This window comes from Cygnus olor, chromosome 17 (genome assembly GCF_009769625.2).
Source record: "Cygnus olor isolate bCygOlo1 chromosome 17, bCygOlo1.pri.v2, whole genome shotgun sequence".
NCBI classification, from domain to species: Eukaryota; Metazoa; Chordata; class Aves; order Anseriformes; family Anatidae; genus Cygnus; species Cygnus olor.
The window spans coordinates 8,919,882-9,204,756 of NC_049185.1; the positions used below are offsets into that span (position 1 = coordinate 8,919,882).

The 284,875-nt window shown below is 45.9% G+C and overlaps 8 protein-coding genes and 1 non-coding gene across 38 annotated transcripts; all 9 read right to left on the reverse strand.

The window, feature by feature from the left end:
• Positions 1 to 15,715: 15,715 nt before the first annotated feature.
• Positions 15,716 to 25,860, reverse strand: NOC4L (nucleolar complex associated 4 homolog). 2 transcript variants are annotated; one of them, XM_040576796.1, is made up of 15 exons: positions 25,701 to 25,860; positions 25,480 to 25,615; positions 25,296 to 25,402; positions 24,906 to 25,013; positions 24,233 to 24,382; positions 23,525 to 23,624; positions 22,715 to 22,749; positions 22,561 to 22,611; positions 22,140 to 22,251; positions 21,449 to 21,509; positions 20,742 to 20,852; positions 19,280 to 19,443; positions 18,734 to 18,816; positions 17,704 to 17,817; positions 15,716 to 17,396 (listed from the first exon to the last, which is right to left on the reverse strand). In XM_040576796.1, the coding sequence occupies exons 1-15, from the start codon at positions 25,791 to 25,793 to the stop codon at positions 17,280 to 17,282; spliced, it is 1,542 nt and encodes a 513-aa protein (XP_040432730.1). In that variant the 5' UTR covers positions 25,794 to 25,860; the 3' UTR covers positions 15,716 to 17,279. The 2 variants fall into 2 exon arrangements, with proteins under 2 accessions (XP_040432730.1, XP_040432731.1); XM_040576797.1 differs by having other exon boundaries at positions 25,704 to 25,848.
• Positions 25,861 to 25,961: 101 nt separating this feature from the next.
• Positions 25,962 to 74,160, reverse strand: EP400 (E1A binding protein p400). 22 transcript variants are annotated; one of them, XM_040576775.1, is made up of 55 exons: positions 74,046 to 74,143; positions 71,325 to 72,701; positions 69,080 to 69,190; positions 65,211 to 65,298; positions 64,671 to 64,778; positions 63,584 to 63,963; positions 63,011 to 63,313; positions 62,067 to 62,252; positions 60,506 to 60,646; positions 60,314 to 60,392; positions 59,815 to 59,867; positions 59,271 to 59,325; positions 58,513 to 58,602; positions 57,197 to 57,304; positions 56,274 to 56,467; positions 55,913 to 56,090; positions 55,192 to 55,328; positions 54,654 to 54,823; positions 54,023 to 54,197; positions 53,486 to 53,622; positions 52,618 to 52,804; positions 51,484 to 51,650; positions 50,685 to 50,839; positions 49,926 to 50,162; positions 48,705 to 48,869; positions 47,698 to 47,865; positions 45,632 to 45,711; positions 44,823 to 45,121; positions 44,247 to 44,449; positions 43,975 to 44,144; positions 43,573 to 43,769; positions 43,045 to 43,156; positions 42,232 to 42,375; positions 41,867 to 42,025; positions 41,515 to 41,598; positions 40,806 to 40,937; positions 40,652 to 40,696; positions 40,390 to 40,543; positions 39,716 to 39,957; positions 39,037 to 39,210; positions 38,745 to 38,792; positions 37,590 to 37,726; positions 36,983 to 37,039; positions 36,780 to 36,858; positions 36,018 to 36,218; positions 34,952 to 34,997; positions 34,741 to 34,850; positions 33,935 to 34,139; positions 33,234 to 33,397; positions 32,647 to 32,853; positions 32,118 to 32,313; positions 31,408 to 31,538; positions 31,023 to 31,190; positions 30,206 to 30,283; positions 25,962 to 28,442 (listed from the first exon to the last, which is right to left on the reverse strand). In XM_040576775.1, the coding sequence occupies exons 2-55, from the start codon at positions 72,645 to 72,647 to the stop codon at positions 28,170 to 28,172; spliced, it is 9,390 nt and encodes a 3,129-aa protein (XP_040432709.1). In that variant the 5' UTR covers positions 72,648 to 72,701; positions 74,046 to 74,143; the 3' UTR covers positions 25,962 to 28,169. The 22 variants fall into 22 exon arrangements, with proteins under 22 accessions (XP_040432709.1, XP_040432715.1, XP_040432710.1 ...); XM_040576781.1 differs by having other exon boundaries at positions 36,084 to 36,218; positions 45,632 to 45,723; XM_040576776.1 differs by having other exon boundaries at positions 32,118 to 32,292; positions 45,632 to 45,723.
• Positions 74,161 to 75,002: 842 nt separating this feature from the next.
• On the reverse strand, positions 75,003 to 84,808 carry LOC121079737 (E1A-binding protein p400-like). The gene is made up of 17 exons (XM_040577366.1): positions 84,769 to 84,808; positions 84,029 to 84,324; positions 83,225 to 83,427; positions 82,912 to 83,084; positions 81,716 to 81,912; positions 81,315 to 81,426; positions 80,932 to 81,084; positions 80,069 to 80,152; positions 79,544 to 79,672; positions 79,061 to 79,105; positions 78,803 to 78,956; positions 78,127 to 78,362; positions 77,778 to 77,948; positions 77,176 to 77,312; positions 76,612 to 76,687; positions 76,004 to 76,121; positions 75,003 to 75,454 (listed from the first exon to the last, which is right to left on the reverse strand). The coding sequence occupies exons 3-17, from the start codon at positions 83,343 to 83,345 to the stop codon at positions 75,255 to 75,257; spliced, it is 2,106 nt and encodes a 701-aa protein (XP_040433300.1). The 5' UTR covers positions 83,346 to 83,427; positions 84,029 to 84,324; positions 84,769 to 84,808; the 3' UTR covers positions 75,003 to 75,254.
• On the reverse strand, positions 82,395 to 82,532 carry LOC121079896. Its single transcript, XR_005825207.1, has one exon. It is a non-coding gene; the product is annotated as a small nucleolar RNA SNORA49 (small nucleolar RNA).
• Positions 84,809 to 85,025: 217 nt separating the features above from the next.
• LOC121079738 (E1A-binding protein p400-like) lies at positions 85,026 to 90,240 on the reverse strand. Its single transcript, XM_040577367.1, has 7 exons — positions 89,908 to 90,240; positions 89,590 to 89,763; positions 89,363 to 89,499; positions 88,381 to 88,567; positions 87,281 to 87,444; positions 85,792 to 85,961; positions 85,026 to 85,291 (listed from the first exon to the last, which is right to left on the reverse strand). The coding sequence occupies exons 2-7, from the start codon at positions 89,743 to 89,745 to the stop codon at positions 85,095 to 85,097; spliced, it is 1,011 nt and encodes a 336-aa protein (XP_040433301.1). The 5' UTR covers positions 89,746 to 89,763; positions 89,908 to 90,240; the 3' UTR covers positions 85,026 to 85,094.
• LOC121079829 (E1A-binding protein p400-like) lies at positions 89,860 to 95,069 on the reverse strand. Its single transcript, XM_040577579.1, has 5 exons — positions 94,453 to 95,069; positions 92,582 to 92,722; positions 92,034 to 92,111; positions 89,986 to 90,077; positions 89,860 to 89,863 (listed from the first exon to the last, which is right to left on the reverse strand). Exons 1-5 carry the CDS (start codon positions 94,651 to 94,653, stop codon positions 89,860 to 89,862), a joined length of 516 nt encoding a protein of 171 aa, XP_040433513.1. The 5' UTR covers positions 94,654 to 95,069.
• A 1,128-nt stretch (positions 95,070 to 96,197) lies between these two features.
• PUS1 (pseudouridine synthase 1) lies at positions 96,198 to 102,343 on the reverse strand. 2 transcript variants are annotated; one of them, XM_040576608.1, is made up of 6 exons: positions 102,111 to 102,343; positions 101,591 to 101,806; positions 100,166 to 100,303; positions 99,350 to 99,452; positions 98,380 to 99,077; positions 96,198 to 97,983 (listed from the first exon to the last, which is right to left on the reverse strand). In XM_040576608.1, exons 2-6 carry the CDS (start codon positions 101,792 to 101,794, stop codon positions 97,933 to 97,935), a joined length of 1,194 nt encoding a protein of 397 aa, XP_040432542.1. In that variant the 5' UTR covers positions 101,795 to 101,806; positions 102,111 to 102,343; the 3' UTR covers positions 96,198 to 97,932. The 2 variants fall into 2 exon arrangements, with proteins under 2 accessions (XP_040432542.1, XP_040432543.1); XM_040576609.1 differs by lacking the exon at positions 102,111 to 102,343 and adding an exon at positions 101,980 to 102,084.
• A 5,881-nt stretch (positions 102,344 to 108,224) lies between these two features.
• On the reverse strand, positions 108,225 to 188,282 carry ULK1 (unc-51 like autophagy activating kinase 1). Of its 4 annotated transcripts, none has more exons than XM_040576612.1 (28): positions 187,514 to 188,282; positions 186,853 to 186,945; positions 186,724 to 186,765; positions 171,856 to 171,888; positions 171,086 to 171,122; positions 166,063 to 166,236; positions 164,517 to 164,590; positions 161,440 to 161,541; positions 153,472 to 153,530; positions 149,496 to 149,578; positions 145,342 to 145,392; positions 137,883 to 137,971; positions 135,535 to 135,697; positions 134,574 to 134,634; positions 133,636 to 133,725; positions 129,493 to 129,618; positions 125,855 to 126,006; positions 124,946 to 125,029; positions 124,500 to 124,762; positions 123,663 to 123,847; positions 122,718 to 122,833; positions 121,988 to 122,131; positions 119,266 to 119,453; positions 116,331 to 116,509; positions 116,089 to 116,207; positions 113,704 to 113,861; positions 113,352 to 113,487; positions 108,225 to 111,414 (listed from the first exon to the last, which is right to left on the reverse strand). In XM_040576612.1, exons 1-28 carry the CDS (start codon positions 187,601 to 187,603, stop codon positions 111,359 to 111,361), a joined length of 3,147 nt encoding a protein of 1,048 aa, XP_040432546.1. In that variant the 5' UTR covers positions 187,604 to 188,282; the 3' UTR covers positions 108,225 to 111,358. The 4 variants fall into 4 exon arrangements, with proteins under 4 accessions (XP_040432546.1, XP_040432545.1, XP_040432548.1 ...); XM_040576611.1 differs by having other exon boundaries at positions 135,535 to 135,700; XM_040576614.1 differs by lacking the exon at positions 121,988 to 122,131.
• Positions 188,283 to 208,311: 20,029 nt separating this feature from the next.
• On the reverse strand, positions 208,312 to 259,533 carry MMP17 (matrix metallopeptidase 17). 4 transcript variants are annotated; one of them, XM_040577007.1, is made up of 11 exons: positions 259,360 to 259,533; positions 228,002 to 228,134; positions 226,494 to 226,620; positions 221,364 to 221,426; positions 220,427 to 220,710; positions 218,932 to 219,108; positions 218,699 to 218,798; positions 216,057 to 216,139; positions 212,715 to 212,867; positions 210,836 to 211,093; positions 208,312 to 209,917 (listed from the first exon to the last, which is right to left on the reverse strand). In XM_040577007.1, exons 1-11 carry the CDS (start codon positions 259,486 to 259,488, stop codon positions 209,589 to 209,591), a joined length of 1,836 nt encoding a protein of 611 aa, XP_040432941.1. In that variant the 5' UTR covers positions 259,489 to 259,533; the 3' UTR covers positions 208,312 to 209,588. The 4 variants fall into 4 exon arrangements, with proteins under 4 accessions (XP_040432941.1, XP_040432942.1, XP_040432944.1 ...); XM_040577008.1 differs by lacking the exon at positions 259,360 to 259,533 and adding an exon at positions 244,555 to 245,590; XM_040577010.1 differs by lacking the exon at positions 259,360 to 259,533 and adding an exon at positions 231,160 to 232,637.
• Positions 259,534 to 284,875: the final 25,342 nt, after the last annotated feature.

Below are 284,875 nucleotides of genomic sequence, written 5' to 3' on the forward strand. Positions count from 1 at the left end.
ATACCCTTTAAGTAATCCAATCATCTTCCCAGGTTATGAAACCCCTTTTCTGCCTCATTTTTCCTTGCCTTTCTAAGGCCTTGCGATATAAGGTGCTGAGCAGGCATTCAAAGCTCCTGATTCCTCTGCAGCTTGGAGAAATTGTGCTCAGCGCAAACAAATTCTTGAGAGCTTTAATAAATCTGGTGAACAGCTTAGCTGCTGCCTCCTGCCCGAAGCACGCACCTTGGTGCATCCGTCCACGTGAGCTTGGAGCGGTGGGGAGAGCTCTGCACAGCCCAGGTGAGGCTGGAGCCAGTTCCCCCCACAGGGATTGCCAGCAGGTTGGCTGTGCCTTTACAGCTAACCCCTGCAGCGGAAGGAGCAAATCCAGCAAGTCTCTCCCTCGGATGTGCCCATGCATAGCGCCAGAAAAGGCTTGAGACAGTTGCAGTCCAAACCAGCTCCGAAGCATCCATCACTTGAGCCAGCGCTGGCTGCCGCTGGGACAGCAATTAGGCTCGTGCTGGCTGTCAAGGTGCGATGGGACACTGACAGCTCCCCGCTTCGATGGTGAGCCCCAGCACCTGATTGCCAGGATCTTGGAAAGGAGTTGCACTTTGTGCCAGGCTTTCCAGACCTGCCATGTGGCCTTCACATCATGATCATCAAATGACTCTTTATGGAAACAGTTTTTGTTGTTATTTTTTTTTTCTTTCAGCCATGCAACCCCTAAAAATACCACTGATGCCAGTGGAGCTTTCCTTAGGTACTTGCACACTTTTTCCCTCCCAGTCTTCTGGTCTTCTCCTGCACTGAGATCCCAGGTGCAGGTACTGAGGATGCTGGGCTAAATGAAAGTGTAGTGAACCAGCAAGCCCTGCCAGCTGCTTATCTCATTTCTGACCAGTCACCGCTATCCCCCTCTACCACCAAAAAAGAAGATTAAATTGCTGCCCAGTTTCTCTGCCGTGTGTCTCAGCACCCCACCAAGCACAAGCACAAACCCATGTAGCTTCCATCCCCTGCCTGACCTTCAGATTCAAACTTCTTGAACGCAGGGGAGCAGGAAAGGCTGCTTTGTCACAGACGAGCGTTGCCTTCATATGCAGGGAGCTGAAGGAGATTTCATTAGACATTTTAGACATGCTATTGAGACTTAAACGTTTGATTCAAAACTTCATTGTTTTCCATAAATAAGCCTCAGCTGCCACACAACAGGGAAAATCCTTTATCAGAAACCCTAAGGCTGGTACCACACAAGGCTCCTTTCCCTCTTCCGCCAGCAGATAGATAGCTCATCTTACGGAAAAATAATTCATTTTAATTAAGTTAAGGAATATCTTTAAATTGTGCATGCAAATTGAAATGTATTGTTTCTGATGTATAGGACATCAGGATTATGGTTCACACCGCGGTTTAACTCATTCATCCACGTTACATAGCATGAAGCAGTGGAGACACCATAAGAATACACAGATTTGACCTTGCAGTGTCATACAGCCAGGAGGTGGTGGCAATGTTTGGGTGCCTGCTCGTCAGAATCAGCTGGTGCCTCTTGGGCAAAGACAACTCCCACTGCTAAGCCCAAGCAGGTGGACCAACATGTGGGATCACATTGCTGTGGGAAGCTGGAGGTCAGCCATGAACAGACATTAAATGAGGCCAGCTACATTAATGAAGAGATAGGGTAATCAGGGGTTATTAAACAGTGGCTCTGGATATTTGGTTGGAAAAACTTTAATCTGATATTTTTCCAACCGTTCTAATGCTCTTGAGAACTACATTTAGCAGACTGCTCCACCGCTGTCTGCAGGGTGCTCTCACCGGCTGCCAGAAATATTTCCTAGCTTGAAACAGCCCTGCAGCTCTGACCCTGAAGAAGGCAGGTCCCTGTGGAGCTGCTGCACCCGGCTTGTTTATTGAGGGGCTGCAAATAGGTCAAGGATGTGACCCCTGTACAAAGGCAGCTAATTAAACGTACAGCTCCAATAACAATAAATATGCCACGTTAATATGCAGGTCCTGCTGTTCCAAAGATAATAGGATGGCAGTCGGTTGCTGTAGCTACCAAGATAATGGCAAAGAAGCCCAGGCTAGCCCAGGGAAGAAATACCATGGGCAGCCAGTCCCACTCCAGCCATGCTGCAGTCAGCTACCCCAGGCTGCTGCCTTGGCTGTGGATTTACGGGCTGAGTAAATGCAGCTTTTCCCTGGCCATTAACCCTCTCTTGCCTTATTCCTTACTGTTTTGACATCAGTACTATTTTATTCACATCAACCGATGGCTGTGTGCCCGCGCTGCCAAGGGCTTTGCCGTGCGGTGGGCTAGGAGCTCCCAGCGCTGTACCTGGCTGGCCCCCACTGCTGTGCTCTGGTATGCGCTGGCACAGAGGGGAAGTGGCTGGGGCATCGCACACCCAACCATGGAGCCACCCACTGCTCTAAACCAGCCTCCCTGGCTTGTACCTGCAGCATTAAGTCAGTACAGAGAAAAAGCTCATTAGAGGTGCTTTTGTGTGTCGATGTGGTCACTGTAAATAGCAAGCAATAAAAAAAATAAACTCTTCCCAGGCCTTTTGCTCTGCCTGGGAGCTGGACAAGCTATCTATCAGCGGTGTGCTGGGGCTGCTAGCAGCTGCAGTGTAACACACATGGACACACACACATGGACACAAGTGCATGTGCACACACACACACACACACAGTGCTCCCAGGCTCCAGCTGTGCAGTTCGACTCCAGACAGACAAATAGACAAAGTTGCCACAGGTTGCTGTGTAAAAACCCAAGCAAATCAGATGCACTACTGGTTTTTAGATGGTGATGCAAGTTATTGCACTAAAAGCTCATTTATGGTTCTCAAAATAAAGAACCTGACTTCTCTAGCTGCTCACTTTGCCGTCACAGCAATGCCACCAAATCCAGTGGGGGAAGAGCAAAACAAACAAAACAAAGCAAAATAAACAAAAAGGCAAAGCAGAACAGACTCCCTCACAAGTTCTTTTTTTTTTTTTTTTTTTTGAATAAAGCTGAAAAGATAAAATAAGATGCTGAGAATTCATGTTTACAGCAATTGTACCAAGTGTAGGGCATGAAATTGAGCACATCCATACCACCGACAAAAATTAAACAGAAAATTGAATGCCATGATTCAATTCTCACCTAACAACAGCTGTAACAGGGGGAGGAAATTGAAGTCTTTTACTCAGTTGTCATGACAATGCATTTTTTAAAAAATATTTGCTGTGTGATAAACCTTCACTGCCTCTGTGTGACCAAGGAGCGCGTGTTTTTGCTGGGCTCCCCACCTCGCTCTCCCTCATCTCCTCCATAACACAGCACCTTCTCTCTGATCAGTCCCAGGCCCTGCCATCACCCTGCGGCTGTGTGTGATGGCAGCAGCATGAATGGTGCAGGTTTGGATGCAGTTGCTATAACTAGGTTTTGAAAAAGGCACTGCGCTGGGAACTTCTCCAGCTACATCATTATATGTATAATGGGCTAATTGCAATATGGTCTTGTATTTCTCTTTGCTCACATTTTTTCATTGCTTATATGCGTGTTAAGCAGTGACAAGTATAAATGTTCACAGCAGAAAAATGAAATGCAAATGCTATTGGCATTCCAAAAAACAGTCTTACTGGCCACGAGTCTCCTCAGCTAACATCGTGCCTTGGTGTGTGAAGAGGAACGCTCTGGGCCCATGGCTTGGGCTGGGTGCATGACTGCAATGACAGCCACTGCTAAACACCATTAAGAGTGAAAGTGTTCTAATAAAATGAGACAGAGAGTTTAGGAAATGTAATTAAACTTTAGATAGAATTGATCAGAACACAGTGGATGAAGGCAACTGTGTCAGTCACTGCCAGTGGGAGGAGGCAACTGGCACCAGCTGCCCCGCATGCCTAGCAGGGGCCTGGTGAAGGCCGCAAAGACACTGAGGTTGAACATGGCCTAATAAACTTGTCAGTGTGTGATCTAAATGGCTGTTTGCTGTTATTGCCACCTTTTGCTGTGAAAACAAACAGGAAGGGAGAGAGAAAAAAGCAGTGAATATGAGAAGGCCACAACTAGTGAGGGGCAGAGCAGGCCCCAGCAAGGAGCAGGCAGTGAGGAGTCACCAAGCGCAGAGTTCGGCCCACATGGTGCAGCAGGCACTGTCTCTTCTCCAGTCTGGATTTTGAGGGCCTAATGAGGCAAAACGCCTCACAGTTCCGTGCTTTGGGCAGAACTCAAGTGAATTGGGGACAAAGCAGCAGCTTTAACACACAGATCCCCGAATCACCATCCACACAGCCCATTACAGTAGGCACAAGCACTGAGTGGTTCCTGTGAGGGGTGCCTGGTCCTTTGGACACGCTACGGCACAAAGCCCCTCACAAGCACAAGTGTCCATGAGTCTGTGGAGCAGTGCCTTGCTCCCCAGTGCTGCATAGGCCCCACAGGAGATCAGCACCTGAGGAGCTGGAGCCAAGCCCCAGGAAGAAGGACACGGACAAAGGTTGGCATAATGATAATTAGGAACAGCTGGAAAAGGCATTGGCTGTCTCAGCAGATCAACACATTTTAGCAAGGGGATGTTACACACAGGAAAACATGCAGGCTGCAGGTTCAGATACAGAGAAAACAACTGAACTGCTCCCAGCAGATGAACTGCTGCTTGCTGTGGTTTAATCTAAAACCAGCTTTTGGACAAAACAACCACTAAATGCAAGCAACTGGCTGCCATGCTTTTTCTTCTGAAACCCAGAGGGCCACATAAATCCTGCTTGTGCCTGACCTTCCCTGACAGGTAGTGCACTTCCCAGACCTCTTTGGAAGATAAGGACAGGCAGTATCATCAGCCAAAGATGTTCCACAAAGTAGGCTGGAAGTTCAAAATAAAAATTAAGCTAGGACTTACAGAACCAAAAAGCTAAAATATATATTTATCCTTGCCCTTCTCTTAAATGATCTGAAACAACCTACAGGAAAAATAAATAGTTCTATACAGAAATACAGAGTCAGGTACAGCAAGAATGTGCCTGCAGTTTGGCAATAGCCTCCTTTTTTATTTTTTTTCTCCTTGCTAAAAATGAGTTGGCAAGAGATGTGATCTGAGAACAAAGCATTTGATTCAGAACTAACCAGGACAGAGTTAATCTGGGAATTCTTTCCAGAAGTAAAGGAAGGAAAAGAAAAAACATGTTACAACAGACAACAGTTATTTCTTCAAGAAGTCTCTCTTTTTGGTAAGCACAAATTATAAGACATGGGAGGCGACTGAGGGGCAATGCTGGAGCAGAGAGGAAGGGCTGCAACCAGAAATTAAGCTGTCACCTCAACGAGACACATGAGGTGTTGAAGGTGGCCTCTCTGCAGCAATGAACTCACGTGTGGCTTGCATGGCACGTGGGGTCCCATAGCAAGGTCTGGTCCTCTCCTTCCCCACTGAAGCTCTGAAGCTGTGCTCTGAAGGCAACTGTCTCACCCGCGTGGAGGAGCTGCTGCTGACAGCCAGCCAAGCTGTTATCAGGTGCTCATTCACAGTATGAGCAGAAGGAGACAGCATCCAGAAAAATACTCTTGCATTAAACAATGTGTTTGTGATGCAGTGTGAGAGGTAGCTGCAGCACAACTGCAGGTGGGGAAGCGCCCAGTTGACCTCCCTGCCTACACAGTCATGCAAAGGCACCATGTGCCCACAATATCGGGGCACAGGAGCTGGGAGCACCAGTCCGGGGGACCAAGCCTGCAAGTAGAGCCAGCTGAACAGACACGCAAAGGGATGAATAGGATCAGGCTGCATGCGTGCAAGCTCCTATGCTTTGGTAAGGCCGTTTTCAAGGTCACCACAAATGTGCTTAGACACAGAACAAGTTGAGTCTCACCATTAAGAGGAGACAATCCATTAAATCTGCCTCTCACTGTCCTCTCATCCCCACTGCTGATTTGAGCCCACCTCTGCGAGCTTAGTGAGTCAGGCATCAGGGCAGCACAAGGCAACCACTTGTGGTAAGCAAGGACAGCAGATACCTGCAAGCCTGCAGTTTGCTAGCTATCAAACATATGCGGATGGCTTGGCAGATCCAAAATTACAGTGCAAGAAGGAACTGAAGGTTTTACAGGGGAAATTATTATTGTCAGTGTTTTATGGAGAAAATAACCCCACAGAATGTATTTTAAGGTAGTAGTTTAGACAGGAGCATGATAACATCATAAACCATAAGAGGAAAAGTTGAGGCATTCAAAAACATCAGGGGAAAAATGAGAGTGAATTACTGCTGTCTCATCTTTCCTAGTTATTTGTTGTCTTAAATGATATACATGTGTGTTTGCAAATATATTTCTTTAATTCTTTTTAGATAGAGTTTACAAATGGAAGAGCTCACAGTGTCACTGTATTAAAGAATGAAAAGGTGATTGTTCACAAGCAGCAGCTGGGGTGTTCAAGTGAGTGACCCCAGTGCTGCAGGAAAGAGAAGCACAGGCCCCATGGCCAGCTCACCTGGTTGCAGCCAGCAGGAACAGCAGTGTTCCCTGCAAAAGAACACAAGCGTGAAAGTCTAAAACATATTTAAGCAAATTGCTGGGGATTTTCCTCTCTTCTTCAAAAATATGATCAGGATTCACCACTGTTTTGAGGCTCTAGTACAACATTTTTACTGCACATCACTCACCAAGGTGGAAGCCAATGGAAGGAAATGTCTGGTTGATGCAGAGAGAGGGAAAGTGATTTCACCCTTCACTGAACTCTTGCAGCTTTGCAAGGTTTCGCTCTCAAAGCTGAGCTTTGTAATAGGGCCTTCTCAGAGCAGGATAGGGGGGCAACACAGAGGCGGGCATCTCACAGGGATGTGAGAAGCTGTCACCTACACATGGACAAAATGGTTTTGCCACAAAGAACAGATTTCCAGGTGGTGTACAACAGCCTGGATGCTGAGTTCAGTGGAGCTATGCTGATTTCCACAACATAAAAATCTGACTATTGAAAAAGTGGGTCTCTGTTAGAGCATCTTCCAGGATATTTTCACGGCAGAACACACCCTTTCCTAGTGAACTCTCAGTGGGGAGCATGAGTTATTTTAATGGCTACATCAGTTCAGACAAAGCCTCCACCATCTGCTATACATTCTAATTACAAATGCAGGAAACATAATTCACAATCAAATCACATGGAAAAAAATAAAAAGGCAAGAAAATGAGCAATTAAAATGCACATTCTGCCAGGCAAATCAACCTTCCCTTCCAAGCCAGTGTATCCACTACAGCTCTCACCTGTTACAGGCAGAGGCTGAATTAGTCCCAGACCATTGGAGACTTCAGTCCTGCTGGTTTCCCTGACAGCAGCCTTCCAGGCTTGATCTTCTCATCTTCTCATCTTCCTGGGATGCTCTTCAGCTCCGGTTTGCTGTTGTATGTACTGATGGCTTGCTAACCCTCGGGCTAATTTTCTTTTTCTGAGGGATCAATTTACCTTTCCAATGCACAGACATACCTTTGTTATTCCCTGTTCCCTGCCTCTCTTCTGGGGCTCCCACAGCTCACGCGTCAACAGAAACTTGAGTGTTTCAGGGGAATAAGCAGAGATTGGTGATAGCGCATTTGCCAGAAAACACCCCAGGCTGAATTCATCTTTGGTGCAGCATTGCTTCACTTAGTAAACTTATCATCCTCTCCATAACATTCATATTGAAATGTGCATTAACATTCAGGCATCATTTATACTCTGTAAGCAATCCAAACCTACAGAGGCCATTTCTTGAATGTTCAAAACTCTAAATCTCCCTCTGGAAACCCAGCCATTGGGAAGGGTTGGAGCTCAGTGCTGGGCCCAGAGCATATAGGGGTGCTTGGAGAGCTCTGACAGGAGCTGGAGGAAGCATTTGGCTGCTGTGCCTTGTCCCACGAGATGGAGGACAGACAGCTCTGTCTGTCCATCAGTCACAGATGAATGGGCTTTTTGGCAGTCCAAACGCACATTGTGTCCAGCCCAGGAAATCAGGGTCAGCACCATGCAGCAGCTCAGAGAAGAGCAAAGAAACTTTGCTCGGTTAATTCAAATAAAAACATTGGTCAAGGAATTTAAAGCTCTGTCTCTGGAGTGCCGGCAGACCCTTTTCTTATGGCACATTCCCATTCCTGCGTGGGTGGAACTCCTCTGAGAGCCAGCGCTGCTGTCTCCCTCTGATCTTCCTTCCTGTCAATCCCTGCTCAGAGCCTGTAAAAGTCTCTTTCTCTTTTTGGCAACCTCCATTTTCCATGCTGGGTCTTAAGAGACACACAGCAGGGCTGTTCCCATTATCCCCTGCCTGTACAGCTGCTGTACAACATGGCCAGGGCACAGGACAGCATCAAAGGTCTCATGCATGCACAGAGCTGACTCGTATTGCATCTTTTTGACTTTAAAATTGTGTACCATCTTACCACAGGTTAAGACCCCATAGTTAAGCCTGATCCTACCTGCTCAGTGTTAGCACTCAGAGGCAAACACACAAAAGCAAATTTTCACATCTTCCAGTGTTTCAATTCCTAAATCATTTCTAATTTTCCCTCTAAAAGCCTGCTCTGGTAGTCTTCTCCCCCCGGCCTTTCAAAGGTGCTCCCTGAGATCCTCATCAGCAAGTACAGCACAAGGCTCTGATACCACTTCGGAAATGTTTTAAGGCTTCACAACAGTTTTACAATATCTTGCAGCAAAGTGGCAGATGGGATTCTGGACAAATCAATACGCTAAGTAGAGCCAAGCACTGGATCACTGATCTGAACTGAAAGAATAAATAGTGAATCAGATGAATACAAAAGCACCATCAGTTCTGTAAGGCAAGAATAGTGGTGCCTTGTTCTGTGAGCTCTCTCATCCCCAGAATTACAAGACTGCCGTACCATGAGCTCAGCGTGTTACGACAAGGAGACATTTCTCTTCCTGCACCAGCCCCAGCTGCTGTGCCTGAGGAGCAACCGCAGTCCTGGCTGCTGCTGCAGCTGTCACCTCTGCAGCTCCTTGCAAGCTGCTGAGCCTAAGGTGAAACAGCTGGGCTGGGCTGAGCACCGGGCAGCTCCCCAGCACGCTGCCAGCGCTGTGTCCCCTTCCCTGGCCTGACTCTGCTCTTCTTCGTGAACCAGAAACATAGGAAGTGACATGAAAAGCACAAGATGCATGCAGCACAATGAGGTGCCTGCAGCCGACCAGTTTCACAGTGCATCACTTCAAAGGCAGCTCCCCAGCTTCCTCCCTCCCACAGCAGCGTTTGCCATCAGACATGCAGCAGGCTTCTCTGGCAATTAGCAAACAGGGCTGAGACAATCCACAGCTCCCAAGTGCCGCCAGAGCCGCAACAATGCCTCAACAAAAAGCCAAGGGTCACATCCTCATTGCCAGAAGTTGAGAACTGGTGGCCAGGAGGTTAACAGGACCATTAGCTGCCACAAAGGGACGAGTGCCGGCTGCCCAGCTGCAAAACATGCACCACAAAGCTGCGTGTGGCAGAGGGGAGGTCAGCAGGCTTAGGGGTCAGGACCAGCAGCCACAGCCGTGCACCAAGTTCAGGGGCACCAGTGACCCTCCAGAACCCTCAACCGTACAGCTGCAACCTTAACCAGGACCAGCAGAGACACCACGCTGGATGTGGCTTTTCCTCAAGAAAAGCAAAGAGCTCCTGGCAGAGGAGAAGCGATCTGTCCTTCCCATTTTCTTAATGGTCCCAGGGAACTGACCCTGTTTTCAGGGAAAGTCAAAGCCTTTTTGTCTTTTTCTTCCTTTTTTTTTTTTTTATTATTTTTTATTTTAACTATTTAGGGATTATGAAAGCCAAACAAAGGACATGCAACATGTTACAAATTCAAAAGAGATCTTTTTAACTGCCAAACAGCAGCTGAACTGTAGTTATGGTTATTATACAAAAACAGACATAAAACTATAATGTGGATCAACACATTTTATCACAGTCATTCAGCGATATACCAAGTTCATGCAGCTCAGCTATTACCTTTCTACAGCTCTGAAAGATTTACCATAGTTTCAGCTTAATCTGCAATTTTATTATGTAGTTATTTTAATCTCACTTTGATAATGGGACTCAAAGCAGTGACAAAATAAAGTGAGATCATATTTAGATACAACAGTGATGAATAATGTTAGAAACACCTAAAAGAAGCACGGAATCCATCTATCTGCTCTGTTTTGCTGTACTCGGTAGACAACCATCAAGAGAGCCTTTATGATGTAGTGTATGAGTGATAAAGGCGTAGTTCCAACTGGGTGTCTGGGATGAGTGTTTAATTGGATGTTCCCTTTCCTCATTATTTATCCGCGTGAGATCTCTCACCCTTCACTGGTTTGAAAGCCAGAAAGGGCCATGAGACCATCTCCTTTGAGCCTATGGCTGAAGACCAGGCACTACCCTGACTTTACAAACTCCTCTGCACATTGCTCTGAGCTGAAGTACTCACTCAGGCAGGACAAACCTCCTGCACCATGAGCTCCCACTCCCCGTATTTCGCCCCCCGACACTGAAAGGAGGCTTCGGTTCCTCCGCGGTAGCCACGCAGGGCCTGCGGCCTGGGGGAGCAGGCCAAGGCCGAGCCCCTTGCAGCTCTGGGCCGGAGCAGGCCCTGTCCCACCCAGCCCTTGTTTTCTCTTTGGCACTGCTCCCTGCCTGTTCCAGGGCCTCCCTTTACGCCCTCCTCTTCCCCTTGGCTGTCACTGCATGAAGGACTACTCTGGGGACTCATCAGCAAGGCTCTTGTCTCTATTGCTGCCACCCCTTGAAAGGCCGAAGCCTGTCCCAGTCAGGAAAGCAGTCTGCAATGCGGATGAGCAGAGCTTGCCAGCCAGCAGCGTCCCACGTTCCTTCCTACGACTGGTTTCCCATCCCTTCTCACCACACTGGGGTCAGTGTGTCTCTAGGAACAATAACCTGGCAGGGGCATCCTATACCAGCAAATTTCCAGAGAGCCAATTCCCCTTGGCCCCATCAAACATGAAGTGCTATCTCAGACCAAATTACCTCACCGGTCCCTGCACCACCATGACAGGACACTAAGCTGATATTGCAAGGACGCTCCACCACTTTTCTGTCTGATCCCTGTCTTTTAGTTTCAAACAGAAGATTTTTAATCTGTTTTTCTCCATGATAGCGCATGCTGCTGGCTTTTTAAAGCAGACATTTTTCCACAGTCTTGTAACAAGGAGATAAGAGACCAGCAGCAGATAAAACTACCAAATAGCAGTTGCCTGCTGCCGCGACTGTACAGAACAGCAAGGGCAGCAGTCCCCGTGAAACAAAAGGATGAGCACAGGGGAGGGCAGGCAGGAGAGACCCCCTCTGACTGCTCTCCGGGGTTGTGGTGCTGCATGCAGAGTCACACAGGATGGCTCCCAGCTCGGCAGGCTGCAGAGCAGCCACGCTGACCGCTGAGGATCAGCTCACCCTCCTCCCCAACACCTCTTGCTCTGGTGACACCAGTAACAGGCTACCAGAACCACAGCCCCCGGGCATGTTTCCAATGACAGCAGCACCCTGGAAGACCCAGGGCTGCAGCCACCTACTCTTTGACACAGAGGATGGGAAGGATTTTTTTTTTGCTGTGGAAAATGATCCCTGCTGTATGAAAGTACTACATTTATTTCATGAGTATGAAATAAAAAGTTTTATGTAAACTCAGGCCATAAATCTGTGGGTAAGCTGAAAGAGGATGAAAGGCCTCATCAATATTTATACTCAGTTCCTCAAAGATAACAGCAGTTCATTTACTAAATATCTTTGAGAAACTAAGCCTTCAGTCAGATGTGGTCAAGAGGAAACATTTTAGCCAGGCAGGATGCTTCAGGAATCACCTTAACAAGGAAAAGCTTCACAGGAGACAACTGTATTTCTGGAAGCTGCACACTATCACTTCACACATGATGCAGGGAGCACAGGAAGCCAGGCCCTGGGACAAGCAGAGTCTGTCTGCAGAGCTGCTCCAGCTCCTGTTGGCTTCACCGAGGCTTGGAGCAATCCCATGGAGCACATTAGGTTGTCGAGTGGTCAGACACCCTGCAGGCGCATATCAAACAAAAATCACCACACGCTGGCCCACGGATCCAGCCAGACACAGCTAATTGGAGCCACTCTGCAAGGCTCCATGGCAGAGCCCCATGGCACAGGCTGCAGAACCAGCAGCAGTCGCTGCCGACATCCCCGCTGCCTGCCTGCAGCCCCCAGGGCTGGCACAGGGGGGTTCATTTACTGTCTGCATCCCTGCTTGGGGAGGTGCCTGCGATAACAGGCAGAGACCTGTCTCTTCACCACCTCCAGCAGATGGGACCGAAGGCCTTCCACTTGGGAACTGCTGTTCTTTGTCATCGAGCCTCTGTTTCCAATACCACAGCATGTGGTATCTCCTGTCTCCTGCCGTGATAACTAAAACATAAATCCTCACTCTCCCAATCTGCAGGAAATTGATTTAGGCAAAAGGCAGGTGATGATTCATTCTCTTGCTATCTTGGAGCCCAACACTCTTTCCCCAAGAGCAGCACAAGACTGCACCTTGCCACCCACCTAAATATTTGATAAAAGTTAAATACAACTAGCTGTGATTGATGTTTCTCCTCACATAAGCTCTCCAGCCACAATCTGGATAATGTGTAACATCATTAAAACATTAATTATCTTCAGTGCAAGTGAAGCTACATTAGCAGGACTGAGTCTGTTCATTTTGATAAGGTTTTCTCTGTTCGTTTATCAACACAATGGGGATACCAGCAGGCCAGGGAGCCGGCAGGGTTTAACTCTGTTAGGATGGAGTTGACACTTGCGTCCTCTGTGCATGCACCATCAACAAGAGCATCCTGATTGTCAGGGTTTATTTCTCAGGCAGGTTGGCACTAAAGCCTGTGAAGAACCACTGCTCATCTCTGGCAGATACCCTCCAGCTATAAAACACCGAGTGAGCTCCCTGGCTCCCTGCGGTGTGCTGGTGCCTGACCAATAGCGCTCCAGATACCCAAGCAAAGGGGCCAGAGCCATCAGGTTCACTGCTGAGCAGCTGATGTTCCCAAACAGCTCAAGTTTTGCTCCTCTCATGTGGATGCAGGATGGTGGCTTGGAAAATTACAGGAAAGCGAGACAGTAACCTCTGAAGCTGGCCATCCACTAAGCCAGCTGCCTTTCAACAGCTCTGAAGTTTCCCTCTGTTGTTCCTCTCTTTTGACTCTAATCAAGAGCTGCAGTTCTCTCTCCTTTTAGCGATGCAAGCATGGCCTTGACAGGGCTAAGAAACTGCAGGAAAGCAATTCCTTTTCTTAATAGACCTAAAATTTCCTTCATAAACTACACTCAGATAGACTCTTGGCTTATTAATAGCGGTAAATCTCCAAGTCCAATAGACTTCAGTTAATGAATATTGATTATGATAGTGCTGGAAAAGGCTGGTGTCAGTCGAACTGATATCCTATAGTCCCTCTTTGTCTGAGCAGGGCTGTAAATTACACAAGAGCTCATTTGTTTTTCAGAACTAGGCAGTGGAAAACGTGGTTATAGCTGCACTGCAGCTTTCACTAACCCAGTGCTAGGAAACCACCTTAATGCTAATAGCAGCTGGTCGGTAAGGCCAAGCATTTCTTACTGGGTGTTTGTTGGTGTGCTTTTTTTGTAGTGGTTGGCTTTTTTTTCTGAGCACTTGGGAGTCTGTGGGTCTACCCCTACAGAGCTAAAACAGGATTTATCAGGATGAGAGGAGGGAGGCAGCCGCTGACCCTCCAGGCCACATGCAGCTCCGAGGAGCAGAGATGGACTCCCAGGTGGGTAAGAGGGCAGGCAGGGGATTCCTCTTAGACAGTTCCTAACACCTACTGGAGATGCCTGAACGTATAGCATGAAGTGCTATTTTACAGACAGACCTAATTTCTTAGAGGGCCAGCCTGCAACCAAGTGTTTTTATATCCCACAGCACCGGAGGAGGACAGGCACTAACGCTGACTGCCGCCAAGCAGACATCCATCCCTGCACTTGGGCAAGCCCGCCCCAGGTCTCCAGCTGGCATTTGCACTTTTCCATCTATTTACAGATGTAGATGCATGCTTCCCTCTATCCCCCCAGTGAATATCTTAAAAGTAAAAATCTGAGCTGATTAACGCAAACGCCATGGTCACACAGACCTTTAACTCACAAGATAAATCTCATCGTGCTCTTGATGAGCAGCTCTATCTTTTACCTTCAGGCTGGGATGACTTTGAACGGCTTTTAAATGAATGAAAGCTCAGGAAAATAAACCAAGGGCAGTCCATTGCAACCCAGAGACCTTATCGCTATCCTCTGGTGGGGGAATGAGGCAGTAACAGGGATGGGGAGGGGGGAGACTATGTCAGTATTTTCATAAAAATACACTTCGTGCTTACTGAAATAACCCAACAGCAACAAAAACAAAACAAACCACAACAGCCCTCCCCATGTCTGATAAAAATCAAATAATAACAGGAGTGACTTATGCGCTCTATGCCTGGTACTTCAATCTGGCCTTCTAGTTAATACACACCATGATTAAAGCATCTATAATCTGCAGTCTGTGGAGACCTGTAGAGCAGCAGCAGCAGCGGGTGTGCAGCCTGATAAGGGTTGTTCACTCAGTGCAGATGAAACTTTTAATATTTATAACTGCTGATTTTTTTCTTGATGCCTCCTATTGAAGGGAAGAGGGTGAAAGTTTAAAGACAAAAGCTTGATGAAAGACCAGGTGGAATGTTTTTCCAAGGGCAGGCAGGGGCTTAAAGCTATCTCCACCTACGAGCAGGTTTAAGGATGCTGCTTAGGCAAGCACAGCATCAGAGATTGGGGGTGAAGTCTTGAGAAGACCTTCAAGGCTCCTCTAAAGAGCACCCAGGCTTTAAGCTAGAAACTCCCATGAGCAAGGACTGTGATTCCTGCCTGCACGGTACCGAGCACAGCGGGGCTGTGCCTGGGACTGCTAGGCATCACCACAAAATACTTAAACCACACCAGGCTAGTTGCACAAACTTTAAATAAAAGTGCTAATGGCATTTCTAATTCAGCACTGAGGTATGCTGATAGATCTGAAAACATCGTGTTAGCCTAACCCTCCATCTCGACATCAGTGGAAGCTTTGACAGCCAACATGCACGGCCCTGGGAATGCATGAAGGAAAAATAAATCACATCGTACTCCAACCAAGTGTCTGCTCACTGCAGTACAGTACACAGGATCCACAGCTGGTGAAATGTTGAAGATGCAGGTGCCTTCCCTGTCCTCCTCCTGGGAAAGAGCAAAACCTCCCGTTTCCAGTAGCAGCCCTGCTCCAAGTGTATTGAAAACATTTCAGTCTGTGGGCATTTGGTCCCAAAGACACAAGGCTCTGCCAGGCTTTGCCCACAAGGCAGCAGCAGGCCCTAATCACAAGCCAGAAGCTGCTGCTCTCCACTAGTCCCCAGCAAATCAGTCAGCCTCGTGTGTCGGATACCCTTGCTTGTCCCAGGAACACCCCAGTTAACAGACACACACAGGTTCTGCAGCCCTTAGTATGCCACACTGCTCAGAGGTTGTGCTCACCCTCCTTCCAGGTATGGGAAGCCAAGGAAACTCCCTCATTTTCAGCATCACGAGACCTTGACTACCCCCTGCCCACATGGTTTAATATTTGTGTATTAAAAGAATCTTAACACTCTCAGAGTGTCAATACTGTGAAAGATATGAATGACATCACCCATCAGCAATTTCGGACAGACATACCCAAGCAAAACAAAAAGACGCAGAGAAAGGTGTTCAATAAAAATGTATTTCCATAGTACGTGATTTCATTCGAGGGAGTCACGTTGTAGAACTGAAACACGAGGCTTGGGTGAACACGAGCTGAGGCATCTCGAGCTGTAAGTTATCATCTCAGCCACTCTGCCTTCCTACCACAGATAGCAGAAATGAAAGAAAGAGGAAATGCAGGCTGGCCAGGGAGGAGGCAGTCTTGCTTCTTCACAAGAGAACAGATTTCTTTTTAAAAGATCCTCAAAGCACCTCACCTAAATTCAAAAGTACCAGAGAAAAGAGGTAGAATTCTACATTCTGAGGACACGTCCATCGTTTGGATAGCATGAAGAAAATGTAACACAGTGGCTCTAAGGTAGCTGCAGTTTTTCTTGATCTAAACAATTTGTCTGTCAGAAATTAACTTTCTTAGTCTCTACTTTACGAACTGTATTTTTTTCCTCCACAAAATATGATTTCAAAACATTGTAAGCAGAGCTGAAGTCTAATGAGACAACATTAAGCTGGTGAAAATAATTAGAAAGAGTCCTGAGAGAGTGCATCTGCATTCTTTACAAGGAATTTATCTCAAACCAAGGCAGAGCACTTAACACCTTGGAAAACACCATCAGAAGGAATTTCTGCATGACTTCTGGAACTGTATGAGAAATCCAAATTAACAAAGCCACCTCGTATCAGTGGGCTAGCTAAAACTTAATTAGCACCTGCATACACACTGGCCACAGCTCCTGCAATGCTTGCAGGTTACAAGCAAAACTGCATTAAGCTGCTTATCATTCTGAAGCAAAAATCAAGGATTAGACATACCTTGCACTGCACATCAGTCGGCCTCCCTAGCTACAGTAGTCACCAAGATTATGTTTATTTCCAAAGCTCATGAGCATTTTGAATTAAGCAACTTTACAGCATGAGACGGACATACATGAAGGCACATTAGCAACATGACATACATGGAATGACAGAGCATCATCTGTAAGTTGTTTCTGATAAACCTAAGCTTTCAATGCCTCAAACATGGGTTAGCACATGGAAGCTAAACATTTCTCCGAAAAAGTGAATTTAAAAAAAATATATAAAAATTTATAATTAGACTATGATCAGGTGTTGTACTGAGGTCAACTGCTACAAACAAGTTGTCTGCTCTTGTATAAAACTAACACATCCGAAAAACAAAACCAGTATTTGGAAACCACACTTCCCCTCAGTCCCCCGAATGGCAGCAAGGTGGTCTGTCGACAGTCACTGATCACAGCCAGTACCAGCATCTCTGTAGAAAAGGGCTTCAATTCCAACAATGAACAAGTCCAGAAAACTTTGCTCCGAGGGAAAATCCCTCCCAGATATCAGGCAGCAGTATGTAAGCTTGAGAAATGAGAAACAAAGGAAAGTCCATCCATGGATAATGGCAAAGGTCACTGAAGAAGGCCGCACCTTTCTCAGGCAGTCCAGCTTTCACCACTTTGAGATATTTCAAAGTCAGAAGTGTCCAGCCCAGCAGGTGAGCTTTCTGCATGTCCCTAAGATCAGTCAGTTGACGCAGATAAACACGATAAGAGATCACGTCAATCTAAACTGAAGTGCTCGGCAAAAATATCATTTTTCTTCCCAAACAAACCTCGTACTTGCTCAAACTCCAGAGGCACAGTAGCAGCTGATTTCTTTACTTCTTTATCAAAAAGCTGATGAAAGAGAAGATATTAGCAAAAATTCAGTACAAGCTCTTCACCCTTGCCAATACCAGTGCTCGCTCTAACATCTTAGAAGGTACAGCAACAAACCTTTTATTTAAAAGCAAGTCCTGCCATCATTGCTACTTCATGCTCCACCATTAAACAGACGTTTTCCCTTTTTCTCAGGCTCTGGGTAACCAAAAGCCAGCCTAGCTCCCTCCCCACGAAGGCTGATGAACAGGGCACGGCTACTGCATTCAGGAAGCAGTCTCCCTTCCTCTTATTACAATCACTCACAAAGGCCCAGCAACACTACCTCAGAAGCTGAGAGCTCCAGGAGCCCTGATATGTCATCCTCTATTTCAGACAGCGACTGGTTCAGGATAGCAGCTGCCTGGGCCACATCTGGGTGATAATGGTTTTGTAGAGCCTGCAAATGCAACACAAACAGGAGATGGTTTAATGAGAACAGGGTAACACAAATCCATCTGGCTTCCCACACAGGTATCTAACCCTTTGGTAGTCAGCAAACATCAAACTCAGACAAAAGAGGCAAGTTTACTGTACTGTGTTACTACAGAGCTTCAAGAAATTCCCATTTTAGCCACGCTTCAAACACAACTAAAGGCCCCTTTCCCCTGGTTCATGTCCAGCTCCAGACAGATGGATTCCTCCACAGACCATGCCTACAACACACACCCCAATTTTGCCACCTCCCATAACCCTAATGCTGCATCTGCGCTTCCTGCTCCCAAGCAACATTCTTCTTGCTGCTTCAGACCCTCACGCAAAACCCCTGTAACATTTAAATGGAAAGTGATAATCCTGCCATTAAGGTTTAGAGTCAGCAGCAGCAATTTAACCGATTTCAGCCTTCATACGCCATCCTACAAATGATCCGGGTGAAAGGTGAACATTATAATCTTCTCTAGCATTTTTAAAACCATTTCTACAGGATGACCTAGGTGTACCCAATTAATTTCCATCAATGCTCAGTAAGTTCCTCTCTCCCCTGCAAAGCAAATAAAAAGCCTTATACATTTGCAGCTATTAAGTCTTGTTTCAGCTGTTAACCGCACGCTTTTCAGCTGCATGGTCAGATGTGCACTCACAAGTCACCTATTAATTAGCACATACTAGTTCTCATGTGTGTGAAATCCTTTGCCTTTTATGCAAAGATAGAAAAGGATGCAGAGTAAAAGAGTAGCCAGAAGTCATCTCAATTGCAAAATGTGTGTCAGCAGGTTCTTATAAGTGTTACTGCTGACTGCCAAGGTGTCATGAAAAAGCAACAAGGGGGGAAGAAGCCCACACCATACACAGATGTGCCCCGTTAGCTGACATACCTGAAGCTCCCAGAGGGAGCTATCCAAAGCCCTGCTCTCAGATGGTTCCTCCTGTTCCATAATATATGGATCTTCTGACAAATCTAAGGAAAGAAATACAGAGCTAAATACCTCCTGTGTGATGCCCATAATGCCAAAGCGAACACAGAGACCCAGAGCAGTGCTGCACCTTCCCAACACATTTAGCATCCAGGAACACGCTGACGCACCACAGTACGACCTAAGTATCACTGTTTGCAGCACTACAGAATCGTAGTACTTCTAAGGGCACAAAGAACTGGAATGGTCTGAAGCAAGGGCATCTCAGGTAACCTCGATCTGCCACTACCGTCATTCAACACTGGTCAATTAAACCACAGAGGAAGAAAAACTCGGGAGATTGCTGAGGCCCCAGTAGGACTGCCTACACAAAAAACCCTACAGACTGAAACTGAAGAGGTCTCTGGTTTCTGCGTTTGGTCTCGTTTCTCATTTCTTTATTATAGCCTTGAAGTGAACAAGACAAGCTCAGAGCCCAAAAACTCCCCTGCCCACCTTGCCCCTTACCTGCCGGCCCATTAGGTCTGTGCACTAGCACTTTGCACGCGGGGTGCCTCCGAAAGAGATTACAGATGAAGGGAATGACCATGAGCAGAGCCTCGGGGGGAGCCGTGAGGGCCAGCCGGGAGAGGCGCTTTATAAAGGCTGCTACCAGGTACGCCGGCAGGTGGCTGTTGGAAGGGAAACAGAAGAAACCAGCATGGACAAGTCCCAGCAAGCAAGCCAGCAGACCCATCAACCCAAACTGCATGTCAAGCTAAGGATCGGTGGGATTCTTCAGCTTTTTGGACTATGGAGTGAAGCGAAGCAGGAATATAGGGTCTTGAGTGCTGTCTGGAAAAAACCTGGGGGCATTTCCATTCAGTGCATGACTAATCTCTAATCATTTTGTGATTCAATCCAGATGCATGGCACCACTCCAAACGCTTGCTGTATCCAAGCACAGCTCTTGTCCACAGTCATTCACACTGCAATCTTTATTCAGTCATTTTACAAACTTCTGAGCGCTTGGCCAGGCAACCTTAATTATATTCTTCTAATGCAGCTTTGTGGGTTTAATTAATACACGTGCCATGGTGTTAAATTTAATACTTCCAGGACTAAAGCAAGCAGTGCAGCTGTTAATGGGAACATAAAGCTGCTGTAACATAAATGTGCAGGATAGCTCTCTTTTATGGTAAAAATGCAAATTTCTAACAGCAATCAGCCCATCCAGGCACTTTCTTCAGGTCAGAAGATCTGGGATAAAAGATGACAATTTTCAGCCACTCAGCCTTCAGCCCCAGGGCTCACTACACCTGCAAGGCTCAACAAAGTCACCCCAAGGTACAACATCTGTCGCATCTTGTTACTCTCTCCAAAGTACAATATGAATACAACTGGGGTTGATATTAATGCCTAGTGCTGAACTGTAAAGCGTTTTTCTTGGTTTTATTTTATAACATATGATGGCAACTACATGACCAGCTGCTTATCTAGTTTCTCTCCTGTGCACAATGAATTGACAGCATCAAGACAGACTGTCAAACACTTTATATTTCAATGTTATATGTCTGCAAAAGGTCATCAATTTATCAACAGCTTTATGATACCACATCTATAAAAAGCCTGCAAATGTTACTTTTCCATATTCATAAAGATGGAGAGAAAAATCATCACTTTCAGCCAAGCTGGAATACAGATCAAAATACATCCATAATGATTTGCAGATCAAACTCAGATAACTAACTGCATTTTTACTTTTTACTTTCTGGAACTAGATGGATGTGTGGCAAATCTTCAAAAAAAAGTGCCTGAAAAATTACACAACACTCTTGGATTCAGTTTTCTCAATAAGAAAAAGAATTTAATTCAGCAGGCACAATGAATATATTAAATCCAGATGCGGGGGAGTGTTCAAGAACAAACGCTAGCCAACAGAAAAGCAGGAGTAAAATATGTGAACATATATAATAAAGTTGTTACTTACGATGAAGACAAAAACAGATCAAGCAAATGGAAAAAGCGGGCTCGGTACTTCACATGATATATAGAAGGGTCTAAAAGACTGTACAGCTTTTTGTAAAAGTCAGGGTATTCTCTGTTAAAAAGGCAAAAAGAAAAAAAAGTCAACATCCTCTGCTGATTAGTGACATACAATGGGACTACACTGAGTCTAAATGGTTTTTCTGTGCTTTCATGATAAATTGCTCCAGGCCACTGCTGTGCTGTGGGGGCAGGTTTAGCTTTCTTTGGTTTGTCTCCAGAACCACCACTTGAAATCAGGCTGTAAGGTGAATTTCTGGCCGTTGCAGTGCCTAGCCATCCTGGAGATGTGAAGCTATGTCCACTGACTGCAAGTGGTACAGGATCCAGTGAAAGGCACACCAAAGACTACAGTTTCACTGTGTAATCAGATCAGTGGAAATCGATTTTCAAGTGCTGAGCAACCACAGACCACAGTCTGGAGAAGAGGATATTTAGGCTCAGATGGAAAAAAAAAATAAAAATAAAAAAAAAAAATCAGACTATCAAAACAGCTCAGCATCTAAATAGCTGAGCCTCTCGTGCAGAGTTTGGCTTTCTTGTGGGGGAACGTTAAAGCCTGAAGATGTGGAGAATTGTTTTCAGTCTCTTCTGCATAAGATAAAAATACAAAACCCATGGCCCTTTAAACAATATGCTCTTTTTACTTACAGATTATGCTGATGAATCAGAATAAATAATCCATTTAAGGCCAGAAGACTAATCGCTCCACCTGTAAGAAAGCAGGCAGATATCAGCACAATATAATCAATCAATAAATAAATTTATCAGCTGCAACTTTTTTCTATTACAAAACCTTTCCAGAAGGAACACAAAACTAAAAGTACCTAAAATTAGAGCCAGCATGATGGCTGTCAGATGAGACAAGCTCACCTAAAACCTTCCAAAGGCTCACAACTTACTTGCAAAGATTAAGCTGTAGATTAGAAGAACAGAGAGACAAAGATGCTGCTCTAATCCCCTGAGAAAGCCACACCAGGAAGGCAAAGTTCTCCTCAGAAACACCATTTCTGTAGGAAACTGCACGTCCTGCGTCTGGATACAGGCCAGGTATCAGCAGTGCTGACTGAACTCTGTGTTTAAAAGAAATCACTCCAGTACTCAACACTTTTCAGGTCCTTAAATATAATTTTCCTAACACACAAGGAGCAACAACACAGACAAATGCAGGTAACATTTCACTTTGGGAGGACAATACATTTCACCCTAGTTTCTTAGCTTCGTTCCAGCCAAAGCACATCTACTTCATCCAGGCTGTGGTGTTGTGTCCAGCAGCCCTTTCAAGTCTGTATGTACCATGCTGCAGAGCCCCACAAAGGATAAAAAGACTGTTTTCGCTCACCTATGCCATAGGCCACCGTCAAGAAGTCTATCATGAGAGTGGGTTCGTTCATATAAGGAAGGATGGAATCATGCAAAATGACAAGAACTTTTTTGTAAAGGCCAGTGGGTAGCTGTGAAGGACAAAACAATACAGTCAAACCACCTTTGCAAGGAGAACTCCAAGAGCAACAGCAACACACGGCTCAAAAAGGCAACACACAAGCAAAAGCGAACGTGTCAGGACAGAACAGAATGGCTTGTGGCAACAGTTCCCAAATGGGAGAGTTTACAAGTGACATCTGACAATTAGGTTCATTCAGAGAAGTGGGTCCTCACAACTAAACTGTCATCACAGCTCAGAGAAAAAAACTCCAGGCAAGGAGCGTCTAAGGATTAGCAACTGGAAAACAATACAGATCAGTGACAGAAGTAACACTCACTTTGTGCTTCAGGAAACTGAGCCACATTCTTTCAAACGCCTGCTTGTGTGCCTGAAAACAGAATTGCAAACAGTGAGTTAAACACACTGGTATAGGTAAAGCTCTGTTTTCAGTAGATGAAAGTTCAACTCTGAAGCACCAAATGAACAGTTACCTGCAGCTTCGATACTTTCCATTCCTCTCGGTTACCTGAGAAGAAAGGTAAAAAGAGACATGGAACTTGAAATGGATGTTTAAAAAAAAAAGATGATTCTTGTTTTACTTAGTCCTTTGAAAGTTCTCACCTTAGTTATTACAAATACCCACCTAAGACTGAATGAATATTAGTCCACTTCGATAGAGGACCCAACTTATTTATAAGTGAATTTGCATTCTATTAGTCAAACCATTCCCTAAGCATAATTGGACGTACTAGAATTAAATGACAGTTTTCTCCTCCTCCTGCAGTCTAATACAAAAATACTAAGAAAAAACCTTCATAAAATTTAATTCCTCTGAATTTAGCAGAGTGAAGATCATGAACGTTCCTATGAGTTATTAAAGCCATATGTTTGAGTTTCCAATTTTCCACTACCAAATGAGCTGGGGGACATCAGAACTCAGTGAAAAATGTTCCTACTCCAACTCAAAAACATCGCTATCAGCTCCAGAAGCAGGCCTTTTCTCTACACTAGGAACACTCCTTTTCCAGTCATTAAGACAAGACTAGGAACAAGAGGAAAAGGTAATATTCCCCAAACCAGGGTATCTAAAAGCTTGCTATAAATTCCTTGTATTGATAAAAAGCTGGTAACAGACCCCACCGTAAACCAGGGAACATGGATTTTGTAATACTGTTTGGAGTCTCTGTGATCACATAAGCAGGCATTTTTCATTAGCAAACTCTAGCAAAGTCTTTACACAACAAAAATCTTAAACGTGATTTTCCTTTTCATATGCAGACCGTCACGTGGAGTTTACTAACCTTGTTTCACCATAAATTTGACCAAGTCACGCTCTTTGTTTGGCATGTTAATGGGTGAAATGAGGGAAAATATGTTCTGCTGGTAAAATGGCAGAGGCCTCTAAGAAAAAAAGCAGAGAATCAAACGTGAAGTAAGGTCCACAGAAGATGGTAAGTCACACTGGACTTCCACAGTGTCCTATTTCCCAAGCATGGAATATATTTAGGAAAGAAAATGGAACAGAAAAACGCTGATGCATGAACTACATACCAGCTCTCCATTTTTGCCCTGTCCTGGAATATTACTCATTTGAGTAACCTTCAGACATGACTTATGTCTGAACTAACGCTGGTTTAACAAAACAGGTGGATTGGACTAAAGAAAAAAGACCCTTTTCCAGCACCAAAGGAAGAGTAAAACTAAATACTCTGTGCCACTCGAGCTACAGAGATTTGGGTAAAACAGAAGCTAGAGCCCAGACCATGAGGTTTTGCAAGAACTATATATCTGTCTTGAACGACCTCCAATTTTAGACTGAAAACTGTCTTATGCATAGTTGACATACCTTGAAAGCACAAAAAAATCAGTGCCTTCAAATGGGCACACTTACTCCTGCTTCTGAAGTCTTCCCATATACCAGTAGTCCCTCCCTGCTTCGCACACAAGGTACGGGCTTCAGAGCAAGTGTTCATCCAGACCCACCCCAAGAGTAAGGTTGGGGTCGTTACCTCTTTTGTCTTCTGCATGACTTGCCCAATACTCTCGGTGACAGCCTTCATGACAAAGTACCGAATGTCGTCGTACTCCATGTACTCTTGGAAGCGAGAGATCAGGAGCGATGCATCCTCGTTTAAGGGAATTAAGCCATCAACAACCACCTAGCAAGAGGTTTATAAAGAAAAGCAACAGGTCAGTTTCTTACAGTACTGGAGCAGACAGCTGCGATGGCTGGGGGCAACCCCTGTCTTTCTGAAGGGCAGCTAGCAACGCTGTGTCCTGCTTGCCCCGGATCAAGGGCCTCTGTCTCCTGACCTCTGAGACAAGTCCCTCACATCGGAGATGTCACTTCAAAGTGACACAGTGGCTGAACCAGGGGCAGTACCTTCCCCCTCACCTCCCAAAACTGCTCGCAAGCGAGACCGAGGAATAAGAAAGAAAGACCGCTGATACCTCAGAAGCACTCAAGCATTCAGCTTGTTCCTGCCCAAGGCAGCTGCTCCCACACCTGCAGGGGTCACCTCACCTAGAGGCCCTAGACTTGGTGCCACCTCTGTAACACCCTGTCTCCCATCCCTATCGTATCTCCTAGTCTGAAACTTTTGTTCTGGAGGACTCAAACACAGCAGGTTGTGCACGTCACTGGCTACCTGACAGCAGGAACTTTTCAGTTCTACAACTGACCTTTAAAAGTTCACGAGGAAACGTGAAACTCCCCTTCCACTCCACTTTGACCAAAGGATATTCTGCCTCCAACTCAACAAACTTCATCAGAGTGCAGAGCGACAATTCCTTCAAAAAAGAAATAAAAGAAAAAAAAACATTTCAGCAAGGACAGCAGTGGGCAGACGCAAGGGAGGCTGCTTCTAGGCCTGTAGGAAAGCGGGAAGAATGAAGTACGACGTTCTTTACTGAGAAAGTTACTGGCAGATCAGTATGCAAACGTAAGTTGGAGCACCAGCAATGTCTTATAGCATTTACTATCCTTGGGCACTTTCGTATTAGAGCGATGATGGCTTCTCCACCGCGGGAGACCCCCAGGTAAAGCCGTACCTCGGAACCAGGCTCACTGACCTTGACCTGGAAGGAGCCGTGGCCCATCAGCTCGGCCAGCCAGCCCACGCAGTCGTTGTAGCGGTGCCGCATCCACACCTTGTACTTCTCCTCGGCGCTGCCGCCACCTGCGGAGGGGACGGCGCCGGGCTGGGGGCTCAGCGCCTCGGCCCGCGCCCCGCCGCCCCCCCCGGCCCCCACTCACCTGCCAGCGCGGCCTCCTCGGCGGGCAGGCGGCCCACGAAGAGCTCCCCCCGCTCCAGCAGCGCCCCGAAGAGCCGGCCGCAGGCCCTGAGGGCTCCGAGGACCTTCTCCTCCTCCTCCTCCTCCGCCGCCGCCGCCTGGGGAAGAGCGGCGCTGTGAGGAGCCGTGGCGCCGGGCCCCCGCAGCCCCCCGCCGCCCCCGCCCCGGCCCGCAGCCCCTCACCGCCAGCCGCTCCAGCAGCTCGTAGACGCGGTTGGCGTTGCCTCGGCTGCCCAGCACCGCCTCCAGGCAGGCGGCGAGCCCGGGCTGCGCCATGCTGCCGCACCACGCCGGCGGAAGGGCCGGGAGGAAGAGGAGGAGGAAGGAGAGGAGGAGGAGGAGGACGAGGAGGAGGAGCCCGGCCCCGCCGCTCCGCCCGCAGGGGGACCGCTCCCCGCCGCCGCTGCTCCCCCCCGGTCTCAGTGAAGCGAGGACACGGGCAAATTATAAAAATGTACACTTTATTACACCTTCAGGTAGGATACATCACTACTCCTTACACCCCTACTGGATCAAGTACAAATGCTTATGTTCAGAAGTTATGTACAGGTTGACTTCCTAACACACGCCTGGGAGAAAGACACACAGAAAGAGGGAAAAAAAAAAAGTGATTTTTATCTTCACTAACTGATCTAAACAAGAAATAATTGCCTCTTTAGACACCAAATCAGACCAGCACAATGATGCAGTCAACAGCTCTTCCACTGCTGAAGTGTTCCCCCCCACGCCTTCCATGCACCTAATAGGAGCTAAACACTTAAAAATAAAAACGGGGCGAACTGTGCAGTATTTTCGGATGAGCAACGTACTGTACATGGCGTCAGTTAGCTGCTACCATTGCATTTACTTTGCGTGTTAAACTGTTCCATTGCCAACGTTACTGGCTTTCCAGAGAGTAACAAAGTTTAGGCAATGGTACAAAACAGGGGTTTGGCAGGGTCAGGGGAATACTTCATGTACAAGCTGAGAGAGGAGGAGAGAAAAAAAGAAAAAAATATATCCCCCAGATTTGCAGACCTGAGGGTCCAAGAAAAAATGGATATAGGAGAAATGCGGTATAAAATTAAAAAAAATAATAAAAATCAGTAACTCTGCCTGACCCACTGTTTACATTTGTGATCTTAACAGACCGGGCTACCAGAGGAGCTGACCGAGTATTCTTTCTTGTTTAAGCCATTTGGATTGCTAGGTACCAATAGGTATGTACATATAGAGGTTAAGAACAAAAGAGAGACTTTCCTTGCCTTTAAACAGGCTCCCCTCTTAGAAGACTAAGAAGATCACACAACGAAAAAAATAATTTTAAAACCATTTCAGAAAAGGAATGTTGTAATTTCATCTGAATCTTACATGTTGTGCAGTATTATGGCCAAAAGTAAAATAAATCTATTCAAGCCACTGAGAGCTTTCTGATTTCTCATGCAGTGCTGTTTGCAGTTTGTTTTTCTTTTTATGTAAGAAAAGTAAAGAAAACACCCACAGTTCTATGCAGCTTTTTGCTTTTTTTTTTTTCATAACAATAAGGCAAACTGATTTGGAGGAAGAGGCCACGCTCTATTCACATCCAAAATACCCACCTGAAGATACATTCATCATTAGCTTTAGTAAAAGAATAGTACAAAAGTTAGATCTTATTCTTTACACAATTGAAGAATTAGTCTTAGAATTTCACCATTCTCCCCTTCCCCCAGTCCCCCACCCTCCCCAAGCTGAAAGCTGAGTAGAAAGTACTGAACATTTAAACATGTTGCAAGAGCAGAATGAAACTAAGAGATTAAATGTTATCTGTTGGAGAGTTTCCGAGACCGAAGTCCTATGAGAAACAGCTATGGACCATTTGTTTAGTTGTATCCACTAAACAATTCTTTTACAAAAAAAAAAAAAGGGGGGGGGAATACACTTTAATACACATCTACTATCAACACAGTATTTACTCAGTTCATGCCTAAAATATCCATTATCTTAAAGTGAAATAATGAGAATGAGGGCACAGGTTGGGTGCTTCGGTAAACTGTACACAAAACTACTAACAAACATTTTAAAAGACATACAAAAATGGAGAATGAAACTTTTTTCCTTTTTTAATTACAAATACTTACAGGTTTTCACATTTAGTGGCTAAACTTTTCAGGGAGCACTTCAAATGTAAGTTAGATCTTCCAGAGGTATTTACCTCAAGAGAGAACACCATGCAGCTTTCAGACAGGTGGAAAATACTTTGCTATATTAGCCGCACTTGCTTCACTGTGCATATTGAGTGCACATCCAAACTATAGCAAAGAACTGCATATTCCCACGGGCCGTTTATGGTATGCTAGCATGGATGGATTTTCCTGCCATTTATGGCATTTTACCATTTTACTTTTGTGAACCTGGGCAGAACTTAATTCTAACTAATAGTTGCTTTATCTGGTTTGAATGAGCACAGAGAACACTGGCAGAATGCACTTTGTACAGGTCCTGAACACTAAACAGTTGCTAATATGCTGAAGTTATGTGAGAGTTTCCACATTCAAATGTTCACCAGCAAAATCCTTCTGTTAAAAAAAATAGAGGTGGTTTGTCTTCATTTGTGTGTTTGGAGTAGCTTGTCACTTGGCGTAGCAAACAAGAAATGCTGCATTTCCCTGTTATTGCATTTTAATCGTTAGCTCAACTTGGTTTTGTAGGTGCCTTTAATCTGACAGTAGGCGTCCTCATTTGTACTTTTGCTTGCTGATTCTGGGCTTCAGTTGTTGCTGGTGTCTGGGCTGGGTTCTGTACACCTGGAGCCTGAATTTGGGGAGATGCTGTTGTCACAACTTGCTGTTGTATCAGTTTCTGCTGGACAACTTGAGCTGTAGCAGTTGTTGCAGGAATCACCTGAACCTGCTGTTGACCTGCTGTTGTCTGTGAAAGTGTCACGGTTTGGGGCTGAGCTTGTACCTAGACATTAGGATAACAAGGCAATTACAAAATAGTACTTTGGTATTAAGCAGTGGTCATTAAATTTCTGCTCTACGGAAGGAGGTGTTTGCTCTCTTGACTGACAAGCATCCTGGACAAAGTACAAAGACTGGGAGCGATACTGGGAACTTAGGGTCTGTGGCTTTAGTACGAAACAATGTTCTGTCACATTTTCTAGAACCTTATCAATCAAAACTGAGAGCCAGGATGCCTTTAACTCAGATCTCCTCAGTGCAGATTAAACATGAAAATATATGGAAGGTTAAAAACAAAAAAATACTGGAAAATAGGAAATTCTAGTCCTGCAGAAGTGTAGGGAAGGATAGATGGAGGATCAAACGGGGAAGCACCCATATTGTGACCGTAAATACAGCCACTAAGGCTTCCTACCACTTCCCAGCATTAAACTTTCAGACTACAGCTGCAAGTCTCTATCACAAATTTAAGGTAGAATCGTTTGAACTTCATCCAGAAATCTAATTTTCACAGCCCTACCCAGAGGAAGGGAGAAAGAAGCTAAATGTCTCCTTACTCAGAAAAGGTAATGAAAACCGAGCAGCTTCAGATGCCTTTGTCAAGAGGCAGAAGCCCAATGATCCTGCAAGGGCTTCTCCAGGGGACAGTTAACTCCTGACTGACCCGCTGGGAAGCACTAGCAAGGCAGGTGGCTACATACCGAACATCAGATGCTTAATATAAAGACCAGAGTTTTAAAAAGAATACTTCACAGGGCCTAATCCTACTGTCACTGCGTGTGTGTGAGGGGAGCTGTTTGTTTTTACCATGGACTTCAACAGTCCCAGAGTTATGCCAACACCAACGACTTCTGAAAAGCCAGTCCTTAATGTCCCTTGAAAAATTATCTAAGAGCTCTCAGTGACTACAGGGAGTAACTCGTGTTGACTGATGAGGTTTCTACTCCCTGCTGTCTACCTTGCCCTTGCAGCATTCACATCTGAGGTGGTTACCAGCCAGCTTACACCACTTTATCATCATTTTAAGATAAACAGTCACAGATTTTATTCCACACTAAAACATTGCACTATAAACTGTGACAGATTAAGAGCTGATTGGCTCAGATTTCTGCGCACTGAGGGCAATAACCTCATCCACCATCCAAAGTTAAATCATTCTTGCCAATCAACAGTGTAAGTTATGCCTGTTGCTAATGGTCTGAAAGAGATTGTTCTAAACAGCGTTGAACAATCTGCCTGGTAGCTACGGGAAGGGAGACCAAACCGTCTGTCCCTCTCTCACCCTAGTGCCGCCTGCTATCATTCCACATTTAGAACAGATACCGTACCATTCTGACTTTTATTAAGCACTTTGCAAGGCTTTATGAACTGGAACAAAACAAACAGTAACTACCTATTAGCCCCAGTTTTTGTAAAACAAATTTAGATGGTGCTCATTACTTCAATTATTTGCTATCTTGATTAAACATCACAAGAAACCAGTATTTAAAAAACACTTTCTGCTCTAGGAAATACTTTCTAAAAATCTGTTTTTCAGCTCATCTACAGCGGTGAACAACACATTGCTCCATCTATTAAAGTTTTATACTAAAGAATATACAGCAAACCTGACGGTTTTCATGTGATTCATTTTTATAGAAGGGAAATTGCTACGTCCTTCAAGAATTCTATCTATACCACACAAGGGGAAAAATACTTATCTCCAAATAAACGAGCTTTCAATAGGATTGTGCTTCTAGTGCTTTATTTGACGAGTGCAAAACCCACCTGTTGAGAAACCGAAACCATCTGTTGAATGTTGGCAACAGTAGCCTGTTGCTGGACCACTTGAGGAAGTTTTGCAACCTTTATTGATATGAAATAAAGAAACATCTAGTCAAAATAAGAAATTGCTAACAGCAGCAACACACCATATCTATCAAAACTGCTACCAAGTGAAAACCTTTCCTGAGTCCTGTTCAGTGCAAGTTGGTATCTTGGCCTCCTCAGTGATACTGCACTTTTGTAAAAATAAACTTTCTAGAACAGTGTATTGAGAACTTGGCTAGGAGGGGAAGAGGAGTAGTAATATTTTCAGTTTTTATTTTAACATACTTTTTTCCTCCCAGCTATATATAACACTGAAGGAAGCACAGACATTCTAACGGGCTACCTTATCTTAGACATACTTTTGAAAGAGTAAGGGTTCCAGTTCCTAATCCCCTTCCTTTTCCTTGGTTAGACTGATCTAGTTATCCAGAGAAGTAGTTAACTATCAGCTACTCTTGGCTGCTAGAGATTAGGCCAGAAGACAGCACCAGAAAATGGGAAGAACCACATCTGAATTTTCCTTAGTAATACAGTACAAATCCCTTCCCTAATAAAGAGGAGTAATACACTTTATTTCTTTCAAAGAGGAAAGGCAAACTTCTGTCTCAGATGGTTCCTTTGACCTGCTAAAAGGCCACGTATTCACCACCAATGTATTTTATTATAAAAATAATTTAAACAAATATGCAGCTAATGGGTGTTAAAATGCTACATCACCTGACAGCTTTAGGGTTATCCAATCACAATAGTGTTTAAAGGTGTAAAACTGTGTTACCTGTACCTGAATCTGGGCCTGCACTTGCTGGGTTCCGCCTGGCTTCTGGGTTTGGGAAATTGGCGTTGTTAAGAACTGTGTTTTAATGGCGGGCTGTGTAGTATAGGTTACTTTTTGTTGCTGTGATGTCTGCTGTTGGGTTTGGACTGTAACCTGTTGAGCATTTATCTGCAGAAGAAAAAAGCATCAGTAACTACAAAATATATATATGTATTTTAAAGAACAGGAATGTAGCTAACAAGATTAATTACATTTTATCATTTAAACAAATCCTCTCATGTTTCAAAATAGCAAAATGAGCTAGGAGTGGCACCACAATTCACAGCCGAAGCTTTACAGCCACAGCAGCATTACCTAACTCTGTGGAAGGGCAAACAATAAGTACCTTTTGCTGCACAGTAGCTTGGCCCTGTGCAACCTGAGGCTGGATAGCTTTCTGTTGCTGTGCTGCTTGATGATGCTTGAGTTTTAGAAGCTGCTGGACATGCAGTGGCTGTGCAACTACTGTCTGGCCTCCTGAAAATTACAAAAACAATTAGAACTGTAAGATTCTTCATTTTATTGCTTTGTCCCAGTAACCACAGCTTGCAAACACAGATTGTGCTTTTATAGACTTATACATCTGCATAGCTTTGAGCACTAGCAACCCACTGATTTTAATAGGAATAAGACACATGATTTTGACAGTAAAAACATTATTTTATCTAAGGGCATGAGTAAGCTAAGTATGTGATCTTACAGTCGTATTTCCTACAGGAAAAATTCTGTCTGCATTACAGAAGACAGTTATGAAAGACAAGTTTTTCTGTTTCCACTTCACATTTTAAAAGATGCAGTTACTATGGCTTTATTTTTAAAACTGTATCTGTTCACCTACTCATACACACAGATTTCTGAGTTAAGAATCACACTAACCTCCAGATGAAATGGATTAAGTGCAATTCTCTTACTTCATTTTTGAAACATAATGGAGTTTAACCTCTACGGCGTTAGTTTTCAAAAAGTGTCTTCCACAGAAGACATTACTTGAAACAAACATCCTACCTTTAAAAAAGCGGAATTTAAAGTTATGTTTTAGCAAGTGGGTTGACATACCTGCTGCTTTCTGTGGCTGCCCAATAGCAACACTAATGCCTGCAACAGTAACAGGGAGTGTAGTGACTCCTGCAGATGACACAACAGCAGCTGGAACGGATACCACTGGAGGTTTTGCCAAAGCAACCTGTGCTGCTTGTGGAGTTTGGGCCTGGATCTGTCCTTGTGCTTGAAGCTGGGAAGCAGGAACACGAGTCTAAGCAGTAAGGAATGAAGATTATTGTACTGGCACAAATATATATATATATATATGTATATGTATATATATATAATTTGCTGTATAGAACAGATTATTATGAAGTGATAGTTGGAAATGTTTCCAAATATAATGTCTCCTTTACATGAAGCACATGTCACAGATGGCGTCGGTTGGTCTTTAGAGCTATTTGTGTTAGAGTTCTATCTTTTGTACTGCCTAAGTAATGCAAAAGGCACTTATGTGCATGAATAACCAGTATTCAGTTAATTTAAACTAGCAAAGAGAACGAGCTGTCCAAGACTGTTTTCATGAAGTCAAGGAAAAACTTACAAGACGAGCAACTTGCAGGTTTGTCACAGTAGTGCCTGTGAGAACTGCACCAGGACGAGGTGCTGTAACAGCAGTGAGTTGTTGAGTTTGCTGTTGCTGTTGCACTTGTACTTGTGCTGTTTGCTGTTGCGCTCCTTGCTGCGTCTGCTGCGCTGTCTGCTGCTGAGGAAGCTGCAGTTTCTGTTTCTGCAACTTGATCAGCTGTTCCTGCAAAAATAAAACACTTCCATCATTTCAAATTCTTTATATGACTACAGGAAAAAGAACGGAGATGAAGTTGCAGCCTTAAAGGAGAAAGATTCTATGCCAGACTTCAGTTAAGATCAAAGAGCTAAGAATGCAACTTCTTTACACTATGGGTTGCCAGTGAGTTAGAAATAAGTACTTAACATCCTGACCTGCGGCGATAGTGGTGCTATTTGAAATGGCTATCAGACTCCCTGCCTCCTTGAAATTTTAGTGAGATCAACTTTAACAAAGACCCATGTTTCATTTTAGTTCAAGAAAACAGGGTGCAACACACACTGCTAATGATGCTTACAGTAACAAGAGCAACACGCCACATTTCTTCAAGGACATTTCCTCACCTGTGACAGTTTCCCAACAGTTTTTATTTGAGCTGGAGACTGGGCTTGTGCCTGAGCCTGAATCTGTGGGACCTGCACTTGAGCAGCCTGCTGCTGCTGCTGTCTCAGAAGCTGGAAGTGAGCAGGGGTGATGGTTTTACCGGAGAGCTGAACTGTTGGTGTAGCTGTGAATTAAAAAAAATTAAAAAAAATTAATCCGTGAATGGATATTTCACTGAAAATTTCACATTCAAAAACTGTCAGCATATGAATTAATTCAACACCAAATTTAATTCTTTGATTTCACCTCAAAAGCTACATTACAGTTTGGGGACTAACCACAAATAACAACACATTCACATAAAAATGATGAAAAACAGCATAAATACTACAATATATACTCCTTTCTTCATAATGGGTTTTAGTTGCAACACTCAATTCTAATATTTTACTCCTAGGTTGTTAATAAACCTTTTTCATTGTAATGCCTAGCAGCCAAGCCATTCTCTACTGCAACACTCTATCCATAAATACTCACTGGCAAAAAAAATATATCATCTAAGCACCAACAATAAGCAAGTTAAAAACCACAGCATCATTTAACTGGTCTGTCTACAAATCCAGACTTTCAATACTGTGGAACTACAGAGGTCAAACAAACTACAGGAATTCTGATGTCCTTGTGTACCCTACGAAAAAATCCCTCAACACACGATTATTACCTGGTGTAACCTGAGTCACCAAAGATCTTGTCTGGGTCTGCACAGGTGTTAAGTTTGTAGTTACCACTGCTGATGCTGTCACCGATGTTACTGCACGAACCCCCTGCGTAGATGCAATGGTCACCAGTTCCGTGGATGCAGCAGGTGCTGCCGCCGTCCGCTGCTGGGTATGTACCACTTGTGCAGTTGCAGTGCCTCCCGAAGTCTGAAGAGGAACACAGTCATTATTCCTCAGTTCTCATACCTCACATAAAGCTATGGAACGTTCTGGAAATAGACTATACGGTTTTAGAAACAAACATCAAAAATAAAGTAAAGAAGGTTCACATCTTTCTAACACATCTATCTGTTCGATTAGATCGCACAATTGGCATCTGGTTAAAGTTCTTTCAAACATGCTAATCACCAAACCCTTAACTACATTGCAGTTTACTACCTTTCATTTTTTTGCTTAATCTTTTTAAGACCTTGCAACCTTAAAATAATAATAAAGATCATAGTTAACAGAGCATAAAATTATTACAGGCTGGCAATGATATTGACATAAACAACTTCCTGAGACAGCACTCAATTATGGACTAATTTCAACATTATTTCTTAGATATTTTGTTCTGATAAGCCATCCCGGCGTATTCTGGTATTTTGGTAAGGGAGAGGAGTTGGATGCAGAATCACAAGACACACATGAAGTTAGCAAGGAGCAGAGTTTCTGATAACATAGAAAGCTAATGCAGGAAGCAGATATGCTGACACAACGTACAATCAAAATCAATCCAGAGATACAACTGGTGCTGCAATCTACTCACAGTCAATGTTCCAGGTATAACTGGTGAAGCCAGACGTTTATTGATGGGCTGAAAGGTAGCAGCAGGGACTCCAGCAACGGTATTCACTATGACATTTCCACTCACTGTAGCTGAAAGCAAACCAGGATTAAAATGTGAGATTGTAACAAAAAATAAAAGAGAAATCTGAATGTCCTATCACCTCCAATGCCCAATTATAAAGTCTTCTTACCAGTCTGTATACTTGTCCCCGTAACTGCTGTTTTGATTGTGCCTGCCTATTTAGAAGACAATTGAGGTAACAGTTCAGAAAACAATAAAAGAAAATTGAATATAGCTCTTATACTACTATGTTGTTTAACAAAGTGATGTATTCCAGAAATGACAATTCAAGAAAAATACAATAAAATTAACAGTTCTACAATTGCTTTCATTTTGCATATCAACAACAATTTCTGTATATATTAGGATTCTGCCACGCTAACGAGCAACTGGAGACCAGTCAAATATCTGGTCACTTCACATCCTTGTTAGAAGAAGGGAGCGACATGTTACTCTGGCACGCCTCACGTAACCTCTCACACATGAGCATCACTGAGCAGTAGATACACAGCACTACCTGGGGGTTAGAGCACTTCGTCTCTTTCTGTAAAAGCTGCAGTACTCTGGCCTTTCAACAACCAAATTAAAATCACCACTACCTGTACACATTAGTATGCAAACTGGACCGACTCTAACAACAAAAGCCTCAAACTTGTCATCAGAATTACTAATAGACTCTGGATTTAAAGCAGCCATGAAAGCTTTGCACAGACTTACAGTAATACAGCTATTGTAGGTCCTGTAGAATGCAACATTCCACTTTCCCAGCTGAGGTTAATTTACTCAAAGCCTTGTTTTTTAAGTTACTTTATCAGAGTAGCTGATACAGCTACAGTCTCTTTATTCTCCAAGTTCTTTGGATACACACTGTGTAAATTCATTTACTTAAACTTGATTAAAGTCTAAACTCAAAAAGACAAAAAAAATCTTTGCAAAGCATATGGCATTTTTTCACTTCAGAATTCCAACACCTATTGCAATAACGCTATGAACAGAGTTTTAATAAGAGAATAGAAAAAGATGGAGAAGAAGATACCAAGCATACTCAGGAAAAAAAGAAAGAAAAAGGAATAGCTTTTATTTCCCTATACTGACCTAAAATTCTTACTTTCTAAGGCAAGTGGAAACCACAAATATGGTACACACAAAGGAACTGAAGTTACTACATCAGAGACACCAAGCTCTCCCTTTCTTACCAATACTGCTGTGTTGGCCACAGTAGTTACTGCAGTCTGTACTACTGCCTGTGGCTGCTGAACTACCTGTGCCTGAGCCTGTGGCTGAGGTTGGGCTTGTGCTTGCTGTACAGCTGGTTGCTGAGCTTGCTGCTGGCCGGCTTGCTGCTGCTGAGGCTGCGGACCTGTCTGTTGCTGTGCCCTCTGCTGTTCAGCCAAAGCCTACGAAATCAAAGTGTGAGCTTCATCGTCTTCTTCAAAACAGTGCATGGATTAATCAGGATGTATTTAAAATGAAAAAGCCCCAAAATTTAATTCTAAGCATGTGTGCATCATACAGATCTGATTTCATTGTAGCTCTCTAACTGTAAGTTACATGATCTAACTAGTTTCAAACTACAAGCTATAATCATGGTTATATAGCTTGTAGCGTAACACAACAAGCAATTTACCATCAACAAGCAAGGATAAATATCTCCTGAATAATTTAAAAAAGGAGGCTACAGAATGGTCACGAATAAAGAGATTTTTACATCTTTTATAAGATTTTTACAAGTTGTTTTTTTTCACGTGTTCCAAAACAATGCTTGTAAACAATTATCAATGTCACATACCGGCCCAAGGAAAGGTCCCACTTTGGGCCTTGTGTACATTAAAAAGTTACAGCTACCCAGAAAAATGACTATACCAGCAAACTTCGCCCAGGAGTTAGCCCTCCTCATACTTCCTCTGTTGTCTAGTTTAATTACTGCAGTCTACATATAACCAAGACAGAGACTGTACCTTTTTCTCTTTTGCAATACGCTCTGCTCGGAGGGATGCAACTTGAATTGGAGGAAGCGGCTTATCATAGTTAATTCCACTAGAAACAATGGTAAGACAAAGTACGCAATAGTTAAAAAATAAATAACTGAAAATAAATAAATAAATAGTTAAAAAGTACTTTTTACACAATCCGTAACTCCTTCAAGATATAAAGTGCCCACCTTTCTGCAAGAACAGATGCATGCTTTGGATTCTTCTGGAAAGGATTCATGCCAAGTCTGAAATTGAGCAAAATTGTATTATTGGAGATAGAAGAAATTTAAAACCAGCATTTAATTTCACATGTTTTAGTAGATGACACTGCAGTTGTGGTGAAGTTTTCATGATATACCCATTAGTACTGGAGGCTAAATAAAGACAGATATTTTAAGAGAGACTCAGAGTAAATAATAAATGAATACAGAAAAAAAATACTGCAGCAATCTACATAAAAAACAAAGTGCTACTAATCAGCATAGACATCAAAACATTTGCAATTCAGGCAAACAGAAAGTCTGGTTTATAAAGTAGATTAAAAAAACAACCGAGCTCTTAATCACATACAAAAACAAATTCATGCAGTGAGTAAAAACTAACCCAAACACATGAAACATGAAGATGTTCCAATAACACAAGGCCAGAACACAAGGAAAGAGGTCAAGAACAGAGAAGCAAAACAGCAATTTGAAACAGACTGTGAAATAACTCTCAGCTGGGAGAGCAATTCAGAACAAAGTCTCCAGGAAGTCTGTGGTGATGGGGAGATTGGATGATCCCAGTTAAACTTACAGAGGTTTGATAGGTGGACTTCTTTTCCCTGCAATCATTTTCATCATCTCAAAATGATTAGTATAAAGCTGTGTGTGGGTGGCACCTTCATCCTGAGCATAGATCTGATTGGTACGAAGTGGGCGACTGTTTTTAGTCTAAAAAATGAAAACAAACCAACTTTTAATTGTGAACACACCCCACATTGCATTTTGTCTATGTATAAACACATGGTGCGCTTGTAGATTATTTAAAAATGATCTCCAACATATCCTACCACAGACTGGTTTCTGCCTCATGTCATTGATAACTTACTGTTACACAAAACTCTATGGGAAATATATAAAGAAAAAGCAAAATAAGGAGCAGTTCTCACGGTCACACTGGCATCAGCACTTGGGGACATACAAAATGGCAAACTCTAATTTGAAAAAGAATTTTTGCTTTAGTTTAGATCTTGCAAGTTTAATTCAGTACCCAAACCAAGAGCCCATTAGTGTATAGTTATGCATAGCGCACGCATAATATAATAAAACCATCACTGCACTGCTCTCCCAACAAAGCTATGTTAACATCCAACACACCATGCCATTCTAATGCTTGGCTCCTCCTAAGTGGAAACTGCCAGTCAGGGACAAACCTGCTTATTAGTCAGAGAATGGGACTACAGTCAGAAGTTCTAGATTCTCTACCCAGTTCTGTCACTGAATCGCAGTAGGATTTGGAAGAAGTTGTTTATAATCGTGGAATTTATTTTTGTTTCTGCAGCGCATTATCGTCCTCATTTACAAAGAGGTGCTTCAAACATTAAATTCACTATGTATTCGTAATCCACTTAGACCCTACTATGAAGTACGTCCTTACAGATCTTAAGTACCATCATAATAATCAAGATAAGTTACATGGTGGTTGTTAGATGTAAAAATATCCACTACAGTTTAAGTGAAAACAAACTTTTTGCATGATTTAAAAATTATCTATCAAATCCAAAAGCTGAAGTCTGGTGTCAATCCACTGTATCAACAAAGAAAGGAAAAAATAAATTTGGAATTTTAATTGATGTTTCAGAACTCAAGTAACACTCAACATGGATCTCATATGAATTATCTGCCCACCTCCATTGCTGCTAAATACCACAGTGTCTAGATTTGATTTTGAAAGAATACCAATGCACACCTTATAAATACTTTTTGTCTTCTTTTTAGGATTAGCTTCGTACATTAGCTGTAAAATAAGAAGGAAAGTTAGATGATCTTTTGTGGAAGATTTTGTTCAGGTGCTTTTTCTTTTCAAAGAAATCATATAAAATAAGTGGAAATCCTGATGAGGATAATTTTTTAATCTTTTAAAAGTTATTTATTTACACTGTTGAAACATTTAACTAAAAAAAAAAAGTGTTTACGGAGATAAGGAAAAAAAATTCTATAAACTTAATGTAAAAAAGATGCATCACTCTACATAAACTCACCTTTCCTTCTTCCCTTGGAATAATGACATTTTCATATCTGTTTCGGCATTGTTTTGGTGAGCGATAGACTCTGCTGCATGAGTTAACAACATCACTAACAAGGTCCCAATTGGGAGTGTGTGCTGGCGATACAACAGCAAGATTTAAAGGAAGCTCCAGCAGCTGCTTCACTGCCTACAACAGATAAGGGTACAAAAGCTTCAGGTGACAAATCATTCCAATCCTCCAAACCAATCCTTATTTGCATGTATCCACACACCATTATTACAATGGGGCAGAGAGCTTAGAATTCAGTCCATGGGTTCACCTATGTTCAACAGATAATAAATAAGCATAAAATGCTTTTATGCAGATTGATGTCTGCATAGGTAGAACTGCCATTCAAGTGCTGCTCTCTTCTCAAAGGCGAGAAGAACTTTAGTGGCATTATCCAATGTCCAATCAGACTAATCTGGGCCACAATAGTAAGCAGTCTCTACAGCAAGAACAGAACTTAATTTATCCTTAGGGAAACACGAGTGATATGCAATCTGCTCTGAGTTAGATCAGCAAAATGCCAAACTAACCGTAAGGAATTAGAAATAAACTTGAAGAGAGAAAGTGCTGAAAGAGCCATATATGAAATTAGAAGCAAAAATACAATACATAATATCAGCAGAAAGTACAGGTATTGTCTGACCTGCAGAAGTGCCCAGTCTTCACTGATCAACCACTCAGGATTATCCTGTCCAGCCTCAGCAGCAGGTTTGACAAGTGTTGGCAAAGGCTTTGCAAACTGTGTTTGTTGCTTCAACAAGATATTTTTCTTCTGGTCCTTGCCTTCTCGTCGCATTTTCAACATTCCTGGAGTTGCTCGATCAAAAAGTGAACGAGGAGGAATAACTGTCTCTCCATGACGTTGCTTTTTCTTCCTACCTGCAGCTAAGAGCAAAAAAAATTTCTCCGTAAATAGTTACTACCATTGTTTGATTCGTGTGCTATGTATAGCTGCAAAATGCTCCTAAACGCTCCTAAAACAGAGTATTCTATACTACCTCTTAAAAGCACAATGTCAGAAACTATAAAGGTGCTGGCCATACTATGTTTTAAGTGAGAACAGCCTAACTCACCCAGCAGAATATCTATTTTCTAGGATTTTAGAGGTAAAAATAACCATATGTCTAAATCAAAAGACACACTGTCTAAGACAAATGGAGCTTTCAGTGACACAAGACCTCAGTGAGACAAGAAATTTCATATCCTCAAAACTGTACGTTTGATCTTTACTAGACCAGACATGTAGGAAGTATCAAAAATCCCGACGTTTTTAACTTTCAGCAATAAAACTCCCAACAGTTTTGAACAAGCGTTTACCAGAAGGATCTGTTTTGTGTCGTTTACGTTCCTTCCTGACATACACTGGAGGCAACTTTGATTCTGGAATAGGGGTGGTATCATACATCAGGCACATAACTGAATCAATATAGATATCATTGTCATCCTGAGGTGGAGTGGGGGGAGTCCAAAGCTGCACAGAAAAAAAAATTGTAGTTACTGCACTATTAACTAATCACAGGTTTTTATATTTCAAAAGATAAAAAGCCTATTTAGGCTGCCTGCTATTACGTGTACTTACTGGCATAATTTCAGTTTGTCCATCTGGACCTTCATAGACATACTCCTACAGAGCAAAAAGAGAATGCAATTCAAATGATCTGACTGAACTCTGAAGGAAAAGGTATTCTCAGAATAACTTAATACACTTAAGAAATACAATAATCAGGAATTACTTTGTTGTATGCATCCTCTCGAGTGTAGGTGAGAAGTTCTTCTTCATCCTCCCAGAGCATTTTTTGCTCTTTTTCCTTTAACTCCTTCATATGCTGGACTTCCCATGCTTTCTTTACAGTTTTCAATTCCACCTAGGTGAAAGTTAGACTCCTTATAAACTTTATGCAGTAACAGACATTAGATCAAAAGTTACTGATTTGTGTTTTTGCGGACAAATTCCTTAAGCTTTGATATTTACAGGCAAAGAAATCTTAAAGATACTTTATATACTTTTATGGTCAGTTAAAGGAGATTTTGCAGGTATTGCAGGTATTTAAACCCTTGAAATAAAACTCTGAGTTAAACATTCAAGACAACCAGAACAAGCTCCTTTACCCAAATAAGCAGGCTCACTGAAGCTAATGATATTTTTCCCTGCTATCAGTGGAGTACAACAAATATTTGCTGAACTGTGCTGAATAATGGCAAACCCATTTTACAAAGAAGAAATGAAGAATTGACACCTGCTTAAACCTAAAGAATGACAAGACAGGAAAAACTCTAAGGCATTCTTGGTGTTCATAAAGTACAGCAAGAGAAGACAACAGAGGTGCCTACAACATACATACTCCATGCCACTGGAGCACCTTCCACTTCACACTGAAAACATTAACCCTGCTTGTACGCATTATGATGAACAACATGGAATAGAAATATTTGCTATTTTACCTCATTCAACCGAGGCTCAGTCTCATCACCTGAAACGTGGAAGAGCTCTAAATAATTCAAAGCGTACTTCTCAATTGGAGTCAACTGTGAGAATGTATCAAAGAAAAAGAAAGTTAGTACTGAGGATAACAAAAGAAACGTAACTGAAGGAGAGTGTATCAAAGGTTTCCTGAAAACTAATCTCCCTTTCCGATAGTTTAACAACAGCTTAAAATCAGTATGTTTCCCATCCATTTAATGAAGTATCAAACTAATTGAAAACAAAGTTGCTTTAAAGCAAGACTGCAAAGGAATTGAAATATGTGAACTAAATATGACTTTTTAACTAAATATTCATGGAAGGTCACGGTACCTGATCCACAACAGCGACTAATTCCTGCAACGGTGAGGGCTCTTCGTTGTATTTTGTCTCGCAGAGCTCTGAGATTAAAGGTTTAATGTGTGACTCAGATCTTATTTCTTGTATGTAATCATTTGACTCTTCATCTTCATGCTCAATACTGTTGAGGGCCTTTAAGAAAGACATTTTTTAAAAATAATGAGGACTTCAAAAACATGGAAAGAAACTCCCATAAGAAGTTCACTAAGGTCCAACACAAATTTCTGCAATAAATCTCTCCTTGAGCAAGAGAAACAGTCCCCCCAAAAATACGATAGGGCAGATGTTTAACACTAATGTTGTACAGCTGTATTTTTAATGTTTGGGTTAATAATTACCTCTATGAATGGTCGTGCAACTTTAGGTGAAATGGTTTCTGCTGGAGAAGGCTCCTGAGAAAGTACTACAAACTCTTCTGCTTTCACTCTAAATCCAGAATCCTCCATAGGAGAATGAACCTCAAACAACTCCTGAATGGTTTGCTTGGTAGTTGGAAGAAAAAAAGAGAAGCATATTCAGCTTTCAGAATTATTTTGGCTTTTATATTATTTTAAATTAACTTAGGTTCAAGTAACCTTATAAACTATGTACTGACTAAAGAAAAAAATAAATCTTTATCTTTTATTTCTGGAAAATTGTCCATTTTCTCTTCTGTAATTTTCTCTTGTGACTACACAGTAGAATAAACTATTATTGAGGAACTTATAGGAAAGCCAGAAATGCACGCTTTAACAACCTACATCACAATATCAGGAGTGCCAGAAGAGGACAGACTAGCTTCATCAGTGCTGTCAATGTTTTCTGCACCTTGAGACCAGCCTACATCACTGAATACCCAAACTTTGTATTTCATGTTTTCAAAGTCATTGAAAACTTCAACCTTACAAACTACAGAAGTTTGTAGCAAAGTGCAAGAAACCAGAATATAAAGTCACAAAGGTGATGACTATACAAGCAACAGAACAAGAGCAGAGAATACCACATTCTCTCAAATACTGACAGCTATGTTCCAGCAATCCTGAAATCTAATATGCTTGCCTATCAGTTCCAGCCCAAACACATTTCTTATACACTGTTATTAAAAATTCCAGCACAGATTTTTGAAATTATTAAACACCACAACACTGGTGCATGTTTTAATATTAACTTACCTGTGTTAAAAAGGCCATTGAATAGTCATTTCCCTGAGCAGCTACTTCTCTGATCAAGTCCTTTGTGCCATTTTTCAAAAGCTTCTCTTCTACAGAATTACCACTGACAAGCCTAAAAAGGGAAGAAAAAAAAAACAGATAGCTTTCAGAAACAGAAATTTCCCTTGTAGAGTAACGATGAACTTTTAAAAAACTTTTTTTTTGGTGCTGGTACAGGCCAAGAACAAAACAGATACTACCTTCTCTACTTTAAAGTTTTCTTTTAACAATTAGTATAAAACACCTACTATTTAAAAATACGAGGTATGCAAGCATAGAAAAAACATGCATATATGATTCATTAATTACACGTGTGTTAAGAAAGACTATAACTTCGCATGATAAACTGGAGGAGGGGGGTGAATATTGAAGTGAGATGATGGGTTCGGCACTGTTTCAACTTTATTTCAGATCATTTAGGGCAGTGCTATCTGAAATAACCTTACATTAAAGCGTGTTAAGGAAAAGTTGTTGATCTGTAAGCATCACCTGTATATGTGGATATCTTTACACCTCCCAATTCTGTCACACCATTCCTGTGCCTTTGCATCCATCACTGGATTTAGATCATTGTCATAGAACACAACAGTGTCTGCCTCAACAAGATTGACTCCAGTGGAGCGACTGTGAGAAGAAAGGATGGCACAGAAAATGCGCTTGTCTCTGTTGAAACTTTTCATCAGCTCCTACATAAACGGAATAAAAGCAAGTAGTAAATAAACCACACACCAAAATAAAATGCCAAACCACATTCACTAAAGCCTAATAAAAACAAAAAAGACAAAAAACAAGTCAATATTTCAAAAGAAGTGAGAAACAACATAAATTTCCTTCAACTAGCATATAAAAAGCCTAGGGAGCACGTACTGTGGTACCCATGGACGCACTTACCTGCCGCTGTTCATAGTTAGCATATTCATCAATCCTCACAAACGTGAGGAAATGGAAATTCAAGAACAATTCCAGTATGTCCAACATCAGAATCATCTGTGACAAAATCAGCACACGGCGCCCTTCAGATTTCAATTTTTGAAGCAAGACAGCAAGAGCTTCTAATTTTCCTAAATTTTAAAATAGAAAAACAATAATGTTTTTTATATAGACACTCCGTTGATCCGAAACTTGAAATTACCAAAGTATTGCCACCCAGTGTCCACCTTTACCTGAGTCATACTGCACCAGCCGGAGGTCAGGAAACTGCAGCAAGTGTGGAGATGTAATCCGTTGCAACTGATGCAAGTGTGGAGCTGCCTTCTGCTTAAGACTGTGTTTAAGGACTTTCAATCTGTGGCTATATGAAGGGGGAGGATTTGCTACATACAAACACGGGGGAGCAGCAACTGCAGCTGGCAATACGAAGAGAGCCCTGTGAAAAGCATTTTAAAAAGTGAATGCCAGGTTAAGAAGCTACGCACAAAACGATGTGGCAATAATTTTCAGCCTGTCAACAGTGTAATTTTACACTATTACCTACACACTTTGTTGAACTGTCTTAGTAAGCAGTACAAATCTTAAAAGTGTTAATATTCTCTCTCTCCCCATCTTTTTTGTTTTATCTGTTTTGATGATAGCTTCTATTAAGATGTTTGTTATCATTTACATCATTGTCTGGTGAATAAATCAATCTAAACCAAACAAGCTCATGAACAGAAACAACAACTTTACAGTTTTACTGAAAAGGACTGTTTGAGAAATAACTAAATGTGGGAAAGACCTACAAGGGCTGAGCCGCACATTACCTGTTAACAACATCCCTTAGAGATTCTTGTTGCTGAACCAAAGTCTGGATCATTTCTTGCAACGGATCACTTGGGCCTCTGGAGGCACTTGAAGAAAGGCAACAGTTCACAAAGCCAGCCCACCTCCAACTGTTATCCTCACAGGAAGACAGCTGAGAGGGCTTTTGTTCACCAGTTAAAGAACAAATACCCAACAAGTCTCTGCCATACATTGGAGCCCTTGAACAACGGCGCTCATTGCCAGAAAATATTCTGTCCAGACGTTCCTTTAAAAGTCTGTTCTTTTCTTCATATGTTTCCTTTCACAAGAAAAGTTGAAAAAAAATGTATTTGCTGCCAGTAACAATTACTTAGAAATTCAAATTTCTTTAGAATTAAGTTATCAGGACCAGAGTAATGTGTGTCTTTTAGTATTAACATGCTCATTTCTAACAACTACTTAGACCAATCACAAAACATGTAAGTTTCAAGATAAAATTTGAAGATTACATTTAAATCCAATAAATATTAAAGTCAATTCCACCTTAGATTGGTGTCTTGCTTCTATTAGAGTATATTTCATAGTTTTCAAAAAAAATAATAATTTATACTTGGGACATTTCAAGTAATGCATTAATATTGATAAGTAGCAGTTTCTTGCATTTTAATGTTTGATGTTTTCCAATGTTTTATAGATTGCTTAAGTACCTTTTTAAAAAATTGTCCACATTAGAGATCCATGAAATTTGCCCAATTGCCACTGTTGTAAACTATAGGTTAATATCAACCCTGAAAAGTTGCATTTCCATAAGAAAATAGAAATTAAGTACCTGTGATTGTCCATGTGTAGGTGCTGGTTTTAACACTGCTCCCATATCACCAGATGACAAATTAGTAACTGCAGTTCTACCTGGAATACAAACTGAGGATAAACCTTGTGTTTATATATTTATTCTTCTGAAGTTGCATTTATTATTCTCAATAAGCAGACATTTCTTAGCTGCAACACATACCAACATTACAGATAAACTTTTAGTCTAAATATTCATTCGGTACTGGAAATTTGTACCTCCTTCACTACACATCAGGCATCTGATACATGTTTATTCCAACTATTTTCACAAATATAGGAGAACAGAATTTTACTTTGCTTTGCACAAAGACCTGTTGCATTCATAGTTTATTCAGAATGTCATGTATAGTGCATTCAAAACTTATAGTCTAGATCAGAAGATCATTCTAATTTATGTTAATAAAACTATACAATATTTTTCAGAAAATATATTAGATTGGTATATCTACAAATTAAAGAAACTATATATGATGGAATCTAACAGTAGCATTTCTGTGAAGTCAACTGTTTTCTGATGTTTTACCAGGCACCTAACTGAACTATAAGAACATTACACACAACTAACTGAAAATACAGTGATACCCTTCATGTAGTAGCAGACTACAGACACCATGTACTGATTATTTTCTTGATATGATTTATAAGTTTCTATCTCAGGCAGAATGCATTGCTTATCAGCACTGATTATTTGTAATAGAAAAGCAGCACAACCCCCTGCTAGTCAGTGTGAAACTGCATTTAATGGTGAGTCGATACGCCAATGAAGAATTGAATTCAAGTTAACAAGCAGGCACTAGCTCTTACATTAAGAATAACAGTCTCTGAGGAACAAGCAGAGTTGAAAGCTTTGCCTTCATACATTTTTATTACAGAAAAACATGCCAATAGAGATATCCAACATATTCCGATCACCCAAAGCAATTTATTTATCTGGTATCTTTTCCAAAATTCAGGAAGTCAAAATAGGTATTTTCAATATGCTTTACATCTTCCTCCAAAGATAAATAGTAATTTTTTTCTTTCAGTACTTGAAAACAGTATTTTTATTATTATTATTGCTTTTAACAGAGCTCTCTCTTTACCATCACGAGAGTAGTAAGATGTGTGAGTTTTGGAAAAAATCTTTTATCTTGAGTTATCGATTTCGGTTGCGGACTGTGGCCATATTAGGTGCACCTGTAATGTTATCAGAGCTCAAGGATGAAACATTTGAGCCACAGATCTTACAAATTATGACAGAAATTCTTTACCTCCCAACAACTGGGAGGCTGCTGAAGATTCCTCTTCCTTTTTATGATGAGGTTCTTAGTCTTCAGAATGTCAAAATATGAACTTCAAGGGCACATTAATACATCAAAAAGGAGCAGTAAACAGTCTGTTTTAAGTGAATGGTTTATATCCAGAGAAAATTACAGCAGATGGCCATTTCCAAGGCATGAACTCCTAGTACTGCATTTATCACCACTTAACAACCTGCTGTTATGTTGTAAGTACATCCTAGACCACAATTTCTCTATTGTTTTTCGATCAACATCTTGATTGTGTTTTAAAGCAAGGAATTGATCATATTCACAGCAAGGCATCTGAGCAGTATTTACGGAGGGAAACGAAAACAGTAGCTTGAGTAGATAGAGAAGCAAAGAAAATTAGTTATCAGAATTTATGTGCAAAAACAGAGGGAACTGCTGGACATTCTATGTCAGTATAAAAAAGCATCACCTTGATCTTTCTTTGAAAAAGAATCAAAGTATTTCAAACTCGTTTCTTCCCCAAAAAACCTGACCTAAGATATAACTGGTAAAGAAAATTCTATGTATTTAATTTGGCTTCAAGCTCTTCCAAGTTTGTACTAAGACTTTACCTAAAACTTCGGTACACATCACTCATAAATCACTAGTCAGAAAGATTTCCCTCATAGTTTACCTGCTTCTGAACTCAACTGAAAAAAAAATACAATCTGTAAAACTGTGGAGTATTTATGAATATGTGATTTTAGCAATTGAGTGTTTAGATAGAGACATTTCTTCAGGTCAGAAAACCTACCTTGCTGTGTGACTGCCGTGGAAGTTGGCACACCTGCTTGATGCTGGTTTCCTAAAGCATTCAGAGCATTCTGAACAGTTCCAGCTTGGGAAACTGTCTGCATGACAACTGGACCCTGAGGTCTCAAATACTGCTGTCCTGGTGCTGAAACAATTTGGAGAACGCTTCCTGCAACAGATGGATTTTAAAAAATTAGACTGGATAGAGTGTAAAAGGACCTCTAGTGTTCTGTAGCAAAAGATACCACTGTTATAAACCAATCATTACTGTTTCAAACTATGTTAAAATTTTTCCCCAAAAAGTCATTATACCCATCTGATTTAAAATTCCATAATTTCTGCTAGGAGAGACCGAAGTCTTCATAGTTATACAGGAGTTTCACATGGTCAGAGTATCATTACATATCTAGGTATTTTATACGGAATTTGGACAAAATCCAATTAAGTAAAAAAATCCTCACTTAGTGTTTCCTCTATTTATTTTGTTAGCCATAAGAATCAAGATTTCTAAATTCTCCTGAATTTGGCAATGCACGCACCATCAGGAGGAGAAATTTGAGAGCAGAAAGTATTGTAAGTAGAGCTTTCGGATCAGCGAAAGCTCTGATCAGTACAGAAAAAATCATAGGCACACCAATCTTGAAGTGTTATTTACACCATTTTCGAACAAATGAAGAATATCCTTGTCTGTTTCTACTCATCAGGTAATTTATCTGAAATAATATCTCACCTTACTTCAGCTGTATTGCATACATGTGAAAGCAAATTCAGTAATAAAATCTTGAAATACAATACAGAAAGGAAAGTAACCATGTCTTTCACTTAATACACATTTATTTTCAAAACAGAGCTAGCTCATTATCCATCTCACGCAGAAAACAGGTAGAACAGAACAGTACAAACTGGCAGGATGAAATCTCCTTAATATACAGCAACAAGGAATGTGCTGCCCACATCAAAAATGGAGCATTCTAAATAGCAGAAAACTCACTGTTTTGAAATTAGTACCTTGTAACTGCAAAGGCTGCCCTGCAGTGAGCTGGCGAAGTTGACTGTGTGATAAAGTAAACTTGTTCCCTTGGAACTGCAGTGTTACAGGGGTCTCTGGCTGAGCAATTCTGCCTTGTGCTCCTGCTATAGAAGCCAGCTGGGCTATTTTTACTACCTCACCGCCTGTTGAGGAGGAAAACAAGCATTAAGAAAAACAAAGTGGAAGGTCAGTTGTTCAATATTCACAGTTCTAAATTTTGGTTAGTAAACTGGTGCTGAAGCGCCTTCCATGCAGAATTATACTTAGTGCATCAAAAGTGTCATATAAAAGTTAAGCAGGTATTGCTTTCTATATTTGTTGGACAAACTGGAAAAAAGCTGATTGTTTAAAAGCTAAGAACATCAACATTTTAGAAGTTAACACTTTCATTAGCAAAAAAGGTAAGAGCTACCTGAAAACTCATGTGACACTTTGTAACAGAACAAGTTTAGACACTAAAGTGATTTCCACTGCCTTTTCAAGAGCATAAAGGAAGGTTGAAGGAAGAGACAAAAATATTCACACGTTGCTATAGAAATACATTTAAAGTAATACGAAATTTGCTGATGAAACATGATTTACATTAAGCAATCTGCACTTAGACAAACCAAAAAGCTTTAAAGTGACAAGGACCAAGCTTTTTGTGATTTAAATGCAGAAAGGTTAGAGGCATTTAAGCATTAAGTTTTACGATCTTGAGAAAATACGGGCATGGAAATTTAGCTTTTGTAAAGGCAGTGCGTTACCCCAGAGAAAAAATTACTACATCAGTGCTCAGTACTCTACATACATGCTAATAGGCAGTGCACATACAACCTTAAAGCAAAGCCTCATTGCTTTTCTCTGCCTAACAGTTGCGACGCTCCTCTCTGTGAGAGGCCTTTAGCAGATGGATTAGTGTTTAATATGAAAGGAATAATTAGGATAGAGCTAAAACATTTGGTCTGAAGGAAGTCTTGCCAGCAGAAGGAACATGCAGAAATAGGAGATTAAGTTGACACCGCTAATGTATGTCCACAGCAATTCTATTGTTTCTTATCCAATTTTTGATTTTCCTTGGTCATAAGCAACGTACTGAGCAAGGCTAATCAGAAGAGTGAAAAAAAAACAACGATTCTGTACACATTTTAGGGTGCCTAGTAACTTAACCTCGTTGTAGTAAAAAGGTGGGAGAAACCTCGAAAGGGGAGGCCACTTACTAGGCAACCGTGCCTGGGCCTGGGAGGTGAGTACCAGCCTCTGAGGCAGCACACTCTGTTGGATGGTGTGCGGGGGGGGCTGTGGCTGGGCCTGGCCCAGCTGGGAGGCCTGTGCTGTGGTCTGGCCCCGCTGTTTCACAGGATGGGCTGTGCTAGTTGCTGTGGTGAAGGTCGCTGCGGGCTGGTGTCTTGGAGCACTGGTGGAAGCCTGAGTTGTCTGAAACTGTGCTGCTGCGGCTGCAATCGATAAGGTTTGTTTGTGCAAGCTGTTAGAGGTTTTAACTCCACTGCTTTAAACAACCTGCATTAAAAAGAAACCTTCCAACAGGATATTAAAACGGCTACAGGAAAGGCTTTTCCTTACAGACTGGGATTTCTAGCCATGCCTACTACTCCATCCTACTTTTACAACATTATTTATTTGGTAAGCATTGTTTAAAGGTTAAATAAATACACAAAAGTACTCTAAATTCCCAAGTTTGACAGAACATTACATGTGATCAGGGTTTAAATACCAACTATGACATATTAACTCCATACACTATCAGTTAGGTTACACAAAGCTTAGTTTTGCATTACACTGGCAGATCATACTGTAGAAACTAGTGGGGAAATTTACTGGCAATTAGTTTGTTGGTATTTTTAAGCTATTAGTATTCTAGACCATTAAGCTAGATGGAAAAAGAGTTCTATTGTCAGGCTAACTGGTATCGGTGTATTTAGAAGTCTATCTAATCAACAAAGCCCTAACCCTCTTACCTTGATTTGAGGACACCGTAGCTATGGGTGACCTTCCCCGTACTTGTCCCTGTTGAGTTACTGTTGCTGTGGTCACCGTGCGTTGTACCTGAGTGCTTGGAAAAACTACAGTCCTGCCCTCTGGTTTCTGACCATACTGAACCGGTTGAAACAACCTGAAAAGAACATGAAAAGTCAAAGGCTATAGGAAAATCATAATTTGGCTTTTAATAAGTAAGCTCTATCAGCAGGGAAAGCATAAACTGATCCCTCAGATACTGATCTCTTGCTTACAGATCGCTGATGCTGGCAAGACTCATCACTGGCAAACTTCAATTACGGAAATCCCATAAAGTCAGTTTGCCAAGTACACGCAAGAAGAAAATCTCCATTGCCATGCAGCCAGTTGAATGCAGGAAAAAACAGAACTACAGTAAACAAGTTACACAGTCTAGCTTGAAACTGGAATGGCATCCTTGTACCATTTCCAGAGAGATGTCAACCTGCCAGCAGGTCATCGGGCAACTCCTTTTCATCAAAAAACCAGTTCCACATAATTTTGAGATTTTCTGAGAGAAAAATACTAATACATCCACCAATCAAGTAAAAACTTTGGGAAATCAAAAAACAAACTTCAGAAGGATTGTATAACTGCGGAAAACTATTAATATGAAATCCCAACTTACAGTTGTAAATAAGAAAGAATAAAAAAAATACAAAGCAAAGTCTGAGAATTTACATGAATCGCATTACCAGAGATGCAGAGAGAATTACATTTTGTTCAAGTAACTCTAGCTAAAAGGAAGACACTTGAACATACCTGCTTGGTTTGAGCTTCACTGGGTTAGGCCTAGCTGGTGGTGGAGGCGAGCTGTAGATTTCTTCAATTAATTTTCTAGTAACCTTTTGTTTTGGCAACAATTGTGCTTCATAATGAGTCATTTTGTTTTCCATTCCAATGAGATCAAAGAGAGACAAGTCTGATTCCTAGAAGTATTGTAAAATAAGGTTTATTATTTTATGTGACAGCACAAACAGTTAAGTATTCTCTATACTAAATTCACTTTCTACATTTTACTTTTTAATTTGAAATACATTATCTAAGTTTAAAAAGTTAACTATTAATTATTAGCCAAAACCATCTAGAAACTTTGGAAACATATCTTAAGCTGGTAGTCCCGTTTTATGCATCAGCATCAGAAACAAGAGAATTTAAATCATTAGCTGCCACTATAGAAAACAAGGCAAGCCATCATTTGACAATTCCTCATACACCATAATTTCCAGAGAATTACGTAAAATTCTTAGAATGTGTTTGTTGACTATGGAACTCAAATGCCAAACTATAAAGTATGTGTATAATTTAGGTGTAGAAAAATACGAAGAATGAAATATGATCAGCCAAAAAGACCACCATTACTCATGCTTCTCTCTAGGGAAATCATTCCATTATCTTGAGAGAACACACCTTTGATGATAACGCAAATAGTGATACTTCAAATGGACTGACAGAAGCGTACTAATTTAGTCATTGAATCAGTGTTTAGTTTCATGTGAATAAAGAATGGGTCCTACTCTCCTTTAGCTACTGAAAGCACACAAAAAAAAGAAACGTTATAAATAAGCACTGTGCTACCCAAAGTGTTGCTGGTGTAGGAAAACCGCAAATGACTATGGCTACGATGAAAGCAAAGCCAATTTCTCTTCAACCAAGTAGTTCATGAAAAATTGCAAACTACTTGAAAAAAACATGATTGGAAAACACTCGAAAAGCTCAAACTGCTATTATGAAAAAGAGACGCAGCAAATGTGCGCTTGGTAGGCATCGGTATGGAATAGTGAATTCCTTCTATTTATAACTTCAGGTACACTTACGATGTATAACACAACAATATTAAGTACCAGTATTCTACGAGGGCACTAACAGAGAAAAATAGTTTACTTTTCTACTTACCTTCCAAATATCCCTTTCTAGGGCACTCAGTACAAGAGATGCAGTTCTGTATTCCAGCGTTTCTGATACATAAGAGGTACTTGAAAGCCGGGGGTTTATCAGATCAGGGTGATTACAGATCCTTTGTAGCTGCATCAGGACATGCAGGACACTGATGAAGTGCCCACTTTTGAGGGCTTCTTGGGTTCTACCAAATAATTGATACAGAAATACATCAGTTTAAGCACATTTTTTCAAAGCCATAAAAAGATGTCCCTAAATCAGCAAGGTGAGAACGTGCAGCACAATATGTTATGCAAAAGTCTATAATGCAAGCTTAGTCTTTACCTAGGTCTTTCCAGGGTGGTTTAAGTAACACTGCAGTGAATATAAAACTGGGAACATGAAGCTTAGGGACCAGTGCTACCTTAAAGTCAGATACAATCTTACCATCTCCCTATCCTCCAACTTTCTTTGTTCTGTTTCTGTTCCATCCTTCCACTTTTCAATAACCACTTGGTATCACAGCACAAGTTAAGAGGAGAAAGGTGGAGGGTGGAGGAGGGAGGAGAGGCAGAAACATTTTGGGCTTTAAGAAATAAAGAACCACGCATTAGAGAGAAATCTTGAAGCAAAACAAAGGCAAAACTGACCAATAATTACAATTTGATTTTTAGGTTTCAGATGTAAAAGCATGTGTTTTTCATTAGGCTCACAGCATCATCTGTCTATCACTTTAGTTTACAATTTAATTGTATTCTAACCACTGGTCATGCAGGAAAAATTCAGAAAAATATTAAAAACACCTCCAACCATGACATTCCAAGCATATCATCTTGCTTAAGCACCAAAAATGAGAGCATTTTTATTTCCTGTTTTAACTCCTTACCCTGGTTGTAATATGACATCTTCATACATAGCTTTTTGTCGACTAGAAAGACGACACTTTAGCACATGTTCGTATTTCTTTGTTAGCTGCTTTTCAACATCCCTCTTTGATCTTCGCAAGATAAATGGCTGAATCATCTGAAACATTTCATAATTGAAGAAAGAAACTTCTCTCACTTCAAAGATGCAATTTTACAACAGGAAGCTAAACCCATTCACACCCAATACATTTTATGTGACAAAACTCATATGCCATATACAATCATACCGAACGTACACAGTTGTATAAGCATGATTTGTTCATAAATTTCTGCATGTTATCCTTCAAAATCTGAGCCTCACATAATTTTCATATGATACCTCTATACTTTTTTGGTAGCAGAAAACCCTGCTTACAGCTGGACTTTCTGTCTGAACTGAACAAAGATTAAGAAAGGCCAAAAATCTAGAGGTGAACCACATCTTTTACTTTTTTTTTCCTCTCCAACATCTTCTACACCTACTGTAGCATGGCAGATGAAAAAAAATGACAACATACTCTGTGTAACCTGATGACCAGTTTATGGCAATAATCCTGGTTCTCTTCATTAGCTGCTTTTACTGGAAAATCTAGATAAGGCCTGGAAATTCCCGGAATCAAGAAGTGTACCATGGTCCACAACTCCATTAATGTGTTATGCAAAGGAGTATCTATCAGAAGTAAACGATGTTGGCTGCAAATAATAAAAGAAAAATTGTAATCAATACAGGATTTAGCTAACATCACTATGGAGACCAATATTCAAACACTGTACAGGTTTGTCAGATACACAGAAGAAAGGAGTAGTGCTAGTAAAATTAAATCTAGGATAAGTTGTCTTTTTAATCTTGCATATACCACCAAACTAGCTTCCTCATTGCAGAGAACATACAAGGGAACCTGTTTTGAAGCAGATTATCAGCAAAGAGGAGTTCTAGTGTTACAGTGGAAATAACCAGAAGATCCTGAGCATGTCTCTGTATCCTGACTGTTTCAAGTAGAGGCACCTCCATAGGCAAGTGCTGGTAAATAGTACAGTAATTTGGGCAGACCAGAGTATTCTTACTGTTCTCTTTTGAACAGAAAACTGATGTGGCGTGAAGAAAAAAAAAAAACGCTGCCAATATGAAAAAAATGCTCTATGCCATACCTGCGGAGACTGAAAAGTGCTTCCCAGTGTTTCTCAGTCATGTTCTTAATTTGTTGCATCTCATCTACTATTAAATATTTCCATCTCATTTTCATAAATGCCGGGTGGCCTTTGAACAATTGCTTGTAGGAGGTGATACACACATTAAAGCTGTTGGGTTCTGACCATTCCTACAGAAAAGGAAACAAAGGATGAGACAGAAAAGTTAAGTCAGAACGCGCTGGTATAGCTTCATTAAGAACAGAAAGATGCTATGACCCAAAGCGTTCTAAAAGATAGCCTTGTCTTTAAATGGCAGTCCGTTCAGAAAGCAGGTTAAGTATTGCATGTATTCCTCAATACCAAGGAAGTTCCAAAGATGCCTTTCAAAATCTAGAACTGTTAGCTGTGAATCTCTCGGTAAAGCAACTGGTAGTGTTAGAATTTTTTTTATATCCCATCAGGACAGAAGGAATATACAGATTAATGCCAGTTAAGAGAAAAGTCTTGCCATCTAAAATGAAAAACATAACAGTGTAAGATTCACGGAACACAGTACCTGTCTCTTTGCTCTAAGTTCTCTTTGGCTGCCAAAATAGAGAAGAATTTTCAACCCTGGGCACCAGCGTTTCAATTCCAGCTCCCATTTCAGTATGTTACAGCTCCGTACAACAACAAGGTGAGGGCCCCAGTTACCTACAGTTAAAAATAGAAAGAGACTCCTATAATTCACGTGACTTATCTTCAACCCTGATTTTGAAAGTACAGAACACTAAATTCATCATTAAATGTGAGATCCAACAACATCAAACAGAAGTAATTTAATGACTAATCTACTTATTATTTTGAATAAAAGATGAGTCCCACAACTTTTGCCTTACTTGTAATTCTTAAACCATGCTGACTACAACAACACTGTTAGTAATACCTGAGATGACATACAAGACACATTCGTCCAACTGATTATATTTACTCCTTGAATTTAACCATCTGCAGCTATCTGCTTATTACAATTTGTGAAACTTTTTTATTAAACTAGTAAACTAGGCTTCAGAAGAATTTTGTCACCTAGAAGGTAACAGCAGATTGGTCAAACAGTATACTTGATATGAAAGCACTCCTTTGTCACACTTAACCTAAGAAAGCTTTTCTGACATAATCCCACTCTGTACATTAACTAAAGTCTGATACAGTTCAGCAGAAAAATGTGACCTTACTCTACCATTCACAAAGACAATGTTGGCCCAGTACCTGTCTAAAATTGAGACAAATTAACTCACCTTCATTACAGGCCAAATGTGCAAAAAAGGCAATAATTTGCACTGTTTTGCCAAGCCCAGCTTCATCTGCCAGAATGCCATTGAGGTTTTTCCTGTACAACTTTGCTAACCAATCCAGCCCAATCTTTTGATATTCTCTGAGAGGCCCATACAACAGGGACGGAGTATTGTATTTTACCTGTAATGAGAATTCATTGTTACTTTTTTTTCAGTTAGATTGACAGAGCATGTAAAAAAAAATACATACTGTAATTTGATAAGCAGAAAACATTTACTGTTATTTGTGGCTAAAATCTGTTAAATCACATAAAAGCCGTTCTTCATTTAAACACACACAGTAGCAGAAAAGAGGGAATTTTACCGTTGTTGTTATCCTAGAGCTGCCTTTAGGTAACAGCATTTCTGCTGCAGCAGCAACTTCTGATATGTCTCGCATGTGCTTCTTCGGAGGACTTGATCTGTCTATACTTTTATACTGGTCAATGCTGAGGAGAGAGTCTATGAGGACAACTTCTTTCTGAGGACTTTCCCTATCAGACATATGGTCATCCATTTCTGTGAGACAAAAATGACATTGGCATATAAAATAAACAAAAACTTAAGAATCAGCTACGCAAAGGAATTGAGATGGCTAGCATTCAGTAATGGTTTAAAAAGAAACAATTACATGATCTTCAGGGTAGTCAAGATAAAATTCAAGTAGCTTAAGCTCGGTAAGATGAGCACGTTCTAGATGTTCACACTAGGTATACAAACAAGACCATTAGCTTTTCACAACTTCTGTGGAGGTCCTCTCATATTACCTATTACCTATCTTCAAATACTTAATTCCATCATCACTTTAGTACAGAACAGATGGCAACCGTGTAATAACAACTACGAAGTGTGCTCTCCTATTCAGTGCAGAGAAGCTCTTTTATCACTCACTATTGTTTCTGAGAATTTCACATACCATGACTTTAAGGCAGGCAAATATTACTCTCTTTTTCATGAACTAAGAAATGAAAGAATGGAAGAAATTCTCCACAGGCCTTTATCCAAAAATATATAGCAATAACAGAAATAAATCTAACCATCTTTCCAAATGCTTACTCAGAAAGCCACTGTACTTTCCATTCATTCTTGTAGAGAACATTGCTCATCACTTAATAAAAATAATTTCAGATGTAATTCATTCAATATTTGTTTTCCCTTAGCATAAAATGTTTTTGAATACAGAACCTAAGAGCCATTCAATTTATTTCACACTGTAAGTCAGCACTTTCTTCTAGACAAGTAATTTACCTTCCTCACTGCTATCCTCTTCACTGTCAGGTTTAGGCTGGGGCCAGTGAAAATTTTCAGAAAAGGCACCTTCATACATCTTTAGTAAATCATCCAGAGGCAATTCAGCTGAAGGTCATTAAAGCACATGAGTTTAAAAATATCAAAACTTAAAACAAACAATACCATTATTTTTAATCTCATGACATTCTTCACTTTTATAAAGACAGTCCTCTAATCAGAAGTTAACTGAAGGAGTAATTACTAGTTGGAGGAAGGCAGTATTTATTTAATGACCCAGAGTATAGAGTACACTTGGCATTACACCATGTAGCCTGCTCATCCAGGTTGCTTTTTACTATACTACAACCCACCACGCAAACATACAGTAAGCTACTGGTTGGTAAGGTAGGGGCATCAAATCGAAGTGGTTGAAAGACAACTGAAGACTTCCAAGTTTCAGAACTGAACTGCACCTCAACCCTGCTTAACAGTATCTCCACGACCCCTTGTCTGATCTGTTGAGGCAGGAATGTACATGTTGTCAGTGGCCAATCAATCAAGAAACACCCTAATTAGGAACTTGGCTGACCAGCCAAGAGTTATAATCCCTCCAACTGGCCAGCTGGCTGCAGCCACTAAGCTGCCAAACAGACCAAACAAATGGATTAGGAAACTGCATGTTAATTGCCAAGCGGGCCTAGCTTAATGGGAAGCTCGCCTCTGAAAACCAGCACGGTTTTTACCGTGATAACTGAAGTGATCCCTATGGGACACTTTGCACACATCAAGCTCTGCATAGTAGTTACTGTTAAGTTCCTAATGAAAGCAGATCAGCAGCATGAGCATTGTCCCTAAAAGTCCTATACCTTTCAAATACTTAAACCCCAAAAGCAGCCTTTCAGCACCATTTCAGACTTATCAGATGCATCACAAAACCCTTCTGAAATACTCAGGACAGTTGATGACAAAATGTTTATGTTCACCCTGCTATACTTCTGTTTTTCAGTATTTATCATACGTACCTAGAACTTAGATTGAGTCTTTTGGTTGAGGTTTTAAAGAAAAGCCATGCTTCAATAGAGACTTCTTTTCTCAAGCCACCTTGCATAATAACTAGGTAAGTACATGGACTGCTTTATGAAGTACAGAAATCCATCATCATAAACTAACTGCTATAACTTCCCAAACAGAAAAATAATATCGGTTATACATGACTGAATACCTCAATGCATTCAACTTTTCATCTATAAGCCTATTTACAAATCCAGTAACTGCTGCATGTTTTTATCTGTTGTTTCACAGCCCACCAGAGAAGAATCAAGCTACATGCCTACCTTCTTTGGCTAGATTAGACAATTCAGCTTGATGGTTTATATTTCCTTCTTTAGCTTCTTGTTCTTCAATTGTTTCTTCTTCATCTTCAACTAAAATCAAAACAAATGCTAACTGTGTCATTCAAGTTACAAAATAATTCTGGAAGTTTATAACTATGTACCCTTAAAGCGTACTAGCATAGAATATTACAAGCTAGCAGGATTCAAAAATAATGGGATATGTATATGGAAATCAAGAAAATCTGACAGCAGCTATACCTATAAACTAAAAAAAAATATGAAAGGGAGAGAAGCATTTCTGTCTCAAGACAAAAGACAGTCTTTAACTGTTTACTGTTGGTTGACAGTAGTCCCCAGATTACTCTGTAGCTTTGAACTGGGAATTTTCTTTGTCAGAAACGTGCAATAGATGTCTTCACAAGAAAGTCACTAAAGTAGATGTGTTATTCAGTCTGAAAGCCTCAAAAGAAGTTTAAGACTACTGGTAAGGTTTGAAAAACAAAGGAATGAGAAGAGAAAGAATTTAAAATCTACCAAAGATGGCAGTTTGATTCCAGGGAAAGTTTTATTTCCAAATTTTCACTGAAGCTCTTTTCCACAGTTGACTATCTAATCTCTCTAAGAAGTGGATTAGGGTTGGTATTATTTTGGGAAAGGCAGCAGGTCCATGCAGAAAGACTGAAAAACAGTGGCCTCGGGGTTTTAATGCATAACTTATGTACTATGCTACAGACAAACAATTTTGAAAAGTGACATACCTTCCTCATCAGTCAAAGATGTGCTTGCCTTTCTTTTCCTTCCAGATGAAGAACCCTAGCATTCAATAATTAAAATATTTAAGATCTCAGAAAGCAAAGCTAGGATTTTTTTTCTTTGCAGTTTTAAAGAAAATGAGTGCCTTGCAATGACAGCAGCAATCACTAATAGACATTTAATATCTATTAGCACTTTTCTGGTCATGGAAAAACAAAACACAATAAAATCAAACTGGACATGCATGTACACTATCTTTGTCAAAACCGGTTACCTTCTCCCCAGCATTTGTTTCCAAACTCTCATTCTCACCATTAAGGACAAAGATTAAGGTATTTCAAGGTGCACATCACGCCCTGTAATTCTAGCTAAATTGTGCATGTTTTCAATGAAGTTTAAAACTGAAAATTCCCTTTGGATCATATCCATAGCATTCTGCTTTACCTTGTGATCTGAGTATTTTACCAGCTACTGTCAACCTGAACAAGCAACACTGTATGAAAAAGCACAGCGTGACCAGGCTGACTAGCTCAGGTTCAGAAGACTTACCATTTCACTTTCTTTTTCCAATAAAAGCTCTTCTGAAGGCTTAGCATCCTTACCTGGAAAATTATCACACTTGATGTAAGTAATGGTTTTAAAATAAATAAGTGTAGATTTAGATTAGAAATTAAGAAGAAATTATTTTCTCAGAGAGTGGTGAGGCAATGGAACAGGATGCCCAGCAATGTTGTCAATAACGCATTCCTGGAAGTGCTCAAGGCCAGGTTGGATGGGGCTTTGAGCAACCTGATCTAGTGGAAACTGTCCCTGCCCACAGCAGGGGAGATGGAATTACATGATCTTTAACGTCTCTCTCAACTCAAACCATTCTACAATTCTATTAGTCACTTAACAATTTTATGTTTATGTTAACTTTTAAAAGCGTCTAACAGAGAACTAACACTAACTAAATCTAGCAGAAAAACACTGCAGAGTTTTGTACAGTTCTGTTGCCACCAAGTAACAGCATTTATATTGAATTTCTTATGAAATGAAATGCAATTACCTTTCCTTGAAATTTTCTTTAAATTCAAAGCTTTTTTTCTTTTCTCTTGAAATTCAATTTGCAGTTTTATTTCAACGACCTAAAATGTAAATCAAGTCTAGTAAAACACTTCCATTTTAGAAATTAATTACTGAAGATTAAAAAAACCAGTGCAACTCACACAAGTATTAATGAGTCAATATTGTATTTTACCTGCTCAATGTTAGACCAGAAGTATTCTATTTCTCTAGCAATTGATGCAGCAATTCGCCTCAGTTTGTTTTGTTCCTCCCTTTTAGCTCGCTCTTCATTAAGTTTCTTCTCTTCATGGTAACGGGCCACAGTTCTTACCATCTATGATACAAGAGATACTGACTTAGGTTACCTCAAAATACACATCATCACATTTCTTAAGTTTACATTAGTTGGCAGCAGACAGATATTGACTGTAGCTTTAATAGATGTTAGCACTTAGTTCCATTATTACTAATGCTTACCATGTCAGTAAAACAGACATGAAACTGGAAAGAAAAAAGAAAATACAAGAACTATAACGAAAAAATCTGGTAGAGAACTCTTAATTCACTACTCTCTCTTAATACAAGAATTAGGAAAAAAAATCTACTGTAATAATCGGCAAATGCACAAAAGAAAACTTAGTTTTCAGGCAGCACAGACAAAGTCATAGAAACCACACCACAAAATGTCAGAGACCAAAGGTAAAAAAAAAAAAAAGTTCAAAAAGGGAGCGCATACATAAATGACAGATAAGTCAGTGGCTGCTAAATACTGCTTCAACAGGAGGTCCCTAAAATGCTGACTTCCAGAAGTTTGAAGCATACTGCCAGGGGAAGGTTCATTTCACGTTTGCCCTGCCTGTTTCTCCTATTTTTAAAAACCTACCATTAGCCACATATGGAGTGAGTGCTTGAAATCCATATTTAAATTATTTTCAGATTGCAGATCTGCTTTTACAAAATGATGCACCTATCTTAATACTTTGCTTACAAGGAAGAGAGTCCTGAGTTCACATTATTTCAGAAGACACAACAGAAAACAATACGGTGATTTCAACTAATGACCTTCAGTTGCTCTCTTCATAACCCCAAACTGGTCATAAATGTATGGAAAGAACGTACAAGATTGATAGAATCCATAGAAAATGCTTGCTTGTTCTACATAAACAAGTTTTACATATTTCATCTCATATCATCCTAGTTTTCGTTCCGTCACTAAATTAATTATATGCACCGTGTTGCTTTCTTTTCCTACGGAAACCATTCTGTACCATGTTTCCACTGCTGTCCCTAGTGGAGACAAAGAATGGAAACTGTGGTTTCCCCTACAGATTTTTCTTAGAGGAGAGTTAGACAACCACATCCAATGGAACTTACTTACAAAATTCTGTATTTACTCTTCATTGAGAGGAAGTAACCAGTATATAAGGCAGGCACAATAACTGTCATATTTAAATATGACATAATTAACGTATTTACTGGATCCCCTAAATAAGCTGGTTTGATTTCCAGAGGAACAAAGACCACAAAAAAAAAACCTATTATTCGCATCTGTAACAAGTAAAATTATCAAGTCCATGCCAAATGCTAGAATATTCAAAGCTAACAACATGGCTTCTCATTTAAGTTAAAAATCTGTGCTTTATATTCCATGACTTTTATCCAAAGGACCAAAAAAAAATATTTAAACTTTGTTACAGAATTGAATGATATCAAGATTAATTGTTCTGATTCAAAGTTGTATGTATGTCAAGTACCTTCTTAGCAGTTGCCATTTTCCATTTTCTCTCTTGGGCAAAATCGGTTGCCATCCACTGCATTTCTTCCAGCAAATAATCCCAGTGAGATTTGGGTCTTGGAGCTTCTTGGAGTTTGGGCAGTCGCCTCAGGGACCATAAACCTTCCTTCCTCAGTTCTGCTATCCGCTGATGGATTTGATTTTCCTTAAAAAGAAACACATATGGTTACAGAGAAGCTGCAGAATGCACCTAGAATAGTAGTCAAATATAAAAATAATAATTGCTCACACTTCATCAAAATAATTGACAGCAAAAAAAAAAAAAGCAGTGAAACAGCATGATAAATGCATTACAAAACTAAAGTCTGAACTTTACATTAATGGAAAAATTACTAGGCTAAATTCAACCTATGCAAAAAGAGTACTTCAACCTTTATTACAAGAGATAGTCTGTTAAATAACAGGATAAAAAGTTTCACTTGGAAGCACAAAAATTTACAGGACATATGTAAACTATAATCAGATAATCCATTTTTTCATAAACTGAAATTGCAGCTGTATTTAGCCACAGAGAAACCCAGAAGATAAATATATCTTCCTTACTAATAGGGCTTGTTTAGGGGAAAAAAGTCATCTTTATGATGTTAAATAATCAAAATGTATCTCTAGTTAGTTATAAAAATAAATAAGGTTGCAGACACCTTGAATGAGTAGATATAATCAACATAATAGAGAGAATGCAATGACTGCATGAAGACTTGAGTCTTCTTTAATTTCTCTGAATGTCCATAAAAGCCAAATTCATTAAGTAAAACATATGAAAAAATAAAAAGAAAAAGAAAAATCACAAACAGGTAATAGCTCGTTTTCAAAATTAAAACATATTGCCTGCATTAACTGCTACCTGTATGTTAACTGTCGCAAGTTTTTTGGGGAAAAAAAAAAAAAAAAACAACAACTTACCAGCTTTACTTGCTCAGCGAGCTTGTCTTGAGAGTTGTCCTGTGGTAATGCTGCTGCATTCTGAGCTGGACTTTGTGTTTTAGGAGCTGCTGCTACTGCTAAGCCTGGGGGTTTTGATGCAATAGGAGACAGGGACTTGTTAGTTGCTGGAGATGTCCTGTTTGTTTGTACTGGGTATGTAGAAGGCGGTGTTGTGCCTGAGATAGTTGCTGGTGCAACAGATGAGGTAGGCGGTAGTGTATTTGCCGTAAGACGCTGAGAAGTCTGAGCAGGATCTGCAGATGGTCGTGTCAGAGTCACAGTCTGCCCAAGAAACGCATGTTAGTGATGAGTTTGGCATTCAATGCTGTCTTAGTCTGCATTTCAGTAGAACATAATAAGGACTTTAATTTAGTGAAAAAATTATACCTGTATTTCTACAAGGAAAGACTTTGTTTGCAGGCTACTTCTAATTGCGTTTGCCCAGAGGAATTTAAAAACGCTAACATTTTTCATATATTTTCAGGACGACAATATTCTTACATTGTACTAGGCGTTGAAACAGACATTTTCTCCCCAGTGAAGTTCACATACCTGTTGTTGTATTGTAGCTTGTGGCTGTGACACTTGGTTTGGTGTCTGTCCTTGTACGTGGATTGCTGGTGGCACCTGCTGTTGAAGTGGTGCTGGAAGTGGAGCAGAAGTCAGGGGTATGCTTTGGGGCTGGATCTTCACCTGAATCTGGGGCTGAGTTGGAGATTCCACTATCTGTGGTTGCTGCTGCGAAATCTGCAGTGCAGCTGGGAGAGACGCCATGGGGACATTCACAGGTTGCAGCCTCCCCGGGAGCTGCGGCGGCGGTGTATGCAGACTTGCTGCGTTCTGCACAGGAGGGCCTTTCGATGGGTCGTACTGTTGTTGACTCTGTTTCTGTCCAGTCAGCTGTACGGTTTGAGGAGTGGGAGGCATTCCACCTACAAAGTAAAAGAAAACAACTCAGATGAAATTAAAAGGTCCAATTCTTTTTACTAATATAAAGAGGAAATCGACTGCAAATAGACTAATTTGTTACTTACTTTGCCACAAGACACCATCACTTGAAAATACCACATCACAATCACAAAATAAATCACTATTACAATAAACAACAAAGTATTTCATGCACAGGACTGCAACTAAAATTTGGAGCACGGCAACTACTAAAAAAAGAAATGTCATTAAATGTCTTCTGAATGTCCTATACTTCAAACAAACACAAAAAAGACTGGTGAGCTAATGGAAATTTAACCTAAAATAACTACATGAAGTCTAAATAATATTTAGTTCTTAACACATTCACTCTAACATAATCTAGAGCTTGGCACGAATAATGAATAAAAATTTGTCTTGAATGTTGCAAATTAGGAGGTTTCCTTTTCACGATCCATTGGCTCAGGTCCAGAATTCCCAAAGTAACCGTTTTGCATCAGCACCTGTGACGTATTTCCATGCCCACATGCACTTTTGGAGCCCGTCACTCAGCTCCTTAAACAAACCAGGCATTGCATACCAAGTATTAATTTACATGGAGAAGTAGGTGGTGGGGCTAGGATCTTGGAAGGTTGGAAGCCCAAGTTTCTAGTCCCATCACTAACGTCTCCTTGTTAAATTAATGTGCAATTGGCATGTGGTGACACAGTACCTTGTGCCGTTGGCATTAGCTGTTGAAGAGGAACTCCGGAAGCCACACCCGGATGCTGAAAAACCATCCCATGACGGCCCACTTCAATTCGTGGTCTCTTAGACGAATCTGTGATATTCAAATTCCATTTATGGCATGGTACAATGGAATGGGTTCAGTTTCACAAAGCAAACTACTACACATGATTCCAACATCAGCTCAGAAAGCTACGACTACTATACATGTGTAGCATTTATGAAGAGCATGCTCCAAGGGCAGGATCCTTTTCACTTCCAGTTGGCCAGCTCCAATCTTCTCAGCCAGAACAAGCAACCTAACAACATCTCCATGCTTGCCAGGTCCGGTCCTATGTATTGTGAGTGGCGTGCCCTCTTCACACAGCACCATTCACAATAGATAGTCCTACCAATCTGTCAGTTTCCAAGGTGAGACAAAACTGTGTTTCGATAGTTACTGAACAGTGGGCTCCGTCAACTGTTTGGAAAATGAAATAAAAGAAAAAAGAAAAAAGGAAAAAGAACTTTTGCTCAAGAAACGTACCTGCTGGTGCAAGTGCCTGCTGTCTATTAAAAGCTTCAATGTCTATGGTGTTCACAGTCCCCGTAACCGGAGTCCCTGTATGCGTTTGCTATTGGAAAAAGAAAACAAATCACAGAAGTTCAATCTGTAGGTAGTCTAGCACCAAGACGTAAGATACAAATGGATCTAAAAAGGCCATCAGAGAACAAAGCCTTGAGAACATTTCTACAACTAAGAAAACAAGACTGATTCAATATCCGCTAGGAAGTTTTAGATGTCCGTATTGCCCAGATATTCTTCCTTCGGTCTGAACTTCAAAATCACAACGAAACTGATGAAGGTGGTTATAAAGAACACATTTACATTGCCCATTTTTTTTGGTTTGTTTTTTAAATAAATTAATGTTTGCATTAATGTATAACCCTGCTGCAATGAAGTCAGAACAACATCTTCTTATAGTTTACAGCTGCAATAAAAGGCTGACATGAGAAAAATTAAACAGTGGGACTTCATTACAGGATTAATTAGAAGGGACATCAGATTAAGGACAGAAGTCACGCACAAACTGTATCATAACTAAGATGACAAAAATCAGAAATGAGAGTCAATGCATTCGTGAAAGCTAATCCTTTTCACTCTGTGCAAAACATCAGCAACACAAAAATTAATTCTCATCCCAAAGACAGTTCAAGCTTAGTTGAGTCTCCAACACTGTCACCTTTAGGATGGAGTTCCATGAGATTTAGGCTCGCAGTATTTCAGGAAGAACTGCTAAGACTCAGAAGAGTGGGAATAAAAGAATCGCAGCAACATTGCAAATTCCAGTTCCAGTTTTCCAGAGGCTAGCCTCGCATTTGTTTGGCAAAATGAGTACAATGAAGTAACTTTATGATGAGAAACATGGGATTGCTATAGTGCTAATGTCACCTCAGAGCATGTCAGAAATTACTAGACATTTTACCTGAGGATAAATATCATGCACCTAAATATCATGAATTATCAAGCACTGATGGTATTGAGAGAGAAAAGAAATCTCAGGGCTTTGATTCAGCAATTTAGAGCTTAGCTTCAGTAAGGTTATGCAGTGCATAATAACTTTATTTTAAAATTATTACAATTAATATTGACCAAGATGTCAGCTGATATATTCTAAAAAACTCGTGCAAATGGCAGACTTGCATGGAGGATTACCTTAAGAAAGTAGTCTGTGAACTTGATGATTTCCATGCTCTTTGGGCTCTCAGCACTACTGGCAAATTATTAACGCCCAGTTCTTTTCTGTGAGTTTCTGCATCATATTTTTAAACTCTCCTCAACACTGAGCCATGTTATAACCAAACTAAATGAAACTTAACATGAGAAAAATCAGGGCTACCCAAAGAAAGGGCTTAAGAGCTTCTATCAGAAAACAGAGGCAGCCTTTATGTATTGCAGCCTCCATGCCCTGGAAAATGAACTCATCTACCACTCAAGCTCTCTAAGTGTAATCTGCTGTTGGTGAGAGCCTCTACCATATCAACGTACAGTGAGGGTTTCCAAATGTTGTGAAAAGTTACTACAACATCAGAGCAAATACAGCAATTTCCCCAAAGAATCTTCTACTTCATTCACGGGTCTTTGCTTCTCTGATTTTTCACAAAAATTCTGCCACAGAAATTTTGTAAATTAAACCTAAGGAAATAAACATTGGTCCATATTGAAATAACCTGTAGCAGCCACAACCCCACATCTTCAGTGCTTCATTGAAGAGCATTAATAAACACGGACATTGCCACCTAAAATGGCTGGGTTTAAAACATTCCTTTTTGAGCTCCATGTATCTCATACCCTCAGACTCTATCAAGAGCTACGAATTACTAACATTTAATCTCTTTGCTGCTGTGAGGGTATTTGTGACCACTCTAGTGATACAGCTATACTCTTCAATGTCAGTTTTGGTTTTAAGAATATCTGACTCATATTCAGTCACAGGTCACTGTCATATCACATTCAACATGGATCAAGTTTTCAAATGTTTGTTTTACCATAAGGCAGACATGCAGCATATTTCCAGTTCAACAGTCAATGTCTGGCAGCGCATCACAGACTTAAGCATTTAGAAAACTATTCAATCAATAGATCACAAAAAAAGTATTTTGTACAAGGGTCCTGAATTAATTAACAAATTCTGCTCATGTGCAGTTTGGATCAAATGCTTTCTGGGACATCAGTTTGAGAAGGTACGTTCTCCAAGCTGCTTCAAATGTTTCTTATGTCACCTGCACTCATGCTCTGGATGATCACATTCTCACATTTTCAGGCTGCTGCATGTCTACTTCAGGACTTCTGATTGACATTTTCTGAAGTGTATGCCTCCCAGCCGTCTGCATCATCAACACGTAATTTAGGCCAGACACTTCAAAGAGCAAAGATGGTATGCCTTCATAAACTGCAGTCACATACCGCTTATGTTAGACTAAAACTGTCCTAAGTTTAATTAAAATAATGTGGTTCTCCAGAGGTCATGATTATGCAGCACACCCACAATAATCATTCTGAGTGCTGCATTTACGCACTCAAATTTGAATGATGCTGATCAGGACACGTTATTTCTCTATAAACAGTTAGGAAGAAAAAGATGGATGGGAGGAGATGATGCTTCCAGGTAACAGTTTGGGCTGACATTACAGAGAGTTTTGTACAATTACAGAGAATTTTGTACACTTCTAGCATGTACCTGCCAGTTTCCCCGAAACACTTCTGAGATGCTATAAAACTTTCAGAAGTACTTATTCATTGGTGTCGCCAGAACATAATGACAAACCTAATCACTGTAATAAATAACCTGACACAATATTACTCATTTTAAACAGCTTAGATGAAGCCTGTCTACCTGCTAAACATGTCAGCACTGGCTGTAACAAACCAATGAGTTTGCTGTGCAACTCATTTGTGAAACACTGCCGGTAACCTCCCATTTGTCAGACGCAGGGATACGGCCCGTTCGACAGTTCATTTAACTCTCCCTTTTCCAAAACCTAGATGAAGGCAGTGCAGACCTCACAGCTTGCATGGTACAGCGGAGCAAACTCCACGACATCTGCTCTCTAAGTGTGCACAATTGATCTGACAGCTGAGCACGGTAGTTGCAGGGAAGCAGGCTGTGCTCCTCCGGGTGCGCGAGCACCGCTGTCTGGGTAACGCAGAGCCGAGGGTAGCTGCAGAAGCACGTGCCAGCCTGAATTTAAAAGTTGCAACACCATCGATCCACGGTTTTTTTTGCTATTACATTTATTCCTTCACTTTGCTCAGTGTTCTTTCATGCAAATACAATGTAAAAGACCACCTATATAATGAAGATGAGCACTTCGGTTTCTTCTTCCCAATATTTACCGTAAAGCTAATGGAAAGGGGTTAGTTTTTGAACAAATTGCGTCAGAGGGTTTTATCATTATTTTACACATTTCATGGAAGGTCAAACCAAAGCCTTCTGTAGCCACACTCAAAACCTTTAATACACAAAGAAGGAAAAAAAAAAAAAAAAAACAAGAACAGAAATTTAGAAGAAATCCACAGTTACTATGCCACAGACAAAAGAACCCATATTATCTCTATGCAGAATGCACAAATGAACCAAATGCATTAGGGAAACAAAAGACAAACAAACCAAAGTGCAAACATTCAAGCTGAAAGTTAATGAAACAAGCCAGCAACCTGGAGACAAAGATTTAACTTCCTCAAAGCTTCATTAATATCGATGCATTTGAAGACTGTAAAGGTTTTCGTTTTGTTTTGTTTAGATGGTAAGGGATGGGCTCTAGGGAAAATTCTAATTCATCTAAGAAATATCAAATCTGAATGAAGAAAAAAAATCTGGGATGAAACTACATTTTAGAACCATTGAAAAGTACCTGAAATGGTTGCTGCTGGGATGAAAAAGCAGCAGAAACATTTGGAGGAAGCTGGGTTGCTATAGCGACAGGAGTACCAGTCTGCCCATCCTTTCCTGTCACAACCTTTACCTGAGAGAAATATTTTGGGAAAAAAAAAGAAGGGAGAATCATTTTCTTTTTAAAACTTTTTCTTCTTTTTCTTTTTTTTTTTTTTTTTTTTTTTGACTTGTTCAACAACAACCTTTTGTACTGATGGCACCTCGCTGAAGAGGGGATTATTACCAGGCGACCATCAGCGCGGCTTGGCTGCACCGCCGGCCGTTTGAGAGTTCTGTCTGACTTGCAGTAGCAGAGCAGAGCACGGCCCTCGCTTCTTACAGCGGCTTCTCACCACTTTTCTTAAATCCAGTTTACAGAGAAGCGTGCTTTGAATTTAATGATTGCTGCTCCTAACGGACAACAAACCAGCATGACAGACAGTTTGAACTTAAGAGAGCTCCGACATTCATTTAAGCAATGAGCACAGCCACCATTCGCTCTCCCCCTGAATTCCCAAAGGGATCAACCTTTCCAGGCAGGGGATGGAGTGCGTTGCTTTAGCAGAAAGTGATAAAGAAGGGGGAAGGGGAAATAAAAGAGAAGAAGACAAAAAAATACAAAGAAAGAACATACTCAAAAGATGTCTTAAACTTTCAAAAGGATTCACAGTCTGAAAACACGCGGACTTTTGCTGTTGCAGCTTGCAAAATTCGCCAGCAGTTAGACTGACAAGAGGCTTTCACAAACAACAGATGATCCATCACAAGAAGGCAGCGAAGTACAGCAACCTCCGAACCCGAAAGACTGAGGGTGATGTAAATTGTAGCAGTGCCACTGATTTCAATGAACTTGTACAATTTACACCCACTAAAGGTCCCTCAAAATTGGCATACGGTAGTTAAAGATACTTGGTATTTCAGCTGACAAACACGCAACCCCACAAGAACACCTAAACAATTTGACAAAATACAAACCAAGTGAAAAATTATTGAATACCATTGTCAATAAATAACAACAGTAGGCTAGCTTTTACTTTACTAGATCTAGAAATGATTCCTTCCAAATTATCAGTAACTAGTACACACAAATATTTTTCCTAGCCAAGAAATCTAACCACAAAACAATTAACAAATTAAACTTTCGCTGTTATACTGCTAAAATTTCCCACGAATTCCAGCTAAAGATTTCATCACTAGCAATTCATACCTAAAAGCATCGTCAATTTTCTCTGAAGACACTGATTTCTAATAGATATTTCAGAGTAACAAGTTTATTTACATAATCAGTTTTGTTTTGTCTTTTTACAAACTGGCAACTACATACCCATATGTGTTTTTACAAACTTTAAAAGGTCTTTACGCAGTGCCATCACTTGTATCAATGCTGTCACAACCACTTGCCATGTAACTGACAGGTACTGCTCCAGCACCCGAAGGCTGCTGCTGCAGGTCAACATCTACACGAATGGGTACAAACACCCAGGAAAAGCCGCACAGCATCTCTTTGAGGCAAACTTAATTCAAATCATTTGCCATTAATAAACGGTGAATCGAAATTATTTTAAACCTCTGTGTAAATAACAAAGTTAGCTTGTTAACATCCAGGCTGTAAGTACAATTTTTTTGGTATCTTTCAGACTGCAATACGTGCACAAAGCTCCAAGACAGCCTCTGTAAACTAATTTGTTACTACAGACCCATACGCATTACGATTCACGTGCTCTGACTAATTAGATTACTTCAGGGTTTTCTGCTGGCCACAGCAACACTGAACTTCAGTAACATCTATACTTAGAAGTCACGAGAGTCAAATAAAGGTTAACCTCTTAGGAGGCTTTGCTTACTCTTTTTAGGTTTGCGTAAGTCTAGTAAGTGAAATTTAATCTACGACGTGTGTTCATTCTGATAGCTTAAACCAGCTTCTATAGCAATGCTGTCTTTACTTGTGCGTTGCCTTACGTATTAACTGGGACAGCAAAAGTTCCCTTCACTTCTCTGCTCTTCGCTTTTAAATACGTGCATCTGATGGCCTGCTCGATCCAACCTGTCAAATCACACCACCTAGCAGCACGGTGCTCTCTCAGACCAACCACTTATATACAAAATTGCTGTACTTCATCAAGCAAAAAGGATTTTTTCAGGTACTGTCACGTTATCTAATACATCACAATTCAGGTGCCACATCTACTCTTTTATTGCAAAACGTTAAAAAACAGATTTCTTACCTCATCGTTGATGACCTCAGATTGTTCTTCCTCTTCTTCCTCCTCCAGATCCAAGTCATTTTGCCTCAGGTACGCTTGCAGGGGAACACAGTGCTTCTTCTTAAAGGCTAAAAAGTCCATCATATTCCCTTGAAGATGTTGCAGAAAAAACAGTTCAATCAAACATTCCTTAAAAGTTTCCTTAAGAATTTCCATTTGCTTGTGGTGATGGTCCAAGCACTGCTTTCTCATTTGAGCAGTCTCTTGGTTGGCAGGAGGTATCTCCTCCAGTTTTTTGGGTTGTTTTTTCACGGCCGCATTAACTGCAGGAGCAAGAGGAAGACTTGACAGCCCCTGCGGTACCGTGGCGCGGGAAGGACTTGTGGGAGGAGGTGGCGACGTCATTCCAAATGCACTCGGTCCTCCAACTCCTGCTATTAAACCCCCAGAAGTCCTGTCATACCCAATGGGTCTGCTCAGCTGCTGTCCTTGAAGCACTTGCTGCTGCTGTTGCATAAGCTGCCCTTGGATAATATTGCTGATTTGGGGTGGCAAGCTCGTTGTCGTAATGTGGCCCGGGCTAGTCAAAGACTGGATATTCGCTCCGCTCGCTACAGGACTTTGAGGACCAAGGTGATGAATGGTGCCGCCAGACTGCGAGTGAGGTTGGGAAAGCCTGCGCTCCCTTACCGTCGCGGGCGTCCCAGAAGATGGAAGTTGTACTTGAGCCGCAGCTCCTTGAGCAATCTGTGCAATTCCCGGCCCTTCTTGATACACAAAGTGTCCGCCATTTGAAGGGCTCAAGCTGATTTGTCTCACGAGCACGCTAGCATCCACAAAGCCTCTGGTAGGGCTCTGGCTGCACATACCCAAGCCGGGGCCCGGCGTGCCAGCCCGGACGTTTGGTAGCGTCTGCACGGGCACAGGGCTGGGCTGCGTGGGGCTCTGAGACTGAACCTGCTGCGGCAGCGGGGACGTAACTTGAATATACGATGGGGATCCATGCTCAAACCGCCTCTGCTGCGGGCTGAACTGAAAACTCGGCGACGTTGGGTTTGGAATTGGCAGTGGGGTAAGCGTTATCTGCTGGTTTCCTGAAGCCACTGGTCCGACGTTTTGCAGCGTGATGTTCACATTCTGACCAGCTACCGGACTCCTACTCATTATAAACTGCTGAATTTGGTAACTGGGGGATTGGGGTGCAGATGGACTTGCAGAAGGCGCAAAAGAAGCTGCAGGGGACTGGGGTAAGTTTGCCTGTTGCTCTTCTCCCTCACTGCCCGTGAAGGACCTGGACCTCTGGAGCTGGCGCTGGGCATTCTGAGGACCATTGCCATGGTGCATTCTCACTGTCAGATGTTGGTGGTTCAAAGGTGGTTGTTTTTTTTACAGGATATGCTAAAGGAATACACGAAAACAGAAATTCAAGTAAGTTTCCGTTACAAAACTATATTTACCTATTTAGTAACTATTTAGAAGGATACCTTATAGTAAGAACTCAGTTATCCTGCCTTTGCAGTTACTTAGATATTTTACGTTAACAGTCAATTTATTTGAAATCCTCATTACCACAAACTCACTTAAATATCTCATACGTCATTCTAGCTAACAAAGTGCTATTGGATAGTTTAGAAGTGATACGTTCCTCTTAAAACTGAGGAACAACTAAGTTTAAAAAGTCTTCCCCTTTCTTCAAAACTTCAGAATAAACTGTCTCCAACATCAAAAATACCTGCTCTTTTATGTCCATTATTCCTAATGTTTCAACGCTTTTAACATAGTATTATGTCCTCCAGACCAGAATAGTTCCTCATAACATAAAGTACATTCAATCAATGATAACTAAAAATATGACAAAAGAGGGTATAGACCATTTGACTTTATTGTTCTAGCCCCTGGACAAGAAACGCGTCATGAAAAGTCTCCCTAACAAATTAATTGAAAGTTTGAAAAAGTGTCATGCCTAATATTTAATGCTGCCTTCTCTTTCCTTCTGAACACCAACCGCTTAAAGAGATGAAAATCAATGCTAACGTGCATTTGATTTTAAATGCCATTTATCGAGCCAAGCTTTCCAGAAATCCAAACACATTCTGGTTTTGAATTTCAGAAAAAAAGATTCCAGTGACGCGCACCGACAGGCAGAATCGGCGCTGGGAGTCGTGCGGGGATAGCACCAGGAGAAAGAAGAAAAGTGGTTGTCGTTTCTTCGGCTTGTTTTGTTTTCCCCAAAGCTCTCTCATTCCGCCTTTGGCGTTTCAGACCAAACCCAGCCACGGCGCGCTGCCGTTCGTCCTGAACTTGCAGCCGGGCTCCGAGCGGCAACAGGCAGCGAGGCAGCAGCCGCTCCTGCCCTGCGCCGGGACAGCCGGGGGGCTGCGGGGGTCCCAAACCCGCCCCTCCCGTCACGGCTCCGGCAGCCCGTTATTTAATTACCCCGGCACGAAACAATTAAGATCCAAACGATACCGCCTATCGCCGGCTCGTTGCCCTAATTACCCGCGCCCCGCTCGCAGGCACCGCAACGCCCCGTGACGGGCCGTGAGGGGCCGCGGGGCCGCCTTTTGTGCGCCGCGCGGCGGGGGGGGGGGGGGGGGCTCCCCTCACGGCCCCGCGCCGCTCTCCCGCTGCCCCCCAGGCCCGGCCCGCTCCAACACCGGGACGGGGCCCGGGGGGACGGGGCAGGGGAAGGGGCGGAGGGGAGCGGGGCCCGGCCGCCCCCCCAGCCCCGGCCGCACTTACCGGGCCCCTGGCAGGAAGCGGGGGGGGCCGGAGCGGCGGCCGCTACCAGCGCCGGCAGGAGCCAAACCGCGCCGCTCCGCGCATGCGCCGCCGCCCCGCAGCGCACGGAGACTGCGCCGCCCGCCCGCGCATGCGCCGCGAGAGCTGGCGCTGGGGTTGGGGTTGCGGCGGGGCTGGGCCGGGGCTGAGCGAGGCCTGGGGGGGCTCTGAAGTGATAGCCCGGTGCTGGGACGCTGGGGCTGGTGGGGTAACGGGTGGTGGTGGCTGCTGGTTGTGGAGGTTTCGTGTCAAAATCACCAATAAAAACTTGCCTCTCACCTGGCTGACTAGAGCCCGCTCACACAACTGACTAGACCCTGCTCACCTTGATCATGGCTGTAAAACCCTACGAGGATGTGAAAAGAAACACAAGGGAGGAAGAAAAAATTACCTGGGGGTTGAGTCTGGTTACAATAAAATACTGCCACCTGCACCATTATAGAATCATTAGGGTTGGAAAAGACCTTCAGGATCATCTGGTCCAACCACCCCCCTACCACCCACGTCCCCCGCTAAGCCATGTCCCCAAGCACCAGATCCAGCCTCTCCTTAAACAGCCCCAGGGACAGTGACACCACCACCTCCCTGGGCAACTCGTTCCACTGCCTGAGAAGGAAGGAAACACTTTGCTAAAATTTAAAGAAAAATATTGAAGAAAAAAAGGCACCTGATAAAGAACAACTGCTGTCGTTTACATAACAGAAATACATTTACTACTTTTCACATCGGCTAGTAAAAATGCCACGTGTGCTGGAATCCAGGCTGCATGTTTTCCATGGGGAGACAGGTGCCTGCTGCCTACCCTCAGGGTAACTTCTGTATTGATTTCACCTGTGCCGGAGAAATGACTGTAGTCTGATGATCAGGACTGTGTTCCTGGAACTTTTTGCGACTAAATCTAAATTTTAGAAAAACAGTTGTTACTAGCTAAAAGTATAGAATGTGGATGTATTTAAGATAAAATTGAAAAGAAGTGACAGAAAATGTAATTTTAAATACCAACATATTTGTATGTAATTAAAATGAACTACACTGTTATCTGAAGAGTAAAGGACTTAATGAAAGAGTGTTCTCCCATCATTTTCACATATTGCCAATTTAAAAGTGAACAATGATATTTACTAACGACTTGAGGCATTTATTTTCAACAGCAGAATGTAAAGTAAAAGATTACCTAACATAAACTGAATCATCTAAAGTATCTGCATGTATACAGTTGCCATCAGACTGAGAGTCACAACGCATGCTGTCGAGTGCTTCTGCTTGAAAAAACTGACAGGGAGTTACAGGTTCGGCTGTGCTGCAACAGCGGGTACTGTGGACATCTGCTGCAATGTAGCTGTGGCTGGAGTGAGCATACTTCCTGAGGCCTGTAAGTACCATAAAACAAACTATTGTATTTTTTATGTTTACAAGTGTTGCAAAGTGACCACAGAAGAGGATGTGAAGACTTAAGAAATTCTTCCACTGATGGAGATAAATACCTTGAATGAGAACAATTATATTAGTACCGTCAGATGACATTTGTTCCACTCTGTGTATGGAATGCCTTTTTCATAATCAGAAAATCCACTGTGGAATGAAACCCAAAGCCTTGTATCTTTAAGAAGGAGCTTGTCTATCCTTGTTTGTTGAATAGTGTTCTTTTATTCTTGAACAAAACTGTAATTTTAATTTACATTTAAGTCCATCTCCAATGACCTCAGCTCAGATAATACCAAATACTCTTGTTACTCAGCATCCCAGTTCTCCAGATTTGTTGAGAGTCCCACAGGCAGCCTCAGTGAATTCAAAACAGACGCCATAAGTGCACATGAATTACAGAATCATTTAGCTGAGAAGAACATGTGTCTCTGCATGCAACTTCAGGAGTGAACTGAATTCACACACCACATGGCAATCATGGTTTTGTTTCTCACCTGTGTTCCCCATTGTGGTTGACTGAGTTTGGACTTGCTCCACTGTTTGTCCCTCATCTTGCTTCTGAGGAGGCTGCCACTCCTGCAGCTGTGGAGCTACTACATCTTCAGTCAATGCCTATGACAACAGAAGTAGGGGAAGGAGAGGAAGCTAACTCAATAATCCTCTTTAATTGTTTTAACTTTGAGTAGAGCAAAAACATGGTTGTTACCATGAAGTCATGTGAAGATTTATGCTGAAATTAATTCCTATTTATCTATACCAATAATTGTGACAGAAAATTCTGACTTGACAAAAAAAAAATTATATATATGTAACACAGTTGCCTGTTTCTGACATTGCTAAAATACCAAGGTGTAAGAGAACAGATCTGGAACAGACAACTGATAGCTTTGTGGCACTGATAGAGGGGATTAGGCAGTCAAATCCCATATTGAATAATTTTCAGGCTTTCAAAAACCCTTATAATTTTTCCTAATTTCCAGCCTTTGCAATTGTTTTTATATGAAAGAAAAAGTAATTAAAAACATTTGAAATTTAAAAGAATTTTAAAACCATATTAAAAAGAATTAACAGAATGGAATAAACGTGTAAAAACTGAACAGACCTTTTCCATTGTCGTCATAGGCTCTGCAGAGCTGGAAACAACTTCAGACATAAATGGCTTGTCATAGTTGCCTACACTGGAAGTAAATAAAATAACTTACACTAACTGAATTTTGTGCAACTGTTTTAATATTCGTGACATTTTAAGACAAGGAATTTTAAAAGTCTGGAATAGAACTCTGATTAAGATTCAACAAAACTGGGGAGCTGGGGATTAGCAGGGAACTCTAGCCAGTTCTCTACCTAGAAATGTGATAGCTATATTGTTGGACCTAAGAACAGAGTTAAGGAAGGCCTGGGCTGACCCTCCTGGTATATCACATGGAGCAGTACTAGAAGCTTTTCTTTACATCGGCAAAATGCAGATTTGATCTTTGATACTAAATGCACTACTTTAACTCAAGGCTGATTGTCATCACAACACCTCTGACAAGAGAAATGCCACTGTGAAATACATTTGTGCTTAAGAGGAAACAAACAAACAAAAAAATCACCGATCAAGCCACCAATGCGATTAAATGTTAAATCTGGGGAAAATTGTAATTGATGGTAGAAGTAAACTTACAGAAACCTGTTTGAGAAACTTCTTTTTCTAGCAGTCATTGTCATCAGCTCAAAATGGTTCATATAGATTTGATTATGCTCAGAATTCTTGTCTTTAGGATAGGCTTGTCTAACACGAAGAGGATAACCATTTATGTTCTGGAACAAGTAGAAATTGAAGACACAGGTACCAAAGTAGTCACAAATGCCCTCCTTCAAAAAACAGTTTACAATATTCATGACTGAAGACAATTCATATCCTATCTCTTAAATAAAAGATAAAATAAATAGCTTCACTGTCTTCTTATTTGTAATATACTAGAGTGGAAAGTGGTACATTCAAGGTCATAATATTCATACAGCAATGGGAAAATTAATATTTTTAAGTGTAAGGAAACTATAAAAAAATACATCCTATAGTAGCCATACTGACAGGGGAAGATATTTACTAGCATTTATTTGTATTAAAAAAATAGTTATGATTCTGCCTATTAAACACTGGCATAGTCCACTAACAGCAATGAGGAATAAACAAAAAAAATAACCAAACGACAACAAAAAGCCTGCAACAAGTAGGTTACAGGTTTGCATCATAATGTAATGCATATCTCAATTGAAACTCACCTTTCCTTCTGCACCTACAAATGTTTTTATGTAATGATTTTGGCATTGTTCTGGGGAGCGACAAACATAGTTACAAGAGTTAACAACATCGCTGACAAAGTCCCAGTTCACTGTCTGCGCTGGCGACAGGATAGCAAGGTTTAAAGGAAGTGCCAGTAACTGTTTCACCGCCTAGGGAACAGAGAGAAATCTAGTGTCATGCTTTAAATGCTTTTTTTGAGCATACAGATATGTATAAACGCATGTTAATCAAGATCTACAGAAGCTGTAATAAGCTTCAAGGTAACTTTTTTTTTTTTTTTTTTTTTTTTTAAATCAATGAAGTTCTGTTCTGAAGACAAAGTCTTACTTTTAACAGTGCCACATCTTCACTAATTAGCCATGCAGGACTATCTTGCCAAGTGCCAGCAGCTGACTTGATGTGAGCTGACAAAGGTCTTGCAAAATACACTTGCTGTTTTACCAAGAGGTGGGCCTTCTGGGCTTTGCTCTTTTGTCGTGTTTTCAATGTTCTTGGAGTCACTTGATCAAAAAGCGAAGGTGGAGGAATCCTTCTACGGCAATGTTTCTTTCTTTCACCTGGAGCTTATTGACAGGACAAAGTACAATTTCCAGTAAGAAGGGAACTTCATGCAATAAGATCATGACAGAAAACTGACTGCTACAAATGATATGAATAATGATAAGCCTTTCACAGTGCTTTTCTGAATGCAAGTACCTTCTATCTATGGTCTACTAGTACTGTATGTGACTTGATCAATCATTTTTAAACAGCTTCTCACTTCAGGAAGAAAATATGCATTTTAAAAAAAAAAATAGCAAAGAAAAGAAGAAAAAATCCCTCTGCTCTCACTATATCCTACTATGTTTTGTCTAAGCAATGTCAAGCGTAACAGAAATAACAGTACATGCATGCCTAAAATTTTAAACTACAAACGTAAAGGTATTCTTGCAAAAAGAGGTTTCATATCGTTTCCCACAAAAATGTCACTGCATCTTCCAATGCAATTCCAAATCCAACTTACAAGGCAGATCTGTTCTCTGCCGCTTACGTGCCTTCCTGACAAACGGAGGTGGAAGCTTAGACTCTGGTATTGGGGTACTACTGTACATCAGACACATAACAGAATCAGTGTAGACATCATTGTGATTCTCAGGTACAACAGGGGGAGTCCAAATCTTAAAAACAAAATTAATAATAATAAAAAAGAAACATCACAGTTTGCCATTAAAGTGTTTTTACATAAGGTTTCCTTCAGATGAAATAGGAGTCGTTGACTTACAGGCATAACTTCTACTTGTCCATCTGGTCTTTCACAGACAAATTCCTGTACGAGAAAAGGAATTTTTGATACCCCAATGCATTGTTCACCACAGAACCTAGCATTTATAAACATAAGCATGTTTGCAGTAACTATAATAAAAAAAATGCATTACAAAAAAATAATTAAGAAATAAATCTTAATTTTCAAAAGGCAATATATTTTGCTGAGTCTCCTCCTTCAGTTAATATCGTCTTGATATATAACTGCTGTTTCCACAGGAGGACTGTGGATTGGTAGGTTGACCTGGAACTGCAATCGACTACTCTACAAAATTACTGCCGTCCACAGACTGACACCTTCACGTTCAAAAGAACAATATTTGTGCAAGGGTACAAGACAAGTACAATAGGAATTTTACAGACATCCTTAAATACACGAAGTTCATAGTTGCAACATGCAAATTTTTTGAAAAGCCGGGACTTGTAGATCCCTTGATGTTACCATGTTGTAAGCATCCTGTCTGGTATAGGTTAAGAGTTCTTCTTTCACTGCCTGCTGAGTTTTTTCTTTTGCCTTTTTCAGCTCCTCGGCATGCTGGTATTCCCATTTTATGTTTGCAGTTTTTAACTCCTTTTGGGGAAAAAAAAATTACACTTTAAAATATTACAGCTTTTCACAATAACAATGCTAACAGCTGTGAATTGCCACAGATTTGAGCCTGGTAACTACATCATAAATTCACTTTTTATAGGCTAGTAGTGATAGCAAAGTTAGTTAAACTGCGTTTTCATTCATGGGCAAGGACTTATGCCATTAAAGAGAAAGTGAAATATGTCTACCTGTTAGTTAGGAATCAATGTGTTTTTAGAGCACAATCATTTCAAGCAAAATTTCAGTGCTCCTAAACAAAAACAAACAAACAAAAAGGAAAGAAAAGAAAATCTGGCAAATGTTGGGGTTTTCTGGTTTTACAAATTTAACTTTTGTTTTTATTAATTACTCCAGAAATGAAATACAGTCCCTTACCTTGCTGACTTTCTTGCTTTTTTGATCATTCATAGTATGAGACGATTCCAAGAAATTCAATGCATATTTTTCAATTGGTGTAAGCTATTCAGAAAAACATTTTGTCAAGCTGCTAGTTATTTAGCTTTAGAATTAGAAACACATATAAATAACCAGTGATTTAAAAGCAAACAAACAACAACAGGAAAAAAATAATAATGTATTTATTTCGGTTGCAAACACCAGCACCGTGATTAAGGCAGAGAAGAGACCCAAGGACCAAAGTTTGGCATTCTGGTCCCTAGTTAGTCTGCTGACATTCCACCAGGATAACTGAGAGTAGGCTCCAAATATTGCCCACCATTTTGCTAACTGAAAAAAAAAAAAAAAAAAAAAAGAAAGAAACCCATCCAAGTTAGTCTGCAGACTCTTGACAGCTTGTTAATAAGCAGGCTGTTACTTGGGTTCTGCACTAGTAGCCAAAAAAAAAAAAAGAAATAAATTGGAATCCGACAGAGCTTAACAAGTGCTAAGAATAGTCATTTTGTGAATTAAAAGAAAGAGACCCAAAGCTTCTAAGAAAAAGCACAAATATCCGGCAAAGCATAGGGCTGTAAGACAAGTTTATATCACAATTTAGTCAAAAGCAAGTCACAATCTTCAGGAGAACATTTGGTGACTTAAGTGTTTCTGTATGTGAACAGATCTGCCGACAAGCTCTGAGTACCTCCCAGGACTGTTTCAATATTTACGTTTACACAGAACAGTTTCATGTAAGTGAAGTGGAAATCAGGTACTTTGTGAAAGCCAAATGGCTCGTTGCACAGGATAGTAAATATTGAATATCTCTAAAGGTTTTTGTAAATCCAGAGAAATCATCATACCTGATCCACAAAGCTAGCCAGCTCTTCTAACTGCGAAGGAGCCGTGGTATTTCTTGAATTATACAACTCTGAATCTATGTCATCTCTTATGTCAGATCGTGTCTCTTCTGTAAACTTTTTGGAATCCTCTTTTCCACACTCAGTACAAAGAGCCTAATGAAACATGTATCATGCCAGAAGTTTTTTAATCATCTTAAAACTCAGTTTTAAAACAAGTCAGGTTACTGACACATTTGAAACCTTTTGCTGTAGGAAATGTGATTTCATTTGACTAAAACAACAAAAATAGTTTTAAAATAGTTTAAAACTCTGACTCTGATACAGTAAAGCACTTTTTTTAACATGTCAAAAAAAAAACATTCATATTCTCAATATTGAAGTACCTGAGTTAAAAATTCTCCTGAACAGTCATCTCCCTGAGTAGCCACTTCTTGAATCAGATGTTTAATACCATTTTTCAACAGCCTCTCTTCTACAGAATTACCACTTACAAGCCTGTAAAACAAAGAAACATATTAAATACTGTTCCCTAGAACACAGTGAAACTTCCTGAAACTCAATTGTTCCATTTCTAGTGTTCCTCAACTACCACAGTGAGCAACAATGCCAGTTGAGGGACCACCAGGTATTTTTGTAGAAAACTTTGTATTCAATTTTAGTTTCACAGAGGAACCAGATTATGTAGACTACAACAATAACCTCAGACAAAAATCCTGGTTTCCCCTAGAAATATCATCGCTCTATTTTTCATTTTAAAACACCTATTTGTCAGCGTAAGAGTCACCTGTATATGTGAATATCTCTGCCTCTTGCAATTCTATCACACCACTCTTTAGCCTTTTTATCTGACAGTGGATCTAAATCAATATCATAGAACACAACAGTGTCCGCATCTACATGGCTGACACCTGTAGAAGGAGTGTGGGAAGAAACAATAGCACAGAAGAATCTCTTGTCTTGGTTGAAGCTTTTTATGGATTCCTAAAATGCAGAGACAAATAACCTAATTACAAATTCACATTAATAAAGCATAAATCTCTGTACAAACTTTTCAAAAAATGAGAAGATCAGAAAAGCTGCCTTCTGATTAATTCCTAAACATAACTTAAAATGTTGGCAAGCTTAATACATCTGAAAGTCCATGTTACAAATCTACGCAGTTCAAAATTAATTTATGGAGCATTAAAAATATCAATTTATGGTGCATTCAACCTGATAAAATCTACAGGTCTATGACAGTAGTCATATTTTTGTCCTATGACTAAGCACACCTGACTGGGTTATTACATTCTGTGCATGCTTCATTTTTCTTCTCTATTGACTAAATTGAATCCCTTCTACTGTGCTGACTTGTGTTGCTTTAAACCAAAGTACTCCTTTATGTTTTATAGTGCATCTGACAGAAAACATAATAAGGCAATCTGAAATCAAAAGAAAGAAAAGAATAATGTATCTATATCACTAATGTTTGCTCAAACGGTAGGCCCCAAAGGATACCAAGAATCTTACTGGGGAGGGAAATGAGCATGCTTTGAGTTTATCCTCAGGCAATGCCAGGGCACTCTACAGAAACAAAAGCCCCTGGAGTAAGGCTGAGGAAGTACCAACATAAAAACAGGAGCTATGCTTGAAGTGTTAGTAATGTAGATGCCTACAGACACAGAAAGTAAAAGCAATTATTCAAAACACTATTGTGAAATTAAACATCTGTATTTCAAGCACAAATTACTCATATATACATATAGGACAACTTACGGCACATCTCTCAGAAACACCCTGGATGCTTCATCAAATAGTAATATGACTGACATATTTTGTACATAATTAGGTATTTTGTGCTACAGACACATATATATTTTGCTTAAATAACTAATGAACTTATGCAAATAAATTCTTTGAATGCGTTAAATGACATTTAAGCATTTTCCCTCCCACTATGAGCATCTATTCACTATTAACTTGAGTAAGATGTCCTCTTACCAGATAATGGCAAACGTGAGCATCAGTCTTACCAACTCTTATGTACGTGAGAAAATGGAAGTCTAAGAAAAGCTCCAGTATATCAAGCATTGGAATCATCTGCGTCAAAATCAGTACACGATGCCCTCTTCCTTTCAATTTCTGAAGCAAAACAGCTAGCGCTTCCATCTTGCCTGTTTATGAAATAAGAACTTGAAGGTTCTGCAGGCAGCATTTAGCAATTACAGAAACTGTATTTGAACAGTTGTAAAAGGTAGCTTTGTGTGTGTGTGTTGTTTTTTTGGTTGTTGTTGTTTGTTTGTTTTTTTAATACCTGAATCAAGTTGCACCAGTTGGGGGTCTGGAAACTGTATAAAATGAGGCCTTGCTATCTGCTGCACTGGATGGAAGAAGGACAGTAGCTGTTCCTTCAGATTAAACTTGAAGACCTTCATTTCATGGGTATATGAATAAGGAGGATTTGCTACATACAAACATGGAGGAGCAACAACTACAGCTGGCAACACACAGAGGCCTCTAAAACAGAAAAGCAAACTTTAATATATTATTTTTTAACATTTTAACTTCTTAAAAACAGTAAAAATGCAGATGTCTCCATGGAAGCATAAAGGACTTGGCTAAAGGTAGTTGAAAGTAAATCAGTAGATGGAAGTTTTATGTTAACATCAGGGAAATATAAAAACACTCAAGATCAGAAGACATAAGGAAATTACCACTATCCCTAAAGTTACCAAGACAAGCTTCCCTCTAACTTACAACTCCCATATTTTTGGTAATAATTCACAATAAAAAACAAAAAAACAAAACAAAAACAACAACAAAACCAAGGTATGTCATGCTTGAAAATAGAGAATTGCTATATAACTGAAAACAATTGCCATGGAACTATTAAGAGTTTTAAAATTTTAGGATGATCTGAAATTATAGATTAGGGATGCAAAGTCGATTCAGCATAAATGAATTTAGCCTGCAGTAAGAATAAAACAAGGTAACACGCTTATCTCTTTTGGATATTTATGTTAAATAAACTGTTAAATGCTATTTTGAATGGTGTTGGATGGTAGCATACTCCCATTAAAATTTGTGCAAAGACTGCAGACGGATTTGTCTCAATTACCTAGTAACAATATCCTTCAGGGCAATCTTTTGGTGCTTTAGTGTCAGAATGAGTTCTTGCAGTGGATCCTTTAGAATCTCCGAAGTACTTGAATATGGAAAGCAATTTGCAAAGCCAGCCCAGCCCCATTTGTTAATCCTGGCAGGATAGTGCTGAGAAATTTTTCTTTCATTGATCCACGAACAAATTTCTAACAAGTCTCTGCCATACAAGGGGGTTCGGGAACAACGACGCTCATTCCTCAAATATATTTTGTCCAGGTGTTCCTTTAGTTGTCTTTTTTCTTCTGTGGTACCCTTTAAAAATAAAAATATATATATATTTTTTCTGAACATATTTTGACCAGACAGAAGAAAAGAAATCTGTGCAGAAGAAAGATGAAAATAAGATAATTTAGTTAATGTGAGTGTTCTTTGAATTGATATGAAAGAAGAAGCAAATATGAAAAAAATAATGATTAGAATAATATCTGTCCTTGCATCACAAACATTAAGTTTGGTATTTAATGGAAAATAAAACTGCTTTCCTACTCTATGCCTACCAGAAAAAAATATAATGGCATTTCAAAACACCATTGGAGAGTCCACTATGACAGGTGGATGAGACTAGTGGATGCTACATACTTTAAAAATAAAAGCTTTGTCTATTTCAGTGAACAGATAACCACACATGAATCTTGTATATGTTACATTGTTTGTGATCAAGTAAGTACTCTATCATATAAAGAGTTAGTGTAATACCTGAGTTGGACACCAATGTGTAGATATCAATCTAGATTTAGTGCTTGAGTCATCCACTGTTATAATTAAATGAATTAATAAATTCATTTTTCCAGGAAAGCAGCAAGACAAGAAAAATATTTTAGTGAAGAAAAATAATTCCATTTAATTTCACAGACATGACATTAAAATATTAGGATATTCTAGCTTCTATGGTTTCCATTTCTGAATAATTCAAAAATGGAAAAGAAAAAAAAAAACGAACTCAAGCTGATCAATGAGCTTCACTGAAGTTCCATGCTCTTCTAGAAAGAAACAAATTTAAAGACAAGCAACAGATTCACTGTTTAAAAAAATAAAAGTGTACTGCATAATGTCACACCTTGTTGCTTCAAAGACTGTCTACCAACAAGCAGACAGAATTGACTGTAAGACAAAGTAAAAGTTTTCCCTCTAAACTGTAACGTTACAGGTTTCTCTGGCTGACCAATTCTCTCTTGTGCTCCAGTAGTGGAAGCCATTGGGCCGAGTACTGCCTTGCTGGCTGTTAAGACAAAAAAGGTACAAAGTTTAAAAATAATTTCCTCACTGTAAACTCGAAGATTTCATGCTTACCTTACACTTATGTGCTGTATTTCCAGTGAAGAGGAATTTTACTCCAGACATGACTCCTGGGTTGCACTTAAATGCAAACAGACTAGGTCTCTCTGTTTGTTCTTAAACTACACGCGAAATGTTCTTCCCTCAGTGAGGATAATTTCCTAGATGCTAACTGCTTGACTGGTATTTCACATGTATATTTGTATGAATTGATAACGTACAGACTTTGTGAGGGCTTCAAGAATCTGCACAGGTATATTTTATGCGAAGTTATTGGAGAAGACAACCACAGGATTAGAGATTTTTCTCCTTCACTGTTCATTTTTAGCAACGTAAGGAGCTCTTAGAACAGTACAACCTTATTTCTCCTCCAACTTTGAACAATATAAAAATATGTAATTATATGAGAAAGTCAGAAAGCAACACTTTATGTGTACCGCACACCTTGTCTATGCTGAAATTCTGAAAACATGGCAAGGGGTTGTCGTCTTTGTATTTTCTCATGGTGGTCTGCCATAACCGTTGCTGTGTCCACTGTCTGCTGCAATTGAGACCTTGTGAAGACTCGAGTCCTGCCTTCGGGTTTTTGTCCATACTGCACTGGTGTAAATAACCTAAAAATTAACAAATCCATCTTACTACACATATAAAAACCATACATGAGGAAGTTGTTAGTCCCTTCATCCTAATACACAAATTAAGTTAAAAAACAAATAGTTTTAATCAGTAATCTGACCTAGAAGAGCTGCAGAGTGTACAGCAGGAGAGATTTTGCTTCTCTTGTGGACTTAAAGCATGCAGAGGAGATACAATATACTATTAAACGTAAGGTATGCTGAATGCTCTGAGGCTCCAACCATCTCTGAAAGATTATGTGAAGGAATACAAGGAACACAGATCTCCCAAATACCTTTATCATCTTTGGAGTTTGGAAACAGCAAAAAACCTCCCCAGAAGATGCTAATAAAGGTCAAACTTCTTAACAAAGCAAAATCTTAACTGTGGCTGGGTGCAATATAAGGACAAAAAGCAGAGGATCTCTACTTCCATGCATCTTGAATGTCTACAAATTATTCATACAGTCTGGTTTTAAAAACACACTGAAACAGCTGACTTCACAGTAATTGTTTCATATACACTACTTCAGGGAAACTAAAGGTGTCTAAACAGCAAAAGAATGAGATCTGTTCTGTTTGACTTTTAAAAAAAAAAATCTCTCTCTTCCAACTCTCAGATTTCATTAGCTGACAAAGCTTCATTCTGGCAGAACTGCCTAATAGAACTAGTGCAGGACCTCCTCCTTGTCATCTGTTACAGCCATGTGTTACACAAGCTGTCTTGGAGCTAATGTAATTCTGCTGTAGAATAAGTCAGAGCAATGTTTAGGTAAACACTCTACAATACATTAATCTGATAAAAGCAAAGTATGGTTACTGAAGTCCAACACTGAAAAATGACTCTCCCAATTGATTTTCAGAGAGTAGGTTCAACAGAACAAACAAAAGGTCAAAATTCATCAGCAAGCCTCTTTTCCACGCATAGAAAGAAAGAAAAAAAAAAGAAAAAACAGAGATTTAAGTGCATTGCAAGTGCATCTTAGTGTTAAAATGAATTAGGAGGAGAAGATTTAATTATTATGCTTAGGAAACTCTCTACAGCAGAAATCACTTCCAATGTTCAACAGACTTGAAGTCTGTTGTGTTTCTGAGTTTGGCAATAAGGATCACAAGTGAGCCTTCATAACTGAAAAGAACTATCAAGTGGTAAAATGCAGTTTGCTTTCCCTCAGAAGACTCAAATAGAGTCCCATCAGCAATCAGTTTGGAAACAAAATAGCAAGACAAACAAATGCATCTGAATGTACCCCCTCAGCACTCACAAATATTATTCATTTTCACCCGGTACTTAAAAAAATCACTAGAACATTGCATACCTATTTGGTTTGAGTTTCACTGGCTCGAGTCTGGGTGATGAAGGAGAACAGTAGATCTCTTCAATAAACTTCCTAGTTACCTTCAGTTTTGGCAGCATTTGTGCTTCATAGCGAGTCATTTGGTCTTCCATCCCAATCACATCAAAGAGAGACTGGTCTGTGTGCTTAAGAAAAACAAAATAAAGAAATATTCTACTACCATTCAAGTGCAGCTATAAAAAGTGGTAATAATATTCCACATTATCTGATGATTAAAAAGCTCACAGCTGAAGCCAGAACTAAATGAAAACTTGGAAGAGTCAAGTATCATGTGATTTTGCAGAGAGCAGCTGCAGTTACTTTAAAAGGTTTCAGCAACCTCTACCATGAAAATAGAGTATTACGCTCATGTTACCAAGAGTCAACAACAGGACAGCACGCTCGGATTACAAGCTCTGCAGTTAATGCAATGCTTGTAGTCAAAACATTTGTCTTAGTAGAACTGAGATTCCAGTCTCATCCATTCCCACCTTGATACATTAACCCTACTTCCTCCACAAGCCCTTGACACCCTCCTCCCACCCCAACAGTTTTCCAACAGGCTCAACTGAATAATTATTTGAATTTCCCAGAAAAAAAAAAAAAAAAAAAAAAAAAAAAAAGGGAAGAAATCAGTTGCAATGTAACTTCAACTGACTACGGTTACAACTAAACTGTGAAATGAGACAGCTTCTCATTTTCAGGGCAGTACACAGCTTAATTATGCCCTTGCTGCTCCTGAGGACAGGGCAAGAATGGCACTTTTCCCTCGATTACAATATCCAATATTTTAGATTAACTGGAAACTTTAAGCAAAATCAGAAAATGGAAAATGTTGCAAAATAGTCTGACCTTCTGTGATAAGGACAGCAAATACCCAGCTTACCTACTAAATTCAGTACTGCCATGAAGTCAACAGGTACTATTTATAATCATCGTGGTTGCTTCTCAGAATTAAAAGAATTAGCAATTCACAGATTTTGAAATTTATTGGAACCTGACTTGTAATATATTGTACTCCTAAACCACCTGCTCTTCCAGTCAAATTAAATCAAACACAAGAGAGTTACTTCCCTACGTACCTTCCAAAGGTCCCATCTTAATGCACTCAGCACTAGAGAAGCAGTTCTAAACTCCAGTGTCTCTAGCACAAAGGAAGAGCTGGGAAGCCGGGGATTTATCAGATCAGGATGATTACACACCCTTAGGAGCTGCATCAGAATATGGAGAACACTGACAAAGTGCCCACTTCTAAGACATTCTTGAGTTCTGTTATTTAAAATGAAAATATAATTATGTTTTTTAAAGTGCTTTTTAGGAGCTTAGGTCTTTCTGCGCATTCAAATTGTTTTTCTAAATAAACCTGACAAAACCAATTTATTGAACTTACTGTAGTATGACTTTAAAAATGCAGTCTTCCATTCCTCCAGCTTCTCTCACATCCACACAAACTTTTAATAATTTATAGAATACATTCTGATTTGAAAACTCACATTATTATAAACCTGCATTTCTTAAATACCCACTATTTCAAGTGAAAGTGGCATGAAATAATATACAAATACATATTGTCAATATTAAGGCCATGTTTTTTATTGCCCGAGTAAATACCACTTTAAATCATCAAATTCACTGTAAAATGTAAACAAGGCACATTAGGAAAGTGAAGTAAAATATAAACTAGGATATTCAGTTCCTAAACAAGTGTTAAATTTAAACAAAAGCTGTGGCACATGCTCAATTGCCTAAGTTATAAATATAGAATACTGTGTTTTGTCCCATAATCTGCAAATACTGTTCATTTATTCTCCTTTTCACCTTGTAAAAGGATTAGATATAAAAAAAACAAACACGGAAGAAATTACTGAACGCAATTGCCACTTAGTGTGGAACATGATTAGCCTGCACAGCACTATGATTATGCCACACACTTTAATCTTTTGGTTTGCCCATGACTCACTTAAAAATAATATGCCAACAGTTAAGCTCTCTTACTGTAACTGGAATGCTTCCTAACTTATCATTTCAATAATTGAGCAACTAAGAACAACTCAACAGATGTACCTGGGTTGAGACAGGATGTCTTTATACATTGACTTCTGTCGTTTAGAAAGAGTACACATCAGCACATGCTCATATTTCCTCGCTAACTGCTTCTCGACATGAATTTTGGACCTCCGCAAAATAAATGACTGGACTACCTAAAAGAATACAAAACAATAATTTCTTAATTGTGTTCCCCCAGAGAAAGAGATACTAGAATTAAGACACTATCCTCAGGGGAGACATACTCTCTGCAGTCTTATTGCCACTGTCTGGTAATGATCCTCATTCCCTTCTGCAGATGCTACCTTTGTAAAATCCAAATAGAATTTGGAAATCTCTGGGATCAGGAAACAGACAGTGGTCCACAGATCTTTTAGGGCAGTAGGCAGAAGTGTATCCATCAGAGTAAGCGGTGATTACTATACACGATGAAGATAACAAATAACAAAATTTATTTCATAAATTGAATCACAGCAAGAAAAAAAAAGTTTTAAGTACTGAAGTTATTTCAGCAATTATCTAAGACAAAAGCAAAAGGAAAATTTGTAATGAATACTCCAGACCTGTGGAGACTGAATACTGCATCCCAGTGCTTCTCTGTCAGATTATTACCATTTTGCCTCTCGTCTAAAACTAGGTACCTCCATTGCACTTTCATGAATGCCTCATAGTCTTCGAAGAAGTGCTTGCAGGAGGCAACACATATGTTAAAATTGTTGGGGCCAATCCATTCCTGCAACATAAAAACACAAACATCCTAAAGGGATATATTTTTTGACAGATATCAGAGCAAAAAGAGGGCTAGAAGTGGTATGTTGTAATAGCGTCATTGGAGGAATCCAAGAAGTTCCTTGCAACTATGGAAGTCGGAAAAAATAAACATAAGAGGGGAAAAAAAGAAAAACAGGAAGAAACATATTTTGCAAATAAGTGTAATGGAATCTTGAAGCCTGGAAACAAATACATGGTTTCTAAACTACAAAACACACACCAGACTTCCTGTTGTTTCTTCTGGATTATACATCAGTTTCTCAACCAAAAAAAAAAAAAAAAAAACACTCAACGCAAGTTCTTAATAAGCTTCAGCAAATACTAAGATGAGGTAAAAGTCATTGGAACAAAGATGGAAGAGATTAGTCATTAGTCAAAAACATCTGTACAACGAACACCATGCCAATAAATAAATACGCACTAAAAAGGCTAGCCACTGCTGGTCATCAAAACAAGTTTTATCGGTAAATACCACACTCTGCTTTTTAGCCAGCATTCATGAAATGAGAAAGTATCTTCATGCTTCTTGTGCTTTCCGTATGTTACATAACAATAGAGAAAAGGAGGAGATTGTGAGATCGCCATCCTCAAGTTTTTAACCACAATGGTGCAAGTGGGATTCAGCCTGATACTTCCTTTCAGTGTAATGCTTACCTTACTCAGAAAATGTGTAGACAAAACTATGTTTCATAATACCTGTCTAGTTTTTAGAAGTTCTCCTGGATCCCCAAGGTACAGAAGGATTCTCAAAGCAGGACACCAGCATTTCAGTTCAGTCTCCCACTCCAGTACATTAAAGTTTTGGGAAATAACAAGAATGGGACCCCAGTTACCTACAGAGATAACAAGTACAACGTAACTGGAAGTGACTACATATCACTTCACAGCTTACAAGAAAAGGCAACTGTGTACATACAAACAACATGCACTAAAACTCAATAGCAGGAGTTGTCTCTCCTTTTGTATACAAAGTATTTCAGACGCATTTCGTTAAAAGCATATTAACATATTAAACAAACATACACATTAACATACACATATTAAAAGCAATTTTGTCCTTACTGAAAATACATTCACTAATGAACTTTTAAAATAGATATTAAAAGGTCTATATTTCATACCTTCATTACATGCCAGGTGGGCAAAAAAAGCTACAACTTGCACTGTTTTACCAAGTCCAGCTTCATCAGCCAGAATGCCATTAAGATTCATCTTATAGAGCTTTGCCAACCACTCTAGTCCAGTCTTCTGATACTCTCTAAGAGTGCCGTGTAACAAAGACGGAGTATTGCTTTTTACTGCTGTTGTGATTTGAGCACTGCCTTTGGGTAACAACGCTTCTGCAACAGCAGCCATGTCTGCTAAATCTCCCATATATTTCTTTGCAGTGGGCATGAGTAGGTCTGTAATCACCACATCTTCCTGAAGGCTCTCTTTCTCGACCATAGAGTTTCTTATTTCTGCACAAAGTAATAAAGTTAATGGCGCAGCCACATCTGAACTGAGCAATCCATTAAAAGGTTTGATGCCACTTACAGCTAAGCCAGAGTCTAAAGAACATAAGAAATCTACACTATAAGAATAACGTAAAAAACAGTTTATGACAAATGATTACATAAACAAGGGCAACCTGCAGTGGGACACAGGTGCACATATGACAGTTTTAGTGAATTCAGTCTCACTCATGGCCCCCAAGGGACCCTGACTGATACAAACAAGAACTCAGCAACAAAAAGCCTTTACAGTGCATTCACCAAAGCTTTAGTAACACACAGGAAGTCAGAGAGCTAGAGAAAGGAGATATTTATAACTCAAGAACAAAATATTATTTTCTTAATATTTATTTTGGTAAGCTTATTTTGTTACTACTGGCATGTCCCACAATATTATGCTAAGAAAAGCCTGAGGTCCTTATTACCTTTTTTGAGGTGTTCTGGCAGTTGAATACTTTCCTTCTCCTCTCTTCTAGCTCTACTTGCAATTTTAAATCTACCACCTAAAGTAGAGAGAGTGCAGAGGAAAAAGAGCAGAAGAAAGTGACAAATATGAATGCACTTAGCTTTAAATACAGCTGTGAATTGTTTAGCATTTCTTCAGTGGTCAGACAGACATCCAGACATGGCTACAATGCAGAGCACTCCAAGAATAGCATGTACAAAACTGACCATTAATAGCAGTTATCCACATAACACTTCAGAGCTACCCCAAAATAACTTGCATCAAAACTTTTATGTTCACAGTGAGCCAACTGCACCAATGAGGTTTAGTAAAACACTCTCCTCATGACATATAAGGCCTCATATTATTCATGCAATCGTAACGTGAAGCTATCTTTACCAAGGTATAATATTCACCAAGAGGACCGAACAAAGTTCAGTTGTAGAACTCTTGTTGTTACAATCCACGGGGTTTTTATTCGGAACTTCTTTGGGGGGGGAGGAGGAGGGGGGTAGGGCAGGTATTTACCTGCTTAATGGTGGACCAGAAACATTCAATTTCTCTAGCAGTAAAAGCAGCAATAGCCTTCAGTCGCTTCTCTTCTCTCTTTTTGCATGTTTCTTTATGAAGGGTCAGATCCTCATGGTAACGATGCACACTTATAATTAGCTGAATAAAGACATACAATTATTTTAAGTTTTCACTACATGTATTCTATCTAATAAATGTGTTTCTAAAGAAAGAAAAAATACAATCCCTTTACAGATACGCCCTAAACTTGCCTCTTCACTGTGTTTGTGAAAACAAAAGTCATATACCCTCAGTGATTAAGTCCTAACCACGGAAACGCTGCCTATTCTTCCTACCCACAACTCCTTTTCTAGTAGGAAATATCAAATTCACATTACTCTCTTGGCACTTATCATCTTCCATCTTCTTTCTTGAAGAAAATCTGCTGCCATCCACTGCATTTCTTCCAAAAGATAATCATGGTGTGATTTGTGTCGTGGGGCCTCTCGGAGTTTGGGCAGACGTTTCAGAGACCATAAACCTGCTTTCCTCAGTGTTGTTATTCGCTGCAGAATTTCGTTTTCCTTCAAGCAAGATCATTATTACTATTGCACAATACAAAAGCAAGACAGACACTGTGAAAAGCGTTACACAAATAACCAATACAAATGATTCTGCAGTCCTTGCAGATATTCTGCATGGTCTGAAGTTGCACTTTATTAATATCTAATGAATAACCCATCTTTTGTAGATTTACATAAAGCTCTATGAGGAACTTTGTTATGGGGCAGTGTTACATCAAATCTGTAGAAAAGTTTGAGATGCACTGATACTCTCTCTAGAGAACTGTATTTTTTCCTCCTAAACTATAGTATTTCTAAATGTCATCAGGAGAGCAAGGTTGATACAGTGAGAATTTTCATAAAACTGAAATGCCCTGCCAAATGGCAGATGGCCAGAATTCCCTAAAAAGTTCACATACAATTTAGTTTATGGCATTTGTATTAACACATACAAGCATTCTGCAGCTGCTGGTGAGTAAGCACAAGCAATACAAATTTTCATTGTGATTTTTCCTCCTTGAATCTAAATATGTTCCACAAAATATTAAAATAATTGATTCTATTTAATTAAATCTCCTTCTAGGATATCATTAGAAATACAAATTCTACTTCCCCAGAGAATCTGCCTGATTTCTTCTCATCCCTTTTCTTTCTTCAAGAAAAATTACGTAGCATGTCTGCAACTCTGAAAACCACAGGAGAGATACTGCTAGCTACAGAGCATTCTAAATTTAAATGAACACAAAGTTTTATTGTAAAGTGAGATTTAAGCCATTATATAGTTCAGTTGGGCGACTTGAAACAAATTATTAGTGCTTGGCAAAGTCCTCTGTAAAAAATAGTCAAACTATTTGCTCCTTTCTCCCAGGTTCGAGCAATGCTGTCATCCACAAAGTCTCAATACAAAGGAAAACACTGCCTCACAGTGAGAGGTTAGAGTGGTGCTCCCTCTTGCTGTAAATAGCAATGTACCTGCAACTTTGCATACACATCCTAAACTTTCTCCACAGCATGAAATTAGATTCAATGAGAATCCATCAAAAGAATCTTTAAACTGAGAGCTGGGTAGCCATCGTGAATTGGAAAAAAAAAAATGCATGCTTTATGGATGTAAAATTTCAAGAGAAAGCAGCAGCAGCGAAGTGCCAACAATTAATCTTGTCTAGACTTTCCAATAAGACGATATTACCTCTTTCGTTCCGAGGACAGTTTTCCCAGTATTCAAAGAGAACCATTTAATGATGCAGAACAGAGATCAGCAGCAATTTCAGTACATACAAAACAGGCACTAAAAGCCACATACAACATACTATGCAAATCTGATACCTGTTGCTGTGGGGAAACTGGAGCTTGGGCCAAAAGCTCATGGTTCTTATCATGATCTGCTGGTCGTATCTGCTGAAGAAAAGCCAGGTTCCTGCTGCATGAAGCAGGTGAGGAGCTATGCAGGCTTGGTGAATTTGGTTTGTTTTGCTGTCTGCTTTGCTCCTGGCTGATCTGTTGAGCCGTGTGAGGAACAGGAAGCATTCCACCTGCAAAAGAACTTTTAAAAATCACAATTTTGGTAATTAACAGAATATTAGAAACAAAACAGAAAGAAGCGGCAATGCACGCTGGTACATCGATGGTCAAATCAACTTCCTAGCACCCCACCAGACAATTACATACCTAAAAGCTATGCGGATGCAAATCAATCAGCACCCTGGTCTAGTATGTATTTATCACCTCTTTAAACTGACAACACAAAGATCTTTTAAAATAACATCCTACGGAGAGGTGATAATGAGGCAACCAATCTCCATCCAAGTATCAAATGACCAGAAAGGAAAAACTTGGTGCAACAACATCAATTAAAGAAATGAACAAATTAGGCACAGAGGGTACGAGTGTTAAGCCCAATGCATGGAAAATGAGACGTGCAGCACCTACATTTCCAGGACCTTCTCCTGAGGGCTTTTAGGTCTTATAATAATTGGTATTAGATATAATCTTACAATTACAGAAATTCTCATTAAAGCAATTATCTTTAGTTACAAAACTCAAACCTTATATTTGATAGCAAATACTTTACCATAAATCATTAATATATATAAGATTTGTCTGTGTTATTTTAAAGGTCTTTTTTTTTTTTCTTTCTTTCTTTCAAACCGTTACCACTGTCAAAAGTAATTATGGCACTGAAAGAAAACATTTAAAAATAGAGGATGCTTCTGCACCTAGCAGCAAGAGACGCCCGACTATATGTAATGGGAAGCGATTTGAACATAATTTTTTCCTGGGAGGAAGAACTGGTTGGTGCTGTACATATATGCTTAGTGTTTGTGTTGCACACAGTAACCAGACGGGCCGGGGCTCCTGTTGTCTCGGTCTTTATGTGAGGGCTGGCTTGGAACTACAACGAAATTAGCCGAGGAAAGCGTCCCGTCACGAACGAGGAGGCCGCCCGCGGCCTCCCCGCTCCCGCCGCCCCCCCTCAGCGGGCGCGCACCGCGCACTCCCGCGGCCCCAGCGGGCACGCGCGGCGGCTCCCTCCCCTCAGGAGCTCCGCCCGGGGCCGTACCACTGCCGCCTCAACGGGGGGAGCAGCAGAGGACGGTGCCACCTGCGGGATGGGGAGGGTGAGCACGGCGCATGCGTGAGGCACCGCTAATGGCGGCTGCGACTGGAGCTGGAGCTTGTAGCGGGAGCTGAGGGAACCCTCAGGAGCCCCAAAGAGCCCCGAGGAACCCCAAAGAGCTCCAGACAGCCCCAAAGGGCCCCAAAGAGCTCCAGATTACCCCGGCTTCCCTCGCTCCGGCAGCAGCCGGGCCGCCGGCCCCAAGCTGAGCGGGCACCGATGTGAGCCCGCCGTCCCAGTGCCCTGACAGAACCGAGCGCCTCACATAAACACCCCGGGCTGAGCACGGAGCGTGCCCCAAGGGGCAGTTTTAAAGCTTGAATCGTTTTTAGAGCCTTTATTTATTTATACTCACGTCCCGAGCCACAAAGCCACTTACCTGCACAGAAACCAGAGTTCAAACACCCAGCTCGTGATCCCCACGAAATAAAACAGAACGTGTAACAAGAGGTAAGAAACACCCTGGTTTTATTATTATTGTTTTTTCTCCATAGGTTATAAATAGAAATTCCTGTTGACTTCAGCTGAGCCACTGGTGTCAGTTTTGATGCCTCTATTTTTAAGTAAATAAAGGCATTGTTCTCAGATTGAAAGGGACAGAAAGATAGAGCTTTGGACAGAAGACTAATACAGACTAGGTCAACAGTATGAGTTAGCAAAGGATGTAAAAGGAAAATCTAGGTAGAGTCCCTCTCCAGAACACTTACACTCCTGTCATTCCAAAACAGTACGGCCTTCACATAAACAGAAAGCTCTGATTAAAATCCAGATGAAACATGCAAATCCCTTTTCAAGGGACAGCTGTACTTTGGCCAAAAAAAAAAATCCAGGAGGCGTAAAATCAGAAGCCATGGAATGAAGGCGCAAAGAACCGTCTCCTCTAAGAAGTAACTACCATATTCAGTATGGACCCCCAGTTTTGATGCACATCTTTGGGCACGGGACTAGTCTGTATCCCAAGTTAACAGGACAGAAAGGAGAACAAGAACTGCAGAGTATGCAGATCCCAGAACACAGAAAATTAAAACAATTTCCCAGAGGAAGACAACACTCAGGCATGCTCTTCCCTTATCACCAATCACTGCACACTCCTCTACTCTGAGCAGCTTGATAGAAATTACAAATTCACACATACAAAGCAAATGCAGACTTGATTAAGCCCCGAGGAAGTCAGCACCATTCCTTTCACACATGCTAAGTTGAATCAACCCAGAATCTAGCAGATGGCAAGCTAGTTTCCACTAAAAACAGAAATACTAAACCAGCAGCAACACATCTAGTGAGCCACCCCAGGGAACACTAGAACTTTCATAGCGGCACACTTTGAATTGCAGTCCTGGCAATTCATTTACATGTGTTCCTCACATCTCAACTGCAGGTCTGTGAAACGACACCTCAGGCAGTGGATGCCCAACTACGTACGTAGCTGCAGAGCTACGTTCTTGAGCCTGCCCAAGCATGCGGACAATAAAGGGAGGATGACACCTTTCAAATATAAGGTCTTATCTTAAAATATGTGGTTCAATCCATGTTCCAACATTAAGACCTCTCACTGAGTAAGGAATCATTTCCTCTAGGCTTGCAAAGCTTTAGAAAACATGGAAAGTTTGATTCAATAGCAAAAGAATTCACAGCAGTTAGCATGATAATGAATTTATACCCCACACATGTTATTCCACAAGAAAGCCATGGATGGCATGGAAGATAAAAGCTTAAAATGATGTTTAGAGATCAGGTCAATTAAAGGTGAAAGGAAAATAAAAACTAAATTGAAAGTTCATGGAGTCATAAATTCATAACAATCATCAAAAAAGTATATTAAAATGTTTTTCCCCATCTTTATGTAAAGATTATACATATTTAAAATACTACTTCCAGGTAAACATGTAATAAAAACGTTATTCAAATAGCAATTAAGACATTCTGCATTACAGGAATCTTTTAGAAAGCTTCTTTCTTGTTACACTTTTTTCAAGTATACCAGGCAGGTGGATCAGTCAGTGGTACCAACGGCTTCTTTTACTCTTTCTACGGCAGTTTTCCCCACCCAGTTTTTCCTGGGCATCTGGTTCTTGTTCTGCATGCACGCAAACCTCTGCTTTACTGGGTTCTTGGATTAGGATGGCCGCTTTTTTGTGGACAAAGTGAGCTGCAAACAGTAAGGGTCCCAGGTCCAACCGCTTATTGGCTCAGTCAGAATCATCACCACAACCATCACTGCCTTCAAGATCGCTGCTGCTCTGAAATGTAAGATGGAAAACGGTGTGTCAGTGTTTCATATATAACTAGAGATGGACCTAAGTCAAAAGACATTGACCATTGACTTTAAGCTTCTCCAGAAGCGTAGGAAAATGCAGCAAGATTTGCTAGTTTATGACTCTGCAGTCAAATCAGCCAGTGTTTCAAAGCATTCCTTCCTCCTTCCCTCAACTGCGCCATGCAAAACCCTGCATAAGTAACACTCTAATTCATTCCACCAACATCAAGAGCACGCAGACTGAAAAGATAAAAACATTTTATACTCCAGATGACTGTCCTCTTCCACAGTATGTTCACGGAAAACAAAATATTACTAAGGGAAGAGCCATTTTAACTTGCAGCTTCTGTTTGAGAACAACAATGGCTTCAATCATTACCTTTGAATTTTTGTTGTTAGCTTGCATCTCAGCAGCAGAAGAGTTAAAGTCATGGATGGAGAGGGTGTTTAGCCAGTTCATCATGGATTTCTCCTCCCTTTCTGTGTTAATAATAGTAGGATAGATATACTGCTCTTTGAAAACAGCAATCTTTTCCTCCTCCTCTGTCCACTCCAGCGGCTCATGCAGCCCATCATTTCCAAACCGCCTGTTGTACTTTTCAAAGTGTACTCTTTCCAAGACCAGACCGAGTCCAGGAGCTTTGGGGACATCTACTTTCTCTTCTCCCCAGCTGCGCTCTATGATCGACTCTGCAGCATAACCTTTCACGACAGCTATCACCAGACCAATCATCTTCCTTATCTGGTGCATCATGAAACTCTGACCTTTCACTTTGATCACTGCAAATTCGATGTTTTCCCGCACAAAGGGCTCTCCACAGTACATCTCCATTATGTACCGCTTGGCGCTGGGGTCCTTGGGTCCCTTCTGAGACGTGAAGTTGTGGAAGTTGTGTGTTCCTTTATAGCAAGCAAGCAGCTTGTTGACTTTTTCAAGGGTCTCTTTGTTCAGTCGATAAGCCTCTTCTTGCACATCTTCGTCTTTATGGGCAAAGGTAAATGTTGGCAGCATGTAGGAGTAGGTTCTGGCATCACATTTGTTCTTGGAGTTGAATCCCCCAGTGACTCTCTTCAGCCCTTATTTTAAAAAGAGACGTTAAGTTTTTGAATCAGTAGGCCATAACCCAATTGTGATTTCAGCTTTAGCAACCAATGTATTTTTTTAAATAAAATTCAATTCAAATATACAAAGATTTATTTTATAGGACACTAATTTCAAAATAGCAGAAACACAGATTCTTGTTAAAACTAAACTGCTTTTGAGGAAAATTATAATAGTAAGGGAGAGACTTTGTGCAGGAGAAGGCTCCTCTTTGAAAAGTTTTCTTTGCCCATTCTGGCATCCTTACCCAGAATTCTGATGTGAGAAGGAAGATGGTTATTGATCTTTTCTAAGATGTCATCTATTAGCCTGACCTTTAGTGACACAATCTGTCCAGCTGCAGACACACCCTATAAAAATCATAAAGCACATATACAGATAATTATGTACCTTGGAAGGTCTAGGATAGCACTTGAAGAACTGAAATAGCTAAAGAACAAGTTTTTCTCACTGTCATTTCAGGCTGAAGTAAGGCAAATGCAAGGTCACAGGCGGAAATCCAAGTAAGAGTACTCCTGGAAGACCGGCTGGTGTTGTATGGCCACCCAGCACCTTAGCAATCTTAGACAGCATAATATTGCACTCCCTTTCCTGATGTATCTCACTGTATTTGACTATTAAGTAAAGCACCAGCAGAAAATAAATGACTTATACATAAGATCAGCCATGAATTCCAGTTCAGATTTAGAATCCTGCTGTGGCAGGGTTGAAAATCAATGGTGATGCAGTTACATTTCCAAGCTCCGCATCAGCCAGGCAGCAAGAGCAGCGAGGAGCAGCAACAGGTTGGGAAGCTGAAGCAGATGAATGTGACAGCAATGCAGAGACACAGTGTAAGTGTGAAGCACCAGCTTTACAAACACCATATAACCAATATCCCACTCTAAATATTTACTTTTTACTTAAGTTTAGTAATGAATGAAGGGAGGAGTTTCAAGTAACATTCACTGCAAATAGGATTTGCTGTTGGATCTCATGCTAAACAACGCTTTACCAGGCAATCACAACAGCACTGGTGGGAACAGACCACATTTTATGAGAGCACAGGCCCTAACCAATGTACCTTATCTGTTCGAGCACACCGCTGAAAAGACATTTTCTTCATGTTCTCTCCATGGTTTTCTGGGATGCAGCCTGACTGAACAAGGGCGGATACCAAGTCGTCTTCAATTGTCTTGAACTGTGAAGATCCCATATTCCTCTAGAAGAGAATATAAAATAAGAAAACAAATAGTAATAATGGGGTAACTGTTCTGAAGAACATCACTGAAAAATTTTGTTAATTGAGTATCATTATGCAATCTTTTAAAAATCTTCCCTTCACAACCCTGAATTAATTGCTAGTGCCTGCAACAGTAACAGCTGCTGTTCTAAACCTAGCCTCTGCAAATTGGGCTTCTAGAAATTAGTGGACTCTTTTGGTCAGGTAGCCCGAGCTGTTATATAACTCAGACTACTGTTTGCTCCAGCAACTTCTGCACTAAACTTGTAGATGGACTACGAGAGAAAACATGCAACTCTTACCTGTGTAAGGCTGCTTGGCACACACCCTCCAACACACACCGCTCAGTAACAAATGCAGAAAAGCTGAAATGCACTTCCACAGACATGCCCATGCACGTTGTTCACTGCTGCTGAACAAAGCTACTTTGCTGTATAAGCATGAAAAATTCTGTGTTCAACCATTACCAATTATCCCGTAGAGCTTTTAAACTACACCTCAGGAATGCATATGGAGCATGCAGTATGCTGAGAGGAGCAGCAGATGGAGCAAAATCACGCTGTTGCTGCTAACACTGTGCCACAAGACCATTCCTGCAGGAGCAAGTCTGGGGTACTTTGCTGCTGCAACAAAGCAGCATCCCACGTGTGAGCATAACAATCCTAAAGCAGTTTTCCTGTTCCTAAATTGCTACAAGCCACTCTATTGAGCATACCAGGAAAAGGACAATTTACAATGTCTTTGAATACAATCTTTTCATATATCCAAGAGATGTCAACACAGCTGGCAATTTGTTTCTTTAAAATACGCAGCTCAGTTCTCCAGGATCTGCACGTTTTGCAGAACACAGTGAGACACCCTGAGGTCTGACCTAAGGAAACCTCTGCACGGCTGCTTTGAAATGTAAAGCTTCAATCTGAAGCTGGTGCACGGGTCGGGAGGGATCATGAGACAGCACATCACGCGCTGACAGAACAGCAGTGCCTGTGCTTTCAGCCTCCTCAAGAGCCTTGTCTGCAGCCCAGCTTTTGAAAGATCTGCTGATGCTCTATACTGAAAGGCATGTTCACTAGTCACGGAATACAACAGATGTACAAGTGACAGCTTCCTAAGTCCAGCTACTACCACACCACTTGACCCCAGGAGCCACTGAACCCATCTGTCCCCGCCCCAGCTCCTGAAGCCGCAGCCCTCCCTCCCTGCTGCAGCTCTAAACCCCACAGACCTCAGTAACGGCCGGCCGCGACGCTTTATTGACCCACGTACTTGCATGCCGTGGTAGCCTTTCCCCGAATACGCCATCAACAACACGATCTTCCTCTTGGGCGACCTTTTGCTCTGATCCTCCTCCTCCTCACCCCCGTCTCTCTTCAGCCTTTTGCTTTGGTGCCCGTTTTCCTCCGGCCTTTCCAGCACCTCGCCGCCGCCGCTCAGCCTCTTGGCAACCGCTGCCCGCAGCCCCTCGGCCATGCTGGGAACCACCTGCGGGGAGCAGAGCGCTCAGCGGGGCGAGCCCCGACCGCCAGCCCCGGCCCGGCTCGGCCCGGCCCGGCCCACCCCGGGCAGCCCCGAGGAGCCGCCCGGCCGCCGGTGAGGCGCGGGGTGCCCGGGCCCTGCCTCCCTCGCCCCGGCCTCCCCCCGCGGCCCGCACGCACGTTACGCGGCCGGGCCCCGGGCCCCAACCCCGCGGGGCAGAAGCCGAGGCCCCAGCCCCAGCCCCAGCCCCAGGCCCAGGCCCAGGCCCGCGCCCCCCAGCGCAGCATCGCGGCCCGGCCCCGCCGCTCACCCGCCCGGGCACGGCCACAGCGGGCCCGGCCGAGCCCTACGGAGGCCGCGCGGGGCCGCGCCGAGGCGGCGCTGGTGCTGCCGCTGAGCGGAGCGGGGCGGCGCTGAGGGGGGGGAGCGCGGCTGCTGCATCCAAAATGGCCCCCGGGGCTGTGGGGGGTCCTCAGCAGGCGCTGGGCCCTACGGCCGGGCTCCTCTCGTGTTTTGGCGATGTTTCTCCGTAGGCTGGCTCACACACAGACTCTGTGGGGCCTGCACGTGTGAAAAGTGTGAGAAGTTATTAATCCAAGCAGGGGAAAAGGCAGAGTAACGAGTGCGTTCCTGTGATAAGCATTACCCATATAAGCACAACATTTATTTCCTCACAAACCCACTTGGTAAAGCAGTACTACTAGCAGCAGTTCAGTCACAGTGAAACACAGCAAAAAGTGGTGGCGTCACCGTCCTGGGGGTGTTCAGGGAAAGGTTGGACGTGGTGCTATGGACATGGTTTAGCGGGTGACATTGGTGGTACAGCATGGTTGGACCAGACGATCTTGAAGGTCTTTTCCAACCCTAATGATTCTATTCTATTCTAAATATCTCATGTGAAGCACAGGTCACTCACTAAAGCTCAAGATCACCCTCCCAGAGGGGTACTTGCTGGGCAGCGGTCACTGTCCCTTCATTATGCAGCTGCCACCCGCACCAGCATTGCCCACTGTTGAGCACAAGCCCCCACGCTTTTGCTTTCCTGTCAGGTTTTCCTCCCTCTGGCTTTCTCAGGCAATCATTATGCTCATGTCTCCTCCAACAAGTTTTATCTGCGCTGATGTACTTAATGGGAAAGCTTAGTACAATAGGCACCCTTATCAGGCAACAGCATGTACCTCCTAAAAAGCCAAATGCACCTGGAAATTGTTTTGTTATGCTATGAGCTTCAGTGCTTTATGGGAGGGAGCTACCCAGAGAGGATGCTGCTCCCCTGGCATGGCTGTGAAATTAGCGTAAGAAAGCTCCATTTATTCATTCAGATGGAAAATGGAATGGTTGACAATTCCAAGCAGGCCAGATTATCAAACACAGGCTTGTTATTTCTGCTAATAAGGGGAAGAAATGCAGCACGTCCTTTTTTGAACTGACACATCTGAGTTATTTCAGTAGCGGGACGGGGCAAGGGAAGATTTATCACATGTTCCCAGCTGTACTTTGTTTAGAGAAGTGATAAAAGATAGCCTGTCAAATAGCAGCACCGCTGCCAATGGAAACAGGAATATAAATGTCTGTATTGCTTAGACCGGGGCGTCTGAATCTCTTTTAGCCTTGCTTCCTTAGGAAGTGAAGTGTGTGCAGTCACACTGCCTGTCTGTACAACACCGTCTCTTCCTCCTGCCTTCCTGCTATGATTGCTGAATTTGGCCCATTTCGAGGGAGGGAAGAAGGCCCCAGCAGATAGGATAAAACAATGGTATGACAGGAGAAAAACTTACGTGGATGTCCCCATGATGGAAAAAGCTTTGCTATCCCAGCCCCTTATCCATTCTAAGGGCAACAAAGGAGCTTCAAAACAGCATGAACCTTGCTCTGAACCTGCCAGAGCACACACTGACTCTTTCCCAAGATAAAAATTAGGCAGGTGGAAAGGAGATGGAGAAAGTTGTTGGTCCCAGTGCGGAGTTGTAGGACACACACATGCCTCACTGCTTCACTGTTAATAAAATGACTTGATTCGTAGTGTGAACCTCATTGTCATAAAATATTAAGAGTGGTTAATGTCGCCTTCTTGCTCAGTCCCTTCACTCAGTCTTGCTCAGTCCCCTCCATTCCCAGGCAGATGGGAATCATCTCTGTGATCTGCCTACCCTGCCATAAACCCCTGCCCTATCCCTGAGCATATCACACCCCTGCAGCTGCAGCCAGCCTCGGGTCATGAGGAGCACTGCCACCAGTGGTAAGCAGCGCTGGGGATATCGTCATTTTACTCAGTTAAACATAATGACAGGAGTCCAGGTGACAACAGGAATCAAAGAGGAGGCGCTTGCTCTATGCAATTAGCCAGCTTCTTACAGCCCACCAGTAAAATGCTCTCTACAGCACCACAGAAAATGACTGACTTGGATTTTCTGAATGATTCATTTAGCCTTCAGGTTTTCTAGCAGAGCAGAACTGATAAGCTGCCAGCAACATCAGAGGTCCCAAATGAGGTTGGGACCATGCTACAGCACCTGTCAAAGGAGCATGTTTCTTGCAAGGAGTTTGCAGTCTAAATCCTCCAAACAAAGGAAGGATTATTGTCCTGTTTTCATTTGGTATTTTTATATTTTATTTTATTTTATTTTATTTTATTTTATTTTATTTTATTTTGTTTTATTTTCAACAGGTAGATAACAAAGGCGAGGAGAAATTAAGTGACTTGCCAGAATTGCCACTGTAAATCAGTTCTGTGGGAATCTGCACTGTGAAGGCAGTACCTCAGGGATGTACATCTTGAGTGAAAAGGCAGCAGAGACGAGGCTGCAGTTTCTGGTGTAGAGCAGAAGGTCCAATTGCAGATCACTGCATGAGGTCTGCAAAGCCGGTGCACTTGCTTGGATTTAATTTGCATCACACTTACCCAGCATCTTCAGGAATTTGCCTAATCTTCAAGAATTAAATTAGCAGGGGTTTTATTCCTCTCGCAGCCGTACCCAGGGTTAAATTGGAATAGGCACAAACAATTCATGAAACTCCCTGCTGTTTGTGTGAGGAGCAGAACGTTTCATACATGTTTAGTAGGACTGGTGAAATTAAAGTACGCTTGGCCTTAAGTGAGAGTGCCGCCGTCAAGTTTACTCAGCAGTGAAATCATCCTCATAAAACATTTCCAGGTATGCAAGTGGCCCTGGGGACTGCAGGCTGTAGCTCCAGGAATGGGCCATCCTTGAAGTTTCAGGACAAGCACACCTGCCGCTGCAGAACTGGTGGCGGAGCTCTAGCTCTAACAGGTGATTTAACATCTTCGTGCCCTGCTCTGATGAATCACTCCAACATCATCTCCTTTACAAGAAGAGCAACATTAACACCCCCACAAACTATCACTGCAGCTCCAATATCCAACCGCTGGCCCAGCACAGTCCGTGCAATACCCGCCCCGACAGAGCGGTCCTGTAGTGCCATCTCTGGCAAAGCCCCCATGCCTTGTCCGTGAGGTGAAAATAGGCACCCAAATCCTCCCCCTGCACAGTAACAGTGTGGGCCTGAGCACAAAGGCCGGCTACCACCGGGAGAGTGAAACCTTTGTGGTGCAACCCTGCATTTGCGCTTCCTCCACCAGACCCCCTCGCTCTAACACATGCCAGCCCCTTCTGGCTTGGAAGTGACCTGACTGCCTGAAACGAGGCCTGAACTGAGAGAAGTGTGGCAACAATTCATCTGTGGTGGCTTTAAGACTACCTGCAGCAGGAATCCCAGCAGGCCTGCAGTTCCCCACCGGAGCACGTTAACGATCCCGCTGCCAACATTAGTAAGCACACCAGGTGCTGAGGAGAAGCCGAAGGCAGGACCCCCACGTGCTGTAGGCCTGCAGGGTGTTGGGGGTGCCGAACAGGCCCGGGAGCAGCACCCTGACTTCTGGCAGCAGAGCTCCGGGCCCATGCCGTGGACACAGGCATCGGGGTGTAACCAGTGTAAGCCCAAGAGGTGCTGGGACCAGCGCCGGAGGAGCTCCGACAGCACTTGGGTGCTAGCGGGGGTTCATGTCAGAAAACCGTTTGGAAACTCAGCCACCCTCTGTCCACAGTAAGGAAAGAAGCCCATGTTTGACTTTATTTTCTTAAGCTTATTCTAAGAAATATATTATTTAATGCATTTTCCGAGAGCATCCTGCCAGATTTCAGCTCCCAGGAGGAGTGGTTCTGACTCCATTGTCCCTAAAAATGCTGTTTTTAGAACAGAAATGTGCCGGGGACATTTGTATCCCTGCCCTACGTGCAGTTGCTCAGCCAGGGAATGGCACCTATCCTCAGCGCTGCATTCATGGTCACAGATTAAGGGTGTCGAGAGGCCTTTAAAATCCTCCTGCGGGGATTTGTCAGCAGGGCATTAACTCCGGCCAAAGGAGTTAACTCCTCCTACAAAATAAAGTTTTTAAAGGACAGGGCTTGGTAACAAAAAAAAAAGCAGGGTACTTGATCTTTTTATTGCCTTGGTGTGAAGCACGCCCACCCGTTTGTACTTCCTTGATGTCACCAGGCTACGTCTGATCTCTGGGAGCTGAATGAACAGGTTTTTGCTGACGTACTTACAGCAACTAAATATAAAATACGGGAACAAAGCCAAACACACTGGAAGAATCGCTTGGGTTTGTTTTCTCCTAGAATCAACAGCAATGCAACGTCACCATAAACATCTCAAAAGTTGTGCAATTTTCACTGGTGCTTTTAAGCTGTTCAGGCCTCATGGTTTGGAGCTTTTAGAAGAGACTTTATTTCTGTTCAGTCTTCCAGCTAGCTCTGTCCTCCTTTGTCTGCTGCCCATGAAAGAGCGCCATGGATCCAGCCGGGTGTTCTCTATCTGCACGTGGCACAGACTCTCCGCCTTTCATCTGGCTGTAGGCTTTCCACATGAACCCTTAAACTTCCTCACAGACAGCTTCAAACCCAACCCTTTACCCTGAGCATCTTGAACACATTTATTTACGTTCTTTACCCCAACCCCACACCACAGGGAACAAACACGATGTCCTCCCACAAAAGGGTGTTGTTCACGTTAAAAGCAATACAAAAATCCCAGCGTGCCAAGCTCCAAACGCTAAGCACCATCAGCAGTTGTGTTTATTTAGCTGTGAGCAGCTTCCCGAGGTCTTGCCCGGGTTTTACCACGCCGTGCCTCCACGACACGCGGCTGTACCCGCGAGCGAGCCAGCGTTAGCGGCAGCGCACCCGGTCGCGGCCTTCCAGGCAGTCCTGTTCTCACGGAGGGACCGCGTGCTGCCCTGTTCCCCTCGGTGGGAAAGGCAGAGCCAGGAAACAGGAGTTATAAATAGGGCTGAGCAAGAAATAAAAACAGTTCCAGCTCAGGGTAAACTAAGATTTTGAAATAGGAACTTTTCTTACAGAAAAACAATACAGCCCAGTAACCGCATGGGGTGATGCTGAGTCAGACAGCCTGGCAGGCAGGGCTCTCCCCAGGGATGCTCACGGCCAACAACAACACACATAGCACAGCAAGCTGAGTTTTGGAAAATGTTCCATGGAACTACGGTATCAGGCTCCTGAGAGATCACACCTCTGTCGCTTAGTTTCTGTCAAAGCGGAAGGACTGGAATAATTCACATCCCAGACGCAGAGCTTTGCTTTTTATCCTAAATATTCTGATTCAGAGAAGAGACTACAGCTACCAGTCTTGCACCAAAAGCCAGGATCAAGGTTGACAGCAACCTGACTGTGGTGTTGAAGGGCTGCTCATATCTACCTGTCAGGAGTAAGGATGAATTAAGCACTCAGTGCAGTACCTCTCACACACAGGTTTCACATAAGGCTCCATGCTGCTCACAGGGCACCCTTCTCTGAGCCCACGGGTGCACATTCAAAGAAGATGCCTGCACTGCTCTGGCTGCTCCCTACTGCCCAGGGAGCCATACAGTCCAACCCCTGCCTTGAAAGCACATCTGAAGTCTCCTCGGGCTTCTTTATGGTGTTCCTTGCTACAATTACCCAACCACTTCCCATGCCTCAGACACCCCTTCTGCAGTGTGCTGAGAGCTGGACTGCAAAGAGGTAAAGAGCTCCAACGGGTTGATCTTGCAAATCCTGAAACATGGGTGAAACTTCATGCATCAGCCTAATGGGATTGGAAGGGGTCTGCTATCAACTCCTTATAGTTTCTATCAGTAGCAGCAAGAGAACACAGCCAGATAAGGACAGATAAACCAGCGATTACAGCCCCAGCCAAGAAATTGGGTTCATTTTTCCTAACTTCAAAGGCTGTCTGTAGCTTTAGGCAATATAGCTTCTTTGTCCCAAGCTTCACCCTCTTTGAAAAGAAGGTAACAGCACTTCTTCACCTGAAAGTCACAGCTGGTGGAACCAAACACATGAAATACCATACATAACCCAGTTAGTGCAGTATCTGAGTAAGTACTGAAAATAGGCCACTAACAATTTCAAAACATTTTTTATTTCTTAAATTGGTGTTGTACAATTTAAAGCCAAAAAAAAAAAGTCACACAAAACACAAATAAAAAATGTTGACAAAGTATCAAGCATTACCTTATTAAGAACATCATCATACGCTCTCACAAACCTGAAGATACATGTTATTAGACTGAGGTTTCTTGAAATCTATTAAGACGCTACACACAAACGCTGCAACAGTAACAAAGCCATGACAATAGCAAGTGGACTATGCTAGCAACTTCAGCAACGGTTGGGGATTTTTTGTGTATTTTTTTTTCTTTTTTTGTTGCCTTTTTTTTTTTATTTTGCATTCCTTATTGTCTACAAAGCAATAAATATTTTTCACCAAAAAAATTGGTTTCACGCTACATGCAATTAGATAAAAAATAAAGTCACCAAAGTGATGGCAAAATAAATCACCTGATTTTTTCTTTTTCTTTTTCCTTTTTCTTTTTTTTTTTGTGTTTTCTTTTTTTTTTTTTTTTTAATTCAAGCACAGTGGCTAAGTTTCAAGTATCAAGAGAAAACTTATATACACGTTTGTGTTTGTGTGCATATATATACATACACACACATACACACATACTTGTATGTATATATACAAACACATACATATATATATTGGTTGTAGGTCTGTAAACCACAATATTTTGGAGCAATATATACTTGTGTACATTGAATGTGGACAATTTTGATACATTCAAGTAATTAAGTACAGCTGGAAGGTTAGTGCTGAGCTTGCCATGTACAAGGATCGTTAAACCTGCGGCACAAACGTGGGTCCTGGGCTGCGCTTCTCCTGGGCAGGAAGCTCTCAGCGTACGCTCGTGGGATTGCCGTGAGGGTTCAGGGCGAGTAGCAGGTGTCTGTATTGCAGAGTCAGGCCTGGCTCGGTGCTTTCATGCTGCATCCCAGTGCACTCACCTGCGGCATAGCCCTTTGCAGAACTGGTAAAATCCTTTTCTAAGCAGTCTGGGTCTCTTCAGCATTCCTGGCCACAGGTTGGGGGGTTGTTTCTTTGCTGTTATTTTCTTTTTTTCCCTCCAGGCACAAGCATAAACAGCCACAGAAGCAGCAGGCTGTGAATGTCCGATGTAACAGAGGCCCAATACTGAAGCATTTGTGTAAGCTACGCTTAAAACTTCCCTGGTGGGGCAATCAAAAATATTTTTAAATTTCCTTATTGGCATTTCTGCTCTGCGATCAGAAGTATCCATGTTGCCAAAGATGATGCCAGCTCAAGCCAATTAAGTTGCTCCTGAAACCCTTGCAAAGTATCACACTGAATGTGCCAATATTGAGAGAAAAAAGCAGTGAGGATTTAACCACCATGTGCAAATTATTATTAAATCCCCAAAAACAAAGCCTGAGGTTTCAAGTTGCTTTCAAAGATACTTTTCTGCCCAGCACTAACAAAATACTGCCATGACTCTGATAAATTAAGACACACACTTGCGCACGCAGACAGACAGAAAGGCAGCCAGCTATCCTCTCACGCACATGCTCACAGCATCCGAAGCCTCAACCAGAACTCGAGCCACTCGCACCCGCAGTCTCATTTGGCTACAGAGTCTCCTTAAAAGAAATGCTGAACATAAAACCGAACACTACAAGATTTCTTTATAAAAAATTTAAGCAGCAAATAAAACTTTTTTTAAAAATGCGTTTCCAATTGTAAGTGTGTAGGATCTTAACGCCTGTTCTTGAGCTCTTAAAAAGCATGGAGCTTTATATTGACTGTCCTTTAAAGAACATTTAAATAAAATAAAAAAAAAAAAAACAAAAGAAAACTATCTTGGTACTGCCAGACTGCAAGTCAGCTTTGCCTGGTGTGGAGGAGGAACAGCACAGACTCCGCAGTGCTTTTTGCCTCACACTCACAAGATACAGTACAGTTAAATACGTACAGTTACACACAAACCATATATATCAATATATATTCACCCTTAGGAATACATATTAATATATGCACACACGTAGTGCAATAAAACAACCAGGAAACAAGGGAAGGAATAAAAAGAACAGCATTCCTAACAGTCGTGATGTTCCTGGGTTGTTGTGTGATGCAAAGTCAACTTCTCAAAGTTCCCATAGTGTGTAAAGTGCTCCTTTGATTCACAAAGCTAGTGTTTTCAGTTTCAGGGGAGGGTGAGGGATACGGGAAAGGGCTTATCTAGCCAACAGCTGAAAGCAGGACAGCGCTAGTGCTTCCTCGTGGTAGATATGTACTGACAGGCTGAACCGAACAGCCAAGAGTCTTTAATGCTGATCCCAGTGAGCATAGGGACCAAGGGAGGAACGGATTCATTTTGGCTTCTTAGAAATCCAGGAACATTGCGTTTTCCGTCATCTTCCTGTTTTCCAGGCAGAGTCTCTTTCCCTGTGTCGTTTGCCCGTCCGCAAACAGAGGCAGTCCACGCGACAGCCACGGGAGGTGCAGACTTCCCCAGTGGCAGCACGCTCTCAGCCTTGCTCAGTAAGTCTGTAGAAGGTGGCAGCTACTTCAGCAACGCTCAGGCAAAGTAGAGCAGATTCCCTCCTCTCGGCCATTCAGCAAGCACTCCAAGGCAGAAATGAGTATGAGAAAGGACAAAGGAGAAAAAGGCAGGGGGCCTTGGGTTGCCAGGAAGCTTGAAGGTGCCTGGCTATCAGCTGGGGTAGGGGAAAGTACACAAACTGGCCTTGATTTCTGAACGACATCCTCCAGCATGAACTGAAGCCAGCAGTTTCAGCACATCCATTGCCTGCAATGGAGACAGCACGGAATACCCTGTTCTTAAGCAAGAGGACAGGCAGCAGTCTTTATCCTTCAAAGTGCTGGGAAGAAGCAGACTTCTATCCTTCATCCCTGCTGCCAGTGAGGGAAACCTTTCCACATCAGCTACGTCTTCGCCCAGCCTCTGGGCAGGGAAGTATTTGTGCTTGCTGCAGTCACACCTCCCCACAGAAGAACTTAAGTCTGTGGAACAACTTCCCAAAATGTCAAAATACAGGACATCGAGCAGTTCATCCTCCAGGTATCCTACTGCCAAAATTGATTCCTGCCACAGCAGCAGGCCGTCGGAAACAAAGTGATCAGCTGGGATGAGGTGTGTGGAGAAGAACACTACTAAAATCAGGCGCAGAACCCCGACAGCAGAGCTGACAGCCTGCGCTCGATGCAGAGTTTACCTGGGAGAGAAAAAAAAAAAAAAAACACAACAAATCAGCTTCTCACTTTCCTGGCAATATAAAGACCACCAAAACATGCTGGAGATTTGGAAAACAAACAAGCAAACAAAAACCAAAACACAAGAGAATTCCAGCAAGCCTAAGCAACCCTTCTGGAATCACTACCACGTACCGATTTAGGCTAGATGAGGACCTAGCCACAACAATCTTGCTGGGAAGAAACAGGCCAAAGAGCTGAACGATTAGAGATCCCGGACTGAAAGCAGTGAGGCAGCAGTTCTAACACAGTTATCATGATGTTCTAAAGGACCACCATCTGCTGTAAACAATTTATTCGTTTTTATTTATCGGAGAGGCTTTTGCAGCAGTCAAGACAACTCACGGTCTCCTGTGCCATTTTTCATGGCTTACAACTGAGAGATGGAGCATGCACAGCCCAGCACAGTCAGGGCCAGATCCTCACTGTCTGAGCCCGAGACCCTGTCAAAAGCTAAACGTTTGCTGTATTTCTACATTCATCACTTTACTTTTCTGAAAAAAATAATCAAGTAGCTAAGATCTAACATGAAATGTGTGCATGCCTACCAGAGAACAACTCAATCAGGAAGCCGGAACATAGGGTAAAACAGGGAATACCAGGATATCGGCTGGGAAAAGAAATCCATTAGACGCATTAACTGTATCTCTGGACAAAAGACGTGATTTAGGTTTGTTAAGAAACAGTACAATAGAAACTACTTGGTATTCCCTATTCACTGAGCCCTCCAGTACCACATACCACCTGCCAATCTCCTTTTGCTCTCCTTCAGCGAGCCTCATGTCAGCTGTTAAAGTTAGTGATAATTAACTGACTGATTGCCTGTGAGCCAGAAATCTCTTCTCTCATTACCTATCCAAGAGCTCTGTCCACACGGACGACTAGAGCAGTCTGGCAGCACTTTGGATGCTGGCCCAAGAAATGCACTCGCTAGCCAGCAGAGGGGGAGAGGCACGATTTGCCGGCTGCTTCTGCTCCCTTCAGCTGCACTGACGCGGTGCTGGCCTGCCGCCGATGGGCTGGTTTAGCTGTGATGGAGCAGAGCTGAGGCCAAGTCAAGCTGCTCTAATGGACAAAGGCTGTCCCCCATCCCCTCTGCCTCCCTCCTGTACAGAGGGATAACAAAGGCGATTAAACCCCAGCCAGAAGGGCAGGGAAAGTTCAACTCTGAGCAAGTGAGGTCAGTCATTTCCACGCTGCGTGCATTAGTTGTGGAGCCTGCAGCAGTGGAGTACAACCCCCCCTCAGACACACAGCAAAGGGAGGGTACAAGAGAGGTGACAGCAAAGAGCAGCGAACAGAGGGATCCGTCTGTCTCTGGGAAGGGAAGCCAAACGATAACAAGCAGGTAAAAGCTCAGCTTTCACTGCTACTGCAGTCACTTCCTAATGAGAAAAATACTTGTTTGCTGCCTTCTTGGCCTGTCCTGGGGAACCCAGATGGGCGAGCAGTCCCGTTTTAGAAGGGTTGGAAGGAGCCCGTGCTGTGCTGATCAGCCGCCTCTGCCTGACAGCCACTGCAGTTTCACGATCCCAAGTGTGCTGTGCAATCAGATGGATGGTTCCGGTTGGAAACCAAACCCTTGTCTTTGCTACTGCCAAGCCACTTCCTTCAGCAAGTTCTTTCACACATCAAAAACTCCAACAAAGCCCTGGCAATTGCTCTGCAGTGCGGCTCTCAAAATATGGCTCAGAACAGGGACCTGCATTTCTAACATTTTCTCCCTGGGAAAATAGGAGGCCGCGCTGCTAGGAGCTGTAACAAGTCGAGAGATCTGTGCTATGTCCACCAAGATGTAGCCAAAGGAAAGAGGGATGATGGATACTGAACGTTCCGATCCATGCAGCTATAAAAACACAGCATGACCTAATGAGGGAAAAAAAAGCCACCGAACACTCACATTTATTGATGTTTTCTATGTCCCCCTGTTCAGTGATGATGTTCAGGAGCCCTTCCATCAGCAGCAGAGCCTTGTGGTACCTTTGTGCGCAGTCCTCTCTGTGGTGGAACATCTCATCCAGGGCTGCAGACTGCACCTGCAGGCAATAACCCCATGCAAAAGGTTACTCCCAGACCAAACCCAGCTTTCCCAGCACGGCCCCTTAGCCGTGTGAACACCTCCATCATCCAACCCGCACAGATTGCACACAGCATCATGAATGAAACCACCTGCTAAGGCCACCAGCCGGAACTGCCAATGCTTGACACCTGCTCTGTGCTAGCCCTGTTCCCAGGCACGGGGCGGTTATTACCATTTGCACGGCGTAGCTGAAGATGAGCTTCTCTGCTGTGATGCTGTTGATCCGATCCATGAGTTTCTGTTTGTCCAAAAAGAACCTCTGCAGTCTCATGTTGAGGCAGTGGCAGGATGATACACTGGATTTATAAAGCTCATTCAGCTTCTTCACAACTAGAATAAAGGAAAGAAATGCATTGGACATTCTTCTAGCTCTCCCTGTGCCTCCCAATCTCCGTGCACAGGACCCCAAATGAGTAACTTCAAGACAATCAGGTTATATTAAGGCCAATGTAAGTACTTGCTGCACCAACACAGGGTCTTTTTCCTTTCCTTTGTCACCTTCACCAGTTACAAGCCTGCACGTTGCAACACCTACACATCTATTTCACCTGAGGCCAGGCCTATTATTTGTTTCCTTCAGCTGCCACAAGGTACAGAGCAGTTTGCGTGGTGCAAGATGTCTCACGCATCACCAGAAGCAGCAGACATGCCAGATACAAAGCTTCTGTTACTTGACGGGTGATGACGTGCTGTGAAGAAGTACGTGACTTGTATGTGGTAGCTGTTGGAGCTCAGTGTGGCTGAGCAGTACTGAGCAAAGGAATCTCTCTCCTGGGACAATGCTGTCCCAGAATGAAAGGTCACCTCCTTTCCTGCACCGTGGCAGCTAGGACAGGAAGGTTGTGACAGAGAACCAGGAGTTAAATATGATCTAAGAGATTAAATAACCCAAAACAGCAAGCAAAGCCATGAGCTTGAGTCTCACTAGCTGTCTGGCACGACCTACACAATGTACCTGGCACAAAGCATCTGATGAGTATTAACCAGTACGTGCGTGTTTGAAATCCCCCCCCACTGCACAACTTGCTTCTGGGGGAGGGAAACGAACCTGTACCACGAACAAACCTATCTCGGGTACTATGCAGAGAGGCAACTTCACTGACAGCCAGGCCCTGTGACTAAATATAGCCTTCCTACGTAGAGATAAGAGAGCAGAAAGCCAGAAGAGAGACTGCCTCCATGAACAAAGGCAGTTGAAACTCCAAAGGACTGAGGCACAAAACCTTAACCCTGTCAGGGTCAGACTATCAGATCACCCTGGTTCAGAAGAAATTTGAAAGCGAGTTGGAACCCCAAAGCTCGTGGGTGACATCAGAAGGGCAAAATGAAAAACTCCAGGAGAAGAGAGCCAAGACTACTTAAAAACAAACACACCAAACCAACCAACCAACCAGCACCCAACAACAACAAAAAACGTATGCAAATAAAGCAATATCCTCCTCTGGGGAATTCAGTCAGAGCTCTGGGCTGGGCCCAAATTACCAGGAAAAAGATCATGGCTGCAAGGCGAGGACCCTGCTTGGCACACACTGCCCAAGGACACTCCAGGGCAGCGTCTTGTCACACTTCCACCTTTTTTTTCCATACACACGTGAAGAAGTTACACAAGTGCCTTGACAACCCTCTTGTCCTCACCGTGCCCTAGAAAATCTCAAGGGAGCAGTACTTTGTGGGGACAGAAATAAGAAAAGACAGCCTTATCCAATTCCCACACACTGAAGGAAGAGTTATGCTAGGAATCTACAAGTTGCAATTTGCCCGGAAAAGGAAGAATTTATTTGGGTTATGTTAGCCCATGGGGAACACGTGGAAGATGCGTAGCTAAATCTGTACATTTTACTCCATATTGCCCCCTATAACACGTGTGTGCTCACTGTGCCTAACTTCTACTTTTTGCAGCCCCACCCCAAGTCAGCATGGGTACTTTCAAAGACTAAACCCCTGGGGAAGGGGGCTGAGGGGTCAAGTACTTCAAGTGTTTCAAAAAGCTGCCTCAGTAATAATGCCATTGTGGTGTTAAAATTGTTTTTTCTAATCACTGAATCACAGCCAGCTCACATCACTAGCCAGCCAGTCAGATGCAAATGTACGGCTGTGAGACTAGCAAATCAGTGACTCCTGCATTACCAGAGTTTTACTTCCTGTGTTTTTGTTTCACCTGAAAACCATCATTGCCAAGACACGTCTCAATTTGCCAAGTAAGCACTTACTAGGCCAGGCACTGTGTAATTAAGTTGGACTTGCGTGGAGTACAAATAAACACCTGAGACAGAGAGGTACAAGGAATCAGATAAGATGAATTCCCCTCTCACCAATTAGCGCTGAAGATTCTCACACGGGCATGAGCAGGAAGGAGTTTGGGACCTGAACTAAGCACTGAGAGAGGAAGATTCCTCTCAGCAGGAATGAACAATACCCCAAAAGGAAGGCCCGGCCGTGCAAGGGCACAATGAGATGCACAGCTGGGGGTTCACGCTCACTCAACATCCTCCCTGCCTTTGTAACACTTCCCGTTCTTCCATCCCAGGCCTTTGTACCATGTGCCAAGGCCCCTTACCTTGCTTGACGGTGGAGGACAGGCACAGCTTGCCAGCTTTGATCTGCTCTATGGCTGTCTGCAGGCCCGAGGACAGCAGCTCTGCGACTTTCAGGTACAGCACCAGCTGCTCTGCATAGCTGCAAAGAAAGCACGTTGTAACACAAACCCATCAGTGGGGCAGCACTACGTGTCCCGAAGGCACAGAGCGACACGTTGGGGTGGCAGGGAGTGACGTGGGGGGCTCTCTGCCCAGTCCTTACCTCCACTCCCGGCTGAGAAGGCTGATCTGGTCAGCCACCACGCTCTCCTGCAGCTGGTATTCAGACGCCACCGAAGTGCTCATCTCGCTGGAGCTGCCTTTCAGGGCAGCGATCTCCATCACGTAGTGGACGAAGGCCAGTGTGAAGCGGAGGCTGCGCAGGATGTCGGTGTGCTCTTGCTGTTGAAGGAAATGTCAAGGTGGGGTTACAGAGGGAAAGCTGGCATGCAGGGAAGGCTGCTTACCTAGAGCTGTGCCCGTGGCTCATCCCAGCTTAAAGAAATAACACCTGGGCCTGAAATCCCCCCACACCTCTTCTTTGGGCAGGGACAGCCAAACACAGCGCTGAGCCCACACGCCCCACCAGTTCCTCCTCCACATTAAAGGCAGCGACAGCCCCAGGCCAGAAATTCCCAGCCCAGTCCCTGGAAAAGCTGGTGTGACTTGCTCCAAAACTACACGCTCCCTTCTTAAGGAGTGTTCCCAGCAACTTGGGACTGTTTCAAAAGTCGGCCAGGAAGGGGACGAGACCATTGGCACAACTGCCCAGCCCTGGTCCGCACCACAGCCATGCTGGTACAAAGCTGGAAGTGAGTGTGGATTTCGTGAGCGACAACCTCGTGCAACCCCAGCCCTCACGTAGCTGGGTCTCTGCGTGCTCCCAGCCCACTGCAGGAGCCCTGGGTGAGGTCCTCTGCAGCAAGGACAGCAAGGACAGCCTTTCAGCTGCAGCCCCTGCCCAGTTAGCGAGGGGAGAGACTCGCACTCAAATCACTGTGTTCATTTCAAAGCAGTTTTTCCTCTGCTATTACAGACCAAAGGGTATTATCCTGTTTCTGGGAATCTCTATTGCTTAAATCATTGAAGCCTTTTGGGGAAGTTAGTATTTGTGGGAAAACTGCATAGTTGTGGGTCCTACAAAAAGAATTGCTGCCTGGATCAGATGCAACTCCATTGTTTGCACCCTCTGCAGAAATGCATCTAACCTGCCTGACCTTCAAACATTTAGTGGATCGGTTCTCTTAAAGGGGCTTGGTAAGGATGTTTTCTACATGAATTTGAGGGGAAACCAAACAAATAAAAAAGCACATGCTCAAATTCTGCATGCTTTTGTTTTTCATTCACCAGCTCAGGCACTTGGCTGCTAAAGGAGCTTTGACTATCTGAAATATTAATCTCTCCTCTACTATCTTGCTACCTGGAGAGTCCAGTAAGGTAAGGAAGTCTCAGTCTTCCTCTGTTTTCTTTAAAAGCAAAGGAGGAACTCGGAGATTAAGTAATTGCCAAGTCATCCAAGAAGTTTGTGGCAAAGTAGGAACCTGCTGAGACCTTGCAAGTCTCAGCCGTATATCTCTCACCAATGCAGTCCTTCCTCTCTGCAAATACAGCTGGCCTTATTTATTACGCTTGCGTTTCTGGCCTTATTAGGCGTCACAAGAGTCTTTCCTTCCATAGCCATCTCTACTGTGTTTCCAAAGCACTGCAAAACAGACTGAAATTTAGCATTCGATTTGCCTTGTCTGCACCTAAAGAAACTTTTCCAAAAGACTGAAGAACTACCACCTATCTGAACACAGCAGCTCCGCTCAGGATAAATAGGGGTGCTTTAATTGCAAGATTTCAATGCCCTGAAGGCATCAGAAATCAGAAGATCTGCCAGGTTTGTATTCTGGCCAACTCCACAGAGCACAAAGGAGTCTCCAAATATGCCAAAAAGGTTTGGTGCCAGAAAGGTTTTGTGACATGTGGATCAATTATTGTGCTCAGCAGAAATTATGAGCAAACTCGGATGACTCCTTACAGACACGAGAAGCTGAACTGAATGGGATTAATAAGATCAAGCTGATAACTTTTTTAGCACATTTCTCTTCAGACCCTGAAAAGCGACGGCAGCTGGCAGGGCCCCATACTTCTGGGACCTCAAAGACAGGATGCTCAGTTAAATTCAGTACTATTGTGACAGATCAACGCATATCAATCAATCCTAGCACTGGGGCTCTGCAGGTAATAAAGCAAGTCAATCCAATTCAATGCATAATTAACAACAACAAAAAAAGCGCTAAATAAAATCTGAAGCAGAAAAGCAAATCCACATCCTTAAAATGACGTATGCAGACCTTTGTAGGTATCTAAGGGGTTTTAGCAACACCAGCAAAATCCAGATACGAAGAGCCTTTCCCAGCCCTAGGCAGCCCAACGCCGTACCATGAATAGAGCTGAATCCATCGCTGATTCTGTCTCCCACCTCTACTGCAAATGGGCAGCCTGACCTACATTTCAAATATATCTCAGCTACAAAAGCATTTGCTTTGCTTCAGCTGGTCTTCAGCCCGCAGAGGGGGAGCCTGGCAGCCTTACAGCTTGACAATCTGGTTCAGCTGTTCTGGTGCAGGGCATGTCATGTCCCCTGCCCCCCATCAGAAAACGTGTCAGGTTTACTTTTTTTCAGACTCTTTGGGCAGAGGCTGTATCACTGACTGACTCCCTAAGTGCGTGCAGCAGGCAGTCATTTGATACACCACGCTACTCATTCTCTCAAGTCAGCTATTCTAATGCTGAGCCTTCTAAAAGGGAGAAGGCCTGAAGTAACCACATTTTATTTAGAAACTGTTCGTGCAGGACACACCAGATAACTGATGTTTCCAACCTGCAAATTCAGCTTTTGAAATGATAAATTTTAATCCTATTCATGGGCAGTCCCAAGGGCTACATGGCTTAATACAGGCTCAAAAACCAATTTCCTAAATACGTCCTGGGCTTCCTGAGCACTGTGTTGCCTACCTCTCCTGAAGCCAGCTCACACCATCTTTGGAAGCAACCGCCTTGGATGCAAACATGAGCCTCTGGATGAACCAGACACTGGCCTTCTGGATTTGCTTTCCCTTTATTCTCCCCTATCTTTTGCCCCCAGCAAGTCCCTGGGGGGATATACCCACCTCCATGAGGGTCTCTTCAGGCAGCTCCGGTGCCTCAAACGTAACGGCACTTTCCAGGTTAGCGGTGATTGGATCAGCAAAAGCGTAGCGGAGACTCGAAGGGCCTTCCACAGCATCCCCACCGGTTCCCACTGCCAAGTGCCTGCCGGTGAACGAGCCTCCAGAACTGAGGGAGCTGGAAGACCCCACTGGGAAGAAAAATAGGCAAAGGAATTACTTGAGATGTCAATATTAGGCCGGGTATTCCTCGACCAGCACAGGGGATAATTGTAACTGTAGGATCCTGGCTCTTATGAGAGCCAGCAACAGGCACTCTAGAAAAGACACAAGGACCCTTGATGCAGAATAACCACTCCGCATGCAAGCTCCTCAGTGACTCAGCTAGACAGCTTACAAACACAAGCAAATTTAATGCACCTTCCAGATTGCCTGTCATTTTTGGGGACAATTCCTGAAGCACGTTCCCTCCCTGTCCCCAACCCTTTCTGAATCCTGCCACAATATCTTGGGCTGCATTTTATCATACACCACCACAATCAGCTTCCTTATCATGGATCAGCATGGTTTGAACCTTGATGCCTTAGTTTTAACACCATCACCGAGTAAGCACCTCTGGTAAGTGAGGCTTTCATCGTGGTTTTAAAACATCAGCCACTTGCATGCAAACCAGGAAAGCTTTCTGTTATATGCCCTGTGCTTCTGCCTTCCTCTCCTTACAAATAGGAGGTTGGACAGAGTGACTTCAGCTAAGTCAAGACCCTAACCTCAGGATTCAGGAGTAAGAACTGTGTTCACCAAACAATTCCCTCACCATCATCTTTTCCCTTTCTTGGCCACTGAATCCACCTTAAGAGCATACTGCATATAAAAGATACACCCTTCAAAAGGAGTTTCTGTCTCAGGGTATCGATAATAATTCCAGAGGGCTTCGTATCCCCTGACACACTGCTGCAGAGGGGTATATTCTGTCTGTCAGGGGGTTGCTAATACCAGCTATGCTGCTTTGCTAATTCTCCACCGTCACTGATCCTCTGGAGGGAGATAGTTCTCTTCTACCCATGAATTTCATTTGCTGCCCTACGCTGACTTCAAAAGGTTTAGCAATATAATGCACATTTGAACAACTAATCTACAGAGACGCACAGCCTCCTCTCCTGGAGATCTCTCCCAGTTGGCAAGCTTCAAAGCTAAATGGATCATTAAACTGATCAGAGTATTTCCAGATCTTTCAGATAGAGAAAAAGACCAACAATACCACATTCTGGATGCCCTGTAATTCTGAGACGCTGCTTGCAGAAATTGTTATGACAACTCCTGAAAAGGCTCTGCCTTTGTATCTGTCAAGTGATCCTACTCACGGATTGTCTAAGCACTTGGGGTGTAGAGTTCCAGCTTGCAAAGCTCCCTTTTTCACCATTTAGTGCATTAACTCTAACATAAGGAGTTACTGCACAGACAGAATAAAGCTTGTCAAGCAGCACTGCTTTGACGGCCTTTACCCAACGCTGTGCATGTGTTGTGGGCTCGCTATTTAACAGCTTCCTTTACCAGGCATTCCATCTGAACTCTTCGCTACTCAGCAGACCCTCAAGTATCCAACCATCAACCCACTAAAAAAGTAGCACTTGGATCTGCTTCCCAAATGTTATTATCCCTGCAAAAGCAATACAGGAAGTCTGAATTCTCTATTCATAGCGTTTCAGTGGTAGCTAGAGGCTCTAGCCTGGATAGTAGCCCCATTGTGCTATAGGGCAGTCAGGCACTTTGTGTGAGTCTCTGCCCTGTGAGAGTCCCTGCCTGCTTATAAGACAAAGGAAGGATTATGGTCCCAACTTTCCAGACAATCAAGGATCCGAGTGGGTTTAGCTATGATGGGAATCCAAGCCATACCCAGGAACTGAGCCATATGTCCCCCCACAGTCCCAGTCAAGCAGCTTATTCATAGTAACATCCAAACCTTCCCTGCAGTAATTAAGAACAGTTGACTATGTTCAGATGAGGAACGGCCAGGACAAGAACCCAAACAAGCCAAAAAAGCAAACAGAAGTGTCCAAATATTTTCTTAAACTGAACATAGGCTCCAGCTCCCAGACACACTGTCCCAACAGGGACAATTACCACAGCCTCAACTGTTGGCTGCTGGGGCCAGAGTGCTGGCATCTTAAGAGACGTATCTGTCCACCAGGAGTGCTCTTCCCCATTTCCTACTTAAGCAATTCACAGCATAAGTGACACCACTTGTACTTTAGCATATAGAGCCCTTATATAGAGCCCTTTCGTAACGGTACTTGTGCATTGAAATTGTTGGGCATGGACGGTCTTGCTTGCCTTTTATAGCTTATCTGCAGCCCACGAGGAAAACCATCAGAATACAGAACGTTCTTTATCTTTGTTGACCTATCAGCAACAGTGGATCTATGAACAGCTGCAGCATTATTCCTGAAGCAGACAGAAACGATGTAAAAGGACAGTTTGCCTCTCTCTTCCAGTCCTGGAAACCCCTAGAAGGCATGAGTCCTTGTGCCAGTGTGAAGAGTTACCAGCAATAACTGGGGTTGGCATGAGCCAGCACAAGAACCTCAAAGGCATTTAGACCAGCTGAGCTCTCTGGACTGGGCTTTGAACAGCCCTCTGCCACCACCGGTGTGCAGCAGCAAGGAAGACAGCACGTTGCTCTGCCCCCAGACATTCCCACTGGAACAGGCAGGTATCAGCCCTTTACCTGAAAACATCCTGGTCCTCGTGGTCTGTGGGGGGGTTGTTCCACTGGGAGGGGATCCGACAGTAAAAATCACTGGGGATGGGCTGGCAGAGCCCCCAGCCCGGGCACCAGAGTGCAGGGTCCCTCCGTAAGCACCTGAGGGAGCTGGGGAGACAGTTGAAAGGCGCAGACTGGCATTACAGGAAAGTTACTCTGAGCACGGTGTGCCTCACCCAGCGGTTTTATGTTCCTGTAGACTCTCTCACCGTGGTCACCAGCACAGGGCAGCACTCCCTTTAGAGGCATCCTGCGATGACGCGACCAGGCCAGGCCGGCACTGACCGCAGGATGTGAGCCTGGCAGCGTTACGCACCGCTGCAGCTGTTCTCCCCTCCTCGCTTCCCAACCTGCACGCGCAGGAAGACCCACCCTTGCAGAGCCATTCATATTCAAGCTGACTGGCAGGAAGTCCCCACTTCCACATGATATCTCATTCAGAAGGGGCCAGGAGAGGAAGCCTTGCCTGCCTACAAAATCACACCGCTAGCCAGCAATTACACAGCACGCGTAAGCCCACAGACCTTCGAGCGCTCACAGAAGAAAACAAGCAGACATCATTACGCTCCTCACGCACAGCAGTCAAAAGCCATCAGAAAAGAATCCTCCCTTTCGTAGGAGGTGCACAGCGAAACTCTTCCCACCCAACCCAACCCAGGACATCCCCCCAGATCTGCCCAGCTTTTCCACCTACCTGCAATTTCCATTGGCTTCTCGTTGTTCAGGCTGTCATTGCTGCCAGCTTCTGAGATCTGCGCCCCAAAGGCTGCCTTGAGAAGCAGGTCAGTGAGCCTGCCTGTGCTCAGAGATCTGAAAAGAGAACATACGAGATGATGCAGAAAATCACCAAGCAAGTTTGGGGCAGGTGCAAAGTTTCAGCTAAGTTCCACTCCAGTTTGTGCCATTGCTGGTCCACAACCACTACACAGCAAAGAGTCCAAAACTGAAATAGCCACTGGCCCTATTCCTCTTTTAGCAGAGCATCTGAAGCACCTCCTGCCACTTGCAGAAAGCTTATGACTACTTTGACTAACTGCAGTAATGAAAGAACTGAGTACAGAATTGCTGTAAAACAATTTTTCTTTGACGGAAGATACAGAAATTAATACTAGAGAACTCTTCCAGATCACTGGAGAAAGTTGCTATCAGCAGAGAGGCAGATAAGAAAAGTTTAACACTAACACCTGAGCAACTTTGTATCCTGCAACATTCGTGTCAGTACCTGGCTTTCAAACAGATCTTTGAAGACCTGTGCCTACAGTTTGATAGACAAGGAACACCTCTCCCTCACGACAGGCACAGGATCCAAAAAGAGCAAAGCACACATTTGAATAATTGCAGGGAGTCTGGACTAGTAACCAAATCCTTGATCCTCCACTTGATGAAACCCTGGGCACTAAACAGTGTGAAGCTGTAGGCAATCTCTCATTTTATAAAATCTAGGCCACAGCCTGCTTCTGTAGAGAAAGACTTTAAAAAATCTGCATTAGATCTGCCTGCAAGCCAAGGGTGCTAGCAGACGACTGCAGAATGCTCGCAGACCCATTATAATTGAAGTTGTAGCTGGGCTTTGAAATTTGCCCCGCTCATCCCATGTTAGGGAATGAAGCACCACTACATGAAGCAGACCATAGCTCACCTGCCCTTGATCTCTTCCACAGGCCTCAATCCAAAGCCAGTCTGCTGGCAGTGGAAATGTCCCATCTCCTTCAGATCTGGCAGGGTCTTGTTCCGTGTTGGAGTCATCATGACCCCCTGATGGGCCAAGAGGGTGAGGAGGTTCTGGGAACTTGGGGTTTTGGGAAACTCAAAAGGGGACACAGCCTAGGAAAAAGAGAAAATAAAGATCGGTCGTTAAAATGAAGGATGAAGGTTCCCCTCACCCCTCATTTGTTTATCAGAATTAAATCGTCCACTTAAAAACAAGCCTGAAATAGGAGGAAAAGAGGGGGAAATTCCAGCCCACACAGCTACTTGTCTCCTATCCCAGAAAGACTAAAATGAAAGGACAACAAGCTCTGCTGAGAATTTGTAGTAGCCTAACCTAAGCACAGAGAAATGCCATCGCAGTGCCAGCCTCACGTCACGCAGTGGGGCTTTCACCCACTTAACCGCCTGCTGTCTCCGCTGGGGATTCCTACTGGACGCACGCTTGTGTCACAAGCTGTGATGTACAAATCAACCCTGACACCGCAGCGCACTAATGCGCTTCTGTCCTAATCTGGGCAGCTCCTTTTCATTGCCTGTTTAAAACCCCGGACTCTGCTCAGATGCTGAATGCTGTTGCCAAGTGAGATCTGTCCACTAAGAACTAGGACACTGCCACATTTCACACAGATCTCGAAACAGCCCTTGAAGAAAAGGGAACAAGCGGTGATAAATCCAGGTCAGAGACATCTGAGCACACAGCGCTTCACCCCCAGATAACCCAGCAAATCAAGCCATGAGAAACCCAAAGGCAGACTCCTCGATATACCTTCGTAGGGGAGCCCATGATAGTTGGCAATGGGCTTCTCTGCATGAACTCAGACAGCTTTGGTGAGGATCTGAGCTGCCGGCAGTGCTGCAGGCCATGAATCTGCAGAGGCTGGCTGACTGGGGTATGGCCAAAGTGAGCAACTAGAGGATCAGAGTGCTGCTTGGTTATCTTCTGCCTGCAGGAATGCAAATCTGACAGGTTGGGAGCACTGTGGAGCCGGGAGCCCATCCCTCGAGGAGAGTGTTCGGGCGCTGAGGCACCTGGAGAGCCCAAACACAGTGACAAACCATATCATTTTTGGGTTCTAAAAGAAAAAAGCCAGCCTGATCCCACGATTCAACTGCTAAGACATCCAAGGAGGTACATACCCAACCCTGAATGCCCTGAGACTACGGCTCCAGCCTTACCCATAGGAGTGATAAGCAAAATAAGGACCAACTCACCAGCCATGGGAATCCGGCTTCTCACTTCTGCTCCAACAGAAGAGGGGATAACAGTCTGGCTGGGCTGCTCTGGGATCGTTCCAACTTTAAGGGAACAAAATCAAAGTTTATTCAGCATTAAGTTTTCATAGGCAACACCTCCTATTTTATAGAAAGGTAGTAGTCATCTCTCCCAATCTTCTCAGCCCTGGCTGTATAGTGAAAAGATCAACAACTCCTGTAAAAGGAGGAAAAGAGCTCTGGCTGGTATTCATTTAGCCAGGTTTAGTCTGACTTTGCACAAACATTAATTCAGAGGAATAGAATATAAATATTCTCCATTTCCACATCAGCAGAGACTAATAAATATAGGACAGGAGACACTAGGGATATAGAATAGCTAGTTACATCAGTCTCTTCCTTTACAGGAAGCAGCAAATTGCATCATTTGCACACTAGGGTTTTTCTTATCCTCTTCCGCTTGATTTGCTTGTTAGCGTCTGGATCAGGCTATCAGGTATTCAGACAGCTGCTTTTCAGTAGACACAGTGAAGTTTCAAGCCCTTCCAGAGCCAGTCAGAATTCTATTCTGATGGCAATTGGCTCATATTTTTCTCACTTCAACCCAAACTGGTAAAAAAAAAAAACAAAAAAAAACCTTTCCACTTACAGAAGCCCTCTGGAGAGGAAAGCAAAATGTTTCAACACATACACCGAAACACAGCTCACCTCTCCTGAGGCTAATAGGTATTTTCCTCTCCATTTTACTGAAGCCAAAACACCTGTCAAATATTCTATTGAGAAGAGCCATGGGGGAACACAACATTCTGAATTCCCTATGACCTAGCGGTTACAGCTGGTCAAAACCTCCTCTTTACAGGAGAGAGACGTGATTTTATTAGAGCAGCAATAAGCCAGTTGACATCTTACCTTGCGGTGATGGCATAAATGGCTTGGCACCGCCGAAGGAGAGCTTTCTAGAGCTGGGCACAGATCCATGCTCTCCAGGATAAGGAGGGGAAGCACCAGTTTTAGGAAAACCAAGAGGACTTGTACTGCTAGATCTCCGGACCGTACCAGACCTTATAGGAAAGAACAGCAACATGCACATCACTTCAGTTGCCAGTAAAGAACAGTAAGGAAAATATTAACACCTGATACTCAAACACACCCAGCTACCCACACAGAAGTGGAGCTTCACGGCTGTTGATCTTAGATCAAAACTTGACTGTACTTTGAGTACATAAATACAGATTAAGATGATAATCGTTGTTCTCAAGAGTTCCAATCCAAATAAATTTTTGCAAAAGTATGAAAAGAATGAGCTGGATTAGCTCAGCTGTAAGCAGGGAAGCCTGTCACCTTTTAAAAAGTCACTTTTAGACACTTGCAGGTATCTAAATCAGTCCTGAACAAGACAATTTCCTATTTTGCTGTGTCCAGGGTGTTTATTGGAGGTAGTGTCTTCAGACTGCACTGAGAAGGTTTTATTCAAGTGTCCCTCCTGTGCTGAGCCACGCACTCCTTTGTCAGAGCAGCCTTTAAGTTAGAAGGCTCTGCGAGTGCACGTCGTGCTACAGGGAGTTATGCTGTGCCAAAGGAACTGCTCTGTAACAGGGCTTTGACTCAACTCAGGAGAGGCTACAAAGTGAAACAGAGCAGTGCGTGGCTGTCAGATCTGAAACAGCTGAGTACTACCCAGAGGAATTCTCTTTGAGGTGGAATGGTCAGAATTGCCTGGGCTCCAAACTCCCCTAACTCCTTGTGAAACCTCACCTTAGAGAACTGAAATTAATTTGTACAGGCCACACACGCAGGAACCTCAAGCATTACCTAGCTGCTAAAAAGAAACCAAGAAGACACTAGAATAGGGAGAAAGTAAGTAGAGCCACACCACCACTCTGGAGAGAGATGGGATTTTTGTATATTAATTATCAATATTTGAATGGTTTCATCACGCTTTAAGAACACAGCCTAACTACTGAAATGCCAATCTGCCTCTGCAGGCTCCTCCACCAAGATTCCATTGCACTCCTTCATGTGAGAAAACAGTTTTTTCATCACATCTACTCTTGATTTGGAAACATCTTTTCCATTGTTGAAAGAACATTAGTCTCAGCGAGTGGGTGGTTTTCTAGACAAAAATCAATGAATATGCTGAAAAAACTGTGTGCAAGCCACTGAAAGATGCTGTCACCAAGGTATCCTGCCTCCTCTCCCAGCAACGCACTATTAATCTGTCCGTGCATATCTGAACAGAAGGAACAAAGCCATAAAGGTGTCAGCAGTACAAGCAGGGCTAACGGCACTACAGGCAAACCCATCCTGATGGAGTGTCAGTATGTCTGTTCAACAACACTACCAGGTATATGGCACTACTTGATGCCATGTTTCAGAAAAAAAGAAAATCAGTAATTGAGATGTGAGTTCGATCTTTTTTTCCCTTCTCCCTCCTCAACCCCACCCCAATATGTTGCTGTTTTTCTGTTAAATTAATCCACGCTATATTCACAGGCTAGGGGAAAAAAAAAGGAAATAATTTAAAGTTTTAACCTAAAAATCACTTCCGTTCATGTTGCTCCAGATTTAGAGGCCTAACACTCACTAAGTGCCTGGCCCTGAAGCAAAACTAATGTACCCAAAGAAAACACACCTGACACAGTAAAAAGACACCTAGTGACAGAAAGAAAGCATTGCTCTGCCAAATTTTTAGCTCTTCAGAACATCAACCATCGGGAAGACTAATTGTTATTTATTGTGAGCTTGCAGGAAAAACCAGGAGCTGACTGCAGCTGCCGAAAGGTGTGGAATGTCAGACACCACCCTACAAGACACGGCATAGGCAAGGAGCAGACGAGCAGGACAGGTGATGTGGCCAGAAGCAAGCACACCTAATCACCACCTCACCACACGAGATATCTGTCCACAAACAAGCTGCGCTACACAGGCATCACCAGCCAGTCAGGTGACAGCAGTCGATACTGCAGAAACAGAGTGTATGTCAAAGCTCTTAGTCAGGCTACGTGCCAGACGTGATGAGGCATTTGGCTGTAATGGCCTATTTGATACAGCTGATGGAAAAGTGGAATCCCACACAAAACGCTTGATGAAGTTTTCTCCTTCCATTCCCGAAGTGTGTCTAATCAATTTGCTGATTAGAGGAAGTGATGATGAGAGATAAATATGGCTTCCTGGGGCAGGAGACAAAACATGACGCCAGAGATTTTGCGATGATGCTAAAAGCAGAGCGTGAATCATCTGATTGGTTCCATTCCTCGAGTTCCTCTGCAGGGACGATGCTAATCTCATCATTACACAGTGCTGACTAAAAGGAGCAAAACATGACAGTTTGATCCCGGACTGGTATCCGCAGGCTGTGAGCCCGAACTCAGCAGCCTGTCACTGTGCCTGGTGCAGCCTCTGCACGTTCTCCAGAGCTTTTTATACATCACATGGATGGCTGGGACCCTTTTGTTAGGTTCAGCACTAACAGGGTACACAAATACTGCTGTAAGAAATATCGGGCATGTAGGAAACTGGAAGGAGCTTACCACCAAACCTGTCACGCATTCAAAGAACCGAGCATAGAACAGTATTAAACTAACACTGACACAAAACAAATCTCTTCGTTGATCCGTGGCTATTATCAACATTGTGTCTCCAATTCTGGGTCCACTCTGAGTAAGCCTTATCCTTAATTAAGCTGGTAAGAAGCCCAAATTCAGGCTGACATAGGCATTACCCTACTTCTGAAAACTAAACTTTGAGCAATCCAGATACTTGGAATATTCTATGCCCTTGCTGTACAAACTCTCTTTAAGAACCTGTACGCTTCTCCTTCTACAACCTGGGCTGCCACTGTTAATCCAGATCTCAAAACTGTAGGAACCATAAATTACACGTGTCGAGGGAGAGAAGCTTGGTGGGTTTTGGAGGTAGAAGACACCACCACCAAGCTGAGGAAGGCAGCTGCACGCAGCTGGAGGCTGACATCCGGCTCTTCCTGACGGCCCTCAGAAGGCATGCTCTGCCTCACAGGCAGGAATTACTCGTGACTTCATCGGGATGCGTAACCACATTCATATGGAACTCGTGTAATAAACATCTATGGTGTGACTAGCTACAGGAACCAATTAGTAAAGTCAGGTAAGTTTTGCATCCCTATCCATTTCAGTCATTTATCTCAACTTTTTCCTTTCATAGAGGCAAGAGCCAAATGAATGATTGTCTCTGCTTGGCCCACCAAGCCATATCTGGCATAGGAAAAGCCGTCAGACCGAAAAACGCTCAGCTTACACAGAAAGCTGATGGGAGCTATGTCACATACACACATGCAGACAAAATGTACAGTACCTGGTAACAAGTAAATTTCAACATCGTTACAGAAATACTCCAAAACTAAATGTCACCACAAAACATAGCCTGCCGTGGCTCCCTACAGCAAGGGGAAAGGCCCACCACACAAGGAAACTTTTAGAGACAGAGAGAACCTACTGTAAAAGGCCCCCCAGGATGTAATGCAGTGTAACACACTGATGTGACCCCCTCCTCCCAGCCCCAGCACTTACCGAGGAGAGGCGAATTGGTGGGGAGACTGCAAGTTCTGCTCAATCCGCCGGTAGTTATGGATTTGCGTCGGGACCGGAATGGGCACAGAGTGTCCGTACTTGCTGCTGGAAAACTGACCCGGCCGGCTGTGGAAAGGAGACAAAGCCTCGTGTAAGGGGTGGGCCTTCGGCCAGGTAATTGGAGCTATTACCTTCACAGAGCAACCTCACGCAGGGAGTGCCCCCTTCGCTCCTCTCAGGCTGCGGGTTTGTACCGGCTGGCGGTTCAAAGCCATGCGAAAGGGAAGTGGCGGCACACATCTCCTGGGAGCAGGCACCTTCCTTCCAGCACGCTTCCCACCCACGGACTGAAGCCAAAACATACACCCAAGCGCACCACTCCCTCCAGGAAAATTGGAGCCCTGCTGTTTCATGCCACAACTGGCCCAGTTTCCAACAGACTCGGATCCCCAGCCAAAGAGCACATCAGCGAACAAAGGCTAAACGCCTGTGGCTCACACAGGACACCAGCAAAGGTTTTGCTGCCAAGAGCTATCTGCAATTCATGCAGAGACACTGCTGCAACAATGGCACCTCCATCAAAGCCTCGGCACACCATGAAGAGAACACACACTTCTGGTGTACTCCAGAGTATTTGCAAGTTAACTACAGGGTGGAGAAGGCAACTCGGGAGAGAATAAAATCAGGGGACAGGAGCTGGTATCTATATGCCCATCAAGGTTGGCAAGAGTATCACACACATAAAATGGGACAGGCCCACTCTGCAAACTTCAGACTTCTTTCCAGTTCCATCCAAGCAGGTAAATCAGCTCATGTCTGATATCTATTCCCCCAGGTGACAGTTTCCCTGTTATTCTTAGCCTGTACGTCCCTCTCTGCAAAACCCATGCTATACAAAAACCATGCAAACACCGCATTTAACTAAGTAGCTGCCTAAAGTCTTTTCCCAAAGGCTCCAGGATTCTTGGGTTAATTGCCATGGCGCTGTTATTTACAACTGCCAACATCAATTGCAGGGAGGTTGCACAGTTACAGAAAGATCTTATTGGAAATGAAGGCTTCTGCAGTCCTCCTTGCTGTCAGTGTAGGACGCACACCTTAGCTTGCACCTTAGAAGCAGGAAGTAGCGCTTCTTCGGGTCTAACACTCAGAGAGGAAGTGTTTTACATAAGGTGAAGAAGGCAGACATTTAATTCAACAGGAGCGTACACGTGTGCATAGGGAACAGGCTGTGTCTTGTTTGGCAGCTGAAAATATCCCATCACCAAAATTTCTTTTTTGGGGAAGGTCAGCAGTACTTTGTGGTTTATGGTGACAGCGTCCAACAAAGCTGATCTGCAGTTCTCCACACTGTGCACATGAAGATACTCCTCATTCACAAAAGAACAAATTAACTAATCAAGGCTGAAAGATCAAAAAGTGATTCTGATTTCTCTCTTCCTCTCTTAACATACCTACTAATTTTTTTCTATTATTTTTATTCATTTAAATTCTACATGTTCTTCCTTGCGTGTTCTTATCTTTCCCACCAGAAAGACTTCACCAACAGCCTCTCAGCCTGCCTCTAAAAGGCATCACCTAAGCCTTGATTCTTCACTAGCATATAGCAAAATAAAGGCATTCAAGGTTTCTTATTGCTCAGTGGAAAGGTGAGGTTTTTGGTGCCTCTGCCTTCCATCAGTACATGACACGGTGTCAGACAGACATAAAGCAAACAAGCTTTAACCAACAAATCTGAGGGCTGACGTCAGACTTCACACACATCCTGACTTCCAACATAAATTTCAAACGCTCTCTCTTCAATCTCGCCAAAACCCTTTAAGGGAAAAGATTTCTTGGGTGAAAAGTCTCTCCCTCTCCCCAGGATTTACATGAGTCCTTATAGGAGCCAGATATCCTACACAAGGTGCAAGTTGCAAAAGAAAGCGCCCAGCTGACATATACTAAATCTGCTAATTGGCCTCAAGCCTTAAAGACTACAATGGACAATAAATTTGCAAAGACAAAGAGATAAACCTGGGACAGGGAATTTAATTACTTGAGAGTAATTAAAAGCTCTTTAAAAATTGCATGAAACCCATTAGCGTGGGATATATACAAGGAAGTATCTTTCGTTAGAATTATTAAACATTTTCAACAAGGAAGTATTAAAAAAAAAAAAAAAACAACCCTCAACTATCAGCGTATTTCAGTTCTGCCTACTCTTCGCCTTTTAGTTAACAATGAGGAGAGCTGCTCTAGAGTGTATCGTGACATCCCGAGGAAAACCCACCGCTGGCCACTCTAAAAGCTTTTGCTTTCTGTCCCAGTTGGGCTACGTCCAAGCATTGCTTGCTAGCCTAGAGCCACACACGAAAGGGCAAACTGCTGCCTTCTAGCAAGAAAAGTCAGAGGGAGAGAAAATCAGGCATTCTCTGCATCAGTGAAGCCAAGTGCTGAACCAATGGGCCTCCTGAAATCTACAGCGAAGAGCACTGAAACTTGTGTTAATAATACTTCCGAGGGACAGATCAAAGATCATGTTCTGCACTCCAGATTTGGAGTGACTGCTCCAACATTTCATTATCTACGCTTTGTTTCCCATCCTGTACAGGTTAGGAAGTAACTTTTCAGTGTTTCTTTAAAGCAGATATAAAAGTGGGAAGTAGCTGCAGAGGGTGTGGAATCCGCTCCACAGAAGCTGCAGGAATGAGTAGGAAGGACAGCAAGAGCAGCAAAAGGTTTAGATCATAGCCACCGGCAGCGCCTTTCCGCCTTATGATCCCCTAGAATAAGATGAAGAGAGCAGCGAACAGTAGGCAGCATTTGAAGTGAACTTCCATGAATTTCTACTCACTGCTGTCCAGAAACATGGCCAAATCCTTTAATAAAGGCTGATCCCCAGAATGCAAAGGAATCAGTTTATTCAGAATAAGCTGTTAAAAAGCTTAGCAGGCGATGGCATAAGAAGCCTCATGCAATTATACTGCACACTGTGGTACGTGCCTGCCAATTAATCTGATCACGTCAGCAAGGCTTTGAGCTATATTCTTTTCCTTTATATTTATATGCTTTCAGGCTACGTTTTGTCATTTTCTGGGCTCTGTTTACGTGATGAGTGTGTTCAACACAGACTGGGACTACATTTTCTTCTTAAGAAAGATTTTAGGGTCATCCCTTCCCCAGTGTGAACTCCCCTCCCCCAACACATGCCATATTGACAGAAGAGAAGATTAAAGCTGTCCTGCCTTCCCAGCAGGCACGAGTGAGGTGGGAAGCAAACCTGCCAGCTCCCTGTAAGCTAAGCATGAACCCTAAAGGTTCAAAAGTTTATAGGATCACCTTCCACAGACCATTAGCAGCTTCTGAAGAAAAACGCATCTGGACCTGCTGGCGGTGCTGGGCAGTTGGTGCTGTTGCGTGCGGGCAGCTCTCACCTACCACAATTCTAAAGGCCAAAACTGAGTTGAAAACAACTGGTTCAGTTGGAACTAAACCTGTGACCACACCTGTTTGCGCTTGTTATGCTTACTCATGCATCCTCTCTAAGAGCCGTGTGTAGCAGCATTACTTTATACAGACACAGAGCAGTGAGCTGCTTGGAGCTTCAAGCAAGCTGTAGACAATTAAGTAAGCCCAGGTATCTGTCCTTCAACAGCAAGGAGAGATGAGCAACACCCCTCCACACTTGTCCTCCTATCCTTTGTCCAGTAATTCAAGCCCACAGTAGTTTCAGCCTTGGCTAACGTATTGTGCTCTAATTCACTGTGTGAATTTAAAAGCACGGGTCTTCAGCTGGAATAACTCACTGCCTCTGCAGGCTGAGCACAGAGGGGATGAGTAGCACATACATACCAGTGGAGTAGACTAACCCTCTGCTTGAGAATAATACCTGTCCCCAGGGAACAGAGTTAATTCCAGCTCTACTGCATTCTCTCTTAGCCCCTTCTGAGGGCCAGTGGTGGGAGAGACAGGCTCTATATTTGGGATGGATCAGTGCCCAAGGCTGGGGAGTTTCTCCTGGGTGTTTCTTGTTACCCTTTAATTAAAAGAGAGATGTGGATCTTGCTCAGCACACCAACATCTCTTAAAATCCTATCCTGGAAGTCAATGGGAATTTAATTAATCAAAGTTGCACAATCACCACAAAACAGTCCTTCTTACCTGGAGGGGCTAGGAGAACTGCTGTAAGGGGGAGAAGGAGATGGCGTCCTTCCCTGGCTTTCCAAGCCTGCTGAAGTCAGCAGAGAACTCCTGAAAAAATGGCAGAGAGAACCCAGGTGTTAGAGCCTGCGAAACAACTCTGCTCCCCGCTGCAGAGCACAGAACAGAGCTATGCCTGTCCCACACCCTCTGCTGAGTCCAGTCATAGCAGCCCTGGAGCTGTCACGCTGCCCCACGTACACTCCAGTATTCAGGCGCCACATGCTGATCGGCTGGCAGCGTTAGAGTACCAACAGGCATTTTAGACCGCATTTCTCCTACGCCATTTTAACCTGGTGTAAGAGCCTTTACGCAAATGAAATGCGGTTTAGTCCTGAGGGAGGAGGAAGCTAAGCATAAATGAATACCAGCTCTAGAAGTTGTGTGTTCCCATCAGCATACACACGTTTTAGTTCTTATGCAATACTTACATTCATGTTAGTGCAACTCTTCCTAACCCCAAGAGCCTAGGGAAGCATCACCGAAGTTTGTCTCTATGGCTATTTTTCTGATCATGAATTTGACAGGAGCGAATGAAGGTAGATAAAATAAGTAACAAAGAACACCATCTAAAGATGACACCTTCTTTTCATACTAGTTTCTTTGCAAAAACAGGTGATGTGTAAGGGCTGTTTGCTAGCATTAGTGTGTTACAAACACAACTAGAGCAGAAAGCTTTGTTCCAAGTTGTTTCCAGCTGTTGGGACAGTTCTATATATATATTTCTGACTCAGACCTAACAGTGAAAACTGAAAATGGTCAGAAACAGGCAGGTGACAGTCATCCCTATCACGAAAGCTAACTCAGCAACATTTTTCCTCCATTCACCAGAACCCAGAAAGTCCCCAGTGCACAGTATGCTCCAATGGCCTCATTTTCAGTTGCCTGGGTGCTCTTACCCACTGTACATCAGGCTGTCTTGGATGGGCTTCCCTCCTGCAGCCTCAGCAGTCATATCACCTGAGGAACACGGAAGTGAAGAAACATTAATTTGAGATCAATTCCTCAACTGGAGGAAATTTCAATTTCAACTGGAAACGTGGCTAGCGCTAGGCATATGTACATTGGTCCCATTGCTGCTCCCAGGAAGAATAAAAACAACATTGAGCTCTTCCTTACTGTGAGGATTACACAGCAGAGACCTGCCTGTCACAGTTCAACCCTTCTAAATCCCTCTTTTAATAAAAGTAGTGCAACTGTGGAAGGAGGAATCAAAGCATTTATCACTAGTCCTAACTCAGCAAATCCTCATACACATGGCTGAGATTGAACAATATCCTTCTGCTGGCTAAGTACTAATGCACGAACATACTCAGGTGTGTGGCTGAACTGTAGCCCTGGACCCTGCGTACATATATATTTCATGCAATTCTTATCAAAGTATAAATAAACAGAGGTGCTAATGTGAAATTCAAAGATACTTCAAGAAAAATCCAACAATTTTATTTTTTTCTTAGGTATTTTTCAAGTATAAAATCAGCTTACTAGCTGAAATGCTGTCTTGCTCTGTGCTGCTACGTGAAACTGAAGATAGGATGATACAGGAGCATATTCTGTGAGAGGAAGACATTTCCCTGTGAACCTACTTATCTTCTTTTCCAGTTGGATTTCCAGTTTAAGTCTCTTATTGAATTCCCCGAATAACCCTTACTCTCAAATCCTATCTTTGAAGATAATTACAAAATATCCTATGAAGCTAACTAGGGAGACAGAAATCTCTTACAGCGTGAGGACTACAACACTCCTGTTACTCCGCCAAAGCAGACCGGTTTAATCACTGTTTCAACTGTCTATTAACTACCCTTAACATCCACATCCCCCCTCTCCTCAGAACGTCTGCATTTCCAGAAACCAACTTACTTGAGAACTGTGCTGGGACCATAACGAAGTCATCTGTGTCACAGGATGAATTCTTACTGCTGCTTCCAGCAGAGTCCTTCGATCCATGCAGAAAACCGGGGGAATCCTGGGTAGGAGATGCCAGCGTCTTCTCTTGCAGCTGCTGCTGCATCTCTCCAAGGGACTGCTAATTCAAGAAGAAAACAAATACTGGCTTCAGCACAGCTACTTCTTCATTCTGCTGGATCCTTTAAATCGAGCTGTACAAGGCTACAGACAACATTTTGCTCATAAAGCAGGGCTGATAGTTTGCCAGAGGCAGCTGTTCAGCTTACTGAGAAGGAACAGTCTTTTATGCCCATGTCAGAACCGTGCACCTTTTGTTACAAAACACATAGTATCAGCATATCTGATGTTCCTTGGATAAGAAAAAAATCACTTAAGGTATCACACCACTCTGCCACTCCTGAGGCTTTCTGGATCAGCCACGCATTTGCTACCAACTCAGTTTGTAAGGCCAAGAAAAAGAGCAGAGCCTTCAGTGAGTTTTTGGTTGTCTTTTGTGTTTTTTGGTTTTGAACATTACACCTTTAGTCTCTACTCACATCCCTGCAGTAAGAAGCACTCAGGAACAGGTATGTAAGCGTCTCGGCATTTTTTCCGACAAACCTGTTCTGCTGTAATGCTGATGAGGAGTTAGGGAGGTCTAAAGAAGGCTAAACGTCCAAGAGATAAACACCTCACAGCTATCAGAGGCATGGCAGGCCCCTAAGAGTTCCGTTTTTTCTCTTCCTTCTGCCAAATGATGGATAGCACCATAATCCTTTTACAGATAGATGGAGGCTAGATAGTTTTAGAAAGTTGTAAGATATCTCAGTTGCTCTCTGTGCAGATCATAAGACAATCTTCATTCTAATGCACTTTTGGGCTGCAAAAGATCAGAATCAGTTTTCACTTGGGCCCTGTTAAGGCCTTGTCCACTCCCCAAAGACTCTCCTGCTGTATCTACAGGGACTGACTCACTGCACGTGCAATACACGCAAGCAGAAGGACTTTCCCAGCTGTCAAAGCTGTCTCTTTTCCACGTAACACACTGGCTCTGCCCTGCAGACGTGGCGTTTTTCACGTGCTGAGCCAGTATAGCTCTGTCAGCAAAACTTCCAAACGCAGACCAGGACTGGTGCAGTACACTTCTCACATGGAGACCCCAAAGTCTGCACCACCCTTGAGCTTCCTGATTCAGGAGAACTCAAGGGGAGAGTCTATTTTTCACACCAGCTACCCATTCCTGAAGTCATATGGCCAAGGAGCACCCCAGCGAACCACCCTTCTACCTATGGTTGCAGGGGGAAAAAATACAGTCAGGAACACAATTCTGTGCCATTCAGAGCAGAACAGACCTCTCCTCTCTGTCCAGTCCATACCACAAGCACCTAGATCAACTGTAGATAGTGCCCCTCAATCTCTCCCACACCAGCTCCTCACAGCAGATGCAATATCTTCCATGTGAAAACATGGAGAGAAAGATTCAGTCATGGCACTTCCTGAAAGAGGCTGAGAAGCCTTGGCCCAGGGAAACCTCAGAGAACAAAGCAAAAAAGCAGCAACGCCAGGGACAAGAAAAGAAAATTCAGTCCTTCTCCCTTTCCCATCACACCACCAGCATTCCTCACTTCAAAGTCAAAAGGCAGCTTTCACCAAGAGCCTCCGAAAACAAGCTTTCAGTTCAGTGAGCCAGAGGAATGTCACTTCACTGGTCAGTTGATATTCTGCCCTCCAGGAAAGTTTTCATCATTTCAGGTAACCAGAGAGAAAAACCATCAGTTCAGATCAGCTCTCCTGAGACCACCAGACTGTGGCAGGCCTGGTCTGAGCAAACAGCTCCGCTGAATGTCTCTCTGTGGTGCCTGGGAACGCTGGTCAGAAAGGAGGAGGCTCACCTTTCAAAAAAAAGGGTGGGTATGCTGTCAAGCTGCAGAGACTTAGCTTGAGAACAGAGAACTTCTAGCCAAATAAGCAGTACTATGCCCCGAATTAGTGGCCAATTTTTGGTTTGTTGTTTTATTTTTATTTTTTGGTTCCAAGGAGCTTTCTGTCTCTGCCAACACAAGCTAGTATCACTAACGCCAACTCCTTTCACAAAGGCTTTTCACATAATAGACAACAACAAACTGAAATATTTCTTGTAGGGAGAAAGACAACCTTCAGAATCCTAACTGAGCAGACAGGGAAGAACACTGCACCAAGCACACGCAGAACTACAGTGTTCAGTAGCTCGCACCAGATGACAGCAAAAGCAAGGCTGTACTTCAAAGAAGCAAGCAGGGGGACCACTAACATAAGCAGTGCATCCTCTGAGCTGTACTTACGGGAGGTGATGCCAGGTGGGAAGTAGAAGAGCTGCTGGAGGAACTACCGGAGCCTGAACTGGGATAGGAAGGCATTGGCACAGAAGCAGCTAAAAACAAGGGAGAAAAAAACACAACATAAATTAGTTGCCAACCTGAGATGAGTCAATAAAAGAAGGTCTTTTTCATCTTTTCACATCAGGTTTACTTCATGTATCAGATGCTGCCAAGTAAAGGAGAACAGCAGAAAAATTAGCATGCTGTTCAGCTCTAAGATTTTCATCCAGCCCCTCCTCCCCACGCTATTTCACAGTTGCAACTCTTAGGGTGGATGCAGAACATCCAACCAAGATCAGAGGTCCACCCTACAGCTGACCTATACAGGCAGCAAGATGGCTTCTGCCCCGAAGAGCCTACAAAGCACCTTTGTAAATGAAGGGAAAGTTGTGCAGAAAAATGGACTGAGTTACTCAGGCCAGTGACACAAGTTAGGAGCTAGACTGCTTCCACACCCTCACAGTTTCTTCTTTATCAGCCCTTGTGGCTTTGAGCAACTACCCCAAACGCTGGGAGCTCTACTATGTAAACCACATCTGCTCAAGCCAACACAGGCCCTCTTAAATCAAGCGGCATTACTCCACACTACAACATTATGGACTCGGTTAAGATACAATCACTGCACATTTATCAAGTCTCTGTGGGGAGGAGAAACGCACTCTCTGCAAGAGCGACCATCGTGGGTGAGAAGTGAGGTGCAAACAAGGATCCTGGCTCAGGCACCATTTGGCATTTGCAGGCTTGGAGCCCTGGGCCGTTCCCTGCATCAGCCCTTTGTAAAGCCCTTGCAGAGTTGTGCTCCTCAGTTTGCCTAATGACTCCCAGAACACACTCGATATCCGAGACATCCTGGGGAAACAAAGTTCTTCGCTATGTAAAGGTAACTTCTCATTTCTGCTTTGTGCTTGCTGCCCAAAAGTCATTCAGGCATCTTAGGCCACGTAGTATAAAACCCCACAGATTTAATCATTCCACAAGGAAACAGTTCATTGCTTCTTGTTCCTCAGCTCATTCTTCCTCGGTGACACCTTCTGCAAGTTGAAGAGCTTTTGCTTATTTAATCTCTTCGTGCAGAAATTGTTCCAGAGCGCTGGCTGTTTTTGCAGCCCTTCTCTTGATGTTTTATTGTTCAGTATCAGAACTGTTCGCTTTATTTACTTCATTACTGAACTGTTTTTCCTGTAATCTTGACAGAGGCATACAGCTCACGCTGAAAGGACAAGTTAGCATCGACCTTCAGGCAGAAAAGATGATCAAGGCATCACAAGAGCAAAGAACGTTCAACTCCAACGACTTATGCAAGTGAGGTTCAATAAGTAGCTTGGGAGAGCTCAGCTCAGGAGGGAGATGAGTCAAAGGTAACAGTGACTCCTCAACGGGCTTTGAAACTTTTAGTGCTTCAAACTCCCCAGTCCCCCAGCACCAGACCGAGTGGTACAAAGATGCAAGAGAGTCCCAACATCCTTGCTAAGCTACGTAAAATCAGATTTTACTTTGCAACCACTTTGGTATTTGAATGACTTTAGACAGAGATCAGAGGCGACGATTAAGTGAGGAGAACATTTTGCTTTGCTCCTCTTCCATGGTGCTGGCAGAGAATTAGCATCTTGTATCAATTTCTGCCTTTACAGGACCTGTGCTAATGACTCCCTGCTTAATGCAAGGAGGAGTAATAACATCTCAAAGAACACTTCTGTTTGAAGTAAAACTACTCCTCTCATTAATTGCACCAGCTGCTACAACATACTTACTCCACTCAACTGGCTAGAAAAATAAAAGTACATCTCTCTGCAATTAACTGTTGAAACAGTGTTTTAATGATAAAGAATGGGAAAATATGCCTTTTAATAAAAGGCTTTAAAACGTTTAGCCTATCAAAGGAGGTTAAAGGATGACTAGCTCGGCGTCTCCCAGCACAAAGAGAGCGGTCGCCCAGCTGCTGAACTCCTCACTCCGACAGGGATGCAACAAGAGCAGCAACAGAAAAACCAAGCCAAAGCAGCGCAGACTTAAAACTGGAACAGTGTAACCGGGGTCACAGCGATCTTCTCCACCCCTCGCTAGCGCTACCAGAAACGGAACGCTTTCCTGCAGACATTAGGCTATCCTGCAAAGGGGGCGATTCAGCAGAGCGCGGGCCCTCGTGCAGCAGGAAGCCCCCCGAGGACTGCTGCGGGTGGCTGCAGTGCCACACAAGCGTGCACACACACGGACGCCTTCCCGGCTTGTGTCAGAACACACGGGCAGCGCTCGCTCCACCACAGCTTTAGAGCTTAGGTCCATACTGAAAAAAATCTTTGCAAAGCTTTGTTAGAGGCTACTTTATTTTTACCCCCTGCATCTACGCTGTACTGGGTTTGTCCCTGCAATGGGCCATGCAGCTAAAACACACCGTCCCACATCCAGTACAGGAACAAGCACCGCGGCACCCTACAGGCGGACGTTCTGGGAGGTCGGTGAAGGACTTGGCACGGAGAGCCACATCGCCCACAGCCGGCATCCTCTCCCAGCTCAGTGGGCTTCCCGCACAGCTGGTGCACTCCCCCCACTCAGGGAACACACACAGAGGGCTGAGAACTCGCCTGCAAGATGGAGAGCCCCAGCCCCGTCCTGCCTCTAACACGCTGCTTCTGATCCCAGATTGACTCCTGCAGAGGAATCCCTACTGCCTTCCCTATACAATTCCCAGAAACCAGGGGGGACATTTCCCCATTATCTTGCCACCTCCTACAGATCAATTCACCCTTGTGCAGACAGACCTCCCCGTTACATAAAGGCTCTTTTAGGAAAAGGTAAGGGATTTTTGAACTGTATCCACATGGGCCTGCTGCAAAACTTGTGCCACTGTTCATTTTTCCTGGAATTTGTATTTTCATCAGAGTCATTTCAGGGCTCTCTCAAGGTCCCTTCCACACTATTTTGGTTTTGTGTTTATTATTGATTTGAACCTGGCTGCGATTGAGACTTTTCTATTTCTGTCTATTTGCTTTGGCCAGCTTTCCACTAATCTCTAAAGGAAGACAAGCAGGCAGGCTTCTCCGCTACCAACTGAAACCCAGATTAAAATTCTATCTGCATGAAGCACAACCTTTAGATACAGCATCTTTAATCATGTTCTTCCTTAAAACCCAAACTCCCCAAATCCACTCTGTAATACCGTGAGGCCCAATACAAAAGCTCCCGCTGCTAAAAATGAACTTTCAGTCCATGCAAGTAGAGCCCTGAGGTTTGGCTCTGACCAGCTATCTGACTCCCATACGCCTGTCGGTGCATTTTTCCCTGCCAGGCACCCAGGAGAGCTTGGAAGCCCGACACTCGCTTCCATCTCCTCCACACGCCCAGGCACTCCCAGTTCAAAATTAAAAAGAGTGCAAACACTTGGCTCATCGTGTTTTCAGCTCAAGTCTGAATGCGGGGAATATTAATGTGAATGGTAGGCCCCCACCCAAATCCAAAAATTGCTGGATTGTAATTGTAATGTAAATAAGTCTGTTCTCGTAATTGTCCTCTCCAACTCGTTCCAGCACCAAAACAGGCAGAGTGGACGTTGCATAACCAAAATCAACTGGTTTCAAACGGGAGAGCTATGAGCTGCAGAGGGAAGCCTGCGCTCCAGCTGTGTGCATCTTGATCCTGGATCCTACACCTGCAAAAATCACTGCTGACAAATCCTCCTACAAGGGGCTGGGCTGTCCTAAAAATAACTGAGCCTCCGGCTTTACAGAAGCTTTATTTGGAATCTGAGTTTTACACGCGTTGGAGAGATGCATTTTTGTTATTATCTGGATTTAATCAAAACCAATCATCAAGAAGTTATTTGACTGCAGTCTCTGACAAGGCAGTAGTTTGAGTGCAAAAACAAAGGACTTGCCTGAAGAATAAGATTGTTTTTAGAGTAAAAAAAAGGTCTTACCACTAAAATTTTTTTTATCTGCACAAGTGATGGTGATTTTTTGCTAGTTTCTACCTGGGTATTTTATGTACACTAAGATTATAAAGATGGAAAAAACAGAAGCCAGACATCTTCCAGACACTTGAACCATCCCAGCAGCATTACCTCGTGCACTTCTGAACCACAATTGCTCATGTTTAAACTCTCAAGTCAGAGCAAAGGAGGTACCAGCTTTGCATTCATTAAAGACAGGAGCAAAAGAACTCCAAAATACTCTGCACGGGTGCCAATTACAATGTGTTTACGGACAGAAAACTTGCACAAGTATCTAATTATGCCTCCTCCTGTGTTATTACTGTAACGCACTGCCCCATCCTACACGGCGATCAGAGGCCTGGCTAGAGACAGACGACATCCTGGCTAGACAGGGTCTTTTAAAGACTTTATTAACAAAATTTTACACATCTATAGTACATTAGTCACATGTACAAAACCCATAATAAAATATAAATAAAGAAACAGAACGTAAAGTGCATGGTTTACTTAAAACCCAAGGCCTTGAACCCACTCTCCAGGCTAAAGCCTGTGGCAATCAGAGCTTTGTGGTCAGCACTGGATATCAGAAGATTTAGGTTCCTTCTTTCACTAAAGGAGTGAGACGATTCAAGGGACGGGAGAATTACCATCCCTCGAAACCTCAGAGGAGAGGATGAATTTGTTAGAAAAGTCATATTTAAAGATTTTTGACAGAAACGTTGATTTTGATGAAACATCTTGAAAAATATGAAAATTTATTGAAATGAGGTAGCTTTGGCAACTTCAAAGTTATCCACTTGGGAATACCGTGGAACTCTTAAATAGCATTATGAAATCCAAAATTTTCGTGCACTAGAAGAAATCCGTATGATTTCATGAGGTGGTAGTCTAACACATATCCCAACAGCTAATAGCTCTTACTTCATTTTTAATTGCTGTGTTTTGACCAGGTCTGGACCAGCCTTCGCAGCATTCGGGAGCCTGGGTGATGTCCTCAGCTCTGTGTGCCGGTGGCAACTCTCCCGTTCTGCCCCTCTGCCTGAGGGCAGATCTGCCTGCAGGGGCAGAGGCCACCGTGCTCAGCTCAGAGTCCAGACGTCCTCAGATGGAAAGTGAGCAGCTCACGTTAAAACCGGTTTGGGACCTAAATGCATGCAGTTATCGGCATCCACAGCACAGGCATCCCCGAACTGTAAGCTCCTTTAGGCTGCACGCTGGGTCCCTGAGCATAGCTGAAGTCTTGGTGCATTCACCATGCAACGGGTATTGTTCCAAACACAGATGCTTGTGCAGATTATGCAGACTCTAAGGGAAACTTGCACGCTCAAATCTGCATGACCTGCTTGTGCTTCCCCTGAAGTCAGTGGTAGCACGATTATCAGTTCCCAGGGAGAATGAAAACACCAGGGCAGGCTGTTCCTCCTCCCAGTTCTCCACTATGCAATCCAATCTGAGCACGACCATCATGATTCAAATGCAGCCATCTCGTCTTCTTCAACGCTTCCCACACCTGTGATGCTGTGCCACACATTTGTGTGAAGTAGCACAATAAACTTCTGGACTTGTTTTAGTTCTGCACACACAGCCAGGGGGCTAGCCCCTGAGCAACCGTGACTGCGTTTTGTCACCTAGACCTGTGCAAATATTAAGCCCCCTACGGTGTTTAGCAGTGCCCTGTACAGCTGAGTTTTTCTTATGAGACCACCACAACCCAGACGCTTGCTGACACACTGGTTCTTCTCTCACGCGTTCGGAAGTCAACAGGACCACTACTTCCACACGCAGCCTCTCATCCAGGCTCTTCACTGCACTTCCCGGAGGCCTCCATCCAGCAGCTGGTGCCTCCACAGCAGACTACGAGAACGATCTCCTCCAGTAGCAGGCTTCTACCAGCGCACAGCATCTTGGAGACTTCCAGCAACGAAGAGGTATTGCTCCCCTCATCTTTTCAAAACCAGTAGTAGTCTCTCCTGCCTGGAGAGGACTCCAGGCTGGGAACATAGACCTGGAGGCGGGGGCCAGCAGGGCAGCAGAGAGGTCTGGAGTTGGGACAGTCCTTACCTGCCTGTACAGGGGCCCTCTTAACTGGGCCTTGACCACACGCCATTAACTTTGGTGCAGATGGGGGCAAAGGCTGAGCTAGAAACCCCTGCTCATAACGGTGCCTCTGGGTTCTGCACAGCAAGTGTGCAGAAGTCGGAAACTGAGGCCAAGCCAGCAGAATCCTTTCATGTTTGCAGGGGGTTTCCTGTTCCTCTGGCCAATGAAGCAACCGAGCAGCTGGAGGTAAGAGATGAGCTGGCTGGCATGCAGGACAGAGCCGTGGGAGCCCTTCCCCGCCCGCAGGGGGATCAGACTCCGAAGGCCGTTTCTCACACAGCAGCGGTACAGCAGGTGCTGAGTGCCGAGCTGGCTTTGGAGCAGTCCTAAACAGGCAGAGCCCTTTCTTGCCTGAAGAGGAGTCCCGCTTCACAGGACTCACGCCACATCTTGCTGCTTTGCAAGCTCCCCTAAACCAGAACCATCTTTTCTTGCCCGCAGGACGGTCACCTACATACACAGTTAGAAATCTGTATCAGAAACAACTGAGAAGCCCTGCTCTTCCCTCCAGGGGCATCCACTGTGACACATGTCCGAGAGTGGCTCCGTGTTCAGAAAGCACCGGGCATGTTTCCTCTGAAACCTCCAGCCCTTGCGTTGGGCACCCCAAATCAGAGCCAAGGTTTCCAGCAGCGAATATCACTTACTTAAGAGATTGAAGGCCCAAGAGGATCCTTCCAGAAAACAGATGACCTTATACGATTCCACTAAACCAAGTCTTTTGGCCAGCACTGTTATATCCCATGCGCTGGCAGCAGCTCGGAACTGTTTTCCCACAAACAAAACTGAATCACAGTACATGTGGTTGGAAATTTGCAAAGTTTTGATTCAGAAGAGGGAAGAAAGAATTCTCAATAGAAATCCGGCTTTGTTTTGGACAGTTCTCACAGAGCACCAGTAAATAACCTTTCTAAAACAAGATTTTGCAAGATTTTGGAGGTAAATGTGGCAGGTTTCAGTTACCAAATGTTCTTCCCATTAGGTGGTTGTACCAAATGTAGCACACCTGACAAGAATGTCACCTTCTTTCTGCCCGTTCACTATCTTGAATTGTCCTACTGATGTGGCTGAAAAAACATGATCTTGCTGCATAATCCTGTTTACCTACAAGCATCCCCACTGGCCAAGCACTTCACAGAGAACAACTGAATGCATTTCAAGGCTACGTTTACCTCTCATTTAGGTTTCTAAATAGCCCCCAAATCCTCCCTTTGAAGATGTCGGCAACATTAAATACATTTTGATAGCAAAATCTGGACACGACACTGTGATGAACCCTGAATCCACACCTAAATAACTAAGAAAACAAAGCAGTCTTTTTGTTTCCTTTTGAACTAGCAGCACAGAAGACACGTCATGGTTCAAAAACTGTTGTAATAGAAATGCGACACTTACATTTCTTCATAGAGGCACTTGCATCCAAGAATGGGTGATGGAAAAACTCATCTGAAAAAATATCAAGAACAATGAGTCAGTGAAAGGAAATGACTGTAAGGAGTTTACAAAGCAGTTAAGCATAACAAGTTACAGTATTTTTACAGTGAATTTTCCACACAGTCCAGTCACTTAACCATGGAATCTGACTGTTGATGCAGATAACACTGGTCAAGAATGCAGATGCAACCGGATGTAGGACTTGCTCAAAAAAATAAGTTAGATAGTGATCCCTGGATCCAAATAACTATAGGGGAAAACAAAAAAACAGTAGCTCCTATGCTACAGGCATCTCTGCAACATCAGTTGGGGGTGGAGAGGGAGATCAGGCTGGCCAGATACACGAATGAAAAAATAAAACGGGAGGAAAAAAAGTTTTGCCAAAAGCATGGCCAAAAGACATGAAGATTTGAACGTTAGGATTCACCACCAGTACAAATGGATTTTTCTTCCCCATAGGGTATTAAAGAACTTGGTAAGGTTTTGCTGCAAGCTACAACTTCAGGTTGCCAGGAGCATAAACCAAATTACTTGCAAATGCTCCCGTCTTCCAACAGCTGTTGCAGTTGTTGGAATGGGATTCAGTTACCAAGGGCCAGAAACTGACTGTCAGGAGCTGGCATGGCCATGTCACAAGCTTGTATCAGCAAGAAGGGGAATTCTAAAATGCAAAGAAACATTAAAAGCCCCAATTCCTGACTGATCAGGACGACAAGATACCCTAATCGTAGGAACCCAGGGAAACTATATGTTTATACCGTGCTGCCGCTAATTCCACAGAAGAGACAAACACTTCTACGGAGTGATCTTCCATGATACACAGAGCCAAACCCATCCTGCACTTAAGGCAGAAATGCATTTTGTAAAAGGCCACCACAGAACTGAAAGCCCAGAACTCCCTTTTACACCAGCACAACTGCTACAGATCTGCTTATTAGGGGAGGATATTCTACTCGTCCAGGTCAAATGTTTCCATCCTGGCTTGCTAGAGACCCTCTACATGTTCCCCTGTCCTCCTAAGCACCTCTCCTGACTCTGCCATCTCCAATCCAGTGAAGTTCTACACCGAGTCCTAGCAGAGCCCTCCCCTCCTCTACCACAATCAGCAACCCGAAGCGACTCAGCCTTTCAGGAGCATTAGTCATGGATCAGCGCTGGCTACTTGGCTAACTGCGAGAGCAGCTCAACTTGTTTTCCCAGCATGGATTTCCTATTGCAACACCCAAGGTTTACAAACTTCTGAATTCTGTAAACAGCTCCTCTTCAGACAGTGAGCTTTCCAGAAAGTAGCAACTGGTTTTGACGTCTTTTTTAAAAAAAGAAAACAACACAACTTAATCCCTCTTTCCCAAGCCGCTCCTTGCCACGGCCACGCCAGGGTCCTGTAGTAAGAGCACGCTGGTTTGGCACTCAGCACAGCAGAAGCGATGCCAGGTTCCTCTGGCAGAGAATGCTGGAATCTCACAGATAAAATCTGCTGTGGACGGAGAACATCCCTATTTGTGAGGAGTTGCTCAGCTGCTGGACTTTCCTGCTGCTTCTTGAGCCCACTCCTCTAGAGGTACCATCCCCTCAGCTACGCTGATTCAGCTGGCTATGTAGTAACATCTGAGGGGGTGGAAATGACTACTGCTTCCATGTTTCCCCCTCCAAATTGCTTGTTAGCTGTGCTTACAAAGCAAAATTTAACAACCCTGCTTGTGATCATCAACAGGAAACTTCAACTTGAAACCCTCCTTGTGCTCCTCTAGATAATCCTGGAATTGCAAAGGCCATCAGTTCTTGATAGAAGAGCAGCTGAGACACACAACAAGCAAAAGGAGCTTCAGTCTTGCATAATGAATGCTTTTGGGTGAACCAAGATGTGGGGGAGCTTTGTGGAGGACGCCACGCACATCTCCAGACAGATTAAAGGGGCCGGCCTCAGGGACCAAGAAGGAACAGCACATCCAGCTCCTCAGTGATCCGCCCTGACCCAGGAGTGCACGTGGATCTTCACCTTCAGAGCACAGAAGGGTAAAGGGACAGCTAACAAAGGCACTGACCATCAGCCAAACATTTTTTATAAATAGCATACGTGGACAGAGTAGCCTCTGGTTAGTTTGCCAGTAGCAGGACACAGTACCGGTGTACCAGGAGCCACCTAAGAGAAATGGCTCGGGGATCTGCTTCAGATGGGATCTTGAGCTTCAGGACATTCAGTCTGTGCACTGCTGGCCACTGGCAGCAGCTGAAAACATGATGGTAGGTGGGCACAGAGATGTGCTCCCATTTAAACACTGCTACTGTTTTGGCAAGAGGCATCATCTGGCAGCGTCCTGAGCTGACACTAAGGAAAGGAATAAAGGAACGTTCAGCAGGTGTAGTTCAGGGTCTGAGCCCCCAGGAACATAAAGGAGCTGAAGACCTAGCAGCAGAAGACAGTAGGGGAAGGAAAACAGTTGTGTCACAAGCAGGGATGAAGCTCATACTTCAACAGAAGTAAACAGGAGAAAGGAAGGAGAGGTGGATGAGAAAGATGCCAGACAGCCATTGAGATCTGCCTTCTATGAGGCACAAGGTCCACCTCAAATACAGGCTCCTCTAGGAACCTGCAAACCCTCCCTGAGAAACAATTCTATCTCACAAGGACATGCCAATCTGCAGAGAAAAGGATCCCTTATGTGATTAACAGGCAGCAATCTCTATCCAGCAAGATGTGCTGTAACCGTTGTCTTGAGTGAAATCAAAGCATATTATCTCAAATTTCCAAGTGTTAGAGACAATGACTCATGCAGTCTACTCCCAAGAGGTACAAAACCAGCTTATAGGGTGGCTAAAAAGGTTTACCAGACTCCATTTCTGACAGAGGGGAAACAGGAGCCTCAAATGTGTTTTTCTTTTGAAATGTACAGCAGCATGACAGAAGCAGCAGAGATGCACAACCCAGAGAGAAGGTCTGCAGGGACTGCTGAGAGATACTTATATTCGGTCTGTTTGTAGCTTCAACAACTCCCTTTTGAAAAGGCTTGTGTTCTCCCTTCTGCACTGCAGCGAGCAGTAGTCCTTCACATTCAGCACTGGATAATTATGATCAGCCTTGGTTAATCCATGTACTTGCTGTACCCAGATGACAGCGTCCCCAGAAAGGCTTTCCCAATAACTCTAATCCAAAAGAATAACAGAGGCTGCAAAACAATCTATCTTCATCAACTAGCATGTGATGCCCTGCAAGAAACAAACCACCTGTGCTGATAAGCAACAAAAAATAACAAAACTAACCCCCAGAAGACAAATACCAAACACTTTTATCCAAGTCTGACTAAAAAGTAATACTCTGAAAGCACAAACAAGCACACTTTACTCTCAAGGAAAAACACAACGGATGTGCAAAAAGCAGCTAATTGTTGGCTGGTGTTGTGATGGTGCACAACTGATATTCAACACAGATCCGTGCGCTTTGAGGCCCCAGCAGCAAGGAAACCACTTAAACAGGCTTGCCCAGTGCCAAACCTAATTCAAACACGGAGGCTGGAGGAGCAAACTTACCCATTCACCAGCAACACAAGCTAATGGAAGCAAAGCTTCTGTTTGTTCTTCTCTGAACAGCATTGCTGTTCTTCTCTGCATTCAGAGGCTAACACACCGTCAGGACCAACTTCCTTGGTGAGGAAGACAAGGAAGACAACATTCTCGTCCCAAGAAAGGTCTAGACTCTCTCTTTCTCTGAACTGCCTAGCACCTAATGATTGTTCTCAGCCTAGAAGGAATTAAGACACTGAAAAAAAAAATTTAAAAAGGAAGTCTCCATGTCAGTCAAGTCAGGAGACAGGTCTATAGTGAGAGTCAGAGAGTGTATACATTAAACGGATACAGCTTGCAGCTTGGGGAAGTAACTGTGACAGTAAGAACTGGGATGCACAAGATGCACGTTTCCCCTGACAGCATGCTTAGCAACACAAGTTCAGAGACTACAAAAGCAGAAGCTGGGAGAGGGAATGCAAGTAAGAAGCCAGGTACTACCAGTCTGGATGCTTTTCCTAACACCGGCCAAAACCACGGAGGTCTGTGCAGTGCAATAGGTCAAGGAAGGCACAGACAAGCAGCACAGCCAGAACTGGAAGGAGGTCTCTTACCGAAGTCCATGCGGTCCTTGTGATTGCGCTGCAGAAGGCCCAGCAGCAGCTGCCTCAGGTGGCTCGATGTCTCCCTGGGGATGCTAGGATTGAAAACAAAAGCACGTAAGAGACCCTCCATCTACTGAAGCTACTTCTGCATATTCACGAAGGCAAACTGCAAGTGCAAACTCACTTTCTGCCTGCTGGGCTAGGAACACCATAGGAACTCACTGGAGAGAGGCTGGACAGGAACATCTCTGCATCTGTTTGGCTTTTACTCCCCATTGTCACTGCTAAGGCCACAGTGAATCGAGCTTTAGTGGCCTCTCCCATGAGCACCTGCAGATCCTTCCCTTCCACTGCACTTCCAACCCTCTTGTTCTCAGCTCAGTCTAGTCAATATGCAATATTTTGCACACGCTGAATAAAATATCTTCTCCTTGCTCTAACAGGAATAAGGAGGTCGTTAAAATGAAGCAGCTACTGAGGGGAAGCTCCCAATCAGGACATTCGTGGTGAAATGTATCACCAGTCACTGCCATTTTATTAAGGCATTTCTTTTTAAATGCTGCTTATGTAAGACTGGCAAGTGACCTCTGTCTATTTGCTTCTCAATATACATCATTTATTAATCAAAGGCCAGTAAGATATGAGCATCTGGCACTCAAGCAAGCTAAAATTAGTGCAGCTATTTCCCTACTTTCCAGTTTAGCTAGGAAGAAAATTCTCTTTTCAATGGCCACTACAGCACAGAAGAGCCAGCAAATCGTTGCTCTCTCCAACCCCACAAGCAGACTGGGGAGAGGCCAGGTCAGCTCTTTATAACCCTGATATACTGCAAGAAGCAGGGAATAAATGAACAGATTAAGGAAGGGAAAGTAGAGTTCAGCTCTTGCCTAAGTGGATTCAGTTCTGCTGCCTTTCCTCTGTAACCAGCAGTGCAGTTAGGGGCTGTATTTGCAGCGTCCTGCCTGCAGCCAGAGCAGAGCTCTCCAAATTCAGCGTAGGTGGCTCCAACTCCTTTCAGCGTTAACTCTGTTTATCGTGGCTGTGCCCAGCATGGCCCCACGGTCTGCCAAGCTTTCCCCTCTCCCCACGCAAGGGTCAGCCGAGGTGAAGGCATGTGTGCTCAGCCCAGTAATTCCAACCGCGCTGAGCCCGAGCCGACTCGGTCGCACAGCACGTGGCTCACTCGAGCAGTGCTCCGCTCTGCTGGGCTGGCATCGCTCACCACCCTGAAGCCAAGGCCGACCACATGGGGTGACACAACTGCTCCTGCACCATTTCCACCGTGTCGCAGACAGGGTGAAAAAGAAGCTGGGTCAGAAGTGTGAGAGTGGGGGGAAAGAAGAGCTAGCTGGCCCTGCCAGAATCTCGTTTGGTTTGGCGTGAAACCAGAGATGTTGGGCAAGGTGTGTATTTATATATATTCTGTGAAGTCCTAGGCCTCGCTTGTGCAGGAATTTGAGCCCAGTGATTCCTAGAACAGAGGATCATGCCAAGCATCCGTCGTGCTTGTTTGTGCTGGAGGAGCTGCTTTTCCATCCCTGACACTCTAACGCTTGTGTGGGTCTTCCCAGGCTGACAGAGGGGGCACCGGGGCTCTGGAAGGGATGCAGTTAAACCAAGCCTCAGTTTGAGCCAAGAGAAAACAACGGCTTGTCAAAAAAAAGGCGTGCCTCAGAAGCACACCACGTAATGGAATAACCCAGCATACCACAGCTAACAGTCTCCTGAAAAATACATTAGTGCAGGAGTCCTGCAGTCCTCCGGTGTTATCGTCATAACTTATTTATCCATGACACAAACTGCTCATCCAAAACGAGTCTGTTTCCCAGCAATGACTTGAGCTTTTGTATGATTTTAAAGCCAAGAAACAGGCAGGTCAAGTAGTAGACCTCAGATGTCAGAACAGACTGAGGACAGTGCAGATTAACAGCCTGTTTGTCTCCTCATACCTCTCACCTCTAAACCATCAAGCTTCGAAACCTACAGTATTGTTTTCCAAGGCCATCTTTTTAAACAGCAGCAACAAAGCTGCCTCCTTCCTCCCGTGAGCTACTATATACTTTGCCATTCAAATCAGGCAACGAATGTTAGTTATTTAGATCGGCGCTATTAAAATTGTGAGGCCTTTGGGCTTGGTCCTACCGACACGGGCTCCCCGCCTCCGAATGGCATTTCACCTGTCAGCAATAGCATCGGCTTGGGAGGCAGAGGCTGCTGCTGAGGGTTTAATCAGCTCTTCCCCACCCCACTCCCAGGCCAAAACACACCGCTTTCCGTGGGGATGCTGGGGAGGTGGGTGCCAGCATGCCTAGCCTCGAGGAGAATGAAACCAAACCCTGGCACTGCTGCAGTCTGAGAATGAGATCTCTCGAGTGGTTTCGTGTTTCATCCTGCGCTGGCAGGGCTGACGGAGGCAGTTTGTTCGTGTTTACTCAGGAAATAGCACAGATTGTGGCTCACATTGAAGAGACAAATGGACAAGCTTGGGAAAGCATTAACAAAAGGCCACTTTGGATCCAACTTCTATGGTGGAAAAAAAATGGGCTTGGATTTAAACTTTGGTGATATTTGGGAGTTAAAAAGCAGAGATGAGTGAAAATTGTAAACGCAGTGGCTCTAGCGAGCTCCTAATGAAGAAAAAGGACTAATCCCTACACGAACAGACATGCTCTCCTCTTATAGCTGAGTTTCATTCCTCCCCTTGGCTGTCTCCTACTGCATACACGAGCCAAAGCAGCAGCAGGGCAGCACGATCAGCGCAAGGGTACTTACTAACTGTAGGGATTTATTTCTCTCTTTGTAAGAGGCACTACCTCGAAGGTGAGCAGCCATGTTTAAGGCTGTGCAGGGGAAACAGAAGGGCTGCTTTCTGTTCACACAGACTATTCGGCTCCAGCTATGTAGGAGTGGTTTTGTTCCGAATTGTTTTGTTTGGGTGTTTTACTCTATCACACCCTCTGGTTCAATCCAGAAGAGTATGCAGGTACACCAAATTTAATTCTGATTGAAGTTTGCCCCTTCACCCCAAAAATCAAAAAATGAAGTATTTAAAGGGAAATTAAATGCATAGCACAAGTCATTGGTAAGAGGTCTGGCTGCTTTGTAGTTCCTTCTACCCACTCTTAAAGCTGTCTGAACTAACAAGGAAAAATCCAGATCAACTCAATGAACTTCCAACATATGTGGCTGCATGAGCAGCTCTGCCAAAAGGAAGCTAACTTTCTGGTTAAAAATGCCTTCCAGAATTTGGATGTGTAATCTGGAACTTCAGCACTTTCTCTATACCAGGCTGAGGTTTCAAAAGCAAGCATGAGGTTTGGCTTTAGGAGCTCGCAGTTCAAAAGTGAAGACCACAGCAACAAAACCAAAATATACTGACAAATCGCAGCACCGCGCAGCAGCTAGTTCCTTCACTAGGTAACGTATACCCCTGGGATGAGGGCAGTTATCTTCCCTCCGTGCCCCACGGAGACTGCAGCAGTGTCCGTTTCCACAGCGGTCACAGTATCTCCTCCTCTTAGCAGGATGGACACAAGCAGTTGCCATCCTGACACGTGAAAACGTGGGAATGTGATCTCCAGGCAGGTATGACAGATTGCAGGAGAAGCCGAAGTTTGGCTGCTTGCATGAATCACGAATTGCCATGATTTTTTCTTCTTAACAGTGGTACCCAGCCTCAGAGAAGCCATACACAGGAAGGGACTACAACCTGGCTCCTGAAATCACGAACCACCCTGATTTTTTTATTTTTTTTTGCAATGGAGGGGAGCAGTAGTACCTACAGAAAGCAAGAACACCATCTCTGGAAATCTGCTGCTCTCTGACTTTCTCTGAGCCCCATCACTGCTGGTTTAAGCAACGGGGCAAGGCAGGTAGCCAAATATTTTATAGGCATCTCCCCGTGTGACAAGCCAGAAGCACGTGGGGATAGGTGTAAAGAGAGTAAACAAGTGCATACAAACATGAACACTGGGAGAATGCTTACTTCGGCATCAGCATCTTGTTTTTCTCATAGAAGAGACGAAGATCCTGTGGGCTGCTGGCCTGTAGGGGAAAAATAAAAACAGTGCATGAAGCAGTTGATAGAAATGCTAATCCCCTTCCTCTACTATTTCACAGTTACTCTGCAGAGCAGAGAGGCACTTTTCAATCCCTGAACCAACACAGACAATGAGAACCTGCAGTTTGCTTTAGTGTAAAAAGCCAGCCCTGTGACAGAGTGAAAATACCTTATTTCAGCCTCCTGCCTTTTTGTCGCTGACCTGGTTCTGCCCTGCTCTCCCGTTCTGAGCCCTGAGCTTCATTTCAGTGGGCTCTGATGCTCAGGTCTGAGCTGGCCCAATAGCCTCACCCAAGAGGTGAAATAATTGCAGACTTGAGGAGTCCCAAATGATGAATGGCAGCTCCTGCTGAGAGCATGGATTACTGCTGCAGGGTATTTAGAAGAGGGCAGGGAGCCTGTTGATGGGCAAGGAATCTATGAAGAAACCAGGAACATGGGGAAACAGCAACTGATTTAGTTTTTTACTTTAATTCTAGGAAGCCAGAAGGTCTCAAGCCACAGCTCTTATTTCTGTAGTAACATATAGAACTGGTAGAGATGTTGACAAGATCCCAAATTGTGAGAGAGAGGATTAAAAAAAAGGCTCAGCACAACTAGAGCTTTACAGCTGAGGTTAAAAATAAGTACAGAAGCACAGACGAGTCTGCTAACATCACTTCTCCATTTGTTTTTATACAATCAACAAATGCATGCCAGTCAATTAACCCTAGTGTCTAAAGCTTTTCTGCTTAGGCAATATCTCTTTATTAAAGAGAGAGTAGGCTGGGTAGCATGACACAGACAAGGTAAATATAAACAGGGAAGGAAGATCAGAAAGGTTCGTGTGCACCCAATTACTGGTGCAGCAGAATGCTTAGGAAAGTGTGAACCAGGAGGCAACAGGCAGCTCTCCTGGTGTTGCAGACAGAAAACCCTCAAGCCTTCCACCTACTTCCATTTCTAAATTAGAAGCATTTAAGGTCGATTAAGATGCTCAAAATGGCAAATCAGACAAGCCAATCTGCAGATGGCCATCACAATACCACCAACACAGCACGGCTGGAAAAGCAGCCACATAAGATGCTGTTTCAACATCACCTACTCCCTCTGACTAAAGATGAGCATGAAGTTAAGAACGGCTGAGAAAGCTCAGTACCAAACTCAAAGAAACCACAAGGCAGCTGCTAGTATCAATAAGACTGGCGTAATACTGATCAGGACAGCACTTCTTACATGGTGTTAGCAACCCAAGCTTCGCAGCATCGCTAGCGGTAAGACCACAATGGGCACTGCTGTTTACACACACCCTCCCACCCACCCAGATCCTTGCACAAACAGAGCTACTGGATTCCTAACAGAAGGAAATAAAGGTTTCCTAGTTCTCTCTGCAATAACCTACCCTCTGCTGTTCACAGACACAGCAGGGACCCAAACAGGAGATGCAAAAACACCGTTTTCAGAAGCCATTAAATGGATGTTGTTCAGCAAAGCATGTTGTTATGTAGATGCCAATCTGCATCAGCTTTCCAATCACCGCCGCTCAATTTGATTTGCTTCAGTAAAATTCCATTTTACACCTCTCCCCTTGCAGATTTTGCCCTGTAATTAGATTCTTAATATTTGGCAAACTTTAACGAGGCAAGTGTACACACCGCACCAAATGGCTTGGCCACGACACCGTGCGTAATGAAAAATATGCCTGACAGACACAGCGTACACGGAGGAACAGAGCTCCACTGCAGGGAAGCTAAGTGTCTGCTCACATCAGAGAGATACAAGCCTTGGCTGTTTTCTCTGTTCATTTCCTGTCGCAACAACTCAATTGTTTCACAAATACAATGAGGCTCTGATCTATTTCAAACAGTGTTTTGTCAGAAATTTTCCTGGCAATAAAGATGAAGTATATTAAAAGCAGCACATATGCAAAGCCCAGTTCACTAGAAAGGGTTTCTAAGCACTAGCTTGGGTGGAACCAAAATCCTCAATTAAATTCCCCTCCTCTTTGTACAAATTAAAAGAGAGACCCGTTTAGGGATGTTGTTTCTCCCCATTCTACTTTCTCAGTACAATTCGCACTTGTTCTGCGAGGATCATACCCAGGCCATCAGGCCTCTCTACACCCAGACCATGCTTTCTCACTGGGGCTTGTCCCCAGCAGCCCACAAAGCAAGCCGGTGCCTGACATAGGTGGCTGTCTGCTGGGGAGCACAGTCATCTTAATGAGCACCCTGCACAGACGACTGTGGATCGCCATTCCTTTGGTAAAACCAACTCCAGCTTCACGTAACTTTGAGCGTTAAGCGAGTCACACAGCTCTGCCCGTAGCAGCAGGCTCCCAGGAACGAGCCCACTGGTGGCAGCCACTTCACAGACCACTGCTACCTCCAGCCACTTCGCCCAGTTCTTCCTACAATAGCGTAGTGCTTCTCTGAGAATCCTACGATGGTATAGTGCCTCTCTGAACGCTGAGATGCTTGTAAGACACTAAAAACACCGTTTGAATTCCTTCCTCTGGGATTGAAGGCCTTAATATGAGATCTACCTTCCCGGTAGATACACACCCTGTCCAAGAAAAACATCAGAAAAAAGCAAGCAAACATTTCAGGCGCCTACCAACTGCACCGTTCAAGGTACGCAGAGCCAGCTGCTACCTGCAGGGCAGCACCCATCTGCCAGAAGCCAGGATACAGAACGGCCAGTTCGGTTTTAGTTTTCCCTATCAATAGGAGACGCACCAGCAGGCCACCTCATACCCTTGCTCCCCCTCTCATGTTACTATGGAGCAGCTGCGTTAGCGTAACTGGGTCTGTTTTTGTCTGCCCTTTCTATATATAAGACAATCAGACAAATCCAATCCTGCCCCTCTGTTACTTTGTCCTGAGCAGCAGTGGAAACATGTTTAGCCGGCAAAGGCATTCAGCACAGCCCTGCCAAATCCCACCCGGTGCTGGCTGCCTGCGAGGGAATTGCACCCAAAAAAGCAATGGTGTTTCCAAAAGCGCTCAGCACCGGATTTGTTGCGCTTGGGGAAAAGCTGGAGCTGCACAGGGCTCAGTCGGAGGGGGCCAGAGACATTCACACCCCCGGTGAGCAGCGCTGTCTGGTCAACAACTCACAGCACACGTCATGGTATCTGCTCTCCTCTCTGAAGCCTTTCCTTCAGATTCCTGGGGATTTGAGGGTGCAAAGATGCAATTCAGATACGTTAAAAAGAAGTGAGTAATAATGCCCCCAGCTCAACAGTTCTGAGGAAGAGCTTGAAAACCTGCTGCAAATACGTCTTCCTCATGCAGAGCTACATTTATTTGGTGTTTTAAGACTCCCAGAGCTAAGTGGCAAGCATCCAGAGGAACCTGAAAGGACAAGTAGCAGAAAAAAAATCTCTTTTCTTTAGCTGTCCATGGAGGTTTTTCCCTCAGTTCCCAAGAGAACAGGATCTGGTCCGCAGACACGAGGCAAAAAGCTGACGGCTCTTACTACAACAAGAAGTTGATCGCTCTGTCAAATCTTAGCACAGCAGTCCAGCACCACTTTTAAGCTCAGCAAGGAATACCTGTCCCCTTGGACACAGAGAGCTGCTCCCAGAGGAGCAGCTTTGGGAACGCAAGAGCAGCCTGCCTAACAAATAAACCCGGAGTTCCAATTCTGGGTATAAAATCCTCCTCCAGTTTTCCTCAAAGCCCATTTTACAACACAGCAGGGTTTTTTTTTTTGTTTGTTTTTAAGTGACACTTAATCTTAGTACTTACACCAGAGGACTTAATTCAGAAATAAAGCAGTAGACTTGGTACACCAGGCTTAGAGACTAATTGTTCGTCTACCAGCTAGCTGGGATGAGAACATACACGTGCAGGTTAACTGGTTCAGAGCTGCCAGACCAGCAACTTGTGTTACATCTCCTGCTCCTCCCTGCTCCCTGGCCATAAAGCAGCGAGGAGATGCTTACAAAGGCTCAAACAGGAGACAACCAGGTTTCATGTTCCCTGTCAGGACTGCATGTCTGAATGGACTCGGTGCCACTGCCAGATACAGCTCTGACACGGGTACGTGTGTGTCTGTGCATCTCCTTACCCTGTTTTCAAAAGGGTCACACAATGGAACCCACCAGGATCACCAGTGCTATTCTTCCACCTCCCCAAAAAAGACTTGAGTCATTTAACTAATCATATTTCAAACATCATCTACAAGGACAAGATAGCTTTTGGAAATTCCCAGGAAATTGACCTTATGTGATTTTTTCTTCCCTGCCTGTCTCCAGTTCTGCTTCTAGTTGTCACCTGTCTACACAGCCTCCACCTCCCCGTGGTGGGCACTGGTCCCGATCTTTTTGTCCCAGCTGAGCACAAGAGAAGACTGCTACACTCGAGGCATTTCTCAGTGCTGGTCAGCAAGACCTGGAAACGCTGTTCCAGTCCTGTCCTCAGTGACGGCAACGAAGAGTTGCAAGAGCAGGCCGCTTATTAGGCAAGGCAAATTAACAATTCCCCATTAATACAGCGCTCAGCAAATCTGTTTATAGGGATTATGAATCCTGTTAATCTCATCCCTATGGCAGCCTCACCGTTTTGTTTATGGGCATGTTTAATACAAAAAGCCCCTTACGACAGCTTCACCAGCCATCCTACCAACTGTTCACATCTGAGCATAGCAGTTTCTTTCTTGTCTGCAGGCAAGGAGGCAAGTAAGGGACAAGAACGGCTCCGGGAAGTTGCCTTGGGTGACCCAGCTACAGTTAAAATTAACTTTGAGACAGCTAGAAAACACACTCACGCATATACATGCACTCACATATCGCTGTCTAGATTTACAGGCACCTTCTGGATTGACAGTTGCCTCAGCCTTTCCACACGTGTTTGATCTTTTCTCCATCTAACCCAGCCCCCTGAAGCCTATTTATTTTTAGGCAACTAATTCCTCCTTGCTACAGATAACACCGGAGTCCTTTTGGTTTGCATCTCCCTGAAGTTGTCTAATTGGCTCACGCAGCGAGCAGCCAGAGAGCCCAAAGGCAGCGCGTTTCACGCTGTGCTCCAGACCCCCATGGGAATCTCAGCTAGACAGAGGTCAGGTGCTGCCTGGGAGGGAACACACCGTGAGGATTTAGCCTGAAGAGGTTAACATAAGAAATCCAGCTCCTGGCTGCCCACAACTGCCTGTGCTGCTGGCACTACGCAGAACGAGCCTGTTCTCTCTCCATCCGTTTCTAGATGTCCCCTCCAAAAGCACGGTGTCCCCAGCACCTCTGGCCACATGTCCATCACCTCTGTCTGCTACTCTCCTCCCGCCAGCCCTGTAAACAATAGCTCCTCGCCTGCTCAGTGACGGTCAGCAAATTCTTACAACACAGTCATGCCAACAACGAAATAAAGCTTGTTAACCTTTAACTAGCTTTCCAACATCTGCCTTCGTTCACCTGAAACTTACAGCTGGGAGAAGGCAGCTTGTGACACACGCAGTCAAAACAAATAGATGGAGCACAGAGAACCATCTGGGCTGAGCTTTTCTTTCTCCCTGATCAAACAAATCCACAGCTGCTACTGCAGTAACAAATGGGGCTGGGCATTTTGTTTCAAAATACAAACCCCAAAAGAAGAAGGGGAGGTGCGGGTGGCGGGGAATATAGAGAAACAAATGACTCCTAGACCAACAGATGCCAGATGTATATGGGAAAGAAAGAAGTTCTCCATTCAAACAAGCACAAAGCAAGGATCAGAACCTGCTGGGCAGGGGCTGAAGTGCCCTTTCATCGCCCACTGCAAGGCAGGGGACTGCCATGGCTCAAAGGGACACGAGCATCACAGGACTGCCTCACCTCTGCGCGAGCCTGAGGACACAGATATAGATAGGCAGGAGGCCAATGTTATTCTGACCATCCTCCTGCCCAAAACCTCGTCTGGAGAGCTGAATGAAGCTGCCTGGTATTCAATTTTATCTCCTGTGAGAAGTCTTGGCTATAGAAGCAAATGTTTTTAGAAGAACATTTCTGCAACATGCTTGACCAGAATGAAATGACCAGAAAGAAAAGCCACCTAACTCTTTTCAAAGAAATCAGATGCCCGAAGGTTGTGTGAGATATTAAGTGGAAAAACTTCAGTGAAAAACACCTGTGAATGTCACCATGTTAGTGATAACTACGTCATTTAAATGAATTCAATATCAAGGGGCCTTCAGAGACTAAAAGGGACCAAGTTACAAGACCAAATCAGTGCAAAGCTCTCCTATGCATGCAGTCAAAGCCTGCTTTCTCCACACCCACATTTTTTCTTACTGCACAAATATTTTCTTTTATCCTAACAGTCATTTTCTCCTCTCAAACAAAGATACCAACACTAATAACAAGTGCACGCAGCCAGCAAGTGGGAGCCATTCAGGAGTTTCCATGTACTTTTGTAGCGGTGTTTATAAAAAAGAAACATGCAAAGGAAATGAAGTCTTGCGCTAAATACAGAGCAAGCTGGTGGGTAGAATATAAGGCACTGGAATGGAAGATTCTCATAGCAACAGGGAAAAAATTACCCTGAAGGAAAAAAAAAAAGTTCTTCACTCTGAGACAAGACCAAAACATACCATTACTTTCCTTCTGTATTTGCCCACTGTTTCTTGCAACAGATTCAGAATTCATTTTATCCTTCCTGATGATTTAACTGCATAAATATTCAAGGTCTCATATGAAATTGTAAAGAGCTATAGAACTAAGCTCAGAAAATCCTGCAGATTTTTTTTTTTTTTTTTTTTTTTAAAAAAGGGAGACAGGATGGAGAGAAGTCAGGACACGCGAAAAAAGGGCTATAGTTCACAATTGCCCTAAATGATCTAAACCTGCAGGGCTGGCATGAACTGGAACTCACATCAGCATACAAATTTGTGTTTGTTTTTTTTTTTTTCACGGATTAGACAGAGATGAGCTCTAAAGAGCTCGAATATTAAAGCAGCAGAGAATTATCAGCAACTTGAGTATCTCTGCTCCGCTGCAAGTCAGAAAGGAAAAAAACCTGACAAGTACAGTACTTTAAAATAGTGGTTGTAAGGGGGAGTCTGCAAATCTCATTCAGCATGGAAGAAAAAAAGTAACAGGCAGCGTACTCTGTGGCACACTAATGATTGGGAACAAGAAAAATGCACTGAGTTTAGATTAATTCCAGCTATACTTAAGATTAGAAGTATGTGAAGTAATCCTGAAGCAACCTGCAGAAGGTTGCAACGAGTTCTCCATTATTTCAAAGCTTAAAATCAGAGAATGCCTTTCACAAAATATATGCTCTAGCTCAGTCAGGAGTTATGGCATAAATTACAGGGTGGAGTTTTACTGGACTGTGTTATATTTAGAGGGGTTTGGACTTGATGAACATAAACATTTCAGGCTGGAAGGGATTGCTGTGAGATGACAGATAAGATCCTGTTGATAAGATCCTACTTAGCTGCTCTAAAAACAAAGTCAATTTAGCTGCAATACACCACTTACCACCAAATCACCCCTAACATTGACTTGCAATTAGTCTTCCTTCTTGTCCCTACGGACCCATCAGAATTAAAGTCACGAATTATACAGTGAGCATACTTGTAAATATGAAACGTTCTTCCGGCTCCCCTACTTTTATTCAGGAAAATTGTCACGGATCAGCTAAAGCAGTAGTATTTCCAGGCACACACTTTTTTTTTTTTAATAAATGACTTTCTCTAAGGATCTGTAACCATGAAACACATTTTACTGAGATAGAGCCCAGAGGAGAGGAGAGCCATCTTCTAGTACCATTCCAGCATTAAAACATATGAAGCACCACATTGTCAATGTGCTGGACAGCCAGACCTGTATAAGGCTGGGTCTGTGGAAATTTTTTAAATCCATTTACTCTAAAGTAGATGTCACCTATACTACTACTAATTTAGAAACATGAAATCGAAGCTACTCACCTGAAAAGGAGCCTTTCCGGTCAGACACTGATAGATGATGGTTCCTATACTCCACAGGTCAGCTTTGGCATCGTAGTGTTGAGACATGATGACTTCGGGTGCCTTTTTGGGGAGAGAACAGAAGTTTCAGAAGTTTGTTTTACTAAAGATGCAGGCCATTTTTGGCAGCTGCAGGAAAGAAACACAAGTCACTGATATGCTTTAAAAACCCCTGAGCTGGATTTCCCAATAACTATAGAAGATTTGCTCCCAACAAGACTACCTTGACAAGGCCAATTCCCTCGTTAAGCAGGGGAAGCAGAGACTTTTGCTCGGGCAGACAGAAAAACACCCTATGCTGTTAAGCCTACTTTAGGCAAACACAGTACTTTCCCTTCTCAGCCATACCATATTCTGCTGAATCAGCCTGTACTGAGAGAAGTCTCCTCGAAAATCACAGAGATCTTCTAAAGCAAGGAACAGATAAGTGATCAAGAAAAGCAAAGGCACAAACCGCACAGGTAAGCTCCAGCCTCTGCCCTGACCAGCATCACTCACGTATTTCCTTCATTTAGCCCAAGATGACAGCGTACTCAGCATGCTCCAGAGCCTGCTGCCAAAGCCAGTTTGGGTTCAAAGGCAGATCTGCGCGTTGCAGTCCAACAGCTTGAGCCCTGCTGTGCCTCAGCCTCCAGTTTCCTATCTCACACCATACCCTCTGCTGCTCTCTCCCATGCTTGCTCCAGAGGCTGGAGGCAGCTCAAGCCCGCAAGGCCCTGCGGTTCAGCACCCAGCCTGCCTGGGGAGCGGCGTTGGAAGAGGGGCAGGAGGGCAGGCTTGCTAATCCCGCGCATTTGTAACAACAGATTAGGCTGCATGTAACAGAAAGAAATGGCAGCGGAGAAGTCAGGGACAGACCAAGCTGCTGTCGCCAAACGAAGCAGGAATGACACCAAACAAAGCCAAAGAAAGCTAGAGGATGAGAACTACAGAAGGTTTCAAGTCTCATGTGACATGGATTGTATCAGGACTGAGCCACAAAGCTCACTGTGGTGTTGGTAACATGCCTTTCTTTGTAAGAGAGCAACATGAAAACAGCAGCAATGGGCTATGAGCTAAAACAGGGAATAAGGGCTTGCCTTCTGTACATGTTCCCAGTGCTAATGCACAAGATCCGTAATAGCAACAGAGACAGACTTCAAAGCATCCCCTGAAGACCAGTTTCACCCTCCCTGCACAAATTTCCCCCAAACCTATCAGTAAATAGAGAACAATACGAAACATTGAGATTCCCTGTAATGTCCAGAGTCATTTAAATTAAAAAGATAAAACAGCAAAAGGTCATCAGTAGCTTCTTTCAGCCAAAAACAAAGAAAAAACACATCAAGCTGGGTGTTTTGATTTACTTTCATAAGAGACTCTGAAAGAAAAAGTATTACTAAAAACAGTTCAGGAAACTCATAGGAGGGAAAAAAATGACATCTTCACATATAGCATAGTTCAAATAAACATCAGGCTTCAAAAAGGGAAAGAGAGGAAGTCTGTTTTACTTGAGTTTGTACTGTGGAACATGCTACCCCTGTGCAGCGTAGCACAGTCCAGCTTAACTCTTTGATCTAAAGGTACAGACAAAACTCAAATGGATTAGAACATATTTACAATCAAGGAAAATCAGGAAAGCTGGAGAGGGACTTGTCAGGGAAATGTAGTGATAGGACAAGGAATAATGGTTTTAAACTAAAAAGGGGTAGGTTTAGATCAGATATTTGGAAGAAGTTCTTCACTGTGATGGTGGTGAGGCACTAGAACAAGTCGCCCCAAGAAGCTGCAGATGCCCCATCCCTACCATTGCTCAAGGCCAGGCTGGATGGGGCTTTGAGCAACCTGGTCTGGTGGGAGGTGTCCCTGCCCATGGCAGGGGGTTGGAATTAGATGATCTTTAAGGCCCTTCCAATCCAGACCATTCTATGATTCTGATTCCAAGTGCCTGCTGCCCTCAGGGCGCTTGTAAAAATTTCAACCTAAACTGATCCACATAAACTTTTTTTTTTTTTTTGACTTTGAGCTCAGACACCCACCCCCAGAACTATTACATGGCTGGTTTTGACATTTTTATTTCTGTCCTGGCTTCGTCATTTTTAATTTCATTGGCTTGCTGAGACACTGAGATCCTGACTGCTTCCATGAAAGCAAACAAGAGACTACATCCTCACATCCCGGTCACAGACAAGGAAGTTCAAAGGAAGTGAAAGGGATCAGTTTGTTTTTTAAAACACATCTGTTTCTCAGGCTAAGAAGTCATCCCTGAAGTAGCTGGTTTGCTGAAAGAATCAGCATGCAGAGGGTGGAGAGAACAGGGAGTGGCAGTGCACAGAACAAGAAGCAAGTGGTCTTTACATTTACACCCATTTCCCGAGTACAAAACATGCTTAGCAGCAGTAAGTTAGCAAGAAGGCAATATCTGTGCCTGAATAGTCCGTAGGCCTGAAAGGATTTTGCAAGACCAAACAGCTAAAAATAGTTGGAGAGTTTACAAAACTGCTGTTTAACAAGGACCTTGCTCTTGATATTCTGGCCTTAGCAAAAACAACTGAAAGACTCGAGGTGACCGTGGGCTTATGGAACCACTGTCTGAAACAGTCCGGCCAAAGCAGTGATTTACTGAGGCTCTTCAACAAGGAAGCAACACTGCCAATATAGTCAGACGTGTGGAATACCATCCTGGCCCTCACTCTGCTCCTTCGCTGGCAACAGAGAAAATACATTTCATTTCCCTGCACCTTCAGTGGTAAAAGCTCTGGTCCTCTCTGGGAGTACTGTTTCTGGGAGCGGAGAGCAATCAATACCCTGTTTTGTTCAGTTTTATATATCAACAGCTCACCTGAGAGTTAGATGACAACACATGCACCTGTTGCCTGACATTACCCGCAGCTAGAACTCTGAAGTAATAGCTGTGTAATAGCTGTTTTCTAACACGTCAATAAAATTTCACTTTTTTGGGGGACGACTAATGAAACACAAAGCCTTGCCTCTGGGGGTGGGAGGTGAACAAAGAAGCAAGAACAATACACAAAAACTTGTAAGCAAAACACACTTACCATGTACATTGGTGAACCACATAAAGTCGCTGCCATCATATTATTCTGCAGGTATCGGGCAAATCCAAAGTCAGCTACAAAGAGAAAGAGAGGGGTGGGCCAAGATCAGACATGAGCTCTAGGGAGCCTGCACCTTCCTAAGTTCCCCCGAGCCCTCACAGCAGGTCATGTACCCCACACGAATCACAAGACTTTGACAGCTCTCTCCCTGAGCAGTAACATCCTTGTGCTCACTACTGACACATAACAGAGACACTAGAAAAAGGGAAACCAAACCGCACACAGTATTTAGAAGAACGAACTTCCATTCATTTTTAGAGATCAACAGACACTTCTTTCTGTATCCATTTGCTTGCATTCCAAAATGTCAGCTGCTGGAATCTTCTTGACTTCTGGGAGACTGTGCCAGTTCTACCAGCCAACTCATCTGCTGCCATCCCAACTTTTAATTTGGGGAACTAACAGTTCCCCTCCACTGAAAAGGGTGCAGTGCAGCAGGCATCCAAGAGAAACCACTGCTTGCTACCACCCACATTTGTAGGAAAGCCCTAATGAAAAACAGTCTTGCTCTATTCCTTCACAAGTTTCAGCAGCGCTAACTCCAGGACGAAGGGAGAAAGCTGAGCCATTAGTTCACCTGGTAGCTGGAAAAGCCAAGGGCTAGGAATACGAATATGAGTTACATCTGCAGGTTACTCAGCATCTGATCATATGATACTTGGAGGTTCTTTCAAGGTTAGTAGATATTTCGAGCAAGGAGATTATCTGACACAGCTGTTTATACTGTCATCTGTCACTAATTGGTACAGCTAGCTGTTCCCTGGACCATGTATTTCTCAGGGAGGTGGGAAGGAGGGGTTGCAGGGCACATCACACCGAAGAGCAGCAGTGCCCAGGAGGTGGTGTGCTATGCCCACAGCCCTCCCGCCTGCATCTGCGACTCCCAGATAGCTTATTTCCACCTTCCAGACAATTCCATGCTTCACAAAAAAGTGAATTTCTGAAAGATGCAGCTGCGAAGCCTACCTCTAATTCAGACTGTAGAAACATCTGCTTTGTGATGTGCCTGACTTCCTTTATGCTCTGAAACCAGCCAGGAGAAGAGCTACTTCTAGGCATTAGGACACCACTTAGTGTTTACCCTCGGTTCTACTAAAAGCCTAATAGAAAAGCCACTGCAGCAGCTCCTTTCTTGGTAAGCCTGGAGATTACAAGCCAATTAGGGCAGGTTAGTATTTGTTTTTACAAAGGGAGGCACAATTCAGCTTGGAAATGGAGCAAGGCCTGACCAATTTACTTTATATTAGTCCGTGTCTTGACGGAGCAGAAAGCTCTTGTTCCTACTGCTTGGAGGCGCACTGAAGTTAGCTGAACTCGGTTATGTCTAACAGAGGAATTAAGTGAGGAAGTGGAAAAACATTAGGGCGTATTAAAAAGCGGAGAAATTGTCTTCTAGACAGTTCCCAAAAGAAATTGAGGCTTGCCACTTATCTGTTACCAAAGTCTCCAGAGAGCTGTTAGGGTGACACTTGTAACAGGGTCTTACCAATCTTTATGCGTATGTTGTTGGGATTTGATTTCCTGCCTCCAGCGTAGGAAAGGAGGATGTTCTGTGGTTTCAGATCCCGATGGATGATGCCTTTGCTGTGCAGCATTTTCATGGCACCTGCTATCTGCTGAAGAAAGAGCCTGATGGTGTCTTCACTAAGGGTCCGCATAGCTAGGGAGGAAGAGGAAAAAATAACCACAGATGAAAGAATTACACTGCCAGTTCTCTGAAGAGCCCAGGGGGTAGTTTCTCCACAGCAATTAGCAACAATTTGGTTTTTTTTTTTTTTTTTTTTTTTTTTTTTTTTTTTTTTAACTTCCACGCACTATTTCTGAATGCTTAGTGCAGGCACTAAGAGAGAGCTTTTGCATTCCCAGCTTATACTGTGGCCAGGGCTGTTTTCAGCCCTGAGAGTCTAATAGACATGGTGAACTCAGGTCAGTGGCAAGTGCCGAATTTGGGTTATCAGCTGTGTCCAAAAGTGACATTTGATGAGGTTTAGGACTTCCCTCAGCGGGAGCTGCCAGCTAGCTTTAAGCATGCAGCCAGACAGAGCCCGCAACTTGATGAGTGAGAGGGTCACCTCTGAGCTATGGTCAACAGCCATCAGACGTTACAGCTTTATCGAGAAGACTATGTCTAAACCTGGAGACACGGTTAGGATTAGGATTTATGTCTGCAGCAACCATTATGGCTCAGGCTGGGCATGGAAAGGCAGGCAGATTAGGGTACATGGCCACCAGGGATCTGAAGCCAAGTCTAGGCCTAATCCTTGTGCATCATCACCCACCGGACCAAACCATAACTCTAATCCAAACCCAGTGCTAGGATGAAAAGCAGTCCAATATCTAGCAAAAATACCCCTACCAAACGTCCCCTGCAAAGTCTTTATTAATTTTTAAAAAATATTTCTTTATAAAAATCAAATTCTGGTCATACGGAGGCACTGAACTTATTCTCCTTAGCTAAGGGCTTCCCAAGAACTGTGGCGTGAAAAATAAATAACAGTGAAGGGATTAAAATAATGTTCATCTGGACCTTCTAATCAGACTGGTGCAACATTAGCTTCTGTTATTTTAAGAACTGCATGCATGAAACTTGTCAAAGCTCGGAGCAGCCTGCTGAACAAACCACAGGACCAACAGCGCTACCAGCCTGCTCCCTGATCAGTCGCTGAATAAGTCAGGCTTAAAGAAAGCACCATTCCACTTGAACTAAATCATTTCTTTTGTAGAAGGTCCCGGTAAATTACTCGGGACTTCATTAGTATTTTTCCAGCTGTTCTCTAGCAAAACCTTAAAACAAGCTGGCAGGAACTTCAAAATGCTACTCTACCTCATCAGCTAGAAGGGAGGAATCCTTATGAAAACACAGATGAGGTTGCAGGCAGCTTTAACACAACACAGGAAATTAAAAATTAAATCTAACTTTTGAAATATGCGCATGGGAAGCGGATAAGTTAAACAGCATTTAGAATAGAAAATAAACTCCCACCGCTCCCAAACCCCACTGTTCTAGGGAGAGGCACAAGCAGAGCTAAAATGTCACCACGGCCATCAGCCGCTCCTGGATGCGTACACGTGACACAAGTGCACATGTATATAGAGTTTCTCTCCCCTTGCTGGGCCTTTTTCCTCATGGACTGGCACTCGGCTGGAATTCAAGAGACTGCCCTGCAAGAAGGGGCGATTCTGTGAAGAGATCTTAAAGAGATAAGAGGCAGCTTAGACGCAGATCTACCAAACCTACTTGCATCTTCTGGGAAAAAAAAAAAAAGAAAACAACAAAACACCCACTCCACTTCTTCCTCTTTAACAAGGCTTTCCCCGAGTGGACTGGGACACCTATTCTTGAACAGATAAAACACCATCCTTCTGCGAAACAGCAGGAGCTCCAGAGATTTTTGCCCAACTCAGCTCAGGCCCCAGAAAGGAGAGGCTGTCTCACCTTCCCCCAGACAAGAAGCAAGACTTGGAACTTGGTGGTTCTTAGCGTTATGAAGCCAGCAGGCAATTAGGAACTCCTGGCTCAATACGCCTTGCCTCTAGCAGAGAAGCTGTTTTCTTTAGAGCCTTGTCTTGACCTGCAGTTCCAGCAGCATGCCACATCTTCAAGGCGTTACCCTCCCTTTTATACAGTGTGGTGGCAATAAGACCAACACTGCACTAGCTGCCAGTTAAGCCTCCCTAACCCTTCAAACCGGGGAAAAAAATTATATATATATATATATATATATATATATATATATATATATAAAATATATATTTTAAATCATAATAGCCGAGACCAGAAAATCCATTCCCCTGAGGAATATAGTGCCTCTAAGCTACCAATTTCTGCAGAATTTCTGCTTTTCCACTTCACAGAAGTTCTGCTTGAAGCTCTTAACCTTGCAAAGGTGGTGTGCTCCTAACACACTTAGCATCTATGCTCCTGTCTTGAGCCTGCAGAGAGATGCCTCCAGTCAACCTGCTGTGGCACAGTGAAGCCACCACGCTGCAGCATAGCAAAGTTAGGCAGAGGTCTGCCGGGTCCTCTGGCAGCATTAAATCTCAAGAATCACAGTAATGAGTCAAGGGAGGACTGTGAAATTGAGAAGATGCTCTCCGTAACAGAAGAGGGACAGGCGGTTACACTGGGAGCCCAGGGGCATACCCTTTCACTTCACTCCATTAACGGACACATCACAGAGAGTCCTTCTCTCTCATACTCAGCCCATCAGTCTACCAAATGACAGCAGCAATCTCCAGCTGAAGGACAAAGAAACAAATGCAACTGTCGCTTTGAGAGACTCCCGAAGTCTCTGAAGAATAGGGCAAAAATTAACAGGGCTTGTACTATCAAGCTCAGGGATTCAAAACCCAACAACAGAAGATCTAGGGGTCGGACTCCTGTTCCCTTCACACTTTGCAGCATCTGGATTTTTCTGTGTGCTGTCTGTAGCTCATCTTGACACATCCTTCCTACTGACACCTTTCTCATTTACTTCAGGCTAGCAGGTTTACTATCACATCAGGTTGTCTTGTTCTACAAACATCAGGAAAAGCAGCATTCGCATGCTCCAGCTGGGAAGATTACCGAGAACCAGAAACATTTACACATCGGTCTGCAAACGGTCTTCAGACCAACCACCATCAGCAGAGGGAGAACATACAGAAGACTCATTTGATTTAGACGTCACCAAACAGATGTGGCAAACGAGACAACTCTCTGTCTCCATGACATCCCAAACAGGAAACTTGTACTTCTGTCCCTGCAAAAAAAAAAGGTCACTCTCTCATCTTCCCCAGAGAACTGGCAAAACACCGAGCCTGCACTGAAGTCCAGGCATCTCCGTGGAGGCCTGTGGTCAGCAACACATTCTTGCAGAGATCGCTGCTTCACAAGCCTCACTTTGCCATTACTGAGAAGTAATAATATCCCCTCTGTTTATTTTCATGGGCTCCACTTGAGTGAGGAGGCCCTCAGTGTGCTGCCTTGGGAACAGCGGCTACGCAGGTCAGGAGATCAGAACAAACATTTACCGCGGGTCAGCACGAGGCCTCGCCTGCCTGCCTGGTAGCTCTTGAGGCATAGGAAAAGGAGGAAACCACCTCAAAAGGTGGCTTTTGGTCAGCACCGTAGAGAGATGTAGCAAATGTTCAGCCAGCCCAGAGGCTGCCTGGTAAAGCGCAGTAAACAGGCCCTGACAGCTGAGCCAAGGGTATACTTGTATACCAAGAGTGTACTGGAGCACACTCGCTGATGTTGAATGACAACACCATTTTGGAAAAGTTATTTAGGAAAAATAACTTCTCCTCTTACCCACAGGTGCACAAGCATCTCTTTAACAAGCATCCCATCCAAATCATGCTGAAGCCTGAAAGGCCAGGCTGATTTATTTGGGTCCACCCTGCAACCCCCCCAGGGCCACGTGTGCAGAGCGTGGCCAGCACAACTCCTGCAGAGTCCCTTCTATTGACACCAGGAAACTAACGTGACCACCCATAACAGCCTGTGTCAATGCCAACTCACAGAATTTACAGAAATTGTAGATGAACCTGCTCTGATCTCCTGTCACAAGCTACAAAATTTTAGTTATTCCTGTAGTAAAAACAGTGACTTCTGGAATGCTTCCCACGGCTCTGCCATACATCGCAGAGATCTGCCACGGTAAGCTCAAAACATACCCTGCGATGGGCTTTAAATGACAGCAGCATCCACAGAGATCTATCAGAAGGGAAATCATTAAAAAACAAAAAACACCACCACCACAGAAGCTCGGCTCAGCAGAACACATACAACCTCGGCTTGTATCAGAGGTGGGGTTGACCAACAGTTTAATCCAACACAAATGCGCACTGCACTGAAACGTGCACATATGCACGTCGTCCAGTTATGAAGACGAGGGGAATTAGAGTGCCTTTTGATTCAACACAGGATTACCATATTGCCTAATGCTTGTAATTAGAGGGCAGAATGGATTGGGAAGCTTACAAGCATCTCATTCAATCAGAAGCAGTGGATTTGCATGTGCTGCTTGTGGAAGTGCTACAGGAACTACCTGCAAAAATGTCAGAGGAGTCAGTGGGAAAGTAGATGTTGCAATGAAATATAACCATGCGATTATCAAAATAATAATCGAAGCAGCACCATCACCGCTCAATAAAGATGTGCCTCATGTATACCAGAGAAATATCCTGGAAGAAATCTGAATTTTCCAAGATAATTTTATCCTAAAAGAAAGATTATCATCAAAAGCAGGGATATCAAGACTAGCTGTAGGACAAATGTAAATTTAGCTTTTAATCCTTCATTTTTTGCCATTTGCAGGCATTATTTCCCTCAAATAAGCAGCCTGAAGTATTATCCAGCTGACTCTGAATTCTAACAATGAGACCAAACTTTGTTTAACCATGATGCAGAGCCACATAAGAAGGGAGATTAAAGGATGATGTCAAACCCCAGCAACTTTAAGGAGTGAGAACCATCAGTGATTCCTTACGAACACAGAGGATACTCTCCATGCTGTTCTACTTACTGTGAAGGTAGTCTGCCAGGTCACCACCATTGCAGTACTGGAAGCAGAACAGAAAGCTCAGTTAATGCAAAGCAAATTAAGGACTAAAAACTTCAGTAAACTTCACCAACATTGCAGGCTTATCGTGGTATTTAAAAATAATTATGTACATCAAAATATACATTCAGAAACTGGCAGAAAAAAAGATACTCCAATAGCTTCCTCTTCTGGCATATTTGCCCTACACGTGTACATCCATGTACATGCACAGAGAGAAAGACAAAACCAAGAAAGAGCAGAAAGGTCACCACTTGAAGACCACCAGGAAGCTGACTAAGGAAAACCTGGGAGCAGCCATAGCTGAAAACTAAAATTCCCCACAGTATGTTCCACATCACTAAGGAAAGGTCAACAAGACCTCAGAGCAAAGACTGCAGAAGAAAGAAAACATACAAAAAGCTTTGCAGCTATACTGCGTGGATAAAATGTTCTTTCCATGAATCTTTGAAGCAGATACTATCCCGTAATGCTCATTTGACCCTTGAGGTAAGGCATCCAACTGATTAAACCTCTGCCAGCATGACCTTCTAACAGCAGCAATATAAAAAAATCCCACTGCTGTCTTCACCCACACTGTTCCAGTTCTCAAAGGTATGCAGCTGCAGATTAGATTAGCAAAAGCATCGCAGGTGAGACTGAGCAGAAAGCACTCCTTGTCTAACGGACTGGTCTGCTTAATCCAAGGTAAAGATGAAAAAAGTTGAAAAAATGATAAAAAGAAAGACACTCACCTCCATAACCAAGTAGACAGAATTTGCCATCTCCTGGGGAAAGAGAAAACAAAGATTTATGCATCAAAATATTTCACATGCATTACAACTGCTGTATTCTTTTAAACAGTTGAACTCTTCTGTACATGACAGGCTTAAGAGAGGGAATGAACTTCGTTACAGATCGATTCCTGGAGGGTCCCCTGCTTCTTAAGAATCAGGTATTTCACACCAATTTAAGCACGTTATTTCTTTCTCAATGTGCACCTGTTTAACAGAGCAAATCTGCTGTATTGTGGCTTAGATCTTCGTGTTCCTTTCTGGCTCTTGGGATTAACAGCAGAATGCAATGCAGATGCCGGTACGTTATTATCTTAAGAGTCTTAATCGTTTCCACATTTAACGCTGCCCTTTATAGCAGCTATTCCGCATGAGCAGCTCTAGTCTGAACGAAAAGATAAGCGCAATGCGACTTTGGGACCTGCATTTCAACCCCCATGGATGAAAGGTGCTTCAGAGATCCATCCACCTTTGATTTCATGGAGGGGAAAAAAAAAGAAAGAGAAAGATCTCAGCTTCCTTCAAGCTCAGAACATTTGGCTACGCCACAGCGATACAACAAAGATGTTTCTGAGGATGTTTCTGAGTAACCATTCACCAGCTGGGCCCTTGCTCCATTCTAATAACATTACACATTGGGAAGTCAATGCTTAACTGGCTGCGAGGTGCTCAGGCTTTCATTTTAGGTCTCACATACAACCAACAGAACACAGCACGACTGCCCATCTGACAGCACTGACGCAGTTCGAAAAGGCAACATCAGCCAACCAGTTCCTACACGTGCGTTAACAGGGCGCTAATGAAGGTGAGAGCCTGCTATTAGTGGGTACCTAAAGCTTTCTGGATTATTATGCGGTCAACACCAACCAAGTCCAGACCAAACGCCTGTCTTCCCAAAGTTGTTATCGGTGCTGCACTGTGGTGTTCCTTCCAGTCCTGAAAGTTATCCCCAGCCCTAGCTGATCGTCCCCACCGGCTCCCTGGACACTGGAAGCATGATCGTGGCATACCCTACAAGCACACCCTGCTGCAGAGAAGAGGCCCCCAAGCCCACAGCACCAAGCAGCAGGAGCTCTGGGGTCCGTGCAAGAAGCAGAGCTGCCTAACCAGTAGCAGTGGAGAGCAAATGTGCAGACGGCCAGATGTTGCAGCCCCGGGTAGACCAAGAACATCTAAATCCTCTTGAACCCGAGTGACAGAGGAGCAGATCCACTACAAAGAAGCTCGTATGCTAAAAGCCCTTCCTAAATGCAAGGCCCAGCCCCGGACAGAGCAGGCAGCAATTACCTGGCTGCAGAGAAGCACTGAAAGCAACGGTGGAGCAAAAGACTTCGCTGCATTTCCATAGCTCCAGGGCAGCATGCCTTTACTTACAGGCTGTTTAGACACCTGCCTGATTCCCCTTGGCAGCCTGACTACAATTTCAAAGAGCCCCACATCATCCTTCCAGCACTTCAGTTTTCCAGCAGCCTTCGCGGTCTGCCCTCAGCTCCTTTCATCTTGCTCTGCACGCGCAGGACTACCTCCCGTCAAGCCTGTACCAAACTGACCACCTCTGCCTGGAGCTCTGACTGCCTCCCATCACCTCTCCTGCCGTTCTCTTAACCTCACAACACAGGATGCGGGTGCTGGCAGGCTGGCTGGAAGAGCGCAGAGGGCAGGGAGACGAAATTCCTGCCCTGTGAAAGGCACGAGGCACAGCTGTCCACAGCCACCGTCCCCCAGGAGGTGCACGCAAGCGCTGGCAGCCCAGCAGCCTCATCTCCCACAGCTTCCCCGGCAGGACGGGCTCACCAGAGCCAGGGCTGGTGCTCCCTGCTCTCCCTGCTGCTCTCACCAGCTGAAATTTTGAAGGTCTCCTCGTTTCTCCGAAAAACAGTTCCCTGCGATGCTTCAAAAGGGCGTTTGTTGTATTTTCACCCATGGCAAGCACTGCTTTAACCAGGCCTTATTTTCTCGTTCCTGCATTTAAAGGCAGCACGTGTGTGTTATCTCCTTCCACACGTGCTTCAGATGAAGTGACAGACATCCAGGCCTGTCACTTCTCCTTGTGCCACAGCCCCGTACGCACCGTGCGAGGCAAGGACACGCAGCACCGACACGCAGCCGGCGGCACCACCGCTGTGCCTGCAGGCCGCGGAGCTCAGCGCAGGGCAACTTCCAGGCACGGAGGAAGTTTCTAAAGCAGGGTTTGCAGCCTGCACCGAGTTCATCGCTGCCACGGCAGTATTTTGCAGAGACATCTTGCTGAACGTGCTGGAGTCACAGCAGCTCAATACCAGTAACCCATTAATATGTACGGTGCCAGCAGGGCTCGGGGAAGCCTAATATATTATCGCCTGTATAGAAAATGAAGAGGAAGTTTAGCTTAGACAAGCTAAATCCAAAAGATATTAGTAATAACTTCTCAGCTATTAGCTAACAGCTAATGTACACTGCATAGCTCGGTTGTTTTTCCTCTGCGCTTTATTTAAAGACTCTGCAAACACACATCATAAAGCAAGTCATTGATTTTTGGCAGCCAATGTGCACAGTGACGGGGTTAAATAAGGACCCAGGCAGGCAAGGGAGATTCTCTGCCTGACTGCCCTAGCAACAAAGCGACCCCGCTGGCTGGTGCCTTTATCTCGCCAGCCCAGGGCACCGAACCAGAGGCAGTGCCTGATGGGCAGCTGGAGGAAAAGGAGGTGGCTCCCCCAGCCATCCGCTGGCAACAGCACCCTCTGCCAGCCCAGTCTTACTAGGAAGCCTTCTCCGCTGATTAAGGTTAACACAAGCCTCACCAAACTTGCCTTCAGTACCCCCTGGTTCTGGCGGAACTGAAATCGCCTTCCTGTGATTTGGAAAAACGCCTGCAAGTGAGAACTGGAAGCGTGGCATTCGCCAGGGCTACACGCACATTAACAAACAGCAGAAACCACGAGAGCACGGCAGAACAAAACAACCGGTGCCCAGATCCAACTTCAACACCAGACACATTTATTTCAGGGGGTTATTTTGCAGCGGTATTTTGCCATGACTGTCAACCCCCACAGTCCAATACTGCTGGCACCGGTGAGCGCCGTACTGGAGCCCACCTTCGCACTTCGGGGCTCGCTTCCCGGATAGATCAGTAGGATTTTTACCACCAGAACTAAACATTTATTTAAGGAAGGCCCTCTGAAACAAACTCATCTTTGGAAAAAGCCTTCAGCCAATAGCTTACTGTGGTTACAAAGGAAACACATCTAAAGAGACTTCTGGTTTTTCAAATGGGCTAACCGACTTCTCTCATACCGGCTGAGCAGCAGAAACTATTTTTCTTTTCCTTTTTTAATCCTTCCACAGTCCTTACTGTTTGTTCATTAACAGAACAAGGAAAAACACACTGAGCCAAACTTTGCAGGCTAGCCGACTCCCTAAAGAAACGAGATGCCCAACCCGCTCGTTTCCACATCAGAAACGAGAACAACATTACAGTTTGCTGTATTTCTGCGGAGGCTGATGTCCAAGAAGCGCTGCAGACAACTCACTCTGGACTCCTACTCGCCTGTGCCAGCCCCTGCAGCCAAGGCCAGCCCTGCCACCAAACAGGGAGCGGCACAGAGGCGACCCCCCGACTCCTCTCATCACAGCGCAGCAGCAGAACCCTGACCGTGCTCTACAGCAGCACCGACGGCCTCTGCCAGAGACATCAAGCTGATAATTAATCAGTCTGGATCACTGCCTGACTCGCAGCTCGTACAGCAGAGGCCTCAGCGATGAAGTTACAACTTAATTGAGTGTAAAAACAGGCAACAGGCTCTACTGCCTACAAATAACACACATCTGCTGATGGAGGAAAAAGAAAAACTTCATTTAGGAACGCAGCAGCGATCACCCCAGGACAGCGCTTTGTTAAAATCCCTCGCTGAGGCACCGCGAGGGACGGGGTTAGGGGTGTTACGACCCAGCAGTGCTGTCTCCAAAGCGTTCTCTCCACCCATCCTGGAAGGTGGCATGATCCTCTTCTTGGAAAGCCTGTGTTTAGGTGTGTCCAAAGGGAAGCATCTGGGTGTACCCGCAGTTAGTCATCCTCCTACCACAGCTTAAAAAGTCCACGAGAGGAAACTTCCTCAGAGAAATCCTCCCCTGCGCTCTGCCCCAGCGCCTCGCCTGCTACCAGATTTAGAAAGATGCTCAGGAAGGGAAAAGCGTTTAATTACACAACGCTCCAAAACCCTCGCAGCAGTGCTGTATTTCCACCCATCTGTGTGGGACCAACGTTGTAACAGATGCCGGGGTACGAACTTGGCAAAAAACGGCTTCCACCTCACCTAACTCGTCTCTAGGAGGGCTGGGGGAGCAGCAAGAGGACTCGGAAGATGAGCATCGCCCTGCTGGTGCGCCCCTGTGCTGCACACCGCTTGGCTGGCTCGGCTGCTCCTGCAGAGGCGTGTGGACTCAAGCCCTCAGAGCTGCTCTTGTTCCTCTCCTGAAGAGAAGCACGCTGCTGCCTGTTTACTTGGCCTCCCCCGGTGAGATTCCTGTTCTGCACCTCCAAGAAGATCCCCGCCGTGTGCTGCCTGACACCGCCTCAAGCGGCGCCCGCAGCAGCTGCTAAGGGAAGATAATTGCCACAGAGACCTTGGTGAGCAGGGCCAGGCCTCACCGATTGTACCAACCTACCAACAGAAGCACGAAATGAAGCTCGGGGTCTAACCTGGCAATGGAAGATAAAGGGGACACCAACCGAAAGCCACGTTCTACTGCTTTGAGGTTTTTATTTTTGTAAATGCCACTTCCCCTGCTTGCTGCAGCAGAACCTCAGCACCGAGGCACGCTGCGTCCTCCTGTCCCGCCAGCGGGATCTCACGGAGCTGGTGCCCTTTTGATGTACGATCTCTATTTTCTGTTCATCCCTCTTCTGAAAGTGGCACTGAGTTATGAACACCAGCTGTGGCAACAAACCTTGCTTTACAGGAACCACCTGGAAAAGCCTTTAGCTAACATCGTGGCTCCCAGGCCGGCTGGGCTTGGGGACAGAACCTGCTGTTCTCAGAAGAAAGTTTCCGAGCAATAACGCCTCTCAGTGTTATTTCACTCCGGCCCAGAGCTTGGCTCAAGCAGGTTAACCTCTGAAGAGGAAAACGTTCATGCTATGCAAGGATTATCTCTTGACGCAACTATCTGAACGGAAGCAAGATAAAAGACAATAGTAACGTTAGTATGAATTGTGGGAGCACCTACCAATGTTCACCCTTAGCAAAAGGGATCTAAAGCAAATAGCTGGAAGATATACATATGGCTCTTGACCTCACACAAAGAAAAACATCTCAGAGCCTATTGTGCTTCTGTTCTCTTGCCCTGCTCCTTCTCTTCACTCCCTCTGAACCTTATTGATAAAGAACTCAGGAACACTTCAAACAGTTTCTTACTCGGGAAACAATTAATTCAGATGAAGGAAGAGAAGAAGAAAGCACTCGTTTGCCACAATACAATCTCTCCTCTGCATAGACACGCCATCACAAAGTGCTTCTTACACCCAGACAAGGCTGTAAGGCCAGACAAAAAAGCACGTTTCAGGACAGTGCTTTGGGATTCAAGTTGTGCAGCCAGCGAGGTCCTGCCCCAAAGCGAGTTAGCGTGTTGCAAGGAACAAGCGGTCACGTTCCTCTTGTGCATGGGCCACGCTGCAAGTCAGAAACTTGGGGCTGCAGTAGCAGTCACACACGCACAGCCCGGTAGATGGTATGCAAGCAGCAAATGCCATCGTGCCACGGCCTACTCAGTATCTCTGCCTGTTTTGGCAGATCCAGGTCTAGCAATAAAACCTGCTGCTGCTGTCTGGAAAGCGTTGTAACGAGCTCTGCAGAGTCAGCAGATCCGTGAATTCCCAAGGGAACGAGGGCTCCCAGTGTCCTCACACAGACCCTAAGGCGTCAGAGGCAAGGCCCAGGGCTGACTGACTTCTGCATCAGCTCTCGACTACGTTCTGCTCCCTACAGACCTGACAGCTTGCTCCAGGATTTGGAACGCCAGGCAATATATAGGGCAATTAGAAAGGAGGTCCTGCAGCACAGCAGTGGTTTATGGCCACCTCGCTGAACGTGGATATTTGTAGGATCCTGAGAACAACGATGCAAAGTGCTACACCCCCACTCCAGGCACTACAGTATTCTCCGCTGATGAAGCGGAACTGTTTCGGGATGGTCATGCTTCAGTGTGGATTAAAAACAGCAGGAAAGCCATCATCCTCTGGTTCTGCACGGGCTGCAGGAAGGGAGGAAAAGTACTTCCCATACAATCACATCCCCCTGGCAACGGTCCTAAAGTCCGACTGCGTGACCTTAAAAAATGGACAAGGCCCTGTCACGTCCAGGGACATAGTGGGTGTGCCGGCCAGCTAACACCACCGCAGGCAAACGGCAGGATGGCTTCAAGAGACCCGAAGAAGCTCCACCATCCCCTGCCACTAACACGGGCTTTCTGCAGCTCCCTTCGAACCAGGAGCTGCACCTCTCTTCTGTCTGCAGTACCACGGCCCCGCCGGCTGGCTGCTGGCTCCACGAAGGTTCGGGGCCTGCCCCGAGATGCAGAGCCCTTGCTGAATGACGGATGACTACCACGCTCGGGAAGCGCCCCGACAGGAAAAAACGGCTCTCCTGCAGGGGCACGCCGGGCCTCCGCAGAACAAACGCTGCAGCAAGCCCGAGCTGAGCTGACGTTAACCACGGAAACCAAAACACAGGATCGCTGTCATAAGAGGAGAGAGACAAAGCGGCAGGTTCAACAAGTCACAGAGCTTCGAGGCGAGACCGGAGACGTGTGCCACAGCAAATTAAAGGCTCTTGCTGCGGGGACACTGAGGAGCAGTCGCTTCTTACAGCGCTGTCTGGGGGCGATGCTGTGTCACCCGCGCTGCCGGTGTCCCCGGCTGGCCAGCTCTCGGGGAAGCCCCAGGGCCTCAGGGCGTGCAGTGCAGGTCAGGCTCCTGCTGCACAGCCCAGCAAGGATGAGAGAGGGGAGAAAAAAGCAGCAGAATCCTGAAAAGTCGGGACTTTCTGCCATGGAGCGGGAAGCGCAGTTACCCCTTTGCTAAGGGGGATAAGACCTGGGAGCTTCTTTGAACTAATTGAGCATCTCTCTGCAAGCGGCAATGCGTTGTGTTAACGCCGTCAAGAGAAGTGACTTCAAAATCCTGAAAGCAACGATCCAAATACTGACGATCCAATTTGCTTTTCTACATTTATTCCTCATCTCCTTTCCATATCACAGTCACTTTATGAAGGGCGCATTTAAGGTTTGTTTCCCCATTACCCCAGGCTCGGCCACACGCACTGCAAAGAAATCCCCGCGCACCGTAACGCTGCCTTGCACCAGCCTACGCAAAGCACAGGGGCAGTGCTGTGGATCGAGGCAGACAACGAGGCAGGCTACAAGAACAGGCTTCTCCACGGATCTGGCATCACGCCGAATGCTTCTGCTGGCATCACGCTCGCTGAGACATCCTCGCTTACCGAGACACGCTCAAGTACGAGCAGAGCCACTCCGTCTGAAGCTGGATTTTAGAGCCAATGAACGCAGTTGTGAACAGCGTGGGTGTGTTTGGGATTTGCCATCAAAAAACTTAATCTGATATCCCGCAGGAGATGATTTTTTTTTTTAAATGCAACTGTGGGAATTAGAGGCCCAACCCCCACTGGGTTTCTTAGGGCAGATGCGTGAGCTGGCCTTTGAGAGCCTTCTTCTTTCATATTCATTTATTTCATACTTCATTTACCAGGTTTAGGAAAGCCCATATACACTATCACAGCACAAAGGTGTTATAACAAGGAATTTAAAGAAAAAAAGTGAGTTTTCATTCAAATAAAAATTATCTTCATTTATTATGAAAAAAATCCAGCTACCAGAAGCCAGGTAACACGGGCTTGAACCTGCAATATTTCAAAGACAAAAAACGCAGAGTATGTTTTAACAGGCTGGCTACAACCGCCAGCTAAATTAAACATACACGTATGTGTCAAACACAAAAAAGCCTCCAAAGAGAAAGTTACTCAACTGCCCAGTTGCGTGTGCAGCGTTATCACGAAGCGCGCACACACACAGAAACAAACCACACGCTTTAAAGCCGCTGAGCGGCACCATCTCGGCTCTGCCTCGCACCACCTCACGGCCTGGTGCGGCTCCCGTGCTCCGGGCATCGAGCTGCCTGGAGGCCCATCTTCTCCCGGACACGGAGGATGCTTCGCTAAACAGGAGCTCTAATGGCTTGCAATTCGGCATCTTTCACTGCCCACAAGCGAAGCGTGCTGTCTGGCTGATCGCTAGCACGCCAGCTGAGCTGACCCAATTCCTCCTGTTACTCTGACGCTAGGAGACAAGCCAGGTGTTCTCGCAGCCAGACTGAACGTTTTTGCCCTCAGCAGCCAGTGATGCAGGATTTGATTCATTTCTCTCAATCCCCCACCTTGAAACAGCCTTGGATATCAAAGCAAAGGCAGCTTTGAGATCCCCACTTTGCGTGCGGAGAGCACCCTTCCACGTTTACAGTGGTATTTAAGGCCTGCACATCATAAAGCAGGAGGCATCACGGTTAAAACACCTCTTCGCTATACTCTAAGCGCAAAGAGGCTCTAAAGCTATCTGTTGGCAGAGATTTTTATTGGATTCTGCTGTGGACATTTCTTTCTAAATTTCTCAGAGAGGAGCCATAACATCTGGCAAAGATAATTAAGACGGCTTCTCTTAAGCAAAGTAGATTTAACTGCGCTATACCTGAGGAGCGCTGCCGCCTTGGAAGACCACACCATTTATACTCCCTTTACATCAGGTTTGCCGTTTCGTTGTGCTACATGAACACAAGCTAAATCAATTAAAAAATAAAATAAAGAAATCCCCCAACAATGAAAAACCCACACGCAAAAAGTTTTGAAACAAACCCACGAAAACCCACCCTTATACTCCTGACTGTGCAGATCAAAGACCACCAGCTGTTGGCCACCCCGGGCTCAGCTTTTCACTCCCTGCTGCCCTGTGCTGAAGGCTGCCTGCCTCACAGAGGAGCCGTGTCCTCTTCAGAGGAGCAGAGCTTCTCTAGCAGCTTGCCCAAACCAAGGGAGGCACCCAGCTCAACCTCCTACCTTCAGCACTGGCCCTCACCCTTGCCGTTTGCTAGTCTGACCGTTGTGCAAAGGCTTTTTGGTTGGTATCAACATGTGGGATGGCATGGGGTGCAGAAAAGAGAAGAAGGAAGACACATGAGAGTGAATTAATTACTCTTAATTCTCTACACACGCTCGAGCATTAAGATGAGCCTTTGCAACGCACACTTTTATTGCAATTTCCTGCTTTAGGGTTGAGTCCAATCCGGTCTCAAAACTAACTGGCCTTTGGTTTGGACCTACAAAAATTGGGAAGAAATTCGAGCAATGGTTCTCCATCTGAATTCAGCCCCACTCAGGCATTGCTCGGGGGCATTTTTCCCCTGTCAACACAATTAGAAAGCCCCTCTCGCCATCCGCCTTCCAAATCTCTACCACCTTGCTTCACCCACTCGAACCGACCGCGTTCGGTCATCACGAGGACTCGAGCAGTGGAAATTTTCACGATGGAAACACTGATGAAGCTTAAAGAGCAGCAGCATGAATAGCACCTCAGCCGCTACCAGAGCTCTGCTGTCCAGGCGAGCACGACAGCCTACCAGTTTCCGATTACTCCTGGGAAACATTCCTCAACGGGTCGGTACAGCCTGAGTAATGCTACCTTCCGCGGCAGCTTCGGAGGCTATTGACCTTCCACATCGCTGGCTCCCCCATGACATCGCAATCACGTGAGAAGGACACAGGTATGTGCTTTACATACAGGATGAGCAAAACAGGGATGACCATTTCAGAAATGCAACCAGACCACTCCCTCTAAGAAAAGCCCAATGACTCCTCTAAGGTCTATATTTAGTGGTCAACATTTGCTAGATGTTTGTCACCTGCGCAGTGGAGTACCCAGCTAACGAAGCCAACATCAAATAGAAATGTAAGATGATAAAATGTAGTATAAAATACTCTACTCGCCATAAATGTAGCTATTTCAATTCACTAGACTCTCAGACCTCACCCTACAAGATTACTGGCAGAGAACAGATGGATTTTCCATCCTTTCCCCTTCTAGCTCTAAATTAGGCCGGCCCAGCCTCCAGTAACAGCGATACCCTCGAGCAGATGCGAGGACGCTGACAGAGCAGGACAGCAGACACCCCATTCTCGTCCGCAGCACAAACAGGAGGAGGATTGCCTGGCAGCGCTCAGAGGAGCCTGCACTTCACACCCACTCACGAGGCAGCTTGCCAGCCTCACTCAGGGACGGAATTAAAACAGGATTTAACCAGGCAGCCTGCCTGACCTCAGGAGCGTGATCTCCCAGGCACAGAGGGCCTCCTTAATCATCCCAAGCGTCACCGTGGAGCCCCGTGTCTCCTGCGACACGGCACCTGAACGGTAGTGCCCGAGGAGGAGAAGATCCTGCGTTAGGTGGCACGAGCAGTGGCAGGGAGGGAGGTGACGCTGCAGCAGCACTGATTCATCCACCACCAGCTCAGCAAAGCGCTGCAGCAGAAGCGAGCGGTGCTGGAGGGCACGAAGGACGCTGCTGCTCACGGAGCCGTGCCAGGGGACACGAGGTGGGGACTGGCGGCTAAGAGCTCTGTGTCAGAGGAGGATGATGGCGCAGGGAGCACAACAGCACGTCGCAGCCCAAACAGCCAGGATCCTGTTGATCAGCAGGACTTTTATAGAAAGCAGCAACAGAATGAGCCCGCTAGTACTTGGCCCCAAAGACAAACCCAGGGCTCCTGATCATTCAGCCACAGAACCTTTGTTCTGCCACCTTAACCCTTGGGTACAAGGACCGCACTGCAAGGACTCCCTGGTCTCTGTCGCCTCTTCGGGAGCTCGAGGTGATACAGTCACCCCAGCAGACATGTTTTTGGTGAGACTTCACTGCACGAGTGATTTAAGCGTTCCTCCGAGCTCATTCCCAGCTGATGAGTACAATGAGCCAGCTCGACATAAAATTATGGAAAGCAGACCCTCAGGTAACCAAGGCTGAAATAGAAACTCAGCAGTTCCGTGCCCTACGTGGTGTTAACAACTGCATTTCTACTTCCCACCCATGGGGAAAAAAAAAAAAAAAAGCAATACCCACAAAAGCAGTCATGGCTGGGCTGTTTTAGGAAGCTCAGATCACAGCACACCACTAGGGAAGATGTGCGGGTAAAGTAATCCTTCTTCCCATTTCGTGCAAGAAAACACTTTTTTTTAATATCTAAAGCATGATTTATGTCCACAAATAGAGCATTTTCTGAAGGCCTTGAGCAGCTGGGCTGGGGTTGCTTTGCCCTGCGGTACTGGAATAAACCCACCCCTGTACCAACAGCTACACGTGAGATCTTCAGTTGGCACCTATTTAACCAAGCTGCCTGGCGGAGGAAGAGCACGGGCGGCGGCAAAGCCTTCAGTGTCAGCACGCACGAAGAGCTGAGCTGGTTTTGAAATCCATGCTCTAAGAAACCTTTCCCAAACCAAATCCTCATACAATGGAAGTGAACATTTGTTTCCTTGTTGTCACTGATTTCCACCTTAAAAACAAGATCTCAGTCAGCTATCCTCAAAAAGAGTAAAAAGGCTCCTGGTCTCCAGATGTCTCTCCGGATTCTTGCGCTCCTCTCGACCGCTGCAGCCTGGAAACCCCAACTCCAGCTCCCCTGCAAGCCAGCTGAGGAGCCAGCACTTGTTCAGTAGCAACTAACACACCCTGCACATGGAAGGTTTTTACTTTATGCCAAACAACTTCTGTGCCCAGGAGGGATCTGCAGCAGAACTCCACACAGACACTAAAAGCGTAGCACTTTTAGGAGAGCAGTAACATATGATTTATCCTCTCCTTGAGCAGGGGTTGTCTCAGTAGGCTCCTAGACTATTCACAGCACCTCTCGTTAATACACGAGCACATAATAATGGGAATATGCATATTTCATTTTGTGAGCCATTCTCATTTAATGATGCTGCTCTTAGGACTCTGGCGAGGGGATCTATAAAAGTCCAGACACCACACTTCTCTGCATTAAACATTCACCAGGATCATTTATTCCTAGGAAGCATCTTATTTTGTCACTGTGTATGAGACAGTATCACTAAGACCTATGAAACAAGAAGGAACACAGCAATTTTCTGCAAATTGAAGGATAAAATAAATGTGCAAGGGTGTGAGCTGCTGTCAGTACAAGGTATCAGCTCTGCAAGTGCCTGTCTGGGGCAAATCTGGCATCACATCAAAAACCTTGATGTATGGGGCCTGGTTAGCACTAGCTTGTAACCAGGAAAACGCAGAGAGCATCGCTGGGTGTAATCGCTTGCTTACAGCCTCTGTGGTTTTGGCAACCATTTCCTTGTGTGTAAGGAAGATGCAAGTAAAAGTTCAAGTCGCTGCTGAGAGGAGGTGCAGAGGAAAGAAAGACAAAATGCAAGATTGAGATTCACAGCAGCTGTTTTTTCCTTTTTGCTCTGCGATGTTGTAATAGCAGAATAAACCTCTCCAGTTTTAGAAAGCCTAGAAGTTAAGGGTTCCCAACACACTCTGAAGGGTAAACATATACACATCTATGAATGAAGCAACCCATCTCCTGTCAGAAGAGGGGTAGATAAGTAGTCTTTTCCACAAAGTAAGGAAAGGTTGGCAGAAGGCGGGCTTCCACCGAACTGCACTGCTACCTCTGCAGACAGTTTACGCGTACAACTCCTGAACACAGAACAGGGCCAGACACCAGGCATCACACACACAACCTGTGCAGGTGCCTGATTACAGACCAGCTTACACCAGCGGGGATTCCACACCCTGCTAGCACTATGTAACATCCCTACTCACAGCCTAAGTCACCTCACTTTGTCCAAGAAACCAAATTACCCAGGTCATACACAGAGTGTCTGACAACGCTGGTAGCTAAACGTACACCCGGGCATGCCCTGAGCCCAGGGCCATTCCCAGGTTTCTGGTTTGTGGCATCTTACACAGCCTCTTGCAAACACCTCACCAGGCCATGCTGCTACACGCAGAAGTTAACTAAAGCTCATTTGCCATCCTATAAGGAGAAAAATGCATTGCTGCAGTTATGAGTTATGAAATCATTCCTTTTGCAGGAAATCTTTGAGCTGCTTCCCATCAGGCAGCTACCTGAAGCAAGGAGAGTTTAACACAATATAAAGGTTCTGAAAGGTGCGCAAGAAGTAAATCCAGCACTGTCATGCTTCGTGCAAATGCACACTACAGAGGAAGAGCAGAAGCAGCCACTCGCCCTCTCAGCTGAAGAGTTACAGAATAAGCACACTTAGGCATGCAGGAAAGGAAAATGAAAAAAACAGAGATCCTAAAGCCTCGGATGGCCTATGCTCGGAGGGAGGTTCTACAGCCCTGTGCTATTCTGCAGTGTGCATCAGGCCAAAGGCAGTCACTGCCCTGGGTCTCTGCAAGGCCAGCTCTACAGCGTGGTTTGGGAGCAGAGAACAGGTGGCCTCCCACCCAAAGGGCATTTCCAAGAAGCGATCCTGTTCCCAGCGGCCTCACCTCCCTCCCAGAAAACCTAAAATCCCCCACGTCCACCCGCCTCCAACAAAAACAATGCCAGGCACTCGGCGCTTTCCAGGAACCCGACCCCAGCGGGCCCCCGCAGCACCTCGCCATGACCCTGTCCCCGAGGAGGGGGGCACAGGGGGGACGCAGCCCCCCAGGGGCACAGAGCCGGGGTGACACAGGCGGACTACAGCACCCAGGAGGCACTGCGACCGGGCTGCACCGTGCTGCGGGTGACGTGAGGCTGCCCGAACCAATCCACGCAGAAGGAGGAATGTCAACAAACACGGGCCTCGTGACAGGGACAGGGCAGGCAGCCCCCCGACACGGGACCGGTGCCTACCGGGGTCTGGCATGGGGTCCTGGGCCCCCAGAACCCAGAGCCATCACTTGCCAGTGCGAGGCCTCGGGGTAAACAGCGCTGCCGACGGGCTGCCTCCAGCCCCTGTGACCACAAACAGAAGGGTTCCACTTGATGCTGTTAGATCCTGCAGTGTTTTTCTTAAAAAGCATCCCTAATGCTGGAGAAAAAAACCTCACGCCACCAGGCCACGCAGCAAGTTAACCAGAAATTCAAGGAAAAAAAAAGAAATGTCATTGGAGAACTTGGGTTTCAGAGTAGATCAGTTTTAGCCCCTTAGATTAGACCTTTAGAGCTGACTTCGAAGGAAAAAGCAGCTGTGGGAAACCACAATAATCTAAAAACGTCTGCTGCAATTTTTAAACACTTACAGATTGCCACAAGGACAACAGAAAAATGCAAATGAAAATCCTCAGGAACTGAAGGCAATCATATGCTACAAAGTCATGGTCACACTATTTCTACACTGTCCAGGAAAATTAAATTTTCTTAGGCATATCCATAACCAAGGAAGAAAAATAAAAGGCAGGCGTGCCCAGAGTAACTCCTGTAATTTTATTTTATTTCTAATGTTTTGAGAACTTCAGAGCTTCCAGCACAAACATATTCACCACACACTGCATTAGTATCCTGGGAACAGGAGTTCCCACCTCAACTCCCAGCTGCTTAAGTTTTATTGTCCAGAGCACAGTTCATACATGATCTGCTCAGCCATCTTTGTCCACCTTTTCATAACTTATGAGGAGACTTTTTTCCCAGAAAATGTTTGATTACAAACTGTTAAATTACGCTGTTAAAAAAAAAAAAAAAACACCACACAACAAAAATCCAAGAACTCCATTCAACCTCTCCCAAATCTAGAAAGCTTTAACATAAATGAATGTATTTACCTGGAAGTCATACAAGGCAACAATGTTTTCATGTTTCAATTCCTAGAAAAAGTAAAACAAAGACAGTAAGTTAGGAGCAACAATGGGCATAGAGAACAAAGACAAGAAAACAACTCTGTCTGCCTTTACCTTAAGGATTTTAATTTCCTTGCCCAGCAGTGTCTGTGATTTTGCAAGGTTCTTCTTGTTAATGCATTTCACAGCTACTTCCAGCTCAGGTTTCTGAAAGTGAAGAAGTGCACATGTAATTCGGAGCTAGATGTCAGTTTCACCATAAATGTACACTGGGATAAGCAGCCTCCTAACAGACTGCAAACACTACAGAAAGAAGCATCCTGCAGCACCACAAAAGGCCTCCACTTTCTGCCCTGGTGCATATCCCTCACTTGTTCAGACTTGCCCTCTCCTGAATTACACTTGCCAGACCGAGGAGAAAATCCCAAGGTTTGGGGTTTTGTTATTACTTGATACGACGGTTATCCTCTTGTTTAATCGCTAGAAATAAACACGCCATGGGAGCCACGGCTTATCCCAAGCCCTGATGGTGGGAAATCCACAGAAGGATCGCTTTCCTTGTATTTCCCTGGGAGCCACTTCCCCTGCTTTCGGAGGGGCGCAGCGGAGGAAGGCCAAACTTGGCAGAATAAGAACCCAAAGGCAAAGCGGGGCGCCCCGTGCCCCCCGAGAGCCCCGGCAGCACCGAGCCCTCCGTGCCCAAGTTCAGCCGGGGGGGGGGGGGGGGGGGGGTAATAAAAATTAATAAAAGGGAGAAGAAGAAGGGCTCGTTCACCTCTTTGTGCCTGCCTTTGAAGACGACGGCGAAGGCTCCGTGCCCGATCAGGTCCTTCCTGCTGAACTCAAACTTTCCCACCGTCTCCATGGCGCTGCCAGGGCCGGCGGGGCGAACTTGAGGGCTGGAAAGCGACGGTGGCGATGATGGTGGTGGCGGCGATGAAGGAGCTCCCTTTAAAGAAGGCTGAACCTCTCCCGACCCGGACGGGAGCGCGCAGCCTGCCCCGCTCCCGAAGGGCAGTCAGGAGCTGGAGGCCGGCCGGAGGGGGGTAGCCCCGGTGCTGTCAGCCCCTCGGCAGCTCGGCGTCTGGCTCCTCTCCCCCACCTCGCCTCCGTCCATGGGCTGCCTCTTCCTGCACCAGGGCCGGGCGCTGCTCATCCTCGGCGGCGGCGAAGGAGCCGGCTCCTCAGCAGCGGGCCTTCCCCATGCCCTCCTCGGCACGGCCGGGCGCTGCTCCTCGGGGCGGCCGCTTCAGGCGCCTCTCCCCATGCCGAGCCCCGGCCCGGCCCGCCCGGCAGGCGCGGCTTGGCTCCGAGTCCACCTTAAGCCGCGCTCCACCTTAACCCCGAATCCACCTTAACTCCGCTTCCACCTTAAGCGCTCGCTCCACCTTAAGCGCAGATCCACCTTAAGGGCCGCCCGCGGCCCGCCGCCCCTTCGGGCTCACCCGCGGGGTCCCCGCCGCCTCCCCGAGCTCCGCCGCCCGCTGCGGGCCCAGACAAAGCTCTGCGGAGCGCGCCGCGGCTCGGCCCCCACACACGGCCGCGGCCCCGGCGGCGCAAGCGCGGTGCGCGGCGCTGAGTCGGGGGGGGAGAGGCCGGCACGGCGGCGGCGGCCACCTGAGGCGCAGGGGGCCGAGCCCGGCGCGTTTAAAGGCGCCGCCCGCCGCCGGCCCTGAGTCACCGGCGGGCCGCTGAGACCCCCCCCTGCACCGCTGGGGGTGCCCCCCCCCCGCTCGGAGCTGGAAGGCGAGGGGTTTATGCTGCTGCCTGCCAGCTCCCCCCCGTCCCCCCCCCCCCCAAAAAAAAAAAAAAAGTCTTTCAGAAATGTTTTAAATAACTAAATAAATGAGTTTCCTTCCCCCTCCCCAATAAAAGTCTTTCAGAAATGTTTCAAACGGCTAAAAAAATGGCGAGTTTTTCAAAATTTACCACAAAAAAATCGCTGCGGGGGCGGTGGCAGTCCCGCCTCCCCCCCCAAAAAAAAAGTCTTTCAGAAATATTTCAAATGACTAAAAAAATGGCGAGTTTTTCAAAATTTACCACAAAAACGTTGCTAAGGGGTCAGTGTCAGGGTCCCCCTACCTCACCCCCCTCACCGCCCCCCAAAAAAGTCTTTCAGAAATGTTTCAAATGACTAAATAAACGTTGAGTTTTTCAAAATTTACCGTAAAAACGTCTCTACAGGGGCAGTGGTGGCAGCCTCCTCCCCCCCCCCAATAAAATCTTTCAGAAATGTTGTAAATAACTAAATAAATGGCAAGTTTTTCAAAATTTACCGTAAAATCGTCTCTGCGGGGGCAATGGCCAGGCGCACCCCGAGACCCCTCTCCTCCACAGGCTGCCTGCGCTGCGCACAGCGGGGCCCACTGCTGCTGCTCTCCGACATCCTCCGAGGGCATCAAAATGTCCCTCAGCTCCACATCCAGGGCCGTTTTCTAGCTGCCACACCCAGTCCCCATCTGCATCCTTATCAAAACATAAAAATCAGAACACATTATTCCAGCTGCAGAGACAGCCGTGCGTCTCGGGCAGCACTCCTGTTTGTGCCTTGCAGCGTGGGGTTTGCTTTTTGCTCAATTGTGTGGCATCGATCTGTGTTCGGATGCCGGCCCCTTTCCTCCACCCGCAGCTGCCAGGTGGGCACGCGTCAGGGGATGGCATCCAGGTGTCGTCAGCTCCCCCAAAACGTCATTTTGTCGTAATCTGACAGTGCAAACAAACACAAGGCCGGCTGGCTCTGCAGACACGCAGGGCTGAGGGTGCTCGGTGTCATGACGCCCAACATCTGCGGTTATCGCTGTTTTCGGCAAAAGTGAGGAACAGGCAGCACCTCACAGCGTCAGGCCTTGCTCAAAAGCAGTGTCTGGCTGATACGGTGCCTGGCCTGCGCTCTGTTGCCCTTGGCTGCTAGATAACTCATGTTCAGGTGCTGTTCTGAGCTTAAAACGTAGCTGGAAAAATGACAGTTTGTCCCAAAACCAGATACAGAAGTTGCAGTGTCTGATCAGTGGTAGTTTGTGCCTCAAACTCCAGCAGAGTTAAGTTTTTAGGGGGACTTGTGCAAGTGAAGGGTGTTCTTTGGTGTGAATTTGGTAGAAGTATCTGTTGAAATGGCCTTCAGTCCAAAACAAGACTGGTGTATATTTGTGATTTCAGTACTGACAACCCTCAGAATTAAAAACTTATTACATTTTTAAAAACACAATATGCTTAAGCTACTTGTTTGCTTTATCGCTTCTAGGCCCATGACATCCACAATTTCAGGCTTCTGTCAGTGATCACAAGGGGTTAATTTAAAAATGAATACAGAAACTAGCAAAATGGCAAACATCATAAAACTTGCAAAAATAAAAAATAAAAAGTAAAGCTACTTGGCAAATGACAGACACAGGAATTTACCAGCTGTTTCAAAGCTGCTGTCTTTAACACAGAACGTAACAGTTGCAAAAGCTTAAGGCAGGAAGTGAAGAAAATGTTTTGAAACTTCTTAGATAATTTCTAGGTAGGCAAAATCTTGTATCCCCCCTTTGCTGGAAAATAGCCAGGGTGCCACGGCTAGCAAGCATTCTCTTGCAACAACTGTGGTAAAATCTCTGGTGACCACAGGTGCTTCTGCCTTTGTTTTGCTATCACAGCAGAGACAGAGTTCCAGCGCAGGGCAAAGAAGGAAGTTGATATGAATGCTGTTCAATTGTTCTGTACTACGTGTGCTTATTTGTTATTTCACGTGCTGATGGCTGTGAAAAAAATGTGCAACCTAAATAGGTTTTGATTAAACCTGGGTTCTAAGGTAGCTTTTTGCACACAGTTGCCTGCTTTGCGGGCAGCAAAGTCAGCCTCCTCTCCACTGACATTTATTTTTCTTTTAAGCAAAGTGGATTTGTTTATAAGCAGGCCTGAAGGCTCAGTGTGTAACTTTCTAGTGGAAAAAGTGAAATTTCAAAGCAGCACAAGAAATTTGAAGGTACTCAGCGATCGCTACAAGGATCAGGACCAAGTTGTACTGCATGCCCTGTGCACACCTAAGGCACTACACGATCTTTGTACTGACAGCTTAACATTTGTAGCAATTAAATGGCTCAAATGCGTCTTCCAAAAATAGGCTAGTGAAAAGATTTCATCAAATTTCCACAGAGATTTTAAAACTTCCCAAGGACAACTAATAAAATGTAATGCCACTTGACAGCAAATACAGTTCTGAGATGTTTGGAGCGCAGTCTGCAGACACATGGTATTAGCAAAACATTTGTTCATGATGGAACAAAGAAGGCTGAAAAGATTTTTAATTGGAATTGGTAGCCTTTTTTTTTTTCTTTTTTTTTCCCTGTGGTTTGCTGTTTAAATACTTATGCTCTATCAATTCCTCCCCGATGTCCAGAATTGTGAGAGATTGTATTCAGGCCAGCATCCAACACATGTAAATTCTGTTCTCCTCTCATAGTCTCCCATTTGTTAATGATGTAAGTACTACCACCAACAGTTATTCAACTGCTTCTCAGATGGAGGCATTCATCTTTGAGGGGACAGAATATATAGTTCAATTTACTAATGCATGGCTGGGGGAAAATCTGCTGTGATTTATGATGGGTGGAGAACTGTACAAGCATACACCCAGCTGTGGGAAACCTTCGAATATTTTCTTGAAATTCTTTTGCAAGTTAGTGCAACTTTATACCTTTTTGTCATTCACGTGTGAAGACAAGCAGTGAGATAGCTGACATCCTGGTGATTCAAATGATACTCTTTTCCAATACGATGTTTTAATTAGCAGTCATAAATATGTCCATTTCTATCTACAGGAATCCAAGAGTGCCATCCTTACCTCAGTGCTGCAGAGGTACCATGTAATTATCCATGACACAATTCTGTACTGTGGAATTGGCTAAAACAACAGGATTATGAAGGAATTATGTAAGAACAAGCAAACACAGAATAAAGATTTAGAACAAAGAATAAAGATTTCCATCTAGGGATAATTGTTCTCATCATAGTCCAACCAAAGGAATAAATTACCTATATACCCAACCAGTGCAGCTCAAGGTGTGAATGAAGCTCATGTAGGTACAGCTACACTATTTTAAAACCAGCTAACTCTTTTACTAGTAACCTGGAGCAGCATAGACTTTGTCCTGGACTGCAAATCCTGCCTTAGAAGCTGGGTGGATTCTATGGAGGGCTAGCACACACCAAGCTTCTTGCTGCTGCGTGTACTTTGCTGTAGGTACCAGAGTTTCCATGGAAGATGTATCCGTTAGACTATTTCTTCTAGGACAAGTAACATTTTACACTTGCTGCTATATAGCAAAGACCTGCATTCACGTCTCAGAGAACCTGTGCCAGATACATGACATGCTTCTTGATGCTTCTGCATGGGCCAGACAGCTGTCTTTCCCAAGATCCTAGTGTTTTTGCTTTTCTAGTTCAGCAACTCCATCCCAGTGTTCCCCACAGTGTCTGATGAGAGACCAGAAGTGTCACAGAGATAAACCACCATATCTGGAAGGTGTGGGGGAATCCTTGGCTGGATATGATCATAAAGAACAGGTTATTTAAATCACTGTATAACTCTGTTTTGAAATCAAAGTTCTGCGACACACAGAGGGAATTTCCAGGGCACTCCTCTGTGGTATTTTTTTTTTTACAGCAACTGCCTCACAGAGATGATAAGGACCCAGGAAAACATATCCGTGTTTTTGGAGGAAGGGAAATGCCAAACTATCAGGCTTGGGCACATGAGCAAGATGTGACTGCACATAGACCAAGCCTGTTAATTGGCCACACATCTCCTCACATGAAATGAAAGCTTAAGCCTTAAGATGAGCTTTAGCATGAGCTGTGGTACAGTCATCGGTGGACACAGAGGTAGCGCTGCTGCTGGGTAATTCACTGAAAACTTTTCTTGGTATTTCATAGCCAAAAGAGATGGACAACCTAGCACAAGAGGATTGATCAGGTATGGATTAGTTTCAGAGTTTTTCTGAATGAAAAGCAGACCCTATTTGTGTAGATTCAAAATTGAATTAAAATTTGGACACGTTAAAACCAGTTACACATCTCCTTTCCACAAACTGCCTAATAGCTGAGCATAACCAGAAGTATCTGGGCAGAGCCAACAGTAAGCTGAACGCTGGAATTTTTACCAAATTCATCAGGAAGGAGTAAAGGAGATGAATATGCAGTACTTGACTGGAAATCACTTTGGTGGAAGGAAAACACCTACGTACACCAATATCTGTAAATGGTAAAAGCAAATATTAGCTTAGCATTAATGGAATACAAGACAAGCTGCAGGAGTGAATTAAAATTACATCTTTTATTCTCACCCCTTTCAGATGGCTGTCAGTAGGTTAGATTCTGGCTCAGCTACAGTAAGGGTAAAGCACAGACCTCAGTGGAATTCCAGCGGGAAAAATGTGTGCTTTGAACACAGCCATGTCACGTTACCTTCCTGGAGAGGCTGAACGAGTAAATTTATCTGGCATCCTGAAAACATATGTAAATTTACAGCAGTGGTGTAAGCTATGTTAAGAGTATTTGTTCATACCTCACACAGGATCTGCAGGAACAGCATTCCGACTCTGGCGAAGTACTCTTATCTGAGAGAGGGAATGATCCCCCCCCTCACAGCGTCAGCTTTTGGTGATAGAAACTGAATTCAATGATGTAGTTCAGAAACCACTCCCCACTGCTCACAGCCAGCTGCTCCCCCCTCGCACACATAGCTGAATCAAAGACATTTAGGTGACATCTAAACATGGGCCAACACGGCTGGAAAGGCTGAATGTTTGAACTCAGCTACAAGGAACTCAGAATATGGAGTGCACTCAGATGCCAGTTGCTCTAGCAGTATGGCACCTCGCGTCATATGCAGGAGAGGAAGAATCACTTTCCATGCACTTCCCCAGCCCTGTCATATTACATTCTGGATTTATTTACACTGTGGGCCCCTTTATTGATTAATGCTGTTGAGAGATTTAACCAGCCACTCAATTATCCTGGCAGGCCAGGTCTGAGATGTTTTATTACCCCCCTCCCCACACATAGACTCCAGCTCACTGAACAGATTTCATGAATTATTGAAGGCAGTGTTTTAATGTACTCAGCAAGGTGCTCTGGCAAGGGGCTTCATAGGTTCCCTTACATTTTAATATCAGATGCATTTCAGCTGCTGGCAGAGGGCTCTGGGGGCTGTACTCCGTGTTCAAATCTGTTAGTGCCCACATCAAGGACCATTACCTAACCTGCCTGTCAAACAACTGATTATATTAAATTGAGATTTGCCAATAAATAAGAGAGAGTCTGCAAATCTTCCACTCGGAGGAGTCTGTTTTCAGGCTAATTGGAAGCTATCGCTTGCCAAAACACACACTGCTTGTCCGTAAATCAGCAGGTATCGTGCAGTTCCTTACAAGACGTGGGCTCCCTCCAGGGTATGAACAACTCAGTCCCCACCACCTTCATCCTCCTCACCCAGGTCCATGACATCCATGGGGCCCCTCAGGCCCCTCCTGGGGAAGCCAAGGGACATGGGCCTTGACTCAGCCTGCAGCCTGCTCCTCTGGGACCTGCTCCAAAACCCTCTCAGGTCAACAACATCCTCTCCAGCAGCCCCAATACGCTTCAGCACCACCCCTCGGTTTGGTGACCTCTGTGTTAAAAATAATCTCTCACCTCACGGTAGGAGGAGGAGGAGGAGGAGGATTGTCATGTCCCTTATATTTCAAATCTACAGAGTCGTACATTTCAGAGAATGTCTACTCAGCCTTTAGGCTTGGTGTCTCTCCAGATACAGCAGGGCCAACATGGAGAGGCTGCCCGGGCAGCAGAGCACCGTCACCGTGGGAGCATTTTTGGAGCAGTTCGGGCAAACATCTGGCAGGAACAACACAGGCAGGGTCAAAGCGTGGCCTTGGACAAGCAGGCTGCATAACGCTCAGCTCTCCCCTGCTTTCTGTGATTTGTCTTCAGTGTACTAATTTGGGGCAGAAGCTGAGAACATCTCTCCTAAATCCCTAAGATGAGCAGTTAGGAGTAACTCAGACCTTGGATGTTATCATCCTTTTCCAGCTCCTACAGACACAAAGAAAGAGCGCTTCGGAAAAAACAGGCTCTTCCTTCAGACCTGTTATCAGCCAGCTTTTTCACCTGACTGCCTCACAGAAATATAAAGTTCGGCACAGATGAACATTGTAGTGAGTTTCGACACTGCTGTTTGCAACGGCAAGAAGCTGGGATCAGCACACTCATTGCAATCCTCCAAAGCAATGATCCCTTGTCCTTGCACGTTTCTAGGAAACCAGAGGGGGACAGTACTTCAACACTGACACCTGAAGCAACGAGGGGAGAAAAGGTTTTCAGCACAGCATCAGAAAAGTTTTAGTGCTGAATGCCTCTGGGATCATTTTATACATTAAAAAAAAAAAAAAAAGGAAAAAAAAGAACAAGAACAACAAAACCAAGCAAACAAAAAACACACACAAAAAACAAAACACAACAAAACAAACAATAAACCACCACCAACAAAACTACACTAGATTTGCTAAGATGTCCCACCTGCTCATATCTGTACCCCAGCACTTATGCCTCACAGCAGAGGAAGATTGAAGCACAAGGAAGCAATAAAATAAGAGTGCTTTTTTCATTTTGTTTGTTTTAATTTCTTTCCTTTTTTTTTTTTTTTTTTTTTCCAAATATCTGAGCTTTTTGCTCTAGGAAAACAGAAGGCAACTACCCAGAAATGCAGTTTTGCTGAAGCACTTGACTGGGCTTGAAGTTCTCTAGTTGCTGACTTCTTGCCTCACAAATGAGAGGTGCATTTCTGAAAGGTATTTAGATACTTAACTCCTCTCGATGCCTGCCTTTTCCTCTCATCTGTGTAAATGGCAAGGTCTTTGAAGACTTAATTTTTCATAATTATTTCTGTACTACTTTGATTTCAGAAGCAACTATAATACAGTAATTGCTACATCCAATTAAAGATCAGAAATGTATGTGTCTCAGCAAGCAGCCCTGTTGTCATTTGCCCTTTGTCAGGTAAAACAAGGTACAGTCACTAGTAAAAAAAAAAAAAAAAAGCTGAATGAAAATAGGAGAAAAAAGGCTAACCATGATTTAGGAATTCTCTGTCCACAGTTAATGCTCCCCTTGGGTAGGTGCAGACTGGGAGAGTTGTTCAGCTAATAAGCCAGGATAACCCTAATGTTTCCCAGCAGGGTATTTTGTTTTACTGACACTATAAAGTGTTACAGGATGCAATCACGGTACATCCAGGCGTTGGGAAGGCACTCGACCTGGCAGTACTGGACAAGATCATTCAAAGCTATGAAGACTACAGAGGTTTTCCATGACTCATGAAATTTAGTCAAATGTTCCATGACTCATGGATTAACCTAACAAAACCCAGAGGGAAGGAAAGCTATTGGGCTGTTGGTTGACAAGAGCACGTTTAAAATTAACATACCGTAACAAGCAGGACACCAACATCATCTTTTCGACTCTTGAGAAATTTTTAAGGAAGAGTTGTATCCACCCTCTTATTAATAGGGGACCTGAGCTGAGGTTGTGTCATTAGGATGGGACATTTTTTGCAGCTCCGAGGCTTGAATAGCAGCATTAATATAATCCAATTACAGAAAGCATAACCAAATGCAACAAACTATTAATACTAGCTTGTACGTAAAAACAGTTCCATTTTATTCTACTGCAAATAAACAACGTTAGGTGAAAAGACAGAAACCAGAAAGTAGCCTTAAATGAACCACTTGATAAAAATACTGTAACCACTATTAACTGGTCCCCCTTCTACGAAAAGGTTATGCGCATGCTTAACTCTAACAGGAACACTATGCTGTGTAGCTGACCCTGTGGACAGGGCAGTGAAGTCTGACTGCATCCAGGACTTTGGAAACGTGGCCTCAAGCTCCCCTCTTTTGCCATGAACTGCCTGGGAAGCTCTGCGCAGGGTGCTTCCACCTCTGCAGCTACAAGAGTATGATATACTGGCTAACTAAATAGTGCAGATGAACCTCTCTATGCCCCTGTTCTCTCTGTAAAATGAGGAGGGTGGGATTGCAGAGTAGAGCCGATGAAATACGTTAAATACTGGCGGGGCACTGCTTGACTGCAGTACCAGAGGCCATAAAAGCACCTGGGATGCTTCTTGTTAAACAGGCATAAATCCAGAGGAGCACAAGGGGATTGGCAGAAGAGAGCTTGTCCACTGGGGGACTTGCAGGGGATAGAAAGTGCTCCATTATTTTTAATTTGGTATTCAGTCTCAACCTGACACTTAACATATCTGACATCCTGGTAGCCTATTTGAATTCTCTTCTATAATCATAATAATACAGACCTAAGCCCAGGGAGCAATGCAATGCATTTTGCATTTAAAACATCACAGCCAGTCTGGTTTAATTTACATCATTTCAACAATACTGGTTAGATGTTAATAGTGATTTTATTCTCCAGAATTGACATATGGATAAAGGGGAAAAACAGGCAAAAGAATGCAATTTAAGTGGCATCAAGGGGAAAGAGGGGAACACTTCAACTGTTTGTTTTAAAAGAACTTATTTTCTTGATGATGAAATTATCTTCTGGTTTATAAGACTAAGATTTGTGTGGCATAACTTCCTCCAGATCTCATGGTTTGTACTGAAAGCCAGATTTTTCTGTCAACAGACAAACTTCTAAACTAACATGAAATGAATTCCAAGCACTTCACAGACCTCAGGTCACGAGTTTTAAGACCAGACTTACAGTCTGATCTCGCAGCCTACCCTCCTGAGAGCAAAAGCCAGAGAATTTAACATCTTGCTCACATCCAAACCTAGAGTCTCAGTCAGAAGCAGCAAACCTGACTTCATTGACCTGCACCAGCAGAGGATCAGGTTAATGCCAGCCAGCATACTTAGGAACAGAATCAACTTGAAAGATATGTAACCCCTGTGGCATCAGTTTAATGTGTCATGGGACACCAAATTAGGCCATGATAAAAAATCTGCTGCTACATGTGTGGGTGCAGATGGTGCATAAGGCCCAGAAGCACTATCCCTATGATGCTGACACAAAACGAGCCATTATACATGAGCAGGAAGGACAGCCATAGCAAGGTGCACACTCATTTTCTCTCCTGTGTGCAAGTCTCATGCTGATCATTGCATATGAATGAGAGCTAGGAGGATTATGCCTTTGTAGATGTGAGGTTTAATTTTGCTTACAGTGAGCTTCAGAGGAAGGGTCCCTCTATAGGCAAATAGGACACCCCAACAGCATTCAAAGAAATACAGAATATATATATATACATATATACCACAAACAACCAAAATACGGCCATTACCAGCCACTGAAAGTCAGCACTGTCATGAAGAATGAGTTGCAGTCTGCAGACCCACTCATGTCAAACCAGCCTAATTTGATTAGAGAAATTCTTTGTGGTTGGATTCAGTTAGAAAGACCATAGACAAATAGGCCCTGAAGCAAATGGTACCATTTTAACAACGTAAGTATGTTCTTATCTGAATCATAGAGGATCTGCTGTTGCATAACGAATCAGATGCCCTCCCTATAATCAGTTAGCCACTTCTTTCATGATACAGAAGAGGCACATGCCCGTCTGCATCACGCAGGAAACATCCCAGCTCTCCCTCAAACAGCACAGCATCACCCACATAAAGACAGCACTATGCATGGCAGCAGCAGTGAATTATTCAGCATCCCTGCCAATAGGTCCTGAATAGCACACCATATTCTGGATTTAGGCTAGCTGTTCATCGCTTTTCTTTAGCAAAGCTCTTGCCAGCCCTTCTGCTTTTAACAGACTTGCCAATATTAGACTATTTTGACGGTGGGAATGAAGACTACAAGGCTGCTGGAATACCTGCCCGATTACCTCTGGCTGGGGAGAAGAGGTGAAAAACTTCAGGAGAACATAAGTAATGAGGATGTTCCAGGTTCATGGAGTGCAATAATTAAAGACGGCATTAAACCTATTTTGTAACTGCACATAATGACCAGCTTATGCACTGCTGACTTACATAACGCCTGCTCTTTTTTTGGTTTTGTTGTCGTTGCTGTTATCCGAGAAACCAAGGCCTCTTAACTGTTTACACGTTAACTTCATTAAAGTGTAATGCCTCTTATCACCCAGCTCCTTGTAACAGGTTGGCTGCGTACATGTGTTTTCCAGGAAGTTTCCAACAGTACTGCTTGTGCTGATTGCAGGAGCAGTTATCAATCAACTGGTTTTACCTAGACAATGATATATGCATAACCTCTGCAAAGGGATTGTTTTCAACCTAAGTTCCATACGTGCTGAAAAAGAAAAGCTGCTTGGCAAAGTTTTCTCCCTGCACCCTCACGTCTTTGACCTTAACTCCCTGCCAGTGCTAGGGACCCAGGAACGTAAAGGACTTAGCCCTCTGCTACCCAACGCCTCAAATGTCAGCAAATGTCGGGGTCAGGCCATGCCGATAAACTGAATTTAAGCATTTCTAAGGTGGGCCACAAAGAGGCTACCCACCTTTTGCACTCTGCCTGGAACATCTACATTTTCATATTTACTTTTCTTACATCCCCGCTAGGCATGATTTTCAAGTGTCAGATGGAGCCTGGAAGGAGAGCACGACAGAGCACTTGGGGACGCAGGCTACTGGGAGATTCCTCAGCTCTTACACGGCCTCAGAAATGACCTCAGTAAGAAGCAGGGAGCTGGAAGTGCCTGCCAAAATTGATCCTTTTTGGAAATGCAGACAGCAGCTGAAGCAGACAAACCGTGCTTCTTGTCTCTGTTGCCTGTTATGAGTACGACAAAAAAGCAAGCCAGGAAAAGCTCATCTCTGACACTATTTTTTTTTTCCTGAAGTTCTTGAAAATTTTTAATATTTTTTTTTAGTTAGCTCAAGTAGAGATGATTTGACTTTATGTTATAGCATAGAAATTAGGGGAATACTGCACGCTGTGTAAAATGAAACACTAGAGATATCTTCCAAAGGACAGCACAAAGAGGAGGTAATTATAAAAGGTATTTAAGCCTGAAGACTCAGTCCTTTACATTTCAGGGCTAACAAATTCCTGATAAGAAATTTCTGAGCCAAAAAAAAAACATCTCACAGTGGGACTAATGGAAAAATCCCAAATTAACTTGAGAAAGCAATCAGAATTTGTTAAGCAGGAGAGATTACCCAGTCCAGGCTGATGCTAGGAAAGGCTGGCAGGACTGGGATGCTCTGGGCATGATCCAGAGCCAGCTGGGGTACCCATGGCAGAAACATCCACTGTCTATCCCTCTGCTACAGAGTCCTGCTCCAGAAACAACCCAACAAGCTGCGTGGAGACAAGGAGAGCCCCGTGGGCAAGGCAGAAAGCCCCCCATGGGCTTGCTTGGGCCTCTTCAAACTCCTGGCCTGGCAGGCTGGCCTGTGAAATCCCACACAAGTGGATATGCCTTTCCCACCTTTATCCCCCAGCTTTCAAGAGGCCCAGTGACACCAGTGCAGCTCTGTTTCTGAGTTCATACTTGATCATTTCACTGTCCCGTTCCTGGCTTTACCAAGTGCTGAAGCATAGCAGCTTCCCAGGGACCAAGAAGCAGAGATCTGCAGCTCACGAATTAATTACTTAGCAAGTCTCTTTGGCTCCTTCGTCAGCTCAGCCAAATGAAAATAAGAGCTCCAGTCCCAGAGAAACGGAGGCCTCCATGTGGCTTTGAGCTTGGGACTTTCCAACAAAAGGCTTTTTTTTTTTTTTTTTCATGCACTCTGAAGTATTTGCATGCAGGCTGACAGCTTGCATGCCAGGCAGTGGGGCAGAAATCAGTAACAGAGCTCCGAAATTCACGGTGAAAATGCTCTTCTGCAGGAAACCATGCACAAAGAGCAGACACTTTCCATTTGACACAGGAAAAGTCTGAGGACTTTTTGCAAAGGCCGCATTTCAATCACACTCAGTAATTTCCCCCAACTTAGAACCCAATTGTTACTTGTAGGTGTTTCAGCTTGGTGAGACTGCAAAGCCAGAGCCAGCACGGTGGAAATCCTGCACCAGCAGGCTCTGCAGAAGCTTGTCATGTATTGCCTGAATGGAAAGAGTAACAACTGAACACAAATATTTGAGTTCCTCTTTGTTCCTGGCAGGGCTCTTGCAGCATACATGCGAGCAGATTGCATTTGTTTTTGCTGGGATGGGAGAAGCAATAGAGACAGCCGGGTACGAGCCGAATCCAGCCCGCAGCAGAGGCAAATGTAGCTCGCAGTGCCGTGCCCACAAGTGCAGGGCTGTGTACCAGCACAGTTACTTTTATCAAGCCAGGACGAGTTGCTTCCCGGAGCCTTATCAGGCTGAAGATCAAGGATGGTTGTTTATCGGGAAGAGCAGCACAGGGCAGAAGCTCCAGCGGGTAAATCCTCAGCCTGTGGGTGTGCGCAGAGCCGAACCAAAAGGCCCCAGCTCCAAGTAAACATTCAGGAGGTCCAGACTTGGACATACCTTAAAACTGCTCCAGCTTGGCCACGCGCCTCTTGACCAGAGCAAAGCACTAGCCAAACAGCGGCACGCTCCAGAATAATGGCACATTCCTGTCCTTATTTCAGAGCAGGGACACTGGGGAGCTCAGTGACCCCGGCTGCACGATCACACGTTTACCCCATTCATCTGCAAGTCCAAATACACAGCACTGCTGTTGCTTATAGGGCTAATTTATCTGTATGAGCAGTTACAGTGTGGTCACCTTGTACTTGGCACTGTGGAAACCTGTGCAAGATGTTTGCCCATCCCAAGAAGCCCAGGAGCAGCAGCTGAGGCCCCTGCCATCTGCAGAACCCGAGGCCATGAGCAGGCTTGGTTTCGCTAATAGCGCTGGTGCAATTCAAACAGGCTGTGGAAAAACAAACCCAGCCCATCGGTCAATACGTCTGATTCCCTGGCTGGTGGCCCAAGGAGAGAAGCTGGAGAGCAGAGCAAAGTGTGCAGAGGAAAGCCCTCGAGGCAGACACTGCTGCAGAGCTTCAGCTCCCCAGCTGGCTGCTGCTCCCCTCATCCTCCCATCACAGGACAGCAGTGACCAGAAGGGGCTGCTCATCAGCAGCTTAGAGTAAAAGTCCTTAGTGACATAATTTTCAATAGATATAAGAGGTGAGATTAGAGTTAATTTGTTATATAAATACATATATATATATATATATATATATATATATTTTTTTTTTTTTTTTCTACTGCTCACCTTGCCTGAATTGTGGTTGGCTGATGACTGCATAGGTTTTTGCTCTGCCATTTAAAAAAAAAAATCTATACTCCTGACTGCAAGAGGAAACAAGCGGAGGAGGAAGCCCAGCAGCAGCGTTGTCTTTGCTGCTCTGCCCATAAAGATGGGCTCAGCCAGCCACAGCAGCTGCACAAGTCGGTCTTCTGCAGCAGCTGAGCTTTTTCAGCACTGGGAAGAGCAACCCAAAGCATCCACCTCCAAAAGCTCAGTGTTATGATGGATATTCATTGCTACTGAATTATTATTCCGTAGCATTTGTCAGAGCACTTCACACCCATCTATACCTGCCTGCTTCAGAAGCTGGGTTCAGGTGAGGCCAGCGCCCTGACGCAGCTGCAGAACAATGCTGTGCTTTCTTCCTGCTATCTGCACCGCGGTCACACCCCCGGCAGCCCAGCTGCCCGCACCTGCCGAGTCCAGCCAAGCCCAAACAAAGCTGGAGATAGCGATACTCACGCCACAAGGACGGGCAGCCAGACAGTTCTGCCTCGTGGAGCCCGTTTGCAGGTGTTTGCTCACGCTTAGCAACATGGAAAAGCAAGTAGGAAGCAGGCTTGAATTAAAACTGAAAGCCATAATTGTGTTTGCGTGGCTCAGGTGGAGCTGGAGAGCACTCCCAGGAGCATTGCGTGTGGCCCCTTTGGATATTTGTCATGCCCATTTCTCGTGGCAGCCTCCTGCCAGGACCCAAGGAGCCAGGATTGCAAAGGGATCAACGTCTCCTGGTGAGCACTGGCCGAGCCAGCCCATATCAGTCATTCCCCAGCTACTTATGGAAGGAGGGACCGTACCCTTGAATGGCATTGCCCAGGGTCCGTGGAGGTGCCAGCAAGCACAGCTGCAGTCCCCATGTCCCACAATGAGGGGACAGGCAGGACAGGGCCGAGCATGGAGCCCTGCACCTACAGAGGCACGGGAGGCGAGGAAGCCTGACCTAGCTGCACACAACAGTCAGATCACGACGTGCTGAAGAACGTTTCACTTTGCTAGTGAGAAGCTGCTCATGCCCCAGGGGCACAGCAGCACTGGGGCCATCGCCCTTTGCTGCAGAGAGCCCAATGCAGGTCTGGATGCAGCTGATGGTTGAGCTGCACTTCACAGCCCCAGTGACAGCACACGCGGGACTACGGTACCAAGCTTTTCCGTTGCATCACTGCTACCCTGCTTGACCCAAGGGTTAAGAATAGCAGTCGGGCTCCACCACCCCACGCTGCCAGAACGAAGCTATTTCGGGGCAGCAGCGGGCTGGCTCCCCTGGCAGGGCCGTCCCGTGGTGGGGCCCAGCAGCACCCCAAGGAGCTGGAGGCCGATGGGGACATGACTTCATTCCTACAGCACGGGATGTGCCAAGTGGTTGGCATGTGCTTTGCAGGGGAGGGGTAGCAAAGACCTTGCAAAACTCCGCCCGCCCGAGCATGGCTTTTGCTTAGAGGGGTTCTGGTCTCACTTGTTTATCCTTGTTGTACGTTTTCATGAAAGCCTTCCAGAGCCAGCAGAGCTGAAGAAAGTGCGTTCCTGGCAAGCTGCTCTCAGCCCCTTCTCTTTCAACTCAAGACTCAGCAGCATACACAAGGCATTGTGTTTCTCATGAGACCAGAATAGGATCCATGTGCAGTTTCTTCTTTGAAGCTATCCTGAGGGCCCAGACACGGTGCTTGCTACCGATAGAGCAGCTCTGAGCTGTTTCACAAGCTCTCCTTGTAACACCCGGCCCATGCACAGGCTCGGCACTGACCACATCCCATGCAGGCTGAGGTAACAGAGGAAGCCACAGAGCAGTGGTGAAGGCAGGCCCAGGACCCAGCGAGAAGCCTCATTCACCAACACAATCAGCTCCTGCCTGCTGCAGGCCCAGGGCTGGGCCTCTCACTTGTGTTCGGTGTGGTGCTATTCCCCCTGCCAGCCACACTCACGTGCTGAGGGAACCTCAACGTCCCCCTCACATCTTCCTCATCGGAAAAGGAAGGGAGATGTGGAGATGGATGAGGGAGATAGACACTGTGGTGCTGTGCAAGCATTGCTGAGCACTAGAAATGCTCTGAGGAGAGACATCTGCACCCCTCTGAGGCCCAGGGTGAGGAAAAGCAGGAATTCCCCAGGTACGTGGGTACCTCAGGAGGAAGAGGCAGCTAAGCAACCAATATCATTGCAAAGTTGCTCCACTCTGCTCGTTTCTTTACACCCACATTCACTGCAGCCTGGGAACACTGTTGTGGCCCAGTAGCAGTCTGGTCCTGCTCACTCCTGGCCTCCTGTTCCCAAGCTGGGCCATCGGAGGGTTGCTACAAGTGATGTGGGACTTCAGATCCTCATGAGCCCGGGCTGAGAGCCTGCTGTCCTCTCCTGGGTGGTGCTCACCCATTACGCAGAGGAGTGAGGAGCTCTCTAACCACAGGTGCCTGCAGAGCTCTGGGATCTTTCCTAACAGGCCATCGACTCCAGCTTGAGCTGTGCACATTTGTGATGGGGGGCAGGACTTCATGGCAAACGAGGAAGAAAAGGGCATATGAACACAGCGGTGGAAAAAGGGACTGTTAAAGCAGGTAATCGCTGCAAAACACCTTTACTTTTATGTGCTCAGAAAAACAGAGCAGTTACAAGCCTGGGCTGAGCATAATGATGACATTTCAGATAAGTTCAAGCACAGCGATGCAAATAAGTGGGACAAAGAGCTACCAGTGCTTCTGGGGAAATCCCTCCCCACGAGCTCTGTTTGAAGGCAGGGTTTCAAGGCACCAGCATAATTTCATGACCACAAGCCTTCATTGGCCACAGTTACCCCATTACTTGGCAACTTCAGAAACAAACAAACCCGTCCTATGGCTCTGCCTCCTCGCTGATGCACAGGAGCCGACGTGTGCAGCATGTAGCTGCCTACCCACCTACCTGGAGCAGGATGCTGGGTCCCCAGGAGCAGAGGAGCCGCGCGATGCAAGATGCTTTTACACAGCTGGTAATGAACAGGCTCCACATGAAGACCACCCAGCACCATAAATTCATATTCGCCAGACAAAAACAGCCCCAGATCCCCAATAGCCATCAGTTTCTCCAAACTGGCTGGAGATGGGAGGGAGCCATTGTCACCGAGTTGCCCTGTTATCACCAAGCTCCCTGTCCTACTCCGCAGGTGAAGCATGTCACTGGTCAGAGAACACTGGTTTGTGCAGCACAGCTGAGTGGCAAGTTAATAGGGCACTTCCACCCTCTGAAGCTCAAAGGAGGGGCAGACAGGCTTCTGCAGGCATCACAGGTGCTCCCACCCTCAAATCACCTCTTGTCCTGAGGGACAGGAGCACGGTCAATGTCTGAGCCCAAGTGAGACCCCGAGGTTTCCAGCTGCAAACACACTGGCTGGGTTTGGCTTTTCAGATGTGGGGTGGGAAGGCCTCTCCCCAGGAAGTGTGTTTCCTCATGTCAAGTCCAAAGAAGCCACCACAAGCCAAGCAGCAGAACCCATAAATCTTGACGCAGTTCCTTGTGGAGCCTGTGAAGTCTGGTCCCCACCGCAACAGAGTGGCCTCGTTGTCGATGCAGAGGGCCAGCAATTCCTCTGCCAAGCTCTGAAAGCTGCTTGGAGCAGACAGATTACTCCAGCGAAAACCAGGACTGGGCTTCATTTTATTTATTTATTTATTTTTTGACTGTTTTGGGTGTGCAGTCAAGCTCAAAGCCCCTTAAAACACACGCACATAAACAAAAAACCCACATCCCAGATCCCTTCTATATTATTGAAGAACAAGTCCACCAGAGCTGGCAACCCAACATCAGGTTAGGGTTTCACTGCTGACAGGATAATAAATCTTGCCAGAGGTTTGGGATTTTGTTTTATTATTACTTTTTTTTTTTTTTTTTTCCAAACCAAACCCCAGAAATTTGGGTGGAGGACAGGGAACTGCTCTGGCAGCTCTTGTAATAATCTTGTTGGTACCACGAGGCCAGTAATAACTTGTACTGCAGGAGACCGCTTCCCAGTTTACAGCCCCAGCACATGCCTACAGAAATCCTCCACATACCATCCAGCTTTAATAGCCTCTCCTATTCTTAGCACAAACTTGCCTCCTTAGAGACTATTGCAGTGCCATGTACTCCCTGCTTTGGCTGTCCTAAATCCCTTCCTGGCCTGTTACAGCCCCACGAGGGCCAGCCAACTCCCCCTGTCTAGAAATTTCAGGGAAAAGCAAGGAAGTGATCCAGAGCACTGAGCTTACCAGGAACTGCTGGAACACGGAGAGCCAGGACGAGTCCTCTCACCCTGACAAGGCATCCCCCGGGCTTGCTGTTCCAGCAGCTCTGGGTTCAGCCTGGCTCGTGCACCACATGCACCTGGCAGAGGAGATGGAAAAAGCAAGGTGGCTGGGCTTGAGGCAGCTCTGGGATTTGTCCTCTCCTAGCCTGCCATCTGAGAAGCAAAAGGCAGCTCCAGGGCCTGTGGCAAGGCAAGAAGAAGCTAGGAGCACCTGCCCACCTCCTGGTAGAGAGCATCGGCTGGAGTAGCTCCACCTGAGCTAAGGGGCTGATCCCCAGGGCCTGCTCTCCTGACCCACAGCTGTGCAGGGGCATTTGCTGATTAAACTTTGGGGTTGAGGAGAGAAATTTCTTTATTAATAAATCAGAAAGTTGCATTTGAGAAAAGCCCTCAGGGATAAGGGTTGAGTCTTCCCCTCAGCTATTCTGGGGCTGTGGAAGGCAGCGGCCTTCTGTTACACACAAGTTTGATGTATGATTTGAATCAGCAAGTAAAGAGGAGTCCCTTCTCAACAGCTTTATTGTGTTTCTTGAGCTGTTAAACAGCGGGGCTTGTCTGAGATAAATTATTCTTAACGTTATTCCCGTTTTTCAAATCTAGGCATGGCCATGGCTTTAGCATTTCAAAACTGCTCCCGCCCAACTTAGTTTTTCATTTTCTTTCCTAAATCTATCTATCTATCTTTCTTTTTCTTTCTTTCTTTCTTTCTTTCTTTCTTTCTTTCTTTCTTTCTTTCTCTTTCTTTCTCTTTCTTTCTTTCTTTCTTTCTTTCTTTCTTTCTTTCTTTCTTTCTTTCTTTCTTCACTTTTTCTTCTCTTTTTTACTTTTTCTTTTCATTTTTTACTTTTCATTTTTCCTTTTCTCTTTTTAGTTCTCTCTCTTTCTCTCTCTCTTTTTTTTTTTTCTTTTCTCTTCATTTCCTTTCTCTCTTTTCTCTTCCTCCTTTATTTGTTTTTCCTTGCCCCCCGCTATCCCCCCCGCCCTCCGTGGCGGCCGGGCCGCGGCCGGGGCTCTGCTGCCCTCCGGCGGCCGCGCCGGGGCCTCCCGCTGGCGGCGAGGCCGGGCCAGGCGGGCTTCAGGCCGCACCCGAGGCCGAGCTCTGGTTTGGGTTAAAATCTGCCATGCCCAGTGGTCTTGGCCCGGTGGTTTTGACCTCTGGCACGCTGGGGCCCCTCAGCCCCACCAGGCGGGACCGCAGCAGCCCCATGGGGGGGCCGAACCCGCTGTTTTTAGGGGGCTCTGCCCAGCACCACGGTGGCCCCATCCACCTCCAAACCTCCACGGGTTTGGCCTGGGCACCTCCGCGTCCTCCTGGGGCTGGAGGAGCCATTCAGCCACCCTGCCCTCCACCCACGTTGGAGGGATGCTCCGGCACAGCCCAAACCCTCGGCTCCTTTTCTGCCCGCTGCCGAGGGCTCTCGATACAGTGGTGTCTTTGTGCTGGGGACATCTGCTCGCATCGTCCCAGCCCTCCGGCAGCGACCCACGGGTGGCACTGACCCCTTTGGCCCCACAGCGAACCAGTGACCTCCCGGGGAAACTCTCCAGCTGCCATTTCCGTCCTAGGATGCGATCAGCCATGGGGCGGCTTTGCCAGCGGCTGCTCGGGGCCTGCACTGGAGGCAGAGCCGTGATGGCAGCACAGTGAACGTTCTCCTCAGCTTTCATCCCGTCACTTTGGGTACCAGCACCACTGCAAGCACGCTTGTGGGACAGCGGGTTTTACTGGCAGCACAGTAGGACATCCTCGATGCCAGCAGGAACAGAGAGGGGACAAGGGGGGCCTGGAGTGAACGTCACCTAGCACGGTTACACACTGCAGTTGGCAAAGTGACTGTGCACCACTTGGGGTGGATTTCAACTGCTTCAGATGCTGAATTCATGGAGACATTCAACATGGCCTTTATCCTCTGCAGAGCAGAGAGCTATCCAGGGGCCTGCCAGACCTTGGTGCAGGGGGACGCTTTGTCCTTCAGGTCATGGCTGCTGAGTCCCCCGTCCATTCCAACAGACACGAGACACAACAGCAATATTTTGTACCTGTGTTCTTCAAGGAAGCATTGAAAGCCACTGAAATATTATTTATTGTCTGCAGGCGGAGTCAGGGGGCAATGGTGCGCTCCTCCTGCACTGACAGATGTCCAAGGGGTCCTCTGAAAGGGCCCGATCCAAAATTGCATCAGGCCTCAGAAGAGAAACAGAAGCCATGGTCTGAGCAGGCTGGGATGTGCCAGTGCAGTGAAGGCCTTGGGACAAGAGGCTGCCCCAGGGCTCACCATGGGCTCGCTGTAGGAGCAGGTAAAAGTCCAGGACCATCCTAATGCACTTCTTGACCTTACTTCTGTTGCTCTGAACCCTTGGCTGAGGCACTGGGAAGAGCACATCCCTCCCTCCCCACCTTGGCCCACCCTCTGTGGTGCAGCCAGGTGTGACAGCACCACAACTGAACTCCGTACATCTCAATCCCTCCCGAAATGTAAAACAACATGGTAACAGAAGCTCCAAGAGCAGAGGAGTTCCTGCGCAGGGATTAGGCTGGTGAGACGGCCGTAGTCACATCCCATCCGTAAGGCTGCGCTCAGCAAGTTGCTGCTTGCGTGGTGGTAAGGCTGCGCCCGAGCCTGAACAGTCAGCACCTTACTGAAGGTGGCAGGCTTGATCTGGCAGAGGAGCGGGAGAGCTGTGCATAGGCAGCCAAGGTTTATTAGATAAATTGTTAAATTCAAATGACCTGGACACAAAGATAAGTTGCACTGCCTTCTGAAAGGCAAAGGTGTTTTTGACCTGTAGAAACTGATACAGGTTACTAAGACATCAGTTACCACAGAGGATTTGACAGTAAAACGATCACCTTGCAGTTAATCTTAGTGGAATCAAAGTTTCTCTCTACCTAGTACATCCAATGGGATGTGCACGTTATGTCAGCGCAGCTACCGCGCCGCTCCCACAGCCCTGCTGCCTTCCTGCCAGGGTGCTGCCGCCTCTGCTGTCCTCATCCGACCACAGCAGCTCTTCCCTCCCTTGTCTGTGGTGTTTGAACATCCAAAGCAACACATCTCTATGGGACATTTCTAAATTCAATGTTAGGCTGCTCTCATCTTTAGCTGGATGGGGGAATAAGAAGGTGCAGAACTCAAAATCTGTTATTAGACCTTTAAGCTAAAATTAAAAAGAAAAGAAGAAGAAAAAAAAAACAACCACGGTTCACTTCTCATGGAGAATTCAAAACCTTCACTGGCATGTTCCTAGGAATGTTTTTCTGCTTGCAACAGTTAGCGGCACGGGACCGCATCCACCTCCAGTCCCTGGAGCACCATGGCGCTGTCTTCCCTGTGGGGTGAGATGTCATAGGGCTGCACGCACCAGTGCTGCTGTCCACACGCTCGCCAGCACGAGGCTGGCAGACAGTCCGAGCACGGGGCAGGCCCGCAGGGACTCGGAGGACGAGGTGCAGGAGCAGACCTCGTAGCCGTTCTCCGAGCGGCTCTCGTCGTGCTGCCCGGGCTTGGAGCGCGCCCCAGTCCTGCTGCTGCCGGCTGCTTCTGGGGAGTCAGCCTGCATGTCGCTGCACACCAGCCAGTCCCGGGCGATGGACTGCGGATAGCCAGCCTCGGCCTCCAGCTCACTGTCCAGCACTCGCCAGTACTCCTTGCCCCTGAAGAAGTAACTTGCACCTGGGAAGAGACCAAAGCCCAGAGGTGAGATGAGCAGGGACAGGCAGTGGCTCAAGAGGATGGCACAGAGCGCCGGGAGCAGCAAAGGAGCGCTCCCACCCCATGGAGCCGTGAGCCGCCAGACTGGGGTGAGATGCTGGCTTCTGCATCAGGTCCTAGGGCAGGTGCATCCCCTGGTACTGCAGGAGTGCAGGGTTAAAAGCCCACAGCCATACACGCCACACACATCCCGGTCTTGTAACAGGGCATGGTGAGGCTGCAGATGACAAACAACCTGAGCCTGACTCATCCTCCCTGCATGGGTGGCCGGTTGTGCCCAACAGCATCCGAAATTTGGAAAGCCTCTGGAAACGTCCCTGCCGTGCCTGGTTTAGTGGCTGCAGTTACACTGCTAGGTCGCCAGTAAATAAAACGTGGAAGTGCCACTTTATTGTGAGCGAATGGCTGCTTTTAAACACCTCCCACGACAATTTTTTTTGTGGTCTTTGCAAAGGGAAGGGGCCACTGAGAAATTTCATGCCTGGGAAACAAGTGCTAAGTCTGGGCGAAACACTTCCTTTAAAAATATTTTTGTCCACAATCTCCTGTATCTAGGTAAAAAATCCAACAACAAAAAATTCAGTGAAGAGCAAACCAGCAGGTATTAAGATAAAATCGCCACAAAACAGCATCAACTGTGCTCTTTTAGTAAAATCAAATTATTAGGCACCCAGGATATTTCTGTTACCTGCTTGAATGTACAATGCCTTTTAGTGAGCAGGAGGAGCTCTGGCTCAAAGCCTCCCTCCCTCTCTGCAGCTTTTAGACAGGGAAAGTGCCGGGGCTTAGCGGTGCAGGCTCCGCAGACGGGGCTGTATCTCAAGTGCAAACGAAGCATTGCTTTTTTTCTCTCTTTTTCGAACCAGCATACGGACTCACCGTCTGACCACCTCATGGCATCATCTAAAGGGCTCGGAATTCCCTTCCACAGAATGGTCTCCGAGGGGTACCCGGGGTCCATCCTCCGCTCGTGGTCATCGTAGCGCCAGTAGAGGTTGTCCTTAAAGAAATAAGTCTTGTCATTGTGGGCCCAAGAGAAGGCGGCGTCGATCCCTCCTGGCGGCAGCCCGAAGTCCGAGATGGGCCGCGGGTATCCTTCCTCCACGTTGTTGTCCTTGAACACCCAGTACCTGTCTCCTGAGGAAAGAAGCACGGGGCACGAGCGCGTTAGTTTCACAGCCGAGGCCAGCCTTCCCCGCAGACGAACTGATGCTTCGTTATCTCTTGTGATGGTCGTCAGGGTGAGCTCTTGGCATGGAAGGATGGGTCGGAGGGGAGCAGCCCATCGGGGAACCTCTGCCCTGGAACAGCTGCTGGGTTTGTGCCAGGCTGCTTGAGCTGAAGGTCCCCGTGGTCACACAGGGAGAACGAGCCCACATCTCTCATTTCCCACTTCATGCTCTGCCACGGGGGCGGGCTTTCTGCTCGCACGAGGTCTCCCTGGGGACCTGCTACATGGCAGCCTCTCTGCAGCACCCTGTGGGTCTCACCCGACCTACTTTAAATGTCAGGCTTCTTCCTCGGTTTTCTAGAAAACGCGAAGAGGTGCTTAAACACATGCCCAAGCATCAGCAGCAGGAACTCAGAGGACGGGGTAATTTGTGTGCTTTGGTTTGTGTCCAGGGATCAATGAAACAGCACTGGAGAGCCAGAATGAGACAATATTTTATAGCTGGAAAGTAAACCTCTCATTTCATCTTAGCAGGCAGGCAGGGCTAAATAACACATCACCAGTGGCCGCAGAGGGCTGCGCAGGAGGGCAAGGCAGCTGCCAGCCCTGGATCTGGACAGGCTGGGCGATGAGAGCAGGGGGAGGCACGTCCCCATCGTCCCCATCGTGCTGCTTGCAGGGCGAGCCCATGGCCAGGCGCTGCTCTGTGCACACATGGCTTTGGAGGACCCGGGGCCCCCATGTGCCTGGGCGTCATCTGGGCTTGGAAACGCTTCCCCGAGCACACAGGCGGTGTGGGATCCGCTACCGAGACCCAGCCCGTGCCTGCAGCCTGGCTCTCATGATTCAGCACTTCTGAAATCAATAATTCACCCGCGTTTGCAGCCGAGTGGCAGACAAAAAGCAATTTCCAGCTGGGACGAGCTCAGTGTCACCGACTCCTCCTACGCAGCTGCTGCCTGTCTGCAGGGCCCCGCGGCGGGCACGGGAGGCGACACAGGGACCTGGTGGGGGCAACACAGGGACTTGGTGGGGCAACGGCACCAAGGGGGTTTAGCCAACGTCATGGCACACGTGGGATGCTCAGCGGACATTCGTTTAGGAACCAAGAGCTAATCTCTTTCTTCCAGCTCTTGTGGAAGAAACTGGAGAGCTGCTTATTTAAATAAAGAGAGGATTATATCATGTATTTTAAGAAAAATATTAAAGTAGCAGCATTAGTAAAACCAAGCTCTTCAGGTTTTCATTCTTGTCCCCCCCGGCTTCTTTTCTTAAAAAAAAACAAAAGGCAGGAAGAAAACCCCAACTCTGTAAAGTATGTGAAGGGCAGTTTCTGCTTTTATTTTGTTCTTGGAAAGCAGAGATTTCAATTAGGTTTGGCTGCAGTTTACCCTAAGTGAAATTTCCCCCATTTTCTGCAGAACGTTCTGCTTGCCCTCCCCAAGGTGTCTCCTGGCCTCAGGTGTGGACAGCTCTTGGACCTGCCCCGGGAGGAGGCGGGCACCGGTGTCCCCTCTGCAGGAGGGCTCAGAGCCCAGGGGGACCCGGGCGTGGGGCTGCACGCCGGGGCACCCGCGCTGTTCTCACCTTTGAAGAACACGATCTTGTGGTCGCTGGTCCTCTCGTAGACCGCGTCCACGCTGTCCAGGTTCAGGGGCAAGCCCCGCCAGAACCGGTGGATCTGAGCCGGCTGGAGGGAGACCAAGTGCTTATTGCGGGTCAGTCTCCAGAAGTACTTGCCTGGAGGGACAGACCGGGCGTTACTGACCCACCCCGCCACCCGCCTGCGCCGCGGGAGAAGCCGGCGCCGCGGCACGCGTCGGCAGTGGGAAGCCAGGCAGAAGGTGAGAGCTACAGGCTTCCCAGCAGCAGCTGCTGGCGCTTGCTATTCCTGGCAGCCGTTGGAAGAAATCCCCTTTTTGGGAATCCAAACAATCCTCCAGCCACCGCACTGCCTGGGACTCCCAGCCGGACTTTTTCATCCTCCCCGGGGAGCTCCACACAGCGAGATCCCGGTCAGAACAAGACGTCTGAGAGCGAACCCTCAACTTTGTCTCACGTTTGTAATTGCCCGTTAGAAATCATTGCGTGTTATTTACATCTGCTCTCGCCTGGGTTCCCAAGGGAAACGAGCAACAGAAACCAAAGATGCGCCTTCGGATTTGCATTCAAGGCATTCAGCCCTTCCCCAGAGCTGGCAGATTGTGACACCGTCTTTCAAAATTTTATGGAAATTGGATCTTAGCCTAATAATGCAGGAGGCAAAACTCTAACACTTAAACATCTGTAGAGAGGGGGGGTTATTATAACTGTAAGGATTTATACCATCCTTGTTCCTCTGCTCCAGTTTGCGTATTTGCTCTATCTGACTGAGACCTACAAATGAATAATGTATTCAGATGTGGTAGGAATTGCTATAATTACAGATTCTTTTTAAGAATGTTGTAAAGAATAGAATTCAAATCTGGTGGCCATTGTATATCTATGGAAACACATGTAATTAAATAAAGATGATCTCTGCATCTCTAATTAGAGAGGCACTAGACAAAGACACATTTTCGCTTTTTTTCACAAGAAAAACATCCCAACATAATTCCTTTCCTAGTAGGTGTGTATCTGGGCTCCTGAGGGCTGGGTGCTTGCTGGCACAGCAGAGGCAACCCCAGCTGCTTTTGACTTTTTAGCTCTCTCCCAGCGATGGGCTCGGCGGGTGTGCAGCTGCAGCCGGCAAGCCTTCCATCGACATCTAAAGGCTGGCATACTCCGGGTCATCAGTTAGTTTTGTTGGAAACTATCAGATAAAAAACACCCAAAAGGTAGCGATTGAGGTAGCAATGAATTCTTAACGTGATAGCCCCGCTCTGCCCGTGCTCGTGTCTTGTCACAGCTAAGCCTGCTTGCCCAAGTGCTGCGGCTGCTTGGACAGTAGCTGCCTGAGCCAGCCACGGGGGAACTGCTGCCATCAGCATGCGGAAATACAATAAAATAAAAACTTCCAAACCCCATGTTTGTTTAAAGAGCTTGATTTAAAACCGTCTTCCAAGCTGGCAGACGGAGAAGGATGAAAGCCAAGTGTGAACTCCTGCCAACCCGAGCGTCTCATTTTACGTGGACGATGGGCTGAGGCAATTGCTTTCCTTAATACCAGGTGATTTCGATTCCAGCTGTGCACCACGCTATCAGTACTTCGGATGCCTCTGGCAAGATTGCTGCCTGCAAACACCCACATGGGCCAAAGTTGCTCCAAAACTTCAGAAGTCTGCAGCAAGGCACCCAAATCGAAGCAAGCAGGGTTTCAGAAGCGCAGGAAACTCACCACTGCCTTCAATAGGGCAAGTCCCTAGGGAGCTCGGGTGGCTGCATCGGGGGGCAGTGGGTGACACTTCTCTCCAGCTGGGCCAGCTCAGAACAAAACAAGATGTCCATCGACGGAGGGAGCTCAGCCCTGGAGCTCTGTAGATCCCTGCCCAGAGGTGATGTCCCCGCTCCCTGGCCTTGGCTGCAGGGCTCTGGAGGCAGCCGTGCAGCTGGCACGCGCTGACACTCTGCTCTCCGAATTTGCATTTTGGCCCACAGTAAATATATCCAAAAATAGACACCGAGATGGATTTCTCTTTAGTTTTCATCTTTTTCTTTCTTTTTTTTTTTTTTTTTTTTATCCCCTCTGCAAGACAGACAGCCATTTATCCCGGACACCAGTTCTTGTCTCTCTTTTTCCCTTCTTCACTGAGGCTTTTTGGAGCCAGCATCTGTACAAATGCCACGGGGGAACAGCCGCCGTTTTGTGCTCCCTCAGGGGCACAGACAATACCGAGTTCTCTGGAGCTCTTGCGGGTTACACTTGCCTGGAGGCTGCTCCTCACCCCTGCAGAGACGCTTTTGCTTCCCTGCTGGATGGCTTTGGGGTCACCAAGAGGTGGCCAGGGATGGAAAGCACTGCCCACTGGGCACTTTTCCATCAAGGGAAGATGGAAAAGAAAGCCTGTGGAGACCAGCATAGACGGTCTCTGTGCAGCTGAGGAGGCGCTGATGGGATCCTTGTCGGCAGCCGGGCACCCTGGGGACTCGCTGCCAGCAAGTGTTTGCTAACACGGAACCAGATGGCTCTGTAATTGTGCGCGTGTTGTCTTTGAGCGATGCACAGCAAGCGGCATTAAAGAAGATGAAGCGTGGGAGAAGAGTTGAAGGCATCCAGGAAAAAAGCAGGGGAGAGCTCCTGTTGCTCCCTGGTTCAACCCGTACTTTGGGTCTGATGGTGCACATCGCAGGGAGGGGTCACCTGCCCCAGTGCAGCTGCAGGCGCCTCTGCTCTCTCCATCCCCAGCACCTGCCAGCCCCCTAGTCTGCTCTTGGTCACAGGCTCCAAAGGTCAAAGAAAATCCATTTGTTCTGGGTGAAAAAATATCCATTTTCATCATTTGAAAAATTGTTTCAGTTTCACTGAATTTCTCTTCTTTTGGGATAAAAAAAAATCACTCGGTTTACTGCTCAGCTTTTTGGGTAGCCCTACCACATCCCTCTCCTCCTCCTCCTCCTCCCCCCTCGCAGTCCCCACTTAGCCGTGGTCTCTGCCCATCCCCTCACAGTGCCACTGTGTGTCCCCGGCCACCAGCCTCTTGTCACCCCTGTCACTGCGCTGTGCCTGGCAGGACAGAGCCGGGCTGTGGGATTTGCATAGACATTGATACATCCTCATCAGCCGTTCTCAGCCTTGGTGGATTGATTAAAGGTCTCAGACCTTTTATTTGAGTCAGATAGAGCCAGCAGCACGTGGGCCACTTTCCTGGGTCTGCAGGTCCCGCAGGACCCACGGTACTCTGCAGTCTGCAAACTCGGAGCCAATTTATCCTTACTGTCCGATACCGCCTCTGCAGCGCTGTCACACGAACGTCACCGCAGGGCTGCGGGCACACTGGGGCCGTCTCTTACCTTTGAAGAAGAAAGCCTCTCCCCTGATCTGAGCCACGGCGTCGAAGTGAGTGTTGCATCTGTTCGGCACGTCCCGCCGCAGCCTGCACAGAGACAGCCGGGTGAGCGGGGGCTGTGTCCCCAGGGTCCCCGTCCTGCAGCCCCCTCCCTGCCCCAAGCCACGGGGTGAAGCACAGGGGAGCAGAAGACCACAAGCTGTGTCCGTCTGGCGTTCCTCCTGCTCGAGCCCAGCCACGTGTGTGTGGATTTCCAAGGTGGGCACGGGCAAACACCAGCCTGCAGATGGCTCTGTGGAAGATGCGCTCCCTGGGCCACCGGTGACTGTCACTGGGAGTAGAGCAGGGACGTGCTCTTTGTCCACCAGCTCTACACGGTGGGGGCAGAGGTGGCTCACCACTCCCTGGTGGCACAGCGTGGTGTGGCCAGCTGTCCCCAGGCAGCAGGACGTGTGACGGGTAAGAGCCCCCAGCACGTCACTCCGGCACCTGGGGATGTTGGTGCTCTGAGGCCGAGCTCAGACACCAGGTAGAGGTGCCAGAGCTGCGACGCAGAAAGCAGCCGAGACCAACCAACGTAGAGGCGAGGTGATGCAGCATGATGCATGGGGAAAGCCACCTGGCAAGCATTGGGCTGAGCTGCTTTTAACAAGGTGGGTGGGAAAGGCGCAGGGTATGAAGGGCTTAAGAGCTACGAAGCCCATGTGAGAAATGATGATTGATAGAGAACAAGGAGAGGATGCTGGGAACGTGCAGAGAAAAGCTGCGGTGGGTGTCAGGGAAACATAAATCTAATTTGCTGATGGAAGATTCGTACTGGGCTGCCAGCACCAGCTCAGGCACAAAGTGAGAGACGTGGCAGTGAACGCCCTTCGCCCTCGCAGTCACATGTGGGGTGGGAAGAAGAGGTCACCACGAAGAAGTTTCCTGCTGCTGTCACCAGACCACGGCCTCCTGCACCACAGGAGAGCTGCCCTCCTCTCTCTGGGTCCCTGCCCAGTACCCAGAGGCTCCAGCCAAAATCTGGCCACGCAGAGCCACGTGGACAAGCTCCCTTAGAAGCTACACAGCAAGACAGGTCACAAGTGGCATCGCAAATTCACCCGGCTGTTAAACTGGACATGCACTAGACTGGGAGAGATGGAGGCTCCAGGCTAAGGCGAAGTATCCCTGACCTCGAGGAGCCCAGCTTGGTGGCAGCACCCTCGTGTGGAGCAGTACACAGCAAGAACCATGTCGTAACGCCGCCGAAGTCCCACGTTTGGGACACGCTGCTGGCATTTGCCATTACTGAAGACCTCACATGTAGCACTTTCCTCTCTCTTTACTCGCAGTCCCTACAGACTTCAGGCACAATTTGGATCCAAGATTTCACTGCACTTAAAGCAGTGCAGAGAGGACATTTATCTTTGTGTCACCGTGACTGCTAATTCCTTAGGGCACTCATTGCAGGAGCTCTGGCACCAAAGGCGTACAAATGTGGCACCTGCATTCAACAAAGGGTCCTCACTAGGTCCTCAGAGTGGCAAATTCAAAAGGAAAAGCCCTTCCGTGATCCCTGGCAGCTGGGACCCCCCCTGCGTGCAGGTGCTCAGTACCTCTGTACCGCGGGCACCACACCAAGCAGGGCAAAGTGGGGTGAAACAGGAGCCGAGATGGGCAGAACGGCAGTGTCTGGGGTATTTTTTCAAGATTAGATTCTTCTACAGCCCCGTTGCTGTAGGAATATTCCACTGTCTGTGCTCTCACTGCTGATATCCCCTCTTTGCAGGTGGGGAATCGAGACACAGGGAGATGAAGTGCCTTCCTCCAGGTCACACCTGGATGGGGCAGAGCAGGAGGGGAAGGTGACCGGCTCCATCTCTGCTGCTCTCACTTGGGGTGCTCCTGGTACTCAGCCAAAACGCGTGACCGTGACCTCCTGCCTTTTTGTTCGGTGTCCCTTCCCTTCTTAACTGCCTTGCTGCTCTGGTAGTAATACAATTTGGTAACTCCAACGCTTAGTAATGAGCTAGATCCAGATCCTCCCTTAATGAGGGCACGCTGGCTGCTTGATGACACTCTCAGTGTAAGCAGTCTGTTGCCAACTCAAACCTGCGTTGGAGTCAGGCTGCCGGTCCGCTTGTTCCAATATTCACCCCCGCAGGTACATTAGGGAGTTGCTCACCGTGGAAAGATTTAGGTAACTTATGCACGCACAAATCAGGATCCTGCAGAAGTTTGATTAAAATTTCAGCAAGGATGAGTTCACCTAAGGGTGATGGGGACAAATTGCCATTAACAGAAGTCAAATTTCAAGTTTTAGGGAAAGGCAAAGTGTTCCAAGATAAAGCCGAATTTCTGGACATGCCTTGAATGATAAGAACTAGCTAATGAATAAATAGCAACTGCCACTCTTTGCTGCTCTTAACCACTTCACTTGTGGTCTGGCTGGCCAGTGTCCACACACACTGCTTAAAAAAAGCAACAGTGTACACAGGAAATGACTGGGGGATGCGAGGAAGAAGGGGCACTCTGTGTGTGCATTTATCGGATCACAAGAGGTCCAGAGGGAAATAGCAAAGACAAGACCCTGATGTGGAGCTTTACTGTTACGTGTAAGTAAAGAACATCACCGACAGCTGAAAAAGAAGGAACCAGACTTACGGGACAGTGGAGCGGTTCTCTGGCAGCTCTGGCAGGATAGGATGGTCATCAGTTTTGCTCCCTTCAGGCTTGGCCGTGGGGGACACAGACTCCCTGACTCCTATGTGAAAAGACAAAGAAGCAGTAGAGGGGAACGCCGTCCTCCCCATGAGCCGACTCACCCCAGAAGACATCTATTCCAGCGTGCCCTGGGGCAGAAACGTGCCGCAGCTGGGAGAGGGACACGAACTTACCATAGAGCTGCCAGATGCGGACTTTGTCCTCGTAAGGCAGGTCGTACTTCAGAGGATCCCCCACTGGACCTTGGTAGTAGGGTCTCATGATAGACTCTAAGGCAGAGATGTGGGTCAGGCCGATGGCATGGCCAAACTCGTGGACGGCTACAGCAAACAGGTCCATCCCATGGGCGTCTGGAAATAAAGACATAGCTGAAATAAAAGTCACTCCGTGCTGAATGTATCGGGGGTTTGGGCAGGCTGTAAGAGAAGGAATAGGCATATGTTGAAAACACTGGAAAACAAGGTTTTGGAATAGGTGAAATATGAAAAAGAATTTTTCTCCTGTTGGAAAAAGGAAACTGAAATGGGTCACAGAAAATGGAAAGTCTCAGCCCTTTGCAGGCTTGGGGATCACCCCTCTTGTTCTCACATCACTGATGGTGCCTGAGACTGGGCATCAGGGAGAGTTTATTCAGCATTGACACCTCCCCAGTGGCTTTCTTCTCAGCCTGGGCTCTCTCTTTGTTCCCTTTTCCCCAAACTGATCCTGGTCGGTGCCTCCCTACCGCCCGGCTCCAGGCTGGCTGGGCCAGGCACACGTGCAATTGCTGGTCCTCACTGCACAACGGGGCCCTGTGGAGCTGCACCCGAAGGTGGCAATGACTTTAAGTATGGCTCTTACCAAGTTCATGACTGCAAGCAGTGTAATAAAAGGGCTGGAAAAGGCTGGGAAGCCAACGCCTCTGCAAAGCTCGTGATCCTGAATCCTGTGCAGTGCTTTGCTCTCCCCACTGGGCCTAGGGCACTGGGGGATATTTTTGCTGAAATCTGCTTTTTTCTTGATGACTATTATTTACAGTGCCTGTAAACAGCCGGGGTGTTTATAACCTGTTCTGTTTTCCCCAGCACTAGGAGAGAACAAGACATATGCTTTCTGACATTTTAATGCCAAACTGACAACCTTGGGGGATATTTTTATATCACCTACCGAGCTGTTATTTTTGAATCACTGGGGAGAACAAAATAAATAAAAGATGAAGGTTGGATAGCTCCAAGACCTTCAAAACAGAGGGCAGCTTTCTCGCCGTCGCGCTCACCCCCACGTCCCTTGGTGGTGCTGAGCCCGTTCCCCCACCCGAGCGTTTCCCAGGTGGGTGCACCCACCAGGCACGAAATGGGCACTGCTTCTTACTTAATCACCAATAACACGTCTGTTATGGCAAGCTATCCTGGACCTCAGTGCTCACCTCTGCTCTATTTGTCTGCAAAGCAGAGCTGATGCTTCCCCTGCCTGTTTTTTTCCCTGTAGACTGCAGAGCCCTCACCAGGCAGCTCAGCATCAATATATTTAAAACCCAGAAAACTGAAGCATGTGGCAGTGAGGCCACCCAAATGACAGAAAAGTGGGAGAATGCAGCCCCCATCTGAGAGCTCCCATAGTCACACACACTCCTGCAGCCTTCCAAGTCCCAGAAAAGCCAAGGACTGCAGGTGGGTGATGGGAATGTACCTGATGATCGGAAGGTCCAATATTCGTCGTCATCAAAATGAGTGTCTCCTGCCGTGTGGTGGTCTCCAGGGAAGAAAGCATGTGCCACCGTGCCACCTGGCCCATCGAAGGGATAGCCGTCGTTGTGATCTGCCTTGGAGAAGTCTATCTGGATGTCGGCATTGTTACCTGCCACTTCGTGGAAATTCAGGGGGGTGATGTCGCTCCAGACCTTCAGGGCGTAGTACATCAGGGCTCGAACTGTGTCGTGGCCCAGGTGGGACTCTTTTGGGAAGGTGCGAACTCTGAAAGAAAGAAGGAAAAGAAGAGGATAGGGCAGGAGCACAAGCAAACTTCTCTGTGGACCACCTGGAAGAGCTCTGCAGGTGCCTGGTGCATCACAGAGCCTCGGTGAGGTACCTCTTGAATGCCCCAACATGCTTCATAGACGTGTATTGGCAAGGCTCTGAACCACTTCTCTTCCAGGGCTACGAGGATTTCAGAGACTGAGTTTGGGTCCTCTGGAAATACCGACCCCGTCTGACACACCAGATCCTGCTGGTAGAGCCCCGTGGGTGCCAGGATTTGACTTCTGCAGCCTTTGCACAAACGCACAGGCCCCTGGGTTTTCTTGCAACAATGCAGATCATTGCTCATTCTTCCTATACGCACATGGAAATCCAGCAGAGATTCACTGCCTCCATATATCTCCCAGTAGGTCTGCTGACAGTATAAAATGTACTCTGAAACCAGGACATTGCCAGCAATCTCTGAAGCTGCAATCCATAACAAGGAGGAAGAGGAAAAGATGCATTTTATATCAATCTCATTCAAAACCCCTCCAACTTCTTGCCTGCAGGAGTCAGACTGATGGCGCACTGTAATTGAGAAGCTTGTGCCTCGCTTCTTGGTGGAAAAAGCATTGCTTAGCTGAGGCTTACCACCCTAGTGCACTCACCGAGAGGCTGCATGGTTTCTCTGTATCAGCACAGCACCACTCGGTCTCCAGCTCTGCCTTGCCCTGGAAGAGAAGCCAGGTGGGACTAGCAGCGTGCTGGCGTTTGCCCTGCAGCAGAGCATTCAAACCTCCCTTTTGTTCTGCGCTGGCATGAAAAAAGCTAACACCTCCTGTACAACCAAACCTTGAAAAAGAATTCCTAATACTGTTGATTTAATGCAGAGGGTGAAAAGACAAAGATGCAACGAGGCACCTTGGCTTCTAAAAGAGTATGTTTGGATAATCTTTCATTGACGGCTTTGACAAATATAAACACTTTCCAGGGAAATATACTGTTAACTGAGTAATTATTGACAAAAGACAAATCTGCTGGAAAATTTCTGGCCAGCTCTACCCCAGTAATAACGGCCACTTTATTTCTTGTGTACCAGCACACCAACCAAAGTGTTCATGAAATATTCATGGCCTGACAGATTTTAAAAGTGGAAGCAACAATTATGATCACCTCACTTGCCCTCTGCATAATATAGCTGGGAGAACATCACTCAGTGCTACACCCCAGCACGGAGAAATGACCTGACTAAACCCCTAGAGGTAATTACAGGTGTCAGAAAGGGATGTCATGCCACTCAGCTCTTCTGATGAATAATGATTTGGGTATTGTTAGGCACTATGGATCAGTGAAGGGGAATAGGATGGACTCACTGGTTGAAGTTGGAGGCTCGTGCTTTCGTGTGTTTGCTTCCTATCACACAGCCTCAGAGATGCAGCCCCAGGTGGGTACCGCCTCGTGACCTGGCCACAGCTAGTGAGCGTGAAATTCAAGACAGAGCAAAAACGGACACGTGAGAACTGCCAAATTCTGCCTGATGGTTTCTTGGAAGAGCTTGGGAAGCCCAGCCTGGAGATGCTGGGGATGAAATGGGGAATCAGGCAACCAATCGTCACAGGCAGAAGAGCAAAAATTGGGCATAACTCTGCCTTTGCTGTCTGTAGGCAAAGAGGATGCTTTACAGCTAAAGTAAGGCAGTTTGTATACACATAGCACCGGATAATCACAGGACTTCAAACAAAACACATTGTAAGGCAGACAGCACGGTGACACAAACAGCATGAGCACAGGATTAGACAAGACACTTGTCAGGAAAATTTTTATTTACAGAGGAGACTGCCTATAACTAGACGGAGAGCATGGTGCCCACTAACACCACAGCATATACATGCTATTGCTGTAATTTAAAGTGCCATTGTGAACCTCTGCAATACAAAAAAGGTTACCTGGTTTCCAGATATTCCTTAACTAAGTATCTTTGTCTTCCACAAGAGTACTCTGGACTTCGTTAAACCCTTTACTCCTCTTATGTTTACTGAACAAGTAATTACATGCATAACGCCCACTCTGCTTATTCCAGGAATTAAGACCTCCACTCCAAGACTGTGGTGCCCAGGGCAAGGACTCAGATGTGATGACATTATCTGCTCTTCCCTCCTCAAGCCTTGCTCGACCTTCTACGGCTGTAGAATTAGGACAATTAACCTGATCTCCGTTGTAAAAGGACAGTGGATGAAAAGCCACGTCTAAATAGACAAACATGATTAATATTCATTCCAATCCCTGACACCAGAAATGTTAGATTAATGCATAAACAGGATCAACACTTACTTTGCTTCTTCTAAAAGGTCCTGCACCTCTGAGCTGACCCATTTTTATTAGCGTGCTGCAGGTGTAAGTGAACCCCCGCCCCCACATCCTTTATTCATTACCAGTATTATTTTTCATGAGAATCCCATCAGAGTTTGCAGCTCAGTATCTGATTTGATTGCAGGAGCTCTCCTAATTACTTTCAATGAGATTAAGAGAAGACTATTATATTGATAGGACATTTGTCGGCATTGCATTACCCAGTTCCACTGAAAAGGAGGCACATTTCCAGCACAACGCGAAAGCACACAGGGCTAAATAAGCATCCTCCCACCTTGATTATTATTATTTGCAGCAAATGGTGCTTAGGTACCCAGTGGAGAGCAGCGTTCCTTCTTCTCGGATGTTAATCCCTCCTGAGACTCCCCTTACAGAGCTCCAATCTTGGGTAAAAGCCTGATTTGAGTAATCGGAGAGAAACCTCCTTCCTCCAGATGGTGTCTGCTGGGCCACTGGGGAGGCACGGAGGACGAGGGCAGCAGGGCAGGCAAACATCAGCTCCCCGGTCCCTCCCCACATCCTCACCATCCTCTCTGCTCCGTGCCAGCTTTGCAAACCCCTTCCCTGTGGGAACTGCAGGCTCTGGATCGAGATTTCCAGCCGCTGCCTGTCCATCATGCATCTCCCTTCTCCTTCTCTTGTCCCATCCCAAAGTAACTTGGGGTCCAAGCTGGTTACGAGCAGAGCCCAGAGAGGGCTGGTCTGGCTGGCAGCTACGGAGGGCCAACCATACCAATGGTTACTTTGATTTCCAGGTTCCCTTTTGGATTTTGTCCTCAAAAAAGCAAAAGTCAGAGTATTAGTAATGTATGAGAAATCAATTGCTGGTTAATGAAAGAGCTCCTTCATGTTGCGCAGCCCTAAAACTTCTGAGAGAGAGAATAAATGCTGATAACTACCGAACACAGCGAGTCATGGATTGCCTGACAAACCCAAATTGATTTTTTCGAGGGTGAAGGAGGGGTAATTGACAGGGTGGACACTTGCAGGCTCAGCCCTGACCCGGCGCTACCCCAGCATGACAAGGGGCACATCACAGGTGTCACTGGGGCCCCTCTCCTATACCGCTTGGTCCCCTGCTGCCACGCTCAGTGAACACCTGAGCAGAAATGGAGGTTAAAGCTGGGAGCTCTCCCCTGCCAGAGGCAACTGGTGGCACTAGAGCAGAATTAGCGAAAGGAAAACCAGGCTGAAAACACAAGGGGAAGCTCCTGGGAAGCTGGGGGTGCAGCTCCTGGTGCTGATACTGCAGTAGACGGCTCCCCACCAAACCCCAAATTTAGCCCACTGCCACCTCAGTCTAGTCAGCTGAGTGCCTCGGTGCCTATGTACCACACAACGAGAAATTCCATGCAAATAAGATGCATATGTCTTGGTATCCTGGAAACTTCCCGTGGAGATGAGGCACAGGAGACAGCGTGTGCCTGGGGCTGTGCTGGGATGCTCGGAGGCTGCACTGCAGGCTGTGCAGGCTGCAGGCTCTCCTGGTTTGCTCCCTGAGCCTTCCAGTCCCACAGGCTGCCTGTGCCGGGGATAAAAAGAAGAAACCTGAGCAACCTGCATGCCTGTAAAATTTTGTTTGTGAGGGAGTGCCTCCTCCACCACTGCACGTGCCCATCCTGAGAGCATCCTTCGGTAGCGCTTTGCTTGCCCCTTTATCCCAGCCTCAGAATTGTTCAGGTTTTCACCTTTAAAACGCATGGCATAAGAGAGTTTGGCTTCGATTTATTTATTTTTTTTAATCTTCAATCAATATATAAAAGGTAAGTATGTAAAACTTTATGCCTCTATTGGCAGATTTTCATGGCAGTTTCTAAAAAGCTATTTTAATTTGAAGTGTTGGGTGTAAATACTATGCTGGAGTTTCTGTAATGCTATAGCCTTCTGTTGGCTTATACAGCTCCCAGTCATAAAATACAGCCCTTTCTTGAACAAAAGCCAAGATCTTGGAAAGGATGAAAGGAAAAGAAGAAGAAATGAGTTTGTCAGGAGATGGAATTTTATATCAGACATATAAAATAGTCTCAGAGCTGAAAGCTTTTTTTTTTTTTAATGACAATCTTTGCAGCAGCATCACAGCAGGGCTGGGGTGTATCCCGGGGCTGTAATAACCAGAAGAACCCGACACATTTCCCTTCGGCGCCTTGCTCCAAGCACAACTGCCCGGCCCCATGGTGGGACACAGCTCGGGTTTGTCCCCACCAGGCTCTGCTCAGAGCAGCCACCGGAGTCAGCAAACTGAGCAAATCCCACCGCTGTGCTGCCTTCAGAGGCTTGCAGGGCACCAGGGCGGGTTTTTCTAATTCACTCAAAGGGAATTTTTCCTCTCTGAAACACAAAGTTATTCCTCTTACCTGTGAGAACAGGGCTGGTGGACAGACAGAGCGCTTATACCTGCTGGTGGCTGGGGCCATCCCTCAGGCTTCTCCCTGCCTCGGCACCCTTGCCCCAGCCATTACGAGAGGCCCTCCACAAGCCAAAATCATTTCTTTCTGAAGCTAATGGCTGAATTATATTTCTCTTTTCTGAAGACACTGTCGCAGGGGGATGTGCTGGCACGCAGACCAAATCCCTGTTAAGGCCAGGGATTCAACACTTCTCAACAGCGACAGCTGAGCCCCGATTTGTGACTGCAGCGAAGGTGGACTCGCTCTAGGGACTACATCAGGATCAAAGAGAAGTTTATTAATAATAAGGAGATCTATTGATGGGATTTTTTTCACAGGGGTTTTCAGGACAGCCTGAGCATCTCAGGGCACACCAGCAGCTCTTAGAACAATCACTGCCTTGCATGGCCTTCGAGGGAGGAAACACAAGTCTCAGGGCACAGGTCTCGGTGCGACAGGGACGAGGAGGATGCCCATTTCCAGACCTCACCTGCAGCGTGGCTGCAGGGTGCTCTGGAAGTCAGACCTAAACCTCTGTGTTTTGCAGGGCCTGAGATCCACATGCACCACTCACCAGCTTTAGGGGAAAAATATTTCCCATTGCAAGGACTAGAAGAAAAGGACCAAATGCCTCCACTACCAGAAAGTGCTCCCGGTCCTCGGTCTCATGTGAGGCGAGATAAAAAGACCCATTTGTGCTGAGCCAAAAATGTGGCAGCTGCTTGAGAGAGCGCGAAGTCCAAATGAACTCCAGAGAAATCATGCTGCAATGCAGCAAAAAGCACCCAGCCAACCTGCTGGCCAAATCCACCCCTCTGCCAGCCTGCAGCCACGCGGGGCTGGGGTCCTACAGCTGACGGTGGGAACCCATGCTGGGATGGGCAGGAGAAGGCTTTAAACAAACAGTCCTCTGGGTCCCAGGAGCACAGAGGGACACGCTCTAACACACCACCCCGAAATTCTTCGCAAAGCCTTGTTTAGCTGAGTGTGTGTGTTTGTCCCTTCGTGGCCGCGTGGAACTCACGGAGGATGAGCTCCTACCTCCAGGACAAGTTCCTCTTGTTCCACTTGGTCACAGCCTGCGTGTGCCGCCTCCTCCTGGCCACCGGGCCAGCCAGGTCTGGCAGGGAGCAGCGAGGGGTCTTCATCAGCTCCAGCGTGGCCTCGTCTGGTGGCAGAGAAAAGAGAAAAATGGGCACAACAAGAAAGGTGCGGCCCTGGATTAAGAAATACCACAGCAGCCACATCCACCAGCCACTTCCACTGTCTGTGGCAGGGATTTGGGCTGAAAGCACTCTCTAAACACCCACCAGCTGGGACAAGGGGAGGTGATGCCCAGCTCCAGCACCCAGCCTGCTGCCACCCGGGCTAAGCATTAGCTGTCCCCTTAGCGCAAAGTATTCTGTCTGTGAATTGGCCATTATTCCCCTGGCAAAGCCAAGAGACGTTCGCATGTAGATAAACTATATCCCTGTTAAGCTAGGAGCTCATTTGGAAGCTGTTCACATTATTTATTTATTTTAAAAACTGAATGAAATCTTCAAGTCCCTGTTCTCACCTGTAGAAATGCAGGTGGTTGTGTGTTCACTGATTTTCATGCTGGTTTCACCTCTTTACCTTAAATCAGGGGCAAACCCAAGTCACGTTTGCAACCCCCCTTCCCAAGCAGCAAACTCAGAGGCAATAAAAAGTATGGCCTTGCTCCTAGGCCTCCTGCAGCTTGTGATAAGATGGAGGAGAAATGATTGCACACGTTTAATTAAGAGTGGAGGGGAAAGTCTCAGCGTCAGTATGTTGGGGACACAGGCAGCGGCTGCTCAAGTGGCACTGGCTGCTCCAAGGGGCTGGCGAGGGCTGAGCAGAGATGAGCCTGCTAATTAGCATCTTCTCTCTAATTGTCTCCTTGAACAGAGGCAGGGACAGCTCTACGCAAGCACCACGGCAGCCCAGGGATCAGCTTGGGGTACAGTGGGGCGGAGAGGAGATAAACTGCCCAGGTTAAAACTTACTTTCTCCTGTCCTTAGCGAGGATGGGGACAGGATGGTCCCAGCCATACTGGGCTGTGAACCTGCCCCGTCCCAGACGGTCATGGTCACCGCCACCAGCAGCAGGACTTCTCCTCCTCCTCCCCTGCCCTCTGCCCCACTGGCCAAGAAACCAGATTACTCCCTGTACAAACTGGGAGGTTTAATCAAGATTTTTGTTCAACGCAATTTGAGGCTGCAATTAAGGCTTTGAACAGAACAACCTATCGGCTTTAGTTTCTCTGTCTTTTTTCTTTTTGAACACATCAAGAGCTATTTTAAGCTATTTTAAGCATGACAGGAACCCCAAGGGTGTGTGGGTCTGGTGAAATAATTGCTTGCCTCAGGTTGTTGAAAGCACAAGGCAACAAAGCACCTGAGCCATGTAATTACTCTTCCAGCTGCAAACCCGGCCGTCTGTCAGACATGGGCTGCTTTTCCCAGGGATGCAACCCAGCTACACGGCAGTGCCAAGCCCCCTTCCTCTGCCACAGCAGGGACAGAAGGGCCCATCACCCACTGACCTAACACCCCCGTGGCTTCCAGTCCCCCGAACCGCTGCATGGCCGTGATGGCTTTTGTCAGCTCCTCCTGTGTCTGCAGCTGTCCGGTGACGGGGTCCGGTGGAGGCAGATAGCCAAATTTCATCAGCCAGTCCTGCGACACAGGTAAAGGGGGGTGAGAAAAGGAAAGGAGAAAAATAGATGCATAAAAAGGGGAGTGCTGAAGGTCCTGCCCGTTCTGCTTGGAAATACCATCCCCATTTACACATTTACACACGGCTTCCCTATTGAACAGCGTGGGTCCTGCTAACAAATGAAGGTGTCACAACAGATCTGTATACATTGCTTAAGTAGCAGGACCCGGTGACCTTCATGCATTCCAGTGCTGACATCTAATTTTCTCATCCATCTGCAAACCATCCCCGATAGTGGCAGCAGCGGGGCCCTGCCCGTGGGGTTCACACCATTGCCTTGCAGTGCTCAGGGGGAACCTGCTGCAGGGATGAGCACAGAGAGGGGAATGAGAGCATCCCTGCGGGGTGGGGACAGGGCTGTCACCCACTAGTGAACAGGCACTGGGCTCTGAAGTTCCCTCAGTGCAGCCCGGTGGCTGAGGATGCAGAGCTTTGCCTTGAACTTCAGCAGAGTTTTGACTGGAAACAAACTCAACCATGAAGCCCCTAAAACTGGGGACAGCAAACTGAGTGGTGAGATTCACAGAGACCCAAGCTCATGGGAGGAAACGAACACCTGCCCTAACCCAGGGCTCTAGACAGATTCATGCTGAAACCCTGTGGAGAACATCCCCATATCCTGGTGACTGATGGCACCCCCAGATTAACTCTGAGCAACGCGGTGATTGGGGAGCTGCCACCAAACCGAGCCCACCAGAGCAAACACCACAGAGGTGTAGAAGCCACTTTTAGCAACTGATGGCTCTTCCCATGGGGAGGCCTAACACCCAGCCTAGCTCCACTCTGCCAGGTGCCTTAAGGCATTTAGGGCCAGGTGTGGGTGAAGCAAGGTGGGGCCGCGAAGCACCCACGCACCCCTCTTTGCCAAAGGGATGCCTGCATGGTGAGCCGGCATGGCTGCGTGCCCACAGTCATGCTGACACGAGCGCCTCATTAAAACCAACACCGCTGTTTGATAGGAATTTGTCTTCCAAGGCATCACGTGCTTTTACAAGGATCTCTCTCTTCCTCTTTTCAGCCTAAAACTGATGAAAATAACACCATAAATCTCCTTCTTACAACTGCTTTTTAACTGTCTGGTGAATTATCTTCCTAAACCCTTCCTTGCCTTCTTGCTCGCTGATATCTCCTACCGCAGCAGAGAGATCAGCAGAGAATAATACCGCATGCAGACCACCACGAACACCTACCCTCTATTTGCTTTATCTGTATCAAAGAAGCATCGATCCATTGAGCCTCTTGAAGACTGTTATTGATCCCGACTTTCACCGCGGTCAATACGCCACAAATTTACGGTAGTCAGATCAGTGCCAAGAGGCTGTATCTGCTTACCACTAAAATTCTAAAGACTCAGCACTTGCAAGAGCCATCCCGAATGCCACAGCATCCCCACATGTCCCCAGCACACCCCATTGAACCGTTCACACAAAGCTTTATGACAGATCTCCCCACGCTTGCTGTGACCGCAGCACCAGCCGTCACCATCGGGAAGCATGGCTCCTGTGCTGAATTTCTCCCTGGCAGTTCTCCTCCTTCCCCACCCTCTTTCATGGCTGCCTTGTTTCAGCAGGTTGTGTATTACTGAAGGCTGCCTATCCTGCCATTCCTTGCTGATTCATGGCACAACCGTGTTAGTGAGTGCCTGGTAGAAGCATGTTTGCAGCATCTTGGCCTCCTGTCGCCCTCAGGCTGAGGGCCGGGCCTGGCGCTCGCTTCCCTTCTCATTGCTCTTACGTGCCCCGTTGCATCGCAAAAATGTTTGTGACAGAAATTAGAGACACAATTCGCTCCTGAGGAATCGGCTGTGACACAGAGCTCAGCAGTCAGCCCACCAGTTGATGAGGATGGTGTGGTTTAATTTGGTTTCTCCCCCAGCCGTGGAGCCAGTGTCGTTTCTCCTCTAAAGACAGCAGAGCCCTGGGTACGTGAGACCTGCAGAGCTCAGCTCTGCCCCTGCCTCCTGGAGAAGGAGGTGGCAGCAGGAGACCGAGCTGGGAGCAAGGCAATGGCAGGGCCTGGCCGAGGGCCTGCTCTGACCGAGGGCAAGGCTTTGTCTCTTTCTTCATCCAAAGGAACAGAAGGAGCACCAACGCCACTGGCTGCTTCAGAGCAAAAGGAGGGCTCTCAAGAAAAGACACAAGGAACAGGAAAGTAGCATGTGCTTTTCACCTGATTTTCCTGTGCATGGCTTTTCATCTAGACCATGATTATCACGCCTCACGTTTCCCCACAGTTTTACAGACCTCTGCTATACCACTCTCCTTCATCTCCTTACCAACGTAAGGATCTAGCCAGCTCGCTCTCTCCCAATAAACTAATTCATAACACTGAACTTTCACATCCTACCTTTGCTGGGGCAGACAATTTCATTAGGGAAAAAAGCAGCTGGACTCGGAGTTGACAAATGCCAGAAGGAATTGTCTGCCTAATTAGGTGTGCCCTGTGAAAGCTTCTCAGATATTTTCTTGTCCTTAATTAGGACAAAAGTTAAACCGATGAACTTTCGTAAGTGGAAAGTATGAGAACATCCTCCGCTGAGATAACTTCAATACATTCACTACTTATTTCAACCTTTTTTAAATTAAAAAAGAAAAACTTTTTTCCAACTCTCATTAAAATGTTTAAATGAAGCCGTGATTTCAGCTGAATGCTAAAATTCTTTAAATATATTTCTTGCCTGAGTTGACACGATAAAAACTTCTCCTTAAAAATGTGCTGAGTTAAACAAATTGACCCAATCCCATGAGGAGAGGCAGCTTCAGCAACTCTCTGCTTTCAAAAGGGGAAAAAATTGCTTCCCCAGAACGTTCAGATGGAGACGATAACTGATGCTGCTCCCAGCTCTGAGACGAGATGGGAAGGAGAAAAACAGAAAGTGCTGCCTCGATGGCATGTGGGGCAGGGAAAGGCCCCCTTGACCCTCAAACAGCCTACTCTTACCTCTCTCCTCCCACTGCAGGTGGTGCCCCGCAAAATATGTCCTACCTGCTTCAAAGTGACCTTCTTCCTTCACAAAGCAGCCGCCATGATGACGACACAACAGCAGCATCCTCCGCGGAGTTGCTCCACGTGCATGTTTACAGGCAGCTTGCTCGTGTCATTGGCTAAAAATAAGCTGCATCAGTTTTTCTCGTCTGAGTTCCCCATACTGCTGAGCATAGCCTAATGGGGAAAAGTCTGCTTCCTGCCTTAAAATTGGTAACAGAAGCCAAAACTGTAGTGTTTTTTTTTTTTTTTTTAAAGACACAGTTAGGGAAAATGTTCATGAAGTTGTCCTCTGCCCTGCAAACAAGCCCAGTTTCAGCTTTGGACTTTTTTGCTCCTTAGGCAATTTGAACTGAAGGCCAGGGAGAGATGCTGCTGTGGAGACATCGGGGACTGGGGCCCTCCAGGGCCAGAGCAAAAGGCTGGCTCCAGCAGCAGCAGCAGCAAAGCCTTGGTATCACTTAGAGCCAATTTTCAGATTAAAATGGCAATTTCATTTCTTTCATATCTCCACTTCCTTTGTATCAATACCCTTTTGTCCTAGAACCTACTTACCTGCTTCATTTTGAAATAGATGTAGATATTGTCCCTCTTTTATGGAAGATTTATGAGCTCTGTAAGTTTGCTTTTACAAATATTAATATTATATAGGCTGATGGGCTCGTTCAACTGCCACAGGCAAAAAGAAGTATCAGTCAGCAAATTTTTCTTCTTGAAGGTTTCTTCTTAAGGGTCATAGGTTGGTGCTTACAAGAAGACAACATAGTTCAGGATAATGAGGAGAGCATAAACAGGATAAACAGCAAAATCAGGACAAACAGAAAGACTCTGCTAGTTCCATTGTATTATTAAAATAGCCACGTTGCTAAAGCTTAGCCAAAAACATCATGGTCTTGGTATTGCATAAACATCCAGGAAAAAAACAGCCTTAATCCCTCAGAGTTGACAGGAATCCCTTTGCTCAGAGATGCAGATCTTTATTCCCACTTCACCCGTCGCATCCCCCAAAGCACAGCAGAGCTCATCCCCAGCCCCTCTGCAGACACCACTGCGCACCCTGAGCTTTGCACCAGCCTCTGCCACCACGGGACCAGCTCCCTCGTGCATCAGCTCCCACTCTGATGCGTTAACCTGAGCCAGAGGTGCCGCCAGCAGGACACCCCCAGCACGAAAACACCAGCCCTGCCTCAGCGACAGCCACCACGCAACACAGCAAGCTTCAGCAAAGTGGAAAAATATATATACATTTCTCATTTTTATGCCTTCCATATACTTAGGGAGAGGGGGACACAGCAGCCCCTTCACCCTGCTCAACCTCTGCCAGCATGAGGGGCATGGGCACCACCGAATGCAAGGCAAGGGATACTGCCAGCTTCATGCTGGGCAAGGAAGAAAGGGCAAACACACTGCTCACCAATGTTAATGGCCCAGATCACTAAAATAAAGCTACAGCTCAAACATCCGGAACTAATTTCCAAATTACAGTTCACTTTATCTCTGTTGCTACCATTAAATAGGGAGGAAGCTTTTTTTTTTCTTTTTTCTTTTTTTTTTTTTTATATAAAAATAATAATAAAAAAAACATCACCACCATTGAAGGCTAGATTAAAGGCAAATTGCTTTTGGCTGTTTGAGTTTTTCTTCCAAGTTTTCACTGGTTTACAGTATTCAAATTTCACAGTAATTTTCATGAGATCAAACAACCTGAGGAACAACGCCCATTAATTAGAGCAACGCATACGGTGCTGCGATACTCCAAGGAGCGCGCTCCTGTGATGTAACAGCCTCTGGGCCATGCAAAGCCAATAACTTTCTTCCAAAGGTTGACACGCACCTCCCTAATGAGCTATTGCGTGCACATAATCAGCTGATTAATTCATTAGGAGAAAAAGTGCCGTTTGGGTTAGAAGCAGGACGTCTGTTGCTGCCACTGCTGAACTGCGGGAAGGGTTTCATTAGCTCATGCTGGAGGAGCCGGTTGAATCCAAACAGCTTTTTAATTCGCTGTGTGCAGATCCAGGGTAGAAGTTAATGCAGCTGCTAACGATGCCCTCTCCCTCCCCTTGCTTTAAATGCTCGCTCAGGTTAACAACAGAGGTGTTGCAGACGGCCACGACCTACAGCTCTCACAGACAGCAGGTCCCTCAGCAAGGTGTGCGGCAGACAAATCGCATCACTTGGTGACATCAGACGCGGGACGTCTGGGTCATCAGGGAACCTGCAGGAGAACATCTCTGCTCCAGCATGGCTCGCCGTCAGCCAGCACCCGGCTGCCAGCTTGGCTGCCTGCAGGTCTTGTGGGACGTGCCCCAGTCTCCCTTGTATTCTCAAACGCTTGCTTGCAGGGTTGTGCATGTGCTGCTGCTCTCCTGGGCTTTGAGGAATGACACATCGTGCTGTGCAACACGTGCATGAAATCAGATTATTGGGATTTGGAAGGCAATGTCCCCCAGGTCCTCGTGGGTGCTACACAAGGTATCGGCATCTCTTTGGTTGGACGGATCCCGAGCACCTTCCCAGAAACACCGAGGTAATCAAGGGATGCTGCAGAAGCAGGAAGAAATTCTCTGTGGACCAAAGAAACAGTGTTTTCAACCTCTTTGTACTGCAGATCAAAGAATCAATTCCCATACATACGAGACAGGCAGAATAGCATAGCACAGAGCAATGTTTACTACAGCTGGTTTATGTTTCTTTCCCGAGCAAGAAAAACTGACAAAAAACATAAAACAAGATACAGTTTCTCCTGTATTTTCAATATAAAAGTGTATTTTTCTTTGTGGAGATTTAATATGCCAGGGTTTTTGGAGGGGGTTCAGTCACTGGAGGTTTTTTCATCGTGTTCCAAAAACTTCCATGCAAAGACAATGAATGATGCAAAAAATTTTGTGTAAGTGAAACTCCAGACAACCACCAAAAAAGGTTTCAGGGAATAGTTTGTGTATATATAACATATTTTATTTTTTAATCAAATAGTTTTGCATAATGCTGCCTGTCGTGGTGAAACATCCTTGTCACTAATTAGTTGTTTGAAAAGAAAAAAGAGTCCTGGCATGTAATAGTCGATTGAGCTGCAATGGGATGCTAGGTAAGTGACTGAATTAGCATTCTTCTACCTTGGTAAAGCAATAGCTTGAAACCACGTAAGCTGTCACTGAATGCGATCCGTGAGAAGAGCCCTGCCCCTTCCGTGCGCCTGGGCATCCCCTTCGGCACTGCTCAGCACCTGGAGGGCTGCTCTGAGCTCCCCCCTATGGCCGGATCACTCCGAGCCTCAGATGTGGTGCGAAGGAGTTAAATGAAACATCGCCAGATGCAGTTCTTCCAGCAGTTGTGAAGCCAGGAGAAAAGTCTTCTCCCCACATGCCCTGCCGATGTCCACACGTAACCAAGGGAGAGCTCTCCCTGCTCAACACGGGGAAATAAATCCAGGCAGGAGGCTGTGTCCCTGAAATCACATCATCTCTGTATGAAGAAAAACCAAAGCCAGGACTTTGCAAAGCCAGGGTTTTCTGGGCACAGGACACAGGAACATCCGTGGTTTCCTGGACAATTTTGCACAAGACTCAGCAGAGTCTGGAGCAGCCAGGAGCTGCTGCAAGCAGGGCCAGCTGGAAAATGCTCCTGAGGTAACATCTGCTGGACAGGCACCGAGGGAGCAGGGAGGACTGAAGCCCTTCGCCTTGTCTCCTCCCCAAACAGGAGGCTGGCAGGGAGGGCAGCTGCTGTTTCCCCCCCTCGGAAGCCCCCACAAGCCCTCTCCACCACGCCAGCCAGGACTGTGACCCTGCAAGGGCAGCTCTCCTTGGTTCGTCTCCGCACACAGATGTTCGGACGTTAATTAAAATCTCCAGGCCTCCCGAGTATTTGATGGTGGGCCGTTGACATCACCGTGGCAGACTGCACAATGAACTCCCAAACACTTCCCATCCTCCAGCTGGATCGTGACCAAGACGAGCGAGGGGATGATGAATTCTTTGAAAAGAAGAACAAATCGCTCTTCAGCAAAGCGAGAACACGCAGCAAGGCTCTTCTACGGGGTGACTTTAGAGATCCTGGTTTTGCTTAGCGAGCCTGCCCGTCTCATTGGACCCGAAGAGCACGTCTGCTCGCAGGACGTAGGGAAAGTCAATGGCGCATCGAGAACACAACGGCGTTCATCTATATTCCCTCCCGGCCTCACCGAGATGAGCTCCTACTCTTTCGGTTTCAGTCATTAAACAAACCACGTCTGGTAGCTAACTGAACAGTCTGTTATACAGCAAAACAAATCTCTCGCTAACTCCATTTGTTGGTTCCTTTATTAGGACAGGGTACCCTCCAGGACGGGATCCGGACCTGAATTCCTGCAGCACGACCACCAACACCAGCGTTTGCCTCGGCCATCCACGGCCTCCCGCTCAGCCTCCACCCCAGGTTTTAGAGTGGCACCTCCAGCACGGCTTTACTGTCCTGTCCCCCCCTTCCAGGAGCCAACATTTTCCCTTTTCCCTCTGCTCGCTAGTTACAAGATCAGCGGCTTCCTTCCTGCCCCTTGTAGCATCGCGCTTCCCTCCAGCTCGGTCCGCTTGGTTTTCGAGACAACCTCAGGACACAGACTGCCTGTTCAAATATGCTCACAGCGCGGCTTGCTTTTCCTTTTGAGACGCCGCAGAAATTCTGTCACCCCCCGCAAACTGGGAATTCAAAGTCTGTGATCGCTGCGTGCTAGGGCTGGTGCTGGGGCTGCCGACGGCAGACGCTGCCCCTGCGCTCACTTCAGCAGCCCTCGGGCTGGGTCTTCAGTGCTCCTTCCCGTTTAGTTTCTAGCAATGAAAATATTGTGACATTAAGAAATCAATACATCGGAAGCTTTGCTGGAGTGTGAAATAGAGCATCCATCTGGGAGAGAATTTAGCCTGCTTACGTCCCTGGGTCTGTGTGACTGCAGGAAAAGCACCTTCGCTACCTGGCTGGCTCTGTGGCTTCCCACAAGCCCTTTAAAACAGAAGTATTACAATGAGCTTTTCTTGTTGACAGGCTCTTTCTATTAGCTGTACGAGTGTCTTGAACAATTATTGATGCTGCGGGCAACTGCTGAACAGAAAGAAAAAGGAAAAGAAAGAGCCTTCTGTTCAGGAGCGAGGCTATTAAATCAAAAGGAAGCAATAATAGCGCAGTCCTCGGGTGACCAGCCCTAAGGTGAAAACAGCAGGCAGGAGGAACTCTTCAGAAGTACTTCGGGAACAACCACAGGCTGTGGGAGCCGTAAGAAATTGCCCAGTGAACAGAAGGAGATAAAAAAAAAGACCCCCAAAACATGACAAAATGTTGGACAGTTTGCAAAACATGACAAAATTCTTTAGTGATTTAAACAACCACACTGAAATGAATAATTTAACTTGCTCTCACTAGTCCAGGGCATTTCCTGGTGGCTACCAGGAAGACTCTGCTTTCGGTGAGAACTTCTGTTAATCACGGCCTGGGACCAAAGCAGTTTTGCAGAAAACAACCACAACAAAGAAACAGAACGAAACCACAGCTCACGCACCTCCCTAGAGCGATTACAATTATACAGAACCTGGCTTTGGCAAAGAGCTGAACCCTGCAGCCCAGAGCTTGCTCTTACCAGCACTTCCACAAAACACCAATCTGCATAAAAATAAATACAGAGGTACACACGTTGTTATCTCTCAGGCGTTGCGAGCTGCACCAAATTATGCAGCACCGCTTGCGTGCGTACGGGACCCCTGCAGCTGCTGATGGCCAGAGGAGTGGGTACGAGCTGCGGTTTGTGCACTGCTCCCAGGTCTGTTCGCCTCTCCTGCCCCCGCCAGGACTGCAGCTCCCCGGGGGACCCTCGGTGCTCCCCTGTGCTGCCAGGGCCACGTGGGATGCAGGTGTCAGCACACAGCCGTCCAGCTTTCCGAACCCTGCCTGTCCTCGGGGAAGCTCGGGGCTGCATTTATCGGAGGGAGATGGAAGTGCGCATGCTGGTGGTGTGCTGCAGAAACAGGTCAGGGCACAGAAGGGTGTTTAATTAAGCAGAGGTGTTTTGGGGCACTCGTCTCCATGCTTCTGTGTGCCACGTGCAGGGCTGAAGCCAGCACCTTATGTTAATTGCCTGGTGCAAAACAGGGGTCCTCGTGCTCCCAAAAATCAAAGAGGACAGCCTGAGTCTGGGCTTGACCGAGCATCACGCATGAACAACGATGAGCATCATGCGTGAACAATGATGTCCCTCATGAGACATCCCTGTTCCCGGCTCCAAAGAGGAGCAGCAAGCAGCCTGCGAGGTGTCGCAGTGAGCAATGGCATCGGCAAGGCAGCGCGTCAGTCATCCCGCAAGAGGCGATGCTTTATGCACGGCCTGACTCCGGCTGCGGACAATAAATAATATTTCAGTGGCTTTTAATGTTCCCTTGAAGAACACGGGTACAAAAGATTGTTGTTGTGACTCATGTCTATTTGAACGGGCAGGGAACTCGGTAGCCGTGAGCTGAAGGACTGAGCGTCCCGCCGTGCAGTTCCCACGTGCAGTTTGGGGTGCTGCTCCCCAGGGATCCCCGAGCTCCTCCCTTCAAAGTCTGCGGGATTTTTCACATCAGCTTTGAAGGGTGAGGGGTGGGGGTGATCTGAAGCCCTGACATGCAGATGATCCCTCTCCTGCCGTGACAGCACTCTGTGCCGTCCCAGCCCCGTGGGATGTCTTGGATCCACAGCTGATCTTAATTACAGCAGTGTCTCCACTCGCTGCCATCCTGCTCGCACCAACATGCAAATTAAAGCCTTGCCTGCGATTTTACACTCCAGGCTTGTGACAAATGAGCCTTCTTCCCCCCCACCCTCCAGCCTGTGTGCGTGCACATCCCCTTCCCAGCACGGCTGGAAACAGGCACATTTACGCACAGAGATCATCTCTCCCCCGCCGCGCGGCAAATGATGAAATGAAAAGATTATAAAACTTATATATTTGAAAGGGCTCTAATGGGAAAATATCCCCAATCTTCTGCGGCCTCTCCGCGGTGTTGATACAGCCTGACACAGCTGGAGGCATCCTTCACCTTCCTAGGTGCAAACAGCCAGACTTCACATACCCATTAGGTCTGTTTGCAGACAGATGTCTGTGGCAGGCAGATGTCGAGGTTAAAGGGTTTTTAAGGGGTTTGGGCTTCCCAGCCAAGCACCCCGCACTGGGACGGAGCTAAGAAGACCCCATCTAATCGCTCCATCTATGGCTGCTCTCCTTAGCCCCCAGCCACATCTCCGGCACACCAGGCTTGGGTTTTATTGCACGAGCACTGCAGGGAGATGGGCATTTGTCTCTTGTCAGATCACTGCTACAAGCAGGCTTCCACTTGGTGATGGCAGGACAGAGGGACAGCCCCGAGCAGCTGATGCACTACCCAAGATTTATGGGGGAAATTTACCCCCCAGCCCCGTTCTGGCAGGAACCACAGGGGTAATGTCTGACGCCAACCAAACTCATTACACAGAGAGGCCTTCTGCAGTCCTGCGTGGATGTGAAACACCGAGAAACTCCTGGAACAGCCATCCTGCACGGCAGAGGAGAAAACCCATCTGCTAAATTGGATCCATTTAATCATACCAGCTTTGTTTTCTTTTCTTTCTTTTTTTTTTTTTTTTTCTTTAAGGCCCATATATTTTGACTACCTCAGCCTCATGACACAAGCTCTGTCAACACGTTTGATTGAAAATGTCAGAGTGACCATCTGCAGCCCGCCAGCCACAGCCTTCCTCCAGCAGGAGCAGGAACGTGCCCCGCCACGCACTTCAGCTGTATGGACAGCATGCCATTTGTTAGCTACGTGGAAGCCAACTGGCCAGGCCTGCTGTCTTCTGCCCCACATACCACAAGGACGATGTCCCCTCTTGCTGAAGCATGAGTGAGGAGGTGACCAGCATCGTCCTGCAGCCGCAGAGCGAGTCCGTAGGTCCCGCACCCTGCTGCGGCGTGGTGATGGACATTGCTACGGAAAGAGGCCAGCAAAACCCTCTGGAAAGGTTGAAAAAGGTGGAACAGGTACGTCCTCGGAGGGAATAAAGCAAAGCACCAGGTTCTGCTGGCTGCTGGGCACAGGGTTTGCCTTGAGCGCGCAACAGACCTGCAGAGCAGGGCGGGTGATGGCCTCATCGTCCTCATTTTAATTCTTCCTGCTTTGCTCAGGAAAAGTACTGCTGTGCTCAAACTGCAGCAAGCACAGTAGAAAACAGCACCAGTAAATAAGCGTTATTTGCTCTTTAACACAGGAAACATGACAATTTGACCTTTCCAAATACCTGCAACCTTCCACAAACCTAAACCTGCCTCTTAGAAGGGGTTCTGGGCTACATCCAGCCTGCGGAAGCAGCATGGAGAGCACTCACACAGCTCTAAGCAGGTCAGCTACTGCAACCTGTCTAGCCACGATAACAAACCAGGTTTGTTTTGTGCAGATTTTTCCTACAAGAAGCCGCAGCCACCAGCGCAGACATTATCCCTTGCTTTCTTCCATAGCAGACTCAGTGCGAGCAGATCTGCTGCAGCGGTGCAACTAACCCACTTGGGCAGAGCTGTCCCCAGGCAAACCACAGCAGCAGCAGGGCACGGCCCCTTCCTCAAAGGGATGCAGCTTCCCAAGCGCAGGAAGACCAACTTCGTCGACTGAGCTATTAATCCCAGTTAATTTTATTTGGCAAAATAACCAAGAAATCAAAATGTAAAACCAGAAGTTAATGCAAGTTTAATCTTTCGCATCGATTGCCCATCACGTACTTATTTAATAGCTTAATCTAGAAGCACCCAAATCAACGCTCTTCTAGCAGCTCAGTACAACCACTAACCCTCGGTAAACGGGACAGCACTGCAGCCGTGCTGTCAGCCCGTGCACATTCGGGCCGTGACGGTTAACAAACCCACGGCAGCTTTGCTTTGGGAGCTTTGGCTTTTCTGTATTTAAGCCCCTTGGGAAAAGCGGCAGCTTTGCTTGCAGGAGGTCCTGCGGATTTTCAGCAAGAAACCAGGTTTGTGTGGGCAAGCTGAATGGGGACACACACGAAGCTTTTTTTTTTTTTCCCCTTTTTCTTAGTTTCTTCTTCAATTAATACCTTTTGCATTCTCTCCCCTTTCCTTTCTGCCTCACAAGCCAGCCGCTAGCCTGGCTGCGTGACCGTGGGCTGGCAGCGAGCCGCGGAGCTCCCAGCACACCCAGGAACCCCGAAGTAGCTCAGCCAGGCCGCAGGGCAGAGTCCTCACCCGGGGGCTTCCTCGTCCCCATTTTCTACCTGCATACAGAGCATCAAAACCGGGAGGCCTTGTTCCCAGCTCAGTAACCGAAAGGAAGGTGCGGAGTCCCCTCCTCGCTCGGCTTTGCACAATCTTTCCCCCAGGCTGAGCTTTCCAAGCAATAAAAGAAGATGTCCAAAGTCTGTCTTGTAGACAAGGGAAGAAATCCTGCAGGCAGAACTTGCTGCAAGTTAGGCTGGCATTGTCATGTATATATTCCGTGAATTAATGTCTTTTAGCTAAGCTAGCGAGACTTGAATCTTTTCCAGCCTGTAGGCTCATGGTTTCACTAAGTAGCAGGTATTGACTTTTAAAAAGGCCAAGATAATTTTATGATCATCAGGAATATTTCAAGCCACACAAAGCCAGATAATGACTTGGGGAAAAATAGAAAGAAATCAAATCAATCCACATATATCAGGCCCTAATTACTGACTGACAACAGCCAGGAAGGAATTTTTCTGTCCTGAAGCAGCATCCCCTACGCTGCTGGACGCACGGCTGGTGACAGCAGAGTATGTTTGCCCTTCACAGGACGGACACAGGGACGGGGCAGCAAGAGCCATGCTCCATGGGGACACGCTGGAGCACTGGGACATCTGGGACCCCTCGCTGCCCCCCCTGGCCTGTCCCCAAATACCGAGGGCACTTCCACCACTGCAGAGGTCCGATCCAACCCTGCTCTTCCCGAAATGACCCAACAGCATCCGCTGTGGTGTGCGTGAAGGAGCCGCCAGCAGCGCTTCCCTACCGGATCCTGGTGGGTGCAGTTACAGTGAGGGCAACTCTTGTGGGACCCTGATGTAGCACGGCCAGCCCCAGGCACGTCAGAGAGCGGGGGTGGCTCAGCGCCGGGCAGGATTGCTCATCCAGGCTGCTGCCAGCCGCTAGGACATCGTGCTTCTGACCGCCCACACATCCGATGGACACCGCTCGGGAAGCCGTGTAGATGCAGACAGCCCACATGCCCGGCTGGCAGGGAGGCTTACAACTAGGCTAAAAGTGAGCAAAACACGGGTACGGTTAAAGAGGAAATGCTGGGATGGTGCATCCCAGTGCTCTCCTGTCCCATCCACCTACGATGCACTGAGATGTGCTGATCTCAGCACCCTCAGGGCTCTCTGTGAAAGCCAAAAAAAAAAACAAACAACGAAACAAAAACTTTAAATCCATTCCAATTTGCCGCTTTCTGGAATGGTAGATTTGGGATGAAACACAGCAGGTGAAGGACAAGTGAAGCCCCAGCTCCTCCAAAACCAGGGCAAAACCCCACGGCTCAGCAGGGGCTGGGATTTCTGCCCCGCACCAGGAGGTGGAGGAGCCGCAGTCCTGCGGCCCCGTGGCGAGACCCAGCCCAAAGCTCGGGGGATGAGTACGGCAGCTAAGGGTGGCTGCTGATGGATGGCTGGAGAGGGAGGAACAGCCGAAAACGCATTCGGAGTGCTCCGACAGCATTTAATCCGACTAAAAGCCGCGAGCAGGACAGCAGCAGCGAGCAGATGCCGATGGGAACAGCAGCCCACCGGCTCAGCGGGGCCCATTTTAACGGGCTCTTTGTTCACACCGTGTCCGAGTTCCTACACTTAAGCCCTCGTGCTGCACTACAAGGAGCATTAGAGCAGCTCCCCGGCTCTCACGGCGTGAGTGACGGATAGGGCAGCTCCTGTGCGCGCTCGATGGGGTGGTATGGGGAAAGGCTCCTCCACGGCACCTCCCAAAAACCAGTGTGTAAGAAAGCAGCGAGGGGGGGGGGGGGGGGGGGGCAGGTTATTAAACACACAGAGAGGGGGAGAAGAAAGCACTGCACATCCTGATAGGGAACCTCACAGACTGCTTGGTAAGAGGACAAGCATCAGCAGAGAGCAGCAGCAAGAGAGCCCCTGGTGAATACCTGGCTAAATGGGAAACTGCGCTCGACCGCGGCAGCGAGGGCAGCCATCTCAGCACCCTGCTGCCACCTCCCTTCGCTGCTGGGGGCTCTGCTGGCTCCCCCCATGCGCAGCCCCAGTGAGCAGCTGGTATGGGCAGGATCCGGGCGTGTGCCAGGCACCCTGACACCAGGGATGTCCCAGGAAAAGCCCAAACCCCTGCTGCTTGGGCAGAGAAACTGGGGAGGGGGAGAGCAAAAGGCAGCAGAGCCTCCTCTGAGCCACCCCGAGTGCATTTTAATATTACGTAAGGGTGGACTTTACAGCAAGGCTCCTTTTGAAAAAAATCTGATAAGGAAAGGTTAAAGAAGCTTAAATTATTCTCTCTGAACTGGGAGGCTCGAGAGATGCCTTTCATGTTGTTAAGGTACTGGAGACGCAGCCTCATGCAGGCTCTGGCTGCTGCAGGGGCTTCAAGGAAAGACAAGAAGTTTGCAGAAGGTGAGATTTCTTTGCACTTACCACAATGCAGGCTCCAGCTGGGACTAGATACAGAAGTGATGACACCCCCCATATTTTATTTTATTTTTTTCCTCTAAATTAAGGGCATTGAATTTCCTCTAAATAAGGGCATTGAATACGCCATTATTCAAGCTCTTTTTGCAGCATTTTCGAACAAGACATCTCCAGGATGCCTCGGGAAAACTGGGGCAGCATCCTCAGATGTTGTCCTTCCCCTTGCTTGGTCGGAGGGACCGAGCAGGTCCTACATGGCCAGGTGGCTCTCAGCAGGTCCTACACAGCCATCACCTAGGGCTCCCCACCCAAGCAAGGTGCAAGTCCAGCACGATGCCCACAGCCCAGGCAGGGCATGTGCAGGTTGCTTGGCTCCCACCCCATACCCTTTATGGGCGATACCCCCCATGGTAGCAGGACGCTGCGCTGTCCATCAGGACAAAGGCTGCTGCAGGGTGGTGTTTTGGGATGCTCTGGTCCAGCTTTGCTCAGCAGCTACCTCCATCCCCGGCCGTCAGCACGCTGCGTGCCTCCCGGGGGGTGGCTGCTCCTGGGGGAGGTGTTCCCAGCGTCACGCACTGCAGTGCTGTGCCTGCTCCCTACACCCTGCCAAGAAGCGGATTAGTTAATAGGCGAGCAGGAAATATTTACTGTTTCCCATAACGGGATGCATAAAACTCCCCCAGCGCCCTCTTCAAAGGCCGTGAATGCCTTGAACCAAGAATATGCTAATGAAAGGATATGAAAAAAAAAAAAGTTTTAAGACTTTGCCCTTCTGCCTTTCCGTACAGCAGCCCACTCTCCAAGCCCAGAAATCAAAGGAAGGGGGGTAGGCAGGAGCACTGTCCTCGAGGGACCAGACACTGCCCTGCTCCGGGCAGCTCTGCAGCATCTCCAGCAAGAGCAGGGGGCGAACCCGGCCTGGGGGCTGGTTACTCAGGCTAACGAGCTGGATGAGAGCTGAAGCAGCTACACGGAGAACACATAGTTATGCATCATTTTAATTACGCCCATAATGGCTTTATCTTTTTGTTACCTTATTTCATTATTGAAAACCTTTCTTTCACACGTACATCGTAACTCTTAAACCCAGCCACCAACAAAACTACCTGTGAATAATTTAAACGCACCACGAGGCACCAATTCCTCCAAAAGCAGCAGTCCTGGAGCCCCTCTCGGTGCCTGACACTTTGATGGGGCACCAGGGTACCCAGAAGACAACACCATACACCTCCTCCACACCACACGTGCTCGTTCAGAAGCCATAACGGAGGAGCTTGTGCAAGAAGAGCATCTCGTGGCGACCATCAATATCCAGGAGAGGTCCCTGGCAGGCACACAAGCAGGAGAGCCTGGCAGCGAGCCTGCAGCACCCGCACAGCCGGGAGGGGAAACCTTCAGCTGCCCAGTGCCCGCTGCCCTGGGGACCCACAGCACAGCCAGGGCTGGGCAAGGACGTCCCCTTCGGCACCATGACACCAGGGTCGGACAGAGAAGAGCCACCACAGTGTGTCAGCACAGGGGAGGTCTCACACTACTGCTAAGTGCCAGTGCCCCCAGGGAGGTGCAGGCAGAGCCTCACCCCCAGGGGCAAGCAGCTTGTTGTAGCCCGCAGCCAGCACCTGCTTAATGAACAGTTTTCTAACAAGCTTTGCCAGCTTTCCTAATTACACAGCAGCACAACACCCTAATTTTTCATGTGCCTGCCTCCCTTTTTCCTTCCCATAAAAAGGGAGACAAACCCACCTGCGCAACGTCTCTCCCAACACAACGAACAAGACTTGGACCACAGGCATCTGTGCAGCCAGGCTTTTCCCTTCCCTTCCTTCCTTCCTTGCAGTTATTCCCATGGCAAGGCTGCATTAAAAATGCACAGGTCAGACAGAAGATGCCTCACGGTGGAAGCTCTCGCTCTTTTGGTCTCACTACGGCAAGCAGTTGTGTCCAAGACCCAGCGAGGTCAATGAGAATTAAGCAGGTGCTTAAGTTTCTAAGTTCCAGGTGTGTGAATAAATCAGTCATTACCGAACGGTGTACACATGTGCATATTTTCCTCAGCATATTTTGCTGAGGCAGTGTTTTTAAGCTATTGAAGTGGATCGGCCTGATTGCCACCTGAGAGAAGTCTTTTCTTCCCCTAGACCTGTTTGCACTGCTTACATCTGTGTTGCTTTTGGAAGGGGAGAGGTGCGGGGAGCTCCCCTGCCCCAGGCTAACCATGCCCGGAAGGCAGTGCGGTTGCTGCACGGGCCTCCTGCAAGTGAGTCAGGCTAGGAATAAAGACATTACTCCAAGATAACGTCAGATTTTGCAGCGGCACTGATGAAAGCGCAGCTGGCGTTACATGTTGGGTGCTGGCAGTTCTCTGAACTGACGCAACAACACAGCGGCAAAGCAGCGATTTGCAGCCGATGGCTTCAAGGTGAAGCGCAGGCAACACGAAGTTCCTCCACATCCCTCCCTCAAAACCCAGTGCGTGACCCCTCAAAACCCAGGGGGATGCTCTGGGTTGCCCCCAGCCCCGCCTGCCCAGCCCTGCGAAGGGCCCAATCCAGCCCCGCGCAGCTGAGCAAACAGCCTTTGCCGAGGGGCTTTGTCGTGGCTGGCAGCAAGCTGAATATTCAGAAAGCAACGAGAAATTTGGGCTGTCAAAGTCCAAGCTGTGGTAGTTACAGAGGAGTTTAGGGAGTGAGGAGATGAGTTAGGAGCTTAGGGCTGAGCCCTGTCCCGTTCACAACCCCAGGACCCACCCTGCTGTGACAAGCTCATCCTCACCCTCCGACCCAAAACTTAATCCTTCCTTTGTTCAAAACTGGGAGAATTGTCCAAAAAGAAATGGAAAAACAAACAAACAAAACAACAACAACAACAAAGAAACACCACACACCCCCAAAAAAGAACCCCAAACCCCAAGTTTCTAATGCACGTGGCCTGATGTCCAATTACCCAAAACAGAGGTGAATCAATGAAAAAGGCTCCCGGGTGCTGGGGAAGCAGCAGTTGGCCTTTCTCAGGGCTGTGCAAAGCCCGGATCGATGCAGCTTTCTGGCTGCCATCCGCATATTCCGTCTCTATCTCCCTATTTGTTCTGGTGATGGGTTGACAAGGTGTCAAAATCAAATCATTTGAATTTCTCTTGAAGTGAAAGGTACTCAAGGTTCAAAATTACACCTTGACCCAGGCAGGTCGGTTTGCGGGAATTACCACCAATTTCTCTGGTGGGAGATTGCAAGTGTTCAGAGGAGAAGGAAAATAAAAATGCTAGTCCTTTCTTCACCTTGCATACAAATGTGATCTTCTTGCTCTTGACGTAACCATGCTTTAAAGAGCTTCACAAACACCTATTTCCTCATTTGAGCTCACACAGAAGACATATTATCTCTTTTAAATATGTCTTCTCCTTGGCAGTGCGCAGCCTAGCCCCTATCTTTAACATTTTAAGAAGCTGCCAAGTGGTTATTTGCAAAACCGATGTTAGGAGATGGATATAATCTATTTTAAACCTCAGCAAAATTGGCCAATTTCGGGAGGTTTTAACAGACAGCTGAATTACTCATGTCGCACAGATGATGAGATGTGAAACGCAGACCCCATCCCTCCATCCACGCGGGAGCTATTTGGAAAAGGCCCAAACACCTCCCTGCAGAGCAGCACAACAGGACCCAAGTGGTGCTGGGGACAGCAGCGCCGTCCTCCCAGACCTGGATCTCGGTTCCCACTCTCCTGAAGGCTTGGCGTTGCCATGCTCTGCTCCTTTGGCAGCAAAGCCCAGGGAAAGCACAAGCAATGCCCTGGGGCTCTGCACCCATCCTGCGCTCTCTGCATAGTGCCCTCCGCACGGCACAAATAACCCAGCATCGACCCCAACATGAAAATTCAGGACTCTTCCATCTCACTCAGACTTGTTTTCAAGGTCTTGCTATGTGGTTGCTTAGAGATTTCTGTTTATTTGCTTGTTTTTCCTTTAAACGGCTGAAGTTAGCATTTCATTTAGCGTTACGGAGTGAGGCCAAAAGTACTGATTCCCGGACAAAACTTCCTGGAGCTCACAGCGGTTTCAATCTTTTGCTAAGGACAGCTCCTGCTGGCCGTGGCGCTGTGCACCCACCAGCACTGGCAGGCCAGCAGCAGAACCGAGCGCCTTGCAGCGCGGGGATGCTCGCCGGGCCTGGACCTTGCTTCTCTGCCAATTTCCCCGCTGTCACCTCCGATCAGGCTCCCTGCCTTGGCAAATCGGTAGCGACGCGCTCGCCCGCGCTGCTCCAAAAGATTTTTCTCCATCTACGTGCCACCGTAATTTTAAACGCGGGGTGTGAACGGGGCTGGATTCAATGCTCCTCGCCCCTGGGGCTGTGGGACAGGCAGTGCCCGGGATCAGCAGCACGGCTCAGGAACCAGGTGCCGCGCTGCCCTGTTCCTCACCGCCGCTGAGTGCAAGCGCAGCGGGGAAGGGAAGACAAATTGCTCTGGGGGAAATCCAATGACCTCCCCGGCAGTGTCAGGGAACATTTGTCAAGTGGCAGAAGCCATTAGCTGTGTCACTGCTCACCTATGGGGAACGGTGCGTCTCTGGTGCCTGGCTAATGCAGACCTGGATGGAGAGGTCCCAGCGATGCCACCTGTGCCAGGAGGAGCTTCTGGTCATAAACCAGATGGGATTTACAGGTCAAAACATCCCGTCATCCCTGTGGGCAGCCAGTACAACATGGGGAGTGCATGGGACGAGTGTGCCTGTGTCCGGAGGCCCGGCTCGTTAGCAGGTCATTAGTAACGAGCCCAGCGATCATTTCCCAGCACTGCCAGGAGATGGGCAGCTGGGGGGTGTTCCAAAAAGAGCCAGAGAAATGCAGCAGCCTAAATAATAGCAGCGGTAATGTGGCTGCTCTGTTGGGATGCTGTTACGATGGATGAGCTTTCAGGGAGGGCTGAAAAAACGCTGGTTAATATATAGGGGAGCCAGAGGTTTGCAGAAGGTGGGATGAGCCACACTTCCCATTTGTCACCACCAAAGGACTTCACCAGAGAAAGGAAGCGCTGATTCCCCAGCCGTAAGACACGTGGGGCAGAGACAGACTGCAAAAGGTCGCAGCAGGACGCGGCAGCCCAGCGTGCAGCAATGCTTCCAGCACTGGCACAGAGTGGGGAGCGAGCGCGAGGCAGAAGCTCCCTGCTCACACCCCGCTGGGGAGAGGTTCCTCACTGCCCAGCGGCCCCAGGGGACGGGGCAAAGGAGACAAAACTCGCAAAAGCCCTGAGAGATTTCTGCAATGAAAACAAGCTTCTCCTTCTTGCAGTTTTGTGCCCAACGACCAGACAAATTCTCAGCTTTAAAAACTAAAATCCATATCATTCTCACCATGCCTGCCTGCGGCTACACAGAATGCAAGGAAAATTAATGGTCACGGAGCTTGAATATTCGCCGTTTCCCCCCGTCTCTCCCTGCTCTTGCCAGCACTGGCTGCATGCTCGCAGGCCCCCGAACAGCGGGACATGCCCCTTAGCATGGCAGCGGGGCACAGAGCGTGCACAGCGTGCTGCTGGTCAGCAGGCACAGGCAGGATGGAGGCTCCAGCACCTCCGCACACGGCCCCAGCGAAGTCATGCAAATGCCATGAGCCCACCATGAGGAGCAAGGCAAATGTTTCCCTGAGAGACCCAGTGAGCATTTGGGACCAGAGGATGTCCCACCTGTGCACATCAGCCCTTGGGTGCTCGCACCGTGGTCTCCACCACCTGGGCCAGCTGCCTGTACCCCGAAGCCAGAGGTGCCTCCAGGGAGGTCTGCAGCCAAAAAAAGCCTTTTACTTGTTGGGCACTAATTCTGCACTGTTTGGGATAGGATTTACATCACTGAGTGCTCTAGGAGGATTTACGTGACCTCATCTTAACTCTCAGTGCATTTCCCTGCAGAAAGTATGATTACTACTTGTGGGAACACAGGCACTGTTCCCAGGTCACAGCTGCAAAGCTGAGCACAGAAACCCAGCGCCCTCCCCTCGCCTTCACCCTGCACATCCACCGCCTCTTCTTTCTGCTTGTCCTCGCAGGAAAACCGTCGTCACTCGTAAATCCGTGTTCAAGTACTTTCTCCCCGCACTGTTTAGCGCTCTGCCACGTTTCCTAATCCTGTTTTGCATGGTCCCAAACAGCTCTCTGCCTTCTCCTGGCTCCCAGGGCTGGTGAGCAGGTTGCTTTTGAAGCTCTTCCAGGTTACTGAACTGCGATGGTAATGCAGCTTGTTTCCCATCAGCTGAGGGCAGCGTGCCGGGGACATCATTTATTTTCCATGTTTATTTATGTCTGGAGAGTCCTTAAAGGATTTGTTTGCAGCTGCTCCAGCGGCTGCTCATCCTGAGGTCAGCTCCCGCGCCCGCCAGCCTGGCCCTGGGAGAGCTCAGTGCTGGCTCTGCTTCGTCCTTCGGCTGGGAGGATGCCGTGGAAACAACTCAGTCCTTTGTGATCCTTAATGAAGAGCAGGAGCTCCCTTTTTCCATCTAATAGGCACTTATGGCACTTGAAGGTAAAGAAACGTGGGCACGCAGCCTCTGCTGTGTTTCTACCCCAGCACCCACGGATGATGCCCAGACCCTGCAACCCTCTCCAGGTGGTCCAGGAGGGCACTTCGCCTCCCCCAGCTGCCGCCCAGCACCTCTCGGCTCCTTGGAACACCTCAAGGTGATGTGCTGGGAGGAGCTGGCTGCCAGTTCATTTTCTCTCTAGGGTTCAAGGCTACCCTGGAGAAGGAGAGCGTGCCATATCGATCGCCTCCATTGTCCTCGCAACCATCCGGGCAAAGAAACATTTGTTATTTTGTGACAGTTCCCTGCAGAGGCTGCTCAGGCATCCTATCTGCTCGCATGGTGGAGCTGGCAGTCTTGCCAGAAACTCTGCTTTAAAGGGTTTTGCAGCATTAATTAAATTTCTACAGTTGCGTCCATTGGCTCTGAATATGATCTGGGCTCTCTGAGCACGTGAAGATGGGCTCAGCTCCTTGCCCCCATTCAGACCTGGCTCTGCACAAGCCTGGCTCCCAGCACTGAATTCCTTGTATGCAATGTTGGGAATACAACTGAAGGGAAATCTGCTCAGGACTGTCAGGGTTCGGACACCATGTGGGTCTTGATAATGTAGAGGCTGAGAAATGATCCCAGAGCCACAAGAAAGCAGATGTCCTTGCCCTGAGAAACAATTCCTCTAAGCAGACAAGCAAAAACGATTATCTGTGATTGCACAGACAGGCATGATGTGCCTGGGACAGCAAGCGAGTCACCCGAAGGACTCCAGATGAATTTGACACAAAGCTGCCACAGCTCAGGCTCCCTTTCCATTCGTACGACGCACGGCCCGTGCCTTGGGCTGGCACCGATGACCTCCACCAGTATCACCAGAATTTACAGACGCTTCCTTCCAAGAAACCATGGGTGGAAGAGAACGGAGCTGCCAAGTGCCCAGGAGATGCAGGACACAGGTTGCCTTTAATGGCTGAAGGTATTTGCTAACAGGCAGAGGGGAAAGTGCAGAATTAGAGCATGGAGGTGCGTAAGACATTTTGCAAATTTTACCTACTTAAAGCACGGCTGCTGTCACCGTGCAACGATTTAGTGACCAAAAGCCAGCACCAAGGGGCAGGAACCTGCCTGCATACCACGGGCAGGTTCCCAACGCCTGCACCCAGCGCAGCACACACGTTATTTCCTCGGATATTTTCCCAGTTTCCACAAGAGGGCACCGGCACGACACCGCCGGGGACACAGCGGTGTCCCCAGGCAGCGCCCGCTGATCCCCACCGCAGAACAGGGCTTCCAGAAAGCCCCTAGGTGCAGGAGGGTGCTCTTCTGGAGCGGCTCTGCTAGTGCTGAAGGTCTCCGGAGAGGGGCCTGGGATGGGAAGAGTGACCCACCACCATCACCACCACGACCGCCGCCACCATCTCTGCTGACCCCCTCCATCCCGCAGGCACGCAGCACCAGGCCGCAAGGCCCGCAGTGTTACTTGAGGTAGGGTCTGCAGGGAGCAGAGGAGCTGCTCCTCTGGCAAACGGCTGTGTCTGCAGGGTGCTGGTGTGCCCCAGACACACACCAATGTGGGGACAGACCTAGCTGGAAAGAGAGAGACTGGGGAAAGTAAACCCCCAGGTGACAGGAGGCTGCCTGAGAAGGGCTGGCCCGGCTCAGCCCTTGGAATCACAGAGCAGACCCAAGGGGTGCACCTACCCCGAGCCGGGTGTCAGCCAGCTCATCTCCCAGTGTCTGGGAGGCAGAAGCCACTTCAGGGCATCACCTGGGAGAGCTGCGAGCAAGGACTTAAGACTGTTTTACCTCACACACCAGCAAATTTATAGCACCCACTCAGAGGAGAGATAAAAGGAAGCAGTGCCGACCTGCGCCCACACCAAGTGACACAGCGCCAGGCCTCCCATGAAACCAGCGATGAGATGAGGAGGCGCAAATGCAGCATCATTACGTATTTACTCACCCCCTTGTTCAGAGCCCAGGTTTCACAAAAACACATGAGAAGGGCTCTTGGGCTGCTCAGCCCCAGCTAGCACATCCTCCCCTTCTCGGTGTGAGCAAGCCAGGCACGAACACCCTTCCCCTCCGGCTCCCCACGGCAACATCACGAACGGGGCCAAGACTCACCGCAGGCTGACGACTCGCCACGACACGACTCTACACACTGCTGCGGTTTGAGTAGAGGAAGGGACCCTGTGAAAGCCATCCGGCGCCAGACAGGACTGGACACCTTCATGAGGAGAAGCCTTTGAATATTAGAGCACCTGGTGCTTGGAGCCCAGGTTGCCTTTCGTAGAGCCACACAGTTTGATCAGCAACCACATCTAGTATCTCAGGTACCTGGTGTTCATGGCTCTGAGCACAGAAAAATAAATGTGAGGTATTCTTGGGGGAGTTTTTGAATCCAGGTGAGCTTGCAGAAGACTACTCAAATCTCCCTGCTCACTGCCTGTCTGGGCCCTGGAGCACAGCAGGTGATTTCCTCTAGATTATCTTGATCTTGCTGGACACTGAGTGAGTGCATACCAAAGCACGAGGTGTATTAGAAATGCCAAAACAGCAGCAGATTGTCTGACAGGGCTGTCATTCTATCATGAAATATGACATGCATCCAGCCCGGGAGGAAGAACGGGATTGCTGTACACTTTAGTGCCGGCTGAGGCCAAGCAAGATTATTCCTCGTTTCAGTCTCATTGATCAGGCCTGGAGGATACATTTCTGCAGCGTAAACAAAACGTGGTGAAAGTCCCAAACCACCTAACTCTCCTCAGCTGTGCTTTCCTATCAAACACACTGCCATTTCACGTGTGTCTGTGAGGGTGTTCCCTTTCCCATTCGCTTTTGCTCTTGCACAGAAAAGCATCTCTGATGTGAAGGGTGCAGAGGTAGAGACAGCAACATACTCTGGTTTGGTACAGAGCAACGGGGAATTTGCTAAGTGACAACAAAACGGAGAACAAACAAGACAAATAAAAGCCAACTGAATGCAGAGAAGACATCAAAGAAGCAAAGACACTTCTCGAGCAGCGTGGCTGGCCACCCTTCTGGTAGCAGACATGCCAGAGGGACAGCGACAATTAACCAAACACAGGGAATGAGGTGGAACAGGCCCGGGGACCTCACCACGGTCCCCACCATGCACCAAGCCTGGGCCAAGCTCCAGGTGGGATACAAGGACTGCTGCGTGGCTGTAATGCCTCTGGAGAAGATCCCTCACGGTGGGCTCAGGAAAACCAGGAGAGACTCCTTTATTTCTCTCTCACTCAGCAAGATCTGAAAGGCAAAAAGCAGCGTCCTGAGGTGCAATTCAGTCAGGACACCAGCCCTAGTACTTCTGTGTGTGACATCTCACTGAGAAACACAAGTTGTTATGAAGGGTTGAGCAATATGCCGACCATCCAAGTCTGAGGACAAGCAGTATTGCCAAGAGGTGTGGTGGTTTGGACAGCCTGTAGCTGCCAACCACATGAACCCTTCTTCAGATGAGTGTGTCCAGCTTGCCTCTCGGTAGGGATCCCATGTGACTGCCTTCCTTGCACACCCGTCTTTTCCATTTTTTATCCCATTCAGGCCCCTCCAAAGTCAGTTGGTCCCAACAGCGCTCCCAGATCTGCTCCCTCAACCTCAAAAAACCCTCAGATGGTGAGGTCCCCAAACGCTGACAACCCATGAAGTTTTCTTTTGCTCTGTTAACAATCTGCCATCTCCAGCAAGAGTCACTTGGTGGGAAGAAAGGTGGAAAAAGTCCAGAGTTGGATGGTTTGGGATGGGGGCCCTTGGGAAACTGTACAAGGGTTAGGTGCCTCCACTGCAGTGCAGGACGGGCAACCTACACAACCTGGGACAGCAGCTGCAAAGGGTATTTCAGACCTCTGTTGAAACAGTCCAGACATCTCATCTCCTTCTTGTATTTTGGATGGTGGAAGCTTTTGTGTGGCGCCTGAAAGAAGGACGTGCATAGGGACGTTTCAAAAGGTGAACTCGAATTGCAGAGTAAACTGAGGATGTAACGGCAGAGCCTGGCTGTCGGGTGATCTTCAGCAGCTGAAAGCTGAGCCGCAGGGGATGCCGTTTGGGGTTTGTTAAATAACAAGACAATATAATCCAAACATGTCCATCACCTTCCAGCAAGGACCCTGTGACACAGGTAAAATTGCTTTTTTCACCCAAAAGATCAATATTGTCAGGATGAAATAACATGTCAGATGATGTGAACAACTCCACCTGACCACTGACAGTCAACAGGCATAAAATCCCTCTGGAAAAAATAAAAAGAAAAAAAAAAGAACCCCCCCACCCACAAATATTCTGCCGCTTTCCAAATCACCTTATTGGGATTGTTCTTGCTGGGCACTGTAGATCATCTCCAGATTTCTTGGAAGAATGATTTGCTGTGCCCATGGTTTGCTCTGATGCAGGAAATTCCTCAGATTTAATCGGGTTCTCTTCTATTAAATCACCATGGCTAATCAAACCGTCAGTCTCATCTGAAGACCACACTCCTCGGTGAACTCTGGTATTTACTCCATGTCAGTCACTGCAGGACTTCTCTCTGAAGGAACCTGTTGTCAGAGGCAGTTTCTCATGACGCTTGTCTAAAACTCTCCAGTTCTGCTCGACTTCAGCAGCTTCTTCCCTCGCCCCCGCACGCCTGCTTTGTTTTTTGCACTGGATTTAACTTCGCATATGTGGTTTGGTGTGTTTTTTTTTTAACGTAACATCAAATCTCTTAATTCTCTGACCCAGAAATCAGAGACAATCCTCATAAAAATCTGGGACAAAGAAGACACATGCAGATGCACACGCGCATTGGGAAGAGCTTCTGAAACTCCCAAGTCTACCCATTTAAAGTGATTTTGATTAAAGAAAGCATTTTGAAAACTATTGCTTTCAGATCACAGGTTATTTTGAAAGCTAACCCTTGCTTTTCAAGAGCAGCTCTCCCCTAACCGAGAGGCTTTCAGGAGTGACAAGGAGGTGGCCCAGGCTTCCCACGTGCTGTTGGGCTGCATGGGGTGCACTGCATTTAGGAGCAGGGCTCTTCCCTCCCGCATTGTCCCCCCATGAGGCCAGATGAGCCCCGAGGTCCTGGCTGGGCACGTGCCCGCTCTCGCAGCACTCCAGAAATAAAGGTTTCTTCTGTTGCAGTGTGACCTTTCCGAGCCGCACAGTCCATTCCTGCAGCGGTTTTGCCAATGAGTAAATAATGAGAAATTAGCACGCGGCCCCAGCGATGACTCACCGCGAGCTGCTAGCGCTAATGAACTCGCGGGGACAAAGCAGGGTGTCGGGGACATCCGAGAGTCTGCTTTCGTGACAGCATCACCCGTGTCACACCCGTGTCCGTGGCGGGCAGCTCCTGGAGCTCGCTGTCACCGCAGGCGCCAGGCTGGGAGAGCCCCGGCTGGCCACAGCAGGGATGGGAACGTGCTATGCTTCACATCACCTCTTTGCAAGTTAATTTAATGAGGGAGAATAATAAAATCCTGCAGGAGCAAGGTGGCTGAGTCAGGTGCAGACAGCGACCTCCATTGCATGAACACCACGATGATTTTAGGGGAAATAGAAGGGCACAGGGGCACAGCTCCTTCCCATCCTCCACCAAGCCGGGTCAGGGCTCAGGGAGGGGAGTTTTGGTCCCAGGACGCCCAGATATATCCTGGCCCACCCCAAGGACACCAGGCATGGTTTGGACAGCAGCACCCAGCGAGGCGAGGGCTCGCCTGCTCCATCGAGGGCTCGCCTGCTCCATCGCCAGCACTGCTCCCCCAGGCATGGGAAAGCCCCCAGTGACATTAAAGCGGGTAATTTAGCTTAACTACCCCGGGTCATTCACACGGCTGGGCCCACAATAGCAGCCAAGCATGGGACAAAATTGCATTACTGTATCTCGAGGTCTGGGGAACTCATATCTGAAAAGGAAATAGCAGTTCAGACCAGCCAGGGCTTTAATACCAGATTAAATGCTTTCACAGGAGCCTGTCTATTTGGAAGCTTCCAGCCAGCCTTTTGTCAAGCCAATTTAGTTTGCATTGTACTTTGGCTTCAAGAGGTACCTTAAAATGTAACCAGCAGTGCTTCTTTTTTTTTTTTTTTTTTTTTTTTTTTTTTCCATGGTAGCGTAAGCTTTCTTGGAGGGAATTCATGAACCTGGGACGGGCACAGCTCTGTGCTGGAAGGGAACGCAGCGCTTTCATGGCAGAGGGGCCAAGCAAAGCTCCTCACCCCTATGCAGTTGGCCTGAATGCATCGTTGTTTAGGGAACCTACTATTTTGTCCTGCAACACTTGCCATTTCAGAAGGCTGAAGGAAGCTCCAACTGGGATTATCAATTTTTAATTTCCCCATTAGCAGAAACAGAACGCTACACGTCTGGTAGTTTCTCGCTGTAGAAGGAACAGCTTAACTCCACACAAGGGTTTTGCTGCTAAGGGCTAATTGTCCCAGACCCCGAGCCAGACCACCCGCCGTGCCTCGCAGAGGCCGTGCCCTGCCCCGGATGCTGCCGTGGGGCAATTCGGGAAAGCTCCCAGCCGAGTGGGAGCGAGGTGATCACACGTGGGCACAGCTGAGGGACTGGGTAAATGGATGCTCCGGTTCCTCAGCTGCTCCAGAGGGAGGCCGAGCACCACTGAAACACCAACCTGGGGCCCATCTCCCCAGCAGGGATGGGATTTGCTTTGAAATCCAGCACCTGGGAGGTGCGGGGCACAGGCTGTTCTGCAGCCCTCACCCTCTTGCCCGCTCCCTGAGGTGGGGACAGAGGAACCTCTGTGCGTGCCCAGCCCACCGGGGGGGCTCAGCGCCGCCCTGCTCTCCCCCAGCACATCCTTGTCATTCAAATGAGAAGCAGCCACAAAGGCGAGGGCCCTGCCCCGAACAAAGAGCCGCTTGGGACCGCGAGGGGGACGCGGTCCATGGCCTCCACCGATGAATGCAAATGCCTCCATCCCCTGGGAGCAACTCCTCCAGTAACAACACAGACCGGCATTGTGAGCGGGAGGCATCGCTCATACGCAAGCCCCCAGGAATGCCCAGCGAGCCCCAGCTGGGGAAATGCCTGGGGAGCACAGGCAAACCTTCCCTGTCACCCTCAACCACGCAGTCGAGAAGAAGAGGCTCACACTCAGCTTCCTTGCACCCACGCTCTCACACCCAAACTAAAACTTCTCTGGCGCTCCCACGTCCCTTGTCACCTGCAGAGCCCGCATCCACGCGGGCTGATCTCGTGATGCCACCGCCACCGCCATGGCCCCAGCACCAGGGCAAAGCCTCTCCCTCGGGGCAAAGCTTGCTCAGCTTCGACCCGCACCCCATTCCCCACCAGGACCCGCAGCAGGGGTAAGGCAGCCCAGCCGCAGGAGCTGCTGGTTCAGCATTAGGCTCGTTTTCAAGCCGGCGGGTCTCCAGGTCAACACTGATCGCACCGCGCCGGCTCTTACAAAAAATGAAAGCTAAAGGCAGCCCTCCCTCCGGACCTGGTTCAAAGCCCAGAGGACGCAGAGCCCTCATTACTCGCTTACTGCTAACGTGTGTCAAGTTCTCACTGCCCGGGCCCCTGAGACGCTCGAGTCAAACAGCCATAAAAAGATGCAATTTGGGACGGCTGCAGGTACCCCTGGGTTTCAGTGTGCCAGGGAGGGGGGCATGGGGGGGTTCGCTGTAGAAAAGGCAGCAGTGCAAATGGCAAAGTAGTAAATCTCAGACCCAACGGGCTAAAATTCAAGGAAAAGACTCAAATCGAGCTCCATTCCACCTGCTATTTTATGCTCTCTTTGTTAAAGCAGCTAATGGAGAACAATAAAAACATTAATAATCAAGCTAGATTTATAAACTGGGCAGGATATTCCACTGGTAATGAAATCTGTAGAATCAGTCAGGATTATATTGCTTTGGGCAGCACTCTAACAAGAGCTGCCGTTGAATTATAGCCCTCGTTCCTTTTGCTGAACTTTAATTTGGCCCAGCATCGCTGCTTCATCCAACCCAAAGCCATGCAGGACTGGAGCAGGGCACGCAGCTCGGAGGCGCAGCCCTGCTCGGCGCAGAAGGCGTCGCAGCTGCTGGGGGGGGGTATTTTGAACGCGGGAGCTCTGTTGACATTGTGCTCTATTTGCTGCAGAGAACCGCTGGATATGATTTTCAAAGGTTAGCGGAGCTTTCGATTGCCATGGTTTCATGCTTCCTAGCTTTCAAATATTTGGTTGAAATGCATCACAGGTCTTTAATTTCTTAGTTGCTTCATAAGGTGGATGTCAAATAATTATTCTGAAGGTGCTCGCTTCCCCCACATTGGTATTTTCCTGACAAACACCTCCGAAAACACCTGGCATTTTCTGCTCCCTGCTGCTCACGAGCACAAACCTGCTTTACAGTCAGTCCAGTCCTATTCCCACCCGCGCCGTCACAAGCCAAAGAGATGGATTTGCCCCAGAAGCACACCCATGGGAGGGGAGAAATCACCGAGACGCGCATCGAGCATCATCCAGTCCCTACTCCCCAGCCAAAACAGGGCTGGGTCTTACAGCCCTCGGTACCTCCCTTCACCCACATTCACCTCCGCGCAGCTCTCACCATCCCCGGCACCGTTCCTCCCCGAGACAGCCCCAGCTCTCCCCAGCTCTCCGGCATGGGTTTGAACAGCTCAGATCCAGCCCAGGACAAAAAGTACCTTGATGCCTGAGGGCTGTCAGCAGTAACTAATAAGTCCCCTCGAGTGTTAACACTTAACCTGTTAAAGCTGCGTGCAGCACACAGGGTAGCAAGGGTAAAAGCAGGTCAAAGATGAAGTTTGAGTCAAATTGATTGGGGCAGAATACACCAATTTATGTGCTGTTTGCATTAAATATTAATCCCAGCTTTAACATTTGGTTACAGAGGGAAGCAAACGCACCGTAATAATGCAGATGTGCCTCATTTTCCCCACATTTCCTATTCTGCCAGGAACCGAGGGGGAAGGGCATCCTTTGTCCTCCCCAGAGCCCAGGCAGGGGCTGGGGAAGCAGCCTGGGAGGGGGAGCAGCGCTTGGCGGTGGCAGAGGCAGCGTCCTGGCGCACTGCTCCGTGCGAGCCCCCCTCGTTAGGTAACCCTGCCGCACCGCAAAAGCCTCCCTCCCTCCTTCGCAGCGGCACGCAGGCAGCGGTTTGAAATTTGCTGAATTTCGGGGAATTTCTCCGAAGTGGCGGGTCCAGCCCCAGAACCGCTCGCCCATGCCCAGCCACGGCCGGCTTCCCGACAGCTGGCTGTGCTGGGGTCGTGGGGCTTCTCCTCCCTGCGCCGAGGTCTCCTCTTGCTGCGGCTGGCTTCAGCTGCAAGAAACTTTTCCTCCTCCAAGAGAAAAGCCTCGGGCTCTCCCCGTGAAGCTGCACGGACCTGCTGGCACCGTGATGTGCCAGGGACACGAGGTAAACCTCGCTGCCCAGTAGAAACCTGCTTGCAAATGGAGCAGGTACCTGCTGGTGCCTGGAGAAGGGGGACCACGAGCACACCCGGGTGGGAAAAGCACCGCAGCCCGCACAGAGCATCCCCCACCTCGTCCCCGAGTTGGACCCCAGCCCAGGGCTGGCTCTTCCACCAAACGTGCCATTTCAGCTCTCCCGCCGCCAATTCCTGTGCCACCACCGCGGGCGGAGAGCCTTTGGGAGCGGGCAGCCCTTTCCTAGTGCCCGAAAAAATTGCAATCCGGCTGGGAGCGCTGCTGGGGCCATCGCCCTGTGGGCACAGGGCTGGGGGAAACTTGGCGTGCGGGGGGGCGATGGCTGCAAGGGGACGCGCAGGGCACAAGGGGGGGGACACCGGCGACACCGGCTTCCGTGGGTGCCCGGGGGACGCATCCTCCGGGTGCTGCTGGCCTTGGGGGGGGCCACTGGGTGCTAAGGGGGGCAGCGCGCAGGGGGCGCCGGGGGGCTCGGGGGGCGCCAGCTGGAGGGCACCGGAGCGTCTCCAGCCGCCGGAGCCGGCCGGGGAGGGGGAGAGGAAAAAAAGGGGGGGGTCGAGAGGTTGGGGGGGGAGAGGAGCGGGGGTCCGCGGGTAACTCACAACTCCCCGGCCGATGTCGTCCGCCGCGGGGGTGGGCGCCGCGGGCGCCTCCTGGCACGCCAGCCAGAGGGCGACGACGAGGAGCATCCCCCGGCGGGGGGCGCGGGGCCGGCCGGCGGGGCTCAGCATCCCCCCGCGCCCCGCACCTCCCGCCTCCGCCCCCCCCGGCAGGGCCCGGCCCCGGCCCCGCGCTGGGCTCCGCCGGGCCGCGGGGCTCCGCGCAACATCCGCGCTGCCGCCGCCGGGCGCGGGGGGCTCCGCTCCGCTCCGCTCCGAGCCGGGGGGCGCGCTCACATCGCCCCCCCGGCCGGGCGCGCGACTCGCGCGGGGAGCGGGGCGGAGCGCGGCTGGGCTGCTGCTGCCATGCACCCCTCTGCGGCCGGCCAGAGGAGGAGGAGGAGGAGGAGGAGGAGGAGGAGGAAGGATGCTAATGAGGGAGGCGGTGCCGCGCTCCGGCGGGGAGGGGGGGGAGCGGAGCGGAGCGCCGGGAGCGGGGTGCTGTGCAGCGCCGAGCACCGCGGCTCGGCACGGCTCGGTTCGGCCCTGCTCGGCTGCTCCCAGGAGAGCTCCCGGCCCCTAAGGGCACCTTGCGCCACCTCCCAGCTTTCAAACGTCACCGCTTCTGCTCGTTTCTGGCCGCTTCCCAGCGCGGGGGTGCCGGTGGGGGGGGGTGCTGTGCATCCCCGGACATCCCCACCTAGGGGGGCACCCAGACACCCCCAGCGCCCCCAGGCTGAGGGTGAAGAACGTGCTTCGTGAGCAGCACCCGCACTCCCCGCGTCCTGTTAGCACGCTGATATACTCAACGGCTTTGGAAAGCATCTCTGAAGTGGTTTTAAAAAAGAGACTGCAAATGTGAAGGAAAAGGGAAAGGGGGGAAAAATGGGAAAGGGGGGAAAAAGGGGGGAAAAGGGGGGAAAGGGAAAAGCGATAGAAGAAGAAAAGAAGAAAAGAAGAAAAGAAGAAGAAAAGAAGAAGAAAAGAAGAAGAAAAGAAGAAGAAAAAGAAAAAGAAATGAAGAAGAAGAAGAAAAGAAGAAGGAGAAGAAGAAGAAAAGAAGAAGAAAAGAAGAAGAAAAGAAGAAGAAAAGAAGAAGAAAAGAAGAAGAAAAGAAGAAGAAAAGAAGAAGAAAAGAAGAAGAAAAGAAGAAGAAAAGAAGAAGAAAAGAAGAAGAAAAGAAGAAGAAAAGAAGAAGAAAAGAGAAGAAAAGAGAAGAAAAGAGAAGAAAAGAGAAGAAAAGAGAAGAAAAGAGAAGAAAGAAGAAAAAAGAAGAAAAAAGAAGAAAAAAGAAAAAAAGAAGAAAGAAAAAAAGAAGAAAAAAAGAAGAAAAAAGAAGAAAAAAAGAAAAGAAAAGGAGATGTAGAGATGAAAAAGGGCTTCTTCTAGATGCTGCTGGGACAGAAGTGTAACGGACGTTGATATGACACCTTCTGCCCAAATAGATCAATTCAGCACTGAAGTGTAGCTACTTCTGGAGATATTTAATACCAGACAGGACTAAAGCAAAGAGGGGATTTTTGTCTAAAGCAAATTGGTTAACGAGAACTGAGAGGAAGACCACAGTCCCCTGTGCCACTGTGAGCTGGGCTGAAATTACTGCTCCAGTGCCAGAAAATCTGGGGGTGGGAACAGGATTACGGGGCTTGGAGCCTCACCGACTACAGCTACCAAGGTAGCTCGAGAGCTGTTATCTCGAGAGCTTTGCTCCTTGCCGAAGGGAAGTTTAACTTCTCCACCAGCACAGCAGGCCCCACCGCTGGGCTCTGTAGGTTTCCAAAGCGCCTGGGGATGGGCTCGCAGCTCCTGCTCCCCGTTTCCTTTTGCTTGCCAAAAGCACCCAGGGCTGCCCCACTGCAGAAGCCCCGTCCCTGGGGGTGATTTCTCCTCCCTCCCCTCCTCTCCCTTACTCCCTCTGCAGGGTCTCGCTCCCCTCGGTGCACCTCCTGCTGCCCTTGCCTTGTCCTTTCCCTTCTGCAGCTGCTGCTGCTCTCGGGGGAGATGTTTCTCGCCTCCGACAGCTGCCGTGCCAGCCCCAAGATGCCAACTGTTACCTGCTGGCCTCCAGAACGCACCGCTCCGAGCAGGGGGAAGAAGCCATCCGCCACCTCTCAACCCCTCCCGGCTTTTCCAGCTCGGGAGCATCATCTCAGGCAGTCCCAACAGCCTGGCATTGCTTAGCAACGTCACAGGGATAATTTCCTGCTAAGTAGCTCCCGAATCTCATCTTGCAAGGGGTCATTTCTCTTGGCAGCTGACACGGCCGCGGGCAGATCGCAGATATCCTCAGGAGGACGCGGGCAGCGGGGCTGGTGCAGGTTCACTGACCCCAGCAACAGGCACAAACTTCCTCTGGAAGATGCTCCACGCTCCACCCCAGCCTTTGCTCCCGTTTTGCAGAGCAGAGGAATGAAGGATGAAGGATCGTTGCGGGCAGCCTGGGAGATGCGGGACCAAAGATAAAGGCCGAGCCCACTCCGTCTGGTGGAGCTTTGCTCTTCTCTTCAAGGGGTCGAGGCTTCAGGGCGCACGCGACCATTTTATCTTCGCCTCCTCGGCCACCCTCGCTCACAGCAGCACATCAGGGACAACAAATTCAGTTTCCATCAGAGCGGGTGTTTGGAGCAGCCTGACAGCAGGGCGAGTGGAGGGCGCTGCTCCACAGCGAATGGAGTTTAATCCTTTTCGTTTCTTTCCCGTGGCACCGAATGCAAGAGTGCACCAATTTCTACCCAATCTCAAACACACTCAAACCTGATTGTTGCAAGAGAATACTTTTCCCACGGGCATTCTCACATTTCTGCTCTACACGCAGGCACGGGCTGTAACTGCAGAGCTCTGTGGGCATGCAGAAGGTTTTCCTGCAGCAGACTCGACCCAGGTGCCAGTGGCTCCATCCTCCTGCCGAGGAGCATCGTGCAGAGCTCGGCCTCACACCTCTGCACAGCCACCTGCCTGCAGCACACCAGGAACGAGCTCCACCCTTCCTGGGGGGGGGCACCTTTTGATGGAGAAGATGCTCAGATGGCCCTGAGCAATGTTCAAAAAACAAAACAAAATCACACACAAAAACCCCAAAGTCCTATCTATTCCTTGGTACCAATACCTGTTGGGGAGGACTTGCAACGTGAATAATTATACACACCATACGAGTAGATGTTTTGTCCACTCCCTACAGCTATTCTAATCAATTCCCAGCAAATTTGTAAACATATTTAGCAAGCACTTATAAATGACAAGATGGCAGGCTTCTGCATGTTAATCAAAAACTATCTCACAAATTATGATACCAAAAAAAAAAGTCTACAACCATGTCATGTACAAACAACTGGGAAGAATTCTCTAATAGTTTAATTTTATTGTTGCATTAAATTTTTGCCTCCAACAAAACGCTTCTCGAGCATCACGACCCAAAGAACTACCAGAGAAGATCTAAACCCCCAGCCCTCAGGCTGCTGGAGGATGCGTGCTTAGCTCTAAGCACAATAATGGTGCTGATGTCACGCTAACCCAATGAATGTACCAAAAGTACGTCTCATCCCAGGAAGGTGGAAGCTATGCACAATATGCGGCAGATTGTATGGATGCCACCAACTCCTTGCAGCTACAGAAAGAGTTAGGATATATAGGGACCCTAGTCAGAACAAACTGCACTCTGAATATTCTCTCTCTTTACTTTTCAGTCAATAAAAAGCAACCTCGATGACATAGGTTTGACTCCATGCCTGCGCTGCAAGTACAATACGGGGGTAGATGGAGTGTTTGTGCCATTCATTGCACAGGTGAGCTGCTGAATAGGATTTATTTAAGGAAGGAACAGAGTGATGATTTTAGTTCTGTTAAGTGTAGCTTCCAAAATGCATTCTTTATGCTTCATTTGTTGCAAGTGAATGACTCAGTTAAAACAGCATTTCAACACATTTTAGCCAAAATATTTGCTTTGCACGACAACAAAATACAGATAACTGCAATCATCTGTAAGTAAGAACAGGCAAATTGACAGGCACAGCAGATAGCTGTTTACTGTGATACCTATAAAGTGGTCTTTCTTAGCGCAAAACTTTTATGCAAAATAAGAAATGCCAGGAAAATGAATTTGCAAGTTAGCATTTGCCTGATCTGGCTGGCATTGTGTTTGGAAAAAACTGCAAACAATTGTACTCAATTTGTTTTCTTCCCACATGCATTCCAACCAGAATACATGTACTTAAAATATTTTCACCTTTGTGCTCCAGGACGGTGAGTATGAATTTAAAATGTCATTATCTTCTAACTATGTAGGCTACATGCAAGATGAAGATTTTCCTCTCAGTGCATTCAGTATAATTAGCATGTATGACAACATTCAGACAACTTAATTTCCCAATTACACAGCTATACTGAAAATATGCTTTGGATTAAATATGCAACATTTCTTATCAGTAGATACCCTACAACTTCTTCTGTGCTGTTACATCACTGCAGATGCTCCTGTTTTGGCAAGATGAGAAATAATCATTTTCTGCCCTAAGAACCACAGAGACAGAACTCATAATGCTTCAGCAGCTGCACCACGTCACCGGTGCATGCAGAGCTCCCCGGGGACAGCCCCGTGGCATGGGTCCCTTGCTGAGCCCAAGGACACCCTGAAAGGACTGGGGCCATTTGTGATATTACCCTGCTGTTCACCTGCAAGTTTTGGTAGCTGTGGGAAAATCAGTTACTGGCATCTAATTTACTTGCATGTAATTAATTTCACCTCGAAGCTACTTATTTGCTTGCTTACTTTTAGGACTGATGGGTGACCACCACCACCACCACCAAAATCAATTGTTTTCCTGAGACGAGTAGTAGGCATAGCGCTTTTGGCCTGACATGGGTTGTTCTCCATATAACCAGAGCCTGGCACAGAGCATCTCAGGGACACCTGCCCGCTCCAGCTCAACAGGCCAAAGCGGCACCAACCACCTTCCCTCGGCCTCATCCCACCCGAGGCTGCGAGCAGCACAGCTTAGACCTAGTCTAGGTCTAAATCTTGCAGAGTTTCCCCGTGTAACACCCGAAAAGTGCAGCCTCCCCTGGCTTTCCAGGCAGCCGAAGCTCCCTCCAGCTGGTGTCTCCCCTGCCGAAAAGCCCTTTTATCTCCTCCTGCCAGTCATGCTCCTGCAGGTACCTGCATGAAGTGCTGTTACAGAGGCCTTTTCCAAGCCTATCGCTTTGACCATCTCTCCATGCCTCTCTCAAGCATCCCTCTGCTGAATTTCGTGTATCTGATCAAACAAACTACTTGTCTTTATTTCAAAGGCTTTCACAGATAACCCTGCCCTGTCTTTTATCACTCATTTAGCAGCAAGAAATCAGCTCCTTCCTCCCACTGGCCTAGACACCAGCCTTCCCTCCCCTGTGAGGCTCTCAAACAACCACACCTGCACGTTTCCACGCTGCCCCTTCCACGTGGGGATTTTGCCTTCTAAGCAAACCCAGGACAGCTGTGCCACCTCCCTTTGCCTACAAATACACCTATAAGGTCAAGAACCCTCCTGGGACACTTTTGCAATACAGCCATGCTCTAAGAAGTCGAGCAATGTTACTCACAGTTTCCTTTGTCTCCCTTGCCTGCGGTCCTGCCTTGCTGTCTTCTTGGCAAGAGAGCTCTCTTTTCCAGGTTTGTAAGGTGCCTGGCATAAGGTTATCATACCCTGTTTCTGGAGTGAGTCCTTGGGCACTGCAGTCGCACCAGGGCAGCTACAACAGCCAGTTTCTCAGCTCACAGCCACACTGCCACCAAGGAGATGCAAGTACACACCAACATCATGAACAACTGGCCACTTCTGCCTCCCTGCTTTATCGTGTACATCTCACAGAACAACATTTAAGACATTAACACCCATGAATTATAAAACAGGTACATGTTTTCCAGGCTTAGCCTTGCTGCAAACTCCCTCAATACAGCACAGCCTCAGACAGGACCTGGCAGTGATGGGGACAGAAGGACCAGCCTGCCCTATTAAAAGCAAATATGAAGTGTGATCGTCTCTTCGCTACCAGCATTACCATCCCTGCTCCCCTGGTTTCTTAATAACATCAGCATCATTTCATGCACTTTTTAAGCAACGAAGAGAAGTCCCGAGGTTAATTAACCAGAAGTAGAACACAGTCACTTTACGCAAAAACAAAAAAAATGTGCAAAGACACAAACTAGCATTTGACGGAGTTTTCAAGTGGAAAAGAAACACCAGTTTTAGCACTATTTAAACATAACAGATTGTCCTTCAGCTTAGGAAAATTCTGAAACCTTTGACCTGCTTTTTTAATGCTTTAATGAGCGTTCGTGCTTTCTGTCGGTCAGGAAGGCAGCAAATTATGTGGCAGGCATCAGAAGCCAGCAACCGGTTGTATGTGCACGCACACTGCACGCTGCAGAGGAGGACAGGCATTTTAGTCATGGCAGAACACATCTCACCAACTGAGTCTCGCTATAAATCTTCTTTCGACAGAGGACATCGTAACAGGCAACCTTTCCAGAGGCTGGCTCAGCTGTGGGGGGTTTGCTAGCGAGGTCAGTAAGACCTTCCATACAACGCTTTTCATGACTGAGTCGCAAATGACCAGTTAGCAGGCCTCAGCCGTGTGCTGTGCTGTGGTGTCCCTGGCTCACAAGTGGCAGGGGTACAACAGGGGTACTTGTCCTGACCTCAGGTCCTTGGTCTGCTCTCTGTGTTGGTCCTCCTCCTGGATTACCCCCAAAATATTTCTTTGTCCAGCCCGTTGTACACATTCTGCCAGTTCCTTCCCCTCCCCTGCTCTGACACCCTGCATAGATGGAGTGTGATGGCAGCACTGTTTCCTGCTCCCCATCAAGCTTACTTTTCTCCTCTCTGCCTGGCTGCTCCTCTTGGAGGACAACAGTTATTTAAAGTGGTGGCAGTCCTGGGCTTGAGTTCTGGCTAAATCCTGGTGTCCTTCACCTTCCAGATCTGGGAACCTTGCTTCTAGAGAGATAGGGATCACTTAGTGCTCAATAGACAGCAATAAGATGCCTTACAGGAAAAGACTTACAGCTGAACATACTCATGTCTCCTGAGGGCTTCCTCATCTTGTATTGTTTTTTATTTCTTCTGCTCACCTCCTCACCTGGCCTGAATCTTCTTGCCTTTAAGACCTTTTTGAGGTCCAAGAGCTGAGGAAAGCCAGCTATTAGCCAATGCCATTGTTGCATTCATACAGAAGCAAGCTCAGTTGCTTCCCCTATATAATAGGATTTAGGAACTTCAATATTCAAATTAAACATTTTCTTCATTAAGTGAAGAACCTTTAAGATGTGCTTGAGCCACTTGTTTGGGTTTAGAGCTAAATCATTTACCACATGCCCAGGAGTTTTCCATGGCCTACTTGCACGGCCTAGCTGGCAACTGTGGAGCCTGTTCTGAGATGTTGGCAAAACAAGGATATTTTGGGGCTGGTCTTGCAGATGTAGGGCTTTTTCTTGCTATCAAAAATTCATCTTTTGGAAATACATTGCTCTCAAAGCTAGCATGGCCCTTAACAGAGCTGAGCACAACCTAGGGACAGCTGCCAGGGCTTCTCAGTTTCCCTGTTAATGCCCTAACATGAAAACCCTGCATCTCTTGAGCAAAGCATCTCCAGTGCACCCAAAGCAGACAGATCAGCACTTGCAAGGCTTCCCTCTCCACAACCTCCTCTAGAGCTTAGCAAAACTACAACCAAAGGAAAGTTCAACCCACTTGATCTGTCCTCCCTGCTTGAACCCTGCAGGGAGAGTGCCAGTTAAAAAAAGGCAAATCCTTACTATGAAATCTGTTCTTGATGGCAGAACTCACTTTTCATATCCACACAGGGATTTTTGCCTTTGTGGCTATTCTTGCCAATGGCAGTATTTCCATCAAGGTCAAAAGTAAGTGGTTTCTGCTAGAAGAGGAAGGTTTCACTGTCAGAGAGACAAGGTGCAGACTCAGGGGCAGCATCTGACCCTGACTCTCCTCTCCCCTGGATTTAAGAAGGAAGAAGAACAGAAGCCCCATTAAGACCTGGAGGATTATAGCTCTGTATGGCAGAGGCGTGCAAAATAAACAGTGGTGTAATTTGTGGAGCAACTTTGCAAACTTAATTACTTCTCAGGATTCAAATTTAATGACTCCTTCATACTCCCTGGATCCTAAGCAGCAAGTTATGTCACGTGTTAGAAGCTGAAGCTGTAGCACACAGAACAGCATCAGATCCGGGAGGAGAAAAAAAAATAATGCCCCAAATGGTTTTCCTTTCCCAAGAACAAACATATGCAGTAGCACAGTGCTTTGGAAATAAATTGCTCATGAACCTTCTGGCTTGAAGGCACCAGTAAATCTTCCTGTTTGCAATGATGCCCAGGTATATATGGCAAAAATCTCACTGCTCTATTAAAGGCCTTCCCGAAATGTCTCCCTGCTTTACAGAAAAGCTCTTATTTACCTCTTGTGTCCTCAGAATAACGGATTACCACAGCTCCTGGCAATCACAGCACAGCTCAGCTCTGTGTCCATATTACAGAATAAAGTACATTACATAGATTGAAAGCTGTTACATAAACCAAACTTTTATTATGGTGGTTATAGTAACAAAATGTCCAAAGGGATGTTTTATATACACAACTTCTCCCATGCTTAATCAAAGTACAATCAAATACTTTTTTTTTAAACAGCTTTACTACAGGAATGTTTTATTATTTTTAAATCATCCAATATTTAAATCAACCACTAATTCCCTATGTTATTAAAGCTTGAACAAGGAGATTGGGGTACAGCTCTTGCAAATCCTCAGCCAATTTGGAGGAGGAGGTTTCTAAAGCCTCCACACCAGGCAACTCAGACCCAAATCCTTCACATATGAATGGCCACAAGTCAGGTGCCAGGAGGCTCAGCACTGTCCAGCTCTGCTCATTGATGCCCCCATTGTGTTCCCTGGAGCAGATAGTTTTGGTGCAGGGCACAGACAGCAGGTGATGCTTTAGCCCAGACATCCCATGTGAGACCAGGCGCATCCAACAGCCCCGGCCACCCAGACCTGCAGAATGGGCTAGTGGCAGCACCTTGTTTCTCAGGGGCTCCACGGGGGACACACAGAACAGAGCTCATGGTGTTTGGCTAACACAGTAATGGGCCTGTGGAAAGAAATTAGGTGGCTACAACAGAGGTCTGGGGTCCCAGAGCCAAGAAATAACCTGGCCCTCATCTGCACCTAAGACTGAGCACGGTCATACCCTGGGTGAGTGATTAGCCAAATGTAGACAGGGACAAGGTGCGGGATCTGTGGTGGGTGTGCTTTATGGGGGCATCACCAGGTGTGCACCCAAACACCCCAAGCACCCCCAGCAGCTCTAGGCACACACAGGTCCCCTCCCACGGGAGGGAAGCAACTTCCCCAGCCCAGCGCCAGGCAGCTGTCTCCTGACAGTGAAGGCCTCCTAATTGCTGTCTGGTGCAATTAGACTTATTCCTGCTTGTAATTCAATTTGCACAAGGATGCGAGTTCAGCCCAAGGAGTTTGTGTGTATTCCAGCTATTCCAATTAGCAGCACTTTGTAGCCATTCAGACATCAGCGCTGACATGGGCTGGCTTTGCTGCATCCCTCTGGGACATCAGCTGGCTCGTGGGACTCAGGTGACTCCAAAATGGCACGTGCAGCACTGAGACATGGGCTGCCCACCACTAGCCAAGTGTCTAGATGATGCTGGCCTCCATTTAAGGAAAGGAGGAGGGAAGGGGCCCAAGAAGTAGAAATCCAAATATGATTAATGCAGATCAGTGATGTTTCACTGATCTTTATATATATTCTTGTGGGATCGGGAGCATCTTAGGTACTATGGGAGGATAAGCATCCTTGGCTGAACAAGGCGAGCTCCTGACATCCATCTTTCACATCCTCTGCTCTGCAGACAGGTACTAGATGTAGGAAAGCTGCTCCATTCCTCTGTCAAGATTTTCCTACCAAGAAAATTTATACAGTATTTCCTTAGCCTTCAGGGAAAAAACACACACACAAAAACCCCACAGTATTTGGAAAATAAGAGATCCATGGAGGCTGTGATTTGAAATTCATCACACCATCATACCTCCTGCTCCAGAGACATGCCTAAGGACAGCTACTTCAGAATATATAAAAGTATTTTCAAACTTAGCCATGTCCTGCATGTCTGCTTAGCTCTGATATTTGCTTCAAGAGAAGAGCATCACAGAGACTGCTGTAAAAGCTTTAAAGGCAGAAAAGACCCCTTTGGTGCCAAGGATGGCAGCGCTCCCTTAGAGGAGGAGTGGCACAGCATTGTATCAATGGGGAGTTTGACAGATAAAGTGTTCTAATTGTAAAAACTAGCAAAAATGAGATCATCACCATCCATGATAAGTGTAGAAATTAAGAGAATTTCTATTTTCCCCTCCAGCTACCTTTAAATAATCCTGCAAAACCAAAATACTTTTCCTTCATTCTGATGCTTGAAGGACAGCCGAGAAGATTTAACCGTTAAAGAGAGCCATTTACTTTAAAGGTTGTAATAAAATATATATAATTTCAGCAGCAATTGTCTTCGGCCAGCAAAGAGAGAGCTGCTGAACGTGCCATCAGCGGAGAGATTGCAGGGAGGTTGAAAAGGAAGGCAGGGAAAGGCTTTCCCCTTCCTGGATGGGCCACAGGCTTTGGGATGGATCGGGGCAGCGCTCACCACCAGTCTCCAGCTGGGGAGAGGGCTCGGCTGCCCTGGCCTGCAGGGTGCAAACAGGGCCAGGGATCACCAGCACAGCAGGCAGGGACCAGTCCCAGGGAGAACCGGGCAGCAGCAGCCACAGCAAGACCCAACATGTGCTTTTCACGAGAGAAGCAAAAAACAAAACTGTAGCATTAAGAAGCCAGTTATTAGAAGTTTTCACTTACCAGAAAGAGCTGGATGCTTGAAGAGTTTCTTTCATTACATATTATATATATATATACACACAAGTAATTTTCTGAGAGTTTTCTTTACAGCAGGGCTCCGCACTTACAGAAAACAAGACTTTCCACTCTGAAAAACCACTTCTCTTTCTGCTCCCTTCCCTCTCCACTCCCCCATCGCTTTTCCCCTTTCCTCACCCTCACATTTAATACCCATGGAAATTACACAACACCTGCTTACTTTCTCCTGTGCCACTTCCCCCAGGCACACTGTCCCCTCTCCAAGCCATGTCTCCACAGCACTGTGCCTGGCCAGCTGAGGTGGGGGCATTGGGAGAGCACCAAGCACGGTGTGACCCACTCCTTGTCACCCCAGGGACATCCCCTGACCTCCAAGCACAGCCAGGACTAGCACACCCTCCCCAGACTGCTCCCAGCCAGTGCCCCCACATATCCACCCCCCAGCTGTGCCAGCCTTACCTCTCGGTGCCCCTGGGCAGTGCAAGCAGCCAGGTGTGGCTTAAGGAAAATCTGGGGGCAGGGCACAGGCCCCCACCTGCAGAGCATCAGCAGACTGATGCATTTAAAAACCTGCTGAAGATTTTATACAGGTGTAAAAGGGGATTGCGTTCTTTCCTTCTGCTTTTTAGCATGTTTTGAGCTGTTCCTTAAAAAAATAAATAAATAAAGGCTTTAAGCTAACAGGAGTTTTCTACCAAAAATGTACGGCTTCATTCCTTAACAACATGAGCAAGGTTCCTGCTGGCTGCACATTCAGCAGCTCACCTTGCAAACGTGCTGCTAAAATTGGGTCCCTCCTGGGCCATGCCCTCGTTGCACAGAGCTTGGGATGCTACTGGGGAGGGGGCTCAGGGCAGCCGCTGTGTTTTGCAGGTGGAGAAATTCAGAGGCACCCCTCCCTCATATGTCAATATGTTTTTTCTGAAGAAATTAACACACCTGGAGCTGAGTCCAGCTTTATAGCTCTCCTTTAACATGGCTTTCCAAACGTTTTCATGCTGGGAGAGGACAAAAACATCTCCAAAGTGGGGGAAGCTGCAGAGGCCAGCTGCTGGGGCATCCAGCCTGGGTGTGATCCTGTCCATCAGGTGCAGAGCAACTAGTGGTGGAGGCGGTTGCAAAAAGTTGGCTGTACGGAGGCAAACCCTTCACCCACTGCATCACACCCTGGAAAATAGCAGATGCCATCAGGGAGAGCTCGGCTGGTGCCGGCAGCCTCCCCTGCATCCCTCCTTCCCAGGGACGTGGCCCCGAGCACGGTCACGGGCTGGGGCAAACTTCCCGCTTCAGTTCCCGGCACTGACACGTTGAGTTAAATCATGTGTTTTGAGCTGAGATGCATAAAACAAGCTGGAGAAAATGAATCATGTGGGGAAATGAAATGGTGAGAAATCTGCTTAATAAAACCAACTGCCTCGGGGCCTCCTGTGCATAAAAGGAGTTGAAGTAGTGCTGTGCTGATGGGAAATGATGGACTTGCAGGAGAAACCCCAGAGAAACTTTGTTTAAACTTGAGGCGCTTGCAAAAGCAATGGGAAGGCTGGTGCAGAAAGGTTCAGCACCCTGGTCTTGCTGCCACCCGGGTGTCCCCACCTCCTCTCCTGGGGTCCCACTGCTACCACGGGGCTCACGTGTGACACGTGCACGTGTGCACAGCCTCCGCCAGGACAGGACGTGGTGGTCTGTGGCAATGCTCAAAGTCATAGGAAAGCTCCTGCCTCCCTCCTGCCTCCACTGTGGTAGTGTGGACGGCACCGGGCAGTTGAATGCCCCCATGGAAATTGCCCTTGATGGGTGCATGTCAGTTTGGGTGCATCGCTGCTAGAGAAGAGACGAATGCCTGCTCTTTCCCCTGCCACCCTCAGCTCCCACAGGCTGGTGGCTGCCCTCTGAGCACATCCTCTCGTTTCCCTCCCGCCTGTGCTTTCAGTGATGCTGACGTCAGGTTTGGGGTCCCTGCAGGAGCAGCCAGCACGCGGCCAGGGATAACGCCACCACCTGAGCAAGAGGCACGTGGGGCTCTCCGAAATGTCAGCCTTGCACGGCTCCAGCATGCTGAGGAAGCATTTCCCTGTCTCAGAACAGGCAGGGAGTTAAATGTCAACACTTATATGCGTCCCCTGGCAAACAGCTGGGGCTTTCACAAACGCCACAGGGATTCCCAGCCCGCTTCCTTTTCGCCCCATGCATGATGTGAGCTCCTGCCTGTGCCCAGAGCTCAGCCTTTGTCGAGGAGCCTCAGACATGGGTCAGGCGTGGGGATGGAGACCCGAGAACCACACGTGCCTGCAGCTTGTCCCGCAGGCAGGGAAGCACACTGGTCCCCGGCGCAGCGCTGACCTGCAACAGGCAAGCACGTCGCTCCGGCTCCCGGCAGGAGCCGCGGGGCATCCCGTTAATGAAATTACAACCGTGGCTCACACGGCACATTTCTGCTGAACACATCTGAAATCTCTTTCCCTCGGAGGCTACGTAACCAGCGGCTGGGAATTATCTCACTGCTGTTATAAATGCAACACGATTACAGTGCTGAACCTAATTTAAATCCCATTGCATGCTATTGTAAAACAGCAAGAGATGAGCTAATGCGTAATCTGTCATTGAGCCATCCTCAGAGTGGGCACGCCAGTCTGATCCCCAAAAGCTGAAAAGCTAAATCCAGAGACTTTAAAGTAAATCACAAATCCTATGCGAACAGGTTCTGTTTGATGAGACTTTCAGGTACTTCAGGGACAAGCCTCGTTTAATTGTGTGCCCACTCAAGGACACTTTGCTGCCCAAGCTGTTTTCTCAGATCTGTGCTTACTCTGCGCATCCACTGAGTGCCGCAGCATCTCTGCTCCCATGCAAGCAGCAGGGTGAAGCTGGGGGAGGTGACTGTGATAAATCGGGGCCCCGGCAGTGAGGCCAGTGCAGAGCACGGGAAGTTTAATAGCACCAGTTGGCTTTGTGGGACCCTCCATGTCGCACTTACCATAAGGGAGACTCACAAATGGCTTGCTCAGACATTTCGTATTTTCTATTTACAACCCATTTACACTATTTATCACAATAGTTTCACCTTGGTCCTGAAATAGCACACCACGGAGATCAGAACACAATTCTGTGGTATCATGGGGAAGGAGTCTCCCAAATCAAGGTAGCAGCCCAGGCTTCAAGTAGCAAAGCTGGAAATTGGGCTCTTCTGAGCTTTGGTGCCCAGCCAGCCATCAGCCTCTTCCTCTTCATCTTGGCCATCTACATCACCCTAATCTTGGAGAGTTGCTGGGACCAGACACGTACCTGCTGTGACTACAAACAGATAGCAAAGTATTTTAGGAGGGGAGTTAATACTCCCCAAATGAACTCATCCTTTCAGTTCATGTGCTAACAGCATAGACTATCATAGCTTTATTTTTAAATGGCCTTTTCCTTTATCACTGGAAAAATTTCTTCCCGTTGACCTGAACAGTACTAGCAAAGTCAAGTGGAATATATATATTATTTCCTACTCACTGAACATAGTCATTGTTAATCTGAGCATGTTAAAACCAAAAGGGACAGGACCTAGAAGGTGGTTAATGCTAACACGATGGGAGCAAAGGGGAAGGGGTGAAGCCCAATCTTGTTGAAGGCAGAATTAGGTGTTTAAAATGGAAGTGAAGTGACTATCTGTCTTGAATGTGCAGTACCTAACTCTGTCTCAGGGGACATGGCCATGGCACAAAGAATCTAGACTGTGAAGAGACAGGGATCCAGAAGTCTTGTGGAGTTAGCAGCAGCATGAGAAGCAAGGAGACATGATCACATGTATAAAACTTGGAGATCCAGAGTAGGAAGCCAGCAAAAGCAGCTCACACAGTGTTTGCTGAGCACACTGCTGTCAGGTCACTGGAAGAATGTTTTATAGCCACTTTGAAAACAGTGAGCTAAGACAACAGATACTCAGACTCTTTTTTTTGAATGTAGCATCATTTTCTTTTGAGTAAGACCTTGTGTAAGTTCAAGGTCTGGGGGCTACAATTTATTTTTAATAAGCAATGGCTTATTTTGGTCAGGCTAGTGTCAATAAATAGCAATTAGCTATGCAAATGATAATTTGCATAAACAGCATCTGAAGGTCAGTTCGTAGCACAACTGTCTCATACAAAGATGAAGGGAGGACCAGCCCTGCATTCAGATCTCCACCTGGTGTGGATGTCCACAGCTTCCTTCCGGCAAGGTGTTTAGCAAGACAAACTCGCGTGAAGCCCACTCCCCGAAGTGGGCTGGAACTGATCCTAAAATTTCCTACGTTCTGGAAATGAGCCTAGAAGTTTAGTAGCTCTCCCTTTCCTATGAGTGGGACGACCAGTTTTCTCCTCTTAGCACAGAGGATTAGAAAAGCTCTGGTCAAAAACAAGCACAAACCTAGCCCAGGGAGAAGGAAGAGGGTTTGGGGCCCACAATTAATCTGCCCAGACTGTCTCACACATCTCCTCTAGCACATTGCCTCTGCCTAAAAACACTGCTCAAGTGCTCTGACGCAGAAAGATGCAGCATTCACAGGGGGTTTCAACATGAGGGAATCTCCTATGGCTCCACAAGAAACAGGAGCTTGTCCTTCACGGCTTGTCCTTTGCTACGCACTGCTCGGTCAAAACATTCCTGGTAAAGAACAACCAGTAATGATTTTTGCTTTCCTTTGGTTTTAAAAGTTTTTGCTGGTTTTATTGGAAATGACCCGCAACTTACATGTTCAGAGTAACCCAAAAGATTTTCTTCCAATCAATGCAAAACAAACTGGGGGACAAAAGCCCCTGAAGGGGAAAATCAATGTGTTTTGATATCTTCATTACTCAGGTAATACAACCCAGCCCGACATAAGTGTAAAGAGGTGTTCAGAGCACATCTATTTTCAGCCCAGACAAGTACCAAAAAGGCACGAGGAAGAGTTCCAGCATGCAGAGGTAGCAGTTATTTGACTAGCTGGGAGAGGGCAAATGTACTGTTATTTCCATCCCAAGAGTGTTATAGGAGCAAAATGCATGTGTATAATGCCCCCAAGGCCTACCAGCACTTAAATCCACCTGAAGGCATCTCTGGTAGCTAGCTGGGGAGTGGGAACAGCAGCGAACCTCAGAGCAGAAGGCCTGGTCCCGCCCGCGGGGCCTACTGCTCAGGCATGTGTACCCGAGCACCGGCCCCTACCTCCTGCTGCTTACAGGAGAAATTCGAAGCTAAGATTACTTCTTGGGATGATTTTTAACACAGCAAATGTGTTAGAGTGTCCAATTTTAACAGTGAATTTCATCTGCAGGAAGAAACAACCACCACCACAACAAAAGGAAGTGCCAAATCACACCGATCCATCAGGAACTTAGATGAGGCCCTGAGCAACCTGATCTAGTGGGTGGTGTCCCTGCCTATGGCAGTGGGGTTGGAACTGGATGATCTTTGAGGTCCCTTCCAACCTGAGCCAGGCTATGATTCTTTGAAATTGTGCGTCCTCATCCACGCAGTGCTAGAGGTGCGGGGCAGAGCACAAAGTCTCCTGAAGAATTCTTTGGGTGCTATTTAACTACATCTCAAGGCGGGAGTCTAATTAATCCTTGAAAATGGTGAAAGAACACCTGGGGGTAGTCTGCCAGGTAAGCCTCTCGGTGGGAAGGAAGAGAAGAAAAATATACATACGCTTCAGTTTGATTTTGTGTGGAAAAAGGCCTGGCAAACACAGTTGCTTATTAGGGATCAGTCTTCACCTGAAAGTTAATTAGAACTGTACTGTAAAACTTTGGGGCTGAAGATGGTAAAGGTGAACTTTAATGAAGGTTTAATTACTAGAATGACCGTGAAATATTTTGCTTCGAATGTTCTCTGCAGCAGTATGGAGCCACAGTGGCACCTCTGCTCTGGTGACCACAACCGTAACATTAGGAAGAAATAATTGAACACCACAAGGAACATCAAAGTTCAGAAGTCCCCAGCAGACGATGTTTTTGCACAAAATTGTCAACAGTGCAGAACGAAATGAGACTGTTTCACACATGGGGTGATCATTACTCTGCTGCCAACATTTTTTCAACTCAGAAAGCCAAAGTGGCCTCGTTTCTGGAAGCGATGAGCTGAGCTTCATTTTGGCTATAACGGCAGTTCAGTGCATTAGTACCAACACCTCCTCTTTAAAAATGTGTGTTACAGGTCTAGAGCAAATTCCCATTAAGAAAAAAAAATCGTTATGAAAATGCCCTAGCAAACTGGGACAGAGCTGTTTTAATGAAAATGGATGCAGTTTCATTCATAAGAGAAATCTTTGCTTTTTCCTAGGTACATCACTGTAGTGGCTGCAATGACGTTGTGACTCCTGTGCTGAGCAACACCTTCTAACTGGAAACAACATAAGCAGTGCCCAGAATATCTGAAAACTTAATTTATCTTTAAGGCATTGCTAATCACAGCAATGAGAGCCATAGTCACAGTGGATAAGACCCATTCCATCAAGCGGCAGCGTTAATTAATTGAATTAGAATTAACTTGGAGTTCAAATGAACATGAAAATGACAGGTCTGACACTATATTTTTATCTTTTTTTTTTTTTTTAAATGATCTAAAAAATAGTATCAATTATCTGCGTGAAAGTCAAAACAGGAGTGTCCGTGGTCTGTTTCCCAAGGTGCCCACCGAGCTCTCCTGCCCGGGCAGACCTGTCCTGCTCCCGCCAGTGTCCCCACATGCAGCTGGGCTGCTGGGAGCTGCGGCAAGATTGACCTCTCCTCCTTGCCACCAAATCTCTCCACCTGTAGCTGTGGAGGTGCCTCCGACGCCCCAGCTGCTGTGTGCTCCTGTGCTCTGCCAGCTGCATCCGCTTTGACAGTCAGTGCCTCTAACCAGGCATCCCAAAAGGCTTTAATAACATGATTATGCGATGGCAAGAAAAACCAATAACCCAAACCTGTTTTTGTCACAGTCTTGAAGTTCCTGCTTGGAGCAGATGCCTTATTAGCCATTTAATTCTCAGCTTCACAGCAATGAAATATAAGATCAACAAGGCAGCTGCAAACTATCTTCATGTTCTTGCTCAAATTTAATAGAGATTCATGAGGATTTACAGTAATGTGCAGAAAGAAAAGGATTACAGGGCTCTCGCACCTCCCTCAGATATAAGGGAGGTGAAAATAGGTAATCAGCACACAGATGATGAAGGCCAGACAAAAGTTGTACCCCAAAACAATGATGCCAAGGTAAAACAAAGCAGCAGCCCCCCCCAGCTAGCGTAGTGCATTCGCTCAGGCCAAGCTGGCTCAGAAGCCCCAGCCTAGAGGTGAAAGAGCGGGGCTGCAAGGGAGGACACGCAGATGCTGTGGGTGAGCAGAGGAAGGCAGACCGTCCCCTCCCAGCCTGGTCCTTGCCCCACCACTTTTTCATGCTGTTTCCCCTCTCACTCCAAATGCATTTTTTGCTATGCGGGACCTGCAGCTGCATCAGTGCTGCGGAGGTGAGTGAGAGCCTCAGGCGGAGCTGGGCACATTAGCAGGGCTTGGCTGATGAACTGCAGCTCCGAGTCGGTGAGCTGTCAGCCTGGTCAGTGAAGTTTGCAGGAGAAGATGAGAGAGAGAGTCCCTTGTGCTGGAAAACACCTCTATACTCTTCCAGCACATCAGGAAAATGGATAACTTTTTTTTTTTTTTTTTTTTTTTTTAATTTTAGAATGCAGTTCAATTGCATGGAAGCTGAAATTGAATGTGCCATGAGAAGGACTTTCCACCTTGCATCCTTTGTTGGAGTCCCAATAAGTCATAAAACTGGCTGCTATATATTTTTCTTCACCAGCCAGGAAACCTTGGCTGTCGTTCAGGATGTGCCTGGGATAGAACAGTGCTATCCAGTCTAAAGCAAAGCTACATATGATAGAATTTATTGACACAAGAACAACCCCAAAAGAGCTTAACTGGGACTGGACTGTCCAGCAGTAGGTACAGAACATAGCTACTAAGAGAGGATCCTGACCCTAAAAACCTTCATCAGGCAGCAAGGAGGAGACAGCAGTCATCATTACCCTGGTTTATTGGTGTGGAACCTGTTTGCCATAAATTGCACAAACCTGGGGCTGAGCCAGGAAAGGAGCCTGAGAAATGATGCTGATTTACTGCTCCAGCCCAGCCCTCGCTGCTCCTCACCCTGCGTGGGGCCACCAGCCCACTGGAGGTGGGGACCCTTGTCGTACGTGGGGACACTTGTACGTGGGGACACTCAAGGCTGCTGTAAATAAAGTGTGGCAGTGCACGGTAGTTAAACCAATGTTTTTTTTTTTGCTGTCCATGCTGAAGATGCTGACCTCTTTATGCTCAGTGCATCTCTTATTGAAAATAATGGAGCAGATTGCACCTCTGTAGCTTATTCCTATCGAGGCAGCCTCCGTGCCCCTAAATGAATGGTAATAGCTGCCATGCCATTGTAACTCCCGTGCAGCAAAGCATGTTGAAGCCTGTTAGCTCCTGTTTGTTCTCAGCACGGATCATTGCTCCTTGCACTGCTGTGAGAGCCAGCCAAAAATAAAGAGGTGGCCTCCCCACGGAGGTGTTTAATGATCGCGCTGCACACCTGCGAGGAGTTGCAGCTACAGCAGGCTCTGCAAGGCACCGGGGATTCCCAGAGCTGGCTTGGGACAGATCCTGGGCACGGCCAGGCGCAGGAGCAGGAGGGAAACACCAAGCGCCAGCGGCTTTCAGTCGCAGCCGCATGAGGGCACAACAAAAGCTCTTCTTTGCTTATTGCTCAGAGTGGCTTTATTAGAGAAAAGAGGGCTGCTTCATCTGCTTTGTACCTCTGAGGTACTGCCAGCCTCAAGCCAAAGAGATATAATGTAAGAAGTATTTTGAGCAATTCAGGGATGGTTTTTGTTGCCTTTAAAAAAAAAAAAAGAAATCTGCACAAAACTTTCCAGAAGCAATGCGTTTTTATTCTGCACATGGCCACATTCAACATCACAGACACAGAGTGCACTTAGGCAAAGCAAAGGCAAGAATTCACATAAACCAAAAAAAAAAAAAAATCTGTGTTTTTGTCCAGTCTCCAATTAACTTTGCTGGCAATTTGCAACAAGGACTTCATAAAAGTCCTGAGGCACCTTTTACAGGCAAGATGGAAAGTGGTTTTATTTTCATCTCACAGGAAATTTCCTTTTCTTTCTCTGCAGCAAAAGCAAACATGTCAATAAATAAGGAATGAATCTCTGAAAACTTTCTTTGACTCAAAGGCAACCTGAAATTATACAGCCTAATTCCCTTCAAGCACTCCCATCCTGCCCGGTGCATGCGTCATTCCCCAAGGCAAACGCGGCGGCTCTGAAGGACAGTCCATTAACCAGCACGAAAGCCCCCCTCTCTCTCCCTTTGACATATTGGATTAGATTGCACGTTTGCTCAGTGTCCTCAACATCAAGTCCCTTAATTCGACTCTGAACGCTGGCACAAGCAGCAACATCCTCTGCAAACATCACTTTGCCTGCACGTCTGAAGCCTGACGGTACAAAAAGAAACCCTGGTGGTTCGGACAGCAAATTTTCTGCAGAAAATGAGCCACTGGCTTTGCTCCCTCCCTGTCTTTGTCTGCTCCTGTCCCTGGGGCTCAGCATTCATGTCGGGATGGGTGTTAGTGGGAAGCAACAACTCCCAGCCCTGCATGTCCTGCAGCCGCTACCTAGCTCCCACCTGCCCAGCGTTTCAGTGAGAGGGGTTGGCAATTTCAGTGAATCCCTTCAGCTCTCAAGGGGGTTTCGTTACTGAGAGAAGAGTCAGATGTCATTTCCTTTGTAAGAAAAGCAAGTGTCATAAAAAGACACTTGAGCTGTTCTAGTTGCCTACAGCAGCCACGAATGTATTGGGTATGTCAGGTCGTGACAAGCATCAGGAGAAGCACTGATTTTTGTCTTTCAGTCTGTTCAGCTTCCCAGAACCTGGGAGTCATTTGGAGAAGGCTTTCAGCAGTATAAACCAGCACATAAATAACAGTGACATTCCTGGGGAAAAAAATAAAAAAATAGCTGTCTGCTCATGGATTCAGACAGAGCTCAGGACTTCAGGGCACTTTGCGGAAGGGCTGTTACAAAGGGGGCAAGCAGGCTGGGGTCTGGTGTTAGACATCACACTTCGGGGTTCAACAACATGTAGAGCAGCTAAGAAAAGGCACAGGCATGGGTTCAGGTCCTAGCAGGCAGTGTGGATGCAGCAAAGATGTTTCAGCTGCAGCACAGCAAGGGCTGCCCAAGATGTTTGGGACAGAAAGAAACCATCCTGCCTTGGCAGTGTCCTTGGGGCACTCGGGGGAGAGGCTCAGGCTGCAGGAGGGATGGCAGGGAGGGAGGAGGTGGAGGTTTAGGGCCCCCTGCCCTGCTCAGGGTAGGTTCATGGCCCGTCACATGAACATGTTTACCACTAAGATGCTGTCTGCCTTTCCCTGATCGAGTACACATTTAATTACACAGAGCAGAGGCAGGCAGGCACAGTGCTGTGCCCGTGGGATGGACCCTGTCTTGGTGGGGGAGTGTGGTGGGGCTGGCCCTACAACAGTGTGGCACAGAGGCTGTGAGAAAGGTTGGGGTTTTGCTCTAGGGGAAGACGAAACATCTGGAAAACAGTTTTGCCTGGATGGGAGCTTTTCAGCCACTTTGTTTCCAGCTCTTCCTTCCCAAGAGAAGGCAAACTCCAGTTCTCCCGCTCAAAAGCTGGAAGAATGGTCTGCAGCCACCAAACGTCTCCATTCAAGCACTGTTTTCCACTTCTCTTCCATCAACAGCTACTTCACAGGCTTTGCTCTTCCCACATCCCTTGTTTTTTTATCTCCCATCTGTTAACACCTCTTTTATTATCCCGTGCACTTCTCAAGTCAATGACTGCCATCCACATTCCCTTCCACCGTACATCTGCTGTTCTTTGCAGTTTGGACATATTTTCAGTTGCCTGTTTGAAGGCTGCCTTAAAACCTTAATCACAACTGTTTCTCCCAGTCTGAGATAATTGGGTGTTAGAGGCTGCTTCTCTTAGTTATTTTTAGCAAAAGGCGAGACACTTTTACAGGTGTTTCAGCACACTGGAGGAGGGGAGGGGAAAGAAGTCAATTATATGATCTCAGACTCTCCATATGGCTTCCCCAGCTCCCTTCCCTCCTGTGCAGAAATTGCCCGTGTGTTGTGGCGAGAGGACATGCCCTGGCAGCATAAAGGTCAGGTTTTACCTGTCCCCAAGGTCCTTGTTTTCAGCAATAGCTAGGTCTCCAGCATTTCCAGAGGGCATCAGCAAAGGCAGAGCAGAAAATGCTCCAATCTAACTAATTTTTAAAAGAATGTAACAATTATGTAAATTAGGGTTTCCTCAGGTACACTTAGCTAATTATGTGTGATTTTAAAGTGGAAACATGACAAATTGTTCAGCAGCCAGCATCCTGCCCAGTTGGCAATTCCTCCTGATACGAAGGTTTTAAACATCGAAGACCCAATCAACATACCTCTGTGCATGCAGAAAGAAAGGGAAAATCCTTTTCAGATCATGGAGATTTGTTTTCTAGCAAAGCTTTAAACACCAGCTCAGTGGTGATTGCAGCCGAGCTCTGTGCAAACATGTACTCGCAGGCTGGTCCTGCCCCAGCTGCTCCTGGCTGCGCAGGCAGGGCCAAGGGCAGCAGGTCCTGCTGCAAATAAACGTCATGGAGATATGGACCGGAGGCCATAGAACCAGTGTCTTTATCCCAACCCATGATTTTTTTTCTTGCTTTTACTCTTCCATCCTGCTGGTGGGGTGGGCAAGAGAGCGGGTGGCTGGTGGGGCTTCGCTGCTGCCCGGGGTCAACCCATCACGGTCCTTTGCAGCTGAGGCCATGGGGCAGGCGTCCCTATTTCCTACACGTCTGTTTGCAAACAAGAGTTGGGGAAAGAGGCTACCTTGCTGTAAGTTACTTAAGGAATCTATTGGGGTTGAACCTTAGAACCCAATTCAGATTTCCCATGTCTGCCCTGGTTCTGTAGCAACAAGACAATCGCCCAGAGCACCTGGGTCTAGTGGGCTGCTGCTGAGAAGCTGAAATGCCAGCGAAGGCAACAGAACGACACCCACTGGCTGTAAACTGAGCCCAGAAGTGCTGGCTTCTGAAATAACACTCATACAGTCATTAAAAACAACAACAACAACAAAAACTATATTGACAGTAAGAGTTGCATGAATGCCAGTAAACCTGTCATTAGCAGTGTAAATTAGTATGATTTTTTATAACAACCATCGGAAAGAAAAATAATCTACATTTAGTGGAGGAAAGACTGTAATTGTTTAAAGGAACCTTTGTTCTTCTGCGCTGTGTACAAAATAATGCAGAAATATGAAAAGGGCATAGGGAAAATAACCATAATGAAATTTTCTCTGCATATAACACTGCTCCTGCAGTAGTGGAGGACAGAGGGTGGAAGATGGATCAGAGCTGTATGGGAGATAAAGCATGCTGCCAGTTTTCCTCATAATGCAACTATTCCCAGGGTGCCTGCAGTGATTCATGGCAAGGGGACACATTTGGGGGGTGCGAGGGCTCAGGCTGCACCGACTGCTCCCTCTGTGCAGTCCTTGTCGCACAACGAGATGCGCTGCCCCGCGGGAAGCCCTGGCTTGCCAAAGATTTCAGGACTGGGCTCCCATCCTGGAAACCTGCTCTCGGTTCATTAGTGCACATGAATCCAGCAGCAGCTATAGAAATATTTGTCCAGGATAGTCAAAGGAGTGGGTGGATTTCTCCATTAAGTCACCCATCTGTAATTTCTCGTGGAAAATTGTGTGCATTGCTTCAGTTCTACTGGGACACACTGAAAGAAAACACGAGGGTCAACAAAACAGTTATTAATATTGCACACGTGCAGATGAGGGCGGCAGCAGTTTGTCACTCACTGAAAGCTGCCAGGAGTGTGGCAGCACCGGGTCCTGGACACAGGCAGGCTGTAACGCTGCTCCGAACGCTGGCACCTGGTGAGAGCTTTTTGTCCAAGGGGAGAGGGAAAAACAAAGCTTTGCTTTGGACCTGATAAATGGACCTCCCTGGAGTACTCTGGGAAGATCTGCAAGGGAAAAAAAAAGACAGAAACCTGCATGTACATGAATTATGTATGGGGAGCTTTTGTAGGGCTGGGGCTTTGTCATGAAACAATAATTTTCAGAAGAAGAGGAAGTAGGCAGTATGTTTTTGAAGGTTGTAACAGTGGTATAGTGTGTTATGGAGATGGTCATAAATGCCTGTATTTCCCTGTTTATTTCTATCCACACTTGCACCTGTGCAAGTTTATACAGGCTTCTCCCCGAAGTACTTTTGTCTCCTTGGACTCCTCGGTTTTCACAGTTCCTGCTCATTCCCAACCCCTTTCTCATCCTAGCATCCCCATCCCTGCTCCCCAGCTGTCCTGTTAAAAATTCTTCCTTCCTCTCCATCTCTTTCCCAGTCTGCTCTGATGCCCTGGGGCATTTTGGTAAGTGCAGGATTTTGCCATCAGGAAGGTGATAATACTGGCCCAGTGCTAGTGCTCTCTGGTCAGCAAAAGCAAAACACAGGATACAAGAAGAGAGCTGGGTCACTCAAACTCATGGCCCAACACCTGCCTCAAGCACAGTGCTATTTCCCGGTATTACTCACCAAGTCTTAGGCCTAGAACTTCCCAAGCCTGGCTTTCTGGAAGCTAACTGAGCTCCTCACAACTCAAGGGGCTGCGAGAGCAGACCATCATTACACACACTGACTTGCTGGTGCACTGCAGTTTGGAGGAGGAGCAGAAATTCAGAGATTCTGTACCAATAACAACTAAACACAGCACCAGATTTCGGAGATCTTCACCAGCACCCACCAGTTTCCTACCAAGGAGGTGGAGATCCCATCACACAATCCATCTGCTGCTGTTTCCACTCTGCCTCTCTGGAGAAAGCACTGGAAAAGCTATTGTGGTGCATGGTAATAGCCAGTGAGTAGCTCAAAGTGGAGAGAAAATCGTACGTTAAAAACCCAGCACACTGATCATCAAATTCATTGCTGTTTTAAGAGAGCACAGATTGAATCGAATGAATGAATTGTACCAGCTGCAAAACTTCTGGCAGGCGGAGCAGGAAAAAAGCAGCCCTGAATGCTGGGAACGATCTTCGCCTCTTTTGAGGGAGATATTTCTACAGTGAATATATTTAAGTGATGAAAAAAAATCTTGTGCGAGGATGATCTTGCTTCTTCCTCAATGTTTCTTTGAAATAATTGTTTCAAATGCAGCAGCTCTCGAGAAGATCAATGGCTAATGTTATAAAAATATCCTAGCACAGACAGATTGCTGCTGAAGAAAGAATTATTACCAAGGTTCAGCTTTACATTTTTGGTATTAAAAAGAGACTATTTACAGCCCAGAAAACTACATGTTTCAGGATCTGAGATGTCATTTTTAGCTATGCATTAATCTTTTAGGTTCATGTCAACCACCATCATCTGTTAAGTCAATAGTTATCTTTCCTACCTACCTCTGAGATGTCCTGGATGAATCCATCAGTCAAGGAAGTCTTCAGTTCTCTTGCTGCTGGAAAGAAGAAAAAGCACACGTAGTAGGAGAAATCAGGCAAGAAAACTTTCTTCATAATCCAT

What these genes read in the sequence shown, in the direction of transcription:
- NOC4L (XM_040576796.1), bottom strand. Translation starts at nt 25,793, where the DNA reads ATGGCGCAGCCCGGGCTCGCCGCCTGCCTGGAGGCGGTGCTGGGCAGC. An exon ending in TCAGTTTCCTGAAGCACAAA is followed by an intron (nt 22,252 to 22,560) that starts GTGAGTGTTACT and finishes TGTCCTTCACAG; the next exon opens with CTACCCACTGGCCTTTACAA. An exon ending in GCTCCCTCTGGGAGCTTCAG is followed by an intron (nt 17,818 to 18,733) that starts GTATGTCAGCTA and finishes TTGCATTTGCAG; the next exon opens with GCTCTACAAAACCATTATCA.
- EP400 (XM_040576772.1), bottom strand. Translation starts at nt 72,647, where the DNA reads ATGCACCATGGCAATGGTCCTCAGAATGCCCAGCGCCAGCTCCAGAGG. An exon ending in GCACTTTTCAGTCTCCGCAG is followed by an intron (nt 54,198 to 54,653) that starts GTATGGCATAGA and finishes TATTATTTGCAG; the next exon opens with CCAACATCGTTTACTTCTGA. An exon ending in TTCCAAGGGAAGAAGGAAAG is followed by an intron (nt 38,793 to 39,036) that starts GTGAGTTTATGT and finishes CTTATTTTACAG; the next exon opens with CTAATGTACGAAGCTAATCC.
- LOC121079737 (XM_040577366.1), bottom strand. Translation starts at nt 83,345, where the DNA reads ATGAAGGTCTTCAAGTTTAATCTGAAGGAACAGCTACTGTCCTTCTTC. An exon ending in ACTGGTGCAACTTGATTCAG is followed by an intron (nt 83,085 to 83,224) that starts GTATTAAAAAAA and finishes TTTCATAAACAG; the next exon opens with GCAAGATGGAAGCGCTAGCT. An exon ending in CTCACGTTTGCCATTATCTG is followed by an intron (nt 81,913 to 82,911) that starts GTAAGAGGACAT and finishes TCTGCATTTTAG; the next exon opens with GAATCCATAAAAAGCTTCAA.
- LOC121079738 (XM_040577367.1), bottom strand. Translation starts at nt 89,745, where the DNA reads ATGGATACACTTCTGCCTACTGCCCTAAAAGATCTGTGGACCACTGTC. An exon ending in TGGCAATAAGACTGCAGAGA is followed by an intron (nt 89,500 to 89,589) that starts GTATGTCTCCCC and finishes GTATTCTTTTAG; the next exon opens with GTAGTCCAGTCATTTATTTT. An exon ending in GACATCCTGTCTCAACCCAG is followed by an intron (nt 88,568 to 89,362) that starts GTACATCTGTTG and finishes TTTAAATAACAG; the next exon opens with AACTCAAGAATGTCTTAGAA.
- LOC121079829 (XM_040577579.1), bottom strand. Translation starts at nt 94,653, where the DNA reads ATGCTTCCTGTTCCTCACACGGCTCAACAGATCAGCCAGGAGCAAAGC. An exon ending in CAGTTTCCCCACAGCAACAG is followed by an intron (nt 92,723 to 94,452) that starts GTATCAGATTTG and finishes GTCTTTATTCAG; the next exon opens with CTAATTATAAGTGTGCATCG. An exon ending in GCCAGAACACCTCAAAAAAG is followed by an intron (nt 90,078 to 92,033) that starts GTAATAAGGACC and finishes TTTATGTTGCAG; the next exon opens with GAATGGATTGGCCCCAACAA.
- PUS1 (XM_040576608.1), bottom strand. Translation starts at nt 101,794, where the DNA reads ATGGCCGAGGGGCTGCGGGCAGCGGTTGCCAAGAGGCTGAGCGGCGGC. An exon ending in AAGGCTACCACGGCATGCAA is followed by an intron (nt 100,304 to 101,590) that starts GTACGTGGGTCA and finishes ATTCTCTTCTAG; the next exon opens with AGGAATATGGGATCTTCACA. An exon ending in CTAACAACAAAAATTCAAAG is followed by an intron (nt 97,984 to 98,379) that starts GTAATGATTGAA and finishes CTTACATTTCAG; the next exon opens with AGCAGCAGCGATCTTGAAGG.
- ULK1 (XM_040576611.1), bottom strand. Translation starts at nt 187,603, where the DNA reads ATGGAGACGGTGGGAAAGTTTGAGTTCAGCAGGAAGGACCTGATCGGG. An exon ending in AGGAAATTAAAATCCTTAAG is followed by an intron (nt 186,766 to 186,852) that starts GTAAAGGCAGAC and finishes TACTTTTTCTAG; the next exon opens with GAATTGAAACATGAAAACAT. An exon ending in CATAGAAAACATCAATAAAT is followed by an intron (nt 111,415 to 113,351) that starts GTGAGTGTTCGG and finishes TTTCTCTCCCAG; the next exon opens with GTAAACTCTGCATCGAGCGC.
- MMP17 (XM_040577007.1), bottom strand. Translation starts at nt 259,488, where the DNA reads ATGCTGAGCCCCGCCGGCCGGCCCCGCGCCCCCCGCCGGGGGATGCTC. An exon ending in TTGGACCTTCCGATCATCAG is followed by an intron (nt 219,109 to 220,426) that starts GTACATTCCCAT and finishes CTTTATTTCCAG; the next exon opens with ACGCCCATGGGATGGACCTG. An exon ending in CAAGATCGTGTTCTTCAAAG is followed by an intron (nt 211,094 to 212,714) that starts GTGAGAACAGCG and finishes TTCTTTCCTCAG; the next exon opens with GAGACAGGTACTGGGTGTTC.